Genomic DNA, 272,553 nt, shown 5'->3' with positions numbered 1-272,553 from the left:
TTCTTCTCCACCCTTTTTCGCATTTGAGGACATTTTTTAATTAATATCCAAGAATTTTGAGGTCAACTTACGGAGACCTCAATTAATCTTCTGGAATAACTACCTAATTCCACAATATCTAGTTAGAAGACCCATAAGATTTCAGCATCTTATGCAGGTAGTTTGACTCTTTTTTATTGTTTCTAACCAAGTGATCTGTCATGGGAGAAAAGATCACTGCACCATTCAATTGATCAATTAGACCGGACAAGCGAGGGATAGGAATCTATACTTTACCTTGATTTTGTTTGTGGCTCAGTCGTCTATGCCCATTTGGCAAGTTCCATGTTTCTTTGGAGTTAAGAGTGCAGGGACTGCACAAGGACTAACACTTAGTTTAATGCGCCCCTTATCCAAAAGTTGTTGATCTTGATCTTATAGAATCTTATGTTCTTTTATACATCCGGTAATGTGGCAAGTTTAGTAAAGTTGAACTTGGAAAGAAATCATTTGGTGTTTAATAGTTCTTAATGGTGGCAAAGAATTTGGTTGGTAATTCTGGAAAGAATTCAGAACCTCCTGAACCAAGGGTGAATTTCTTCTTTTATTGGTTCTGCACATTTAGTTTGGACCACTGCCCAAATTTCTGATATTTCATTCAGCTTGAAATCTTTGGCTTCCATAACAGTAAACAACAGTGGTTTTGAATCTAATGGGTTCTTCTTGTCCGAGCTTGTACTCATAGGTAGGAGGACAATTTTTTTTGCCCATCCACAGGAAATCATAAGTGTTTTCCCTTCCTTTAACAGTAAGCATATTTCTCAAAAATCTCTCTTTACTTCTTCCAATAATTCCTCCATGTTGAAGATTCAGCCAGACATTGTCGTGGGAGAGAGGCTTTGTGCCTCTTGGCCGGTTAAAGCAGTGCCTTCACCGAAGGTTGTGGGATTCTTTTTTTACCAGCCATCAGTTCCTTCATCGTAGCCTTTGATACCAATTAGTGTAAAACTAATTTTCTTGAGACAAATATTGGAGAGAAACTTGTTTTTTCTTTTCTGAAAAGTAATACCTCTTACAACCTAGTGTCCTCTATGTAAAGGCTACAAACCAGCCTTAGGTAAACTGGTAACTAAGTCTCTTACCTCAGTAAAAACATAAAAAACAGAAGTTTAAACAGAAAACAGAACAAAACAAAACAAAACAAAACAGAGATTACACTGAAGCCTACAAACTAAGGTCGTCAGAGAAGTAGTTAGAAGATTTACATCAAGACTCTCTGGAACTATCTTTTTTGCAATAAGGGAAGAGTTTTATGGCAGACTTGTCTTTTTCATTATTTTGTGGGGTATTTGGCTTAAGGTGAACAATAAGATGGGCTGAGAGATCTTTGAAGGAGATTTGAGAGTTGGTTAGGTTTAATTCTTTTTTATAGGTGCTTGTTAATCAAACTTTTTTTTTAATTACCAGCTTAGTCTCATTCTTTTGATTAGAGTTCGCTCTTGTAGCTAGTGTTGGGGGCGACTTTTTGTGGGCTTGTTTTTTGTATGTCCTTGTACATTCTTTTATTTTTCTAAGTGATAATTTGATTTCTAATAAAATAGAAGGTATCTTAAGTAGGTAGTTGTAGGGTGTTCTTTGATATTATTTGGAATCTCGTGCTTGATAGGTTTGGGAGGTTCGGAGAGTTTTCCGTTTTCTACTGAATTCTTTTTTATTTATTCATTTATTTATGATCATCAGCAACTGTAGCATTGCTAGAACCAAAACTTTCTTGAAGAAAAACTTGTATTATACCTCGGTAATTGCTGCCAAGTCTACTTCTGGGATAATTCTTCGGCTGAAGTCCATCCTTTAAAGGTCTCCTTCGCCTTGATATTTAGGACTTCAGAGCCAAAAATTCTGTAGTTATGGAGGTGTGGAACAATTGTAATTTTGCATGAGATCTTAATCTCAGGAGAAACCACTTTGATTGGGAGATGTATGAGTGGGCCAGACTTACCTTCTTGATGGGGTTAGATTAAGTCAGCTAAAAGGCAGTCTGCTATGGAAACTATAGAGTTCTGGCATATTTTCTGTTGATTCTGCTGCGTAAGCCCTTCATGGGGATAATAGACGCCTTGATGAATCCTTTGGCAGTCTGATTTGGGACGTATTTGTGCCCCAATAAAATAACATTTTTCCTCTGGTCGTTGATCCTATAAAGTATAAACACACTGGATAAAGTGTAAACACCTGTTTATTGGATGCAATTAGCTGTCGAAGCTTAGAACTTCATTTGCAATCAGTTTTGTTTGTTCTAGTGTGGTACAAATCAGTTGGAAGGTTGTACTTTCGAGGCTCTCTCAAGCTGTTGGTTTAAGGACACAGCCAAATCCAATTCTTTCGATCTTTTTGTGACCTTGTACTGTACACGGCCTGGAGTGTCCGTCATAAGTCTGTCTTTTTCTTTTTGTAACAACTCTTCCTTATCCATTAACACCCCTCCCCCCCCCCCCCCCCCCCCCCCCCAACGCAAAATAAAGGCAACTGGTTCATCTTTTTGTAATTAATATTTTTTCCATTGTATTTTGGTAGATTTTGTTTGTACTTTTATCTATCTTAATAAAAGTTGGTTTCTTACAAAAAAAAAAAAAAAAAAAAAAAAAAAACAAGAGATCAAGATCAGATAAATTTATAAAGTAGGAGAGAGATGAAAAGGTTGAAATAAATATTCATGTGAAGGCGCATGCAAGAGAGTTTGTTATTTCAAAAATTTTGAGTTAGGCTGCTGTTAGATGAATGGTTATTTCAAAAAGAGAATTTCTGGTCCTCAGCTTTTGTCATGTAGCAGTTGTTGTTTATAGCCCATGTAGAGTTTTCAATGATTTAAATAATTAAATCAAATTTGCTTCTTTAAGCGTAACAAGAACCACGGTAAGTTTAAATCTGAATGCAACTCCATGCATTGTGCTTTTGCTTCGTCATAACTATAATTTATTCTTTTCTTTCACTCAGGACTTACAGAGTCAACGAAGATCAAGTTTTAGCTCAAATGCAAGTGATAACAGTCAGCTACATACTCGTAGAACTGAATTTGCATATTCTTTTGTCGGAATGCATTGTATATTTGATCAATGCAAGGTCGCTGGTAAACTTTCATTGAAGAACAAATCTGAACCGATCATGTGATTATTTCAAATTTCTTATCAACGCAGAATGAAGTTGTTTACTTAAGGAGTCTAATTGTCAATTCTGCAGTTACGGTTTTGAAGTTTGGGCACATGAGCTCTGATCTATTAGCATATGGTGCAGCGGATGGGTCCTTGACTGTATGCAATGTCTCTGAACCATCTTCAACCGTCAAGCATTTGCTGGGCCATTCAAAAGACTTCACAGGTTGGATTGGCTGGTACTGCTTTGTTGTCTTTTACACTGTCTCTTCTCCCAATCACAACTTCAAGGATTGTTAAAAGCTAGTATGAGTATAGTTCTGTTGGGTTTCATCTCTTGTGGTTTGCTTCTCTGCTTGTATCATTATTATTTGTAGGCCCTTCTTGTTTACTCTCATTCATCTGATGAAGGCTCATTTCTTATAAAATTAATGTTTAGATGTAAGCGTCAGGGGATGGTTATGTTTTATTGTTATTCATGCCTTTGTTTACGTGTGTGAATTTTCATGCCTCAATGATTTTGATGAATCTCATTCCTTATGGTTTTTCCCTGAACTTGCATGTTGTAGTAATAAATACTCTCTCTCTCTCTCTCTCTCTCTCTCTCTCATGTGTGTGCAGCAGACATGCACATAATGTTGAGTCGATGTAGAAATGAACTTCATTGATTTGAGAGGTTTGAGAGGTGGGTAAGTTAAAGGAGGTTGAAGGTTGAAATTTGCAAAAGCCAACCATAAAAAGAAATATGCCAAGTGTCACAACCTTACTAGGAAGAGAGTAGGTTGTGACCTTCACGTTGCGATAAGAGAAGTGGAGACCCTCAAGCGGCGCCCATCCGGCCACGCGAGGGCCTAGACGAGTGCCATGATACAACTTAGGAGAACGATGCATCATCTAGCACACCACATAGAGTAGACATTGAAGAGAAGATGTGACATAAGCAAGATAAGGGGAACAAGTAGACAAGAGTGTCAAAGATAGGCTTGTTAAAGGGTCAAGTAGGGCCTCAGACCTTAACCTCAAAAGTCGGGATTCCGAAGAGAATTTGTGCATGCAATTTTGGAGTCTAAGTCTATCCATATGAAATATGAAAGCTTGCCAAATTTGGTGTCAATTGGACACCGGATGGATGCTTCACAACACTGTATGTCCGTTCGCCAAATCATGTCCACACTCGCTAGTTTGAAAATGCCTCAAAATGTACATTAGGGGGAGGCATGGTGTCAGCTCTCTACCACCCTTGGACCTGTGGCCTAAGTGAGCTACCATGTGGCACATGCATGTGTCATAGTGAGGGCGAGTGTTCCGGGACGAGTGTCTCAGACGACTTTCTTTGAAATGGATTTTTCAAGGGCAGTACCGGGTGGCATGGGTGTGTTGGTATTGCACCCTAGCCCATGTGTCAGATGTGGGATTATGCACCAGAGTCCGTAAATGACATGGCATGGGCATGGGCATGGGCATGGGAGGGCCAATGCTAAATCATCAAGGATGATAACTAGTTTAAGTAGGGGAGAATATCAAAACCTTACTATGAAGAGAGTAGGTTGTGACCCTCACGTTGCGACAAGAGAAGCGGCGACCCTCAAGTGGTGCCAATCCGGCCACGTGAGGGTCTAGATGAGTGCCATGATGCGATCGAGGAGGACGGTACATCATTTAACACACCACACTGAGTGGACATTGAAGAGAAGATGATTCATAAGCAAGATAAGGGCAACGAGTTGACAAGAGTATCAAAAATAAGCTTGTTAAAGGGCCGGATAGGGCCTCGAGCCTTAACCTTGAAAGTCGGGGTTCTTAAGGAAATTTGGGCATGCAGTTCTGGAGTCAAGTCCGCCCATATGAAATATGAAAGCTCGCTAATTTTTGTGTCAATCGGACATTGGACAAACGCTCCACGATACCGTATGTCTGTTCGCGAAAATCATGTCTACACCCACCAGTTTGTAAATGCCTCAAATTGTACCTTAGGAGGAGGCATGGTGTCTGCTCTTCACCACCCTTGGGCCTTGTGGCCTAAGCGAGCTATCATGTGGCACATGCGTGTGCCACAATGAGAGCGAGCATTCCGAGACGAGTGTCTCGGGTGACTTCCTTTGAAATGGGGTTTTCAAGGATAATATCGGGTGGCACGGTTGTGCCAGTATTGCGCCCCAACCCATGTGTCGAAGGATGGATTATGCACCTGCTATCATGTACGGAATCCGTAAATGACATGACATGGGCATGGGAGGGCCACTGTCTTGATAGAATCCGAATGAATGGAGATTCGAGATGTCTCGATGTTATGAACGACACGTGGGCTTGTTCTTGATGGCATGAATGAGAGAGCTGCAATGACCAACGACACCCCATGACTTAGGATGACGTGAAGGTATATGGACTTAGGATGACATGAAGGTATATGGGCCATGTTAATTGGGAACCAAGATGAGATGATGGGATGCGGCGTTGCAGTGAGAGACCTTGGCCCTGAGTAGAGGTAAGGTCGAGCCAAATGACTTGGCATAGTGTAAAGGCAAATCGGTTGTATCGCAGACGATTGAACATGTGCACGCAGGCAGCGTGTGTGGCTGAACAAACTTGGGTTCTACACAAGTGATGTACGGTTGATGAAAGCAAACCTCACCTAATCTCCGACGATGCCACAAAGTCGGGCGAAAAATGAATATGGGGCATGGGTTCCCCTCAAAGCTTGTCATGAGCGTATTAAGATCAGGATGCCGCACGGATGAAAAAGTACAACTGTGGCACCCAGCACCTCCAATTGCATTAATCTTCAACTGGACTGACTAATTGTGGGTACTTATATGCGTAGGTCCCTAAAGATTTGCTGATCAGTGTTTTTGGTGTCTCGATGGATGTTTCTGGGTATATTTGTCTTTATTACACACATGGTATGCAAAGAGTTGACAGTGGAGATTGTGGGGAAAAAAAAAAGATTGAGCACTTGTCACAATCGCACTCTTAAAATAGCAGGATAGCGATTGTGCGACACTTGTTCTAACCAAGCGAATAAGTCAGCTGTGAGAAATTCGGACGTCACGAACAATGCCGGTGTATGTTTGGGCCTCGAGTCACGTTGCGAGAAAAGGTTTAGAAAACGTGCACGAAGAAATACATTTGAAAACGGTTTGAAGAATTGAAGTAAATAACGTTATATGACTATAAGAAAATTAAGAAACACTGTCGTATATTGACTCTAAGTTATATGCTATTTAAGCCGTGGTATTTCTTAATTTGCTTGATGATGAAACTATTTATGATCGAGAATTTTAAGACGTTGAAAACTCTCAGATTAGGATTAAAATATTTACCTATTTGGCATTGGAAAAATAAATTCAGATAGATGAAGTTCGAAAACCAGCAGAGTCTAGCAGTGGAATTAAAGAGTAAATGAAAACTCTTTCAAATATACCCCCTGGGACACTTGAAAAGGATACATTAATCTACACCAAAAAGAAAGCATTATGTGCGGCCGTTTCTTCTTTTGGATTGGAATTCTTTCATGTGGTTAGTTGTTGGATTTCTTTTACAAGCTTTTTTTTTTCTTCTTTTTTGTGTATGCCCTTGTACTCTCTTACACTCTTTCATTTACAATTAATCAAAGCTTAGTTTCTTACCCAAGAAAGAAAACCTAAACACCTAGTTATCAAAAATAGCTTCAAGAATTTTTTTCATTACAAGCATCAGATTTGATATTAAATTTGTCTCTTTAGTATTTATTGTCCACTTCCGAAAGTAAAATTCTAACATACTGGTGTTTTTTCAGACTTCGATTTTTCATCGAATAACCAGTACATTGCATCATCGTCCATGGATAAAACCGTTAGAGTATGGGAGATATCAAGGGGAATTTGCATTAGAGTAATCTATGGAGTATCTTCACAACTGTGTATACGTTTTCATCCGGTAAGTATGAAACAATATCAATAATGTTGCAAACCGTAGCAGTGGTTTTCTTGACCCGCTATCTATTATCATACCTATAAAATAAGGTTGGCTTTGATTATTTGTTTGTTTCTGTATTTCTTATGATATTTAAATCATTAACACCATATTGAATCTTGTTTTTGTAATTTCCCTTCTCCTTTCAAATCTAGCAATGTTTTTTCTTCATCTAATGAATCTTTTAATCAATCTGGGTTAGATCAATGTCAGAGTGTTCATTTTTGGGTGCTTATAAATTTTTTATCCCCCTCCCTGCAAAAAAGGAGTTAGATTAAACAGTCTCCTGCTTAGGCTCGAAGATTGTGCTTTCTCATGATTTTAGTGACAGGTATAACAACATAATATAGCAAAAGGATCATCAGAGGTTGGAAACAATTTAGGAACCAATTGACTAATGGAATCCAATAACTTTGTAATTCCTGTGGTGGATTTGCAAAGAGGCAAAAAGGCTAGAGTTGGAATTAAATGAAGCGCTGATCAAATTAAGAAAACTTGCATGCGAATCCCTCCCCCCCCCCCCCCCCCCCCCCCCTCATTAAAGCTGTAGATCAAATAGTTTCATCATCTATCTCCGAAGTACCACTAGGAAGGCTCATGGGGTTCAGTGTGCCACTCTAATCTATGAGACCATGGTACCAGTGGTTAATAGTTTTTAGTTCTTTTCAGAGGTTCCTCCAGAGCTAGATTCTGATGAGATTTTACAATATGTCAGGAGGTATTGAAGGGCATGATTCTAATCTTCTGAGCCTCCAGGAAGTGGGTGCTATACTAGCCTATACTTAAATTCGAATCTTGCCTCCCAAGCCATAGTCATGGGTTTAATGGATTGTTATCAATTAAAATCCTAAACCCTTTGGATCGCAATCACTTGTTTTTGTCTATTGAGGTCTCCTTTCTGGTTCGGTGGATGCTATACTAGCCTATACTTTTTGTTTATCTGGCTCTTACAGTCTTTCTCTAGCTGTTGCCCCTCGGTTCCGAGGACTAAGATAATTTCTGCGGTGGCTTAAGACATAATTTTATGAAGGAGATTGAAGACTCATGAGCTCGATAAATCCATTAGTCTTGATGATTCTCAGAAGAAATCTGGCTGCAATGAAATAATTGGAAACAAAAAAGATACAAAGGCATAAATTGAGGGATGAGAACTCCTTCCTAGGTCAGAGGAACAAAGGCTTCATTAATGGCCTCATATCAGAAAGTATCTTGCTTCAGTGAGGCTTGAAAATAAGGAGAAATCCTGAACTTTTAATTAATGACGTTATGGAAGATAGGACACATTGGAAGCTTGGAGCTTTTGGCCTTTACATTTGATTTGGAAAGGGTTTACAATCATCATTAATTGACATTTTCTTAATCCTACTTTTCTTGTGCTATCAAATTTTAGCCAAAACTATCGTGGCTTCCCATCAGGCAGTAGAATACTCTGTACTGTTAGTATTTTGGCCTTTACATTTTGGTCCTGACAGTAGAATACACTTGGTTGAGACAATGGTTATTGATATTATATTGATTCTTATGTGGAGCAAAGCTCCACTCCTTGTTATAAAATATATATATATATATATATATATATATATATATATATATATATATATTTTGACATTCTTAGTTTTGGGTTTTCAAAGAATATATCACATCATAAATATGAGGCAATAATTTAAACGTACGATCTCATAGAAGATGTAGAGATGCCTTAACGACTAAGTTATGCTCATATGTTTTTTTTTTTTTTTTTTTTTTTTTTTTAATTTTCATTTTTACTTAACAAGTAACGAACTTTTCACTGATACATAAAGAGATTGAAAAATGAATGCTCATGTGGGCTGTTAGTGTTTTTACTTTTACCCATCTCTATTTCGAGGTTCCTTCAAAACATTCTTCAGTTCTCATTATGTGGAGGAGAAAATTGTCTCTTAAGTGGGTAAATTATTATCAACTTAGAAAGAGGTATTGGAATTAGAAATATAGTAAAGAAAAACATGGCCTTTGTAGTGAAATATTCATGGAGTTTCAATAAGGAGAAGAAGCTTTTCATATAAGGCCATTAAAATTAAAGTTGCTAGGTTGACTGGATTGAAATATTCGGCAGTCTTTACAGTATAGGGCCTCTTGGTTCCTTATTTCTAGTTATGAGATACTTGGGTCAAGAAATTCACGTTTAAGATTGGACATGGAAAAGGAGTACATTTTGAGAAGACCTTAGGTTGATATTAATTGCCACTTTCAAACTGCTTTTTACTAGGTTAGATCTCTGGCCTTAATAGCTGTAACTGAACTGTTCTCAAGGTTTGGGACCAAGTTAATGCCTGCCAGAATCTTAACTTTCAAGAGACCAATAACGGTGTAGAAATGGTAGGAGTCGTCAACAAACTTGTGGGTGTCTCTGTGAGGGTATGTCAGATTCACATAAGCGAGAAGTTAGTACCAACTTTTCTTGTAAATCCTTCTGGTCTTCTTTGCTAGAGGGTTGGAATCTATCATTTTCCAGCTCTTGGTACTTTTTGAAATCTAAAACACCCAAGGAGATTTGGCTCATCTCAACCACAGTAAATTCCATGTTTAAAGATTTCTCATAAAAAAAATATTTGTGAAGGATTTCAAAAGAGCCTGAGCATTCCCCTTTCTCCCTACCCGCATGCCATCTGCTACAAGGATGGGAAGGATGTTGTAAGTTAGAAGCATCGAATTTTGGATAGTCGGTATGCCTCCAGTCTGGTGGCCTGGCCCCTTTACAGTATCTCCAAATTATCATGTGCAGGCTTTGCTGGTGAAGAGCTTACCTGAAAAATCAGAGTTATTTTTATGAATATTGGACAAGAAGTGCAAGTTATCTGGGAGCCCAAGAGTTTTGCAAGACTAAGCAATTGCAACAAGAAATATGCTGGCCATAGTGCTCGAGAACTAACATAAGTTCCTTCCATTGGAAGATTTATCTCAGTGATCAAAAGTCCTGGAAAAAGAAAACCTATGAGCTGCAATGCTCAATTCAGAATCTCCTCCCATCAAATTGGCAGCAGAAGTAAGGGAAGTAGTTGACCTCCCAAAGTTATCTTGTTGGATTTACATAGATTACCTAGTATCTAGGAATTTATTATTTAGATTTAGTTAGTCTTTCTTCCTTAAGGGACATGTAATTCTCTGTAAATTAATAGGAAAGAACAACAGTCTAATTTGGACTTGCAATAAGTACGATTGACGGGAATGAAAAGTTTTTAGAGAAAGGCTTACCCAACCAAGAAGAAAAGGAAAAAAATCCACACAAAGTTTAAGATAATAGCAGTAGAAGGAAGAATGTGACGAAATACTACAGATTTGGCTAGAAAGTGATGCAAGAAAGTAATTGGAGTCATATTCAGAGAAGTGGATCTGATTCAGAAGGGAAAAAAGGCTTACACAAGGGGACCTTAGCCTATATACTTAATCTTTGAGTTATTGGAATGTAATTACAATTATGCCCAAATTTCAACTTAAAGTTGTTACCGAAGAATAATTAAAAGAGTAAATAACAAATACGAAGGAATTTACCAGAAATACCCCAGCATGCCTACATCATGTCCTCGTGTACAACTTGCTATGTCCCAACTTTTATACATTCACCCTTTTGGGGTATTCTTGCTGATGCAATCCAGGCAGGGAATGACATTCAGGAGGAATTCAAGATTCCTTTTTTTGTTTTCTTTTTTTTTTTTTCGCTGGAGGCAATAGATAGTCTCTTGAGATTTTTTAATCCAGTTTTCATTTAGCTCCTAAATTGAATTCTTCGGCTATGGGATTTTGTTGACATTCTTCTTTGTTAATATAAATTGAGAGATCTTTTCGTGATATTCGTAACTTGAGCTAGTGGGATGGTTTTTATCTTTATTGTGGTCTTTCTTTTCTAGATTATGTCTAACCCAACTATATGTGCATCTATACATAGATATAAATATATGCATGTATATCCATGTATGTGAAATAAAATTGATCATTTCCCCCTTTTTTCTTGTCATTGTTTTGGTAGGTAAATAACAACTTCCTCTCAGTTGGCAATGCAAATAAGGAAATCACGGTAAGCATGATGTAAATTTGTTTACAACCACTTGAGGAAGTAAAATTGATGATATTTTCAAGTCATGGTTGTCCTGTATCAATTAATTGAAAGCTGTATTTCTCAGCCATTGTTCGAATGTAACTAAATTGAACAGAAAGATGTTTTTCACTCTCTCTCTCTCGCACATTCACCTAGATTAGACATAATCAACGTGATTCTAGTTGTTGGAAGGGAAAACGGTGACGCATGAATGTGAAGCCTTTAATCTACTTAAATTTCTTTTGACACCTAATTCTTTGTTCTTGGAGTTGTCTGCTTTAAAATTTTGGATTCCACTTCACTAGAATTGCGCATTCCTGATAATTGCTTATTTTCCAAGATGTGTCCCGCTGATTTTCATGAATATTTTAGGTGTTTAATTTCAGCACTGGGAGGATTGTGACAAAATTAGTTCTTGATAGTGAGGTTACATCCATGGACCATGATCACACTGGTCAGATCCTTTTCTGTGGAGACGGAAATGTATGTCATTGGTGCAATTATATTATGAACTTTCTTCTCTGAAAACCAAATGTTCATTTCCTAAGATTGACTATTGAGATTCCATGTGTAGGGATATGTTTACTCTGTGAGCATGAACTCTCATACAGGAGCTTTATCCCGTGCTCACCGCCAATGGTGTAGTAGCCGGCGCAAATCTCCTGTATGTACTGTACAATATCGAAGCTTCTCTCTGCTGGCCAGGGGCCCTGTATTGCTAACTTGCACTCAAGATGGGAACTTGTCTTTCTTCAGGTTTTGTCAACATGAAATGGCTTTCATTTTATTCTTTTATTTCTTGTTGACTACTTATAAGGTTTTATGTTGACTCTCTAGTATTGCTTTGGAAGTTCAAGGATATTTGACCCTTCGTTGCTCACTCAAATTATCTCCAAGGATACATAGCATCCGTGCTTCATTCTGCCCCCTACTCTCCCTGGAAAAAGGAGAGTACATTGGTAAGGACTGCTTAATTTTCTTCAGAAATCATATAATCAAGTGGTGAAATAGAGATAATTGTATCACACAGGCAGATACGGTATTCAAAGTATTACAAATCCATCACTTGAGATGTAATCATGAATAGTTAAAGATCGTAGCCTCGTACAAAATTCATACTATTTTAATGTTCTCTGTTCGTTCCACATTGTAGTTGATCACACAAGCAGATAACTGTATCACACAGGCAGATACCGTTTTCAAAGTATTATAAACCCATCACTTGAGATGTAATCATGAATACTTAAAGATCGTAGACTCGTACGAAATTCATACTATTTTTAATGTTCTCTGTTCATTCCACATTGAATTGATCACACAGGCAGATAATTGTATCATACATGCAGATACCGTGTTCAAAGTATTACAAATTTATCACTTGAGATGTAATCATGAATACTTAAAAGATCGTAGAATCGTACGAAATTCATACTATTTTAATATTCTCTATTCGTTCCGAATTGTAATTGATTTCTGTGATATTTGGATTTTGTTATGATTGTAGTTGCAGGAAGTGAGGATTCAAATGTCTACTTCTATGATTTGACACGACCCAAACATACTTGTGTCAACAAGCTCCAGGTTCACATGTTCTTCATGCTCTCTCCGAGGTAAAACTATCTACTTGACCGTTTGTTGTCGATTAACCAGCACACATGTGACTCTGCAGGGCCACCAGTTTCCAGTCATCGGGGTTTCGTGGAACCATGGGGAGAATCTGTTGGCGTCGTCAGATCTTTATGGGACGGTAATTGTATGGAAGAGATCAAAGATAAGTTAGAAAGACGTGTGAATAGATTTTTGAAATTGCTCTGTTGATTAATGAACATCTTTCTTCTCCATTTTGCTCCCATGTTTTTGTCGTTCTTTTATCAACTACAGTTAATCATCAGTATCTCAGAGAGTGTTTTTTTTTTCTTTCTTCTTTTTATCCTTTTTAGCTCATTAGTTTTAGAAAGGGGAGTGATCATATTCTGAATACACCTCTGTAATTACAGTGTAACAAAATATCATATTGTTGAAGTTTTGAAGTGAGTAAATAAATGCTATTTGATTTACAATGTTCAACTCTTTGGCCTTGATCAAGACTGAGAATGAGATATATCATTAGATTGAGAAGACAATGAACACTAGCTACCACATAGAAACGAAGTAAAATAAATATCGATATCGATCTTTTTCTTGTTTGATATGTACTTAGAGCCATGCATCTATCTAATTTATGGGTTCTATGTAGCTACCGGTTGGCAGACGACTTCAGCCGATAGCATTTTGACATGAATCTTCTCCAATAAAAAAGTTGGTTGGTATGATAGCTAAGTGTCACAATCGTACTCTTGAAATCTTTACCAGCAATTGTAGCACTAAATTTCCCTTATAAAAATGTATAAATGGTTCCTTTTGACCTCTTTTTGGGCCCCTCAAGGAAATAATATGGGCCGAAGCCCAAACTTGAAGCCCACCCTAACAGGCCTCATTTGAATTGTGACCTGGTTTCCTCACTCTAATTAACAATATAATGTAACCTTTTCAAATTCCAATGAAATATTCTTTTTTTTTTTTTTTTTTAATTAAAATTTTCAAAAGCACTTCTAATTTACAAAATGCAATGATTAAATAATATGTTAGAATATGAACGTTTTGATTAAAAGATAAGATAAAAGTAAATAAAAATAAAAGTACACTGTAAAATTTTGCACGTAAAGTTATACAACATTGTAGTCAAATCTAAAATAAACAAAAAAAAAAATGAAAATCATACAAAATAGATGTGGATCAAGTTATTAAAATTATAAATTAAACTGACAACTCGGGTCAACACTCCTCTGTGATAGCGTAGCTCTGGAACACCTCTCCACCTCGATCGGTACTTGAAAAAGAAAAAAGAAGGTAAGTATAAAAATACTTAGTGCGCAATCTATTTGTAGGCTCTTCTCGAACCTTAACCCACTAAGTTACCATGAACTTTTCCTTAGGTTTTATTTATTCAGTCTCTCGTCCCCTCTCTAGAGTATCTAAGAAGAGAGGACCCACAAGCACTCTAGTGGGACCCAGTGCTAACATCAACATGCCACGTGTCCGGATAGAAACCCTTCTCCCTCTCTCCTCTCCGAATAAGCTCCTCCTTCAATGCAAAACTCTATTTTTTGCTAAATTATAAAAATAGTTGAAATTTAATTATTATTGAAACTTCAACAATATTTTCAAATTTTCTAAAAATATTAAAAACCATAATTACTATTATTAACTTTAAGATGAAAACTTTAATATTTCTTTAAAAAAATATATAAATAAGCTAATTTAGTCAATATGTAAACGATGAAAATATTTATTTAACTTTTTAAAAAATATTAATGAAAACATATTTTTAAAACAAGGCGGGAGTATTTTTTTTATTTATTTTATTTAAAAATATTATTAAAACTTTTGAAAATTTATATAATTTATTTCTTTATTCTTTTGTTATTTTTAAAATTTTAATTTTCACTTTTTTATCCATTAGGAGTGGGTCTTTGATGCCTCCATGATATCTAATCATTTGGCGCGTGGGTCCCACTTTCCACCATATAATCAAATTATTCTTAGGTATAAATTCAAAAAAATAATATATATATATATAAGTAATTGCAGATAATATTTAATCACCACCGTCCACGTGTCGGCTGACGTAATCATAATAATTAAACTTCATTAGTTAATGTGTCGTATAGAAGATTATTGGTCGGACTGGTAGTTATTAATGACGTATATTTCTTTTACTTAATTTATTATTGTTTTCCATATTTTTTTATTGATTAAATTTAAGGTTAAAATGACGTGTTAATACTTAAAATTTTTAATTTTTTATTTTATGTAAATAAGTCCAAACATTTATAAAATATTAAATAAATTTTTAAACATTCAACTTTTAAGTCTATTAAATAATGTTTAATTATAATAAGATTCGAAATTCAAATTTAGCCTATGATATCTCCAACATTCTCGTGCATCCCCTCCCACATGTTCATATTACTTGCTCGGTTCCCAGAGTGAAGACTATCCCTACAGGGTAACAAAGTGCATTTTCTTTTTTGATTGTTCACCCATAGAAACTTTATAGTAAAGCGTGTCTTGTCGGAACAATTTTATATTGTGTGATTTTTTGAAAATTTTCTAAAATACATGTGAATGAGGACCGACTCGTCAAAATTCTCTTATGAAATATTATGAACTTTATTCTAAAAAAAATTATGACATTACTAAATAAAAATTAAAATTTTAAAAGAAAAATAAATAAATAAATAAAATGGGGCCTTCTAATGATTTCTTAACATGGATTAATATGTAGCCGGTCAACGGATTGACACGTGGCAGAAAAAGATTTGCCGTTGGAGTTAGGTTAAACAGACACGCGGCATAGATTGTTTTAAAAAGCTTGTTAAGGCAATCGGGAACAGTTCGTGCCGGTCGGATTTAATTACTTCTTTATTAATATATATATATATATAAATGTATTTAAAAATGTACTTTTTCTTTGTCTTTGTACTAAATTGAATAATTCGTTCTTCCACATTTTTATTTTATTTTCTTTAAATAATTGAAGAATTTTTTCAAAACAAATTTTAAAAAATGCTAAAAAAAAATTTAAAATCGTATAATATCAATTTTAACGGTATGAAAATGGTATGAAAATGTGATTAAGAATGAAAAATAAAATATTAAAATAATTATAAATAAGAAAATTTCAATAATATTCTTAGATTTTTTAAAAATATCTATAAAAAACTTATGGTTAATTTATGACGAGAACAATTAATACTTTATTTTGAAAATATACCTAAATTTTTAATAATGTTTTAAAAATATCTTTAAATTTTAAATTTTTTTATTAATACCATTAAATTTTTTAAAAAGTTCGAAAATATCTATTTAATTTTTTTAAAATTTAAAGATATTATTAAAACTTTTATTAATATTTTTGAGACTATGCAAAATTTAAAAGTATTTTTTTAAATTTGGTTTTAAATTCAGTTATGATAAAATTATAAAATAATTTGAAAGGTGAGAAATAAAATTTATAATTTTAATGGGTCATAAATAATATAAACAAAAAAAATTTAAAATTTAAAACTAAATTTATAGTTGAACAAAAAATAAATTAAATTAAATTAAATTAAAGTGAGATCATCAGAGTACACCAATCAATCCGATCAGAACGATTCGCTATTACCTGTCAGATAAATTAGATTAAAAAACCGAATCTTATTCTTTTTTTATTTATTTATTTCTATTTTCATTTTATATAATTTAGAGCTTCTTTTCATGCACGCGCTATTGCCGCGACTGAACCTCACCCTCCAATCACAGCCCTCTGTTTCAAATCTAACCATTGGGTGCGAATCTCTACGTTACTGTGACTGTTTAAAGGTTCTGGTGTCAGGAAACGGCAGCTGCACGGGCAGCGGCTGTTACGTGCCCCTGCCCAGAGTCAGCTCTCTTTATGTTCCGTGTTTACCCTTCCTTTTTTCACTTTATTACCACTGTCTTTCCGTGTTCTTTGGTTGTTTAAGCAGGACGTTTCTGACATTTTGTCTTTTATTTAACGGTTTTTCCCGTTTTTTCCCTTTTACCGGTATTAATATTTAGTTATACATCTCATAATAATAATAATAATATATGACTCAAATATTATTTTTATTTTTGTAGTTTTGTATTTGTTTATATTTTTTTTTTTTTTTTTTGTAAATCTTAAAAATAGTAATTATTAAAATATTTATTTTCTATCATATTTGAGATTTTTTTAGTGCGGAGTATCATAATTCGAGTGTCCATGGAGCAGGACAGGGATGGGGAAGTCTTTCCCGTCCCTGTCTTTACTCATGCCCCCATTTAAATCTTCATCGTAACAACATCTTCTGTTGATTTACGTAGAGATCAGGTTCTTCGTTGAGAATTTTTTTTCATCTTTTTACATATACTTCTTAAAAGATTACTCGTACTATGTTTGGTATGTATTATCGTAGAGTCATGAATTTATTAGCTTTTTTGGGTTTGTAAAACACGAGTTTATGAAACTTATAGGTTACGTTATTCAATAATTTTCATTAACTTACCAACAAAACACTAGCACGTCACATGCCCAATTCAAATGGCTAATTGTGAGATCTCATATCAATTATAGGGAGGAACGAGTGTTAGGGAGGACACTGAGCCCTGAACGGGGGTGAATTGTGAGATCCCACATCGATTGGAGATCAGGGGAATGAAACGTTTTAAAAACCTTGAAGGGAAAGTCCAAAGATGACAATATATTCTAGCGGTGGACTTGGGCTGTTACACTAATTATCCTGCCTGAACCTACGTTGAGCCCTTTCGAGATTCTTAGTTAAGCCAGTTGTGTTAGGCAAAATGAGTTAATCCACCGGAAGTTTGTTTGAACATGTCTATTGAAAATTTAGGTTGTAGAGGGTGATTTCATTAGCCAACCACTCTTTTCTTTGCTTGCCTTGTCTAATTTAATCAAACTTTACCTTTTGCTTTCCGTAATTATTGACACTAATCAATAATTAACAATTCTATTATTTGTTAATTAAAGTTTAATGAAATGATGATGGCTGAATCTTATCCATTTCAAACAAATCATTATTATTTCTCTCGACTCATCATTTTCGCCTAAATAAAACATGTCTTTTTTCTTATCCAGTCCCTAGCAGACACGTTTTAAAATTGCGAGGTTGATGTTGATACGTAACGGACTAAAGCAGACTATATCTGCTAGCGATGGGCTTGGGCTGTTATAAATTGTATCAGAGCCAGGTTTTGGGAGTTGTGCTGACGCTGGGCCTACCAAAAGAGTGAATTGTGAGATCCAACATCAATTGGAAGGTGCTAGCGGTGGGTTTGTGAGGTCCAACAGGAGATGCGTGGGAATGAATATCAGGGCATACAAATGCTGAAATTTTGATCCGAATCTTAGACATGAAGTGTTACATGTAGGTATTTTTTATGCATATACAAACTTAAATATAATAAATTTCAACGTTCAAATAGTCATTTACGAGACCATCTCGATGTTGTTCTTAGATCACCCATGATAAGGCAACCCTAATCCTCAGCCCAACGATCCAAGCTTTTGTGGAAGCAAGAACCCTTGAATCAAAGTAATTAACATCTCCTTATACGAAATTTGGATCAACCAAGAGATAAGGCTAGAATTAAATTAGATCGAAGATCTAGAAGCAAGATTTGGAAACCTTGTTCTAAATTGAGTCACACTCCACAATCTAACTTAACTTGATCAAGGCTTGATTGAATAACTCGGGTGCAATTCTACCACAAGAATTGATTGAAACTTAGAAATGGCAAATATGATGCTCGGATTTCTAAGGAAAACGTATCAATTTGAGATTTGAATTACATTCATCCACGAATCTCAATTTTACATAACATATTGTGGGTATTTATAGTCTCCCGACAAAAGACGTTTGTGGACGAGATTTATTCCCGATCCTCTTTAATCTCCATAAAAGAATAAGTCAAATTGACCATTTGGAACACCGTGATTCTTATCAACCCATCTCTTCCTTCTCCTTCACTTGACAGAGTGAGGTTCGATCATATCAGATCTGACATCACCATAGCTCAATTGGTTCTTTCGATCCTTGATCGTGGAGCGACATACCGAGAAGGAAAAGAAGAAAAAGTCCATTTCAAAAATAAATAATAATAATAATAATAATAATAATATCGCTCGTAACATAAAATTTTTAATTTTTATATAGTTTATTATATTAAAAAAAATGGAGGATAAGGTGAAAGATAATTATATTCGTAGAGAGAATGGGGATTTCATTTTCAATGCTATAATCCAAAAGGTGACAAACAAAATATTTTGGGAAGTATTTATACCACATTTAGTGGGAATATCAATAAAAATAGTGATATTGAACTTTATCTTACTTCGAATATACTCTTCTACTTTTTATTTTTACGTTCTCGGGAAAGTTCTTCTTGAACTATTATGGGTATGTTCGTGTTGTCATCTGATTAGGGTTAAAGAAGTTACAGTTTCGAATTATTAATCTTCCATTATAGCTAATATGTCAAATGAACTCGACATCTCAATTCTTCTTCTAAGTTGTGAGATCCCATATTGGTTGGAGAGGAGAACGAAATATTTGTTATAATGGTGTAGAAACCTCTCCCTAGCATATGCTTTTAAAAATTGTGAGGCTGACGGCGATATATAACGGCTAAAGCGGACAATATCTGCTAGCGGTGGACTTGAACTGTTACAAATGGTATCAAGCCAGACACCAGATGGTGTGTCAGGACGCTGGCCCCAAGGAGGGTTGATTGTGAGATTCCACGTTGATTGGGAGAGGAATGAAACATTCCTTATAAGCGTGCAGAAACCTTTTCCTTATAGATGCATTTTAAAAATCGTGAGGCTGATGATGCATTTTAAAAATCGTGCAGAAACCTTTTCCTTATAGATGCATTTTAAAAATCGTGAGGCTGATGATGATACATAGGAGGTTACAATGAACAATATTTAGAGCAAATTAGTACCGATAATATTAATTACAAAAATAGAGTTAATCAATTGGTGTATACATATATATACTTACACAAAACTAATATATAATATATTTAATTACTTAATAAATAAATAAATAAATATATATATCTATATATAGTAGACGTACCTACCTAATTTTAAATAAATTATAATTAATTATAATTCTTATATTTCTTAAATATGACATGTGACATGTTTTGGTTAGTTTGTACTTTTGCACGTTTTTGTTATTTTTGTAATGCCATAATTTTATTTTAATACTTTTTTCAATTCCATCAATTTCTAATTAAAAAAATCAATAAATATAATTTTTCTTCTTTCATTTTTTATTTTTTTTAATAAAGCTAAAAAGAAAATTTGTTTTTAAAGTAAAATACTAGTTTATAAAATATTTATTTATTTTTAAATACTTAATTAAAATTTGCAAATCAATTTCAATACATATTTTGAAAATAAATATTATTTTTAAATGTGATCCGAGAGTTAACTAATAAAAAAAAAAAGTAATTATGAAAGAAAAAATATTTATAATTATATAGTAGATTCAATTGATTTTATCTAGTCGAATCTAGCTTTAAGATAACTCACAAATCAATCAAATTCATAAAATTTTCATTTATTTTAACCCAACTCAATCTAAGTAAGTTCATAACCCGACTCAAACCGTATAAATTAGACTGGGTCGATTAAATTTTTAGGTGATCTATTTTTTTTTAACACAATTATCCAATAATACTTAACGGGTTTTTTTTTTTAAACAATTGTAAGCATGAAATTAAATCATAAATAAGATTAAATTATAAATTTATTTCAAATTTTTTTATATAAATTTTAAAATTTTGTAATTTAATTTTTTTTAAGTTTACAAAGAAAGTTTTTATCATATATAAATTTATATTTATATTTAATATACCAACTAATTTAAAATTTTATTTTAAAATCTATTGATTTTAAATATTTTAAAAAATAAACCACCAACCCAATTTTTTTTTATAGAAAAAAAAAATAATAAAGGTGAGGTAAGAAATTTAAATACAATAAAATTGAGGACCACAAATGCAAACAAAAAATTGTTGTAACAAAATGACAAATACAGTGATACGAGCACTAAGCCATTAACCAACAACTATGACTTGCAGCAGATTAAAAATTTTCCCTCTCCCAAATTAAATTAAATAAAAAATAAAATAAAATAAAATTATGGGTATGGAGAAGGAGGGTGCGTTGCAGCACAAACCAGACCTTCCATGCCCATGGGATGAGAGAGAAGGAGGGGCAGGGTTAGAGAGAGAGAGAGGGTTTTTTTGGGGTTTAAGAAGAAGAAGAAGAAGCAGCAGCAATAAGTCTACCAACTGGTAGTTTGGGATTGAGCCTCTTAACCAAACACGCCCTTACCGATCAAGAACAATATCAAGAACAAGATCAAGAACACCAAGAACAAGAACAAGAACAAGAACAGCTAGGCATTTGATTTCTTTCAGGTGGGTTTCTAGAAAAGCAGCCGTAGCCACAAAAGGGGAGGGCTCTTTTCTTTTTGGGAGTGCAAGAAAAAGAAGAGAAGGAGAAATAAAGAGGAAATTAAAGGCATCGTTTAGAGAGACCGAAAGAAACCAAAGAAAAAAGGAATTGGGTTTTACTCTCATGTGGGAATTTGATGCAAATTTTAGATAAGAATCGTATGGTTTTAAATTATTTCTTTAAGATCCTTTGATTTCTTTGTGTTTTATTGTGTATAGTTCCTTCTTGTTCTGTTTATCTTTCTGGGGTTTGCAGAAATTCCCATGAACACTTGATTTAGTGTTGTGTTGGTATTTGGGATTCTTGGGTTCCGCCGATCGGGTGCTGTTTTCCACCTTTTTGGTTCCCTCCGACACCCACAGCCGTCGCGGATTTCAGGGTAATTTTAGCTTAAACTATACTTATTGCTTAATCACTTTTGTTTGTTTATTCAAATATGAACTTAAAATATTCAATTCTTGTTGATTTCTTGTGCTGATCAGCTCTGCATGCAGGTTATGAGTAGCTTTTTGTTGTATGTTTGTTCTATTTCTTCTTGTTTTCGTGGGGTTTGGAGCTTTTTTGATTGATATTGTTGTGAATTTGGCTGTATATTAAGTAACTGGAGGATCTGTGGTCTTGGTGTTTGTTTTAACACTTCATTAGTCATTGAAAACCCTGTGGATTTGACATCTTGGGTTGAGTTTTTGTTTGTTTGTTGACATTCAATTCAACTTTGATTAATTGGGGTCTGAAAGTTTTGTTTGGTGACAACGTAGAAGCTGAAGAATTCTGAATTGAGAGGAAAAATCTATGGCTACTTACTACTCGAGTACGAATAACGAAAGGGATACTACTCCAATCCTCTATTTGAGGGGAGCTTTGCTCGGTTCGTATGAAGAAACAGCAGTTCTTCCACGGAATATGATGATGAATGCAAATTCTGGGACGTTCATGGATTCATTGCCTTCACAGGCGCAAAATGGTTGTAGTTCGATAACGCCTGTTGGAGCGGTTGGAACTGCCCAACAGCAGCAGGAGTTCTTATCGAATCTTGGTGGTTCGCGAATTTCTGACCATGATTTCAATACATGGAGAGAGGATCGGAGTGAAATGCTTGGTACGAATTCGATGTGTGTTTCGACCAATGTTGTTCGTGGTGGGCAGAATTTGCAGGGTCAGGGGTTGTCCCTTACTCTGAGTACACAAATCCCATCTGGAATCCAAATGGCTTCAATCCCCTACAGAGACTCGGATGTCGGTTTAGCTTCATTCCTGAGGCCTAATCCGACAAGCTCGGGTGAGGATGGCTGCAGAAATGGCGCTTCTCGAGATGAACAATTGAGAAATGGAGAAAACTTGGCCAAGGGTGAATTATCTCCTTACAGCATGTCTAGTATTGCAAGAACTATGCCTAATTCGAAGTACCTTAAGGCAGCACAACAACTGCTTGATGAAGTTGTTAATGTCAGGAAAGCTTTGAAGCGACCGAATAATGAGAGAGATCCGAGTTCTCACGAGCGTGTAACTGGAACTGCCGAGAATGGTGATGCAGGAACTAAAAATGACACTTCGATGCAAACTGCAAGTGGAGTGTCTTCAAAACCTCAAGAAACTGGGAGCAATTCAACATGTGAGCTCTCACATGCTGAAAAGCAAGATTTGCAGAACAAGTTGACAAAGCTTTTATACATGTTGGATGAGGTAATATAAGGTTTTATATTGATATCTATTTTGTTGTGAACTGGACTATTTTAAATGATGCAAGCCTCGACATATCATGGTTGGATCAACAACATTGATAAAAGTCTGTATTCGATATTACGTCGCTGTGGAATTAGATAACGTCAACACTTGAAATTGGTTTGCCTTTACTTCCTGAAAGGTGGATATGAACTTTTGATGGTGTAACAACCCAAGTCCACCGCTAGCTGATATTGTCCTCTGGGATTTCCCTTTCATGCTTCCCCTTACGTTTTCTAAAACGCGTTTGCTAGGGAGAGGTTTCCACGCCCTTATAAAGAATATTTTGTTCTCCTCCCCAACCGATGTACAATCTCACAATTCACACCCTTCGGGGCCCAGCGTCCTCATTGACACTCATTTCCTTCTCCGATCGATGTGAGACCCCCAATTCACCCTCCTTCGGGGTCCAGCGTCCTTGCTGGTACACTGCCTCGTGTCCACCCCCTTCAGGGCTCAGCCTCCTCGCTAGCACATCGTCTGGTGTCTAGCTTTGATACCATTTGTAACAGCCCAAGCCTATCACTAGTAGATATTGTCCTCTTTGAGTTTTTCCTGGGCTTCCACTCAAGGTTTTTAAAACGCGTCTGCAAGGGAGAGGTTTCCACACCCTTATAAAGAATGCTTCATTCTCCTTCCCAACTGATATGGGATCTCACAATCCACCCCCTTCGGGGCCTAACGTCCTCGTTGGCACTTGTTTCCTTCTCCAATCGATGCCATCGATGCAGCAACTAAATTGAGTTTTGATACTTTGTCCCGTGGAAGTAGTTGCTCAAGGTCAAATGGTTATCTTGTCTTGTAGGTTGATAGAAGGTACAATCAGTATTATCATCAGATGCAGATAGTAGTATCATCATTTGATGTGATTGCTGGATGTGGGGCATCTAAGCCATATACTGCACTTGCACTCCAGACTATATCCCGTCATTTTCGGTGCCTGCGGGATGCCATAGCTGGTCAAGTCAGAGCTACTCGTAAAAGCCTAGGAGAGCACGAGAATTCTGGAAACGACAAAGGAGTTGGAATCACTCGTCTTCGATACGTGGACCAGCAGTTAAGGCAACAGAGAGCTCTTCAGCAGCTTGGCATGATACAGCAGCATGCATGGAGGCCTCAAAGAGGATTGCCTGAGAACTCTGTTTCGATTCTCCGTGCTTGGCTGTTCGAGCATTTCCTTCATCCGTAAATCTTTGACACTAGTATTTCGATTTACGTTCTCTTTGCAGTAACAAAACTTAACCAAGTACTAAATTTCCAGGTATCCAAAGGATTCTGATAAGATCATGCTTGCAAGGCAGACGGGTTTGACTAGAAGTCAGGTAAAACTCAGAAGCTTAACTTTTTTCCCTTTTGTATTGTTTGAATTGGCTAGGTGCTGAATTGACTGTTGAATGTGGTAATATAAATAGAAAAACAACCATGGCTCTGGAAAGATTGTTGATCATGGATAATATTTCTTGAATCAATCTGTATGATATTTCCAAAAAGGCCAAACTTGATCATGTCTGAAAAGATCTGTCAGCTGGAAGTAGCTATATGTTTTGTAGGCTGCCAATTTAGTTCCAACATAGACTTTACATGTGAGATTCCACATCAGTCTCGGTGGGGGAGGAGAACGAAGCATCCTCTATAAGGGTGTGGAAACCTCTCCCTAGCAAACAAGTTTTAAAACCTTGAGGGGAAGCCCGAAAGGGAAAACCCCATAGAGGACAATATTTGCTAGCGGTGGGCTTGAGCCGTTACAAATAGTATCAGAGCCAGACATCAGGTGACGTGCCGGTGAGGAGGTTGAGCCCCAAAGGGGGGTGGACATGAGACGGTGTGCTAGCAAGGATGCTGGGCCCCGAAGGGGGTGGATTGGGGGGTCCCACATCGATTGGAGAAGGGAACGAGTGGCAGCGAGGACGCTAGGTCTCGAAGAGGGGTGGATCGTGAGATCCCACATTGGTTGGGGAGGAGAACGAAGCATCCTTTACAAGGTGTGGAAACCTCTTCCTAGCAGGTGCATTTTAAAAACGTTTAGGGAAAACCCAAAAGGGAAAGCTCAAAGAGAACAATATTTGTTAGCGGTGAGCTTGGGCGGTTAGATTACATTTCTCCACCACCATGTCTATATTTACTTTAGGTTTTGCAAAAACAATGTTTTTTTTCAACATTTACCAATTACCTTGCTTTTGGTCATCATTTCACATCTTTCTTTTATATTACTGTATTTTTTGTACCGACCCGTGTTCTTATATTATATTTGTCACCGTCTACGGGATCGCGCAGGTCTCTAATTGGTTTATCAATGCGCGTGTACGTCTTTGGAAACCTATGGTAGAGGAGATGTACAAGGAAGAAATAGGCAGTGTGGACATGGACTCTATATCATCATCTGAAAATGCTAGCAAGGCAACAAAAGGAGATAACAAGACCTTCGAGGATGATAAAGAGGAGGATCTGCAACAAAGTGCAAGTTCAACAGCGACCGAAAGATGTAGCGCTGGAGATATTGTCGACTTAAAATCAGACCAAGTCTCTAATCTCGCAAACTCGGGTTCCAACAGACTAGCTAGTTTCCAAAATGGTGCTCACGTCGAAGCCGAAAACGAGCTGATAAAGCCGAATGAGGAGCTAAGGTCTAATGTAAATAACTCTAATTTCTTTCCTGATGCAATTGTCCAGTCTCAGGGAGAGAGTGACAGGTTTATGGCTGCTGCCTATCACATGTCTGAATTGGGAAGGTTTGGGACGGTTGGCGGGGTATCACTTACGCTGGGTTTGCAGCATTGTGAGGGTGGTGGTGGCATACCTATGCCTGCTGGGACACACCATGGTTTTGCAGCCATGAGAGGAGACGATATGTACAACGCTGCTGCTGCAGCGTCTTCTCTCGGGGAAACGGTGCATTTCGAATGCGTAAATGCTGCTGGGAATCCGCAACTGAGGTTCGGCCCTTCCCATCTTTATCACGATTTTGTTGTGTAAAAGTTAAACTGTACAAGATTTGCTTATCTGCATCATATACTAAATGATATGAACACCATTGGGAGGAGCAAAGGAACATGGATCCTTCTTGTCTGGTTTCTTGTCCTCCATATATATATATATATATATATATATATATATATATATATATATATATATATGTAATATATCATGTAGTTGATTGGAAGGTTAGCTATATTGTTCTTGTCTGGTTGGTTTATCTGCATATGATTCAATTAGTTCCAAACTTTGGGTTCCTCAGGAAATTTTAGCCCTTTGATAAATGTGAAGTTATTTCTCATGAATAAACTTGGCTTCTATTTTACGACCTCGACCTCAGCGGATAAGATATTTTCAAGAACAAGCAAATCATAATGATTGTTGGTTCTATTTTCATTCATTGGATTTAGCTCTTTGATTAATTTGGTACTTATTCTTACATATCGTTTGAGACATAATAAATAGTGTGAAAAGAAGGAAGACTTAATTCCAAGTTGTTCAAGAATAATGACATTGAGTTTCTCACCGTATTGCCTTACAATTAGTCGGCTCTATTTCTTAATGGATATTTGTCAAATTTAGGATTGAAAATGGGTCCTTTTTCATAATTTCTTTTTAATGTTTGCATTTACCCTAAACTTTAAAACTTTAAAGGCAAAGGCGAACTTCTTAATTGTTGATTCAAAAAAATGCTAAATTGCCAGCTAGCTCTTCTCCTTTTTCGATTCACTCATTATACAAGCAAGCAGTCATTCAACTCTACACCGCTTTTGCATCAATTTCTTCCCTATTTTGAGTCCTATTGTCAAACGATAGAGGACATACAATTCTTTGTTCATCCCTAAATGATAGGAGAGGGTGCCAAATGGAAGTCCATCGTACCATTCTTAAATTAATCCAAACTTCTTAGAGTAATTTTTAATTATTAAGCTTAAAAAACATTTTTTAGAAGCTATACTAAAACACGTGAAATTACTAATTTTTTTAGAGCTTATAAAGATTTTGGTTTTGTCTAAAAAAAAAAAAAAAGCAACTAAGTTATTCCAACGCACTATTCTATTCCAATCAAACTCAACCCAACTCAATTCTGTCCGTTCCATCTATTGCATCCATAACTCCATTAATAACTAAGGAAATAATCAACATAAGTAGACAATATCAGTTAATATTGTACAAACTCCATTAATAACTAAGGAAATAATCAACATAAGTAGACAATATCAGTTAATATTGTACCGATCTATTATTCCGTAATGAGTTTAGAATTTACCTCATCTCCTTCAAATTGTAAGTTGTAAAATCCCACATCAATTGGGGAGGAGAACGAGCATTCTTTATAAAGGTATGGAAACCTCTCTCTAGCAAATCCGTTTTAAAAACCTTGAGGGAAAGCCCCAAAAAGGATAATATCTGCCAAAGGTGAGCATAGGCCGTTACATAAGTCCGCTCCATAATCCCATAACCTGTAGCTCCATTATCCAAAATTATTAAGATGGGTAGCATAAAAGAGAAACTGCACTCAAAATGAACTGTACCAATACTTTGTTACCAAAAAGCTTTGATCTATGGCGTCTTTAGGAGTTAGTTGAGTGTCACAAACTCCATTTACTTACTGTGAACAATATTCAGGCAAGGCAGCAGTCATGCTATACAAGTCAGAAACAAAGCTATCTGCCTATGATCTTCACAAAAAAAAAAGAAGGAAAAAACAAATCCATGAACAGGTTATAGGAACAAAATGCTCTCATGAACAGTTTCGATGAGACAAAGATAAATAATAATTCCCTTTGCCTCATCTGTACTATTATATTGCAGGCTCTACCTGAAAATGGTAAAGAAGACGATGTCAGGAAACATGAAAGTAGAGCTCAACTGGGGAGAATAAAGAGCGAACTGACCTTCTGTACAGAACTTTGACATCTTGTCTAAGAAGCGGGGTTTCTAGAAAGTTATCGCCACACTCTTTCACGTCGACCGTCTCCACTTCAAAGTCGTGATAGCCACAATACTCGTTCCATTCAAACCACATTTTTGCAATCAGTTCCTTCTTGAAGCAAGTACTGTGATCTCCCTCTTCAGGTGAATCAGCAGCCACCAATCTATATGCGAAGACTTTCTTTGTTTGACCGGGACGGAATGCACGACCAATTGCCTGGCGGGTCACTGATGGATTGAGATGAACATCCAAGATGATGATACGTGATGCCCCTACCAAAGATATGCCCTCCCCACAAGCCTTGATGGAGCCAAAGAAGACTCTGGCATCAGGTGAGTTGTTGAAACGATCCATCGACCATTCCCGATGCTCGGAAGTTGTTTCACCGGATATCATGAAAGTTTCTTTTCCTGGACTCCAACCCTTCTTCTGCACAACCAATCTCTCCATGAATTTCAAAGGAAGGAGGTATTGGCTAAATACCAGCAGCTTCTCTCCAGTAGTAGCGCACAAATTCAGCATATTAAGAAAGAATTTCGCCTTCACTCCATCTTTAACGTCCAGCTGGTCGATGACCTCGTCTATTTTATCATCCGTCACAGTAGCATTAACAGAGAAAACATTCAACTTTGGATGCAAATAAACAGCACTACCAGCAGAGCTTATTTTGAACTTCCTGTTAAACTTTTTGACTTTTTCACCTTCATGCTTCTGTTTAGGGGTGAGATTTAGCACCACAGTGAAGTCAACCAGTCCAGGGAGCTCATCGAGAAAATCTCCTTTATAATAATGCAGAATCTTGCTGGTCATCTCTCGTAAATCATGGATGACACTCACTTTCCTCCTGAAATCTGTATCCTTCTGAAGCGTGTGTTCCACCAAGTCATAAAAAGCAGCATCCACACCTGCTTTGAACTGCTTCCTCGCACCAGGTATATCCACTCTTGACATGATACGTTTGATGATAGGTCGAGAAGTTTCTGATCTCATGAACTTCGGTCGAACGAGATTCACTATATTGAATACCTCTTTAACATGATTTTGATATAAGGTTCCTGAAAGAACCACTTTTCGTGGAGTTCTGACTTTGGCAAGAGTTTGCAAAATATCAGTGTTCTCATTTCTTGGTGTATGCCCCTCATCTAGGATGAGAATGGAGGGAACCTTGAGCAATATATTTTGACATGCAGTTGATGCAGCATTGGTTTCGACATCGCAGACGATCGTGGAAAATTGTTTGTATCCTAAGAACAGGATACTCTTGTGCTCGACCCACTGATTCAGAACGGTTAGCTGTTGAGCCCTATTATCTGCTTTAACGGAATAGAAATCATAGAGTGGAATATCTTCCACTTGCCAAATCTGAAACTCCTTTTTCCATATAGCTAAGATTCCTTTGGGAAGCACAACCAATGGTCTAGCCTGTGGATACTTAGCTAAGAAACTTTGCATGAAACTGATTATCATAAATGTTTTTCCAGAACCAGGAGCATGGGCTAAAATGCAGCCTCCTGGATTGTCCGTTACCAAGTTGCTTATAAGGAAATTGAAACCCTCAATTTGATGAGGTTTCATTTGCTTCATATGTCTAGGGTGTGCAGAAATTTCAGTGACCGTCAAATCATCTTCTGAGATTTTAACTCCAACAATATCGCCTGAATCTTTGTTACGAGATTCAGACATGTATGTTCTTGTGCTCCTCTTACCCTGGAAGAAAAAAACACAAATCAGTGTGAGTTCACAGAAGATGACAGAGCTGATAACAATCGAAGATCACAATCGAATTTTCAAAATTATATTACTTTACATATGTGAGATCCCACATCGGTTGGAGAGGGGAACAAAGCATTATTTATAAGGGTGTGGAAACCTCTCCCTAGTAGACGTGTTTAAAAAACTTGAGGGGAAGCCCAGAAGGGAAAACCCAAAGAGGACAATATCTGCTAGTGGTGGATTTGAACTGTTACAAATGGTATCAGAGCCAGTCACCAGACAGTGTACCAACGAGGACGCTGGGCCCTCAAGGGGGGTGGATTGTGAGATCCCACATCGGTTGAAGAGAGGAACAAAGCATTCCTAATAAGAGTGTGGAAACCTCTCCCTAGTAGACACATTTTAAAAACTTGAAGGGAAACCCAGAAGGGAAACCCCAAAGACAACAATATCTGCCAGCGGTGGGTTTGAGCTATTACAACATAACTAGTTCAAGTTGGGTCAATAAAAATATCGAACAGTAAGATTTAAGAAGGATGCTCTTAACCGACTTAAGACAAATCTAAGATTTAATATTTCAGCTAGAGAGAGAGAGAGAGAGAGAACAGGGGCCAGCTTTTGATCATAAACTCAGCAAAAGCGTCGTTCAAACATATATCGATCACTTCCACATTTGAGAATCGTGGGTGACTACAAAAACTACTACCCATAGGCTTATGGGCTACAATTTTAAATTATTCTGCTCTTCTTTGGCACTTAAAAGTAAATAGAACAAAGGCAGGAAAACTCGGATGTTTAACTTCCGTTCTATGTAAGCAAAACAATATGACATAAGCTATAAGATATATAAAATGGCAATAGAGACACAAACCTTGTTGTACTGAAACTCAAAAATGGTCTCAATTCCTCTGTCAATAACCCCACATATGCGACAGACATAACCAAGATCATCCTTAAAGAGAAAAGAATGATCACAGTCCACAGCATCTGTACTTGGTTGATTAGATGATGAATCTACGGCAACATCCAAGTCCTAGGAAAAGTTAAGGTTGCAAGAACTAAAACTTTAATAGGAAGAAGTTAAGTTGATAATAAAGGAAATCAAGGGGTAAAATTCTACATTAACCCATACATATAATTAGGATTTTTCTTCGAACACGTAACAAACGCTTCCCTACTACTTGACTACAACAATATTCAATATACAAAGATTCTTTATCAATTATGATCAACGTCATTTAAGGAATTACTGGAAATAATTGCGGAACTTAGAAGACGAAGTAGATTTGTATATAGCTACATATAATCTCTCATTCATGCTTCCTTTGATTTCTTACAAACCAAATTTCTAAAATAATTGTTTTCAAAGCATTCATACCGATTAACTTAACTTTGCTTTTGAACTTGAGTCATTATTTAACAAGACCCAGATTAGCACATTAAGCCTGGTCCCTAATAAACTAAGGGTATATAATTAGGATATAATGCAGTGCAGACTATACACAAGAGCTGAAGGAAACAGCAGTCAATGAAATCATATACATAATAACAATACCTTGGAACATTCTAATGCCATATTCATGTCGTTCCAAATATCTCCAAGGCCATCATCTTCACTGTTAGCCTGTTCGCTGACCTCATCCTCGTCCTCTTCTACACCAACGTAAACACCTTTGTCCTTCTTACTAATAGTTTCACTTTCACTAATAGGAGTTGCTTCCTCCCCATTTAAAGCTCGGTGATCCTAACAATCAGTTGGTAAATTAGACAGCTATGGTTAAGTACAAAAAAAAAAAAAAAAAAAAAATGGCCAAGGAAGAGAGAGTATAAAACTGACTCTTAACAAGAGAAAGCCATCCTTACCGGGTACTCGACCCAAACCCTTATTGGGTATGAACAGCATTTCTTGACTATTTGTTTGTATCAAAATTTCACAAAATTAAATATTATTGTTCTATTTTTAAAAAGGGTAAGCTACTATATAAGATGTAGTCTATTAACTTTTAACTGTATGGATGTATCGCAATATTCAGTTTCATATAAAAGTTTGAACTTAATAAATGCAGCTACAGTAACATAGATGTCTAACGAGCTCACCACTACCGATATGGCCTTGAACAAACTTTGTCCAGGTGGTCTAGGCAGCACAACCTCTTGAAAAGGATGTATAACCCTCTGATCTTTGCTGTCTTCCTCATCAGAATCAATTATTACAATAGGCAATCGTGATTTCTCGACATTGTTGGAACAAACATCATCAATGGCAGAATCATCCTCCAAATCAATGAGATTATGAACCAACGGGGAAGCTTGATGGTTCGTTGCCTCTGTACACTCATTACGTCTCCCCAGATCAAATAACGTACTTGACAGCGTAGGATACTTCGCAATGTAAGGACTTAGAATTTGCATCTTATGGGAAACAAGGGCTTCTATCTCTTTAGTGACACTTCCAAACTGACCACAATTCAAACCATCGATCAAATTATTAATGGCAAACGGATCAGAGTAATCAACTATTTTTGCTGAGTTCTTCATTTTGTTTTGTCTCGGCGTGTCACACTTTTGGGCAGAAAAGGTGGCCGTGCTGGGAAGATTTCTTCCATCGGTAGATAGTTTTAATCTCTTACGTTTCCCATAATACAGTCCTGGGTACAATGAATAGCACATTATCAGTATCAGAATGAAAACAAACATCCATCAATTACGTATTCAGGCTTAGCAAAGAAAAGCTAAATCCAAGTGTTTCTCATAAAGATTAAATAAATAACTAAATTCAAGAATATTGCACCAGGAGAAAGGAAAAGGAAGATATTAGATGAAAGAAACGACACGGGAAGAAAACAAGACCAGCATCAAATAAGGATAAACATGAGACGGGGAGAGTATCGAACAACATAGAAGAAAACTGGGTTGTTTCCCCTTTTATCTTTTGTAGATAAGTGAAAAAAATCCTAAACAATATATCACGTACACATTACAAAGCATATTAAATCAAATAAACAAAATAGTTTACTATTTTTCCATATAGAAAATGGTTTAAACAACAAATGCCCGACATAATCGTCCATATGACTGTAAAACCATGAATGATACAAGTTTCAAAACAAGGGTATTTCATTCTCTTGAAACCAACAAAGTAGGCCCAATTTTTTGTTTGTTCGAAGAACCTTACCGTACGTGCTGATACAGCTAAATGATGAACAGTTTATCTAGCTCAATTTTTCACACATTACACACACACAAACAAAACCCTTCTCTAGTTTTCTGGGTTCATCAATAAAACAGAGTCAAATTCACACTGTAACAGCATAATCAGTGCAATAGAAAACGAGGATAGCAAGAGCATGTAACATTCCATAGCCATAATCAAGTGAACGGACATAACCAGAGCATTACCATACACAACCCACAAGGGGAAAAATCAAAAAAAGAAAATACATTTAGGGAAGAGAAAGAGTACCATTTGGAGTGGCGTAGCTACTGGGGGAGAAGTCAATGGTCGCGTCCATAGTATGCCTAAGTTCAGAAAACACTGAGCATTTCCACAAACATAAGGTGAAGATTACACTCCATAACAGGAAAAGAAAATGACAAAAATGTAAAGGAAGATATGAGACATCGCCGAGTTCGCGCATAAAACCACAACTTACCTCGAGGAACAGGGAGGCTGTGAAATTTGATCAATCCAAGGGGAGGAAGAACCTGAGAACCCGCAGAAAACCCCAATTTCAATAATTGAGGGTTCAATTGAAAGGGAAATTGACTCACATTTTCATTCAAACCCGCTGAAGTTCTTTCTCGCTGATCTTGAAAATGGAGAGCGAGAGAGAGAGAGAGAGGGCGAATGAAAGTAGGAGCGAGACGAAGGAAATGGAAGGGTGTGCTCTGCTGCTCAGGCTGAGGGGTCGTTGCGCAAAACGGCGGCGTTTGAAGGGCTCGCGTGTGTGCGTTGACGAGGGTGCCTTTGATTTCGTGGACCAATCAGAACTCAATAAAATAGCCACGGTCTTTACGTCAGCTTTCCGACTCAGACGACCGGTCGGCGGCGGATTTCCCGGTTTTTTAATTTTTAATTTTATGTCTAATAAATTTTTAATAAATCTAAATTTATAAAAAAATAATTTCGAGTAATTTGAATAGTGGTTATAACTCAATCCAAACACGTCTATTCAGAGGTCTCCATACCTCTATAGGTTACCCCTCCCCTCGAGACCAAAAGGACCTAGTGTCTTTGCTGATACACCGCTCAGTGTCTGGTTCTTATATCATTTATAACCGTGTCTTGTTCGATTTGACCTGTTACGTATCACCGTCAGCCTCACAATTTTAAAATGTGTCTACTAGAAAAAAGTTATTACATCCCTATAAAAAAAAATGTTTCGTTTCACTCTTGAGCCGAACCGAACGTGATCTCACAAAATATTTTATGAATATGATCACCAATTTAATGTAAAATTATTATTTGAGACAAAGAAGCCGACAAGGGAAATCTGGTGAGTTCAACCCAGCTTCGAATCAAAAATCGAAACACCAACAAAGAATTATTAAAAAAAAAAAAAAATTAAAAAAAAAGAACGGAGGAAAAGAATAGCGAAAGCAGCTTCAGACTTCGAGTGTTCAATGCTGACTTCTTTTTATATATATTTTCCATTCGTTATTTGGCGCTTCCTTCAGCCGCCCTTCCCTGCGCGAACCCCATTTGGGCTTACCACTTGGGCGATTCTTTATAATTTCAGCTATTTACGCATTCGATTCTTCCCAATCCCACAACCCCCACCCAAATCCCCAAACCCCCTGCAATTTTCATGGTCTTTCTCACTTGTTTGCGTCTTCTCTAAGTCAATCCTCCATTGGGCTCTCAATTCCCGCCTCCAATGGCCTCCCACCACCAGTTTTCTGCCGTTAAGGTCTTACCCTTCATCCATCTCTCTTTTAATTCACCTCTCGCCACTCAATTCCACTGTTTTTTCGCCATATCTCAAGTGGGTTGTTGCGTTTGTAGGGCGCCAAAGTGCTCATGGTTGGAGCGGGGGGAATCGGCTGCGAGCTTCTCAAAACTCTGGCTCTCTCCGGGTTTCAGGACATTCATATTGTAATTTTTTTTTGGAAGTTCTTTGTTGAGAATCACTGTTTTTTTGCGTTTTGTTTTGTTTCTGCTTAGAAATTTCAACTTCGGTGATGATTTGTATTGCCACTTTGGTGGGTTAGGGTTTAAATGGTTTAATATGATTGGGTATCTCTTTTGGCTGAATGAAGTTTCTGGGTAGAGTAGACTTTGTTCTTAGTCTTCTTCATCCTTGTCTTTTGTTTTGCTCGTAGCATGCCCAACCAGTACTGTTTTGTAGTTATCTGTGTAAGGTTTTCCATGGAACTATCTTTTGCAGGATAAGAATTGTTGGCATTTTAGTAATTTCGTTTGGACCCTCTTCCCAAAAGATAAAAGGGCATGAAAAGAAGAAATTCCTATACTTCTACAAGCATTATAATTAAAATTCGTTTGGTGTTATGCCTCTTTATAGCAAAGGTCTTTGATCCAACAGTTGAGAGCTACTTCTTTTGGAAAGAACTAAGATCTTAGAGATATTTCTCCTTTTCTCGTAGACTAATCTTCATTGGTGAAGATTCTTGAGATATTGTTCACATGTAATGCATAAAATTTCCCCGTAGAGATGATAAATGTTTCTCTTCTTCTTTCGTTCTCTTAATTCTTTTTGACCTGCAAGCTATTCTTCTTCGGCCTTCTTAGACCACGCGAATGAATCCCATTTGGGTTCCACCGGCTCCAATGCTTTCATTGAATTCCATGATTCTGTCACAAAGCTCGGCAACTTGAACCATCGATCGGTTCCGTGCCTTTCTTTCTGCTGCTCATGTCAGCCTAAGTTCTTCAGGGAAGATACTTGGGAGTAGCTGACCATGATTTCATAGATGGAGTATGATAGAGCTCTGACGGAGAAAAACAAGTGAAAGAGGCATCTTTCATTCATATCGATTTAGGTTTTTCCGTTTATGAGGAATAGGTGGCGGCGGCGGCACATAGCATGTACTTATATGTTTGATATTTGTATCCAAATAGTAACGGGTTTACTATTCTTAATAAATGTTCATCATTTTATTTTTTTGTTAATCTTGTACCAGTCAAAATTTAGTTTGGAATCTCTACTGATTGCATTTTTCTTTAAATTTAAAGGACTGATATATATTATGTGTTTTTAACTTGCATTGAAATTGTTGAAGGTCACTTTAAGATGTTCGGAAGAACAATATTGATGTGAACGACGGTGTTCATCGGCTGTGGATTTGCCTTAGGCGTGACTTTTTTCCCACTAGACTCGTGTGTGTTGCTTAATACTAAGTTGCAGATTGACTTATCAAAAGAAATTCTAACTTGCAGATTGACATGGACACCATAGAAGTGAGCAACTTAAACCGACAGTTTTTATTCCGAAAATCCCATGTAGGGCTATCAAAGGCTAAGGTAAGGGATTTTCATTTTTCATCTCATGGTGGCAATGCAGTTCTGTTCTTGACTTCTTACAGAAGCTTAATTTTTTTTATGCTAGGTTGCTCGGGATGCTGTCCTAAGATTCAGACCTCACATTAGCATTACCTCATATCACGCAAATGTCAAGAACCAAGAATTTAATGTAGATTTCTTTAAGCAATTTAATGTTGTTTTGAATGGACTCGATAACTTAGATGCAAGGCGACATGTGAATCGTTTGTGCTTGGCAGCTGATGTTCCCCTAGTCGAAAGTGGAACCACTGGATTCCTTGGACAGGTGATCTATATTTTCAAATATACATGACAGCGCTTTATGTTTTGAATGTTTATGCATATGAAACCTATGACATCAATTTTTTTATACTTTTTAGTCTCTCCTTGGAAACATTGGCACAACAATGTTTTGTGAGGTAAAACGAGTGAAACCGGTTTCTAATGAAGTACTTATTTTTTCAAATGATATTTTGTGATGCATCTGCCATGCTATTCCTTGAACTATGTATGATATCGAGTCTAAATGGTCATCAATATTCATTCTATTTAATGTTCAAAGAAACTAATGGGATTTGGTAAAGTTGTGGAAATTATGTTGGTGAATTATTTTCCATGGATCTTCAAAGAGAGATTTGTGGCAATTCTTCCTTTTATATTCCAAAGTGAGCACTAGGTGATTAAAAATTGGAACTGTGAAATCCCACGTCAGTTGGAGAGGGGAATGGAACATTCCTTATAAGGATGTAGAAACTTCTCCTTAACAGACGTGTTTTAAAACCTTGAGGCGAAGCCCAGAAGGAAAAGCCCAAGGAGGACAATATCTGCTAGCGGTGGGCTTGGGTTGTTACAAATGGTATTAGAGCCAGACATCGGGCGGTGTGCCAGCGAGAATGCTGGGCCCCCAAGGGGGAGTGGATTGTGAGATCCCATGTCGGTTGGAGAGGGGAACAAAACATTCCTTATAAGGATGTGGAAACCTCTCCCTAACAGACACATTTTAAAACCTTGAGGGGAAGCCTGAAAGGGAAAGCCCAAAAAGGACAATATATGCTAGCGGTGGGCTTGGGCTTGGGCTGTTACAAATGGTATTAGAGCTAGACACCGGACGATGTGCCAGCGAGGACGTTCTCCAAGGGGGGTGGATTGTTAGATTCCACGTCGGTTGGAGAGAGGAACGAAACACTCCTTATAAGGATGTGGAAATCTCTTCCTAACAGACACGTTTTAAAACCTTGAGGGGAAGCCCGGAAGAAAAAGTACAAAGAGAACAATATCTGCTAGCGGTTGGCTTGAGTTGTTACATGAACTCGGTCGTCTACAAGTCTGTGACTTTGATTTATGGAAACTATGAAGGTTTGAGCAGAATCTTTGAAGACGATAATTGTGAGATTAGTTGACTTGATAAATGGCCAAACTGCTAATGGTTACATATGTGTATGTAGAGAGTCCTGAGTACAAATTCATGAGGCCTTTTTGCACTCATTCCCAGTCTATGACTTGAATACTACGCTAACCTTAATTTCTCCTTCATCACTATTAGCTAATTGTTAATTTGTGCTTGGTCAGGGTGTTTTTCCTCTGTTTGAACTATTTAATTTCAACTTTGGCCCAGGTCACAGTCCATGTCAAGGGAAGAACAGAATGCTACGAGTGCCAGCCGAAACCGGCCCCAAAAACATATCCTGTCTGTACTATTACTAGTACACCGTCAAAGGTACGAAACCAGGCTTAAGATTTCTATTGTTGTTTTCTTCAGTAATTTTCTCTGAGTCCTTAACACGGTCGCATCTTTTTATAAGTCAGCCACCTCCGCAACTAATTAACGATAATACGAATATACAACTAAGAAATCCTAATCATAGCAGTAGCGACTGCTTATATAACCACGAACCGACTCATTTACTACTATCAATAATGGGCAGTTGTATATTTAAAGAACGTATGATCATAAGTTCATAACTCGGCTCATTTTTGTGACCCATCTCATAGAGACATGATTTGTTAGGGTATATATATTTTCCCCAGGTTGTGTAGCTGGTCCTGCTTTTGTTATTTTGTGGTTTAATATGGTTGTGAACTTTGCAGTTCGTTCACTGCATCGTTTGGGCAAAAGATCTACTTTTCGCAAAGTTATTTGGAGATAAGAATCAAGAAAACGATCTAAACGTACGTTCAAGTGATTCTGCAAGTTCATCAAACCATGCTGAAGATATATTTGAACTTTACAAAGACGAAACCATTGAGCAGTATGGAAGAAGAGTGTTTGATCATGTTTTTGGGTACAATATCGAAGTAGCCTTATCTAACGACGATACATGGAAAAATCGCAATAAACCAAGGCCTATTTATAGTAGGGATATCCTGCCTGATGAACCAACTAAACAGAACGGAAACTCAGACAAAAACTGTGCCACTGACGATCAAAGTTCGATTTCTGCCATGACATCTCTAGGCATGAAAAATCCCCAGGAGATATGGAGTCTTATGGAAAATTCCAGAATCTTCATCGAGGCTATTAAACTTTTTTTCACTAAAAGGGAAAAGGTTTGGTTTTAACTTCTCATTTTATGATTAAAACCTTAAGGCTTCTTGATGTTCTTGTAGCAGCAAGTCTTGGGCTTGTGGGCTTTCTAAATGGGTGTGCTATACAGGATGTTGGGAACTTGAGTTTTGATAAAGATGATCAGTTAGCTGTGGAGTTTGTCACTGCTGCTGCAAATATTAGAGCTGAATCTTTTGGTATTCCAATGCATAGCCTTTTTGAATCTAAAGGTATTGCTGGTAACATTGTGCATGCTGTTGCAACAACCAATGCTATCATTGCTGGGTTGATTGTGATCGAGGCAATTAAGGTGCTGCAAAACGAGGCGCACAATTATCGGTATGTGGAGTTTCTTCATATTGCTATGGGATTCCATTTCATGTTCTGTTTTGATCTTAGTTATTGTGGTTTACAGATGTTCTATTGATGCTCTGGAATGTTGTTGTGGTTTATTATTTCTGTGCTTGTACATCATTAGACTGAGTATTGTTATTTTGTTTGTGGTACGTTATTTCTATGTTAGTATTGTTTTTGTGAGATCCCACATCGGTTGGTGAGGAAAACGAAGCATTCTTTATAAGGGTGTGGAAACCTCTTCCTAGCAGACGCGTTTTAAAACCTTGAGGGGAAGTTCGAAAGGGAAAGCGTAAAGAGGACAATATCTACTAGCGGTGGGCTTGGGCTGTTACAAGTGATGTCAGAGCTAGAAATCGGGCAGTGTGCCACCGAGGGCGCTAAGCCCCGAAGGGGGGTAGACCAGTGAGGACACTGGGCTCCGAAGGGGAGTTGATTGTGGGATCCCACATCGATTGGAGAGAGAAACGAGTGTTAGCAAGGATGTTGGCCCCGAAGGGGGATGAATTGTAATATCACACATCGATTGGAGAGGAGAACGAGTGTTAGCGAGGACGCTAGGCCTCGAAGGGGGGTGGATTGTGAGATCCCACATCGGCTAAGGAGGAGAACAAAACTTTCTTTATAAGGGTCTGAAAACCTCTCCCTAGCTAGCTGATACATTTTAAAACCTTGAGGGGAAGCCTGAAAGGGAAACCCCAAAGAGGACAATATCTGCTAGCGGTGGGCTTGGGCTGTTACAAATGGTATTAGAGTCAAACACCAGGCGCTGTGCTAGCGAGAGCGCTGAGCCCCAAAGGGAAGTGGACTAGTGAGGACGCTAGGCCTCAAAGGGGGAGGATTGCGAGATCCCACATCGATTGGAGAGAGGAACGAGTGTCAGAAAGGACGCTGGGCCTCGAAGGGGGATGAATTGTAAGATCCCACATCGATTGGAGAGGAGAACAAGTGTCAGCAAGGATGTTGGGCCTCGAAGCGGGGTGGTTTGTGACAAACCCATCTATGTTCTAATGGAAACGACATTTGAAAATGCTGGTGATATCTCGAGAAAAGCAAGAAAGATGCGCATGTATTAAACTTGTTGCCTGTCTTCTAGTTCTCTTGAATCTATTCTTAACTTGAATGCGCATGTAGGATGACGTATTGTCTCGAACATCCTTCGAGGAAGATGCTTCTTATGCCCGTGGAACCTTTTGAACCTAATAAATCCTGCTACGTTTGCTCCGAGGTACTTTCAATGATTCTCATCCTCGAGTGTTTTGTCGGGTTATCTTGGGGAATTCCATTGAGATTTATTCTTCACTTGCACATATTATGATCAAAACAGACACCGCTATCACTCGAGATAAATACGCACAAAGCAAAGCTGCGAGATTTTGTCGAGAAGATAGTCAAGGCGAAGCTTGGGATGAACTTTCCGCTTATTATGCATGGATCGGCCCTTCTTTACGAAGTTGGCGATGATCTCGATGAAGACATGGTGGCAAATTACGCTGCGAACCTTGAGAAGGTGTGATTTTCTTGTTAAATGCATTCATCATTGGTCTTTTTCCCCATGAAAATTTAGTCCTTGCTCACATGTATTTCAGGTACTGTCGGAGTTTCCTTCACCAATCGTTAGCGGGACAATATTATCGGTTGAGGATCTCCAACAAGAGCTTAGTTGCAGTATCAACATCAAACATAGGTATTTCAACTTACTCATTTTTGCACTTGGCATACGATGTTTTCATATGTGAGATCCCTCATCGGTTGGAGAGGAGACCGAAGCATTCCTTAAAAAGGTGTGGAAATCTCTTCCTAACAGACACGTTTTAAAACCGTGAGGTTGACGACGATACGTAACGAGCCAAAACAGACAATATCTGCTAGCGGTGGGCTTGGGTTGTTACAAATGGTATTAGAGCCAGACATCGAGCGGTGTGCCAATGAGGACGTGGACCTCTGATCCCACAGCGGTTGGAGAGGGGAACGAAGCATTCCTTATAAGGGTGTGGAAACCTCTCCCTTGCAGATGCGTTTTAAAACCGTTAGGCTGATGGCAATACGTAACGAGCCAGAGCGGACAATATCTGCTAGCGGTGGGCTTAGGTTGTTACATCATATTTTTCTTATATTTGAAAGTCAAATTGAACAGGTAGCTCCGTAGCTCCATAGAAAATGATTGATCTCTATTTCCTTAATAAACATAATATCTTGTTTACTCTCCTGTTGGTTTTTCGGGGAATTGGATTGGAGCTAATAGTTTCAAATACAATGTTCTCGTCCATTAAAAAAGTGTAGATTTCTATCTTTGTACTCGTAAGTTCGAGTTACTTTTACAAGAATCAGAAATAATCTGTGCAGAGATGAATTTGATGAGGAGAAGGAACCAGATGGTATGGTTCTATCTGGATGGCATCAAACTTCACTGGAAAAGGGTGATAGCAGCAAGACTTTGGGCAATGGAGAAAGCTCTTCAACACCCTCTGCTACGGAGGCAGATAAGAGCGAAGACTTGGACATCGTTGCATCCGGAAGGAAACGAAAACTAGGCAAGGCACCTTCTTCAGCTGTCGATATGGCTAATGAAGCTAATAGCTTGAAGAAACTTGAAGAGCTTGACGACGACGACGACGACCTTGTCATGCTTGATGATGGGGATTCAGCTATGAACAAGAAGAAAAGATTGCAATAATTGCTCCTTGGATTTAACGGAGTGCTAACCTAATTTTGTTATGTTAGGGGAGAAATGGTGATTCATAATTTTTCTTTAGATCTTAATGTGTAGTCTTTTTGGAGTTAGGTGCATCAATTGTTCTATCCTTGTCCCACATCGAGATCAGATGTAGCAAACTAGCAGAATATTATATTTCCAAGCCTCACATTCAGAAGATAGCGTGATTGTAACACTAAACAGAGAAGTCTCAGCGTTTTGGAAACTTATACTATTTGATGACAGTAATCAATTAAATATATTTAAACACTTTTTTAGTTGGCCTAACCACTGGTAAATGACTTGTAATATTAAAAGTAATCCTAGAAATAAAGAATTCAAAGCTGGTGATTAAACAGCTGAAAATGTAGAACCTCAAATACTACATGCAGAGCATAATGGGGAGAATTGCATCGCGTGGCTGTGGCATACCCTATAGACCAAACACATTTTAAAATCGTGAAGCTAACGATGATGTGTAATAAATCAAAGCGAACAATATCGACTAGCAGTAAAGGTATCAGAGCCAAATACCGAGTGATGTGCCAGTAAATACACTGAGCCCTCTAAAGAGGTGGATTGTGAGATTGACGACGATAGGTAATGGATAAAAGCACACAATATTAGCTAACGATGAGCTTCGCTGCTACAAAAATTGTAACCAACCCAAATCTCTTTCTCGTAGAAAAAGATGATGGAGCCTGCAAGATACACTTCCCTGGAAATTTAAAATAGTTGCAGCATAGAAAACTGCAAGGAAAAAGATGCCCCTGGGAAACCTTTTGAGATATCTGGACCATTGAGTTGAGGTTAAACAATTTAAAACACTTCCCTGGAAATTTCTCAAGGTACACATAATGAAGATTATACATTCATAGGCAGTATTCAAGAAATGATCTCATGATTAATATTCTTAACCTATTAAGGTAATGCAAAGAAACCATAAGCCATACGATCTACGATTGGCGGGCAATTTTAATCACTGATTGGCTATGTCAAAAGCACTAAACTCCGTCTAAGAGAGCTATTGCCCCTCCCTTAACATGAGACCCCTACGTTAACATGAACAGTGAGGGAAGAGGGAAGGATCTGTTTCTTCTAAAAAATGAACCTAGACTAGATATGCTTTGCATTTGCTTATTTATTCTGTGTTACTAAGTCCAAGAGGCCAAAAGTTGCAGTCACAAACCATTCTCTCTTGTGAGTGTCTAGAATTATCAGTCCCATCTTAATGATTCAAGGGCTTGTTGATGGATAACTTTATCCCCAGCTGCTAACACATTAAAACCTGAAATCAAGAAGAGTTTAGTTTTATGTAAAACGAGCACACTTTAAAAAGTATACATAAAAGTGTACATTACTTGTTGCAGGGGAATTAGGCAAGGCTTCCCAATAAAGCTCCTCTCCTTTCCAATCGGTTATCACACCACCAGCCCCTTTGATTATGGGTATTAGAGAGAGAAAATCATAGGGCTGAAAGAATTACAAGCTATGTTGATTAGATCTTCATATACTAGGCAATTCAATGCATCAAATGGCCATATAAATAGTGCATGAGCTCGAATTGGCCACGTGAATTAAAACGATGATTGTGTATGAGTAAACTATGCATATGGCAGCCTAACCAATTACCTTGAGCCCAGATTCAATCACAAGATCTACAAAGCCAGATGCTAAAAGCGCATATGCGTAGCAGTCACAACCATACAGGGGAACTTTTACCTGCACAACAAAGTCGATTGTGAACATAAGATCGAACTTGCTCAAGATCTCTTTTAGACCGATGGGATAGAGGAAAAACAATAAAATATATATCCATAAAGAATAAAGTGAAAACTGCTCAGAGTCAATTCTAGTAACTTTCTTCATCACAGTGAGTAAATTAAGTCGGAGATATGTGTGATAACAATCATGTGCATATTCTCGTTTCTTCTGAGCTACCAAGACCTACCCGTTTGAGGGTGATCGGTGAGTTGTCTTCTAACAACATAGTATGCATTCCGAAATTGATTTATCCAACTTCCACTGGCTTTTCTATTGGATGCTATTTTGGAGTGGGTAAATAAACCAAAAAAGGAACTTAGTGAGCGTTATTCGCCAGATCAAGGGAAAGGGAAGTCCTTGCCAAACGGAAGGTTTTGCCATCATTTGAAGCATCTTGAGACCTCGTCAAGAATGAATTTCTAACTTTCCACCTGGAGGATAAGGTAATGTTAGACTCGAGTGGAAATGTACAACCTCCATTTGTGCATACTTACACGTAGATGGTATCAGCACAACTCCTAGGGGTTTAGAATTTTCCTTTGCGGTTCGGGTTTCTTCACTTTCACGTAGAGCTACAGTTTGAAGTTTGGGTCACCAAGTTAGAGTGGCCATTTGTCGACACCACTCACCTCAGGAGGAGCACTGCTGTAAAGAGAGTAGGTTTGCGCCACCATTTGCCCAAAAAAGCTATGCGTGAGCTACACACACAACCGATCTATTTTGCCTCCACAGCCACGCGCCAGCATGTAAGAGAGCGTGGGGAGTCTGATTCACCTTCTGTTGCTTGGGTTTGTCTCGGGTTTTGTTTTTCTGCTTTTTTGTGTATGTCATTTCACCAAAACCTAATCAAGTGTGAAGATATTTGGAGAATAGCACTCCTTTCCTAGGTTCAATTTTGTTTTTCTAAGAGTTTTGGTTATAGTTCTTGCCTCAGTTCTGCTTTTGCTTGTCTTTTGAGGTTTACTGTCCGTTGGTGTATTCCTAATGGATGAGATCCAAGACATAAACTGCATTCCACTCCCTTGGAGATGGTAAAACTTTCTATCAATTCCAAAATCTGTGGTTCTTTCTAACCATGTGCACCAAATAAAACATCAAGTGAACTTCCGATGATTTTATCAGAAAATGAGAAAAGACATCTTTTATCTTGGCATAAAACACTATGAGAAATATTGAGAATATTTAAGTATTTTCGTTATCATGCATACCTTGTTCCTCACACGAGCAAATGCCTCGTTGGCTTCTCCGCTGAATAAATGAGGGCTTGTAGTATATCTACACAGACAAGAGGGTTCATAAGAAACAACCAAACGAACCCAAACAAAGAAGGGCGAAAAAGCTTTTAACACGTACACCCGAGAATAGAAGGTAAAAGTAAACCCATCAACTTTTGGAGCCTAGATTTTGGTTCCCAAGCTTTACCTACCTTTTCTTATTCCATGAACTCCTAGATTTAATTTCAATTTTGGTCCATTTAGTCTTACCCATTCAAGTCTTATTCTAAACTATTTAAAAAGAAGGAAAGGATTCTCTATCCTGCCTCCAATATCTGCACAGATCCCAAAACATTAAAGAAACATACAAATAATGCGAATACGATTGAGAATCCTATTGCTCACCATGCGTAATATAGCAATAACCTGAACTTTGAAACTAAGAGAAGAAAACACCATAAAAGGGAAAACATACAAATAGGCCTGTGATATGTCTGAACAAGATCTTGTAGATACATTTTGTCCATTCAATGCAGTTCTCCTCCCACTTATTCCTATCCATCTTTCTCTCAGAACAGGCTGATCAATGATGCCCAGAATCTGAAGATCAACACCATCTTATCATTAATGTAGCAGATAAAGGTAGAACATTGGGGATACATTTTTAGATATTTTCATCTCCATTTCTCCATTTATAACTTCACAACTGCATCACTATGTTTCCTTTCTATTTGATTCAAAATTATTTGGATTTGAAACCAATGTCGGGGCTTTTTTGAACAATAGAACAAACTACACACTTAAATAAGGAGGAAATATAATGATGCAATAAGAGAGGAAGAGTGTGGTTGGTTGTCCTTACTGGTTTGCCTCTATATAACAATGCAATCAGAGTGCCAAATAGGGGTTTTCCTGAAACATCCGATGATCAATAAACAACTAAATCAGATAAGGAAGAAGGAACACCCGGAAAGTACCAGTAATAAAACTCTTTGTGCCATCTATTGGATCTAAAACCCAAACAAAATCAGCTGAATTCTCTTTGCATCTCCATCCTTTTTCCTCACCATATCTGCAGTCACAACATATCTATATAAGGAAATGACACATCATAGATCGACATCATCGTTTTTTAGGTAGCAACTAGAGTTAAACATAAGAGTTTCACAAGGGATTGAAATTTTAGTTAGATATTAGCCTCGTGCAAGATTTGGCAATCGTTTTTGAGAGCCAACGAGAAAAGTTGGAAAAAACTAACATAGCATGAGAAGGAAAGTTCTCCATTAAAACTGAAACCATAGATTCCTCCGCTGCTTGATCAGCCACAGTCACAGGACCTGCATTGATTCAGAAAGTAGCCCCAAAACCAGACCCTTGTTATTAGGTACACAGCACTTCGGAAAAAGGCCTTATAACTAGTTGTGAACCATGAAAAGTGAAAAAGCATATAAGCAAATGCCTGATTTTGTTGTACATACGAATGTCTTGATATTGAATTTCCGGGCAAAAAATATGCCTAGCAACCTACACTTTACCAATTAGGGAGGCTTTTCATAATCTTCTTTGAAGATGGTATGGGAAGAAATGTTTTATCTTCTCCTCGTTTCTCTTTTTTCTTCATAGAATTATACCTTCTAAAAGAAGAATCAATGACTAGAGATAGAAAAATTGAAGGAAAAAAAAATCAAGTACCATCCCTTTTTCTCTTATTTTCATTGACATCTATTTGCATGCAGAAACAGATAATATAAACACATTCAAAAACTCATCACTTCGTTTTTCTCCCGCAAGCAATTGAACCATCTTCGAAACTCCCAGCATTTTCACCTCCTAATCAACAACCTTCTCTCTTAATCTTATCATCTGTTAACAAATTTCACCTTGGCATTTCATCAAACACTTCATTACCCATCAACACTACCAGCCCATTACACCCAAAACAAAACAAAAAAAAAAAAAAAAAACAAAAAAAAAAAAAAAAAAAAAAAGCATAAAAAACCCTCCAACATAAACAAAAACATACTGAAATCCGCCTTATCAATGATCTCAAATTTCTTGCGAAAGTACTTCAGAATCACTTCCCCAGCAGCATCCGCGACCCTGTTCGCAACTTCGGCAAATCGATCGAGGTCGTGATCATCAAAACCCATGTCAATGGAAGTGTCCACAATGTTAGAGAACTGGGAATTGGACGACATTACTGAAGAACCGAACTGGGAACGGCGGCAAGGGAGAGAAACGGAGAGGGAAGGAGACGATTGTAGTGATAAAGTGGAGAAATGGGACAAAAGAAAGGTGGGTTTAAAGGGAATTGCAGGGGTCGAAAGAGAGGGGAAATTGGTGGCGGATTGAGAAATTGAATGCGAAAGAGAGAACATTGTAGCGAGCAGGAGAGGGGGGACTGCAATGGAAGTAAAAGGGAAGAATCAGTGGGGGAGAGAGCGAGGAATCCGTGAAACAGTGGGAGAGGATGAGCGGGCCGCTGGGAAAGAGCTTTTGGTATTATTTTTGTGGGTTTAATTAATAAAAATACACTTTAATTTCCAATTTCACTAAAAAAAAAACACTTATTTTTATTTTTATTTTTTAAAAAAAAAACATTAATGTCAAAATTCTCCTTAATACCTATAATTTAATATATATATATATATATATATATTAAAACTCATTTAAATAATATCTATACATTTTTAAAATGTAATAAAGAAGTTTTAAAAATACTCTAGTTCAGTAATTTCTACCGTGTATATCAGGTTAACCTTTGGAATTTGATGGCGGACTTAAAAAGCCACTTAAAGTACGACCAATTATTTCGAATAATGCTTGCATCCTCTGTATTACCGTGGCTACTGGCACAAACCGATCCTTATTCCCTAGATCCCGTCTTTGCTTCTTCTTCGAGAAAAAAAGTTCATGACCTGTAGGCCTTCGCTTTCGCTCATAGCGAAAATTTCCCCACTATTGTCTCCCGTAGGAGTTTGGGACTAATAGTCTCCCGTAAGAGTTTGGGTCGTGTATTAGTCCCAGTATGACTGATCATCCTCTCGGACCAACTACTGATCATCGTCTTGATTAGTTATTGCCCTCACCAACTAGTCAGACGAGAGTCCCTCCTTGGAGGGATTACTCCTTTTGCTCTTCAGCATACAAAGTATTACAACCGTTTCCAACTCGACCCCACTTTGGTCCGACTTGCATCAACATTAGTTCATATTTTAACGGTAATAAACTTTTTTTTCTTTTTTAAGTATTCAGGCATTCTCGTAAATATTTTGATTTCATAATTATAAGGATAGTTTTAAACCTTTAAAAAAGTTTTAAAATATTCCGAGAATTTAAAACAATTTAAAATTGTATTTTTTAATAACAAAATATTTAATAATTTCCATTAATAAATATATTCTGAAAATTTTAAAAATATAATTAAAATTTTTAAATAATAAAGTACTAAGTATTAATAATATTTTGATTAATTTAAAAATATTTAGTAATTTCAAAGCAACCAACCAACCAACTAACCTGAAATTAAAATAAAAAAAAAATATATACAAAAAAGAGTTCTACAAATTAAATTCAAACAGAAAACCACACACTTCCAAGATAGTTGGAGACATATCCAACCAAAACCACACCTAAATTCATAAAACACAACATATCATTCATATGAACACTAATTAACACACACACATTTGTGGACTAATGGTGGCCAGGAAGTTTCTCTTTGATCTTCTCCAGAACCCCCTTCTTCCCATGTTCATGGTGTTCCACGTCCACCGTCGATGTCACGGTGGTACTCTGGTGGTGCCCCGCCCCCGTTGTCATCGTCGTCCCTGCCTCCTTGTGTTTTCCTGTTAACTTCTCCTTTATCTTCTGCGTCAACCCCTTCTTCTTCTTCCTCCTCCCGCCTTGCCCGTCGTCCTCCGACTGCACAACATCATCATATCTTCAAGATCATTCCCTTATCGTCTTTGAAGTTCAAAGGATAAACATCTAATAGATTTGACACTTAATAACCCGACATGGACCAAAGATCATGTTACTTACTTCTCGTTTCATTTCAAAGAGAAAAGATATATGACAGTGAAAAGACTTCACATCATTGACAGTGACCTGACATTTACCTATATCCTTGTGACCAAATGATTGCGTTACTTACTTCTCGTAACGCGACTGTAACCCAACATTTACCTATATCCTTGTGACTATATGATCACGTTACTTGCTTCTCGTTAAAGATTTATGATGAGGAAAGATTTCACATCATAGACAGTAACCCGACATTTACCTATAGCCTTATAACCAAATCATCAAGTTACTTCTCGTTTCGTTTCAAAGAGTAAAGATTACATCGTAGACCGTAACACGAGATTTACCTATCATTGTGACCAAATGATCACGTTACTTACTTCTCGTTTCGTCTCAAAAAGTAATCAGAGTAAAGATTACATTATAGACAGTAATCCGAGATTGACCTATATCATTGCATGACCAAATGACCACGTTACTTACTACTTGTTACAAAGAGTGATCACAGACCGATACGAGTTCTTTCACGCATGTTTGACCTTACTTATTTCTCGCTTCTATGTGGAAAGCTATCCTCACTAACCAGTTTTTTTTCTAGATTTTTGGTCACCCATCACCAATATATGACTCGATCACCGACATGATTACTCCAAACAAAACATGTTTAACTTTAGAGTTCAATTCTTTTAAGTCTATTATATCCCTTATCATCGGGATAACTTCTATTCCAACGTGATCTCTGTTCATTAACATACCCTTTGTACCTCTTTTTTACTCGAGTGTAAAAGCTCCAAATTCATAATTTACTCACCGAGCTAGAGCTGGAGCTGCTAGAACGAGCCAGGGAGGCATCATGGCCTTCCCTAAGGGGCTGCGTCCGGCCAACAACGTCCCCGCCACTCGACACGGGCTTGGACACAGTGGTGGCAACTCCGGTAGGGTGCATAGGGTTGCCCAATTCCTCACTCATCTGAACCGGGCCCCCAACGGGGTTGAACCCAGTGGTGGAAACTCCGGTCGGGTGCATGGGGTTGCCGAATTCCTCACTCATCTGAACCGGGTTCCCAACCGGCTGGGACCCAGTGGTGGCAACTCCAGTGAGTTGCACGGGGTTGCCGAATTCATCAGTCAGCTGAACCGGGTTCCCGCGCTCGTCAGTCAGCTGGACCGGGTTGCCGAACTCGTCACGTACATTCGCCATTGTTGAAGGCTCTGAAAATTGGTGAAGCTTTGAAGTCGAATTAAAAGCACAGAGGTTGGGGGAATTTAAATACAGATGGGGTTTGCATGTAAAGGAGAGAATTCCACACGTGTACACAGAATAGATATGAGCTGCCCACGTGTGGGATGCCTTGGGACACGTGTGCATTGGTGAGGGTTTGCATGGGTTTTTGGATTGATGATGTCGGAGTTCTCATCACCCTATTCTGTTACAAACGACAGCCTTCTTATTATTTGTTCTTTAAAAAATCCTTCAAAATTTTATGTTTATTTTTGTATTTAATAAATACGAAATTAAAATGTATATTTACCGTAAAAACATTGTTGAACTTTTTTTTTAAAGGTTAAAGCGTGTTAATAAAACTTTAAAAATAAAGAGTATTTTTAAAGAGTACTTTTGAAATAAAATAATAATGGTTTTTATCCAAAACTAAAGTTTTTTTTTTTTTTTTTCCACAAGCAGCAGCTAGTTTAGGACTCAATTTATTAGCCTCACAGATAATTTCATTACCCTCACGAGCAAGATCAGGTCCTTTCATTACCCTCACGAGCAAGATCAGGTCCCTATTACGAGCTTGTACACACGCTTTTAGAGCTACTCGGTTAGCTACGGCACTTGGTGCATTACCCAAGGGTGCCCCAAAGTTCCTCCGCAAAATTGTAGTACAGAATCATCTCCAAAAATCTCGGTTAGAGCAGGCATTTGCCAAACGTGAATACCACCGGAAGCCACTGGCAGAACACCTAGTAAAAAGACCCAATCTTGAGTGAAATAAATACCGCGGCTTCGATCTTTTTCAACAAAATCATCACCTAGTAAATCAACAAAGCCTAAAGTGATGTCTCTTCTCCCTTCAAGTTTACCTACTACGGTACCAGCGTGAATATGGTCTCCACCAGACAGACGTTTTTTTTTTGGTCAGTTGAATATTGTTATCATCGGTCAATAATACATGTTTTACGTCAATAATAACTAAGAGAAAATAAATGAAGAAAATTAACTAAGAGAAAAATGCAATCATCAAGGGTAGATAAATAGATCAAATACAAATCATTATATTAAAAGTCGATGGTTCAATCAAACTAAAAAAAACAAAAACAAAAATGTTTGTCAATAAGATGACATAAATAGAGGGGAGTATGGTGCTCACAAGATCATAGGAAGATTGGGGTATTGGAATCTGTTTTACACAAAAGAGAGTGTGAAAGAATTTCAACTCAATAACATTTATATATATATATATCATATCTTTGATATGTATACAGACCTTTAAATTGGAGTTATGAAGTTGACTCACAATTCCTGTTTCATGAAACATTCAAACACTACAAACAATTCCTGGAAGGCACCCGGATCGAGGGAGCAGCACCATTTCGCTGCCTGCAATGGACCACGGAACAGAGCTGCTTATGGCCATGGTTCCACTGTTTCATGAATGCGACATGACGGGACTGTTAAAATCTTTCATACTTTGCTAGATTTTGCCCAGAAGAAACCTTTCCTTCTTGTGGAGTGATGATTATCAGACATCACTCTAGAAGATCCCTTCGAGCCGAAGGAGAAGTGCCGTTTCAAGAACGGCTTTCCTGAGGAGCTTCTCGTGCTAGAACTCGCAGACATTCTAGAGCCCTTTTCGAGACGGGCATGGTTTTTGAAAGGATTGTTTGCTTCAAAATGGCTATCTGCATTACAGTTTTTGGATCTCTTGTATAGACTCTTCCAGTCCATTTCAGCTTTAAGCGCCTTTTCGGACAGCTTCTGCGTGTGCTTCTCCCCGAAGGTACAAACGGGACAAGCGGGGTCGTACTTGTAAATCTCGGGTGTCATACTCTCCAAGCAATCGGCATGATAAACATGTCCACAGGTTAGTACAGCAGCAACAGAAAGCTCGTTGTTAGCAATGATCCTTTGGCTACTCCATGAGGATTTCTCGGTCAATAGTTTTGAGCAAACTCCGCAAGTTTGCAAATCAACTGAGGAGGTTGAAATTCGACTACTAGACCTGGCTATTTTCTCACCGTTAAAGCCGAAAGAGTCACTATCAAAAGACCATCTTTCTCGATGAGAAGTGGCCATGAGCTCAGAGAAAGCATGGACAGACCAACAATCTGAAGACCCTCCATGTGAGTCACGGACCGATTCGTTGCTCCAAGAGGGAAGCCTTGGTCTATCTTCAGAAGCTAAACAGCTACCTGGTGATTTTAATCCTCGGATTCGGTTGTCAGAACCTTGACGCAACAGCTGATGTCCTGGAGATCGATGGGTACATCTTGTTAGGGATGAATTGGTTGGAGGCAGATAGCTCTGTGATGACAAAGGAGAGGTTGACAAAGATGAAGTTGAAGGCAATGAAAGTGACAATTTTGCAGGAGACTTATATGAGGCTGTGGGAGAATCCATAGCCTCCTTCACCTGCTTGGAACAGAGAAAATTGCATCTCAACGGACCATAGGACTATCGGGTTTAGAAAAACTTAACTGGAAAAGACCTTATGTTACCTGTTCTAAACTCACATCTGTGGATACATTCCTTGAATTTGATTGACCTGCCATGAACAACAAGCTGATGTGAGACATGAACACAATAAAAAAAGGCTACCTGTCTTTAAACTGGTAATTAAACCATTTAATCAGGTGGAGGGGAGAAACAAAGTATTTGCAAGAATCTTCAATTGAACAAGTTTAATTTGTAGAAGGTACCATCTTGTATCCATAAGGTTTTATAGAAAGTACCATTAATAAACCATTTTTCTCAGTTATTTGTCAGCAAAATAAGAATCTCAGTAAGAGCAAAAACCAAGAATAATACCACTAATTTAATAAACATTGATAAAAACAAATTTAAGAAAAAAACTCCATAATTGGATACCATGAATTATTATCTGGAAATACAACCTCAACCGCCCCTCTCCCCAGAAAAAAAAATGAACAAAAAAATAATTTCATTTTCTTCAATCCTTTGTCTGTTCAATTTGCACAAACTTGCAAGTTGCACACATTAAGGATTAGACGTGGTTGGATTTAGTTGAGTAGGGTTAAAACCAAAGACCAAACTGCACAGATAAGATAGAAACCAATGATTTCCGACGGTTTACGAAGACTTATAGACTGAACTATAGCTCTTGCAATAGGTAGGCAGACTCCAAATTGAGCAGCTGTTACCGTTTATGCATGGGTAAACAATATTGATCAGAGAAGGGCAACAGACAAATTAGACTGCAACGCAAGAGAGAGAGATAACGGTGTGGGTGGGTGGTGCTGGTAGGAAGAATGAACAGTGGAGAGCGAAAGGATTCGAGAAAAAATGGAGGTAGAAATTAGAATAATGGGGTGGGTGAGGCAGGGAGGAGCAGTGCTGGTAGGAAGAACGAGCGATATTGAAAGTGAAAGGATGAGAGAAAAAATGCTGGTACTGATAGAGGTGATAAAGTATGGTAGAGAAGCACTTTTAGTAAGAATGAGGGGAGACTAAGTTGAGAGAGTAAATAAAAGGTGAGATTTGAAAAAGAAGAAAAATAGCAATGCATTATTAACAAGGGTCACCAACCAACCAATCAATATTTCTACAACTGATTTCATCACTCGTAAGAATGAACTAATGCTAATCATGTTGGTCCCTCTCGGTTTGATCAGTCCTTTTAATAATTAATTCACCCCCACCACATATTTTCAATAAAGAAAACATTGGTTTGGAACCCTATACAAGGGGTGCAGCTCGCCTCTATTTCTAAGAGTGCTTATGCACTCTACTCGTTACCAATAAACGACGAAGCCTTGAGCGGAAGGAGGGACTCGAACCCTCAACCTCAAACTAAAAAGCTAGTTCGGTTAACCATGGGGATAGTAATGAGAGTAATGGGGTAGGTGAGGCAGGGTGGAGCAGTGCTAGTAGGAAGAACTTGCGATATAGAAAGTGAAGTGTAAAAGATAAAATGAAGGTACTGATAAAGGTTATAAAGTTGGGTAGAGGAGCACTTATAATAAGAACGAGAGGGAGATGTAGTTGAGAGAGTGAGTGAAAGTGAGGTTTGAACAAAAAGAAAAATAGCAATGCGTTATTAACAAGGGTCACCAACCAATCAATCAGTTTTTCTACGACTGATTTCATCACTCTTCAGAATGAACTAACGCTAATCATGTCGGTCCCTCTCGGTTACATCGGTCATTTTAATAATTAATACACCCGTACTACATATTTTCAATAATAAAAAACAAAAACATAACCAAAAAGCTAGTTCGGATAACCATGCATTCCAAAAAAGCAGGAAATTTCCATTTGATGTTCGATGCAAAATAGAAAAAATGCCTACACACAAAAATCAGAAAGAGACGAACAAACTGAGCCACAGGACAAAACAAACTAGAGTAACCAGAAGTTGCAATAATTAGAGACCTAGATGTTTTGCTAGCTATGTGGCAGGTGCCATTAGAGGCTTAGTTGTTCTCCCATGTTCTTTTGCTTGCTCAGGTGAGACAGAGTCGAGTATAATCTTTCAAGTACTCCCTTCTATTATTTTAGAAGCGACATTGTGTCCATGGAATTTCTGTCATATCTTCATTGATGTTCATGCTTTATTGATTCTAAACAATAACTAAGATCTAGGTTCTTTAACCGATGAGATTGAAAATAAATTAACAAAGAGTTCAGTGCATGCATACTTGTTAAAAACAGGAGACTGAAAAATGCAAAATCAAATGGAGAATATAAAGGGGAATGAAAAAGTAAGATTTTTTCGGAGTTATATTCGAATTTAGAAACTTTTAAATCCTACCATCTGGGTGATTACCTGAACTAGGAGTCCTCAAATTATTAGTTGTGCCTTCTGGCGGTGGAGACTTTTGCCATGTACGTCTACGGAGATGTTCAAGTGGACTTCCATCCTCGGATGCATACGCTGACTCATATTTCAGTTCCACTCTATCATTGCGACTAACACCATCAGAAAACCAATTTATCGAAGTCTCTTCGCCAGCTACTCGTCCACGATTATCCCATCGAAAGCTCCAACTAGGAGAATACCTCATATTCCTACATAAGGTTTCACTTCCAGATCCACTAACTATAGTATTTTCCCTAGCAGCAACACAACACGCAGATCCCATGCTGGAGAAGGACCAAGATTATGGTTTTTATGACTTCGCCACAAGAGTTGCTGAAGATCTTCAAACGTAGAACTTTGAGAATAACCCCAGCACCATGCCTCTCAAGGAAACGCCAAACTGTATATTACCTATAATCATGATAAACAGAGATTATCATAAGATAGGACTATAAGGCCAGGAAACGATATAAACACTAGAATATACAGAAACCCATCCACAAATCATAGAAAACCACCTAATTTTTTCAATGTAATAATATCATTTGATCAAAACCTCTTAATCCAATATAACTTAACTACACGAACCTTTTCCAACTAAAAATAGAACAAAAACAAACGTGATTCTCAAAGTTCAGACAAAAGCATCTCCTAAACTGAAGAAATAACATTTAGAGTACACAAAAGTTACCCGATGGGAAATAAATTCTTGGATTTCGATTCCCATTTCCAAATCACTATATGATCACCACCACACAAGAAAGCACATCGACCATAAGATGGAAATCCTAAGCTTTTCCTAGTTCTTTAAGCAAACCGGGACTTCCAATCAAAAACACCCTCCATTACAAAAGCGTCGAGTTTCTACCTTCACCCAATGGGTATTGGTACTAATTAATCACACTCACTGAAAACACAGACAAACACAACCGCACAAGAAACTCTTCTTTTCACGGAATAAATGGACACAGATTCGGTTCAATCTGCAAAATTTGTGGAAGCTGTGAGTAAGTCTAAATTGAAAACCCTAAAATTAGAAATTCGAAAAAGAAAAACAGAGATTCAATCGCTTAAACAAGTCAGCGAGATCCGAACAATTAGCATACAATACGCAAACAAATTCAATCAAATGCCACCATAAAAAATAAAAACTAAAAATTAAAAAACTAAACATACAAAACCAAAAACTTAATACTGAAAACCTCCAAACTAATGAAAACAAACAAAAAAACAAAAGCCTCATTAGATTCTGAAACTCCATTAATTCAAACAAAAGCAATCAATAATATACCGAAATGATCTAAAGCGTACCTTCACAGAGCCCAATCTCAAACTCGAAAGAGAGAGAAAGAGGAGAGAGAGAGAGGGTTTTAGAGGGAGAAATGGAGGAAGAGGGCTGAAGCTGGTTTTCTTCACAACACAGAAAGACTGAAAGGGTAGTTCCAAACGGTTTAATTAACGGCGTTAGGGCATTTGGAGAATCTTCCACAATAGTAACATTTCGAAGTTAACGGCGGTTTAAGTATTCTTTTTATGTACGGTCGTTACTTCGGGGCTTTTCCGCCATGATGCCTACGTGTATTTTATTATTATTATATTTCAAATTACTTTAAAAAATAAAAATAAAATAAAATAAAAATTACTCAAAAGTATGCTTTAAGTAGCTCTGTACTTGAGCACTATTATTGCTATTTATATAAATAAATAATATATATATAAAGAATTGGTGGTCCAATTATAAATTCAATTTTAAAAAAAAATTAAAACCCACATTAATAATTATTTAAATAAAATGTTTAAATTTTCATAAATAAATTAATTCAAATTTTGTTTCTCTTAATTAATTTCATGTTTTAAAATTGTTAATATATTTTTTTTTCTTTTTAATTATATTTTTATTTAAGTAGTATTGATGAAATTATAATTTTTTTAGAGAGTAAAATAATACAGAAAAAAAAATAATTACTAAACATTATTATTATTATTATTATTATTATTTTGTAATAAAAAATGAAATAAAAATATTATCAAATGGGTCTTACAAAACTCAAAAGTTAAAGGTTAAAGTAATAAAGTACTTTAAACTTTAGATTTATTTCATTTATATATTTTAAAAAATTAAAAAAAATACTCTTAAATAGTTTTTATTTTTATTCCTTAAAATAAATTAAAATAAACGTGTAAAACTAAAAGACCATACCATCATTTACATAAATTAATATTAAATTAATATGATAATTGATGTGTTAAAATTAATTATTTAAATATGAAATAAAAATAGAGAGTGAAAATTAAGCAAAACCATGCTTTTCACATTACACGCAAGCATCCCACTACTTTTCTTTTATTTTCCCTTTTTATATTTTATTTTTTTAAATATGTATTATATATATTTTAAAATATATTTCATTTAAATTTTGTTTCTGATTAAGGATATCAATTATTATATGAATTAACAATTATTTTTTAATTTAGAAATATAATTAACAATTAAAAATTATAATATCATCAATACTACTTAAATAAAAATATAATTAAAAAGAAAAAAAAATATTAACAATTTTAAAACATGAAATATAATTAAGAGAAACAAAATTTGAATTAATTTATTTATGAAAATTTAAACATTTTATTTAAATAATTATTAATGTGGGTTTTAATCTTTTTTTTTTAAATTGAATTTATAATTTTAAGAGTATTTTTTAATTTTTGCTATTTAATTTTTTAAAATATATATTATTTAAATTTTGTTTCTGATTAAGGATATCAATTATTATATGAATTAACAATTATTTTTTAATCTAGAATTATTGTTTATTGTGTATTTAATAATTTAATTTATTTATATAATTGATTTAGCTAAATTGATGTGATAATATATTTATAACCCACAAACTAATTGTGGTTAGTATTATTAATTAATTTAAGAACATTAAAGATTAGTATAATTATGATTTTATAATCTCGTATAATTTATAATAGGATCGTCGAAAGACAACGTTAAGTATGTTTAAATGGGCCAGTTGCTTGTCTTTTCTATATATTCGTCCCGTTTCTTCCACTCATTTCTTTCGATGTGGAACTCATATAAATTTCCTACGTTCTATATATCTTCAACATATCTTTTTTTATTTATTAATTATCGATTATGCTAGTGCGGTAGTATTTGATATTTATATTCGGGTTCTAAAGTTCGAAAATTCAAATTAATTTGTTTGTATCATGAAAATTATATTACTGTATTTGGAGTCCAAAATATAAAAGCATATCGATATAAACAAACACACTACGACAATGACGTCTTCATTAAAAGAGTCCCACACAAGTCGATGAATTAGCGTTAAAAAATAGGAGGGTCATGGATGCTTGTCTAAGACATGCATACATGTACTTTCAATGAATCGAAAAGTTGCGTGATGAACAAAATTTTGAGATATCAATTCAATAAATATCGACTATGACTAAATAGTCGTCCATATTCATCTCTAGAATAAATTGTAGAGGGACCGACTCCATTTCTGTCTCGCTTGAGGTCAAAGTACAATCCTTTGAAGTTGCATAAACACATGGTATTTATGGACAGACCTTAAGTGAGCACCCATTCGAAGTGCAATGGAAGTCACTAACCTAGGCCATGGGCCTTCATGATCGCCCCAACACCCCGTCCAGATAAGTATTTCTAACATGTGGCTCATTGCTTTCATTTTGTACTCATTCGACCATCTTTTCTTCAAAACTTTATCGATATGGGACAAAGGCATACTTGATGACCTAATCAATGGGTTATATTCAAATTGGAGATACCGAACCTAATTTCTACCTTCTCGTGGAGTATATAAGATGTGAAGATTCATGGAGTATGTAAGATGTGAGGACTTAATCTCTTAATCTCGATACCATTTGTGGTGGTATCATGACCTGATTTCTAGTCGAGATACCATTTGATAACCGTTTTCGACGATTAAGAGAATTCTTGATCAAATCTATAGTCAAACAACATGAAAAAAAAATGGTAAAAAATTCATACTTGACTTGTATCAAAATACCAAACTAGAACAAAGACGATGAATGATTAGAAGACTTTGAAATGGGTAGAGGCCGCGCGTACGCAGGCCCCCACTACCACAAATTATGACGTAGGCTCTGCCACGTCGGACAGACCTTAGAGTAGCACCCCTCCAGGAGTGCAATGGAGGACACTAACCTAGGCCATGGACCTTCTTGATCGCCCAAAAACCCCGTCCAGGTAAGTATGTTTATCGAAGCCTGTTGCTTTCATTTTATACTCAATCGCCATGTATCTTCTTTTAGATTCTGTCGATGTGGGACTAATAGAAACTAAGCCTTATTCAGCATTTTCAAAGTGAATAAGTTTAAGTTTTTAAAAAAAATTAAAAAAATATTTAAAATATTGGTAATGTGTAAATATCTTTTGAGATTCTAATTCTGAATGTAATATGTTAGTGGATAATAAAGTTTCTTAAAATTAATTAAAAAATGAACAACTCGATAACTCAATCCATAGTTTTGAACTCTATTCATGTTGTTCGAGACACTAAATATTTAAATAACTTTAACCATATCTTTTGTGATACGTCTACTACTTTTTATACATTAATTGTCCCTTAGATAAACATATATCTAAAATAATAGTATTTAAAATAAAAAGTGAATATAATTAAAAAAAAAACAGTAGAGAGAATAATAGAGAAAATAAATAAATGAAAAGAAAAAGGTGAAAGTGGGGATAATTAATTTAGGGATGAAAAATAGAGTGGAGATTAAGCAAAACCACCATGTTTTTCCCCTTACACGCAAGCATCCCAATACTTTTTTCTTTTTTTTTTTTTCCCCCTTTTTTCTTTTCTTTTAAAGATTTTTATTTTAAAAATAAACATGTATTGTAATTTTTCTAAATATATTTTAATTAAATTTTGTTTTATATGTTCAATGCAAAATAAATAAACATCTAGAATCGATTTAAAATGCAAAAGTTTAAAAATTTTAATTACAAATTATTTGTTAATTTTTTTATATAGTTTGAAAAATATTGTTAGTACAATATATTGCTTTTGGAAAGAATAAAAAATGTACAATTAAATGGTAAATTTTATGTAGTATTAATAAGATAAGGAATAATATTAATACAACATATACAAATTATATAGTAAAATATTTAATAAATATAATAAATACTTTATGAAACTGACTGGTTTGGTTAGGGGCCGCGCGAACGCAGGCCCCCGCTGCCACAAATTATGACGTAGGCTCTGACACTTTGGACAGACCTTAGGCGAGCACCCCTCCGAAGTGCAATGGAGGTCACTAACCTAGGCCATGGGCCTTCATGATCGCCCAAAGACCCCGTCCAGGTAAGTATGTTTAAACGGGCCAGTTGCTTGCCTTTTATACCCATTCGTCCATTTCTTCTTGTCGCTTCTTTCGATGTGGGACTGATATTCCACTTTGGGCAGACCTATTTAGTTTATTCTTTTCTTGAAAATGCCTTTTTTCCCCTCTCTTACTTTCGGCAAATATATAAACTTCGTTCGGATTTTTAAAACAAAACAAAACTCTACCATTCCATTGGTAGAGGGATTCCGTGACTTAAATATCCAACTTCAATTATAAAATTATTAATTATCATTATAATAGAAGCCTATATCATCGCTAGCAGATATTGTCTTCTTTGAGCTTTTCATTTCAGGCTTCCCCTCAAGACTTTAAAACGTGTCTGTTAGGGAAAGGTTTTCACACCCTTGTAAATGGTGTTTTGTTCTCCTCCCCAACCAATGTGGGACATCATAAATGATATCGGAGCCAGACACCGGACGGTGTGCCAGCCTTCTCGCTGTCTCCAAAGAGGGTAGACACGAGGCGATGCGTCAGTAAGGAAGCTAGGCCCCGAAGGGGGTGGATTTGGTGGCAGTCCCGCATCAATTGGTGGGGGTGGATTGGGATGTCCCACATTGGTTGGGGAGGAGAACAAAACATCATTTGGTGTGGAAATCTTCCCTTAGCAGACGTGTTTTAAAGCCTTGAAGGAAGCTCGAAAGGAAAAGCCTAAAGATAAAGATACAATATCTGCTAGCGGTGGATCTGGGCCGTTCAAAAACAATAATTGTTTAGATGATAATATTTGTAAAGAATAAAAAAAAAACAAATTAATAAGCTTTTAAAATTATTATTTTGCTCTTCTTTTATACTCACTTTTAATTTTAAGTTTTAACCATTTGAGTTGTAAATTAAAATTTTTAACCATTTGAGTTGTAAATTAAATTTTTTAACTATTTAAGTTGTAAATTGAACGTTAAATGTTTTACCGACTACATAATAATAAAAAAATAAAAAAAATAAAAAAAAAATAAAAAAAAAAACCCCGTGAGGACCTCAATTGGTAGAAAATAGCCCACAACCCCTATAAGTTATAAGTTAGAGGGTAAAACTTATAATGGTAAAATCAAACAAAATGGGAATATATAATTACTTGCCCTTTAGAATAGGGTAGGGGCCGCGCGGACGCAGGCCCCCACTGCCACAAATTATGACGTAGGCTCTGCCACATTGGACAGACCTTAGGCGAGCACCCCTCCGAAGTGCAATGGAGGTCACTAACCTAGGCCATGGGTCTTCATGATCGCCCAAAAACCCCGTCCAGGTAAGTATGTTGTAACGTAGCCAGTGGCTCGGTTTTTATATCCGTCCGTCCGTTTCTCCTTTTCATTTCTTTCGATGTGGGACTGATAAACTTCCCACAATTCCATTGAGACCTTCGGAAAATATATTTATTTCGTTGGGATTTTTAAACCAAAATAAAAGATTAATTGTTCTAGCCTCTAAGATACGGTGACTTAAATATCCAACTTCAATTAAAAAATTTATATATTTATTAATTATCGATTATTCTCTATGGTAGTTTTTAGATTTATATTTTCTACGTTTGTATTTAAATATTATTTGATAATAATTTAGTTTTTTTTTTTTTTAATAATTGAGAACATATTTGTTTTATTTATCCATTGAAATTTTAACCAAATTTCGAAAATAAAAATATTTTTTACTCAATCTTTTTTAAAATTATTATTTTTATCTTCTCTGTTCATGAATTAATACAAAATTTCATCAAATGGTATCTAATAGGGTTATTACACGTATAAAAAAAATGGTTATTTAGACAATTAAGGAGCTATCTCGCCCCTATTCATTATCAAAATCATCGAAATTCGTGAGGTTCTAAAATTTAAGAATTCAAATTAGTTTGTTTGAATCATGAAAATCATATTACTATGTTTTTTTGACCCGTTACATTTCATCGTCAGTTTCATGGTTTTTAAAACGCGTCTACTAAGAAGAGATTTTCACACCCTTACTCTTTGGGGCTAGCGTTCTCGCACTCTCATAAGGAACCAACCAACCAGTGTGGATCCCACGTATATCCATTTGGCACTCTCATAAGGAACCAACCAACCAGTGTGGATCCCACGTATATCCATTTGGCACTCTCATAAGGAACCAACCAACCAGTGTGGATCCCACGTATATCCATTTGGCACTCTCATAAGAAACCAACCAACCAGTGATCCATTTGGCACTCTCATAAGGAACCAACCAACCAACCAGGGTGGATCCCACGTATATCCATTTGAAAAATCATATCAACTCAGCTCTAGCACTCTCATAAGGAACCAACCCACCACTCTTTGGGGCTAGCGTTCTCGCACTCCATAAGGAACCATTATGGAACCAATAATTTATGCATATATTTTTAAAATTGGATAAAAAATCCTCTTCCATTTACATTAAAAAATCACATTGTTAGCACTCAAATATAATTACATTTCAAAATTTATAATTATATGTTTAGAACAAATTAATACGAATAACCGAAATACTAGGTTACAAGTACGTTCTTTAAACTTAGTTAAAATGTACTAGTAAATTTAAACTAAGATTGGATAGGGGCCGCGCGAACGCAGGCCCCCACTGCCACAAATTATGACGTAGGTTCTGCCTCATTGGACAGACCTTAGGCGAGCACCCCTCCAAAGTGCAATGGAGGTCACTAACCTAGGCCATGGGCCTTCATGATCGCCCAAACACCCATTGCTTTCATTTTATACTCATTCGCCCATTTCTTCTTCAAAATTCTGTCGATGTGGGACAAACAAACTTTGAAACTAATCCTTTTTTTTTATATACAACACATTTTCCTTGGGAATTTTAAAGCAACTCTCTCAATACACACTTCATTGAAAAAGAAAACTATATAAATTCCAATTTTATTATTTTTTAACTTTCTAATTTTTTCATAAGGTGCGGATACTTTACAATTTAACGATCGATTTCTACCATCTTCAAATGTCGGGTGTGGGTACTTAATCACCAAGTTATATTCATATTGGAAATACCCGACCCGATTTCTACCTTCTTGTGGGGTAAGTAAGATATGAGACTTAATCGCCCGATACTGTTTGATGACTTGATTTCTAGTGTATAAATTGTGAGGACGTAATAGCGAGATACCATATAATGTCCTCCAAGGCAATCAACAACGAAAAAGACAAACTTGGGTCATAGCTACACCCCATGACCCAATTGGGTCCCAAAAAGAGAAGCAAACCCAACCAAGGTCGAGGCCGAGCTAGTCCATATGGTTTGAGGATTAGCCCGATTTAATCCTAAAATCCCGTATAAATACATCACTGTTGATTAGAACATAACTCAATTGATTAAGATATATATTTTCAATTAAAAGATACAAGATTTGAATGTTAACCTTACTGGGAGTGAAATCAATACCAAAGTAGTATTAAAAATAGACACTATAATCATAAGATAACCTATTCCAAAATGCACAAAATGTATACATCAAAACATTACTAAAAGCTTTATATTCATATATATATATATATCTAAGTCTGTGACCATATTATATACTATATATATTATACATATACTACGAAACACATGATATTTCTGATTATTTATTTATAAGCTAAGGTAGTGGTAAAGGAGTCCATATTGGTGATGGATTCTTTTGTTTTTTTTCCCTCTTAGTTGGGGATGAGCTTGAAAGGAGGCTTCACAAAAGATGGAGATGGATCATATCTTCCATAGTCTTTGGTGTTTACCCTCAAAAGCCTTTCGTGGACGTCCTCCATTTCATCTCGTGTCGTCCTCTTTCGACCCTGATGATCAAGTTCAAAATTTTATCGAAGTTACTTAGGGTTTGGGCTATTTCCTAAACATACGGCTTTTGAAATTTAAGCTTATAAACACGGCTTCTACCGATACGAGTATACACAAATTGGGTTGGAAATTGTTTTTTTAACCGACCCAAAATTTCGAGTTGGCTGGGTTGATGACTATAATAACCCGAATAAAGCTCACAATCGAACCAAACCCAACCCAACCCACTTGAGTTGGGTTGACTTGACCAAAATAATGTCAATCCGTGAACTTACTCGAATTTTGTCAGTTTTCCAAAAATCCAATCAAACCCAAATCGAAAAAGAATAAATCTAACCAAATCCAACCTTTAGTTCGGATTTGTTAGGTCCTCGAGTTATATGAACAACCCTACCTACTGATAAGTTTCGTTTTGTTATCCATGAAAGCCACGTCCATCTTTGAAATCTAAAAAGATGTAGGTTTTGTCTTTAAATTTTGATTAAAATTTAGATGGGTTTCTACAACCGATCTAAAACAACAAAAATATTGACAAAAAGAGGCCCGTTGAACGTTAGGGTTTCTATAACTGAGCGAGAGACGTACTACTTAGGCTTTAGACCTACCCGTTTCAAAACATCCATTTTTCAAGTCATACCGTTAATCTAACTTACACCTACACGGTATAATTTTGGTTATTCATAACAAAAATTTTAGACCAAATTATCACAAATAAGTTTCATATAACTTTCAAACATCGACACGAACACAACTATTTCATTACGAGTCACTCAAGTGGGTTACCCAAACAATTAAACTTTGGATTTAATGTAAATACAAACCTCATGCACAACACCATTAACAACCTCATGAACCAGCTTAGAAGGTCGACCTGCACAAGAAAAAAAAAAAAAAAGTGCTTATAAAGAACTTACTTTTACTTTTACTTTTACATTAAAAAATCAGTAATTTTTTTAAAAAAAGAACAGACCTTATTTCTCTCCTTAATTTACACGAATAACATATACTACGCATGCAAATAAGATACTCTTTAGTTGTCGGAAACAACATGTTTGAATAAATTTTTGTTTTTGTTTTTGTTTTGCTTTACTTTTTTCTCAATGAAAAAGTAACAATCCAAATCGAAGTAGCTTTTAAAAATGGTCGATACACTTCCAATTAACACCTCGAGTTGGTTTGGGTTTAGAAAGTGTATACCGTGACATATTTGAGAGTCGTTTCGATAAATAATTGAAGTCAGTCTTGTTATATTTAAAATGTAACCGTCCAAGTCCACCACTAGTCAATATTGTCCGATTTTACTCGTTACGTATCGTCGTTAGCTTCATAGTTTTAAAACACGTCTGCTAAGGAGAGATTTCCATACTCTTGTAAGAAATGCTTTGTTCCCCTCTCCAACTAACGTGGGATTTCACAATCCACCCATATTGGCATACCGCCTGATGTCTGGCTCAATATCATTTGTAACAGCTCTAGCTCATCGTTAGTAGATAAGAGTGTGGAAACCTCAACGTCGATACATAACGGGTTAAAACAGGCAATATCTACTAGCGGTGAGTTTTGACTGTTACACAAAATCACAAAATAAACGAAAACGTCGAAAACCCACATGCAGTGTAAATGGTGGATAAAAACAGGGTCAAGTTCACAATGAAACACGTACGACTTAGAAACCTTCAACACTTTCAAAATAAATGAAAACATCGAAAACCCACCTGCAATCACAGATGATGGATAAAAACGAGGTCGAGTTCACAACAAAACATGTACAATTACGAAATCTCTGACACTTTCAAATAAGCAAAAGCATCAAAAAACCCACCTGCAATGCAAATAGTGGAGAAAAACGAGCTCGAGAGGAGGAAGAGGAGGAAGAAGACGAAGCCGAGCTTATACTTGAAAAACATGATTCCCAAGTATGATAGAAACAACCTTAAAGATTGGTCTTTCTTCTTGTTCTTGTTTTTCCAAAGAGCATAGAACCAAATGATGCTTCCTCTTATGTATGACTTATAAGCTAAAATTTGGTTATTAATTATAAATTATAATTATAATTATTATTATTATTTGATAAATTACTTTAATGCTTTTTTAATTTAAAATTCAAATGAAAAAGGGAGAAAGAGACCACTTTTCTTTTGTTGGGGCACTAAGTCTAAACAAGCTTTAGTGGATTTTTAAGATATATAATTGGGATTAGCGTCCACGTGAAATTACCTCATTACCCTTCAATTAATGTGATTTTTTTTTTCAATGAAACTTAATTTAAAAAAATTTAAAATTAAGTAATTAAATAATTATTAAATAGGAGATTTAAAAAAAATTTAAGGATAAATTATAGTGAATTTAAACCAAATTAAAAGAAAAAAAAAACTATTTTTTTTATAAAAACTTGAATTTTGAAAAAAAAAAAAAAAAAACTCACGACCCATTTCATAAATATTTATTTATTTACCAAAGTAGGTAATAAAATAAAATAAACTATAAGTAGAAATAATAATTATAAATTTAATTTTCAAATTCACTTTTACCCAAATTTCAAATTTACTTTGTGGGTATTTAACCAAAACAGTTATTTAACAAAAAAAAGTAAAAAAAGAATTAAATGACTGTTTGGCAAAACCCCCTTGGGATTTGGAAATATTCTTTGACATATTGAAGGAAGAAACAAAGAAATAAAAAATAATGAGATATTGGATGTGTAATTAAAAGGGAATATAAGGACTGAAATGGAAAAGTTTTGGGTCTTTTTTGCAATTTCCCATAAGTGGATTACATAATTAAATAAGCAAGTGCCTTAAAAAGGAGGGGAGGAGTTAGGTTGTGTTATAAAGTAAGTCTACGTGGAAATAATAGGGCCATTATTATAAATCCTTAAAAAGATAAGGACTACACACCAAATACCACTAAGAATGACCCACATAATTGCATCAATGGAGAATAAAGAGACTCTTAGATTTTACCACTAAAATAATACCCCCTTCTTCCCATATTTACCTTTATGTATTGCTTTTAATCTTTCGGGTGAAGATTTTGATTGAAATCCCACGTCGGTTGAAGAGGGGAACGGAACTTTTTATAACAGTGCAAAAAATCTGATTGTGAGATCCCGCGTCGGTTGAAGAGGGGAACGAAACGTTTTTTATAACAGTGTAAAGAATTTGATTGTGAGATCCCATGTCGGTTGAAGAGGGGAACGAAATATTTTTTTATAACAATATAAAGAATCTGACTGTGAGATCTCACATCGGTTGAAAAGGGGAACGAAACATTTTTTTATAACAGTGCAAAGAATCTGATTGTGAGATCCCGCGTCGGTTGAAGAGGGGAACGAAACGTTTTTTTATAACAGTGCAAAGAATCTGATTGTGAGATCCCATGTTGGTTGAAGAGGGGAAGGAAACATTTTTTATAATAGTGCAAAGAATCTGATTGTGAGATCCCATGTCGGTTGAAGAGGGGAAGGAAACATTTTTTATAACAGTGCAAAGAATCTGATTGTGAGATCCCGCATCGGTTGAAGAGGGAAACGAAACATTTTTTATAACAGTGCAAAGAATCTCTGATTGTGAGATCCCACGTCCGTTGAAGAGGGAAACAAAACATTTTTTATAATAGTGCAAAGAATCTGATTGTGAGACCCCTACGTCGATTGAAGAGGGGAACGAACCATTTTTTATAACCGTGAAAAGAATCTAATTGTGAGATCTCATGTCGGTTGAAAAGGGGAATGAAACATTATTTTATAACAGTGTGGAAATCTCTCACTAGTAGACGCATTTTAAAAATCATGAGGCTGACGACGTACGTAACGGGCCAAAGTGGACAATATTTTTTACCGGTGAGTTTGAGATATTACACTGATAACCTAAAAACTTCGATCAACCCAACATAATCGGTATAGTTTGAGTTGAATTATGAATTTATTTTGATTGGATTTGGTTGAAATGAGTGAAAATTTTATGTATTGGGTTGATTCCCGAGTTCTTATAAAACTGGATTGAGTTTGAACTAACCGAATTTATTTTTAATTTTCAATCCATATTTTTATTTTATAAATATTTATTTATTTTCAAAATATTGGGTCAATGAATCTTAATTAAAATTTTGAAAATAAATAAATATATGTTTTACCGTGACGCTTAAGTAAATGAGGGGTATACGAATGAACCGAGATTACATCGAAACAAAAGCGATCCTAAGAATACGATAACTAAGAAATGCTTAAATATCTATACAAGTAATGTACACTTCCCATTTCAGTGACTCGATCGTAAGAACTCCAAAGCTTAGTGTTGGTCTGTGACTATGAAGAATATCAGGGCCACCAGATGTCGAATTCAACTTTCGAATCCTAGGCATGAGTCGTTATATTTACAAAAAGTTACCCGAACACTCCATTTCTTAAGATTTGCATGAAGTGATAATGGTCGGAAAACTAATTTAATAAATAAATAAATAAAGAATAAATATGTTACCGTTAATTAAATGGCAAATTACATCACCACATTAAAATTTAAAAAATAAGCTTATTTAGGAAGTAAAGATAAATAATAAAATTTATGGTAAGGGGTTTAATTTAGTGTATATTTCTTTCTTACCCCTCTTTGAATCCAATAATTGGGTCTCTTTGTGGGGTTGTTTTAGTAATTTAGGCAATATTCTCTTGAATATTATCTAAAATTAGTATTACTTTGTTACAGATGAAAAATATTTGAAGATTAATATTTATTGTTTTGGTACATAAATTTAGTCCTAAGTTTAGCAAATATTCTTTTTGTTACCGTCCAAATATTCAAATTCAATAATGTCACTATAAATACCTTACTTATCATTCTCTTACACTATATTTACTTTTTATGTCGTAGAGCGGGACAACAATTGTGCTGCATTTGTTCTAATCCAACGAACAAGTCAATCGTGTGAAATTTAGACTGTGCAGACAATAGCGGTGTAAGCTCGAATCTCGAGTCACGTTTGAGAGAAATATTTTAGAAAATGTGAGCGAAGAACTACGTTGAACACAATTTTAAAGAAAGTAATGTTAGAACTAAAAGCGAATAAGCAACAATAACGACTTTGATAGCATGTAACGTGCGTAAAAAGAATTGATAACTAGTCACATCTTGAATTTGGTGACTAGTCATATACCTCGTATTGACACAATAATAATGATAAAAATCTATGTAACTGAAAGCAAGTAAAAGGGGTTTGAACGAGCAAGTGATCATGGACAACACGTATTAGACAAGCATAACTGGGACATCCGACATACGCCTACAAACAACAAGCCCTAGATGAACATGACCGTGACAATGCTCATTACTAACAATCATCAACAACCGCTGCCAATTAACGTCGAACAACCACTAGAATCCATAGTTGCTACCCACCGCGGTTGACCACCACACTGAACACCGACGATGATGGACTAGGTTTTACTCAAATCAAACTTCGAGAAAATGTAACTAAACATATATATTTTTTTAAAAAAATTATATAGTTTTTATACAAAATGCTTTAAAAGGCATTTTTGAAAAATATTTTATTTACGGGTAATCAAAATAAATGGACGCTCGAGTAGAATGATCTCAGGATTCAAGCAACTCGATCGTGTTAGGATTGATTCAATAATATTCTAGGAATTATATTTTATCTCTTAAATGTGTGCATAAGATAAAGGGCATAAAGGGGTTAATATCTATTGGGCTCAACTATCGTAGGATCTCACAGTCACTTCCCTTGGGTTAGCCAATGTCAATGTCTATGATACCATTTGTAACAACCCTCACCTCTCCAACAATTGTAGGATCTCAGAAATCACTCCCCTTGGCGGCCAGCTAGTGTCCTAACTCACACGTGTCTATGATACCATTTGTAACAATCCAAACTCACCGCTGGCAGATATTGTCTGCATTGGCCCATTACATATCGTTATCGATCTCACGGTTTTAAAACGCGTCTGCTAGAAAAAAGTTTTCACACCTTATAAGGTTTCGTTTTCCTCTCCAACCGATGTGAAATCTCACGGAAGGTCAAAACATGAAGTTCATTGTTACTTATACATTATATCTATAAAATTTTGAGACTATAATTGTGAGAATGAAGAATGAAATTGTTAGATGAACACGACTCTCCACAATGGTATGATATTGTCCACTTTGAGCATAAACTCTCACAGATTTGCTTTGGGCTTCCCAGAAAGCCTCACTCCAATGGAGATAGTATTCTTTGATTATAAACTCATGATCACTCCCTAAATTAACCGATGTGGGACCTTCATCCAACAGAAATAACCCCCATCTCCCGGCTTTGTAGCTTGAATCTTAGTTTTAAGTTCGACGCCTATAATTTTGGATTATCAAAAGTTTCAATTTGATCCTTATGATTTCAAAGATTTCACTAACAACTTTCTCGAGTACCCTTAAGTTACATTTTTAATATTATTTTTATAACCAAGGTCGGAACTTTTCTCCCTACCCCTAGGACATTTGCACTTGCCCGAAGACTCAGACCCAAAAATCATCGAGTTTTTGGTATTAAGCTAAACCTCTAACCTCTAACCTCTAAGCCGGTATGACCAATGTAAACAAGGCCGCCACTAATCGATAACAATGTATTAAGGGTTTAGAATAGAACTCAAAGCTAAACTCGAAAGAAGCGACTAAAACTAAAGGGACCAAATCGAAATATTTAGAAGTTACTCAAGAAATCGAAATATTTCATCTCCTTCAATAAATAAATAAACAATGATTCAGAACCCCAACTCACTCTCCTATAACTTATTTACAAGAACAAGAGCAGATTGTAAGCTAGAAATTACAAAGCAGGAAAAAAAAATGCAGGAATTCTCAAGAACAGCATACAAAAAATGAAGAACATTCATTGAATTCAAATATATAGAATCAAAAAGAACATCATCAGATCAGAGAAGACTGACAGTTTCCATGGAAGTGTGAGCTCATGAAGTTGAAGAAGCAACAGCAATTGATTTACCATTTTCATGCCTCAGGCTGTTCTCTCTGCTGTAAGCTGACTTTGCACCCTGAAAAGTTAGCAATACATGGGTTAATCAACGTGCACGTAATAACGAAACCGAGTCGGTCTCAAATGGAAGACTTTCTTATGGCTCGCTCTTACTTGGAATACCGCTCCTAACTTCTTCAGAGCTCTGGCTCGTAGCTTCAGTACGTCTTTCGACACACTGGGGTCTCTAATAACCTGATACAGAAAAGAGAGGTCTGGTGAATCGACATGACTCCGAAGTTTATGTCAAGGCGTAAACAAGGACAGACTACTCGTTTTCTTATAAAACGAACTGGGAGTTCATTCACGTCGTGTTTATTTTCGTGGCTATCTTGCCCATCTCTTCCTTTTTTCGGGCAGGGGGGGTGTTGAGATGAGAACGGGAACTAGTTTCTACTTTCAATATAATGTGAGAATACTAAGGATGATGATTTTCCAATCTACATAAGAGGTCGTGTGACTGGTGAACGATGATTTCCTAGTTAAGACGAGAATAGAAACTAGTTTCTACTTTCTATATATGTTTTCCAATTTACGTACGAGCTCGGGTGACCGGTAAACAACGATTTCCTAGTTAAGATGAGAATGGGAACTAGTTTCTACTATGCTGAAGTTGATGATTTTCTAATCTACATAAGAGATCGAGCGGCTAGTAAACGACGATTTCCTAGTTAAATATGAGAATGGAAACTAGTTTCTACTTTCTATATATGTTTTCCAATCTACGTAAGAGCTAAGGTGACCGGTAAACGACAATTTCCTAGTTAAGATGAGAACGGGAACTAGTTTCTACTTTCTATATATGTGAGAATATTTTCCAATCTATGTAAGTGCTCGGGTGATCGGTAAACGATGATTTCCTAGTTCTTGTTTATGTAAAATCATAACCTCGGGTAAGTTTAAGTGCAAAATATAAAATCGACCTCATAATCCTAACTTTAACAGTGCTGGCCTGGGCAATGGTAGTTTAACTTAAGAGAAAGTATGATATTGTGACTTACTACAGAGCAGACACGTGACAGAGTAGATTCGATGTCGACCACATTAATCTGCCAAAGTGAGTTAAGAACAGCATCTTTCTTCTCCTCAATGGCTTTTGCCAGGTTCTCGTCTCGGTTATCTCCTTCGTTCAGCCGCTTCAACTCTTCCTGTAATTGAATCAAAGAAACAGCACCTAAACAAAAGTGCAATGGTTAGGATCAAAATCGAATGTTCGAAAGCTTTATAAACAAGAGAGAAGATTACCTGAAGCTGCCATCACTTGTGATTTTATCTGGTGTCCTTTATCTCGCACCCACTCGGCTAAAAACGGCACTTTCATATAACGTCTGTCCCTCCCAAGTTCCTTCGCAGCTTTCCTTGTGTATATGTATCCAATGGTGTGCAGCATCGTCTCACCAAAAGCTGATTGCAAATAGCTTGTGGGTAATTTGTAGCTAAAAACGCTAGCAGACATTGTCTTCTTTGGGCTTTCCCTTCTAAGCTACCCCTCAAAGTTATAAAACGCGTATACTAGAGAGATGTTTCCACACCTTTATAAGAAATGTTCTGTTCCCCTCTCCAACCGATGTGGGATCTCACAATCCACCCCTCTTGGGGCCCAGCGTCCTCGCTAACACACCGTCTTGGTGTCTGGCTCTGATACCATTTGTAACAACCTAAGCCCACAGCTAGCAAATATTGTTCTCTTTGGGTTTTCCATTCTGGGCTTCCCCTCAAGGTTTTAAAATGCGTCTACTAGGGAGATGTTTCCACACCTTTATAAGAAATGTTTCGTTCCCCTCTCCAACCAATGTGGGATCTCACAATCCACCCCTCTTAGGGCCCAGCGTCCTCGCTAACACACCGTCTTGGTGTTTGGCTCTGATACCATTTGTAACAGCCTAAGCCCACAGCTAGCAAATATTGTTCTCTTTGGGTTTTCCCTTCTGGACTTCCCTCAAGGTTTTAAAACGCGTCTACTAGGGAGATGTCTCCACACCTTTATAAGAAATGTTTCGTTCCCCTCTCCAACCGATGTGGGATCTCACAATCCACCCCTCTTGGGGCCCAGCGTCCTCGCTAACACACCGTCTTGGTGTTTGGCTCTGATACCATTTATAACACCCTAAGCCCACAGTTAGCAGATATTGTTCTCTTTGGGCTTCCCCTCAAGGTTTTAAAACGCGTCTACTAGAGAAAGGTTTCCACACTCTTATAAGAAATGTTTCGTTCCACTCTCCAACCGATGTGGGATCTCACAAAAAGGCATATAATGAATTTGTTCCACAAGCATTATAGAACTTGCCTAAACTAGAACGTTTTTGTAGAGAAACATATATAATGGTTATACATACCAGCATTGGAGAGTCGTCGTGCTTCTGAACTTGCCCATGTCACAAACTCATCAACCCGACCATCAACATATGGTTGGAGGCGATCTTTCAAAATGTTTGCAAGCTTTTCTTCCCTTTCCTTTTGAAATATCTACATTTTTTACGAGTATGGGTAAATGCCATGGCAAAAGTCTGCTTTTACATCTGCATCATTGAAGAAAAAGAAGCATACCTTTAGCTTTTCCTGAATTTTTTGCCTGCGTATCTCGGGGTCTTGTGCATCTTCCTCAATCTCCAAAGTTGATAGAACAGCCAAAGCAAGCTGACCAACATACTCTTCAAAGAACTCACTTCCGAACAGCATACCGAACACAGCTGCAGGGTCTACCATGGTGTCCCTAAAAAAACACGGGGAAAAAGATCAGAGCCGCTTGCATCACTTGCGACGAATAAAACTTAAAAGACTAGAATTGTTTCTTCAGTAAGTAATTAACAATACACGGTTGCATATTTAAGTCATCTGCAAAGGATTCTACCCATCACTCAGTGGATATTACGTCACAAGACAACCCGTGAGACTTATCCATCACAAGGGCTTAGCCAACGACACATGCCTTTGGGGGCCAAAAGGCCCCAGCTGGTCAACAAAAAGCAACGTTGCTATGAACGCTTGGCTGCCACAAGCTAGTTATCCTGTGGTAACTTTTCTAACACATCTAGCTTCAAATTCCGAAGGTCTAAAGGATCGATAGTTCATCGCTTAAGCTTTTAGGTTTATCAGTAGTTTAATATGGTATTAGAGCCGAATGCCTTGTACTCAAATCTTTGAAATTTTATTTTCTCATCTCGATTTATGTCAATAGTCACCAATTTCCGTTCTAGTTTTCAAACCTATAGTTAAGGGAGCGTGTTAACCTATTAGTTTAAACTTTCTATCTCAGTTAAAGAAACATACTGTTGTACTCCTGCCTTCCCATACTTGTCGTACGCTTCACGCTTCTCGGGATCGCTCAATACCTGATAAGCCTCTCCCAGTACCTTCACAAGGACAAATACAAGCACTTGCATAACGAAACGCATATCCGGCTTGCTGTTTGGCAATAAAACTAACAGACTAAACAGGGTTAGGAAGTTCAGTTCACCTGAAAATTTTCCGCCGCTTTCGGATCTCCTTGATTTTTATCTGGATGAACTAGCCTTGCCTGAAAAATAGACATCAAGGTTATGAAATGTTCCACTCCCAACACTAACAAAGTTCGCACCCTAAGGTACCCATGCCAAGACTCGGGATGTCGTCGAGGCTCCCAAAGACTAGCCGGGTGGACCAAGAATGATGCAAAGAATGAACCATTACAGAAAAATAAACCATCAACAAAGCTTCTTATCCAGATCATAATATGAAATGCAGCTAAGAATCTAAGACTAAGAGGCAACTTAACAGAACAATGAAATTCATTGATCATCATAGCCATGGATAAATCACCTTAACGTAGTATGCCTTCTTAATTTCTGCAGAGGAGGCATCGAATTTGACACCCAATACATCATAATAACCAGTCTCCTTCACCATATCTTTTGAATCTCAATGCCTTTCAACGAAATAGACCAAATTAGTCACATGGGTGAAGAACAAACAATCTATATAAGATCTGAAATGGGAAAGAAAGATCAAACCTAACCAAATAGAAATAAATGAAGAACAATCATTAATAATTATGATCATAATCAACAAGAACAAGGGCATCCAAGAACATCAGAACGAAATCAAACGAAAAAGGGAAATAGAGGCCACTTACGAGGTATTGATGGAATCCGATCCGGCGACCTGAAATTGAGAAACAAATGATAGAGATGAGGAAAAAGAGAAAAGGGTTTGAAGGAGGAGATGTAAAATAGCGGGAAAACACGGCGGCGATTCGGATTACAGCGACGGAGGAAGAATCGGAGAAGATGCCCTGCCAACGAAGCTATGGATGGGGACGGTGGGAAAGTGGGAAATCGGCTGAAACGCGTCGGAATCTCTTAAACGGACAATAATTTGGAGTAAAACTTGCTTAATTGAGATGATTTGATGGGTTTTTTACGTGGTTCCAAGGAATTCGTTGGCTTTCCGACACGATTTTTGTCTCGGTGAGTATGTTCCGACGTGTCGTTCATCCTCGAGTTTCTTCCTTCCTCCAAGTGTCGTCTCGTGAAAATTTCTCATCCGTTCAATTCATTCATACCAAATTTAATAATTTGTTTATATATTATAAATAATTTATTAATTACTTTGAAATATGTTAAGATTTATAATAAAAAATATATATATATATTAAAAAAATTAAAAGATATATTTATTTACTATACAATTATATATATACATAAATTAATAAATTAATAACTTGAATAATTTATTTATATATTAACTTTTAGTAGGCTATTAATTTATTAAGTTGAACCGAATAACCCAAATTTATAATTAAATTTAAAAAATATATTTGTTTACGAGACAATTATATATATACATATATTTATCACATTTTTTTTTAATTTCATAATTTTTTTTATAAATTATTCTTTAACCACTAATAAAAATATTTTTTTAATTATTTGAGAGGTATTTTAAATAAATATTAAAATTGAGGTATAAATTTTAATTAAATGTTTAATACGTAAATAAATATTTTATAAACGAATATTTTAGTCTTTTATAAAAAAAATTATAATTAAATGTTTAAAATGTTTTAATATGATTCAAATCATCTGTTATAATATATTATAATAATTAGTTATGGAATATATCTTATATATTCGTAATTCGTTAATATTTTTTTCGATTTATCAATAGTATATTTTATTTTATTCTTTGGATAGTTTATATTTTCTTTCGTATTAATTGGTAGCTTGTATTATATTTAACGTGTGAACATTATATTTAAGGTTTTGATTTACCTATGTTTGTTGTACTTTCAATCTCAATTCTATTTCTCATTCTTGACACCATTACACGAACACTCCTATTTCTAGTAATTCACTTGCCCCTTTGTTGCGTACCCACACATGAAGATAGATTCATGGGTTGATTGTGAAGTTGGATCTGGCATTGGATTGTTTTGTGCAAAACTCGTGGATTCACATGTGCTTCGTGTTTGGCGACTTGTGTCTTGCATGCGAAGTGTTTGTTGAAATGCTTGTGAGAGATTTTTATGTTCAATTGGAGTTTGTGACTTATGGGTTGGCTGAATATGACTGGTTTCTGGTTAGGAAGCTCATTAGGAGTGGTTTCTGTCGTGCATATCATCTGCTAGTTGCATTTATTTACTTTGTTATTGGTTAGTAGATGACTAGAATTTACTCTGTTGTTAGCCTCTCTCTGGTTTGATCATTTGACAGAAGGCTTTCTGTAGCCTCTGATGTACTCTCAAAAGAGCATTACCTTTTCTCTTAAACTTTTAGAGCTGGTTGAGGCTAAGAGGAAGACTTCGTTCCCTCCTTCGATCGATATGGGACCTCACAATCTACCCATTTGAGGGCTTAGCGTCCTCGTTGGCACACCTCACGGAACCTTGCTTTGATACCATTTGTAATAACCCAAGTCCACTTATAGTAGATATTGTCCGCTTTGGTCTATTGCATATCGCTGTTAGCCTCATAGTTTTAAAACACGTCTATTAGGGAGAGGTTTCCACACTCTTATAAGGAATGTATCATTCCCTTCTCCAACTGATGTGGGATCTCACAATCCACCCTCCTTGAAGGCCTAGTGTACCACATGGAACCTAGCTCTGATACCATTTGTAATAGTTCAACCCCACTGATAGTAGATATTGTTCGCTTTTGTCCGTTACAAGTCGCCGTTGGCCTCATGATTTTAAAACGCATATGCTAGGAAGAGGTTTCCACACCCTTATAAGGGATGCTTCATTCCCTTCTCCAACCAATGTGGGATCTCACAATCTATTCCCTTGAGGGCCTAGCGTCCTCACTGGCATACCGCACGGAACTTGGCTCTGATACCATTTGTAACCGCCCAAGCCCACTGGTTATTGTCCACTTTTGCCTGTTATATATCGTCGTCAGTCTCATAATTTTAAAACGAGTCTATTAAGGAGAAGTTTCCACACTCTTCTAAGGAACTGTTTATTCCCCTCTCCACCCGATATAAGATCTGACAGACCTTCTTGACGAGGTAGAGCACTTGAAAGGAACTGAGGAGTTTTTTTTAGAACTATTCCAGTTGAAACTGACAAATCTGCTATGTAGAAATTTGATATGGCGATACCAATCAAAGTGAGCATTGTTTGCTCTAATGTCTTAAGCTTCTTGGTTAGTGATTGTAGGAGCTATGTTGGGAAGTGGCATCATAATTAAGGCAAACCTTATGGATTGATGGGGGCAAGAATGTAACGGCTGCTAATAGATATTGTTTTCTTTGGACTTTTTCTTTCGGGCTTTCCCTCAAAATTTTAAAACGCGTCTACTAGGGAAAGGTTTTCACACTCTTATAAATTAAGCTTTGTTCTTCTCTCCAACCGATGCGGGATCTTACAATCCACCTCCCTTCGGGGTCCAGTCTCCTTGCTGGCACTCGTCCCTTCTTCAATCAGTGTGGGACTCCCCAACCCACCCCTCATCAGGGCTCAACCTTCTCGCTAACACATCACTCGGTGTCTGGCTCTGATACCATTTGCAAAAATCCAAGCTCATCGTTAGCAGATGTTATCCTCTTTAAGCTTTGCCTTCCAGACTTCCCCTCAAGATTTTAAAACGCGTCTACTAGGGAGAGGTTTCCACACCCTTATAAAGAATGATTCATTTTCTCTCCAACCAATGTGGGATCACACAATCCACCCCCCTCGAGGCCCAGCATCGTTGCTGGCACACCATCTCGTGTCCACCCCATTCGGGACTCAACCTCCTCTCTGGCACATCGCCCGATGTCTAGCTCTGATACCACTTGAACAGTCCAAGCCCACTGCAAACAAATATAGTTCTCTTCGAGTTTTTCCTTCCGGGTTTTCCTTCAAGTTTTTTAGAACGTATCTAATAGAGAGAGGTTTTCACACCCTTACAAAGAATATTCCGTTCTCTTCTCCAACCGATGAGAGATCTCAAAGAGAATTACAAGAATACTATTGCACCCAGTGACTGATAACTTTATGCAACTATTTACTCCCATGTCATTTCCTTTCTAGCTTATACTTCATGGTACTTTGCGGACACTCTATTGATTCCATGCTAGATTGTGATTCAAAATATACTATTGAATCTAGTGGTTGATTACTTTATGCAACTAGTTCATCTTGTTCATACGCACATGCTCGAACCTCCAAAACACCACTGAATCTAGTGGCTGATTGCTTTCGCTCGTAGCACGCGCTTCAGTTGACCATAATCTGTGGATCTATTCCTTATGATCTTGTATCTATACATCTAGAATCCAACTTTTCTTTATTCTAAGAGGAATTTACTTCCAAGATCTCTAGTTGCCATTGAAAGGCATAACTTGTAGTACAAGTATTGAATCTTTCCTATTCTTGCAGGCTACTTTGATGCAGACATAAGGGCACTGCTACCCTCAGATGCTCACATGACAAGCCATGGATTATGGACAAAGGTTTCTTTACAGCCCAAAGTTTTGGTTTTGGAGATTCCCCCTCAAAACCATTGCACTACAGAGCATATGTTCTTTTTAAATCTTCACAAAAGACTTGTTTATCACTATCTCTACCAAGAGTGACCCACTTATTTGTGTCTTGTAGGTTCATGTACTAAAAGCATCATTTTTAAAGGTAACCCCATGACTAGTTTTTGTTTCCGAAAAGGTTTCGAACACTGTCGTGAGTTGCGAAAATTGAGGTCGTATGACTTACTCTATGTATAGTTCAGGCCCACTATTAGTAGATATTGTCCGTTTTAGCTCGTTATGTGTCGTCGTCAGTCTTACGGTTTTAAAACGCGTCTACTAGGAAGAGGTTTCCACGTCCTTATAAGGAGACACGTCTACTAGAGAGAGGTTTCCGCACCATTGTAAGGAAACGGGTTTACTAAGGAGAGGTTTCCACACCTTTATAAGGAATGTTTCGTTTTTTCTCTCCAACTGATGTGAGTTCTCACAATCCACCCCCTTCAGGACCTAGCATCCTCGTTGGTAGACCGCCTGGTGTCTGGCTCTGATACCATTTGTAACAACTCAAATCCACTACTGGCAGATATTGTCTACTTTTGCCCGTTATGTATCGTCGTCAGCCTCTAAGCACGTCTGTTAGGGAGAGGTTTCCACACCCTTATAAGATATGTTTCGTTCCCCTTTCCAACCAATGTGGAATCTCACAATCCACCCTCTTTGAAGACCCAGCATCCTCACTGGCACACCACCTGGTGTTTGGCTCTTATACCATTTGTAATAGCAAGTCCATCCTCTTTGGGTACCCAACGTTCTCGTTGGCACACGGCCTAGTGTCTGGCTCTGATACCATTTGTAACAGCTCAAATCCACCGCTAGTAGATAGCGTTTGCTTTGGCCCGTTACGTATCCTCATCAGTCTCTAAACGCGTCTGTTAGGGAGAGATTTCCACACCCTTATAAGAAATGTTTCGTTCTCCCCTCCAACCAAAGTGGGATCTCACACTCTACCTGTCTCGATTTGATTAGCAGAATGATATGGTTCATAGATTCACAAATGCTCGAAGGGTTCGAAATCATTTTGAAAACGTGAAGATTAGAGTAGTAAAATAAGCGTAAAGATTAAACTAATCAACTTTCTTTTTCTTCCATTAACTTTATGAAATCTTACTTTAAGAGATATTATAAAGCCTGAGAAAAGAAAACCCCTTCAACTTCTAAGCAACACCATCAGTAATGCCCATATGACTTCATTTGTCCCATTAAAATATCTCAAACGACAAGATTGTTGGTCCCAATACACATGATGAAGCCATTAAGAAGAGAGCATGGCCAACCACATGCCTCTCACCATTGTTGAACCATATTCTGATACCCAAAACTGATGCAGTTGGTAGCAGACCAAGCTTTTGTTCCTCCAAAATGAGTATCACATCAAAAGGGAAAGCTAAAAAATGGGTAAACAAAGAAGGTTTGGTTTTGGATTTGGCATGCTCTTTGCTTACTCTTTTATGTTATGGGCAAACTGTTTGAAATTTGTTGCTTTATTTTTTTGAAAGTGGACCTGAGATTAGAAACCACCATGCCTAACTTGCTGTACCTCTCACCAATGGATATCAATCAACTTCCCCTTTTTAACTTCATTAGAACGAGAGGTGTTGTGAGATCCCACGTCGGTTGCAGAGAGAAACAAAGCATTTCTTATAAGGATGTAGAAACCTCTCCCTAGTAGACGCGTTTTAAAATCGTAAGGCTGACGGTTATACATAAGTGGTCAACCCAAAATTTTGGGTTTGTGATGCTACAGGTGTACGCGTGTTGTATTGGAAAAATCTTTTGGACCAACTCGAAATTTTGGGTTGGTTGGATTAGTGACTTAAGCAACTCGAATAAAGTTCATGTGGACTCGATGATTGCCAGGTTTTGAGGTTCTTGATGAGGTTTGCAAGCTAAGAGAGTCTTTCTTTATATGATTTGAAACATTCTCCTCGACGGTGATATCGAAACGTCGTTAAATTCTTAGATAATCGGCATTAACTCAGCTCAACCCAAGTCAACCCTCTATTTTCAAGTTCGGTTGAGTTGTTGGGATGTTTTTTTTTTTTTTCAATTATTTAAAACATCGTTCTTATCCATGATATATGTTACATTAATAACTAATATCTCGTAAAGTTTAAATATCGAATATTTACAAGTCACAATGCATACTAACATAATTATACACGTTAAATATTTTAATTTTTTTGAAAATTAGGGTTGGGTTGGATGTAACCCTATTTTCGGGTTGGTCAGGTTGATCTGACAAAAACAAAATATCAATATGGATACCGAACCGAATTTTTCATTTTTCAAAAACTCAGCCCAACCCATACGGAATTTTTTTTTAACCTAATCCATCGTTTATGATTTGGGTTGCTTGTCTAATTTCTTTCGAATCTAATATTTTTGAGAAATTTCTCCAATTTTCTAATTCATAAAAGATTTTTTTTTTTTTTTTTTTTGGTATTTTTAAATGGCGACATGAAATATACTATTAAATAAGAAAATTTGATATTATATGTGAATGGATATTATCCAAGTGGCTAAATTATATTGAATGTTTTATGTAATTATCCAAAACTTTAATTTTAAAAATTATTTAAAATTATTTAATATTTTCCAAGACATTATAATTATTTCTAAAAAAATATCATTATTTTTAATTTTGTTAAAATACTAAATTTAATAAATATATTTTAATATTAATTTCTACTTTAGTTTGAAGTTAATTTTGATAAAAAAAAAATGGTTAGTTAATAATATTTATTGAATAAATATATTATGAATTTTTTTACGATATAATTAAAATGTTGATTCACTTCTTATGTCGATGTTGATCCCGAAAATATGTAAATGTTCATTATAGTCCCTGTACTTTCAACGCTTTTCATTTGGTCTTTCTATATTATTTTTAGGGACTAAAAAGTTAATTTTTTTTAAAGTATAGGGACCAAAATGATAGTTTTGAAAGTATAAGGACTAAAAGAAAATATTTAAACTTTTTTTTAAAAATCACTCTCCTTTTTTTCTAGTCTTTATTTTTTAAATACTATTTTGGCTATTATACTTTTTCACAATCAGTGGGGCGAATGCGCCCTGATAAAGTCATCGAGGACGATAACTAAATTAAGTGGGAGAGAATGTCACAATCTGCAATACGATTGTGCCTCGAGTAAGTCATCGAGGACGATGACTAAGTTAAGTGAGGGAGAATGTCACAACCATGCTATGAAGAGAGTAGGTTGTGACCCTCACGTCATGACAAGAAAAACGACGTCCCTCAAAAGACGCCCATTCGACCACATGCGGGTCAATATAGAAGAGTGTTATGATGCATGAAACGATGCATCATCCAACACACCACTACGCGAAGTGGGCATTGAAGACAAGTTGAGACATAAGCAAGACAGAGACATTGAATAGACATGAAGAGCAAAGATAGACTCGTTGAAGGTTCAATTTCAAACTATTCACCCGACTTTTAACAACTAAAATAGCCCTTTTTTAAAATATGAAGAATAAAATTATAATTTTAAAAGTATAAGGATTAAAAGATAAATATTTTATTTTATTTTATTTTTAAGGAGAAAAAATAGTAATTAAAAAAAAACAAGGACTAAAATGATAATTTTTAAAAATTTATGGACTAAAAAGCAATATTTAAATCATATAAAAAAAAAATATATCGCATCAAATCTTTTCTTTTCTTTTGGTCTTTACTTTTAAAAATGGGTTTTAAAGTAATAATTATGTGTTCCTCCCTTTTTCTTTTTTTTATTTCCATTAAATGACTATTTTTTTTTTAAATGTTAAATAATTTAATTAATAAATTATTATAATATTAATTTTAGTATTAATTGATGCAAAAATGTTTTTCACATTAAATATTAATTTTCATTTTTAAATAAATTATTTGAAATTAAATATAATACTATTATTTCTTATATAACATACCTTTGATATATATATATATATATATATATATATATATATATATATATATATACCATATTACTACTTGAGTCGTTACGGATACACACAAAATAACCATATTTTCATTGTCATATTGGAACTCGGTATAACTACAGTTAACCAAATAAAATGTAACGTCTCGTGTTCAAGATTTGGAATCTAAATTCAGCACTTGATGGTCTCAACATTCCCTTGCATCCCTTGCGACATGGTCACGTTACTTGCTATGCGCTTTCGTGGACAATGTTGGCGTAAGCTCGAGGCTCAGGTCACGTTTGAGATAAATGTTTTAAAAACTGTGAGCGAGAAAGTACGTTGAAAACAATATTAAAGAAATAATTGTTATAAGCTAAAACGACTTTGATAGCATATAACCCAAGTATGAAGAACTGACAACTAGTCACATCTCTCTATAATACATTTTGGGGCATTTTAGCTCTGGAGAGTGTAGACATGATTTTGGCGAGCGGTCGCAGTCATACGCCCCTGTGTTGACACAACAATAATAATAAAGACATAACCAACATGAAATCAAGTAGGAGAGGTTTGTACGGACATGCACTCATGGACAACATGACCGGGACATCCAACATGCGACTATAGGTAATACGTCTTGGACAAGTATGACCGTGACACTTAGCTTAGAGAAATCTTCCTTTTCAAATATCTTTAGCTTAGACCTCCTAAATAAAATTTAAGTGTACGAGGATAAAATATGCTGAAAGAACTCGGGTTAATCTGTTGGAATATTATAAGCGACAAGTAGGTAACGTGGTCATGTTGTAGGAGAATATCGAGGCTATCACTTGGCAAATTCGGGTTTCAAATTTTGATATGAATCTTGGACATAAGACGATATAATATCTCGATAATTTATTATTATTATTATTATTATTTAATTTTGTAATTTATCCTTGATTTTTTTATTACTTGATTGCCAGCTTTTGCTCAAGATATCATAAATTGGAGAAAGAATAGATCTAGAAATTCTATTATTAATGAAAATAAAAATAAAAATAAAAATAAAAATAAAAGTCAACATCGCACTCGTCTACTTTATAGACTTTTTTTTTTTTTTTTTTTTAAGAAAAAAAAAACATTTTTTTTTTCAAAGCTCAAACTACTAAAATATTGCTACTTTTATGTATTCATTTATTTATTTATTACTTCTTTTTTCTAGAAACTTCATACCAATTTGAAATAATCAGACGTTTGTGTGACGTTCGATTAAAAGAGTGATATGTTTATAACCCGAGATCAATTATGAAGATATAAAATTACCGCTTATACCAACAAAATGCACCTGAACTGTGTGTATAATAACCCAAACCCGCTACTAGCTGACATTGTCTTGGCTTTCCCTTTCGAGTTTCCTCTCAACATTTTTGCTAGGAAGAGGTTTCCACAGTCTTATAATAGGGAGAGATTTGCACACCCTTATAAAGAATGCTCGTTCCCCTCTCCAATCGATGCGAGATCTCACAATCCACCCTCCTTCGAGGCCCAGCGTCCTTGTTGGCGCACCCCCATTCGGAGCTTAGTCTCTTTGCTGGCACATCGCTTAGTGTCTAACTCTGATATCATTTGTAACGGCTCAAACCCATCAGTAGCAAATATTGTTCTCTTTGGGCTTCTTCTCAAGATTTTTTTAAACGCGTCTACTAGTGAGAAGTTTCCATACCCTTATAAAAAAATGTTTGTTCCCCTCTCCAACCGATACTCGATCTCACACTGCGTGCTTGGCTTCCTCTTTATTGTGGGGAATCACCGCCCTTCCTCTAGCTTTTTAAGTCATCTCCCTCACTTTTGGAGGAACTGGGTCAGTAATTTCTATTACCTCGTAATCATTGTTAAGGTCAAACAATCAAACTGATTCGGTCTCACATCTTGAAATTATTGTCGTTAAGGTCAAACTATCGTTTGACTATAGCGTATGCAGTAGAAACGTCTTGAATTTTTTTGTTCGTAGAGTTATATATTATTGAGAGACGAAGAAGAAATGTTTACGGAATCTCGAAAAGGAATATTAGAAGAGTATTTATCGAAAATTGACAAGAATGGACCCAAAACAATGTGTTTGAATGTGAATTGAATTTGATTCAAAAACTTTATCTTTAATTGTTTAGAACAAAACCAACAAACAAATCTTCTATTAAATGATTCCCTTTTGTTTGCATCCTTCTTTACACACATATGGATTCAAATGTGACACATCTTTTTTTTTTTCTTATATATTTTTTATTTCATTAATGGTATTTTATTTTTAGAAAAATGAACGTTTCTGTACCGACCCAGATCCACTAGTCGCAGGTATTGTCCTCGTTGGGCTTTCCCTTTCGAGCTTCCGCTCAAGGCTTTAAAACGTGCTAAGGGACGGTTTCCACACCCTTATAAAACGTGTTTTGTTCTCCTCCTAGCCAACGTGGGACATCAGTTTCTATTTTTAAAATTGCAATATTTTAAAAAGTTTCAAATATATCCGTATAAATTTTGGATTTAAAAAAATAGAAATTTTTTAACAAATTTCATTAATACCCTTCAATTTTTTTAAAAGAATGTTCGTAAATATATTTGTACTATATTCCCAAAATACCCATGAAATTTTAATCGCATTAATATCGTTTACCTTTATAAAAAAAAATAGCGTCAATATATGGACGAAAACCGTCTATCGACACCTCATAGATTATTTCTAAATTTTTAATGTTACTTTTAAAAATTCATGAGTATTTTTAAAACGTACTACTAAGGATTATTATTTTTTAAGTTTTTAAAAATTTGAATTTTTTTAAAAGCTTAAGGGTATTTTTGGAACGTTTTTTTAGATCGATACTCTGTATTACATTTTTAGTCCTATATTTTTCAAAGCTCGATTGATTCATTATTTGATTCAAGTTTATCGAATAATTTCTTATAACTGATACTAAAAAGAGATAACTACGAGATTATCATAATTAATTTATCAAATTAAAATGTCACGTCCTTATCATTTAAGATATCTAAATTGATTCAGAATATCGTTCTTTTTAACTTTATTTCGATCCATTAAATTTATTTACTAGATTAATTTTCAAAAGGTGGGAAGACTTTCATTGAAATTAATCTTGAAATATAGAAATTAAAGAATATAATTGACTAAGAATAAAGTAACCCTAGCTTTTATTTTATTTTATTGTACCATTAATTACACATTCTTCATAAGTATTTTATTTTAAAATTTTATTAATTTATTTTTTTACGTACTCATCGAAATAATATAATTTATTATCAATTTGAACATAGCTCAATAAATTAGATAATATTATTAATATAAATAATCATTTAATTCAGGATCCTGTCTGAAGGAAGGATTTAATAGACAACTCAAACATACAGTTCAAATGAGTTGATAACAATCTTCTCGTTTAATAGGCTACCTAAATGTTTAAGTGGTTTCTGGGTCGATGAGTTTAATTTGTTGGATAATGAAAGTCCCGGCTAATTTAGGGAATGGTCATGGGTTTATAATTAATGAATACTCTCTTCGTTGGTATGAGACCTTTCGGGAAGCCCAAAGCAAAGCCATGAGAGCTTATGCCGACAATATCATACCATTGTGAATAGTCGTCTAACATGGTATCAGAGTCATGCCCTAAACTTAGTTGTGCCAATAGATGGGTAAATCCTCAAATGTCGAATAAAGAACTCCAAAAGAAAAGGAATCATACTTTGTTCGAGGGGAGGTTGTTGGATGATGAAAGTCCCACATCGGCTAATTTAGGGAATGATCGAGGGGAGGTGTGAGAGTTTATGTTCAAAGTGGACAATATCATACCATTGTGGAGAGTCGTGTTCGTCTAACATAATTATTCTTGGTTCAGAAGATTCTTGATATACAGTTTAAATGAGTCGATATCGGTCTCCTCATTAGTACGATACTGTTGAACCAGCCGCCAATAGATAAAAGTCGTTGCTACCTTAACGTTTAAGTTATGCTCGGGTCGACGAGATTAATATAACATATTCCATTACTTTAATCCATAAATTCTACAAAAGATAACACCTTAAATAACCCACATTTTTTCCCATTCTTATTCAAAAAAAAAAAAAAAAAAAAAATTACAATTTTGACCCTAAGAACACTGCCCTTCTCTTTCTCTCTCCTTGTTTGGATGCCGAGAAAATTCATACCAGTAGAGAGAGAAAGAGAAGTCCCCAAATTTCAGTACTCCATAAGAGGCTGGCTCATAAAGAAAGCCATTTGGAGGGGATTAAAATCCCCTCCACCGCCGCCGCCGCCGCCGCCGTGGACACCGTAGGAATCATCACAAGCATCTTCAAAAACCCCATCAGACGGATTCAAGAAAGAAATGATTTCAGTCAAGGACTGGAGGCGATGACCAAGCTCAGCCGCCTGAGCTCTGAGAATGGAATTCTCAGCCTCCACGGCGGCGTAGTGCTGCGTTGTAACACCAAGATTAGCCACGATTTGTTGATTATCCTTCCTGAGCTGTGCCACCATCGCCATTAACTCATCCAAATGCTTTTGCTTCCTCATCCTCGATCTCCTCGCCGATTCCCGATTCGAAATCATTCTCTTCCTCTTCCTCTGTTCCATTAACGCCGCCAGTTCCCCTTCTTCCATGGATGAAGAAGTCGAAGATGTCCCACTAGAGGAAGCCATTAAAACGACAAACCCAACAAAAAAAAAAACAGAGCAATAACAGGACTAAGAACAGCGATTAATTTTGTTTTTTTTTTTTTAATGATTTGGATTATGGGGTGTTTTTTTTTAAGGGGCCATATCATGAAACGTAGTAAAGAAAGTAAAGGAAAACAACAGAGAAGGATTGAACGAGGTGATGGCGGCGGAATGTGGAGATTATGATCATACAACCAGAACAGAGGATGGGTTCACTGAGAATTAGATGCATGAATTTCAAACATCAAGAACAGAGTATTGAACATCAAGAATGGAGGGTCTGTGTGGGCGAAGATTATGAACACCCAGAAGAGAAAATCTCAGATTTCTGAGGAAGAAGAAGAAGAAGAACCAGAAAAGCTTGGAAACAGAGAGGTTTCAGCAATGGCGATTAGGGAAGAAGGGAAGGGGGAAGAGGGTTTGAAGGGATTGGGGGGTAATTTATAGCAAAAATAATCTTTGTTTTTATTATTTTTATTATATTTATTATAATTATAATTATTATTAAATTGAGAAAAAGAGATTAAAAAAAAAAAATATATAGGAATCTGGTCAGTGAAAAGATGGATGGAAAAAGGTGACGGGACATGTGGGCCGTGTGGTTTGGGGAAGAGTTAAAAAGAGCTCCGTTTCTGTATACATACAGCTGTGAAGCAATCAAACTAAATTAATTAAATAATTCAGGGGTAAAATCGTCATTTCCTTTTTCCTTTTTTTTACCCGTTCTGCTAGTACGGTAGGTTCGAGTTGGGTTAGATTGAGTCGGCAAAACCTTTTCAATTAAACTAAAGTTTTCGGGTTATTTGGACTGTCGAGATGTTTTTCTATCACTATTATGAAGTGTTACATCAGTAACTAAATGTAATAGCTAAAACACAATGTTGGCCGATATTATCGACTTTTGTCCGTTATGTATCGTCGTCTGTCTCGTGATTTTAAATTGCGAGAGGTACGGGAGAAGTTTCACCCCCTTTGTTGGGGTTGGCGTCCTCGCGATTCTAAAATTCGAAAGGTAGGAGAGAAGTTTCCACCTCTTATTAGGGCCAGCGTCCTTATTGACACACTGCTTAGTGTTTAGCTCTGACATCGTTTGTAACGGCCGAAGCTCACTACTAATAGATATTATCCGTTTTGACCCATTATATATCGTCGTCAGCCTCACAGTTTTAAAACGTGTCTCGTAGGGAGAGGTTTACATACAAGAATGTTTCGTTGCTCTCTCCAACCATATCAAAGTTCTTCACTACTCGACTTCTTAAAATATGTTCTAAAAAAAAAAAAGGCGAAAAAGAGTACAACGTTCCAAAAATTGTCCCAAACAAAACCCCACTTCATTCAAAGTTTTTCTAAATATATAATCATAACCACTCTCATTAAATCAACGTGCAATTACGTTACTACCCCTAAATGCTAAGAGCATTATTGGACCAACCTATTTCAATCACTTTAACCATCCCATCATGCTCGATGTCCCGTAATACTCAAACAGCCAATTTTATGTAGCTCAACTGGTTAAGATATGTCAACATGTTATACCCAATTGATATATAACATGGAACACTTCTATTTTAGAGGTCAAATGTTCGAATATCTCAACTCTTACATGTTCTCAATGAAGATATCAAATACTGACATTTTGATTGAAGATAAATGTCTTTTTATCGCTTATTTTATTTTAGTCCTTCAACTTTTAACGGACCATATTTAATCATAATTTTAATAAAATTTTAATATAATAATTTATTGTTTTTTTTTATTAAAAAAAATGAGTTTTAATAAATAAAAAAAGTAATATTTATAGAAAATATACAAATAATAAATTGAGATGAAATATTAAAAAAAAATCAAACTAAATTGTTATTTAAACTCATTTATTTTATCATATTGTCTTTTTCTTTTTTTTTTTTTCTTTTTTTTAGTTTGTCGAATTCTTTGTCTCTAAGTCTTTTTGTCTTCCTCTATTTTATTTTGATCTTTCCATTGTCAGTTTCGGTTCATAAATTTTTTAATTATTTTCTTTTTTTTTTCTTTCCCCCATTTATTATATTTATATATATTATTTTAATCGAGAACCTAAAAATAGAGTTTTATTACAGAGAGTAAGAATATTTGACGTTTGTAACCAATGTTACTAATGCGTTATAACTTGTGAATCTTTAATATTTAAGGTTTATTAATTTTTTGAGTGAGATCCCGTATTGGCGGGAATATTCTTTTTAAGAGGAACGAAACATTGTTTATAAGGGTGTGAGATCCTCCCTCTAGGAGACGCGTTTGAAAATTGTGAGGTTGATGATGATACGTAACGGGCTAAAGCAGACAATATTAGTTAGCGACGCTGTTACAAATGGTATCAGAGTCAGATAATAGGGAGGTGTGCAAGGAGGACGCTAGCCCCCAAAATGGGTGAAGTGTGAAATCTCACATTAATTGGAGAGAAGAACGAAGCATTCCTTATATGCCTGTGGGGATACCTCTCCCTTTTTTTAATTTAATCATGAGGCTGACAACAATACGTAATGGGCCAAAACAGACAATATCTGCTAGCAATGGTGTTGGGCGGTTAAAAATGCAATTACTCCGACCCAGGTTAGTTTTTAGGGAAGCATGTTCCTACGACAATCAAGACTCGACTAGTATATCTGCTAGCGATGGTCTTGGGCGGTTAAAAATGTAATTACTCCGACCCAGGTTAGATTTTTAGGGAAGCCTGCTCCCACGACAATCAAGACTCGACTAGTATATCTGCTAGCGATGGTCTTGGGCAGTTAAAAATGCAATTACTCCGACCCAGGTTAGTTTTTTAGGGAAGCCTGCTCCCACGACAATCAAGACTCGACTAGTATATCTGCTAGCGATGGTCTTGGGCGGTTAAAAATGTAATTACTCCGACCCAGGTTAGATTTTTAGGGAAGCCTGCTCCCACGACAATCAAGACTCGACTAGTATATCTGCTAGCGATGGTCTTGGGCGGTTAAAAATGTAATTACTCCGACCCAGGTTAGATTTTTAGGGAAGTCTGCTCCCACGACAATCAAGACTCGACTAGTATATCTGCTAGCGATGGTCTTGGGCAGTTAAAAATGCAATTACTCCGACCCAGGTTAGTTTTTTAGGGAAGCCTGCTCCCACGACAATCAAGACTCGACTAGTATATCTGCTAGCGATGGTCTTGGGCGGTTAAAAATGTAATTACTCCGACCCAGGTTAGATTTTTAGGGAAGCCTGCTCCCACGACAATCAAGACTCGACTAGTATATCTGCTAGCGATGGTCTTGGGCGGTTAAAAATGTAATTACTCCGACCCAGGTTAGATTTTTAGGGAAGTCTGCTCCCACGACAATCAAGACTCGACTAGTATATCTGCTAGCGATGGTCTTGGGCGGTTAAAAATGTAATTACTCCGACCCAGGTTAGATTTTTAGGGAAGCCTGCTCCCACGACAATCAAGACTCGACTAGTATATCTGCTAGCGATGGTCTTGGGCGGTTAAAAATGTAATTACTCCGACCCAGGTTAGATTTTTAGGGAAGTCTGCTCCCACGACAATCAAGACTCGACTAGTATATCTGCTAGCGATGGTCTTGGGCAGTTAAAAATGCAATTACTCCGACCCAGGTTAGTTTTTTAGGGAAGCCTGCTCCCACGACAATCAAGACTCGACTAGTATATCTGCTAGCGATGGTCTTGGGCAGTTAAAAATGCAATTACTCCGACCCAGGTTAGTTTTTTAGGGAAGCCTGTTCCCACGGCAATCAAGACTTGACTAGTATATCTGTTAGCGATGGTCTTAGGCGGTTAAAAATACAATTACTCCAACCCAGGTTAGTTTTTAGGGAAGCCTGTTCCCACGGCAATCAAGACTTGACTAGTACATCTGCTAGCGATGGTCTTAGGCGGTTAAAAATGCAATTACTCCGACCGAGGTTAGTTTTTAGGGAAGCCTGTTCCCACGACATTCAAGACTCGACTAGTCTTAGAGATTTCTTATCAACTCAATTATTGCCCGAAATTACCCATCTTAAAGTGATCCACCCAAAATTATGTAACCAAAACGACTCTAACAATACTGTTTACTGTAAAAATGATGGTAAATAAGTAAACGTCTTAATCGTTGAACTATATATATATATATAATTAATTAATTATAAAAAATGTATAACCTTTTGAAATCTAATAAAGTTTTACCGTAAATTTTAAAAAAAAATTAAAAAATCGTATTTAAAACAAATAATTAAAATAATAATAATAAAATAAGTGGGGGAGGGGACAACCTAATTTTCACCGCCAAAGGTACCACTCAGCATTATGAATCTGTCTCAAATTTTGTTCTTTAAATATTAATTAAAATTAAAATAATAATATTTGCAGACGATATTCTGACAATTGTCAGTATTTTATTTATTTATTTATTTTTGAGAAAAATAAAATAAAATAAAATTTGCAGATCTTGTTCTTGTGTTGTTAGGTACTGCCTGCCCCCTTCATTATATTCCCAGCTCACCCCTCTGCACATATATATAATATATTATTTTTAATTATTACCAATGTCAATTCCCCAAATTGCCCTTTGTTTTTCCTTAATTGTTTGTGGGGTTTCTATGGTTTTTATGTCATTTTGTGTTTGGAGTGTATGAACCATGTGGTTTTGGGTGTAGCTTCCTAGGCAATTTAATTTTGTACTTTCTTTTGTTTCCATACTCAACCAATAATGCAACGTCGACTCGTAAATGAGCTCGAGTTAGAGTATACCAACCCATTTATTAGAGAGACTCGAGTCATGTATCGGTTTTAACTGATGTGGGAAGTTTGAAAAGACACAAAACGTACCTGTATTGATTAAAAACAAGTTTAATTCATCGATATAATTATGTACGTGGAGTTGGGTGTCGGGAATCTAATTCTTAGATCTGATAACGTTCGTGTGTTCGAATGGACATGGTTATTTTAGTTAGCCACTTTGCTATTTTTCTATTTTCCAAGGGAATTTTGACATTTATATTATTAAGCCTTTTTTTAAATGGGCCGCCTGGGATCTACATGGGCCATAAATGGACCTTTGTGTTTGGAAAAATGGGCCGATTGGAATCTATATGGGCCGAATTATACTCCCAACATCTTCAAGGCCCATAAATGGATCTGATTCAATGTTTTCCAAGCCCAATTATAAACACAATAATATTAAAGACTATATTAATAAAATAAAATAAAAACATTTAAACTTTATAATTCGTCTAAAAAAATAACCATATGTTTATATGAAATTTACAATAATACCCTTCTACTTTCAAAAGAATTTAAAATATACTCGAGTTTAACATTAAAAATTTGGAGATAATCTATGAGACGTCAAAATGCTTGACAGTAATATTTTTTTAAAATTTTCTGTATAAAGATAAAGGGTGTTAATACTATTTTTAAAAATTTGTGAATATTTTTTAAACCGTCTGACATTTTTTAAATTTAAAGGGTATTAAAAAAATTAAAGGTTTATAGACATTTTTTTTATTTATAAAATACAAAATTTAATGATATTTTTATTAATTTAGATTAATATTTAATATTAAATATATATAAATTGACTAAATAAATGGTTAGTTATTGTCCCAATGTAATTTAGAGCCTAACATAAACCTAACCAATTAAATTTAAGACCACACAAATATAATTTATTTACTGAATTGACGGAGTCAAATTGTTTTGGGATATATATTTTATATTTAAATATTTTATTTTTTATAATAATTATTTTTAAAAAAAATTGTCAAATAAACATAATTCAATTATATAAGTATGTCTTGATAGGTAAAATGTTTTAATATATATTTTAAATTTAAATAATAATATATATTGTATGGTTGAAATTTTTTATATTAAAAATAAATAAAAGAAAAATTGGAGTTGTTTTCTCCACTAAACCTTCCTTAAACTTTAAATAAAATTACTAATTTGACCCTTTAATCATAAATATAGCTTAAAAAGTTTAATCCAACTTAATTAACTTAATGCATCATTAAATTGATTGAATATATGTATGCTATGGAGAGGTTTCTACGCCCTTTATTAAATAATGTTTTGTTCTCCTTTCTGATCGATGTGAGATCTTACAATTGATGTCATCATGAAGTGAGGTTGTTGTATCGTTGAGAATCAAAATAACGAGATGAGATACGACGTTGCATTTTAATGATCTTGACCTAGATAAAGGCAAAGTCGAGTCGAAGGACTTGGTTTGATGTAAAAGCAAGTCGGCTAGAGTCTATGCAAGTAAACATGCACACATGGGTGGGGTTTATGGTCGAACAAAACTTGGTTTTAGCATATGAGTATTGAATGAGAGATTCACCTACAGTTTAACGAAGTTGCAAAGTATGGTTAATAGTCATGACTGGGCTTGAGTTCATGTGAGATCCTACATTGATTGGAAATTGAACAAAATATTTCTTAAACTGTGTGGAAACCCTATCAGATGCGTTTTAAAACTTTGAAGTAAAACCCGAAAATGAAAGCCCAAAGAGAACAGTATTTGCTAGCGGTATGCTTGAGTTGTTACATTGTAGCATAGCCAGTCATCGAGCGGTGTACCAACGAAGGCATTGGACATTCCTTATAAGGCCGATGTGTCTTACAACCTTGAGAAGAAGTCCGAAAAGTCCATCGTTCAAAAGGTCCACCGCGAGGGGCACAATTGAAATGACACATTTGCCCCCAATCTTTTGTTGGCATCAAATTTTGAATTTTTTATTAAAAAGAAAAAAGAAAATAAATAGTGGAATTTCCACGCTTTATACGGCTGGCGTGCAAACGCTCCTTTCTAGTTTCCTATTATACCAACCAATTAATCCTTTTTTTTTCATACATAATAATAAATTACTTTTTCCAACGCTATGATTTATTTATTACAAAAAGAAAATCCACTATTTTTATTTGAACGACATGTAGGTTCATTTTCAATACCGTGAACTCCCCCTAACTTGGGATGACATTAAGTCATATGAGGTCATATTAATTTGGAACCAAGATGAGATGATGAGATGATGAGATGTGACGTTGCATTAAGAGACATTGGCCCCGAGTAGAGACAAAGTCGAGCCAAATGACTTGATATAGTGTAGAGACAAGTCGGTTGTGTCGCAAATGATTGAAAATGCACTCGTAGGCAATGTGTGTGGACGAACAAGCTTGGATTTTGCACAAGTGATGTTCGGTTGGCGAAGATATACCTCCCTATGGTCCGACGAAGCCACAAAGCTGGAAGAAAATTATATATGGGACTTGGGTTCTCTTTAACGTTTGTCGTAAGCGTGTCAAGATCACAACGTTATACGGTAATATTATAGTTTTTAACTCTAGAGACAACCTTGTTGGAGTATCGTTTCTCTCTCTCTACATGACATGGCAAATATTTGTCCGTTCAAACCACGTGGACCACATTGTCAGGTGACATGTCGGTAAATTTGACCCCTCGTTGACCCTTTTTTTTAATTTTTTTTTTCTCATTTTCTGTTTGTAAATAGTCATTTTATGCATTTACAAATTACAATTTTTATTGTATTGATAAGGTAAATATTAATTTTTTAATAAGTTGGAAAAATATAATAAAAAATATATAATATTTGTATCCCAATGGAAAATATTTCAGATTATTATTATTATTTTTTTTTTTTTTTAAATAGTTATATTTATTATATGATTTAGGTGGAGTAGGTGTAACTAATTATATCATATGATAAAAAAGGGACAAAGATGAATGTGAAATAAATGTAATTTTGAGGACATAAATAACTTAGCTTTAAATGATTCCTTTTGGTAACGTCGTTTCTAATCAATATTATATATCATCCATTTCTTACCTAACAACTATGCTTTTATCCAATTCCATATATAGAATCTAATCAAATCGGGTTTCGAGTCACAGCTCAACCGACACGTATTATATGCCATCGACCAAGATGTTACAGCTAGAATCTCCTGCCGTATATTGAACTAAAAAAACGTTTAATGATCTTTGAATTTTCGTACATTTTGTAGAGGTGTACAAATATGAGATCCCACGTCGGTTGGAGAGGAGAACAAAACATTTTTTCTTATAAGGATGTCTGTTCCTAACAAAACATGTTTTAAAACCGTGAGGTTTATGATAATACGTAACGGGCCAAAATTGACAATATCGGCTAGTGGTGGCCAATTGGGTTGGAGATTTTTTTTTTTTTTTTTTTTTTTACCAACTTAATATTTCGAGTTATTTGAGATGGTGAACTCTCTGTTCTCGGGTTGAGTTGTCATGATTTTCTTTACGTAATTATTTTAAAATTTTATGCTTATATACGTTACATTAATAATTAAAATATCAAACATTTACAAGTGACAATGTATAACTAACATAAGTTATTTTTCTTTTACATAATTAATTTCAAAATTATGCTTATATACGTTACTTTAATAACTAAAATATCAAATATTCACAAGTCACATCGTATAACTAACATCGGTTATAAACGTCAAATATTTATAATCTTCGTAATAATCTTAAAAGTAGGGTAAGGTAGGGCTCGAGTGTAACTCTATTTCAGGTTGGTTAGGTTGACCCAACAAAAATAATTCAATTCCCAAACCGACCCAAAATTTCAAATTTAAAAGAATTCAACCCAATCCAATTTAGTCTGGATTGATCGGGTTATTGGGTCATAATGAACATACTTATACATACATACATACTCATACAGAACATAACTCAAATGATTAGATATCGAAGCGTGCAAAACAATTTCTTGCAATCGAGTATAGCTCAAATGTTCGTCTTCGTCTCATACAAACATATTTTATTTAATTTATCGGAAGATAAAATAATAGATTAAATTAAATTTTGTAGTGTAATAAAATTGAAAATTAAAATTAAAAGATCTTCCAAAAGAATATTAAAAAGAACGATGAAAATAAAACGTGGAGAGAATAATTAAAAAATGGAATAAGAAAATATTATTATTAAATTAAATTATGACTTTTTTTAAAAAATAAAATAAAATAAAAAAGAAAAAAGAAAAAGTAAGAGACGGGGGCCGCTTTAGCCTCGGGCTGCGCGGCGGTGCGACCAAATCATTGCGGAATGAATTCAAAGATTCCCCATTTTCAACGCTGCCACGTGTCCTTTGTGGGCCCTCCCCTACCTGGTCCCACATCCCCCTACCTAGGAAGCTAACATAATTTTGTTTGGCCATCACGGCGAGGAGAGAATCTAAATTCTTAATATATTAAATTAATAAAAAAAATGCTTTAATTTTGTATTTTGTATTTAAAAAAGTCATAAAATTTATTTATTTTAAATAATATCTTTAAATTTTTTTTTTAAAATTTTAAAAATATAATATCCACCAATAAAAATTCTTTTATTAATATTCTTTCCTATTTAAAAAATATTTATACAACTTTAAAAATATTGTTAATTTTCTTAATATCCATAAAAATAAAATAAAAAAAGTTATTACCTCACAACTTTTTAATATATTTTTAAAATTTTTTTTACGTGCTATTCATGATAAAAATATTTTTAAAATTTAAAAAATATTTAATATGAATTTAAAGGTATAATAAATTTTTTGAAATACTTTTAAAATTTAAAGAGTAATTTTTTAAACTGTTTTAAATGTTAAAGGGTATTTTTGGAATTAGACAAATTAATTAAAAAATTGAGTTATTTTAATTATTTATTATTATATAATTTTTTTTTTTTTTTGAAGTTCTTGTAATTAATTTTATAATTTAATTTTAACAAGTAAATAGGTGAATATTCTCTGTTATTGTCGCCGTTTTTTTTTTCTAATCGGCGCTTTTTTCAAACGTATAAAATGCAATTAATTAATTAATTAATTTAATTTTTTGGTGGGTTTTATTTGTGTTATTATTTATTTTTATTGATTGCTGATTCATTACTGCAGCTGGAGCTTTCGTTACCGTCTTCATCATCTTCTTCTTCGTCTTCCTCTTCTGCCGACGCCTTCTTGGCCCTTTGAAGCTTTCTTCTTCCTTCTCTTCTTCTAATTTCTCCACAGGGTTCATCCGAACATCAACCCTAGCTCTCGCATTTTGTTTACCTTTGATTTTTCTCTTTCAACGGAGCGGCTGTTCGGATCTTCTTTTAGGGTTTTGTTTCTGGACCTGATTGTAAAGGGGTTTTGATTCTTTCACTGTCTGTGTGATTTTGTTTTTTGGGTTTGAGGTAGATCCATCGGAGGGAGATTCTGTTTGCATTCTTGATTTTGTGTTCCATAGCTGAGAATGTCTGGACCATTGGATCGATTCGCCAGACCATGTGAGTTTCGTTCTAATTGCTTTGGTTCTTTTCCTTCTTTTGAACTTGTTGGTTCTGTTTTCTTTGCAATTTGGGGGGGGGGGGGGGGGGGGGGGAGGGTTGTTCACATATTTTGAAGATATGGTGGGTTTGGTGTTCGTGTTTGCTCTTCAATTGGGGCTTCAAGGCCGAGTTAATTGAGGAAGATAACTATTTTTGGAGGCATTCATGCATAAAACACACATACACGGTTGGGAGTGTTTTGTTTTGTGTAATTTCACTTCGGGGTTCTGTTCTTGAAGTGAGACAGCACTAGGGATTATCATATTGCCTCTATTTTGAGATCTTTATTGTTTCATCAAAATCATGAACTTTGGTCGCGGATCAATGGAATTCTATTGGAATGATAGGCTTTTCATGATCAGGTTTGATTCATGTGAAATTTGACTTTTTAAGGCTCAAACTACTTCTTGATCTAGCTGTCTTCATAGAGATTTAGCAATTCCTGACGGATTACATAACAGTCTTTTCAGTTTAGAGGTTTATTTTGATGGTAATTATGTCATCTTGTTTGTGGTTAACTTCAGTGTGTGTCTAGTTTCATGGTGTGGTTGTACTACGCATTTCTTGAGTTCTGGAAAGGATCTGGTCATCCCCTGCTTGTACCATGCATTTTTTTTTTTATCATCTTGTTGTACACGCTCTTATTTATGCATTGTTGTAAATGGTAGGTTTTGAAGGGTTCTCTGGTAGTGATGAAAGAAAAGAAAGGAAATCTGATTTTGAAAACTCCGAGGATGAAAGGAGGACTAGAATTGGGTCTATAAAGAAGAAAGCTCTAAATGCATCTTCCAAATTTAAACATTCCCTCAAGAAGAAGAGCAGCAGGAGAAAAAGTGATGGTCGGGTCAGTTCTGTTTCTATTGAGGATGTTAGGGATGTTGATGAGCTGCGGGCTGTTGATGCGTTTCGTCAAGCACTAATAATGGAGGAATTACTGCCTGAAAAACACGATGATTATCACATGATGTTGAGGTACTTAACCTTTCTCTAGTCCTTGTGCATATCATCGTGCTTCATAATTTTACTGGTATTTTTTCCTTCCTTCGTTTTCTTTCTAATGTATGGTTAAATGAAAATAATTTATTACTGCCGAAACGCTTAGAGTTTGGTTTTATTCATGTTGGATTATGTATAATGGTTCGATAACTGAAAGCAAATGTCCTTCTGAAAGAAAGATTGATATAGTTCAATTTGAGCATTTAGCCTAATTGCCCTGTTTCGCTTAGTCTTGTAAGAGCCTCGTACTTAGTATCCATGGAGCCTTTGTGTGTTAATAAAGCATTGTTCCCAACTCCATGATATCCTGTCTTCACGACGTTCAATTTCTCTATCGAGCTGCATAACTTTAGCATATTGTTTCTAGATGATATGATTCTAATATTCCAATTGCCTTTTCAGGTTTTTAAAAGCTCGAAAATTTGATATCGAAAAAGCTAAACATATGTGGGCTGATATGCTTAATTGGAGGAAGGAGTTTGGTGTTGACACAATAGGTGAAGTAAGTACATGTTAAACTTTTTCTTAAAGAATATATATGAAAAATCTGTATCCTTATTATGCTGACAATTTCCCCCAGGATTTTGAATTCAAAGAGAAAAATGAAGTTCTGAGGTACTATCCTCATGGTTATCATGGGGTGGATAAAGAAGGAAGACCTGTTTATATCGAAAGGTTGGGGAAAGTGGATCCAAACAAACTTATGCAAGTGACGACCATGGACCGATATATAAAGTACCACGTACAAGAGTTTGAGAAAAGTTTTTCTATCAAGTTTCCAGCTTGTTCTATTGCTGCAAAGAGGCACATAGATTCAAGCACCACAATCTTAGATGTCCAAGGCGTGGTATGTTGGTTCTAGATATTATTGTGTTTTTATTACTCGATGGGTTCGTGATCAAGCCATTCTAATTAATTTTAGCTTGCACATTTTTGTTGTTTCTTTATTTAGGGCCTTAAGAATTTCACGAAGTCTGCTAGGGAACTCATCATGCGGCTGCAGAAAGTTGATGGTGACAATTACCCGGAAGTAAGCAACTTCACATTTTTTTAATGACAACATAAAAAACTTATATAATATTCTCAATCTCAATACATCACTCGAAGTTGATGCTATTGTGAGGTATGATGAATGGAGCTTTAAATTTTGTAGCGTGCCTTTCTTTCTGGTCGATGTGTATCCAATACTCCAGCGTTGCTGCATTTCACTTGGAAACCACATAGATTAGTGCAGGAACATAAAAAATAGATGAGAGACACTAAATTTTGAACTTCATTTTCAATAAGACACTTCAAATTATTAGACTAGTGATTGTCTGGTTTTGGATATTATTCATAATCTTTACATAAAACGTTGCGTCATGATACTATCACTAGACATGTCAGGATTTTGAAGGGTGTAATGTACAAATGGTCGTGTTGTCGACATTAGACTACATACTGAACATCATATATTTATACCTCTTTACTCAATTCTAAGAAGTTATTTACTTGTTTTTGCTTTTTCTTGGGTTTATAATTCCATCTCCTTTCTTCTTTCACACTTTCTTAGTCTGATATTTATCATGTAGTCATTTACTTTCTTTAATAGTATCATTTACTTTTGTACAGACTCTCAGTCAAATGTACATTATCAATGCTGGTCCTGGATTCCGGATGCTATGGAACACCGTGAAGTCTTTCCTTGACCCCCGAACAACATCTAAAATTCATGTATGTAGTAAATTTTATTTTTCTCCTATTCTGTAGTCGTTATTCCAGAATTCATTTATGCTGTTCAGGTTATGACTTCTTTTGTTCTTCTGTATTTAAATTTGTGTTAGGTTCTCGGGAACAAGTATCAAAACAAATTACTTGAAGTAATTGATTCCAGGTCATTGGGGTTGATTTATGTTCCAGATACCATATATCATGTCATTAAAACACTCCGTTCATTTACTAAGTGCATGTTTTGTACAGTGAGTTGCCGGAATTTCTGGGTGGAAATTGTACCTGTGCAGATTCGGGGGGGTGTCTTCATTCAGACAAGGGGCCCTGGAGAAACCCAGAAATTTTGAAGGTTGATTCTGCCATTCGAACCTTTGATCTCTTATCATTAGTTCTAATTTAGGGGACGGTATTTGAATCATGAATGTGCAATTTTTTGCAGATGATTCTTAATGGTGAAGCACGACAAGCCAGACAGGTTGTAAAAGTTCTAAATAGCGAGGGGAAGGTTGTTGCATATGCTAAACCACATTACCCAATGGTAACTTCTATATTTAAAGAACTATTATGATTAGGGGATATTTGTCTCGTAATTTCTATAACAAATCATTAAAACGTTCTTTTTTCTTTACTGAACTATAAAAGGTGAAAGGTAGCGATACATCCACTGCTGAGTCGGGATCTGAAGCTGAAGAGATCGCTTCTCCTAACGCAATGAAGAACTATTCTCATCTTCGGTTGACTCCTGTTCGAGAAGAAGTAAGTTTTCACTTGTTAATAAATCTATGTGGTTGCTAGGGAATAAATGTTGGTTTTAGTTGTGTGATTATGAGCAGCCTGCTGTCCCTTCTCTTTTTACATATCAACTTGTGTTCGAGTTAGCATCTACGTTTTAGCCTTGCATGGTTGGAAAACTTCTTGAGTGCTGCTATCCACTGCATCATAGTTTATATTATTAAGAAATTTTATAGCTGTAGATTTTCTTAACGTTACTATTGGTTGTTGCAGGCAAGAGTTGGTGGTAAAGGAGGCTTTGTTGCTACCTTCTCTGGGTATGATGAATATGTTCCCATGGTTGACAAAGCTGTTGATGCTGGATGGAAGAAGCAAGGTTCACTCCAGCGTCCTAGCGCCTTTAAAGGTTAGCAAGTCCAATCTGATCAATCGTACTTTCTGTGAACCATCTCGGTCAATAACTTTGGAGATCGTAACATATTGATCGAATCATGCCCGCAATGCTGATAGTTGAATATATACTTTTCTGGTTAGGACCATGGTAGAAAAGGGTTGATCGCAAATATAAAGAACCCTGTTTAACGATAAAATGCACGTCAAGTTTGGGATGTGTTTCAGGCGTTCTTTCGTAATTTTAGGACTTCAGATGATAGTTGCCCAATGAATTTAAGATTTCTTTATCTATTGTAGGGGTTCTTCCACTGCCTGATACTCGAAAATCACCCGAAGCACTTCATACTCGAATGTTGGTAGTACTCATGGGGTTCTTCATAGCCATTTGGGCTTTCCTCCGTTCACTGGCATGCCGGATGAGTGGGAAGAAATTGTCTATGGGGAGTCAAAACACCCCAGAATTATTGTCCTCTGATCAAACAGCCACGGAGGAGAATCGCTCCCCTTCACCGATTGCTAAAGTTACGGAAGCAGAACTCCTCTCGAATCTAGTAAAGAGGCTGGGCGAGCTGGAGGAGAAGGTCGATACACTTCAATCGAAACCATCGGAAATGCCATACGAGAAAGAGGAACTATTAAATGCTGCTGTCTGCCGTGTCGATGCTTTGGAAGCAGAGCTGATTGCTACCAAGAAGGTATACTGCTAGACTCTTTATCTTCTCAGTTTTTGGAAGCTTGAACTTTCTGCTATTTAGTCATTCCTCCTCTTCACATATGAGTCACTCGTCTTCGTTGGGTCGGCTGGAACTTTTCGTGTGTGTGTTTATTGTGTATGTACATCTAGTTTAAGTCGCCATTTTACCGAGCAGGCTTTGCACGAAGCGTTGATGAGGCAAGAAGAACTGCTCGCTTACATCGATAGCCAAGAGGAAGCAAAGTTGCGGGTAAGCTAATATATTTACTTCTCCCTCCCATGTTAACAATGAAACCCAGTTTCCTGATTGATGCATGTCCAACATTCATTAGAAGAAGAAATTTTGCTGGTAATATGAACATCTCATCTCGATCTCGTGGGAGAGAAGAGGATTCCGCTGAGTGCAGTTGGCTGTCGTGTATCGACCACGTCGGAGTTTAAAGATCCGTTGCTCGCCGCCGTTGATCTAACTGACTTTATATTTCAATCAATGATGTGATTATCTCCGAAGAGGAGGAAAACGCATACACAGTCTGTGTGAAGAAATTACTACAATGTGAAGCTTTCTTGTTTGATAAGAATATGTATTTATGCTCCAAGATTTTTGTTCTGTGTCTTCACCTTCATCGGAATGAAATGAATCACCACAGTTCAAGATACTCGCGTTCCTTTAATTTACCAATATGAGTATAGTTCAACTGATATAAAGTGGTAATATAAAAAAATTAAAATACTCTATTTAAAAATGATGAGAATTTTTTTTTACCTTCTAAAGTAGAAAAATGATTGTTTATTAAGTTAAAGTGTTAATATATTAAGTTAAGCGGATGTTATCCATATGAATATAGATCAACTGATGGAATAATTGAACGATCGGGATTAAGTAAAAGTTGAGTATTATGATACATATGCTCGTGATTCAAGCAAAATAAAAAAAATATATATTTTTTTTTAGATAAAAAATAATCTCCTTTTTTTATTCGTTTTCTCTCTTATTATTTCCTCATATCATCCAATTAAAGATGAGAAAAATGCAAAAAATGCAGCAACAAAAAAAAAAAAAAAAGTAAACTTCTACGTATATCAAAAATTCGAACTGGAAATTTAATTGATATCATATATGATTATGTTTTTTGACGAGTACAATATCATGGAACGAGACATTCAATCTTATAAAAGATAATAAGTGCCTGATCCCCTGAGCTAAATGCTCGGATTGACATCATATACAATTTCTCAAATCCAAAATAAAATTTTAATATACAAAAAGTGACGTAATAATACCAAATAAAACATTGTCTCAAAATACATTCCAAAATACAAACAATTGGATAGAGAGAGATAGAGACAGAGATGGAGAGAGAAAAAGGAGGGAGAAACTCTTTCTCTCTCTACCCTATCTTTCTTGTTCTTCTTATTATTTTTTAATTTTTTTTTTAGCTCCTATATATTTGGAACTCCAACAACATTAATCACATTCCCCAGCGGAATGGGTTCTGCAAAAAAACACACAAAAAAAAAAAAAAAAAACACAAAATCATTAAGAAAATCACAAAATTTTTAGACAAAAAAAAAAAAAAAACATCATTAGTTAGCTTCATTACCACCATCATCTTCTTCTTCTTCTTCTTTTCTATGTAGCTGCTGAGCTCGGCCGCTCGAGAAAGAGATTCCTCAAGCGCCTACAACAAAATTTCAACAATCATCGTAACGTATCAGTTTACGTTTATTGCTTATTGTATTAAGAATATGAATTAAGTAATGAACGTTCACCTTCTTAGTTTCTTGCAATTCTTGTTCCAAAGTTTCGACTTTGCCCAAAGCAATGTTGAGCATTTCCTCTTTATCAGCCGGCATGGCGGCCGGTTTCATGTTGAGGACATTGACTTTCTCTTCGAGCTCCGCCATGCGCTTCATCATTGTCATGTAGTCGCTAAGAGGCACGGCGGCGGGAGGCGGCAACGCTGGATGTCTCGGCATCGAACCGTCGTAGTAGACCGTGCTGCTGTAGATGGCTGCCTCTGTGAGCTTCTTTGGCATGGTTCTAGTTAGCCGGACCATTGTCACTATACCCATTACCACAGCCATTATTCCTCCAACTAGTTGGTTGCTGAAGCCATCTGGGACTTTGTAGTTTTCATGCACTGCAAATGGGTCTGATCAACATTGTTCTATCAGCATCTCTATGTTCATGTTTGTGAAGAACATTGTATGATTTAAAGAACATACCTTTGGATAAATTGTATTTTTCATTTGAAATTGCCCAATTTTGATCCATGTTTTTATCGACCACAGAGACGAACTTGTTATATTGATACTCGCAATCCATCTTTTTCGACATTTGAACCTGAAATTTACAACAAAAACACCGAAAATAATATCATAATCTGTTGAGGATTGTTGAGAGAGAGTTCCATGTTGGCTAATTTAGGGAATGATCGTGGGTTTATAAGTAAGAAATAGATCTTCATTGGTACGAGGCATTTTGGGGAAACCCAAAGTAAAGTCACGAGAGCTTATGCTCAAAGTGGACAATATCATACCATTGTGGAGGTCAGTGATTTCTAACATGGTACCAGAGTCATACTCTTGACTTTGATATTGTCCTCCACATGGTACCAGAGTCATACTCTTATGTTAGCTATGTCAATGGAGAACAAAGGGTGTACTTTGTTCGAGGGCTCCAGAGAAAGAAGTCGAGTCTCGATTAAGGGGAAGCTGTTTGAGGACTACATAGATCTTAGGGGAGGCTCTATAGTGTATTTTGTTCGAGGATTGTCCACTCAAAGTGGACAATATCATATCATTGTGGAGGTCCGAGTTCAGTGATTACTAGCATAATCATCATTTGTTCGAGGGCTCCAAAGAAAGAAGTCGAGCTTCGATTAAGGGGAGGTTGTTCGAGAACTACATAGACTTCAGGGCCGAATTAAGTGATTTCTAGCATAATCATCCTTTTTGTCAAGTGGGTTTCTTTCAAATTCTTGATGGAACTTACTACATCTGCTGCTGAAACAGGGGACGGTTTTGCTTGCTTTGGGGACGTGCAAGACTCTGCCGCCGCCGCCGCCTCAGGAGCTGATTCTAAGTTGGATGAACCACTTATCTGCAAGAAAATGAAAAATTAAAGGATTCAAAGAAGAAAAAAGATGGGTTTTGTTAAAGTTTTGATTTTGATCATCATATTATTGCCTTGGTTCCTGTGTTGTCATCTTCAGAAATGGTCTTCTCTTCAACGTTGGATAATGACCTCCTCCTGCATTTTCCTTCACCATTTTGAACCATCTGTGATAATTTCATCGTTTTAGTTCTTGATTCTGTAAAAAAAACACGACCATGGAAGATGGGATGTTTTGAAGTAACCTTAATGATTTCTGGGTCGTTCCATGGTCCCTTGTCGGATCTCATACAGCCACCCTTGTCGGCGCAGGTGCAAGAACCTCCCAAGAACTCTGGAAGTTCACTGATTTTCACAAACAAAAACACATTCAGAGACAAGACATGGGTTTTCTTTGATTTCAAGAACGAAAAAGAAAGAACTCCACCTAGCATCGATGATCTCGAGCAATTTGCTCTGATACTTATTGCCAAGAACATTGATTTTAGCTGTCGTTTTTGGGTCAAGAAACGATTTCACAGTGTTCCATAGAAGCCTGAATCCAGATCCAGCGTTGATGATGAACATTCTGTTCAATGTCTTTAACCAGCACAAAACAAATCCCACACTGTCTCAGTTAGCAAATTAGGCCTTAATGTTCCCAAAGTTTTGAACTTTTTCAAAAGGGTACCTCTGGATAGTTGTCACCATCAACCTTCTGCAGCCTTTGGATGAGTTCCCGTGCAGATTTGTTGAAGCTCTTGAGTCCCTGCAGGAAAATTCCACCGTTATCGTTCAAGACGGTCGAGAAAACAAGAAACAGACACGTTACGAATATTGAGGATTGTTGGGAGGGAGTCCCGCATTGGCTAATTAAGGGTTGATCATGAGTTTATAAGTACGGAATAGGAAGCTCAAAGCAAAGCCACGAGAGCTTAGGCTCAAAGTGGACAATATCATATCATTGTGGAGATTCGTGATTCCTAACATGGTATCAGAGTCATGCTCTTAAGTTAGCTCGATTAATAGAATCCTCAAGTGTCAAACAAATGGTGTACTTTGTTCGAGGACTTTATAGGCCTCAAGGGAGGCTCTATGGTGTACTTTTCGAGGGGAGGATTGTTACCCTTTGTTCGAGGACTCCATAGGCTTCCGGGGAGGCTCTATGGTGTACTTTTCGAGGAGAGGATTGTTACCCTTTGTTCGAGGACTCCATAGGCCTCCGGGGAGGCTCTATGGGGTACTTTTCGAGGGGAGGATTGTTACCCTTTGTTCGAGGACTCCATAGGCCTCCGGGGAGGCTCTATGGTGTACTTTTCGAGGAGAGGATTGTTACCCTTTGTTCGAGGACTCCATAGGCTTAAGGGGAGGCTCTACGGTGTACTTTTCGAGGAGAGGATTGTTGGAAAGGAGTCCACGTTGATATGAAGCCCAAAGTAAAACAATGAGAGCTTATGCTCAAAATGGACAATATCATATCCGTCCTAGATTCCTAACAATGAAATCGGAGTTTTCAACGTACCACGCCTTGGACATCCAAGATGGTCGTGCTCTGATCAATATGCTTCTTAGCAGCAATAGAACAAGCCGGGAACTTCATAACAAAGGTCCTCTCGAACTCACGGACATGGTAATTCACGTATCGATCCATCGTCGTCACTTCCAAGAGCTTGGTCGAGTCGACCATCCCGAGCCTTTCGATGTACACGGGTCGTCCATCTTTGTCGACTCCATGATGTCCTTGTGGATAATACTTCAACACGTCGTCTATCTCCTTGAATTCAAAGTCCTCCATTATTGTGTCGGATCCGAACTCTTTGCGCCATTGGAGCATGTCCGACCACATTTGCTTTGACTTGTCGATGTCGAACTTTCTAGCTCGCAAGAACCTAAGCATCATGTGATGGTCGTCATGTTTTGAAGGGAGGAGCTCTTCTAGTATGAGAGCTTGGCGGAAGGCGTCTACTGCTTGTAATTCCTCTGCGTCGATGTCGTCTTCTATGGAAATTGACATCACTCTGCTGCTGTTTCTTCTGCTTTTCTTCTTCATTGAATGTCTGAACTTGTTTGAGGCGTTGATTGCCTTTTGCTTAAGAGATGCTAGCCTTGTCTTTCTCTCTTCCTCCGACATCTCGACTTCGTTGCCTCCTACGACAAGAAAAGCAACGACATGTTAGAACAATGGCTCCTCGAGGTTAAAACACATCCACTAGGGAGAGTTTCTACACTAGGAATGTTTTGTTCCACTCTTTAACCGATGTGGGATCTCACAATCCACCCCTTTGGAGACCCAACTTTCCCTTTCGGGTTTCCCCTCAAAGTTTCGAGGTGGGATCTCACAATCCACTTCCTTGAAGGCCCAACTTTCCCTTTTAGGTTTCCCCTCAAGGTTTTAAAACGCATCCTCAACGATTACAATCCACCCCCTTGAAGGCCCAGTTTTCCCTTTCGGGTTTCCTCTCAAGATTTTAAAATGCATCCTCAACGATTACAATCCACCCCCTTGAAGGCCCAGCTTTCCCTTTCGGATTTTCCCTGATAAAACGCATCCACTGAGGAGAGGTTTCCACGTCCACTAGAGAGAGGTTGGTTTCCACGTCAAGAATGTTTAGTTCCCCTCTCCAACCGATGTGAGACCTCACAATCCACCCCCATTGGAGACCCAACGTCCTTGCTAGCTCTATTGGGTTTTCCCTTTCAGATTTGCCCTCAAGGTTTTAAAACAGTGACACTTGTTAGGCCTTCCCTTCAAGGTTTTAAAACGCATTTACTAAAGAGAGGTTTCCACACTCTTAAGAAGGAATGTTTCGTTCCCCTCTACAACTGTGAGATCTCACAATCCACTCCTTTAGGGGCTATTTGTAATAGCTCAAGCCCACCGATAGCAGATATTGTCTTTTCCCTTTCGAGCTTCCCTTCAAGGTTGGTTTTAAAACGCATGCACTAGAGATAGGTTTCCACACCCTTATAAGGGATGTTTTGTTTCCCTCTCCAACCAACCTAAGATCTCACATCTTCCTTCATTACTCGGTCATTTAGGAGATAGAAACACACATACCTTTACCCGGTCGGTCGAGAGGATCGGAAGACATGTTGTCACACATAGCTTGCTATCCTAAGGGAGGTAGCTGTGAGTGGAGACAAGGATCAAAAGGGTGAGAGAATCCAGCAGGCGTAAATGTGTATACAACTCCAAAAAACAGAGCCCTCTCTCTTTGTGCCTACAACTTCCATGTTAAACACATTAAACCCACATTAGAAATCCCAGAATGACAGCAAACAAGACACACACAGTGCACAAAAACAAGAAAGACCTTCAAAACTCCAAGAAAACAGGACAAGAAAACAAACAAAATGGTGCAGAAGATCTTGTCCCCTTCTTCTTTTCTCGCTCTGTCTCCTAAGAAGAAGAAGAAGAAGAAGAAAGGTTAGAGGAAATACCTTTTGACAAGATGGCATTTGGGTGAGAGAGGTCGATATGAAGAACAAATGTTTACTCAAAATAGGCCTCCAAATGGGACACCTAACACACATTGACAAAGTCTCCCAAGAAAAAACATAGAAAAGTTTCCATTTTTACATCTTCCAATGCCGAAACCCAAGCCACTCCACCCATTATTGTTTTTTTAGCTGTCACCTAGAATAGGTTCCTAAGTTGTCACAATGTATTGTCCCTACTTTATCTTCCATTTTGATACATGAATCATTGATTCATGTATAAACAGTGATATTGTGAATCAGTATTGTCATGTCTGTATAAAGATCTGTCTAGCATTGTTTTGAGGTGTGAAGTCACTATCATTTTGTATTTGCCTAAACGTAATTGGAAGGAACTTTGTAAGAGAGATTTTGTAGCGTAAGAAGGTGAGATATAGACCTAGAGCTCAATTCATCTTTCATTTTGATACATGAATCAAACGATTCATGTATAAACAGTGATGTTGCGAATTAGTATTGTTATGTATGTATAAAGATTTGTCTAGCATTGTTTTGAGGTGTGGAGTCATTGTCATTTTGTATTTACCTAAACGCAATTGGAAGGAACTTTGTAAGAGAGATTTTATAGCGTGAGAACGTGAGATATATACTTGCCTACCATCAGTGGATGTAGGGGAATTTCTTATCTCCGAACCACGTAAAGTTTTGTGTCTCTTTGTGGGCACGTGTGAGTGCGATTGATCTTGCTTCGATTTCCGCTACAACAATTGGGTATCAAAGCATTTTTCTTACGGACGGTTTTTCTAAAAAAGCTATTTTAGAAAGGTTGACCTAAATAAAGTCAATTGGTTTGAATGTGATGATGGAGCTCCACATATTGAGCTATGAGCTGTGAATCCATAAAGAAAAGAGAGAAAAAGATGGAAATTTTGTATTAAACAATTGAAAATAAGAAGTACCCTTTATTCTTAAGAGTATTATTGTTTAGAAAAATGGTTTCTTTTATAAGATTGTGGAAGGCAACAACACTTAATATTCATGATTAGTTTATGACAACCATCCCATGATTGTTGAATGTCATGTTCTTTTGGACATTTTTGTCATTTTCTCCTCTAAATTAATAAAAATATTTATAAAGTTTATATTTATCTAAATTTGATTTTTAAAAGTTTCAATAATCTAATTAAAATTTTTAAAAAGATAAAAAAAAAAAAAAAAAAACTTTACTTAGTGTTTAAAAAATATATTTGAATTTTAAAAAGTTAAAAAATAATCTTACCGTTAATAATATTATGTTTAAAAAATACTCATGAAATTTGAAAAACAACCTTAACATCGTTTATCTTTATAAAAAAAAGTTTTAAATTTCTTTTACTGTCAACATATGGATAAAAATCGTCTATCGATATTTTATAGATTATTTATACTTTATAACGTTAGTTTTTAAAATTTAGGAGTATTTTTTAAACCACTGATAAAATATATTTTATAATTAAAAAATAAATTAAAGTATTTTTTAAATTTAAAAAAAAAAAAAAAAAAAAACCTTAGAGAATATTAATGAAATTTCTGAAAATTAATAATATTTTTAAATTTTCAAGTTTAACAATATTTTATCAATTTGAATATATATATATATATATATATATATAATTTAAATGTATTTTTTATAATTTTTTTTTTTTAAATTAAGGGTATTAAAGTTTATTCTTAAGATAAAAGATGAATAATATTTTATTAATTGAGTCAAATACTTTTATCACTCAATTAAATAAATAAATAAAAACTCAAAAATTTTGCATTGCTCTTTGACAATATACAAAAATAAATTAAAAAAAATACTTAACATTAATTTTAAAATTAGTTTGCTTCCGAGTTAAAAAACTAGGTCGACGTCGACGTCTCTAGTAAACCAAAGACAATGCTCCTTCCGTCTCCTTTATACAAAAAGAAATTTGAAGACTCGCCATTAAAATAAAATCAACCTTTATCCACAAATCTTCAATGGAAAGTATTGATCAAATTCAATAAAATTATGTTTCGCGATTTCGTACTTTTTCTCGAATATTTCAAGGATTAAATTATTTTAAGAAAAAGGTTTTTGATCAATAAAATCGGGATACCTTAAATATGAAGGGATTAATAGAACGAATCACACTTGTACCGCTAAATTATATCCGCTACAATGTAATTACTGTATATAAATTAAAAATTTGTCGAAAATGAAAATAAATCGTAATAATAAGTAATAAAAAGATCGGATAAAAAAAAATTATAAAAATTACAATTTTTTTTTTAATTCTATTTAAATAGAGTACTTAATTAATGAATAGTAATACTCCGATTCTATATATTAAATCCTATTACTGTTCCATTTTTTTTTAAATATTTTGTATTTTCAAATAAAATAAATAATTTTAGAGTGAATAAAGTATAAATATAATGATAAGTACAGTAGATAAAATAAAATAAAAAAAGTATCATATTTTTATTTTTTTATAAAATATATATTTTTAGGACAGAATTATTAATATACATTTAATTTGTATAGGTTGTAGTGGTGTACATTCAATTCGACAGAACCAATCCAACCTAAACCGTAAAGATTGGGTTCACTTTTTTTTTTTACACTGAATCGGTTGAAAATAAATAAAGATAATGGGTCAGATGGCCGGTATAGCTTAGTTAGTAGAGTAGAGGGCTCAAAATCTCCTTATTATCGGTTCAAATCTGCTATGAAAATAAATAGAGATAATGTGTTAAAAATGGGCGGTATAGCTGAGTTAATGAAGCAGAGGACTTAAAATCTTTGTGTTACCAGTTCAAATCTGCTATGAAAATAAATAAAGATAATGTGTCAGAAATGGCCAGTATAAATTAGTTAGTAGAACAGAGGACTTAAAATCTTCATGTTACTAATTCAAATCTGGTATGAAAATAAATAAAGATAATGTGTCAGAAATGGTCGGTATAAATCAGTTAGTAGAGCAGAAGAATTAAAATCTTCGTGTTACCGGTTCAAATCTGCTATGAAAATAAATAAAAATAATGTGTCAGAAATGGCCGGTATATATCAATTAGTAGAGCAGATGACTTAAAATCTTAGTGTTATCGATTTAAATTTGCTATGAGAATAAATGATACAGCTCAGTTAGTAGAGCCGCCCGTACAACTCAAGAGTAGAGGACTCAAAATCTTGGTGGGTTATCTGCACTTTCTACTTTGTCTCAAAAGATTTTTTTTACTTTTGAGGGTCAAAATGGCCCGTACAGCTCAGTTAGTAGAGCCCGGTACAGGAGAGGACTTAAAATTATCTACACTTTCTACTTTGTCTCGAGAGAATTTTTTTTACTTTTTTGTCTCTTAAAGATTTTTTTTGGTTAATAAAATTTATTAAAATAAAAAATAAAAAATAAAAAATAAAAATATTAACCGTATATACGACAGAATAATTTATTATTATTTTCTTGAAAATCCTCATAAACCTAACCTTGGTGTTTACAGACACTCTCAACTGCGAATTTGAGAGAGTTTTAGCTATGGCGGCGGCGGCAAATCTCTACTCTCCTTCACCCTCACTACCCAGAACCCTGAAACACTCCCTTAACTCAATCCCCACTGCCCGTGTTCCGATTCGACTTCACAAATCTTTCAAAAATCTCTCCCTAAAAGCTGTTCTTTCACAAAACCCTTCTAAAACTCAGCCTGAAACAGCCCAATTTCAGCATTGTTTCTCCAAATCCTCTGATGGGTTTCTTTACTGCGAGGGGATTAAGGTTCAGGAAGTCATGGAATCGGTTGATAAACGCCCTTTTTACCTCTACAGCAAGCCCCAGATAACTAGAAATGTTGAGGCTTACAAAGAGGCTTTGGAAGGGCTGAATTCGATCATTGGTTATGCGATTAAGGCCAATAATAATTTGAAAGTTTTGGAGCATTTGAGGAAGTTGGGTTGTGGGGCTGTGCTTGTTAGTGGAAATGAGCTTCGGTTGGCTCTTCATGCCGGTTTTGATCCCACCAGGTGAAACTTCCCTAGTCCTTTATTACTGCATTTGAGATTATAAGAGGTATTTGTTATGAGGAAGTAACTGGATGTGGGTTTCATGATGAATTTCCCGTTGAGAATTGTTGGAATGGAGTCTCACATTGGCTAATCTAGGGAATGATCGTGAGTTTATAAGTAAGAAATACATCTCCATTGGTATGAGGCATTTTGGGGAAACCCAAAAGCAAAACCACGAGAGTTTCTACTCAAAGTGGACAACATCATACCATTGTGGAGAGTTGTGATTCTTAACATGATATTAGAGTCATGCCCTAAACTTAGCCATGTCAATAGAGTCCTCAAATGTCGAACAAAAAATTGTGAGCCTCGAAGGTGTAGTCAAAAGTGACTAAAGTGTCGAGCAAAATGTGTACTTTGTTCGGAGCCTCAATTAAGGGGAGGCTGTTTGAGAGCTCTATAGGCCTCAGGGGAGGCTCTATAGTGTACTTTGTTCGAGGAGGGATTGTTTAAGATTGATGGGAGGGAGTCCCACATTCCCTAATTTAGGAAACAATCGTTGGTTTATTAGTAAGGAATACATCTCCGTTAGTATGAGGCCTTTTGGGGAAACCCAAAAGCAAAGCCATGAGAGCTTATGCTTAAAGTGAACAATATCATACCATTGTGGAGAGTTGTGATTCCTAACATTTCCAAGCCGGATTTTCTTCGGTCCTTGCATATTCAATTGTTTGTGAACTTTTTTCACTTAAAAAATCAGTTTCCGCCCCATTGTTTTCCATTTTCTCGAACTGATTTTACCTTTAACGATCGGTTTACAGATGTATTTTTAATGGGAACGGTAAGCTTTTGGAGGATTTGGTTCTAGCTGCGGAACAAGGTGTTTTTGTGAATGTGGATAGTGAGTTTGACTTGGAAAATATTGTGGCTGCTGCAAGAATTTCTGGAAAGAAAGTTAATGTTTTACTTCGTATTAATCCGGATGTGGACCCTCAGGTAAGGGCTTATAACTATTTATTATGAATGTGTGTTGCTGCTTTTATTCTTCAACCGTTCATATCGTGTGAAAAGTTCGGTATGAAATGAGTCATCTTTTAATACAAAAGTTTTATGGAAGGAGTAAGTTAGTTAAATAAATGTTAGCAATCATCTTTCAATAACAAAAAAACTCGATAGGGTGGGATTGCTGTTATAGAGTGTAACTCGTACTTCATATCTGATAGGATAGCCCAAACCCACCGTTAGCAGATATTATCCGTTTTGGTCCATTACGTATAGTTGTCAGCCTCACGGTTTTAAAACGCGTCTACTAGGGAGAGGTTTCCACACCCTTATAAGGAACGTTCGTTTCCCTCTCCAACCTACGTGAGATCTCACATCCTGTGACGTCCACAAAACTCGCCTTTTGTACTTATACTCCATCAATACAAGTGCTACCTCAATCCCCCAACTCAATAAATCTTCCCCTGCTATCCCCAAACAATCGAATGGGAAAATTGGTCGTGCTACTTAGTCACTTGGCTCCTTGCTCGTCTTGTGAGAGTCGTACAACAGGGAGGCCTAGTGTTGTCAAGTTGAACCTTCTAACTCAACATTACTATTTGGTTCATCAAAAGCTTATTTGATAGATTCCTTGTGATTCACTCTAGGTTCAAGTGCAAGAAAGTTGGTTAAAACACCATAGTTTTTGCATAAGAAAAGGTCTAATATGAGTATTTCAGTTTATAATGCAGGAAAGGAGCAAGAATACCTATTGCTGAAGTTCACTTTAAACCATAAAACTTGTATCTTATCATTGATTACAGTCAATATTTCCTCAAACAATTATCATGTTACCATGAAGGTTTGCCGTGTCGTTCTAACCGTTCCCTAACTGAGATAAAAAAGGAATGCTTCCTTATCCTCCCTTCCCCTTAGTAGTATCCGATGTTTTCTTAATCGATTCTTTTATCTTTGTTGTTAACAAATTGACTACTCACTGTATGCATTACTCAATGATAGCATTCCTCCGTTTGCCCAAGCCCACCGCTAGTAGATATTGTACTTTTTGGCCTTTTCGTTCGGGCTTCCCCTCAAGGTTTTTAAAACGTGTTTGCTAGGGAGAGGTTTCCACACCCTTATAAAGAATGCTTCGTTCTCCTCTCCAACCGACGTGGGATCTCACAAAATCCATCTACAGTTTACTTTGTACTCTGTAGTTAGCACCCAAACGTCAATATTTTGAAAATAATGCGTTCTAACCTTGAAAAGAAAAACTATTTCACATCTAGTTGCAACCGAAAAGCATATATAAAGCTACCTATTTTTTCCATTTATGTTTATAATTTGTGGTAAGTTAATTGTTATCATTCCATAATTTGATGGCTGTGTACAATGTTTACATAGGTACATCCTTACGTTGCCACTGGTAACAAAAACTCGAAATTCGGTATTAGAAATGAAAAGTTGCAATGGTTTCTTGATGCTGTCAAGGCACATCCCGACGAGCTTAAGCTTGTCGGGGCCCATTGCCATCTTGGTTCAACCATCACCAAGGTAAGCTTTCAACTATTACATCTTCCTCAATCTTTCATTATGAAATAGTTGTATTGAACTTGTATAAGCTGTGGCTATAACTTTTTAACATCTATACTGATAATTGTGTAAGTTCATGAACTGTTCGTGGTTGCTCTTAATTTATCTTGTCATTTTCTTGGATTACTGATATCATTTGTTTTTATGGTAGGTGGACATATTCAGAGATGCTGCAGAACTAATGGTCAACTACATTGACCAGATCAGAGATCAAGGTTTTGAAGTCAACTACCTAAACATTGGAGGTGGACTTGGGATAGATTATTATCATGCTGGTGCCGTTCTTCCTACTCCGAGAGATCTAATTAATACGGTCCGTCTTTAAAAAACTTTAAATGTAGTTTTTCTATTACCGTGTTTAACCCGATCTAATTATTGTCGTGGGTTGAACGCTGATAGAGATTTAGTAATATATTGGTCATGTGAAAACTATTTAGTGTTGGAATAACTTTTTGACCCATCTGGCACCTTGGTATCCTTAGTGGTTTAGGACTCGGGTTTTAGTTGCTTGATGCATGAAATGAAGCTATAGTTCATATTGTTGAGGATTGTTGGGAGATGAGTCTCATCGGCTAATTAAGTGGTTGATCATGGGTCTGTAAGTAAGGAATATATCTCCATTGGTATGAGGCCTTTGGGGAAACCAAAAGTAAAGCCACGAGAGCTTATGCATGCTCAAAATGGGCAATATCATACCATTACGGAGGGTTGTGATTAACTTAGCCATGTCAATAGAATTCTCAAATGTCGAACAAAGAAGTTGTGAGCTTCGAAAGTGTTGTAAAAAGTGACTCAAGTGTCGAACAAAGGGTGGACTTGTTCGAGGGCTCTAGAGAAGGAGTCGAGCCTCGATTAAGAGGAGGTTGTTTGAGGGCTCCATAGGCCTCAGGGAGGCTCTATGGTGTACTTTGTTCGAAGGGAGGATGGTTGAAGATCGTTGGGAGAGGAGTCCCACATCGGCTAATTAAGGGGTTGATCATGGGTGTATAAGTACGGAGTACATCTCTATTGGTATGGGGCCTTTTAGGGAAATCAAAAGCAAAGCCACGAGAGCTTATGCTCAAAGTAGACAATATCATACCATTGTAGAGGGTTGTGATTTCTAACACATATTACCATGTCTATCCTTATGCTTTGCGTGGCATGGTTTCGATATTGATGTTTCATGTACACTTTTCTACGAGCTATTCTTTTATTCTTGCCTGTCGAGAATTATACTATGATTTGTAAACATTCTCAAATGTGGCTGCTAATGCAGGTTCGGGAGCTGGTCCTTTCACGAGATCTTAATCTAATCATTGAACCCGGGAGATCACTTATCGCCAATACTTGCTGTTTGGTTAATCGAGTTACGGGGGTAAAAACTAACGGGACGAAAAACTTCATTGTAATCGATGGAAGCATGGCTGAACTTATCCGTCCTAGTCTTTATGATGCATATCAAGTAAGTATTCCACTAGAATGATTGTATCTTGTTGTTAGACATACTAATCATGCTTGGAGATGAACAAACTCTTTTCTACGACCGCGTCTTAGTTTTCCGACATGCTCTTCGTTCTATGATTAGTATGACACTCTTTCTAAGAGTACTTATTTGGGCCTCTTGGCTGTCAAATACACCATTTAGTACTTATACGTGGCGATAATTAGATCGACTCGGTGTTTGATGCAGCACATAGAGTTGGTTGCCCCAGCATCGCCTGGTGCCGAGATCTCAACTTTCGATGTGGTTGGTCCTGTCTGTGAGTCTGCAGATTTCTTAGGGAAGCAAAGGGAACTCCCAACTCCAACCAAGGTAGTATCTTATCCTGCTAGGGACCGGTCACGAGTCGTGGCCATGGTGATACTTCTGTAATATCCGAAGAAAATATAAGAACGTGGTCTATAACGACGGGTAAATTTTCTTTGCAGGGGGCTGGCTTGGTTGTCCATGATGCTGGTGCGTACTGCATGAGTATGGCATCGACTTACAATCTCAAGATGCGCCCTCCCGAGTACTGGGTATGTCGCTTCTGCCTCGTTAACATGCCACTTTAGGAAATCTAAGCTAAGCTAAGTTCATTTTGATTGCTCTGATCTTAAATGAAGTTATAAGAACTTGATTCTTTGAATTTAGGTTGAAGAAGATGGATCAGTGTCCAAAATCAGGCATGGCGAGTCGTTCGACGACCACCTCCGGTTCTTCGAAAATCTTTGATCAGAGATCCGAGTCCTTTCACATTGTCGGATATATCGCGTTTATGACATGTATGTTTGCTTTTTCCAATTGATCAAACATGCTGTTAGCCAATGTTGACTTTTAGAAAGACAGTTCTTGAACTCGTGTAACCTTAAAAAGCAAATAAAAACATGTTCTTGTTTCTCATCCTATGTTGTATGTGCATAGAAGAATGGTAGGATCGCTGTCTCATTGAGCTAAAAGATAGCAGACAGCAAATATGGAGTGGAGGCTGGATCCTTGAGTTGATTGTCATTTTAGTCCTCGAGATTTGATAACGGTTTCGTTTGATTCCAACATATAATATAACGATAGGGACGATCCAATTCACGTGCAAAACGGGTATACCTTCGATGTGTTAGCGTAAAAAAGGTGACTTGTCTTAGAGTTAGAAAATATGTAAAAGCCTAAGAACAAAGTTTACATACAAACCCGTACGAGTCTTGCACTTAACTTTGAAATCTTTATGAATTAACCACCGGAAAAAATGTGCATATTGTTGATATTGACCGTAACTATTCATTTTTTTAAGTATTTTATCATTATATACTCGTGATCATTTTCATTCAGATGAGGTATCAGTTGATTCATATTACTCTTTATTTACTCGGGTTTCACATCAATTGAACCTTACTCGGGTTTCTCATCGAACTCATAAATGATAGGCTAAATTAATAAAAATATCCTTACACTTTGTACTCTGTCTCAAAACAAAATTAATAACATAATTTTTGAAACAAATTATTAGAAACAAATTATTAACTGTTCCATTCAAAATTAACGGTAAAGATATTTTTAGACTTATTATTGAGATTTTTAAAAATTTAAAAATATTTTTTTAGTTGGTTCGAGAATATTTTTATTAATTTAATCACGAGAAACGAGAAGATTTTTCTAAAATAGTAAAAAAAAAAAAAAAAAGTGATATTTCATTAGAGAAAGAAAGAAGTGATTCAATCTCTAAAAGTCTAACCGAGAAAAATTTTCAAATTCCTTTAAGAACTTTTGTTGAAAACAGGTGAAGAGAGAATAGAAAGAAAGTAGAGCCACACTTCGATCTCGAATATATCCATTTCGGATCATAGACGGCGGCAGCCCGCAGGAAACGCGTCTTTGGATTATCCTCCGTTTACTTCTTCACCACTTTTCCACATAAACCCTCTTCCATTGGAGCCCAAAAAGTTCAAAAAACCCAAAAACATCGAAACGGGATAAAGAAAATAACCGGTTTTTCATCCTAAAAAATCCCCACCTGCTGGATTTCCCTTTCCTCCTCCCTTTTCACCATTACTCTACCCGTTTCAGAAATACCCATTTCGTAAAACCCCCCAAAATCCAAACAACACAGCGCCCTAAACCTAACCCTCTTCCAATCGAAGGTCAGCCTAAGTTTATCTTAGGCTTTTTCGAGTTGAATATTCTTAGCCCGCGTTTAATCTCGGTGGGTTGCGCCTAATTCTCCCTTTTCCCCCTGATTTTGCTATGTCATTTTGGGATTGGATTGTTAGGGACTGAGTTTTGGGTTCTGTTATTGATTTTGCTTTCTGGGTTGGAGCTTAAATGCTCTTTCTGTAATTGGGTGATCGTCCAATGTTCTTATTATTCTTCATGCTTTTCGTTGATTGAATTTGCATTTGACCTGTGAGTAGTTTATTGCATGTGCCCTTTTGTTCTTTTTCTTTTTCATGCGTTGTTGGTTTGATTCTGTCTCTTGTTCGTCTCTTTATGACATTATCCCTTATCTCTATTGCCAAGCGAATGTGAGCGGTAAGGATTGTGTTTTTTAAATGATCTTGCCTGCAATTTGTTAGGTTGGGAAGAATCTGGAGGTAAAGTGAAGGAAAAAGATAAACAATTGTTTACATCTTTATCCTTGTTCTTTTGTTCTTTGATTTTGATGTTTTTAATTGATTCTGTTCATGTAAAACTATGGATTTGGAAGTCGGTTTCGTTTTTAAGTGGATTTCATTTGTTTGGAAGAATAATTAAGTGAATATGGAATTATGTACTGTTCCTTTGAACCAAAAGATAGATCAATTAGAAAAGTAAGCCATAGACGGAATGAAAGTTTAGCTTAATCCTCCTTTGAATGGTGTGATATCCCACATTGGTCGAGGAGGAGAACGAAACACCCTTTATAAGGGTGTGGTAACCTTTTCCTAGCAGATGCGTTTTAAAGCCTTGAGGGGAAACCCAAAAGGGAAAGCCCAAAGAGGACAATATCTGCTAGCGGTGGGCCTGAGCCATTACAAATAGTATCAGAGCCAGACACGGGGCGATGTGCTAGGGAGGAGGTTGTTCCCTGAAGGGATAGACACGAGGCGGTGTGCCAATAAGGACGTTGGGCCCTGGGGTGGATTTAGGGGGGTCCCACATCAATTTGAAAAAGGAACGAGTGCCAGCGAGGACGCTGGGCCCTGAAGGGGGTGGATTGTGATATCCCACATTGGTTGGGGAGAAGAACAAAACACCCTTTATAAGGGTGTGGAAACCTTTCCCTAGCAGATGTGTTTTAAAGCCTTGAGGGGAAGCTTGAAAGGGAAAACCCAAAGAGGACAATATCTGCTAGTGGTGGGCCTGGGCCGTTACAAATGGTATCAGAGCTAGACACCGGGCGATGTGCCAAGGAGGAGGCTGTTCCTTGAAGGGAGTAGACACGAGGTGGTGTGCCAATAAGGACGCTGGGCCTCGAAGGGGGTGGATTTAGTGGGGGTCCCACATCGATTTGAGTAGGGAACGAGTGTCAGCGAGGACGCTAGGCCCTGAAGGGGGGTGGATTGTGATATCCCACGTTGGTTGGGGAGGAGAACGAAACACCCTTTATAAGGGTGTGGAAACCTTTCCCTAGCAATCGTGTTTTAAAGCCTTGAGGGGGAGCTCGAAAGGGAAAACCCAAAGAGGACAATATCTGCTAGTGGTGGGCCTGGGCCGTTACAAACGGTGAACTATTTCTTTTTTTTTTATTGTGAAGCAACAATTTCATTGGTTTTACAAATCTTGTTCTGTGCCCCTTGGCATCTGTCTATGGAGAGTTATAATCTTCATCTATATTAAGCAGAAGTTTTTCAAGTTCATGAGAGTTTAAGATTGTTTTGTGAAATGGAAGTGTTTGTTCATTCAATAAAAGAGTTTTGAATGCTTTAATCCTTTGGATCATGTTCTATATGATTTATTTCTGAAGTTTTCTGGTTGTCTTAAATTTCAGGTTCTACCGCACTTCCGTGGAAGCTGGTCGTGCGGGGAAAAATCATTGAAGTCACCGTTATTTAGGTTCGGTCAAGTTTTTAGTTCTAATATGGCTGCTGATCCTCTGACAAGCTCGAATGGAAATGCCAATGTCAATGCACCACCTAATCCGCGAAGGACTTATCAAGTCGTTGTAGCTGCTACTGAAAATATGGGTATTGGTAAGGATGGGAAACTTCCATGGAGGTTGCCTTCTGATCTCAAATTTTTTAAGAACATAACCACGACAACATCAGATCATGGGAAAAGGAATGCAGTTCTAATGGGTCGTAAAACATGGGAGAGTATTCCGGCTGAGTATCGACCTCTACCTGGTCGTCTCAATGTTGTTCTGACTCGTTCTGGAAGTTTCGACATTGCCACTGTCGAAAATGTTATAATATGTGGTAGTATGACGTCTGCTTTGGAATTATTAGCAGCTTCGCCTTACTGTTTGTCAATAGAGAAAGTGTTTGTTATAGGTGGTGGTGAGATATTAAGGTGTGCACTTGTTTTCGAGACCTCCGTTAGTGTACTATTTTGTTTGTTTCGGTGCACTGATTCTATTTTTAATGCAGGGAAGCTCTGAACGCCCCCGAGTGTGATGCGGTCCACGTTACTGAAATCGAGACAAACGTTGAATGCGACACCTTCATACCAGCTATTGACAAGTCTATGTTTCAGCCATGGTACTCATCCTTTCCCGTGGTGGAAAATAACTTACGATATTCGTTCACTAGTTATGTTCGTGTGAGGAGCTCAACCGAACCAACCATTGATCAGAACAATGGTCTGGTCTCTCATAACAAACCCGATTCTTTTAACTTCGAAGCTAAGAACTTCTCTTGCCTACCCAAGGAGATTTTCGAGAGGCACGAGGAGTACTTGTACCTAAAACTTGTTCAAGAAATCATCTCAGACGGTACTTCCAAGGATGATAGAACGGGAACGGGTACTTTGTCAAAATTTGGTTGCCAGGTAACGTTATCTTTCTTATTATTTGACATATTTATCTTTTATACAAGTTGCTCTATTTCGAATGCTACGTGTTCATCTCTTGTTCGTGGTATCTGTACAGATGCGGTACAACTTGCGCAAAACTTTTCCGCTGCTTACAACTAAGGCATGTGCTCGTTTCGTATTTTGGTTTCCTTTGTAGCTGTAGCATGAAAGAAAAACTCCCTTTTTTACTCGTCTTGTTTCCGTTTTTCAATTTCTTAAATCGGGTGCATCGTATATCGTAATGGTTTAGTCGTTGACATATATTCGTACCACGTGATCCTTCAGAAAGTATTTTGGCGAGGGGTTGTTGAAGAACTTCTTTGGTTCATCAGTGGTTCAACGAATGCAAAGGTAAGGCGCTATGCTATCACTAGCACTTAAAGCTTTACTTCACTAGTCTGTGGTTGTGATTGTACAACCCCGCACCCCGCACGTTGAGTTAGAATTTCTTGGTTTAGGAATTAGGAACTAAGCGATTAAGTGTTTTGCTTTCTTGGTTTAGTGGTTGCGGTGTTTCGGTTCATAGCTTGGGGCCTTGTATGATTTGTGTTTCGGTTCATAGTCTCCCTAGTTTTCCTTTGTGAAATCCCACGTCGGTTGGGGAGGAGAACGGAACATTCTTTATAAGGGTGTGGAAACCTCTCGCTAGTAGATGCGTTTTAAAAACCTTGAGAGGAAGCCTAGAAGGGAAAGTCCAAAGAGGACGATATCTGCTAGCGGTGGGCTTGGGCTGTTCTCAACCATTGTTTGTAGGGCTAGACCTACTCCATTGTGGTTTATCTTGCATTGGCATCTTGTTTTGGCCTACAAGTGAGGCCTTATTTTCGACATTATCAACAGGTTCTTCAGGAGAAAGGCATTCATATATGGGATGGCAACGCGTCGAGAGATTACCTCGATAGGCAATTACTTATACCTTCGAAATTTGATTCTTTTTAATATGAAACTAGAGAAGTTTGAGTTTTTTTTGTATATAATTTGAGCTATAATTCTGTTTTTTTTTTTTGGGTAATCTTAGTATTGGTTTAAGAGAAAGGGAGGAAGGCGACTTGGGACCCGTATACGGGTTTCAGTGGCGACACTTTGGTGCTAGGTTCGTCGATAACTTCGATGATCTCTTAAGTTTGTTTTTATTTTATTGCGGATTCGAGCTTTAATGCTTTCGACGCTTCTTCTACAGGTATACTGACATGCATGCTGACTACACTGGTCAAGGATTTGATCAGTTGCTAGATGTTATTAACAAGATTAAAAATAATCCCGATGATCGGAGGATCGTTCTTTCTGCGTGGAATCCATCTGATCTCAAACTGATGGCACTCCCGCCTTGCCACATGTTCGCTCAGGTTGGACTCGAGTGCATGATGTTCCGTGTCTTTAACTTGTTTCCTTAGCGTTGTTTATTGATCGCCTTTTGCAGTTTTATGTAGCGAACGGGGAGTTATCGTGTCAAATGTATCAGCGCTCTGCTGATATGGGCCTTGGTGTTCCATTTAATATTGCGTCGTATGCTCTTCTGACGTGCATGATTGCTCATGTTTGTGGTATGCTACTCTATATGATCAGTAGTTTGTTTTCTACTATCGTGAGATCCCACATCGATTGGAGAGGGTAACGGATCATTCTTTATAAGGGTGTGGAAACCTCTCCGTAATAAACGCGTTTTAAAACCGTGAGGCTGACGACGATACGTAATAGCTCAAAATGGACAATATCTGTTAGCTATAGGCTTGGACGGTTACAAATGGTATCAGAGTCAGACACCGGGCAGTGTGTCAGCGAGGTCACTGGGCTCCCAAGGGGGTGGATTGTGAGATCCCACATCAGTTGGAGAGGGGAACGAAGCATTGTTTATAAGGGTGTGGAAACCTCTCCCTAACAGACGCGTTTTAAAACCGTGAGGCTGATGACGATATGTAACTGGACAAACCGGACAATGATTTAATTATCTTTATACACATCTATATGGCTCTTTAAACATTCCTCCCCTACATTTGTACTTTTAGTTGCATTAAAAAGTTTATTCTTCCTACGTGCAGATCTTGCTTACGGAGACTTCATACATGTGATCGGAGACGCTCATGTTTACCGTACTCACGTGCGGCCATTGCAGGAACAGCTTCAGAAACTCCCGAAACCGTTCCCTGTAAGTCGGAAAACTATAATTACATGCTTCTTCCATGCTAGCTTTCGCTAACTTGCTGTTTTTAATATTACACCGGCCTTACCGTATTGTAGGTTTTGAATATAAACCCCGAGAAGAAGGATATCGATTCGTTCGTGGCAGCTGATTTCGAGCTAACAGGTTATGACCCTCATGAGAAGATAGCAATGAAAATGGCAGTATAGAACATGATCTAGCTGCCCCAGCAGACAAAGGAGACTAAGTTCCTTCTACCACATATTCTCCAAATTTTGAGGTAAGTACACAATAATCACCATGAAAAATGTCGGTTTTTAGTTGTTTTGAAATTGATCGTACCAGGTCGAAGAGCTGGTGTATGAAAGCGTTCGTGTTATTCCATGGTACTGAAGCGTTTTGAGCGATATTTCAGGTACGAGCACCAGAAGCTTTGGTTGATATGATCTGCAAATAAAAAGTGTTAATTGGACATACTTTATACTCTTGTCATATGTAGTGAGAATCCTTTAGTCCCTATGGTTGGTTCTAAAGTGATTTAGTTCGGTTTTGTATTTGCTATAGATTTGTTCTCGTTGAAAAAATGAAACGGTTTCACACACGAATACACGGTCAGTACTATTATAATACCATGCTACGTACAAATATAATACAATCTCGATCGATCTTTCTTGGAGTTTATCTGGTTTTGAAACGATGGTGAATTTGATGGATTTTGTTGTGTATACGTTGTTGTTGTTACCTTAAAAGATAGTCGAACCCGCCTTTTGTTTCACGGTCTCTGCTTGATTGAACATATTGCATATTCCATGTTAGAGAACAATGAAGTTAGGAGACCTTTTCCCTAAACGACCAATCTCGATGTTAGACCAAATATTTTAGAGTTTACGTCAAAGTCGAGGGATTTGTGTCTATATCTTTTGAATAATCGTTTGGAAACGGAACGTAGTATCGAAGGTCATATAGGTGGCGATGCTGCCGTGGAGATTAGGAAAGGTGTAACGGGATAAGCCTACCGCTAGTAGATATTGTCCTCTTTGGGTTTTTCTTTCGGGCTTCCCCTCAAGGTTTTTAAAACATGTTTGCTAGGGAGAGGTTTTCAAACCTTTATAAAGAATGTTTTGTTCACCTCTTCAACCGATGTGGGATCTCACAAACCACCTTCCTTTGAGACCCAACGTTCTTGCTGGCACACTGTTCAGTGTTTGGCTCTCATACCATTTGTAACGGCTCAAACCCACTGCTTGCAAATATTGTCCTCTTTGGGCTTCCCCTCAAGGTTTTTAAAACGTAGTTGTTAGAAAGAGGTTTTCACACCCTTATAAAAAAATGTTTCATTCCCCTCTTTAATCGATGTGGGATCTCCCAAACCACCCTCTTTCGAGGCCCAATGTCCTTGTTGGCACACCATTCGGTGTCTGGCTCTCGTACCATTTGTAACGGCTCAAGCCCACCGCTAGCAGATATTGTTTTCTTTGAGTTTTCCCTTTTGGGTTTTCTCAAGTTTTTTAAAACGCATTTACTAGGAAGAAGTTTCCACATCCTTATAAAGAATGTTTCGTTCCCCTCTCCAACCGAGGTGGGATCACACAATCCACCCCCTTCAAGGACAATGTTCTCGTTGGCCCTCGCTCCTCTCTCCACAGATCTCACAAAAAGATCTTGAGTTTGTTTTACAATGGAAAGATTGAATTTTAATAGATCATAACAGCAAGGTCACTCTACCTACCCGAGACGAGGCGTGTCTTGAAAGTGGTAGGCGAATTGAGCTAAAAAAAGTGCAAAAGTTGTAGTGACATCTATAAACCCCTTCTTATTTGAGGTTCTTTGTTTGCTGATAGGAATTGAATTGGATGCTTTTTGTTCCATTGAATTGAATATTCTTCAACTTCTTCTCTTTGTCCAATTAACAGCTCTTTTGAATACATTCCCTTTCCATTATTACCATTATCTTTCACATTCAATGAAAATAGAAAGCCTCTCTTCTAAGCTCTTATCCAAATAAAATCTCATTCCTTCTAATTCTACTCGTGATACCGATTAGGTCATAATGTCGTTTTCTGTTGAGTTAGGGGAAAGTTGAAACGCTTTTATGATACTTGGTTGCATATTCAATTGATTTAGATGTGTACTATTGACTAAGAGGTCTAGAAGGAGTTTGAAATCTCTTGATTCTCTGTGTTGTTAAGCTCAAAAAGGTCTTTTTGGTGGACGGTGTTCATGGGTTGAGTAGGTCAGGTCAAGTTAGGACACCAAAAAGGTCTTTTTAGCTAACAATGTTCATGGGTTGGGTTGGGTCAGGTAAAATTTTCAACCTAAATGACCTAATTAAATATTAAGAAAATCGAATTTTTCGAGTCGTGATCTTAATTTGTGATATTTTTTCGAATTCGTCCCTATAGATTTTCTTAATAGAACTCGAAAGGCACAATAGCATGTGTGGTCTCATGAAAAGTGTACCAATTATATTCTCTTTGCATTACAAATTTTATTTGGAGGATTCTCAAATCTCATTAGAATTTGATTCAAATCCATTTAGTGGATTATGATACAATGTTATATATGTCACACATTCTTCAATTTATTAATATCAATTTAGTTTTCTAAGTATAAAGAGATGCTCTAACTCACATTATCGATAATAACGTGTAACAACTATTGTATTTTATAACAATTCTCTTGTCAAGTTATCCATTTGTATACATCGACCAAGAAATTAGAGGTTCAAGTACCCTATTTTACGTATTGTCGAAGAATTTGCATTATATGACGAAATTCATATCTATAACTTAGATCTATATATATATTGACGAATTATATGACGAAATTCATATCTATAACTTAGATCTATATATATATTGACGAATAATTTTAATAAAAATGATGAATATCAATCGAAAGTTATAAAAATATTGTAATTATTTAAGTTATAATGCATAATACCCTATACCTTTTTTTTTTTTTTGTTTTTTTTTTTTTTTTTTTTTTTTTTTTGTTTTACTAAACTTTCTTTATTAAAATTATGTTATATTATTGATTGTTTTGGAAAAATATTAGAATAATTCCATATAAACACTTTTGTTATTTGGATAATATATATGATTTAGGGCTTTATATAAACAACAAGAACACTTTGGATGATGAGCGGTAGATTTCATTCAAATATGTAAAATTAAAATTAAAATGGAGGAGTTCTCAGTTTCTTCTTCTTCTCTCTTTAGGAGTAAGATTCAACTCGTAGCGGTAATCACTTGCAGGATTTACGAGATGCGGAAGATTTGATTTACTTATGGCTAATACCTAAAATACACAGAATTCTTCCTCCCTTCTCAACCTCTGCTGCCGCGCTATGAACGCCTCCACTGTCTGTCGAAACTCTTCGTTGCTCATCCGATCTTCCGGACTCGACCTATTTCTTGTTTCTTCACTCAATCGGACGATTTTCTTACACTTTTCCGTCTCCGATCGGCGAAGTTCACGATGCGGATTTTCTCGCTGTACGACGCCTATTTTCTCCGATTCACTCCTCTGATAATGTTTGATTTCGCCGATTTTTTTTATTGCGATTGAGGTATCGCTGTTGCCGTTGCCGCGGCTGTCATCGATCTGTTTGACGCGATACTCGATCTCGGCGCGGCGAGTTTTCTGATTCTTCTCACTGTTTTGAACGAACTCTTCGTAAAGATCGGCAACCGAATTCTTCTTGCTCGGATCCTTAGCAGAGAACTGTCCAGATTTGGCAAACAGAGTGATTACAATAGCGTTTCCGATCAGAAACACAAAGCGAGGACTGATCAATGTCACCGACAAGCACCGGAAGTACTCGCCAGAGTTCTTGAAGGCGCTCGGCAGATTGCTAGAAAATCTCGTGATCACAACGAGAATCAAGCACAATTCGATGAATCGAAACAGATTAGCGATTTTCCTGACCTGTCGATACTTGAGAATCGCGTTCATCTTCGCTGCTCTTACATCGTAGAAATTGACAGATTCCATTTCCAGAAAGAAACAAAATCAATTCAGCAAAAACCACACCAAAATTTACAAAAACGATCTCGAAAAAATCAAATCAATGTCACAAGTAAACAAACTCCTCCTCCGTCAAATTCTTCGATTCAACCGTAACGATCATCTCCGGTGGAATCACTTCCAGGAAATAGGACGATGCTGCAAAGAAATTGGTGAATGGAAGCATGGAAACAGAGAGAAAAATCAACAACAAAAAAAAAAAAGAGTAATCTCAACTTTTTTCCTTTCCTTTTGCCAAATGAGAAAGTTAGCTTTAATGCTTTGAATGCTTTAGTAGGACTGGTATTTATAGTCGAAAATTTTAAAACATTTTATTTTTATTTTTCTCTTTAATTCATATATTCCATTTACTTTATTTGCAATTTGAAGGCTTTTGTCTAGAAGACTATTTAAAGTTAGGTAACAAAGTCCTTGGAAATTATTTTTTGAGAAATGAAAAACAACATGATATTAAAATAATAATTTTTTTTTTTTTACTTTATTTTTCTATTCCAAAAGTACTTATTTTTTAAAACAATAAAGGTAAAAATACAATATTATTCATCATTTAATATTTAATTCGTATTCCAAAAGTACTTATTTTTTAAAACAATAAAGGTAAAAATACAATATTATTCATCATTTAATATTTAATTCGTATTCTATCGTGTTTTCGACCAGAAGTTAATTAGTCCCTAAATTAGTCAATGTGCGACTTTCAATATCCGGCCAGAAGTTTATAGTATGATTATTCCCTAAAAGTTTACCGTATGATTATTTCCTAAATTAGTCAATTTCCTCTTAATCGAGGCTCGACTCCTTTTTCTTTTGGAGTCTTAGTCATTTTTTCCTATGCCTTCGAGGAAGCTCGACTCCTTTTCTTTTGGAGTCCTTTGTTCGACATTTCATACCAATGGAGAGAGTATTCTTTGATTATAAACCCATGATCATTCCCTAAATTAGTCGATGTGGGACGACGACATCCCGAGACTTTTAGGGTGCCGTCAAGACATATGGACCCTGTCGATGGGGATCGAGATGGCAAGATGAGATGCGACGTTGTATTGAGAGACCTTGGCCCGAGCAGATGCAAGGTCGAGGCGAAAGAGTTGGCCTAGCGTAGAGGCAAGTCGGATGTGTCGCAGACGATTGAACATGCACGCGCAGGCGGCATGTGTGGTCGAACAAGCTTGGATTCCACACAAGTAGGACAGGATTGAGTTGTAACCCTATTTAAAAGGGTCGTCTCAAAGAAGATTATCTAGAAGGGTCGTCTCAAATTATATATATATATATATATATATATATATATATATATATATATATATCATAAGATTCACACCTCTAATTTTTTAGAAAATAATTAATGACTTTATAATTAAAAAATAAAATTTAAAAAAAAAATCCACTTTTTATTTATAATTTTTATACGCTTATTTGAAATAAATAAAAAAACACACGTAGAATTTGAATATTTTGATGCCAATTTATAATTTTTTTAAAAATATTATTTAAAAGTAAGTTATTTAATTGCTGAGTAGACAGACAGATATTGGTGGGAAGATGCCAAGTGGACACCTGAATGGAGGTGCCACGTCGACTTTCTTACTCACTAAGAAAATACCACGTGGCACCTTTTTAATTTTTTTCAATCAATCCTTTGGAAATTTCTTTTTTTTCCATTTTTTTAATTACTTTTATGTCCCGTCAGTCCGACCACAATACGGCCACAACTCTGTCTCCATCATTCGTGGATGCCACGTGTCAGCTTATTACCACTCCATTATTTCCCCTCGTCCAAAAATTATAATATCTTGCTACCAAAATCATCGAAAATATGTGAAAATAAACTAATTTAATTATAACATTTTAATTAATAAAATATGTGTATACATATTGGTTGGATTAGGAAAATAAAATAAATAAATAAATAAAATAAAACTAGCACGAAATTTCAAGTTCGTTGGGTTGGGACTCAAAAAATTCGAATAGAGTTTACGACCCAACCCAACCTAACCCTCAATTTTCAGGTTGGGTTATCGGGTTATTTTTTAATCATTAAAAAAAATTATATTTATCCACTATGCATGTTACATTAATAACTAAATCTCACAAAATTCAAATATCAAACATTTACCAATTATATTACAAACATTTTCTATAATTTAAGGGTGTATACTGGTTGGTGAGTTGATCCGACTAAAAAAATGTCAACCCACGAACCCAATTTTTTGTTTTTCAAAAATTCAACCTAACCAAAACCGAAAAAAGATTGAATCCAACACAACCTTTATGATTGGGTTGGGTGATTCGAGTGAGTCGGATTATTAGGTCATAATTGTTTTTTTAATTATTATTATTATTATTATATATTCAAGATAAAGTTATTTTACAATTATATTATAAAATTGAATTAAAAAAATAAAGTTGTCCAATCAAAATTTCCATTATTAAGTGCAAAAAAAGTTTCCTATATATATAAAACAAAGTATTAGAAAATTAATTAATTATTGTCATCTCAACAATAAAAATAGTAGGCTTTTGATTCAATATAGAGTAACGCTTAATTTTAGAGTTTTTGTGATTAAGTCACCGAAAAAGAAGAGGTACATTGTTGGTACAACTTTATTAAATATTTTTTAACCATCATATCATCTTAATCACTTTTATTTGTATATTGTCATTTTTTACGGTAAAAGAGAGGTACATAAATGAACTGAGTTCACATCCGAATAAGAGCGATCGTGAGAATAGAATAACTAAAAAAGACTTCAAAGAATTGAAAGTTATTAGTCATACCAACAAGATGGACCTTCATTTTTCGGTGGCTCAATTATAAAAACTCTATGGTTAAACATGTTTTTACTTGGATCAATTCTATATTAGGTCAGTTTCTAAGAATTTTCAACTCTATGGTTAAACATGTTTTACTTGGATCAATTCTATATTAGGTCAGTTTGTAATATACCTCATTCACAGTAAAACGACTAAAATTACCTCATTCACTCCTTTCTGTAGGTCAAAATCAATAACTAGAAGCTGACAGATCCGCTTAAAAGGAGAATGCAACGAATTGAATGTTAGAAATCGTGGTAGGCCCATAACCCCTTATGCTCAAAGTGGACAATATCATACCATTGTGGAGAGTTGTGATTCGTAACATGGTATCAGAGTCATGCCCTAAACTTAGTGAGGATAATAGAATCTTCAAATATCAAACAAAGATGGTGAGCCTCGAAGGTGTAGTCAAAAAGTGACTTAAGTGTCAAACAAAAGGTGTACTTTGTTCGAGGGCTCCAAGGGGAGGTTGTTCGAGTGCTCCATAAGCCTCAAGGGAGGCTTATAGTGTAATTTGTTCGAGGGGAGGATTGGTGGGAGTGAGTCCCACATTGGCTAATAGAATGATCATGAGTTTATAAGTAAAAGGAATACATCTCTATTGGTACGAGGCCTTTTGGGGAAGCCCAAAGCAAAGCCACGAGGGTTTATGCTCAAAGTAGACAATATCATACCATTGTGGAGAGTCGTGATTCCTAACATTGAATGATAAATAATATCATATCATTAAAATAGAGAAGAATTTCATAAATACGAACATCATGAAAAAACAAAGATGAATAATATCATATCATATCATATCATATCATATCATATGATCGAGTATCATACCTTTTTATTCAAGTTGAAGCGGTGTGAGAAGTAAAGATCTTGCACCCAAAGTGGAAGCCAAGACATGATGGTTAACAAGCCACTCAAATGCCCCAAAACAATTCGCCTTGGCGGCCTCTTCCTCAGCACTTTCTTCACAACCTCTCTTGCAAAATCCCCTGCATCACTTGATCTCCCACTCTGTGATGCATTTGCCCTCTCTTCTATGGCGTCCTTAAACTTCTTGTAAAGCTTCCATTCTTGGCTTCTCACATTCTCGACCGTGGCGCTCCCAAAATTGGACCTTATGGCCCCGGGTACCACCATCACTACGTCGATACCAAATGGCTTAAGCTCGAGTCGCAGCACATGTGACATAGCATGAACAGCTGCCTTACTAGCACAATACGACCCTGCCCACGGTGTCGGCACGTTCCCTACAACGCTGCCGACATTGACAATGACTCCACTGCCACAAGAAGCCATATGGGGCACCACTTGCTGCACCATCCTCAGCTGCCCAAGCGTGTTTACTTCCCAAGCTTTCCTCACATCCTGCAATGGAAGCTCGGCGAGCGGGCCACTGCTACCGATCCCAGCATTGTTTACCAAGATATCAATACGTCCACAGTTTGAAATTACAGTCTCCACTGCTTTTGCTACACTTTCATCAGATGTCACGTCGAGTTCAAGCGTTTCGACTCTGTGGGGACTTTCGTCGAACACCTGGTGGGCACGTTGGGGAAGGTCGGTGGCGAAGACATGACAGCCCTGTTCGGAAAATGCTTTGCAATATTCGTAGCCAATGCCGCCTTTGGCACAGCCGGTGACTAGAACTACGATCCTATTGTCCATAATTTTGGGAGTTCGCGGCGGCGCTGACGGGGGTTGTTGTTGATAGCGATTTGTAAAGGTGGGTGCTGTGGATATGCTGTGCAGCTGCAGCATATGCTTTGATATAAACTAAGATCGGACGGCAACCGGAAGAAATCCAAGAACTAAATTCCAATGGAATTCCGACATTTATAGATAAGCTAAAGGTCTCCGAGCAATTACAATCACACGAACAATGATCCCCAACCAGAAGAAAAAAAAAAAAAAAAAAATATATATATATATATATATATATATATATATATATATATATATTATTATTATTATTATTATTATTATTATTATTAAATAATAATAATAAATCACACTCCAATTCTAAAAATAAAAAATTAAAAAAAAATTAAAATTATTAGACCACTCTATAATAGTATAATATTGTCCACTTTGAGTATGAGTTCATAGCAGCTTCCCAGAAGGTCTAATATCAATGGAGAGAGTATTATTTGATTATAAACTCATGATCATTCCTTAAATTAACCGGAACTTTAATCATGCAACACTACTAACCAAATCCTGGAGATAAAATAAAATAATTAATTACCCTTATATAAATATATTTTTAATGGAGAAAAGGAAATGGAGTAAAAACAAACATAAAATTTAAAAATTAAAAATTAAAAATTAAAAACTAAGATTACTATTAAACGGAGTCGAAATAATAAATTTAAGAAATTTTCTGGTCTCGTTCTTAAATGATGGTGTTACGTTGGATGTTTGTTCTCACTTATATAAATTAGATTCCGTTTAATAATAATTTAATTTTTTTTATAAAAAAAAAAATAGATTATAAACACTATTTTCGCTCATCAATTTATTTGTTTTGTTAAAAAATGTGAAAATTGTAGTCGAAATCCAAGAAAATAAGAATAAATTTTAGAAACAAAATAATTATAAATGGTTGGAGTTATTAGTTAATGAATTTAAATTTAATAAGACCCTCAAAATTGGTCCAAAACTATTAGAGGTAACATGGGATTCAATAACGGGATTAAATTAGATTACCCAATCCAAACTATAATTGAGTCGGGTTAGGTTTTTCTCGATTTGGGTTAGTTCAATTTTTGGAAAATCGAAAGTTTGGTTCGATTTGAGGGTTGACATATTTTGGTCGGGTCAACCTGACCAACCTAAAAATAGGGCTGCAACTCAAGTAATTTTATATTTTAAAAAAATATAATCTTCATTTCTAACCCAGTTAGCTAACGAGAAAAATCTTTCTCCCTCATGTCTTGTTCTTCATTTAAATAGAGATTCTCCACCTCGTTTGGGATAGTTTCGGGACTCCACGAGTTAAATATACATCACTACTAATGAACGGGTAGATTATCATGCAAACAACACTAGGAATTCAAGCAATGCTTGATTCGGACAGATGAGTCGAGAGCTAAGTGTAGAAAAATGTAGAAAAAACTTGTCATTCACAGTTGAAGCATTGATGACGGTTGCTGTAAAATCGCCACTCGAGCAAAATATATATATATATATATATATATATATATATATATATTTTTTTTTTTTTTTTAATTTAGAAGTATTTTTTAAGTATTTTATTTATTTAAGGGTTATTAAAGTTTACCAAACATTTTAAATTCTATTATTAATTATAATTAAAGGAAAAAAAAAATAAATGGTTGGAAAATAAAACGACAAAACTTTTTTGTATTCGTTATTCTCACATTCAATACCGTTATTATTAGTGATCATTAATTAATAATTTAATATCCATAATTAATTAATTAACTATTTATAATTAATTGTCACTAATATTTATAAAAATTAGAGAGGAATTAAAATATTTGTTTTAAAGAATTGTGATGGTAACATTTAAATCATTCATTATTATTATTTTTTAGTTAAACTTGGATTCGAACCTATGCTCGATATAAAATTTTATAGGATGAAATTTTTATTTATTATATTTTTAATATGTAGCATTTTTTTTTAGATAAAAAAATTGCAAAAGTGAGTTACCGAATTTTTTTTTTTTTAATAGTAATTTGTGTCATATCTATGAGTTATGTTTAAATTAACGCATTATTTATATTTAATTTTTTAGATATATCAATATATCGCTACTATATTATATTTTTAAAATAAAATGATCGATATCTTATAACTGTGCATAAAGTTAATAAAAAAAACTTCAAAATGGTAAGAATTTTTTTTAACTTTTTTAAAAAAATAATAATAATAATAAAAGAGGTTAATGTTATTTTTAAAATTTGATGGGTATTTTTAAACATAATACCGACGATAAATGTATTTTTGAAAAAAAAAAATACAAAATTTAGAGGTATTTAATAATTTAATATAAATATAAATTTTTATTTTTAAAAAAAAAAAAACTCAAAACTATTATAAATAAATTTCTTTAAGATTTTTGTATTTATATTTATATTTATATTTATATTTAACAATATACTATGTGCTAAAAGTCATTTGTTGAAGCCCAGCCCAATATCTTGGCCCATTCCCAAAGTGGGCCCAAATATGTTCTTTATGCATAAATTTTTTAAGAAAAAATAGCTTAAATATATATATATATATATATATATTTTTACTTTTTATTTAAGTCAGCTTTAAAATATTTAATTTTACTCCATCAACTTTCAATAAATTTTATCATTAATATTTTATAATATAAGACTAAAAAAAATATATATATATAAACATATATTTTTTTTGCTATAAAAAATTATATTTTGTATCTATTTAATTTGTTTAGCTTTTAAATTTTATTAATTTATTTTAAAATAATTTCAAAAATGACATGACAATTCTTTTATATTATATTTCAAAAATGACATTTGCAAAGATAGATTTAAAATAATTAAAAGTTATTATCTATGGTTTTATTTTTCGATAGACCCGGTGGGACGGCTATCGTCAATGTTCTAGTACAAATCATATCTCCCTGAATAGTAAAGGAGAAGGCCACCAGCACCCGACTTACCAGAATGTCCCGTGGCACCGTACCCTACTATTCTTTTAATGAATGAAATCCTTTACAGGCAGGAAGTCAATCCATGCGAAAGCGGTGAGCCCGAGGTTACGAGGCGAACGAGTTCAACCGCGAGACAGTAAGTAAAGGGAGAGGAGTGAAACCGCTCAATCATAAAAATTTTAAAATTAAAAATATTTTGAACGTCGGAAAACGTGAGCGGTATTATATTTTTAATTTTTTTTTTTTTTTTAAGAGAAGAGAATAAAAGCATCCACGTGAAATTTTTGTCGGTTGATGCCACAATTATTTGAGTTATTTTAAATAACACTGCCAACCACGTTGTCCAAAATCGCAAAAATCTTCTTTTTTTTTTTTTTAAATAATAATACATCAATGTTAACCGTCAATTTTTTGACACGTGTACGGTTGGCAGATAAACATATTCCTAGTCTGGGGCCCACTTACTTACCAATCAACAAATCACCAAAACGCTGCGTTTCTACACTTTTTTTATTTTTTTTTTTCTTTTTTTATGTAATAAAATTTAGGTGGAAAATATCAATTTGACTCCAAATTTATCTTATTAATTTCAATACAATTTTTCATAAACTCATTTATTCCAATAATTAATTTCTGCAGGATTAAATATTGAATTTAGTTATAATTCGGACAGAAATATAATTTGAAACCAAATATCAGACATTAGACATTAGACAGGACATTAGATAGGACATTGTCACATTTAAGGAACTTCAAATTTAAATATAATTTTGAAATATTTATAAAAAAAATTAGAAACGAGTACGGATGGACGATGAATTAGGTCACGAAATTTTTTTAGATTTGAAAAAGAAAATATTTATAAAATAAATTAAAAAAGAATAATGGTAACGTCAAATCAATTCTACCCTAATGTCTTTCTAAAATTGGAGCAGAATTTTGGTGACAGACTCATCTTGATTCTCCCAATTTATTCCAAATGTCTTTTTTTTTTTTTTTATTGTGAAAAATAATCCAATTATATTCTATAATTTTCAATCACATACCTCACATTTTAATATTTATACCAATTAGTAACAAGGGAAAGAGAAGGAACTTGTGAGATCCCACATCGATTGGAGAGAGGAATGAGTGTAAGTGATGATTCGGGCACCGAATGGGGTCTATTGTGAGATCCCACATCGGTTGATGAGGAGAACGAAACATTCTTTATAACGGTGTGGGAACCTCTCCCTAGCAGATGTGTTTTAAAATGGTAAGGCTGACGACGATATGTAATGGGCCAAAGCGGGCAATATATGTTAGTGGTGGACTTGGGTCGTTACAGAACTTGACCTTCTTCACCATATTTGAGTTGATTTGACTTGACGTTACACGTGAAATAAACTATTTGGAGCCCGACGTTGTACATTCGAGTCTTCACCACCGTTGAAAAAGAAAGAGAAGAAGATACCAATAGCAATGATTAATAAGGGTGACAAACGAGAGAAAATAAAATAAAATAATTATAATCAGGTAATATTTTATTATTTAAAATTAAAGTATTAAATTAGTTTTCAAATTTGCCCTATTATTATTGTTTGATTTCGTCCGTACGTGCTCAGCCTCACGGTTTTGAAACGCGACTACGAGGGAGAAGTTTCTACACTCTTATAAAGAATACGTTATTCCCCTCTCCAACCGATGTGATATCTCACAATAATTTTTAAACTCTAAATTTTTTAGGTCCGGTAGACCGACCTACAAGAAAATCAAAAGTGTTACAATTTTTTTTCCAAGTGATCGGGAGAAAGTTAAAATTAAAAATGTTCATTCAACTTAGTCATGACCCCACAGGGACCTGTCCCAAACATAGGTGGAAAATTCTCATTAAAAAAAAGAAATAGACAGAGAGCGTAAAGAGATTTATCCCTATCAACTGCATAGAGCCCGAATGAAGATTACATTACCCGTCTCTATCCCTCCTCCAACTCCACCCAAATCTCGTCCCCACCCGCCACACACACACTACTATTAGATAGCACTAACAAGTTGTATATATGACACTTAGATATCCACGTATTCACAAGATGACTATTATATTTGTAGCTAACTAGTTGATTGAATCAAAAAAGGACTCGAATATAAAATAGATTGAACATGTTAGCAAGCTTCGAGAGCAAACGACACGATCAAAACTGAATCAATTTAGATGATTTTAAAGCTTCTAATGCAAGATTTCTCTAACATAACGTTCGGTAAAAAAAAATCAAACAATTAGGCACGAACATGTCTACTGCCTGCCTTGTGTTTTTTTTATGTGGGAAAGAGGAAATAATGAAGAAGAAAGGTAGTATGATCCAATGAAGCTTTCCCCACTTTCTTGTTTAGTATATAAATCCTCGTGAAATGAAAACCCCTCGCACACTCACATGCCCATAACCATAACCATAACCCCTCTTCCCCCACTGCCTTCTTCATTATCATCATCACTCACGTTTTTCACTCTCTTCTCCTTCTACTTTCGCCTCCTTTCCCCTTTGTAAGTGCTCGATCTCTCCTTTGCTTTCGTGGGTTTCTTGTTTCCGTCCTTTACTTTTCTGGGTATCCATTACTTTAATGTTCTGGACAAGTTTCAGGTGGTTTCTTGCATTTCTACGGCTTCCCCTTTTGCTTTTTCCCTTTTGTTTGTGTGATCTGTACTCTAAATGGTTGCTTAGATTGGGGCTTTTGCTGATACTAGATTGTATTTTGTGCCATTTCTGATGCTTTGTCTATTGAAGGGACCGATGGATTCCTGCTCTGTTTCTTTCAAAGCTAATACCCATTTATCGAGTGATCTGAAGAATGGGTTTCATGGGGAGAAAGTTAGAGGAAGTTTCAATGAAAATGGTTGGGTTAATCGCCTAGCTAAGACCTTCAAATCTGACAAAAAACCTTTGAAGCTCTCCCCTAATGTTGCTTATGCTGTCGCCACGCCTAATCTCTCCAAGCAGGCTGCGGTGAGTTTACAGCATAAGTAGATAGCCATGTTTTGGTTGATTGAATTGGATTTGGTTTTGCAGAGCATTCAAGCGCCGCCGTTTTTCAAAGCAAAGGTGAATCCTAAGAATGTTGCTTCCATCATATTGGGAGGGGGAGCTGGGACTCAGCTGTTTCCTCTTACTAGAAGATCAGCTACACCCGCTGTAAGGAGCTAGACTTGTTCATATATATATATATATATATAGGGCTTAGTTTTGATCCTTTTATGAACTCATATGGGTAGGTTCCAGTTGGAGGATGCTATAGGCTTATAGATATTCCAATGAGCAACTGCATCAACAGTGGGATCAACAAGATATTTGTGCTTACTCAATTCAACTCGGCTTCGTTGAATCGGCATATTTCACGAACCTACTTCGGAAATGGTGTCAGTTTTGGAGAAGGATTTGTGGAGGTATACTAGTTAATGATATGAAGATCGGAATCGAAAAGGAACTTAGAGATAGAGTTGATCTTTTTCTTTGTAGCACGAGTGATCGATATGATCGTTTGGACTTACTTTTGATGAACAGGTTCTTGCAGCCACTCAAACACCAGGGAAATCTGGTATGTATTGGTTCCAAGGAACTGCTGATGCTGTGAGACAATTTACTTGGGTGTTTGAGGTATAAGATAATTTTTTGTTTGGTTTTGGTCTGTTTGGAACTTGACTTTGTTGATATTATGAAGTTGAGTATCACATTGATTCTTGTAGGATGCCAAGAACAGGAATGTTGAGAACATTCTAATTTTGGCAGGGGATCACATGTACAGAATGGACTATATGGACTTTGTGCAGGTAATTAGTTTCGTTTTGAGCTCCCGTTCATACTGTATTTCGAAAATCTTATCGTATGTGCTATGATTTTGGATACAGAACCACATTGATCGAAACGCTGATATTTCAATCTCGTGCGCAGCTGTGGGCGACAGGTCTTATCAATACTCCCTTTACCTTATGATTCTTCTTTTAAAATTGTGTCTCTTGTAGGTAATAGGGAAAGAAACTCTTCTAGATTGTAGGTGTAGTACCTAACGGTTAGGAATCACGGACCTCCATAATGGTATGATGTCGTCCACTTTGAGCATAATCTCTCATGGGTTTGCTTTTGGTTTCCTCAAAAGGCCTTGTACCAATGGAGATGTATTCTTTGCTTATAAACCCATGATCATCGCCAATTCTCAACAATCCTTCCCTCGAACAAAGTACACCATAGAGCCTAAGGCCTATGGAGCCCTTGAACAACCTCCCTTTAATTGAGGCTCGACTCCTTCTTTGGAGCCCTCGAACAAAATACACCCTTTCCTTCGAGGCTCACAACAACTTTGTATGTTGTTCTTGTCGATCATAGGAAATTTATCTATTCGTTCTTTCGGAATTTTAGAACCAAAGTCTTATTTCTTTTCAATCGACTACTTTGCAGCCGTGCATCAGACTACGGATTGGTGAAAATGGATAGTAGAGGTCGGATTATACAGTTTGCTGAAAAGCCAAAGGGGGGTGCCAATTTGAATGCAATGGTAAGAACTAAAGTAAACATAGAATGGTTGCTTTTTCCATTAAGACAAGCCTTCATGGCTGAAAAATGTTCATGTGTACTAAACCTTCTCTTCAATCACTATTGTTTTTCAAACTGCATTCCTAATATTCAAGGGACATAACCATCCTAATCGAACGGTTTTCTGCAGCGAGTAGACACAACTTCATTAGGTTTGTCTCGGGAGGAGTCGTTGACGTCTCCTTACATTGCGTCGATGGGAGTTTATGTTTTCAAAACCGATATTTTGCTAAACCTTTTGAAGGGGAGATATCCTACATCTAATGACTTCGGTTCTGAAATCATTCCTGCAGCTGTGAAGGAGCATAATGTCCAAGTAAGATCACTTTCGATTAACTCTTAACGTTTCGACATTACTTAGATTTGTCAGAACCTACGAAAATCGACATAGAAGAAACTTGAAACACCCGTGTTTTGGAATCATGGATAATTTTGGGGTAATGATCCTTTATACAAAGCGGTCACATGGAATCGAGTCAGGCATAAAACCTATCTGAATCCCTCATATGTCACATTGATATCATGTGTGAGTGTAACTTCTGTTTCTTTCTTCCTTTTTGCTGTCTTATTCTAAAGGCATATATATTTAGAGACTATTGGGAGGACATTGGAACAATAAAGACCTTCTACGATGCAAACTTGGCCCTCACGGAGGAGGTGCGTTTCGTTTCTTGCGATCGGGATCTTAAGAATCTGAACTGTGGAATTAACTGAATGCCATAGTTCTCTGCTTCAAGCAATGTATTCAATTGCTTCACTTGAGTTGGTATTGATTATCAAATCCTCACTTTCTTGCAGTTTCCTAAGTTTGAATTCTATGACCCCAAGACACCTTTCTATACATCTCCTCGATTCCTACCGCCAACCAAGATCGACAAATGTCAGGTATGTCGATAAAACCAGTCTGATTCTAAGCTTATCTTTAGGACTCTGCTCTTAAGCAGCAGTTGGTGTTTTGCAGATTGTCGATGCAATAATCTCACATGGATGCTTTCTGAGAGAATGCAATGTCCAGCATTCGATAGTCGGTGAGCGGTCAAGATTAGACTACGGTGTCGAACTTAAGGTGAAATCAAAAAGCTTATAATTCAGACAAAGCCCAAATACCTGGATTTGTAACCAACACAGGTTGTTGTTGTCTTCATTTGTACAGGACACTATAATGATGGGCGCAGACAATTACCAAACCGAACCTGAAATTGCTGCTCTGCTAGCAGAGGGAAAAGTTCCTATAGGGATTGGACGAAACACGAAAATCAAGTAAGTAAACAAAAACATTTAGAAACTTGTTAAACAACATAGATCTACATTGATGGTGGCTGGTCTGTCTCAGGAACTGTATAATCGATAAGAACGCGAAAATCGGGAAAGATGTTATCATTATGAATAAAGAGGTAAGCATATCCAACCCAGCTCAACAATATGCATTCAATCCTGAAAACCCCAGAGCATTGTGTATGCCCTTAATCTGTATCTCTGTCAATTTCAGGGCGTTCAAGAAGCAGATCGGCCTGAACAGGGATTCTACATTCGGTCGGGAATCACCATTATACTGGAAAAGGCAACGATCGGTGATGGCACAGTTATATGAACAGATCAAATACCTCGGTTTGGAAGACATGTTAGAGAAGGAAAAATGGTGTGAAGTTTTCAGGAGACTGCCTGGGGTGTGGCAGGTGAAGAATGGCGTTTGCAGCATTGTGGCTGAGAGAACAAGGAGAAGAAGGAAAGCATCCACATAGGGGAGTTCTAAACTAGAGATTCTAAGTCTTAAAGTGAAATTCTCTTCAATAAGAGTGGCTACTCAGCCAGATTAGTAGGTTATGTTATGTATAAAAGAAATATATGTTTATGTATTATGCACTACGTTAGATTTTTTATTCTAGTCTTTGTATCTTTAATAAATCTTAAATTGATTTTTTTTTTTTTTTTTTTTTTTACAAGTTTGTGTTAATTTTATTTTAATTGAATTTGGTTAAATAATAGTAACAAATTTCATGCAAATAAATAAATAAATGCACAAAGTAAATTAAAAGATGGATTGTTTTACAAAAGCTAAAGATCTTAATTTAAATAAAAAAATTGAATAAAAATATTAAATGTTTATTTATTCCGTCTTATTCAGTGCTTCTTCGTTCCTCTCAATCTTAAGAAATCCCTTCACCCTACCAAGGTTATCATCTTAAGAAATCCCTTCACCCTAATAAAGTTTTCATCTTAAGAAATCCCTTTACCCTACTAATGTTTAACAATCTGGAATCAGAACGAGGTTGATGTAAGTTATCTGATCTCTTGGAATTTCTTACTATGCTTTGTGGTTGCAGTTTTGTCTCTATGATATTCCACATCAGAAACAATTTCTTGCAATTATTAGTGAGTGAATTTCTTTTGTGTCGTGAGTAGTTTGTAACTCTGCAAATTTGTGCTGGAAAAGCCGGTTTGATATTACTAAGGTATATAGGTAACACGATGGGTGATTTCTAAATCATTGGAGGAATAAAAAAACTCAACAACAACAACTACAACTCGCAAGCAACATGCATGATGTTCTATTTACAAAAACAAGACCTTTGAAAGGTTGTTGGCAATAGTGAAACTACGCTAACAAAGGAGTATCCTAACGGCGCCTTAGGCAAACGGGGAATCAAAAGTACAAACCAATGTTTGTAAGGATTAAAGTTCACAGATACAAATGCTAATGGTCTTTTAAGTGATGAACACAACTGCGGGGCTACATGGAATCGAATAAAGCACACTGACAGTCGGGGGGGGGGGGGGGGGGGGGGGGGGGTTAGGAGCACTCACCTTGTCGACCGCACGTCCTCCAATAACTGCACACTTCCAAATATGCACACCCCAGTGACTAACAAGAGAGATGACGCACTGAAACAGGTGATGAAAACCATGGCAGAGACAAATAAAAGTTTCAGTTTTCTTGTAAATAATTAGCAGCAAGCAACAGGGATACTCACTTTGCTAGGCATGATGACTCAGTTTGCTCCTCCCTGTATGGATTCAACCATTCAAGGAGGTGGTTTTTTATGATCTGTTCTGGAACAAACTGGGTCAGGGTTAGAAATGGGAGCATTATTTGTAACAAAACATTTTAGTATATTGTGCTGAGTTTAACCATATAAGGAACATAGATGTGCCTGATACGTAATCGAATAACAAACTGACAGCGTCGGACTACTGAATGGATCCTCCAGACACTTGAACCATATAATGGTCGTATGTTAGTTTTCTTCCTTGCCGAGAGATCATATGCAAAGAGTGGTAACCATATATTGAGAAAGGAAAATGCAGTATCTGCACTTTCAATGGCTCCACGCAGAATACAAATCACTTAAAACTATAGAATTGTATACAAGCTTGTAGCTCATTTCATTACTGAAAATAGGGGATGTCTCGCGTTCCATTTTAGCCCCAGGAGGAACAACGTAGCGAAGTGATTCCTCGAGCACAAAGCTTGTGGTCTCTCTGGCAGTTCCAACTTCTTGGGGCTGAGTTTCATAGAAATAATTCCATTTCAAAGTAACAGCAGTCTCAGAAACCTGAATGATTCGAGATTGTTAAATATCCTCAGTGTTCCAAACTAAAGAAGAGCCTTTTCTGCTGAACTCGCGTGGCCGAACCCCAGTCATCGTCTTGCCCATCAATGCCATGGCAGCAATACTGGGAAATGGCTGAAGTAACGTTGATTTTGAGCCCTGCGATTTGTGAATCGCTGCAGTTTCAAGATTTGTTTCAGAAGGCGCCGGTTTATTAAGACACAATCTCCGAATCCAGGGGTTGGAGAGTATCATTTCTCGATTCTTTAATCCTAAGTTGCTGCATACGTCGCTATTCTTTATTGTAGTTGCTGTTTGACCGATTGCCAATTGTTCTTGTCCTTCGAGTGGACCACTAGAGCGGTCAGAGCTGGTTGAGCGGCATTTCATTTTACTATAGAGCTGATTGGCTTTATCACAGGAAGATTCTTCCTTTTTCGTGCTCTTTGTATCATGAACCGACTCTGAGGCAGATGGCCTAAGACGTTTAACCCACTCATTGTCTATCTCCCGTTTAGAAGAGTCATTTGGAGGGGCTGTAGAGTTTGAAAACCTTGGCTGCACGGCATTTGGAAGGAGGTGTTCTGCATCCATAGTTTGTGTTTTAGAGGTACTCGACTCCCCGTTGTCCATCAAGCTCGCAGAAGTAGAATAATTGGGTGGCCTTTCATTTATGTCGAGGAATATTTTCTTCGGAAGCCGATCTCCGATTTGATTTCTAACCGAACTAGCTGCACTTACAGAGAGCAATGGTGATTTTGAACTCCTCAACTCCTGCAAATCACAGAGCCCTTATAGTTCAGTAAAAAAAAGTAGTGACAGTTGAAGTTCGATGTCCAAGGTATTTTAGCAATATACAAGGCCAGATGCGCTAACCATTCAACTTGCATTAGTATTTTCATGAATATTCAAGCAAATAATAGTTTCTATGGGACTAACCCAATTGGACGTTTGGGAAGCATCTAACAGACTGAATTGTTAATCATGGGAAGAAATGGAAGCAACAAAAGGGAGGAAATAAAAAGATAGCATAAAAGAACAAGGTCGAATTAGCTAAAAGGAAAACATACAACAGGCAGCAGTATCGCATTAGGCAACAGCTTATAATAATGTGTATCGAACAGTGTAAATTTGTTTTGACATGCTAGGGACTGTAAGAGATGAGATCTCAGATAGGATCCTTACCTTAACTGCTTGTGATGCATCCGAGCCTGCAAGAGAAGGGCAGATCCATAGATTAGAAGGAAGCAGAAATAAACAAACAAATGACAAGAAAGTTGTAATTAGAAATAAGTACACATATGGGATGCCGTAGATCAATAGTGTTCTTGTGAATCGGTGTTCTTGCCTTTTCTTTTTTTCTTTTTTCTTTTTTCTTTTTTTGTTATTTTTGACTTTCGGCAAAAGTGGAAGAATCAGAGGATAGGAATTGGAGAACATACCCCTCAAATGGTTTTCTTGGTATGCATCCATATCCATAATATCAGTTTCAGTTCCAGATGATTCATTGCTCAAAGAAGTCGCACACCTCATATTTCCAAAATTTTCATTTTCTCCATAGAGGGAGCTAGAAGGTTGTGTCAATTCATTATCATTCTGATCGTGTCTGCCAAAATTGGTGGATGCACTAAGAAGTGCACATGTAGCTTTTTCTTTGAGATTGGTGGATGCCACTGCCCCTCTAAACTCCTGACCTTCAAACAAGTCAACATCAGTCTTTTTAGTGATCATTAAACGGTGAGTTGTTTGACAAAACTTTGGAGGACCCTTGAGCGCCTGTCCAACAGAGTCTACAGTGGTACATATTCTCATAGTTTCCACGTCATGAACAGAAAATGGGAGTCTCTGCATTGAGTAACCTCCACGGTATAAATATTCTGGTAAGATAGTGTCTGCATGGTTGCTCTGGCTTAGATCGGGTAAGGTATTAGAACTACTTTTCCTAGTATCACATTGTATAGGGTATGGTTTTGGTTGGTCGAGATTGCTTGAAGAGGGATCGTGCAGTAAGAACGTTCTCATGTGCTGCCTTGACAGTGCATTTGTAGCTTGGGTTGAATCCAAAAGTTGGTTGATTTTTGTCTCTTGTACAAAGAGAGTAGAATAAGTGTGGAAATTAGTATTTCCAACCTGTTTTTTGGATGACAAATAGGAACTTGGTTCATCATTCATGTTTCGTTCACATGTGGTGAATGGAAATCTATTACTCATTCCATATGGAATGAAGTTGGAAGCTGATCCCATAGCCTCATCTCCAACAAGTGGTGAAACGGTTAAGTCATTGTTGTTAAGAAGCTTATTGGAATTCTCATGTTGCTGTTGATACACTCTAATGTCATTGGAAGTCATTTTTTCCTTCTTGGGTTTAGCTCTTTCAGGAACTGATGGCAATTGGCTCTTCCCATCCAGAGACGAAGTTTTGTGCCCAGAGACAGAACCAGTATGAAATTTCAAAGCTCCACCTTGACTAGCCGTGGCCTGTTCAATATTCATACCCAGTTTACCCCCACTATGCTGAGAAACATTGAGCATAGGCAAGGGCTCAGAATCTAACCTTTCTTTCCTTCTCTTCTTAGATCTCCCAGTCAAACTCTCATTGTTGGGATAATCTGCAGTTACTCCAGCTACTTCTCCAGACCCAATGGCATGTTTTCCATTGATAGTAGCTTGCATTGGACCGTCGAGCAAAGGGCGCTTCTTAGTTTGAGAATTTTCTTCCCCAGACTCACTGCTGGTCGATAAATTATTGCAGGCTCCATTCGCTGATTTGCAGCCTGAATGTGCCCAGTGAGACAACCAAACTGAATGGTAGGGTCGCATTGACGTTCCACTCTCTTCTTGGTATGACTTTGTGATATGATCAGACATGGTAACAATACAATCCTTCACTGATAACACCTGAACGAAGCAAAGCTCATAAGAAAAAAAATTTTTAAAAAAATTGAATAACGGCTAACGCACCCTCCAGCCAACAAAAGAAATCTAGAAAACCAGATAAGAACACCCCCCCCCCCCCCCCCCTCCCCCCCAAAGTAATTATTATCAAATTCCGCCGCGCTATTCGCAGAAAAGAACAATCCAAACAACTAATAACCCTAGAAAACGAAGATGTGGGGCAAAAACAACAACATACTTGAAAATCCAGGCAAAACAATTCATAAACAGAAGTTCATTAAATTCAGCAAGTAACAAAAACAGTATGCATCTCATTCGACAATACTGTAAAAAACTATAAACAACATACTCCAGGAAACCTACAGCACTTCCAAACACAGAAAAGAAAACACCAACAGCAACAGCAACGAATGAAAAACCGAGCAACAAACCTACATACATGCTACTATTCAGATTTACATTTATCTTTGCAGTTGAGTAGAAGTTACACATAAAACTCGGAAAGCTGAAGCAAATATATAAGGAAAATGGATGCAGACAGAGAAATTCTCCAGAAAGCCACAGCGCAGCGGACGGAGGCTGAAATTTGTGGCACGGATCGAGAGAACAGTGAGTGCGTAGCGATCAGAGAGAAGGTGAAGGCTTGAAGATAATGGAAGATGAAGAATTGAAACGAGCAACCATGGGAGAAGAAGAGAGCAGAGGATTGAAGGCAATGGAAAATCGAAGATAGTGAAAGAGAAGACGAGAATCTGAAGCCCAGTTTTTTCTTTTCTCTTCTTTTTTTTTTTTTCTTTTTTCTTTTATTTTAAATACGTTTGGTGGTTGGCTAGAGCCACATGGTTGAGCCGCGCTGCATATTGTGGGCCCCACTTATCTTGCACTTTTCCAATTGTTCGCTCTCTTTTCCTTAATTTTTTTTCTTTTTTTATTGTGTCTTTCCACGTGTCATTTTCCCTTCTATTTTTTTTAATTATTTGTTTGGAAATTACAAAATTCTTTTGATCTTTATCTTTGCATTATTTTAGTTGATTGGACCTGATACGATTTATAATAGTCCAAGTTCATCGCTAGTATATATTATCCATTTTATCCCGTTATGTATCGTCGTCAGCCTCATAATTTTAAAATACGTATGTGGTTTCTACATTCTTATGAGCAATTATTCGTTTCCTTCTCCAATTGATGTGGGATCTCACAATCCATCTCCCTTTAAAATCCATTGTCCTGACACACCGTTCGGTATCTAACTCTGATACCATATGTTTATGTGTGTGGATGGGTGGGTGCCTGCGTGCATGTGTGTGGGGGGCGGCATGCGCGTATTGGCTAATTAAGAGAAACATTGTCTTAGTTTTGAAGTATGGTAGTGACGGGTGGAGATTTCTCTCCTCTCCCTCTCCCATTTAAACTAGAAACGATATCTTATATCAACCAAAACTTTTATAAAATGTAATATGGTTTCATCGAGTCAATAAAAATAACTTTTTAAATTATAATAAAAAAAAAAAAAGAAGACAAAAGGATATCCAAATAGAATAATTCAAAATAATAAAATTATAAATTTACCAAGAATGTGGGCTCCAACTTCGAGGGTCACGGCACGTGCCCCAGTGTCATAATTGTTCTCTTACAGGACATTTATAAGTGATTGTGCGACACTCACTCTCACAACTGAGTGAGTCAGTGTCACTTTCAGCCTGACTACGTATACCCAAGCCTCTAGTCTCGCTCTAAAAAGAAGATTTTAGAAAACAGGGGTAAGAGAAAAGCGAGGTTTGAGAGAAAAGACTAAAATAATGTTACAGGTTATAAAAGAAACGATAACACAACGACTTATAGATAGCATATAACTCCAGAAAGGAAGAAGTGATAACTAGTCGCACCCCCTATAGTACGAATCATTTTTCAAGTATAATAGAGAAATTTACCTCACGAAAGCGGTAAAAAAAATAGTAAGATTATACAACATAAAAGTTTTAGCACGTAATGGGCATGCAACTACGAGCAACACTTATTAACCCTATGTAATTTCTGATTTAAAAGTATATAGGAAGGGTGAAAAAAAATATCTAGAAAGGGTGGAAAAAATATCTTTGCCACGTGTGATGCCATGCAAAATTTATGGTTCCCATTTACCAGTCCATCAGTTTGGAGCCAGAAGCGGTGGCCGCTTTCAAAATGCCATTAAATTTAAGCTTTCCCTTTCAAAAATGCATTATTTCTAAATTAACATATTTTGTTCAACCTCGACTAATCTAGAGAATGATCATGAGTTTATGATCATGAGTTTATAATCAAGAAATACTATCTTGAGAAGTCTAAAGCAAAGCCACTGAAGCTTATGCTCAAAGTGAATAATATCTTATGGAGAGTCGTGTTCATCTAACATGGTATTAGAGTCATGTCAATAGATTGGAAAATTCTCAAATGTCGAACAAATGACTCCAAAATAAAAGGGGTCGAGCCTCTTCGAAGGCAATAGTAAAAAATGACTAAGACTGTAGAAGAAAAAGGAGTCAAGCCTCGATTAGGAGGAGGTGTACTTTGTTCGAGGGGAGGTGTTGGATGATGAAAGTCTCACATCGGCTACGGAATGATTATAGGTTTATACAAAGTTGACAATATCATACCATTCTAGAGAGTAGTTCAGGTAACAAATGTTACATTTTTTTAATTTTTTTTATTTATTAAATTCCAACATTGGAGGGTGGGCCAGGGGGTGGAGACAAGAGGTGGGGCCAACAACGAGCCATGGTTGCAGGAGTGTCGGTCCACAGCGGGGCTCAGAACATGATTATTTAAGCATTGATGCGACGTCTGTACTATAAGCCTTAACTGACCGGGCTCGGCTTCAAGCGCTGAGCCACACCAGCCGTCTAAGCCATGTCAATGTGAGGTCCAAAACAGAGATGAAAGAAACCGTACCTAATTTGTCCTATTCCAAAATAAAACTCCACCTCCAATAATTACTCGAAAATTACCACCAATTAATTACTCCATGTTACGCAGTAAAAATCAATGAGTTAAGGGTAAATAATAGTTTAATTTTACTATTATTTTTATGTTTAATAAGTAAAAAAAAAATAATTCAACCACCCTAGCATGCTTCAAATTATAAGGATTAAAATTATTTTTTTAGTTTACGAATATAATTGCAATCGATCCCCTTACTCAAATTAATTATTAATAATTAGTGACGGTAAACGTGAGATTCACATCGATGGGTGTGGAAATCGTGAGGTTGATGACGATATGTAACTGATCAAAGGGGATAATATCTACTAGTAGTAGACTTGGACTGTTACAAATGATATCAAAGTTAGACACCAAGCTGTGTGTCAGTGAGGACGTTGATCCCTGAATGGATTATGAGATCCCACATTGATTTGAGAGGAGAACAAGTGGCAGCGATGACCGAAGCTCTAAGGAGGGTGGATTGTGAAATTCTACATCGGTTGGAGAGGGGAACGAACGGGCTGAAGCGTTACAGTAAAAATATTATAAGGTGTTTATTGTTATTTCTTGTCATCGAACCTGAGATGACATCACTTCCTCTAGAATCTAAAATTGTCGTTAAAAAAAAAAAAAAAAACCCTTTTAAGTACTATGATATATGTGCTCGTTATAAAATAAAACAACGAAAAAACAAGTATAATTTAGCGGCAATGATATGTACGTTTCTACACCGTTAAAAATATATTATCTATTTTAACCCTTTACATATAGCTATCACAATTTTAAAATGCGTTTCTTATAAGAGATTTTAACACTCTCATAAATAATGCTGCGTCCTCTGTACTATATGTAGAAGGGAGATGGGGGTGCCACGTGTCAAGATGTGATTAGACCACGCAGCATGCTCACAGACCAAAGGGAGCAGATTTGGCTGAGATTCATCCACGTCATCAATTAGGCATTTTTAAGTCTCTTTCAAAGTCTTCTCATTGGTTTAATAAGAATATTCTATTATCAAGCATTTCATGAAAATCCATAGAATTTAGCTAATTAAAATAAAATTTAAAAATTTGTAAATTTGAATAAGAGATGTGTCACGGAACGAGGTGGATCGGGAATCGACTTTTCATCCCATCCCCACCTCTTAACCTCGGCGCCTCCTATTAAATTTCTCGACTTTGCTAATTTTTCTTTTAAATTTTGTAAGATGAAATTTAGCTCGAGAAATTATTTTTCGTTTGATTTTTCTAATTTAAATTTTTTAAATTTCAATGAAAACTATTTTATTAATTACCAAATTATCTATCTATATATATAACTAAATTAATAAAAAAAATATTGCTCTTTATTTTAAAAAATATAATTTAAAGTTTAAAAAATGTAAAAAATTTATATTTAAAACTTTTAAAAATAATAAAAAAAAGTTAGGAGATATTTATTATGAGGCGTAGTTAAAACGTAATAATTTTTTTGAATTTTTTTAAATTTAAAGGATATTAATGAAAGTTTTTAAAGTGCAAATGTACTTTTTTTTTTTTTTAATTTTAATTTTATAAAAGTATTTAAATTAACTAGTAAATACATAATTTTAAAAATAATTAAAAATATATTATTATTATTATGTTTAGTGATATTTTAATTATAAATATAGGCCCAAGATAGATATCTATTTGAAAAGCCCAATTACGTTTAAATGGGCCTCAGCCCGCTGTAGCAGGAAAAGGGATAGGGATAGGATATGGCATATTCTTCCAAGGTGATATTCTTACCTGCACCGGAAGGATTGTAAGATGACAGACCAATTATCTTCCGTTCCTCAAACGAGATGGGTGACCCAATCTTTCACTAGTGTTCATCTTCAATTCCGTCAATGTTAACGAATTTAATTTTACCTTTTCTCTCGTTCTCTTAAATGGAAGTGGAAGAAACAAAGAATATTACCAAAAATTTAGAAAATTAATATTGAAAAAATCAGAGTTCCACAAGACTCGCAGATCTGCTCGTTTTTCGCCTCCCTGGCTTCCGAATCTCCATTTTTCGTACTCATTGAGCTTCAAAGCTTACTCCAAGGTTCCAGACTTGTTCAATTTTGTTCTATAATTGCTTGTTTCCCTTTTCATAATGTTGATTTTCTGATGTGGGGTTTCATTAGATTTGTAATATTGCCTTTGTATGAGGATGAACTTCATTTTCTTAGCTTTTCTAGACGTTTTTCCGTTTCTTCTCTTGTTTGAATTGCTTTCCATTTAAGGTATTCCATTTTCTTTGGAAATTTCTTCTGATTTTCGATTTGTGGGATGTGTTCGTTTCCGGATCTAATTAGTGTGGAACCCTAATGTTAGTTTGGTGAATCGAGGAGAATGGTATTTGTTGCTCTATGTTTTGATTATTGGGTCTAAAACTTGGCAAGTGTTCGTTACATGCAGTTTTGTGGAAACCCTTTGAAGGTTTTTGCTTCCAGGATACGAACATTCAATGTATTGGGGTTCTTTTTTCTTTTTTATCATCGTGTTCTGGAGATGAACAACATGAACAACATGAACAACATGAACAATATGGGTATTTTTTTGTGAATCTTATGGCAAATGTGGAAGAAGTTGAATAAGTTGTATGGCTCATATGCAGATAGTGAAGCGTTTAATATTCAATGGACGGGATAGGAGGTGAAACTGCCTCAGCGGCAGCACCCTTGAGCCAGTGGCAACATGATGTTTCAAGGCTTTATCAATATTATCTTGATAAGACTACCCCACATGCCGTCTACCGATGGATTGGAACCCTTTTTGTATTGGCAATTTATGCATTGAGGGTCTTCTATGTGCAAGGGTTCTACATTGTTTCATATGGTTTGGGTATCTATATACTCAATTTGTTGATTGGATTTTTGTCGCCTTTGGTTGATCCAGAGATGGAAGTTTCAGATGGACCATTGCTGCCTACTAAAGGTTCAGATGAATTCAAGCCGTTCATTCGCCGACTTCCAGAATTTAAGTTCTGGTAACTATGAATTTCATGAGATTTTCGCATTGTTTGCTTGATTGTATTTGGCTGGTGAACTTTGAAGTTTGCTCTTCTGTTACTTCGTAGTTTCAAATCTGATTGTATCATGTCTAGTCTGGTACTGAAAGCTTGTTTAAACTTGGTTGACTTTGGGGGGGCGGTACGTAGGCAGTGGTGAAGGAAACTGACAGTGGGGTGTGCAGAATTTGGTTATGTTGTGAATATTTAACAGCCCAGATATTGTCCTCTTTGGGCTTTCCCTTTCGGGTTTTCCTCAAGGTTTTTAAAACGCGTCTACTAGGGAGAGGTTTCCACGCCCTTATAAAGAGTGCTTCGTTCCCCTCTCCAACCAATGTGAGACCTCAAAATCCACCCCATTCGAGTCCTTGCGTCCTCGCTGACATTCGTTATCTCACAATCCACCCCCCTTCGGGGCCCAACGTCCTTGTTGGCACATTGTCTGGTGTCCACCCCCTTTGGGGCTCATCATCCTCGCTGGCACACCGCCCGACGTCTGGCTCTGATACCATTTGTAATAGTCCAAGCCCACCGCTAGTAGATATTATCCTCTCTGGGCTATCCCTTTTAGGCTTCCTTTCAAGGTTTTTATAAAAGCGTCTACTAGGGAGAGGTTTCCACACCCTTATGAAGAATGGTTCGTTCTTCTCTCCGACCAATATAGGATCTCATAGAAAAAAATCTGTGCGCATCAAGTAATCTTGTGTGTTTATCTCTTGTCCATCGTGACCACTACTCTTTGGTGCTTGATGATGGCTTTGCTCGTTATGCATATGACAATGTTGAGATCGTGAATCCACATGGTCAGGCTTTTTTTCTTGCACATGTCGCCATTTACTTGCATAGTTATTGATATCTCAAGAGTTAGGAGGTTATTTGTAGTGGAATAGGAAGAAGTATTTTCCTGTGGTTCAATAATTGAAACAAGACCAGGAGATTACTTTATTGTTTGGAAGAAGACTATATATGATGGGTTCTCATTGAAATTTCGATGGTGTTAGAAGAACCTGGTCTCATTTAGCATCGTGTAGGTTAATACTTTCTTTTTACCTCTATCCTTTTCCCTTTTTAGTTTCGATTCCTTTCTTTACTTTCTACGTTGCTGGAGAAAGTTCCTTGACATTATAGATGTCACGGAGTATGACACCGATTCTAAAATATTAACCTCTTTGTTTGGTAACGATCTCGAATATTGCCTGGAGTCTTAGTGAAGTAGACACGTTCACAAGATAAAAACCACTCCATTTTTCTTCGCCATGAGAGAAAGGCCTTACTAAGCTTCTTCCAGTATTGCCCGCTAGCAGAAAGACTTCCCTTGATCTCTCGAACTTTCTCCCTTTTTTATGTCGATTTGTTTGGAAGAGCTCGTCGCCAGAAGGGTGTGAAACGTGGGCAACCGTTTTTTCCAATTTCTTCTTTGTGGACTTTTTATACCGACTTTAGAAATATTCATTTTTGCCTCATAGTCAATTAATCGATACCGTCACAGCACAGTTTTACTTAGGTGTTTATGTAGTTCTTTTCTGTTATTCGAATTTGAATCTTCGATTAACTGGTACTTGCATTCTTCGGTGTCGAACTTCTTGTCTGCCCCCATTACACCTTTCCCTCTTGGAAGCTGTCATGATTTTGTTTATTCCTCATATAAATGAAAATTTGTGTTTGCAGGTACTCATTTACAAAGGCCTTTTGCATTGCCTTTGTAATGACCTTCTTTTCCATATTTGATGTTCCTGTCTTCTGGCCCATTTTACTTTGTTACTGGATTGTTCTTTTTGTCCTGACAATGAGGCGTCAGATTGCACATATGATCAAGTACAAATACATACCATTAAGTCTTGGAAAGCAGGTGACTTATCAAATACTTCTAATACATTACGCTTCTCGCTTACCTTTCTTTGGACATCTAATGTCGTGACATTTACTAGGCTTTCATATTCTCCATGGTTTAGCCGCTCGGGCGCTTTTTACAAGTTCTTTCTTTTGAGGAAACAAATATAATGTTTCCACGCTCGTTCTCCCCTTTTTATACGATCAACGAAATTGTTTCTGATCGAAAAAGATGTTTTGCAGAAGTATGGTGGCAAAAAAGCTTCTGCAAGTAGCGGTATCTCGAACGACGATTGATTCATGGCTTATTATTTACAGCAATTAGTACAAGTACTGAATGGAGGGGAGGAAGTAGAGATTTGGATATTCACAGTAGAAGAAATTTTTTTGGATTGAAGTTACTTGTAGTTGAGATTGCTTATGGATTTATTGATTGGGACATGGTTATATGCCAAACCCTTTATGATAACTGAAGAACTGCCTGTTGTAGAAATTGTCACTTTAATACACGTCGTAATCTGGTTCGTAATCTGGTTCGTAATCTGGTTCGATTGCAGGGCATATTTGAAACCTTTTACACTTGTATGTGGCTCTGCTGTGGACTGTTTAAGCTGGTAGTTGCAGTGTTTTTGTAGAATTCCCCAATGAGATGTGGGTTGGAACTGTGTGTGTGTGTTCTTAGATTGCTCTTGTTTTTGGTGCAAAAGTAATGCCTACACATTCAAGTTTTGAAGTTTCTTTCTGCTTTAATTGTTTTTATTCTACTTTTTCAAGAACAAGGTAGAAGTGACACATTCTAAGTTCATCGCTAGCAAATATTGTTCGTTTTAGCCTGGTCTAATTCCATTGCTAGTAGATATTATTCGCTTTGGTCTGTTACGTGTCGTTGTCAGTTTCATGGTTTTAAAACGCATCAGTTGGAGAGAAGTTTTCATACCCTTCTAAAAAAATGTTTCGTTCCCCTTGTTTATGGTTTTAAAACGTGTTTGCTAGGGATAAGTTTTCAGACTCTTCTAAATAATGTTCGAAAATTTGGTAACAGAGCAGAGCCATGACAGCTTGGGGTTTGTAAATTTTAGAGATACAGCTCCACTTTCACGTTTAGTGCAGCTTCTTCTTCTCCTCTTTCATTTCCAGTTCTTCTACTTTCTGCATCATCGATGGAGACTTCTCTCAATCTAGTAGGAGAGGAACCGTTTGGTAAGTCAGAATCCAGGCTAGAAGCGACACATGTGCCCATCGCTTGATTGCTGACCAGCACTAGGGGCGCCCCATAAACATTTTTGAAAGTTTTAAGAATAGTTGTGAAACAAAAATATTAATGATTTCAATCAAAATTTATGGTAAAAATATTTTTTGAATTTTTAAAAATTTTAAGAGTGTTATATTTTTTTAAAAAAATTAGAGGTATTTTTGATAACTTGGTATTATCAATTAAATGATATTAAAAGCCCTTATATTCCATTTAATTTAGTAAAACAGCAAAACCCTGAACCGTCTCAAAGAAATAAAAACCAAACCCTTGAATGAACCCTGAACCGCCTCAAAAACAATAAAAACCAACAATTAAACCCTGAACCACCCAAAACAGCAAAACCAAACCCTTAAACCTTGAACCGCCTCAATACAGAAAAAACCAAACCCTTAAACCCTGAACCGTCTCGCTCGTCTCTTTCCTTAAAATGCTCAAAATCTCTCTCACTGTTCTTTCTAAACCTAAAGCCCACAGTGCCATCGCCATCGCCATCGCCTGCAAATCCCTCAAGCTCCCAATTCCGCCATGGGCAAAGTCAAGGGGAAGCATCGTTTGGACAAGTACTATCGCCTTGCTAAAGAGCATGGCTATCGTTCTCGTGCCTCATGGAAACTCGCCCAGCTCGACTCCAAATACAACTTCCTCCGCTCCTCCCATGCCGTTCTCGATCTCTGCGCCGCCCCCGGTGGTTGGATGCAAGTCGCCGTCGAGCGGGTTCCCGTCGGTAGCCTCGTTGTCGGTGTCGATTTGGTTCCCATTGCGCCCGTTCGCGGTGCCATTGCTATCGAACAGGATATCACGAAGCCGGAATGCAAGGCGAGGCTCAAGAAGATTATGAACGAGAAAGGGTGCGCTGCTTTTGATTTGATCTTGCATGATGGGTCGCCCAATGTTGGTGGGGCTTGGGCGCAGGAGGCCATGAGCCAGAATTCGTTGGTTATAGATTCTGTCAAATTAGCTACTCAGTTATTGGCTCCAAAGGGTGCATTTGTTACCAAGGTGAGTTTTGATTCTAGGTATTCAATGGTTTTGTAATCCTCTGAGGCCCGTTCTTGTTCGTTGGTGACAGTTTAGGTTGTTGATTATTAATTATATTTTCAATGGTTAGTTGATAAAAAAAGAAGTCCCAGGTCTATCGTGGTTAGTTGATTATTAATTATTAACTGGTTGAGCTATTACTACTGGACCATTTGATAGGGGACTTCACTGATTAATGCTAAATTTCTACGTTGTCAATATCTTTGGAGGAAATAGGATCATTCTTAATCTTATCTTGGTTATGTGCGGATCAGGAACTCACGAGCACTTTTTTTCTTCCCATAACAAATATGACTGGCTTCAGATTGCTTATTTGCTCTTTAATTTTCAGGTTTTCAGGTCACAAGATTACAGTTCTGTCCTCTATTTTCTCAAGCAGGTAATTTCACTCTAATCTGATGTCATGGCCATTTGTTTCTGTCTATCTGATATTTATAAACATTTAAATGGTGTTGCAGTTATTTGAAAAGGTCGAGGTTGACAAACCAGCAGCAAGTCGATCTGCATCTGCAGAAATATATGTTTTGGGTCTTAGATATAAGGCTCCTGCAAAGATTGATCCACGACTTCTTGATGTGAAGCACCTGTTTCAAGGATCTGTAGAACCCCAACGGAAGGTTAGTGTTACTACATCCAAATGTTCCTAATGCGTGTGGTGTTTTATTTACTTACTCAGTTCGTATTCACCTCATCATCATCATCAATATGTTATTTCAAATTATTTTTTTTGGGTAGATTGTGGATGTACTTAGAGGAACAAAACCAAAGAGACATCGTGATGGGTAAGTCTTCATTTTAAGGACATATTTATATGTTTTGTTATTTGTTTATGCTCACATTTGACTTACAATTTAGACATTACCAAACACCAGGGTGCTCAATTTCCTGCAATTGAACTATTAAAATTTAGAAAAAAACTGTACGAGTACTAAAGGGGTTAAATTTCTAATTGCCATAGGTACAAGACATGGTAGCATGAGAGAGGGAAGGGATACTGCTTTTATTCATCTTTATGCTACGAAATGATTGTTCATTTGTGCATAGAGAGGGGAAACAAAAAGGGTTGCTGAATTATTTTAAAATATTTTAGTGATAAGCATGGGTCATTGGGGGGGGGGGGGGGGGGGGGGGGGATCAGTGGCGATCATCTGTTATTTTCCAGTGAAATATTTCTCATTTATTTTATGTTGTGATAATAGATATGAAGATGGAGATATGACTCTTCGGAAAGTGTCTTCTGCGTCTAATTACATCTGGTCAGATTCTCCTCTTGAGATCTTAGGAACTGTGACTTGTATAACTTTTGATGATCCTGCTTGTTTGCTGATTAAGAATCATGATTTAACAACTGAAGAGGTATTGTATATTTAACATTTGTTTTTTTTAAGGTTCCCGTCATCATCTGGGTACTTTATTTCCTAAATGCCTATTCTCTAACAGGTTAAGGCACTTTGTGATGATTTGCGTGTCCTGGGCAAGCAAGATTTTAAGCATCTGCTGAAGTAAGATTCACACCCTCTAGATACTAGCCTTCTATTTTTTTAATTGATTTTATTTTTTTGCATTTTTTAAATACCTGTTCGCTCATGCATTTGCTAATCTGTACTTCAGTCCTTGAACTTGTGCAAGATGTAATGCGGTCTTTAGATGTTGGAGAGGATTAAATCATGACTTCTTTGGGGCACCCAAATTTGAACTTTTCTGTTACGGGTCTATGTTCTTGCTTGATTGAGAAAGCATACACAAAAGACAAACTCTTAAAATTTGAATTATTATGGGGTTGGTTTTTCTTCCTTCATTTTCAATGAATTTGTGAAGTAGTTTCAAGGAATATGGATATAGATATTTATTAACTAGTTTAGGGACCATCTTTGTGTTTTACAAAATTGGCCGGCCCCATGGTACCCGTAAATACTTTCATTCCTAAAGAACAAAGTTATTTATTTATTTATTATTATTATTATTTTTTATTTTTTTATTTTTTATGATCTAAATAAAAAAATTATTAACTTCTTTTGGTAGGCCCATTCTCGTAGTCTTCGTAATCTGGATTGGAGGTGTTGCATTCCTATCATAGATGTAGAGCTGCATGGGGTCATAAATAATTAGGCTTATGGGTAAGTCTTATTCACGTTTTGTTCCACCTGATAGTGGATAGGCGTTATAGGGCGTTGGATTGCCCTCTGCCTGTGGAATACTTGTATAAACGGAACAATGAACTTTAAAGGTTGATTTACTGTAATGGTGGTTATCTGCGTGCACACTTTTCATGCAACTCTGCTACAATTCTCTGATAACTTCATGTTTTTAATCGTTTATAATTTTTCATTTAGGTGGCGATTGCACATAAGGAAGGCCTTATCTCCCAATCAAAAGGCTACGCCCATTTCTGTTAAAGATGCTGAAAATGAGATAAAGCAGAACGAAGATGATAAATTACTAAATGAGATGGAGGAGCTGACATATGCTATTGAACGGAAGAAGAAAAGGGAAAAGAAGCTTCTTGCAAAAAGGAGAGCTGATTTTCACTCTTTCCCGTAGTTCAGGGTTAAGAAGGGAAGGAAAAAAGTCCTCTGGTTCGTCTAAGGTTTGTGATCTTGCATAGTTCTCTTTCTCTATTTCTTGTCCATTGGGATTAATGCTTACAGAGTATTATGTATGGTGTTCTTTTACACATTTATTGACCATGGTATTTCAATTAATTGCAATTTGACGTTTGTTTACTGTGAGAAAATTTGATTGCTGATTGGTATTTTTGCACTTGGGAACTATACTATTTACAATATTATTTTGATAAAGAATTAGGGCACTATCTCCATACAGTACGAGTGTCTAATTCTTTGTTAGACTTCTAGAACTTTCTTTTTTTAACTTACTGCTACGCGCTATGTTTCGACTTAAGAAGGGTAGTGCATGTTCTTGTAAGTTGTAATCTCCAGTTGACTGGTCCGCCAATTGTGTAGCTTTCATCTTTTATGCAATAGTTTAATAGAAAGTAAAGTATAGGTTGATCAAATTATTATTGACATATGAAATCTTTTTCTCCACCCAATAAAAACTCAATATGACCATGCTTTCGTCCTAGCATTTTATGACTAGCCATGTAATAGCTGATTGAGTATCTATTCTTCTGTGTCATAAAGGACAAAGCTAGGAAAGCGATGGGGATGCAACTAGACGTCATGGAAGAGGGTTATATTGATCACGAGTTATTCTCTCTTTCTAACATCAAGGTATACTTTCACAAACATTTCCTTGCCAATCTGTATTCTTTTTTTTTCTTCCTGGCATTGGGAATGTTTGTATCTTCTTCTGAAATTCGTTTGCCATTGTATGTGAACCAGGGTAAGAATGACTTAAGAGTTATTGATTCAACTGACTATGATGTCGACAATGGTGAGTTGGGAGAACATGAAAATGATGTAACCAATGAGGAAGATCATGAGTCTTCAGCTAGCGATATTGATTCTGATGAAGAGCGCTTAAGGTGTTTTCTCCCTCCCTTTGCTTAATTCTGTTAATTTTCAGATTGAAGTAATGACTGTCTGCTTTTTGTTGTTTTGAGATGAATTCTGATGCTATTCTTTCCAGGTATGATGAACATATGGAGGAATTGTTGGATCAGGCTTATGAAAGCTTTGTTGCCAGAAAGGAAGGTAGTGCAAAGCAGAGGAAACGTGCAAAAAAAGCCTACTCTGATGATGCCGAGTTACTTGAGGTATGAAGCTATAATGGTATTTGATATGAAAATCCTACTATGTTACTTTTGTTCTGAGAACCCCTAATCATCAATTACTCAAGACCCTCAAATCTATTCGATTTTAATTCTAAGGGAAGGGCTAGGTAAGTATACCTTGTCCTCTGATGCTGTTCATGGTTTTGGGTCACTCGTTTGTTTTTTCTTTTGGTCTATTTTTGTTTGCACGTGTTATTTCCGTCCAGGACGGTTAATAGTTAGCTTCATTCAATCATCATTTACGTGTTAGTTGAATGATCATATGAAGCACATATAGCCATCAGTTCCGGATAAAATATTATCCTCACCTTGGAGTCTGGTTGTCTGCAGGAGGATGAGAATGGAGGCGATCGTTTTCAATCTGATTATGACTCCGACGAAAATCTGGTAGACGAGGATAGAAATCCACTGATGGTATCTCTTGATTACGGTGGAGAGCCAACTCAAGAGGAGATCGCAAACAAATGGTTCGGTCAGGATATTTTTGCTGAAGCAGCGGAAGATGGAGATTTGAAGGAGTTGGGTAGCGAAGATGATATGCAGGTTGATGGGCCAAAAGAAAAAACTGCTGTCACCAAAGTAGCCAAGTCAAATATTTCTAAGAATGCAAGAGAGAAGTCGAAAATCTCAACCAATGCAAAAGACTCTATTAAAGCAGATGATGGATTTGAGGTAGTCCCTGCCCCGGCTACAGATTCAAGCGACGATTCATCCTCTGAAGAATCCGAGGATGAAGAGCCTGACACAAAGGCTGAGATATTGGCATGTGCGAAAAAGATGCTGAGGAAAAAGCAAAGAGAGCAACTTCTCGATGATTCATATAACAAATACATGTTCGATGACACAGGCTTGCCGAAGTGGTTTTTGGACGAGGAGAAAAGACATCGTCAACCAATAAAGCCTATAACCAAAGAGGAGGTTGCAGCAATGAGAGCACAGTTCAAAGAAATCGACGCCCGCCCTGCTAAAAAGGTAGCTGAAGCTAAAGCACGAAAGAAGCGAGTTGCAATGAAGAAACTCGAAAAGGTTTGCAAGAAGGCAAACATCATCTCAGACCAGGCCGATATATCTGATCGATCAAAGAGCAAGATGATCGATCAACTTTACAAAAAAGCAGTGCCCCAGAGACCGAAAAAGGAATTTGTGGTTGCAAAGAAAGGAGTTCAAGTTCGGGTTGGGAAGGGTAAAACCTTAGTAGATCGACGAATGAAGAAGGATGCAAGGAAGCACGGAATGAGCAAGCAGGGTAAAGGTTCTAAGAAGGGAAAGAACTCAAAAGGCTCCAAGAGGCAAGGCTAAGGCTTCCGGGAAGAAGGGAAGAAAGGGAAACAAATGAAGATGGGAGAAAATGTGTGCAAATGGCGAATCTACTCTCTCTCTCGTGTAAGATTTTGCAGTTGATTCAGTTCATTGTCCATCAAAAGCTATTGTTTGGAAGCTCTGCCAAAGTTGAGTATCAAATGTGACAGTGGTGAATGGCTTAAGGCTTCCTTAAAATTACCAGCTTGTTCGATAGCAGATCTCGACCAACGATCTCGACCAACGGTGGACGTCACAACATCAACCTGCTGTATTGCTTCAACCAGATTCTGAATGTCAAAGATCAGTGAGTTGAAGATTGAGTTCACCTTGCATAGGGTGAAAGGTAGACCTCATTGGTCGAGCCACTTCAAATATTTGTGTCCTCTTCTCTTCTCTTCTCTACTGTTCCATGCTTGATTTTATCTTTGATTTGATATTGTTGAGTCTGATTAATTGAATCACAGGCTTACCTTTAAAATATACCGAAAAACCTCATTTAAATATATAGAAAATTAACCCTTGGCTGATACTTGATCTAAAATAGAGTTTTTTTTTTTTTTTTTTTCCTTTTTTTTTTTTTTTTAATTTTAGTTTAAGGGTATTTTCTAGCTTTGTTCGGTTAGTTTGAGAATATTATTGAAATTTTTTTAAAGCTTAGAATGTAAAATTCACAGGTATTTTTATTATTAATCTATACCAATATGTAACTCGTGATTTCAAATAGATTTTGGACTTTAATAGTCTCAAATGATGAATTAGTAAAAATAAAAAATAAAAATTTCTAGTGTTTCAACCGGAGGTGTATTTTATATATTTTTTTTTTAAATTCATAAATTTATTTGATACAAAATTAAAAGTTTAATGTATTCTTATAACAAAATTGAACTTTTTATGTGTTAATTTAAAAACATACTCGAACATGTCAAATATCTAATAGACACAAAACTAAATACACAAAATTATGATACTCTGATGATTGTTTCATATACCTATTAGGCATAAATAATAAAAATAATAAAAATTTATGGACTAAAATTGTAAAATTTCATACATCAAATAATATAATTAAAAATTTACTATTAAAAGCGAATATAAATATATAGTTCAAATGAGATAAAATATATATTCTCAACCCAAATGAAAAACGTTTGATTCCAATTGAACTCATCACAACAATAACAATCTAGTAAAACCTAATCTAATAAAACCGTTGAAGTGAGACAATTAACTTCAACAGTTTTATTTCGCTAACCGTACAGATTGGTCAACATTTCAACACTCACTGTCAGAGGAAATGCACTCATTCAAAAATAGGCAATTGTGGGTTGGTGAGGCCATCAGTAAGAACCTCTGCCTTCAAATGAGAACATTTACTTATTATACATAACTATAGAACACAGCTTCGTACACCCATTATACCAAAAAGATCAAGGGAAAAAGGGTATGGGGGTTGTTTGATTTTATTTAGACAAACTGGTCGAGGTATTCTTCCACAGTTGTATATCGAACATCCGGGTACAGCGCTGAAGCTTCCACTCCAAAAGATGGCTCAATATCAAAGTTAGTTTGAGATCCCCTCACCTGTGCAGTGTGACAGAGTGCCAATTCTATATTAAGTGGATATGAGGCCTCTGCAAGAGATGATTAGCAAAAACAAATGTGTTAATCAGTCTGTGTTTTAGAAGCATGACAGAACAAATGTGTTAATCAGTCTGTGTTTTAGAAGCATGACAGATTATGAATTGAAAAGTTGTTGTTTGGTAAAACCCACCTTGGATGTTCTTCAACACCTCCTCCTCTGGGACATAGACCCTTCTAAGAGTCTTGCCAATTTTTCTCTCCCACAGCGAGACCAGATCGTTGGCCGAGTAGATGTTGGCTGCGGGTCTAATGTACATGATCTTGTTGAGGGTTCTTGGATCATCTATGGCTCGGATGGTGTACGTCCCAACGTCTTCTTCCTTGTTGTAAATCACTTCACCAAACAAAACAGACACAGAATGAATAGGGTGAACGACCAAACAAAATCTTTTTCACCCATCAAACTGGTTATGAATGATGCTTCATGTTCCAGTCAATTATTTGTAACATGTTTGTGTGTGTGTACAAGTTTTGTTTATTAGAAGAGCTTCTTCCTTGATGTAAATCACTACTTCACAAAACAGATACAGAATGAACAGTGTGGGAGGCTATTGAAACCAAACTCATATTGTAGCCAATAATATACAACATGTGTCTATGTTATGCATAAGTTTTTGATGAATGAAAAACCAATGAAACGCATCAATATCTATTGAATATCCAGGGGGGTTACTACTTTGGAAGCCATTTCAACTCCAGAAAATGAGATAATAGTAGTGTACAACAATCAATCCAACGAAACAAAAGGTTCAATAAGAACTTGAGAGGATGCAGTTAACATATTTGTACCTTTGGGAGTTCCATCCCCTAAGATTACGACTTTGTCTCTAGGTGGGACGGATGCATCTGGCTGAGACAAATTGCTAAGGAAGTAACCATCGAAGAAATTGCATACCACAAATGTGTGTGGGATTCCCTCAGCCTCAACAACCCTACGAAATTCAGCCTTTGCGGTGTACATCGATTTTGCTGGCTCCACCGCGTCGATGTGATCGGCATCGTTGCCGAATTCCGTAGGAAAGAATCTCTGTACCACACAAACTCCAATGCTCAAAATTTCCAAAACACACAAACTCTATAGCAGAATGCATATTGCAACAAAGCAATCACAATCAATGGCATAGTTGTAGGCAAAATGTAGATAAAGATTGGCAGGGAAATGAGGTTACCTTGACATTGCCAGCTTGTTTGATAGCAGATAGGATCTTATGTTGATGGGGAACCATATGACCACCGAGGGTGGATATCACCACATCAACCTGCTTTATCGCCTTAACCAAACTCTCATTGTCGAAGAGATCGCCCTGCCCCAATCATATCAGCGTTTTAGCGAAATTAAACAATACAATTTCCACTCCGAAAATTCATTTTGAGTCCACAGAATTTACAATAAGAACAACTCAAAAGAACCACCAGTGTATTCTGCACTACAAGTAATCACTTCGATTTAATCAAATCAAACTCAGTTTACTCATTCGCAAACAAAATAGTAAAGCAAGAAAATCAGGCACATTATTCAGCAAAGGATTCCACAAAAATTCTGAGCAACGAAACAACAAAATTCCGAGAAATAGAGGACAGTAAACTTACGAAGAGGAAATTAACACCAAGGCTTTTGAAATGATTGATGATTTGAGACTTGGCAGAGCTTCCGAGCGAAGACTTGCGGATCAATGCATAGGTAGGATGACCGGCTTTGGCGCTAGCTTGTACAATGAATTTTCCGATGTAACCAGTTCCACCAATGATTAGAACCTTGAGATTCTGAGCCATCGAAGTAAGGTTTCCGGCGAAGAAATACCTGATCGGAGAACTACCGGCGAGCTGCAAAAAGAAAGAAGAAGAAACAGGGAGAGTTCCTTTTTCGTTGTTCAGAAATATTGCTTTGACGAATTGGGACTTCGGAGTTCGAAACTCCCGTATTTATATATATATAATGTTAAAATGTCAAAATTACCCCTACATGCTTTTTTTAAGACCCTATTTATTTATTTTTTACTTTTAAATTTATAATTTACTAATTTAATCAATTTATTAAATTTTAAAGTAAAAGATTCCATCTGCCCGAACCAAGTTTTAATTTTTAATTTAAACTTAATTGAGTATTTGAAATTTATTACTAATTAATTAAAATCTATTAGATAATTATTTTATTTTTTCTTTTAAAAATTGTTTGATTTTTTACATTTTATCTGCAATAATTTTAATTTTATTTAATAAGGAAATATTTGAATTGTTTAAAAATAAGAACCATCCAGGTTTAGATAATTCAAATTATTATTATTATTATTATTATTATTATTATTTTTTAAAAAAGCAAACACTATGAACGAATAAATATATTATTTAAAACTGTTTTTAATTAGCTTAATATTCGATTAAAATAAAATAAAGAAAAGGACAGAAGACACATGTGGGTTGGTGGGGGAAGAATGGCCGCCGCCGCCGCCGACTTTATTGAAAGTTCTTCTAGAAGGTCAACAATGGCCGACTTACAAAATTGCTAGAAATACTACAATAAATATATATATATATATATATATAACTAAATTAATATAAATAGCTTTTATTTCAAAAACAGTTTATAAAGTTGAATAATATTTTTTAAATTAAAAAAAAATTAAAAAATATCATCATAGTTTTATATAAAAACTGTTAATATTTGTTTAAAATATTATTGAAACTTTCAAAAGTTAGATATATTTGTACTTCGAGCATAAGCTTTGTGACTTTGCTTTGGACTTCTCCAAAAAGCCTCATATTAATGGAGTTAGTATTCCTCACCCATACTAATGGAGTTAGTATTCCTCACTTATAAATTCATGATCATTCCCAAAATTAGTCAATGTGGGATTTTTATCATCCAACACCTCCGCTCGAACAAAGTGCGCCTCCCCTTAATCAAGGCTCAATTCCTTTGGAATTTTAGAAGTGCGCCTCCCCTTAATCAAGGCTCAATTCCTTTGGAATTTTAGTTGCCTCCCCTTAATCAAGGCTCAATTCCTTTGGAATTTTAGTTATTTTTTACTGCCTTTAGAAATGTATCTACTAGTGTCCCTTCAACATTCTTAGTTTCCATTAAATGACTTAAAAAAGATGAAGGAAGATAAAAATATTTTTTAAGTTGAGATGGACTTTTTTCTTTTATTATTATTATTTTGGAAATTGAACCTACAAATTCACTCGGCTAGGCACGGATTCATAAATTGAGATGAACTTGATGTGATATAATAAGAAAGTAATTAGACAAATTAAATGAACACGTCACGTCAATATTTTCGTGATGATGTTAATAGATAGTAACAATAACGTGAATTATAGTCCTAAAATCAAATATCTTTAATATCTTTCATTATTATTATTCTTTTAATGAAAGTTGGTTTCTACTTTCATTAAAGAAGGAAAAACCAAATGCTAACCAAATAAGAGTATTAGTTTATAGATACAAGTTCCACTATGCATTATTCAAATAATAAGAACTTGGAAGATCATTCCAATAGGGTGTCCAGAAACTCACTAATCGTAGTATGCTTGAGTTGTGGATATAATTTTGAACCATCAACACCATTTGATGATGCCTCGATATCAAAGTACGTTTGATCTCCCTTTATGAATGCAGAATATATGAAAATGAGCTCCATGTTGTCAGGGTAAGGAGTCTCTGCGATCACAATTAAGAATCAAAACAACAATTAGTGGAACATCATCGAGCAGCTATATGTTTGAATATCCAAATGATTGACGTCGATTGGGGAGAAGAACGAAACATTCTTTATACGGGTGTGGAAACCTCTCTCTAGCAAACATGTTTTAAAAACCTTGAAGGGAAGCCTGAATGGGAAAGCCCAAAAAAGATAATATCTGCCAGTGTTGGGCTTGAACCGTTACACAGAAAATAGTTCCAGGGTGCTAAAAGAACGAATATCGGGTTTATCTATCGGCCTCTAAAGCTTTTAACTCGTCTTAAAGAATTTGTAAGCTAAACTTGGCCCATCCAATTGGTCTATATGGCATAGAGTTGAATGCTCGAGCAAGCTTTCACTTAGATAAAATGAAAACACAGGGAATACAAAAAAAAAAAAAAAAAAAAAAAAAAAAAAAAACATCCCAAGAAGGTCGAAATTTTAGCATTTCGCCCCCACTAGCGATGAGATCCCACATCGATTGGAGAGAGGAACGAGCGCCAACGAGGATGCTGGGCCCCGAAGGTAGGTGGATTGTGAGATCCCACGTCGATTGAAGATGGAAACAAGTACCAGTGACGGTAGGGTGGTGGAGTGGGGGTCCCACATCGATTGAAGAAGGAAATGAGTACCAACGAAGATGCTGGGCCCGAAGGGGGGTGAATTGTGAGATCCCAATCGGTTGGAAAGGAGAACAAAACATTCTTTATAAGGGTGTGAAAACCTCTCCCTTGTAGAGGTGTTTTAAAAACCTTGAGGGAGAGTCCAAAGAGGACAATATCTCCTGGCGGTGGGTTTGAGCTGTTACAAGCGAGGAAGTTGAGCCCTGAAGGGGGTGGATGGTGAGATCCCACATTGGTTGGGGAGGAGAACGAAACATTCTTTATAAGGGTGTGGAAACCTCTCCTTAGTAGACACGTTTTAAAACCTTGAGGAAAAGCTCGAAAAGAAAGCCCAAAGAAGACAATATCTGCTAGCGGTGGACTTGGGGTAGTTACACTAGCAATGTAAACCATCTAATCCTTCAGCTGCAAATTGGGTCATGAGTAATGAATCACTGCATTTAACTACGGTCAGCTGAGACTAAGAAACTTATATTTATTCCAAGTCATCGTTACATTCAGTTCACATACATCATGCATGATTATAGCCAAGAACAGAAGTTTATGGTCGTAAACAAAATTTCACAATTCAATGTTCATTTGAAATGAAATTCAGTACCTTCAATTTTCTTCAGCAGCTCCTCTTCTGATACATAATTCCTCTCAAGCTTCTTCCCAATTTTACACTCCCAAATCTCAACCAGTTCATTCAAGGAATAAACATTTCCTTCGGGCCTTAGATAAACTACCTTGTTCAATGTGCGTGGATCATCCAACGCACTAATTGTGAAGTCAGCAACATCACTGACCTTCACAAATACACCTGCAGTATGATCATAAATCATCAACTAATTGTTATTTTCTCGACATCAAGGATTAAATTTATTAGCATCCAAAAGAAATCAATGTGTAATCTTCAGTTTTTCTGTAGACAAACCTTTGGTATTCCCATCACCAAATATTGTCACCTTATCTCTTGGAGGAACTTTCATGCCTGGTTGAACAAGGGAAGGAAGTAAATAACTCATGAAAAAATTGCAAGAAATTATGGTATATGGAATGCCTTCAGCTTCAACCAGCCGACGAATTTCAGCTTTGCGGGCATAGAAGTCGTAGTCCATGTTTGATATTTGAACCTTATCAGGATCAAGTCCAAATTCTGATGGAATAAACCTCTGCAGCGTAAACAAACAAACAAACAACCATAAATATCTGTGAAAGCAACTAAGCTATCCGATAAATATCACTCAAATTGCAGATTATATACCTTAGGACTATGATCATACTAAAAGCACATACAATCCATTACATTGATCTACAACCTCAACAAACAGATTGACACAATTTTTTTCCTAGAGTGTGAAGTTCAATGCCGTGAGCCAGATGAGATTTCAATTTCCTTTCCGATTTTGTTTATTTGGCAGAGCAACTCTGAAATAGTATCTAGCAGAAATGTGCCAGAATTACATGGACCAAATCGAATCAATCAATACTTACTTACCTTAATGGATCCATTTTGTTTGATGATTTGAATCAGAAGTTTCTGGTCCAACGCCTGTTTAGACGAAACAGCACAAATGACCACATCAACTTGATTAACAGCTTCCATCAGGCTAGCTTCGTCATCCAGAGAACCCTAACATTTAAAAACACTCAAAATCAGTGTCGTCTCCAGCAAGAAAAAGCTGCAGAACAATAACTATATACATAGTTCAAGAATAAGAGGAAGAGACAAACCTTGAGGAATTGAACTCCGGCATCGGAGAGAGCTCGGAGCTTGTCTAGTTTAGTAGATGAAGAGGAGGTAGAATCTCTTATTAGAGCAAACGTAGGGTGAGAAAAATTGCAGCTGGCTTGAGCCAAATGGAACCCTAGGAAACCTGTTGCTCCTATGATCAGAACCTTGCTCTTCTCCTCCATTTTCGAGTTGAATCGGAGAAATGTGGAAACCTCCACCGCCGACGAAGAGCAAATTCACAGAGAATTTGGAATTGATGCTGAACTTTCTCCTCGCCGGCGAGAGGCTTTTTGACCGAATATTGTAAAAAGTGAATGAGAAAGGCGCCCAAAAATCGGATAAGCTCAAAAACGAACCATTTGAATTTATTATTAATTTAATTTAATTTTTATTTAATTATTTATTCTCTCACAATTCTAATAAATAATATTTTAAATCTTTAAAATGCATTTTTAAAGATATGTTTTGAAATTAAATTACAAAATTTAATTTAATATTTAAAAATAAATAAATAAATAAATATTTTTACCGATTAACCTTTTACTTTTACTAAAAATGGTAATAAATCTTTCATATTTCAATTTTTAATCTAATAAATCCAACGGTAAGAATGAAGCATTATATTAAATAAATAAATAAAATCAAGTTATTTTTTGCATTAAAATTTTAAAAAAAAATTGTAAAAATTAATTAATTAATTAATTAGGTAGGTTAATTAATGAATAATTTTAGTAAATAAGGCAATTCGTTCCTATAGTAAAGATTTATTTGAAATCGATATTAAAATAAAATATTATTAAATTATTTTAATCAAATAATTAATTATATTAATTATGGCAAACCAAGTCGATTAATTAATTAAATAATTAATATAAATTTATAAATAAAGATAAAAAAATAAGGAGAAACCGGTATTGAATACTCGTGTCTTTGGGTATAATTGTTGCTTAGGAATACCTCGTTTAAATCACCACTTGTGTAGACCGAAAAATTTCTTACAACATGAACTAAGATATAATCAAAATGAGCATAGTTTAATAGCAATTGACATTTACGACCTACAGACTGATATAGAATCAACCCAAGGGAAAGTTTTGAAACAGATTAACTTGATGATTAAGAAAATTCGTGATTCGAATCACTCCACAAGAGGTTTGATCAATACTATTTGAATGATTCTAGCATGCAAGTGTCATTTAAGTTATAAGCACAAAAATTTGCAGAGTAAAAACTTAGCTCTCAACAAAGCTAAAATATAACATTAGTATTTTACATTAAAAAATGTGATGTTTACCGTGGCAAAAATGAAGAAGGTTTTATATAGCTTTTGACAACCTTAACCTATGTGACACATAACCTTCCTATTAAAATGACGAGTTAATTATGGAATATGATAACCTACCTAGGTTATAATATAACTTTAGCTTCTATATTAAAAATTAGGTTAAATAGGTTAAATAAATATTTAAATTATAATTAAATAGTGCAATAAATGAAAGAGGCTTATTAAGCATTTTGGACTAGTTTCATAAATTCAACTCTGAGTTCATTGAATACAAATTAAAGTGCATTTAATACATCGTTATCTTGAAGCTCTACACAATATATAAGGAAGATCTACAACATCTTCTAGAATTTCCTTTGACGAGCTCACCATAAATTGAATACAAGTGTACAAGACTTGTAACTTCTTGTCTCTCGTCCTTGTAATTGGACCTTGAGGTATGAAAATTTCTGGGTCGTGGTTCATATCACAAACTCTCAAGAAATCAAAATAGACAATCACGAACACGTACTACAAGAACTCTATGAATTTTACGGTCAAAACTAGGTATACGATAGAAAGATTTTCCATTAACAGACACCGACCCAGGTAACTGTAATACCGATCCTATTTACAACACGATTAGTTTATATATACTTAATAATTGACTTGTTTAATTAAGATTCCTAATTCCTAATTATTAGAAGAATAAATTTTGAGTCAAAAGATGTTGGTAATGGTAGGTATGAAACCGAATACCTGCCCCGCCAAAATTCCACGTCAGCCCAACCACTTGGCTTAATACTATGGTGCCACGTGTCATTCATTTACTTTTAAAGAAATAATATTTTATATATCTATATTCCAAAATAACATTTTTAACATTTTTTAAAATTTATTTTCCATATATTTATTTTATATTCTCAACAAATAATTTTTTTGAAAAATAAGCATTTTAAGAACAATGAACAATAATTGACAACTCGATTTTGCTCGTGTTCTTAATAATTATTGGACATAAATTTGTAATTTCATCCAAGAATTTCATAGAAATGGGCGGCTTTCTAGAAGCGATCAAAGTCGAAATTTCTTCGGATTAGGCGGCTGTAAAAAGCAATTCAATCGAGAAGATCCATTTCGCCACCAACTCTTCTGATTCCGGCCACCATTTTAAAGCCCTACCCACCACCGATTTCCCATCTCTCCGATCGATTCTCAAACCCCATCTCAAGTTCTTGATCGTTTTGTTTTCTCTCCGATGGATACATTAGAGGAGGAGGAAGAATACAACTGGAGAGAAGTCCGGCTTCCGTCGCTGATCCCGGTAGTGCCGGAGCCAGAGCTAGAGAGAGAGACGGTGGTGAGACGTCGTGGTCGAGACATTCTCGTTGCCGTCGATCATGGTCCCAACAGCAAACACGCTTTCGATTGGGCTTTAATCCATTTCTGCCGCCTTGCCGACACCATCCATCTCGTCCACGCCGTTTCCAGTAACAAATCCTTCAAATCAAATACAAAAATAAAAACCCTAATCCAGAAATCCCCATTTCACTGATTCCTTTGTTTTGTTTAATTAGATGTGAAGAATGAATTGGTTTATGAGTATAGTCAGGGGCTGATGGAGAAGCTTGCGGTGGAGGCCTTTGAGGTTGCCATGGTGAGTACTCATTGAGTGCTGCTCTGCTGATTTTGGCTGCCATTGAGTACTCATTGGGTGTGTTCTTTTGTTGCTCAGGTGAGGACTGTGGCAAGGATTGTGCAGGGAGATGCTGGGAAGATTATTTGTAAGGAAGCAGAGAAGTTGAAGCCTGCTGCTGTTGTTATGGGCACTAGAGGAAGAAGCTTGATTCAAAGGTATAATAATAGATGAACTTTGCTGATTCCTTGGGAGATCAATCCTTTAGCTTACTTGATGATTCATGTGTTTTGGTTATAGCATTTAATGTTTTGGATGAATGCACTGCAAAAAGACAAAGATCTTGACCAACTTTTGAACCAATTCGAATTAGAAACTCTAGGGTATTTTACTTCGGGATTAAGAAGTCGAGTCTAGATTCGATATGCGGTTTTGTTTATCACTAGCTATGTAAATTTGGATTCATGATACCCGGAGTGTATTGTGGTGTAGTAATTGACCTGATATCTGGGGCCAAGTTGTAACAATGAAAGTCCATCACTCGCAGATATTGTCCTCTTTGGACTTTTCTTCTGACCTTCCCCTAAATGTTTTAAAACGCGTTTGCTAGAGAGATGTTTTCACACCCGTATAAAGAATGTTTCATTCCCTTCTTCAACCGATGTGGGATCTCACAATCCACTCTCCTTTGGGGCCCAGCGTCTGGTACTCGTTCCCCTTTTGTAATAGGCCAAGTCCATCGCTAGCAGTTCCCTTCTAGGCTTTCCCTCTGCTAGGGAGAGGTTTCCGTACCCTTATAAAGAATGTTTTGTTCCCCTCTCCAACTGATATGGGTTCTCACAATCCACCCCCCTTCGGGGCCCAGCGTCCTTGCTGGTACTCGTTCCCCTTCTATAATAGCCCAAGCCCATTGCTAGCAGATATTGTCCTCTTTGAGCTTTCCCTTCTAGGCTTCTCCTCGAGGTTTTAAAACGCATATGTTAAGGAGAGGTTTCCATACCCTTATAAAAATTGTTTCGTTCCCCTATCAAACCGACGTGGGATCTCACAATCCACTCCTCGTTTGGGGTCCAACGTCCTCGCTGGTACTCGTTCCCCTTTTGTAACAACTCAAGCCTTCCGTTAGCAGATATTGTCCTCTTTGGGCTTTCTCTTCTGGGCTTCCCCTCAAGGTTTTAAAACACGTTTGCTAGGGAGAGGTTTCTACACCTTTATAAAAAATGCTCCGATCTCATACAAGTTGTTTCGGCGTTTGCTTGTAACGATATTGAGACAAGCTTTGAATTTCAAATTAACACATCAAGATCGAGCAATGAGATGTTGGAGATAAGCTTCATCATCTAGAGAGAAACAACCTCATTACAATCGAAAGTTGGTTGCTACATTCAAGAAAGACGACGAGAATCGCTTCTATATAACATACACAAATCCATGTTCTTATAATCAAACACAGTTGATATAGAACATCAGGCTTGACATCTAGGAGTCAAAAAACACAGTTCATTTAGAGATATTAAGACAATGTAGATCTGTTTTCTAATGATAGGAATTGGCTTTGTTTGTTCCTTTTCATTTCCAGCGTTCTGCAGGGAAGTGTGAGTGAGCATGTCTTCCACAACTGCAAATCAGCACCAGTTATTATAGTTCCTGGAAAAGGTAACCATAAAGGGGAATTTTGAATCCTTTTGCTTACAGATTAAAGCTTCAAACATCATTTCATTCTGTTTTTGATTCTGTTTTTGAGTTTGGAATTCTGTTTTTGATTTGTGACAGAAGCTGGAGAAGCATCTGTGATTTGAATGCCAACTTCATCATTTCATTCTAAATCTCTGTGTTCTTTTTTAGTTTTAGTATTAAAGTTTTAGGGTTGTAAGAATATGATTAATGTATCTGTCTATCGTGTTCGTGTTCGTGTTCGTGTTCGTGTTCGTGTTCGTGTTCGTGTTCTTGTTCTTGTTCTTCCAACTTTTGAAAATTTTAGTGTTTTTAGTCGACTTTGAATGAATCTTAAAATATAGTATAATGATCGGGACTGGGAGGGCTCGTTTGTGGCTTCATCTTTGTTTGTTTGACATGTCATGTTAGGAAGATCAACATTTTAAGTTTTTGAATCGAAAGTGCCTCGTTGAGTGAATGTGGTTGTGTCGAGAGATAGGTTGTCTCTTTGGGACTGGGAGGGACCGTTGGTGTCTTCATCTTTGTTTGTTTGACATGTCATGTTAGGAAGATCAACATTTTAAGTTTTTGAATCGAAAGTGCCTCGATGAGTGAATGTGGTTGTGTCGGGAGATAGGTTGTCTCTTTGGGACTGGGAGGGATCGTTCGTGCCTTCATCTTTGTTTGTTTGATATGTCATGTTAGGAAGATCAACGTTTCAAGTTTTTGACTTGAAGGTGCCTCGATGAGTAAATGTGGTTGTGTCGAGAGATAGGTTTGTCTCTTTGGGACTGGGAGGGATCGTTCGTGCCTTCATCTTTGTTTGTTTGATATGTCATGTTAGGAAGATCAACGTTTCAAGTTTTTGACTTGAAGGTGCCTCGATGAGTAAATGTGGTTGTGTCGAGAGATAGGTTTGTCTCTTTGGGACTGGGAGGGATCGTTCGTGCCTTCATCTTTGTTTGTTGGATATGTCATGTTAGGAAGATCAACGTTTCAAGTTTTTGACTTGAAGGTGCCTCGATGAGTAAATGTGGTTGTGTCGAGAGATAGGTTTGTCTCTTTGGGACTAGGAGGGCTCGTTCATGACTTCATCTTTGTTTGTTTGACATGTCAGGTTAGGAAGATCAACGTTTCAAGTTTTTGACTTGAAGGTGCCTCGATGAGTAAATGTGGTTGTGTCGAGAGATAGGTTTGTCTCTTTGGGACTGGGAGGGCTCGTTCATGACTTCATCTTTGTTTGTTTGACATGTCATGTTAGGAAGATCAACATTTCAAGTTTTTGGATCGCTTCAATGAGTGAATGTTGTTGTGTCGAGAGATATTGTAACATCCCAAGTCTACCGCTAACAGACATTGTCCGCTTTGGCTTGTTATGTATCGCCGTTAGCCTCATAGTTTTAAAATGCGTCTATTGGAGAGAGGTTTTTACACCCTTGTGAGGAATAATTTGTTCTCCTCTCTAGCCGATGTGGGATCTCACAATCCACCCCCTTGGGGGCTAGCATCTTCGTTGGCACATCGCTCAGTGTCTAGTTCTGATACCATTTGTAACCGTCCAAGCCCACCGCAAACAAATATTGTCCGTTTTGGCTCGTTACGTATCGCTGTCAACCTCACGGTTTTAAAACGCCGTCAACTCCTCTCTAACCAATGTGAGATCTCACGATATGTTGACTCTTTAAATTTTACGTAGGTCTTGAGTCCGTGAATTAGTTCCTAATTTTTTTTTTAATTTATTCTCTTTTAGTTCTAAATTTGATTAAAGTTTTTAATCACCGACTTTTCTACCCGATATATAACTTTAAATCATTGTTTTTTTTTCTCGATTTAAGCAAATAGCTAGAGATCGTTCATTCCCGGACAACCAACCAAAACCCGATAATAATTTTTATTAATATAAATAAAACATATGACACTAAATTAGCATTTAAACAATATTTCTACCGTAACTCGACACTGAAATACTAATTTAACGTTAAAATGAAACATGTTTTTGGTCTAGAAATGTTTCATTTTCATCTTCAATGTATGATCATTGCTGCGATAAAAAGCTCGATGGCGACAACAATGGCGGTCCTTCTTCTTCAAAGCTCATACCATGAAGACTCTGTAAATCACCTCCCCAAGTTGAAGAGTGTTCAAAATGCTATAGAAAAGAAGAAAAAAACCATTAAAGCAAAAAACAAAAGAAGAATTCGAAGCTGAGAGAAGAAATTGAGAAAGGAAATTACAGTAATAGAAGATGAGTTGAAAAATGAACTTTCTGGGACTGTTAAAGAGCTTGAGCTCGAGCCGATTTCGAGTTCATTAAAGTTGGACGAGTAATTAGCCGTTTCGGGTGAGATTTCTATCCCCGGAAACACCTGTAAATTTTGACGAAAAATTTGTTAGAACATTGAATGAAAACTATTGTTTTTTTAAGTAATTATTTAGATTTTTAGTCTCTAAATTTGAACATCCCGATATTTTGTCTCTAGATTTTAAAATTGAACGATCTTATTCTTGAGGTCAGAAAATCATCTAGTTTGGTCTCTTGACGTGACATCTTTTTTATAATAAAAAGTGGTGATGTGTGGGATCTCATATCGACTGGAGAGACGAACTAAATATTCCTTAGAAGGGTGTGGAAACGTCTCCCTAATAGATACATTTTAGAACCTTTAGGACAATTTCTACTAGCAATGTGTTTGGGCTGGCTTCCATCTCCTGCTATCGTCCCCCAAATAGTGACACAGAACATGCACTGATTGCCTAAATCTAGATGATGTTTCTAGAAGAAATAGGAACACGATCATCACGTTGCTCAAACTTCAAAGGTCAAAACTGTAATTTACCCTATATTTTATTAATTACGTCGCAAAATACTTAACGTTAAATTAATAAAAATACCTTTAAACTTCTTACCTCAAATCTCAAAAAAAATTCAAAATTACCCTTATCGGGGACCGTAAATATATTTTTTAACATTTTAGAAAAAAATTAATGACTTTTTTGAAATTTCTAAAGAATTTAAGGGTACAAATGAATGAAACTTCGAAAGTTCAAAAGTATTTTTAAAACGAACAATCTTCACCTGCTCGACGAAGAGGTCGTGGACATTGACGAGATCAAATTCGTGATTCAGAGCGGCCAAGTTCATGGATAAGAACTAAAAAAAAAAAAAAAAAAAAAAAAATCAACACTTTTAGTGAAAAAAAAAAAAATAAATTTTTTTGTTGATTTATTTATGACCTCGACTTGTTGCTGTAGAGATTGAACATAGTTTATAATTTCATCAAGCATTCCAACTTTTCCAGTGATTTTGTTGCACCCAGGTACTAAATTCTGCAAATACTTCATTCTCTTACTTATCTTCTCTCTCCTCACCTGCAAATTCCCCGTCATTTCAGATACTTTATTTCAAAAATACCTTTAAATATTTTTTAAATCTTAAAAAAAAAATACTTTTTCTGTTACCGGAACAAAATTATTAGTATCACGTTTCAAAAATATCCCTTCAATTTAAATTAAAAAATATATATATATTATACATTCAAAAAAAAAAATTAAATATTTTTACCTTCGAAGAACATTAATATATATATATATATATATATATATATATATATATATATATATATTATAAATACGGTTTGACAAATAGTCTTTAACTTTTAAAAATATTTTGATTATATCTTCGAGTTTTTAAAATTTTCATTAATACTTTAATTTCTTTAAAATTTTAAAAATGCTAATTAATATATGAATGGATACATTAATACCATATTTAAAAAAAATACCCAGTAATATTTAAAAAATATTTTTTATTTTAGTCTCTGATAGAAAACAATAGGTTTAAAATTGTTCAACAATATTCTTAAATTTTCATTAAATTAAAAAAAAAATATATATATATATATCGTTAGTACGTGAACGAAACCGTTATTATCACATTTCAAAAAGATCTATAAACTTTAAAAAACAACGCTAAAATTCTTAAATATTTTTTAAAAAAAATTATAAATTTTTTTTTATGAGCGATATAATATATAGTTTTTGTCCATATATTATAATTTTAGTAAATTGGTATTATCATAATAATATTTTTGAATTTCTTTTTAAAAATATTATTAAAATTTTTAAAAATTTAAATATAATATTTAAAAACACGACCGGATTCTTACTCTTTCGGCAAGACTATGGGTGTCGGTGGCTTGGCCTCGACGTGCTCTGACATGAACATAATCCAATTTTTGAACTTCTTTACAATCTTTTGAGCTCTGTTTCGATGTCTCTGTTTTCCTCTTCTGATTTCTCGATCCACTCCGATTGCTTCGCAGCTCCGGCCAATCACCGGCCGCTATCAGATCCTCAAAATGCTCGACCCGGCTCGCCGGAGTCGAGACAGAGCACAAGCTCCTGCAATCGCCGTCGGTTCGCCGCAATTTTACTCGACCCGTTTGTGTTTCCGACACTGTCGTCTCCGCCGCGAACATGTCTCCGGTCGGCGGCGCAAATGAGTTAATGGGTTTTGTTTGTTGTTGAAGAAAGTGAGTGGAAGAGATGCGATTTATAAATATGTGCGTCACCGAATTCTGACAGCAACGGCGGACGTTATGACGGAGAAAAACAGAGCCGATGTCATGGGCGGTGGGGCCGGTGACGTGACGGTCACGTGGTTATTTTAGTAAATTGCTTTATTAACGACCGGGGGAGTTCCGTCGGAAGACGTTTGTGAATAGAATGGGTCAAGTCTGATACGAATTTACTTTTGTTTTTTATTATTATTTCTTTCATTAAAATATGTAAATAAATAATTGTAAAAATTATTTAAATTAATATCGACATCAAATTCTCGATTTACGAGTAATATATCGATGGATACTATGAGATCCCACGTCAGTTAGGGGAGGGGAATGAAACATTTTTTTATAAATGTGTGAAAACTTCTCCCTAGTATATGCGTTTTAAACCGTGAACCTGATGGTGAAACGTAACTGGCCAAAAAGGATAATATCGGCTAGCAGTGGACTTGAGTTGTTACAAATGGTATCACAGCCTGACATTGAGCGGTGTGCTAACTAGGACGTTGGGCCCCTTAAAGGGGATGGATTGTAAAATTCTTTAAAACCGTGAGATTGACGGTGAAACGTAACGGGCCAAAACGGATAATATTGACTGAACTTAGCTTGTTACAAATGGTATCAGAGCCTACTACTGAGCCCTGTGCGAACTAGGACATTGGGCTCTCAAAGGAAATGGATTGTAAAATTTTTTGAAACCGTGAGATTGACGGCAAAACGTAACGGGCCAAAACGGATAATATTGGCCAGCAGTGGACTTGGGTTGTTACAAATGGTATCAGAGCCCGACACTGAGCGGTGTGCGAACTAGGACATTGGGCCCTCAAAGGGGATGGATTGTAAAATTCTTTAAAACCATGAGATTGACGACGATATGTAACGGGCTAAAACGGACAATATCTGTTAACGATGAGCTTGGGCTATTACAGATATATTGAAACATTGATGAATATTAAAATTAAAGTAACGATTACTTGTTATTGTTCATGTGTTACTTTTTCGAATGAATGTACTTTCTAACTCAAATTACATACTACACGGGTTAAATTATAGATTTAGCGTAGCAGGGAATATAATCTTTATCGAAGGCATCCTTGGGGTGATCTCGTAGTTCCTACGGGGTGGAGACGATGGGGTCATCCCCGACCCGAGAGAAATTTCTACCCGCTCCTTCCCTCATTCCCTATTTAAATGGGAACTCTTTGACTCGTTTAGGACAGGTCCTCGTGAGATCCCAACTCTATAAGTTAAATGAACATTTTTATTATTACACATGATTTTACACGTGCTACAATTTTCCGACTAAAAAACATGAGTTAAAAGAAACATCAAGTAATAAACCCCAGTTGAAATGAAATTACCTACGGTAAAAAATAAATAAATAAATAAATAAACCAATGGAAAAGGACTCATGGAGTGAGGTAACATGTTGTGTTGGCTTGCTTTAAATGGTTTGATAACTACTTATGCAAGGACTACAAAAAGAATTTATATATATATATTCCCTTCTTTTTGTTTAGATTATTAGAAAAAAAAAAAAAAAAAACCCGACTTTATCGGAGATTATTAGAACATATGACCACTTAATCTCGGGTACATATGCCTTAATCAGTTGAATTATTGTAACAACTCAAGTCCACCACTAGCAGATATTGTTCATTTTAGCTCGTTACATGTCATCATCAGTCTTACAGTTTTAAAGAGAGGTTTCCACACTCTCTTAAGAAATATTTCGTTTTACTCTCTAACCGATTTAAGATCTCAGAATTATGCTCTCGAGTTAGCTAGTTAAATTAAATACCAACGATTTTTTTACGGGTTTCATTAGATTAATTACATAAACGTTTTATCTTTTAGTCAACAGTTGTCGAAATAAAAGATCGAGGACTAACATTTAGAATGATAATTACTATTATCTTGTTCAATTGAGCTATGTTCAAATTGGTTTCAACCACGTAAACTTAGTTGATAAATTCAACGGCATCTGAGCCGTGTACCGAAAAAAAGAAACCAATTATTGTTGTTGATGTACATAAATTCCCAACCATGTGTAAATTTCAGGTAAAGTTTGCACCTTTATATGAAAAATATTTATAATTTATTTTTAAAAAAAGGTGTTTCATTGCTATGTGTCATAATCAACATGTATTTCAAGAGTGTATTATTGAATTTTAACATGTTTTTATTGCCTTATTTATTTATTTTACCCTTTTACACTGTTTTTTTACCATGTTCTTTTGTCTCTATGCTCTTCAAAATCATGTTTTAATCGTTCGACGCTGAATATAATATATACTATGAATTATAATGGTACGATTCAACTCATTGAAGTGAGTGGGCAACATGACAGGTTGAAGCACGAGGTTGGGTCGCCTCCCATGTTAGGGATGTATATGGGTTGAGTTCGAGAAATCTTTTAGACTAACTCAAAATGTTGAAGACCGTGTTAAAAGAATTTGATTAGATCAAAATAGTTAGAGTATTTTTAGGTATTCAATAATATCATCGTCAAACTTCAATTGTTTATGTTTCTAGCTTAGTTATGTCAAAATCTAAGAATCGGTATCAGAGCTGCAATTTTTGAGTGATCAAATAGAGAGAGTATGAGTGAAGACAAAACTTTAGTGAAGATCCCTCACTTCGATGGTCGCTATGATCATTGGAGTGAGCTGATGAAAAATTTGCTTAGAGCAAACGGTCTATGGAGTGTGGTGGAAATTGGTTTCTTAGAACGAACAATGCCGATTGACGCACAAAAGGGTCACCTTGATGATGCTAGACTCAAAGATCACCAAGTAAAGCATTACCTCTTCCCGGCAATTGATCGTACTGTCTTTGAACAAATCTTGGATCGTTACACAGCCAAGATTGTTTGGGACTCAATGAAGCGAAAATTTGGTGGAAACCAAACTTCTTACTGAGAAGAGGATGAAATGCTATTAATGGCTCATATGGAAAGACACGAAGCAAAAAGGAGTGATGCTTGGTTCTTAGATTCTGGTTGCTCAAACCATATGTGTGCAAGTGAGGTCTCTTTTCAAGTTTATTGTCAAACTTGGAAATAATACAAGTACGAAAGTTATGGGAGAAGGTGCCATGAAATTAACTTTTCATGGGGCTCGTTGCACTGTTAGTAATGTGTATTGGGTACCTGAACTCAAAAATAATCTCTTGAGCGTTGGACAACTACAAGAAAAAGGAGTAGCAGTGCTGTTTAAAGATGATGTATGTAGCATTTATAATCCACAAAAAGAAAAAATAACAGAGTCAATTATGAGAGCAAATCGGCAGTTTATTTTGCGTACTGAACCATCTACCACAACAAATGAAGAAAGATGCCTCCAAGTTTCAAATACGGACCAATCAACACTTTGGCACCGTCGTTATGGTCATATAAACATGGTGATAGGCCTGTCGCAAATTGTAGCTCCAAACACCACCTGTGAGGCATGTATGAAAGACAAGTAACATCGGACTCCATTTCTAAAAATGGGTAAATGGAGAGCAACGGAAAAATTGGACTGGGGGAAAATATTGAAATTGATAAGAACACAGTCGAAGGAGGAGAAATTACAGAGGAAACGATTGAACTAGTTGCTGAAAACGAAGAAGGGGAAATCGGAAGAAATGACTGAACTAGTTGCTGAAACAATTGAATCAGTTGTTGAAAATAATTTTCTAGTAACGGTTGCACCAGATTTGACAATAAGGGAGGGGAGAAATCGACATCCACGTGTATGGCTAGTAGATTATAATTTGGGTGAAGACTTATCTGAAGAGGATGAAGAAAATATGGGATTTGGTGGTTCTACCGGTTGGAGCAAAGAAAATAGGAGTGAAATGGATTTATAAAACCGAGTTAAATGAGTCCGGAGAAGTTGATAAATACAAAGCAAGATTGGTTGTAAGAGACTACACACAAGAGCATGAAACTGATTATACGGAAGTGTAAGCACCTGTGACCATAATGAATACTGTGAGAATGATCATTGCTTTTGCCGCCCAAAAACGTTGGAAACTCTATCAGTTAGATGACAAATCAGCTTTTTTATATGGCGAGTTAAAAGAAGATATTTTTGTTGAACAACCAAAAGGCTACAAGAAAAAAAAGGAAATGAGGAGACGGTGTACAAACTCCAAAAGGCTCTTTACGGATTAAAACAAGCACCTAAAACCTAGTTTAGTTGAATAGAATCCGACCTCATCAAGGAAAGATTCAAAAGCAGTTTCAGTAAGCAGACAAATGCTTACAATTCGGATGATATTTTTATATGTCAAAGAAAGTATGCTGCTCAAGGTTTATCGATTTGGCACACGTTCCCGAACAGAAAATTGACAAAGATGAAAATGATGCAAAAGTAGATGTAACGTTGTATAAACAAATAGTGAGAAGTCTGATGTATCTCACCGCTACTCATCTTGATCTCATGTTTGTTGTAAGTTTGATAAATATAGGTACTCGATCTTTATTTAATATCTACCATATATATCTCTACCCGATATTTACGAAATATCTACTATATATATATATATCTGTCTCCACATCCCAACAAACCCAACACAACACGGTACGAGTTGTTTTATTTTTTAATTATTTAAAAAACATCTATTTATCACGGTACATGTTACATTAATAACTAAAATCTGATAAATTATAAATATCAAATATTTATAACTCACAAGGCATCACTGATATTGATAATAAATGTCAATAGTCTTCGTAATAATCTTAAAAGTATGGTTGGGTTGAATTATAACTCTATTTTCGGGTTAGTCAAGTTATCGAGTCATATAAACGCTCTTATCCAACTTAAAGTTAGGAGACTGGTGCTTGCCCTCGGTGGCTTTCTATGAATACAAAAGCCATTGGAGGAACTTGTCAGTACAAGCAGGGCGAGGCACGCTCGTGTAAGGTTTAGAAGTTTGGACACGCTCGTGATATCATTTTGAAAAAAATAAGAAAATAAATATTATATTACAAATTAATTTTTTTTAATTCAATTAAACACAAAAATTAATTTTTGTTTAATAAAATATTTAATTTATTTAGGGACACGTTAATCACAATTTAAAATATTTTATTTTAATTATAATTATAATATAACAAGTATTATCTCTGCCATTTTCGTGGCCAGACAGAGCCACGACCAGGTCTCCCTTTTTGTTCTTAAACCCTATCGTCTTCGTTGCTGCAATCGCCCTCCGGCATCCTCTCTCTGTCACAGCCGCTCGGAATTCTTCTGCAACTGCTCGTTGGTCGCCAAACACACACATCGACGGTGAGTTTGATTGCTCGATTTTAATTTCTCTGGTATCGGGAGTTTGATTTGGTTTTGATTTCTCTGCTGATTGTGATTGTGATTTTGGTTTTGGTTTCTTTGCTCGATTTTGATTGTCTTGGCTTTCAAGGAGCCATAGATTTTGTTTGCGTGTTCTGCCCCCCACTGGCACTTGCTTCCCTTTCTCCTTCTCCACAAATTTTGCATAATTTCATTTCCCCTTTCTCGTGTGCTGGTTCAGATGCTCTCAGCTCCACTTTTCTTTGATGATTTTCTTCTCTGATCGTGTTTTTCTCCAATTTCTTTGATGATGTATTTTCCTCGAACAGTTGGGTTCACAATGAGCTGCAATTTGATTGGTGGACACTTTCAATAGTAGAGAGATTAGAATCTACTGATAGGTGTGTAGAAAGAAACTAATTGAAGATGTGTTACTGAGAGAAGACTATGTATAGATAGAGATTATGAGGGAAATGTTTGTGATTAGAGAACAGCCCAGAGAAGGCGTTCAAATGGTGAGAGAGGTAACTGAAAATGTGCATACGCATACGAAATAGTGAGGGAGTGTGGGTAGCCAGTAGCGATAGGTAAGGAGACTTGAGTAAGGATCTTATGTTAAGAGGATGAAATTGAAAAATAAACCAAAGATGCCTTATCTTTTGATAGAAATAGTAGGGATTGATTGGTGGGATCATTATATCTGTGATGTCCCACATTGGTTGGGGAGGAGAACAAAACACCATTTATAAGGGTGTGGAAACCTTCTCCTAGCAGATGCGTTTTAAAGCCTTGAGGGGAAGCCCGAAAGGGAAAGCCCAAAGAGGACAATATCTGCTAGTGGTGGATCTGGGTCGTTACAGTATCCACACTTAATTTAGTCGGGATTATTTTTGTGTTGCACTGTATTATTTTGCTTCATATTTATGATGTAGATGGAACAACCCACGATCAATATGGAATGAATGCATATTTTACTTGGTGAGAATAAACAAATTGGAGCCTTTCTTCTGTTTCTTTACTTCATCGATGGCTTGGAGTTTGAACCCTATCTGCATGTCTTCCGCATAAGCTGAAAGTAAAAAGGACAAATGAAGGAATCCCAGCCAAAAAAGTAATAATTTGATGTCTTAGATCATACTATAGATTGACTTCACTATTTCCCCAGGTGCTTGCCCGGTGCTAAATCCATCATAGTTGTTATAAACCATCATATAATCACTAAGATAGCGAAATCACGCATCTGTTTTCCCTCATCTTCACCAAACAAAGAGGGGGAAAAACCACCACGAACCTATACAACTGCAACTCCTAACAAAAAAAGAAAAAAAAAAAACACCATGTTTTGACGACCCAAATGATAAAACCTCAAAAAATGCTACCATGTTTCAGAAAACGAATAGTACCCACTCGAAGAACAACTTTATCCCAAGAACTAAACTGCACTGGAAACCAAAATCACACTGAAAACAATACCTCAAAGGCACAAGAAGGGTTAGAAGCTTCAACAACAGAGCTCCCCATCTCTGCCACTACTGGCGGATTACGCTCCTCTGCTCGTCCCACTAGCTCTTCCTTTCTAGCCATTGCGTCGAAAGAAACCCAAAACAAAGAAGACAAGAAGAAAAAATTATGATATGGTGAGAAGATGATTTTGTCACGGACATTCAGAAGAACAGTTAGAAGCAACAGAGAGGAGTGAAGAAGACGGCAGCTCAAGTTTCGCACTGTAATGGAGATTTGAAAAATGGAAAAATGGGATAAAATTTTGAAGTGAAAGAAGATTCTAAGAATAGGCGACTAAGCTCCCATAGAAGAACTTCATCCTGCCAAATCACCGAATAAAGGCCAATACCCAGAATCATTTGTATTCCTCATTATAACTGATGATAAATGGTTGGAGAGACTCATTAAGATTTCTCTAGAAGTCTCAAATTCCAAGCATGTTGAGAAGAATTCTCGACCTAGTTGAGAATTGATACAAAGGAGGGAAGGCAGTAGCAAGAACTTCCCCATTAAGCCAAGTGTCAAAAGATCGTATGAAGGTCTTGACCTATTCGATATTGGATATGATCATGAATAAGAGAGAGAGTCAAACTAATGAAACACGAAGGGAACTTGAAAGAACCCATGACAATAGGAGTAAGCCAAAAACAATCTGCATCCAAAGAGGAATACTAGCCACTATAAGTTGGCCCCACACGAAGTTCATTTAGCAACACCAAATCCATTTAGCGAGGAGAGCCTCATTCCGTTTAAGATTACCAATACCAAGTTCACCCAAAAGTTGAAGGAGCTGAGTTTTTAACCAATTAACGTCATGCATCCACCTTCCTTGCGTACCTTCCCAAAACAATCTCCAAGAAGTTTGTCCATCATGTTAGCAACCTTTGACGAGAGATGAAACATGGAAAGGTAATAGATAGGCATATTAGAAAGAGTGGCTTGTATAAAAGTATGCCGTCCACCTTTGGAAACAGAAAAGTGATAAGGGAACCAAAACCTTTATCCTTGAGAATAGCATCAAGAAAACTCCAATCGACCTTTTCAAATGCCTTCTCCAAATCAAGCTTAATAACCTCTTCTGTCCATAGCCAACACATCCTCAATCTTTTCAGAGTTGATACCAAGTAGTTCGTTGTTCTATGGATAAAGAACCACCCTCCAACCTATCCATCTCTTTTAGCCGAGCAACAAAGGAAGGAAGCTGCTCCATCTCAACCTTATCATGAAACCTTGCCCTGGCCAAACACTTTTTTAGCAGTTCGATACTTCCTAATTCGTTGGTGTAAATGTAAACACTCTTTTAGCAACCTTCTTTAATTTCCAAATCGAGATCTTTCTTGTAATACACTTTTTGGTTGTTGGAATATATTGACACACTTTATTTCATTCATCAATGAAATTTGATTCTCTTCTTACAAAAAAAAAAAAAAAAATACTTCCTAACTGAAAACCCTTTTCCATCTGAGTTTAGAAGCTTACGTGAGTTTAGCCTATTTTCTTTTGTATGTAGTAAGTAGATTGCCAGGATAAAATGGAGCTCCAAGAACTTAAGGGCATTCTAAGTTCTGAGTTTGAAATGGAAGGCTTGGAGAAAGCTAAAATAATCTTTTTAGGGGCATGAAAATCTCAAGAAATAGACAATAGGGTGAATTTTCTTAATCAACCTACAAGCATCTTTTACCTTGAAAAAATTCAACGTGGACTCTGGCAGTGCAAAAGCAGTGAAAGTTCCCCTTGTAACACACCCTCACTGGATGAAATTAGCTGAATTTGCAATTATGTGTCAGGAATCACGAACCTCCACAATAATACGATATTGTCCACTTTGAGCATAAACTCTCCTGGCTTTACTTTGGGCTTCCCCAAAATGCCTCATACCAACGGAGATGTATTCCTTACTTATAAAACCCATAATGATTCCCTAAATTAGCCAACGTGGAACTGAACCCACTTCCCTTTTAGCTTTACTATTATATACCCATTTTCCCTCACAGCAACAACTTTGGTGCCAGGTTAATACCAATGGAACAACAGAAAGATAAACCATCAGCTGCAGCAAACCCACCCATTCCTTCCTGTAGAAATGATACGATATTGTCCACTTTGAGCATAAACTCTCCTGGCTTTACTTTGGGCTTCCCCAAAATGCCTCATACCAACGGAGATGTATTCCTTACTTATAAAACCCATAATGATTCCCTAAATTAGCCAACGTGGAACTGAACCCACTTCCCTTTTAGCTTTACTATTATATACCCATTTTCCCTCACAGCAACAACTTTGGTGCCAGGTTAATACCAATGGAACAACAGAAAGATAAACCATCAGCTGCAGCAAACCCACCCATTCCTTCCTGTAGAAAGAAGAAAAATGAAGACGGTACATTCTTGGAGGATTTGAAGGATCACATCGACGAGTTCATTCATGCATCGATGGACGAACACAAATCGTGCTTCAAGAAAACTATCAACAAGGTTAATCTCATTTTCTTCTCTGCGCATCTAAAAGAGAAATAATCATGTTTCTGAGATATGTGGTGGATATGTTTCGTTACAAACTCAAAAATCTTTTGATTCGTTACAGATGTTCCGTATGTCAAAAGTTGTGGCAGATAGGAATTCAGAGACAAGTGGAGTTGAAAGTTCTCTGCCTCTTCGAACAACAGTATCAGAGTAAATTCTCTTTCTTCCTTTCTTCAAGGATACTTTGTCTGCATCTTCAACCAACTCCATGAAATCTTGGATTCCTGTTTATAGTCTATTTTACATGATTCCATATGAAACGTTACCGTTTTGTCTCCCTTGATGAGCTATTAATTGGTGTTATATTTTGAGCCACCAACCAATACTGTTCTTGGAATTTTTCTTGCTTGTTTGGTTACCTCTTGATGCTTAGAGTTTGTCTAAAAGGACTTGATTTCTGTTTCCAGACTTTGAACTAGTCCTAATATCTAGTTATTTAGGCCACAATTAATTTTTTAGAACCAAGTGCTAGCAGATATTGTTCTCTTTGGACTTTCCCTTTCGGTCTACTAAGGAGAGGTTTCCACACCCTTGTAAATGATGCTTCGTTCTCCCTCACAGTCGATGTGAGATCTCACATAAGAGGTATCCTATCTAGTAAACCATGTTTTCGACACAACCTTGTTAGCTTGAAAAGAACATAAAGTAAACTCATTCTCCTACATCGATTAGCAGTCGATGTATTCTCCTACACCCTCGTAAAGGATGCTTCGTTCTCCTTCACAGTCGATGTGAGATCTCACATAACAGGTATCCTATCTGGTAAACCATGTTTTCGACACGACCTTGTTAGCTTGAAAAGAACGTAAAGTAAACTCATTCTCCTACATCGATTAGCATTTTTGGTTGGAAAAATACACTTAAAAAAACATAGAATTGCAGGTTTACACTGTTGGATTCCTGCAATTTGATAGATTAGTCATCTTTGGGGCAAAAACAGCAACCACCATCCACCTTTATTCTTCCTCTCATCCCTCCCAGTTGCTTGCATTTTCATCCTATTTATTGAAGCTTCAGGTTTCTCATCCTGCAATTACTAAATAAGTTAACCCCTTTATTGCAATTTCCAAAAACATATTTTAAATTTCATAATTATTTTTCAAAAACCTTAAAAAAAAAATTTTTTTTCAATTTTGGAAAATTGGTCAATTATTTTTCAAAAATTTAAAACCCCAGAATTGAAATAAAATATTATTGAAATTTACTTAATTTATTTATAATATTTTAAAACAATTCCCTAGTTCTCGAGTAATGGGCTCGTTTTGATATTTGTAGTTTAAAATAAAAAAAAAAAACATTAAACAATAAATTAGTATAAGATTAGATAATCCAATTAAGAGATTATTATATTAACAACGCAATTATTGGTATTAATTAGTGGTGGAGAAGGCACGTGAGTGGCACGCTATGGGTTTCTCGTAAATTGTTTTGAGTTTTAAATTTAAAATTCATAAAATCTGAACCATTGCATTTACCAATTGAGTGATGATTGGATTGCATGCTTTTCTTTTTCTATGGAAACCCTCAAAATGCAAATTTTAATTTCAAATTTCCCTATTTTTCCTTATAAAAATGTGATTAAAATGTCTAATAAATGAACTTTAGACTTTTTTTTTAATTAATTACATTATATTTTACCTAAAGAAAAAAATGAAAAATATCAAAATAATTGAAATAGACGCGAAAAATCTCAAAAGCAAACCAAAATATAAGTTGATAGCGACTTAGAAATTGGAATTTTCTAGTAAAGAAAAAGATGTACGGATATTTATCAAAAAAAAAAAAAAAAAAAAAAAAAAAAACTTAAAACATAGAACATAGTTGAGTAGTTAAGAGTGTTTTGAAGTGATACCTTTGTTCTTGATCATTGATGTTGGCATTGGATGTTCTGGAGGCAGAAGCAGTAGAGGAATAATTAGGGAATGGTACGTGGCCAGATTCAATGTGTTTGACATCTTCGACGAGAAGGTCGAAATGGGTCTTGACCTCGTCGGGGGTCTTGCCCCCGCCGACGGCCTTGGCGACATTGAGCCAACGATCGGGGGTGTCCTTGTCAAAGACAGCCAAGGCCCTCTCAAAGGCTTTGTTTTGCTTGGGAGTCCAAGAGGAAGAGTGATGAGGGGAGGACATGGAAGCCATTATGGATAGTAAGGTGTGGAAGAGAGAAAGGGGGAGAGATATAAGGGAATGGGAGAGAGAGAGAGAAGTGGGGGCGGAGAGATAGTTGGGAGAGGAAATGTTGTATAAAAGGGGAAGAGAGGACTCAGAATTTTGAATGATTTGTCTACTTAGCAACCACAAATTGGTAATGGGAGAGAAGACAAAGATGCACAGCAGCAAATGCCAAATACTATGCACTCTCTCTCTCTCTCTCTCTACTTTCTCTCTCAACACAACCCGAAGATTTGTTCGGGTTTTCGTTATATCGAACTTTTAACTTGAAACGGGTTCAGAATAGTAAGTTTAGTGTAATACAGACTCGTATTTTTGTGAGATTTCATTGAAAACAGCTGAGAGAAACTACGTTGAATTAGACCCTGAACCAATAAATCAAGATGAACCAGACCGAACCTACCGTGAATCAAAACAAACCAAGTTGGACCGCATCTTTAATCTCTTGTTTTATCTTCGGTCGCTTTTGCAAAACCTTAACAATGACAAAATTTGATGACGACCACTACATGTGAAGTCTAATGATGGAGAATACGTGTAACAGTGTGGATCCAAGCCTACCACTAGCAAACATTGTCCTTTTTTGGCTTTCCCTTTCGTGCTCCCCTCAAAGTTTTTACCTTTATCAAAACTATTTCGTTCTCCTCCAAAATTGATGTGGGATCTCACAAGATGACTGTGTTTATAATGCACACTATTGTATACATTTCTATCAATTTCGCATGTTCATGATTCGATACCAACATCAGACATGAATCAGCGTTTTCATAATATTGTGAAAGAGTTAGTAGCCGAGAGAGGTTGGCTTGTAAAAATCTTTTAAACCAACTCGAAATGGTGACCGGAACAATCCAAATAGAATTCACAATCCAACCGACCCGTAACTTAGTGTATTGATTACAAACGTGAAATATTATTAATTTTATAATAATATTAGAGGAAATATTTCTCCTGAAGAAGAAAAATCCAAATATTGACAAAGACATGGCAATAAAGAACAAAATCTTTTAACCACAAAATCCCACAAAAAGGCCCCAAAATGCCCATAGTTTTGAATAAGCAATCCGTGTTAAGGCAAAAATGAAGATGATTGAAGAAACCCACAACGCACAGGCGGCCGAGGCCCCGAGAAAGTTGCCCCAACGCCACACCAAGAACACACAGATAGCAGAGGCTCAGCTCAAGGGTTTCTTTCAAATGGGGTGTAAAAGGAAGTGTAGGAGATAAGCACGCCATCTGAAAACGAAAGCAAGAACGACAGAATCGAAAAGGAAAACAAAACCCATCTCATTTTTGAGGTCAATTTCTTCATCCCTTAAAGATTTCTTCCAGATTTTACCCCTTTTCTGTTTCATTCTCCTCCTTAGTAGCTCTTTATGGGCCCAAATTCAGACCAGAATCAATGGATTGTACAAGTTTTTCACGTGTGTGCTTCTGCTACAAAAGCCCTTTTCTTTTCTTTTCAAATTTTCATCTCTGCTGAAATTTCCCTCTTCCCCATATTGCTTTACATAGTTATCTGCCATATGAAATCCCTTTGTGTTCTTCTTGCTCTGCAGGTACCCTTTGATGTGTCCTTTATCCTGAACAACCTTCCAAGCAAAGCTAGCTGGCCATACGAGTCCGTACAATGATTGTCTCTTGAGTTCCTTTCTTTTCTTTTCTTTCCTGTGGAGAAATGCTTGGTTCCCATTTCCTCTTTGTTGGGAGTTTCTTAGCCATTGATATCTTAGCAAGTAATCCTCATGTGTTTTCTTCCTGCTTGTCTTGGTTGGATTGATATGCTGTTTCCATCATTGTTTTAGAGATTTGAACCTTAATTCTCTTAGTGACTTTGTTTGGCTTTATTATAACTTACAAAGGAATTGAAACACATAGCTCAAGAGTGTGAAGTCCAAGCATGTTAGAGCTAGCCCCATTTCAACTTGATACCCTTTAAACAATTGACTAATGGTTTGTATATAGAAGGTAAGAGTATCGATTGCTTGTTGAACCTCATGAATTACGGGTTTTCTAAATGCTTTTTTTCTTGATATTCCTTGCTAGTAATGGAACATGTTAAGATCAAGTCATTCATGCCATAGTTTTGTTGCGTGTATGTGAGATCCCACATCGGTTGGGGAGGAGAACGAAGCATTCTTTATAAGAGTGTGGAAACCTCTCCCTATAGACGCGTTTTAAAACCCTTGAGGGAAAGCCCAAAAAGGACAATATCTGTTAGTGGTGGGCTTGAGCCGTTACAAATGGTATCAGATTCAGACACGGGGCGATGTGCCAACAAGGAAGTTGAGCCTCGTAGGGGGGTTGACAAGAGGTAGTGTACCAGCAAGGATGCTGGGTCTCAAAGGGAGGTAGATTGGGGGGTCCCACATCGATTGAAGAAGGAAACGAGTGCCAGCAAGGACGCTAGGTCCCAAAGGGAGGTGGATTGTGAGATCCCACATCAGTTAGGGAGGAGAACGAAGCATTTTTTATAAGAGTATAGAAACCTCTCCCTAGCATACATGTTTTAAAAACCTTGAGGAAAAGCCCAAAGAGGACAATATCTACTAGCAGTAGGCTTAGACCGTTACAGTGTATTTGCAATAACCTCTAGTTTCGCACACCCGTAAACAAAATGAAAGAACCAATAATAAACCGACGAGTGTTTAGTATGAACAATCATTTGATTATGCTGGAAACTGCCTCAGTTCTTGAATGTATAAACAGCCAGGATGAACTATTTCTTGATATCAAGCATATCCCTGATGACCTGTTTGTTTTGTTTTGTAGCAACAGTTTGAGAATGGTGTTATTACAATCACAAAGGTTGGTTCATATGCTTTACCTACTTGTTCTTAGCTTATAATGGTCCTCAGCTATATGTTCCCTTGCTATATTTGGTTACTTTTATGTGAATAAAAAGTGACATATTTTACTGATCTCCAGCTAGAACATATGGGTGAGCTTTGGTTGGCCCATCTTATATGTCTTACTCTTCAACTTTCAAACTATTGATAATCATATTCCAACTCATATCATTATATCCTTTTCAACTTAAATGTGAGATAGAATCTTTGTTGTCCTAGATGCAAAGAATTGAGATGGCCCAGCTGAGTGTTTTTTTTTTTTTTTGTCTGCTCTTACTTTTCTTTTGTCACAAAAGCTACTTGATTAGGGGACCTCATTTTTGTTACTTTTCGAGATGATATAGCATCGATAAAGTTATTGCCTCGGGATCTTTTACTGCAGCTAGCTAGCCTTGTCTTTTCCGTATCGCTTGTGATGCTGTCTGAATACTTAGAATTCATTAAGAACGGTCGAGTTCTATTGTGTGAGTACTGATTGGTGATGATCTACACTGTGGTATAATGTTTTACATTTTTGACACAATAAGAGTGATTGTTTAGGGAAATAGAAATAGAGTTTGCTAGCTTCTTCGTTTTAAGGTCGAAGTAGGGAGTTGTGTCACATGCGCTAAGAAAGCGTCTTGTAACACTATTATGGAGATAAAAACGTGCAGGTTTTGGGAATGAAAACGTAATCTAATAAAGCATTTGATGACTTTGGATGTGTGAGATCCCACGTCAGTTGAGGAGGAGAATGAAACATTTTTTATAAGGGTGTGGAAATCTCTCCCTAATTTTGAAGGGAAGCCTAAACAGGAAAGCCCAAAGAGGACAATATCTGTTAGTGGTGGGCTTGTGCTAGCGAGGAGGCTGAGCCTTGAAGAGGGGTGGACACAAGGTAGTGTGCCAACAAGGACGCTGGGTTCCGAAGGGGGGTGGATTGTGAGATTCCATATTAGTTGGGGAGAAGAGTGAAGCATTCTTTATAAGGGTGTGGAAACCTCTCCCTCGCAAACTCGTTTAAAAACCTTGAGGGGAAGCCCAAAAGGAAAAGCCCAAAGAGGACAATATCTGCTAGCGGTGAGTTTGGGTTGTTACATAAACCATCCATCGTGAATTAATTTCTCAACCTAGGCTCATGATGTGTTCTCGAACTAGTAAGTTCATTATATTGGGAGGTAAAAAGGGAAGATGTGTAACAGCCCAAGCCCACCGCTAACAGTCTGGGCTTTCCCTCAAGGTTTTTAAAATGCATCTGCTGGGGAGGTTTTCATATCCTTATAAAGAATGTTTCGTCCCCAACCTGTGGGATCTCACTATCCACCTCCTTCTGGGTCCAGTGTCTTTGCTAGCACTCGTTCCCCTCTTCAATCGATGTGGAATCTCACAATCCACCCTCCTTCGGGGTCTAGCATCCTCGCTAGCACTCGTTTCCCTCTCCAATCGATGTGGGGGATCTCACGTGATGGCTGGCAAGTGCAAGTGGAAAAACAGATTAAGTGATATTCTTGGAACAATCAATACACTTAATAGGTCGGTTAGAAGTAATAGTTTTCTCCGAAAGGAATCTTGGTTTCGATAATCGATTGGTATTGCTTAAAAGCGTAGTTTTTATGTCTAATAGATTCACGATTTCTGTCGTAATCTTAAACCTCCATTAGATGGAACACCTTTGTCTTCAACACCATTTTGACATGGTGAAAGCAGCTAGCAAATGGAAGTTAATGTTGTCCCATTGTCAAGTTGGACAAGTCTTAGTCAATGCCATACTGGCTCCAAGCTACTAGTGGGCATAAATGATCAAACTTGGGACTGATCATGGCTTGATTGTTACCTCCTCCATCACAAGGAGTGGAATCTGTTTGAGAATCCTTATCAAGTATCGCCCTACTCCGACCCTTCTTCACATGAAAGTAATATCGATAACGATTCCTCGGGACTGTTCTACTACATAGAAAGATTCAATCCTCTTTGACTGTCCCCATGAGTGAATGTGAACATGCATTTTTTTTCGTTTAGTTCCAAAAGGCTGGTAAGAAAGGATGCGTATTCAATCGTTAAGATGCTATACATGGCTTTCGTGTTCATTGCAGCCTTGCAGGTTGGAAGAAACGGACACGAGAATCTTCAACTTTATGGAGAAGAGAAGAATCACACCGCCCCAATCGAGAAGAATCGCGCTCGTGGGCGTGGCCCAGGGATTCTACTCTTCTTTCACTGGTATGATCATTGACTTGGTGTAATGTGAAAACATTTCAGTCATTTCCTGAATTATATTAGTGATAAGTTCTATTTATGCTCTTCATCTGCTTGGATTAACAATCACTAAAGCTGACACAGGACAAAATTGATTGCTTATTGTTCGTCCAGGTTTGTCCCTACGAATGATCGTCGACCGAGTAACGAACGAAGTCGACCATTTTTTGTTGCAGTCTTTTACCCATTTGGTACTATGCATAGTTATGATGGGGTAGAAATCTTTGAATCTTATCTTTTGATTACTTCATATAATCTATTGATTTAGTCTATCAAATTTAGAGCAATAATTTGATTTAGTCCATAAACTGAGGTGTGTTGGGGAAATCATAATAGGAAAGTGTAACAAAAACAATATTGACAAAAAAAACCCATTTCCAAACTAAGCCAAGAATTACACGAAAAGCAATAGGCGTAATTAATACACAATTAATGCACACCATACCACCACTTTCTCCGTACAAATAAAACAAAACAGGCCGACATAGGCCCATGTGAAAAGTTCCCAAAGCCCAACAATTATTACGCAGCCCAAGATAAACACAACGTGGGCCCAATACAAAAGACCGAATATTGAAAATTATCTTAACTTAAATGAATGAAAATATCTCAACTCCGCCAAGATATTTTCAGTCCAGCTGTCAAATCGGATCAGATCAAACTAGAGACAACTATTTCTTCGATCTTTCCAACTGAACACGAGAAAATCAATAATGGCTGAGATTTTTTTTTTGGAGATAAATCTTGGGCATAGAGGAGATTAGGGAAGGAAGACGAACGGGGAGAACGAAGAGATATCTAAATTTTTTTATGTCAATTTTTTCTTCATCGTAACATAGTGATAATGAGGAACAAGAACGAAACCCATCGGTAATCGGTCAAAAAAGAGAGCACCCAAACGAAATACAGAAACAGTCGCAAATTGATAATGAAAGAGGCTGCTAAGATTTTTTTTCGACACACCAGTACTTCAAAAACAAAAAGCTAATTCGTAAATTTTAGCCTAATTTCTCCAGCCTCCTTCAGATCCACCACCGCCACCGCCTCCCCGGTTGTAACGGGAGCCACCATCACCACCACCGTATCCACGGTCTCTTCCTCCTCCACCGTATCCACCTCCACCACCACCGTATCCACCTCCGCCGCGGTTGTATCCACCGCCACCTCCTTCACGACGTCCGCCGTATCCACCTCCACCACCACCACCACGGTTGTAACCTCCACCGCCACCGCCGCCTCTTTGCTGAGCCTCATTAACGGTAATACTACGTCCATCGAGATTCTGTCCATTCATCGCTTCAATAGCACTTCTCATGGACTCTTCCTCGGCAAACGTCACAAATCCAAATCCCCTCGACCTTCCAGTTTCACGATCGTTCACGATCTGAACGAAAAAATCACAGAAAAACCGAGATCAGCCACAGAACAACATCGTTCAACGATTTCGCAATAACAAAAAAAAAAAAAAGAAAGAAACCGATCGTTCTTCGTCTCTGTAAAGAGGATGAAGGTGAACGTACCGATCAAAGGAGAGTAATAAAAGTAACATATCAAGAGAGTAGTAGTAGTAGTAAAGTAACACAAAACAGATGAGAGTCACAGAGTCACAGATCAGATTTCGGATCGACAAATCCAGATCTCGACGACAAACGGACCTTGGCTTCAACGATCTCGCCAAAGGAAGAGAAAGCCTTCTCTAAGGCATGATTATCAGTGGCCCAGGCTAGGCCACCCACAAAGCAACGGTACTCAACAGATGAGGAGGCCATTGAATCGGAACTGAAAACCCTAACCCTAAATCGGGGTAGAAGAAGAGAACGAAAAGTTTCGAGAGAAAGAGGGGGACCCAACACAAATCCACACCTCCAAAGAAGAGCACAATGAGATGGTGATGAACCAATGGGTTGGTTATATAGAAGGCCGAATTTAACTAGGGTTAGTTTTAGGGTTTGCTGCAAATCGAACTGACGCGGTTTTTGTGCAATCAGGGTTAACCTAAAAGCCGTGTGATTGGTCCCCTGTTTGGATGCGCCCCAAACCCCGTCCTTCCCCTTACTTATCTCATCTAATTATTTCACTCAATTATATATCATTATATTATATTTATTTTCCTCTTTTCTAAAAAATTATAATTAATAATTATCAAATTACTAAAATTAATTTTAAGTTATTTAGATATTTATTTTATATTATTTATATTGGGCTACGTTTTTTTTTAATTTCAAATATATATATATATTAAATGTGATTATTAAGCTTAATTAATTTTATATGTTGAAATAATTTGAATTTTTTTTTTTTATCAAATACTATCATTATTATTATATTTATTGCATTATTTAACATTAAAAAAAAAACGTTACATTCATTTATTTCAAAAATGTAATAACCTAATTACATAAAATTGTTGGGCCAAAGCCCAATCAGCTAATCTGGTCCAAACAGGAATTGGTGTTGAACCTTTCACACTTTTTTTTTTTTTTTTTTTTTTTTTTTTTTTTAACGGGAGTTTAATAAAAGAGTCGAGCGTTTAGCGTCTCGATCGAGAACTTGTGTTTTTATCAGTTTAGTTACGTGCAAATTGACATATACAAATTTAAGTCTTCACACTCGAGAAAACTAATAATAAATTTTTCAAGTTAGCTTACGAACAATTTTTACCAATCTAATGACAATGTACTGACTATATCAACTTACTTTTTTTTTGTGCGTAGAACGTCGATAAATATACTCTAGTTTAGTTAATAGAAAAATGTTAGGAACACGAACATTTTTCCATGTTAGTTTGGATCGGGAATGTGTTTAATAATAAAATGCATCTTGAATCTCGTTATATTGTCCGTCCATATTATTTTTTATGCCAAATGAAAATTGGAATGGCCAAATTAATTCCCATAATTTTCGAAGTTTTTTATTTATTTTTAATAATACTCCAAATAATAAGGGTGTTATATAGTTTCAGACCGACCAATCCAAATTATCCAAAACATCAAAAGTTAGGTTGGATTAGATTTTTTTGAGTTGGGTTGAGTTGAATTTTTGGAAAACGGGAAGTTTAAGTCAGTTCGTAGGTTAACAATTTTTTGGTTTAGTCAATCCGACTAACAAAAAAAAAAAGCATTACGACTAGGTCACAATTCACCCCCCTCCAGGGCCCGGCGTCCTCGCTGGTACTCTTTCCTTTCCACCCCCTTTAGGGCCTAGTGTCCTCGTTGGTACTCTTTCATTTCTCCAATCGATATGGGACCCCCAACAAATCCACCCCCTTTGGGGCCAGCGTCCTTACTGACACACCGTCTCATGTCTACCCCCTTTGGGGAACAGCATCTTCGCCAGCACATAGTTCGGTGTTAGGCTCTACTACCATTTGTAACGGTCCAGATCCACTGCTAGTAGATATTGTCTTCTTTAGATTTTCCCTTTCGGGCTTACACTCAAGGCTTTAAAACGCGTTTGCTAGAGGAAGATTTTCACACCCTTATAAATGGTGTTTTGTTCTCCTACCTAACAAATGTCGAACATCACACTAACAATCTAACCCTCGATTATAAACTCTATAAGTTGGTTGAGTCACCAACTTAACCCGCTCGAAATTTCAGGTTGGTTCAAAAAAATTCTCCACCCTCAACCCGTCTATACCCTAACCAAATAAATTTTAATGCCTTTTTTTTAATAAATATGTTACGTAATCTTATTTACATACATCACGTTATATCTTACACGTCGGCAAAAACATCATAGTAGTTAAAAAGGACCACGAAGAAGATAAAATAATCAAAACATTTTTAAAAATACAAAAAAAAAAAAAAAAAAAAAAACTATAAAAGACATAAGCACTCGACCAATTTCATGTCCTAAATTATTTATTTCAATTAATGTAAATGTCAAGAAGAAAATGACAATATTATATAGAGGATAATATTAATATTTGTAAATAAATAAAGTTATAATATTTTTAATTACAAAAATGACGTAATTTAAAAGCACTTTTTAAAAAGGTATATTTTTTCAATAAATAACTGACATGCGTGCATTATAAGAATTTTTTTATGGACTTTCAAAAAGTATTATTTTTCAAATATTTAAAACCCATATAAATATTTATTAGTTATTATATAGTTGGGTATTTATTTTATATTAAAAAAATTAGGGGGGAAATTACAGAAAAGGAAATTAGGAGAAAAAAAACAAAAAATCATTAATAAAATCAAATGGGTGGTTGGCTAGCTGAAAAAAAAAAAAAAAAAAAAAAAAAAAAAAAGACTAATTCAACGCGTGAAGCCCCTTTTGGTCATTTCAAATATTATTCCAAAGGTTTCTCATTCAAAGACTTTTTTTTTTTTTTTTTTTTTTTTTTTTGTGGAGATATTTCTACTAATTCTTTTTTTCTGTTTATATAATTTTAATAAATCTCAAAGTTGATTTATTAAAAATAATAATAATATTCTATATAAATTTTAGAAATATATTTATTTTCTCGGTGAAAATTATTATTATTATTTAATAAAAACTAAATTCAAATTAATAATATAATAAGATGGTTAATTATTTAATTCAAAATTCATGTAATTTAGTAATTTTAAAAATTATGGATTAAAAGAACATAAATTTTAAATTTATATCTAATAAATTAATCAATTTTTAAATTTTAAATATATTGTTAGGTACAAAATTAATAATTTAGAATTTAGAGACATATTATATATTTTTATGGATTTATAACTCAAATAAACACGATGCATTTTTTAAAATATAATACAAAAGTAAATAAAGAATTCTTAAGTTTAATTATAAAAATTGCCTTTAGAATATTAGTTTTTATTTTTTAAAATATCTATATTCCTTCAAACTAAATAAATAATTAAAAAAATAAAATCTTACAAGCCAATAAATATAATTAGAAAAAAAAAACATCTTAAAAACCGACCGTCACAGCTATCACTTTATTTATTTATTTTTTCTGTTATTTTAAGTTGACTTTTCAATAAATTAATATTTTAAATTATTATAAAAAAAAACGGAATTTAAAACCATCGAAAATAATTTTTAAAAAGGGAGTATTTATTTCCAATATAATTAATGTTCAAGTTTTTATTTTAAATATTTTTTTAAAAAATTGAACCTTTACCAATAAGTTAAAATATTATAATTATAATAAGTTAAAACATTATAATTTATAATGAAATTGAGTTTGAATATTAATAGGGAGGAAATGAATCACAAAGAAGGTCGAGAATAGAGATTATAGAACTCGAAGATTACCACTCTTGGTGGCTCATGTGGGTCGAGCCTACTTAAAAGGGTCTAGGCCATAGGGTCACAGCTTGCTTGTCAAGCTACCTAGGTTCAATTGAGCTTAACCGTTAATTCACGAGTTAAGCCAAAGAAACCAATTCAAGAATGACTTGATCCTAATAGGTACGTCTCGAGATCGTGACCGTTGTACTTCTATATTCACAACTTTTAAAATATGCATTATAATTAAAATAATAAAAAGAGAGAGAAAAAGAAAAATAATGTAAAAGGCAAAGAGAACAGTTGAACCACTCCTACGAAATGATTTTTTTTTCTTTTTCAAATGACTTCAGCTCGGGAATTTGTCATGTAACATTAAAAGGTTAGAAGTTTAAATCTTTCGACATTAAATTAAATATTAAATTAATTTTAAATCAATAATAATATATTTTAAAATAATTTTGAATAAACGTGACCATATCTTTAATGTTTGAGTTTTTTTTTTTTTTTAATTTTTGTCCTTATTGTTTAAAAAATATTTAAATTTAGTGTTTTATGTTTTTTTTTTTCAATTATTGGCTGTTGTTGATAAAATAAGTCATTAAATATTTCTCTTAAAATAAATTAATTAATTAATTAATTTTTTTTTTTTTTTTTAAAGTGGCCTTAGAATTAGAGACTAAAGCCAATGATTAATTCACTAAAAGGAAACATGACACGACAAAGCCCCATCATCATCTTTTAACCATATTGTGTCAACCCATGTGGTTTTTAAGTTCTTAGCTTTTTTTTTTGGTCCTTTTCTTAAAAAGAGTTCGAGAAATTTCTCCCGATATAGGTTTGAGACATGATGATTCAAACATTTTCAGGGTACGGACCGAGATTTAGAATTCAATTTCAATACAAGATGACGCAGATATTTTTCTACATCCCCTGTGACCCGACCATGTCATTTACTTGTGTTGAATTGCCTATAAGAATGAAGATATCCTCGTACACATGCTTCTAAGAAAAAATTTTAAGAAGTACTCCGACGTAGAATTGTTCTTAGCTAGACACGCTTAGTTTTAGCGTTTTTATAATTAAATCATTGAAAAGGAAGATTGCGAGGTCCCACATCGGTTGAGGAGGAGAATGAAGCATTGCTTCTAACAATGTAGAAACCTCTCCCTAACATACACGTTTTAAATACCTTGAGCGGAAACTCGTAAGGAAGAGCCCAAAAATACAATATCTGCTAAGAGTGTGGACTTGGGCTCTTACAAAGATGCACCATGTTATACATGGTTGCATGTCCGTTCCAAACCCTTTTTACTTGTTGTCATGTATAATTAGGTCTTTACTATTCCTGTCGTGTACCAAAATCATGTCTACCCGTCAAGGCTAAAATGCCCTATAAAGGGATGTGACTAGTTGTCAATTCTTCGTAAGTTATATGTTATCAAATATGTGGTTATTACTGATTTGTTTACCGTTTTTAAAACACTTTCTCTCAAACATGATCAAGGATCGATCATACATCCGAATTATCCGTGTCTTACGATCTTCATACGACTTACTTGTTCGTCGGGTTAGAACAAATGTCGTACAACAACAATCATTGTCCCTATACCAAAAAAGTGTGATTGTGACATGTGGTACTTTAGCGTCGAACGAAACTGATCTAATTTAAATTATTTTCTTTCCATGGCAATACTTATTTCCTTTTTCTCAATTATTTTATAATAAAGTTATTTTTATATTTGGAAAATGGATATAACTCATTGCCTTATATGTTTAATTACCATTTTTAGGGCCAAGGTGTATCCACACAATTATTATATGTAGTTCCATACAATAATTTTTAAAATAATTAAAAATAAAACATTTTAATAATTCATATACAATAATTATAACAAAAATCATTTGCATCAAATCATGTTCGACACGACCCTACTAGACCATCTCATATACATACAAGAAGTAACCTCACATGTGTGGGTTCATGTTGTTCAGGGCACGACCCTATTAGAACCTGACACAAACAAGAAAGGACCCTATATTTGTTCTCGTATCAGGTAGGGTATGACCCTAATAGAATCATATCATATACATGGAAGCTCAAATCATTAGGGCATGATCTGAGTATAATCACACCATAATTAGGGCACGACCCTAGTAGATCTAGTACATACAGAGAGTGACCCTATATGTGTGCATACATTGTGTAAAATACGACCCTTGTAGAATCACATCATATACATGCAAAGGAGTAGCCTCACATGTGAACTGAGACGTGACCCTATAGTTACCAACTCTGATATGTACACAGACAAATTAGTTCAATCAAATTGACCCTCTTCACCCTTCAGCTCAAGTGCACTGACGGGTCACATGTGAACTGAGACGTGACCCTATAGCTACCAACTCTGATATGTACACTGACAAATTAGTTCAATCAAACATATCCTCTTCACCCTTCAGCTCGAGTGCACTGACGGTCACATGTGAATTGCAAGGTGACCCTATAGCTACCAACTCTAATATGTACACGACCAAATTAGTTCACCCTTCAAACTGATCCCCTTCACTCTTCAGCTCGAGTGCACTGACGGTTCGTGTTTCGTTCTTCGACAAAGCTAGCCCTTCGACAATGAAGATTTGTGGTGACACATGTTCAATCACGTGACCTAATTTCCTAAAGATCTATAAATTAACCAGAGGAGAAAAACAGAAAGAAACCCAACGATCGAAAATGAAAGAAAAACGCTTAGGCCCACGAGCAACTAACCCGCTACTTAACCACTACATAGTTGCAAAATGAAGCAAAATTTTACTCCAACAGGTAGTCTTTTGCTATAAAAAATAATTGTAATTTTGTAGAGTAAATAATGAATATTAATGGATGTGATAAAGATATAGTAAAGATGGAAAAATTTAACTAAAAAAAGAAACGTCCCTAAACATAGTAACTGTAAAATTAATTCAACTTTTAACTTCTCACCATAAATATAGTTAAATGAAGTAGGTTAATAATTTAGTCCTATAACTTAACTCGAGATCCCACGGGAACAAAACATTATTTACATAAGATGTGGAAATCTCTCCATAGTAGACGCGTTTTAAAATCGTGAGGTTGACGATGATACATAACGAGCCAAAACAGACAATATCTGCTAACGATGGACTTGGACGGTTACAAATGGTATCAGAGCCAAACAACAAGAAGTGTGCTAACAAGAACATTGAGCTCCAAGAACGATGGACTTGAGCTGTTATATTAGTACAATTATTAATTTAAAATTTTAATTCATACCATTTGAAAGTTTAGGAGTATAAATTGATATTTGTCGGAAAAATGTTCCATTAATACTCTTAAACTCAATTTTTTTTTTTTCAAATACGTTACCACAAGCACATGGACAAACATCCTAACAAGATTGTACATTAGTAGTTGAGTACGAGTCAACTCGTTTGGATTTAATACAAAAAAAAAAAAAAAAAAGACACGTTAAAAATTCGTGTCATAACTTTGAGAAAGACGAGCGAGAAGAAAAATAAAATAAAGAAAATAAATTTATTATAAATTTTGTCGTATTTCCATTTTTGAAGTTTACCACTTGTCACAATCGCACTTTTAATGGCAGCACACTTGCGATTGTGCGACACTCACTTCTAGCAACAAGTGAGCTAAGCCAATTCGTTCTTGTGTGACCAAACGACGTATGCTCGAGCCTCTGGCCCCAATTTAAGAAAAAAGTTTTAGAAAACGGATGGTAGAGGGATCTGACTAAGTATATTAATAAAAAATTTAAAATTTAGAAGTATTTTTTAAAAAGTAAATTAGGTAAAAACAATAAATAAACAAAACTTAGTTGTATTTTTCTATAAATAAATAAATAAATAATAATAATAAAAAAACATTTTTTTGAATTATGTTGTTAAATATCGAAACCTAAAACAGCTCTCCGATTACAGTGGCGTCGTCACTTCACCCTGTCGCTTCCCAGAAACAGTGAGAGAGATGTATCATGAACAAACTTGGGGAACTGTGAGAGAAAGATTCAAGAAATTCCATACACAAAATTCTTTATAGTTTCAACAAAAAGAAGAACAAAGTGGGTTTCTCTCACAGTCACCGTCTCTTCCGCCGTGCCGCCGCCGGACCTGCCATGCTCCGCCTCCCCCATTCCTTTCTCTCTCTACCCTTTTACTTTTCCCTCTCTTTATTGCTTCACAAGAATTGTAATTAAGAGAGAGAGAGAGAGAGAGAGACAGCGCAGTTTCTCTTGACCGAAGATCTTTATTAAAAAAAGGAAAAAAAGGAGTGCTGTTTGTCAATTTTTGAAGCTTCCCTTCTTCCCCTCTCTCTTTTTCTTCGGTTTTTTTTTAATCCCTTTTGCTATCTCTTTCTCTCTTTTCAATTTGTCAAACACCCATTTTCAGGAACTAAAAGATGGGTTATCTGTGATCGAGGGAAGAGCTGAAGCAGAGAGGTAAGGGGGTTCCTGTTCTTGTTCTTGTTCTTGTTCTTGTTCTTGTTCTTGAGAGCTGAATGGGTATTTGTAACTTTGAGGAATTTGATGAGGATTTGGCGAAAAGGGTTTTCCTATAAGGGGAAGATTAAGGGAATTTGGATCTACAGCTTGGTGTTCTTGAGCTGTGGTGAGTGGATATGCGAAACGTAATACGTTTCATGTTCTTGTTCTTGTTGTTCTTGTTGTGTTTTGAGCCAACATTTCAACAGGTGAGTTTGAGAACTGAGCGTGTAGCTCTTCTCAACCTCAGATCGTCTCTGGGTTTGAGGAGCAAGGATTGGCCTATCAAAGCTGACCCTTGCTCTGTTTGGAATGGTATCAATTGTCAAAATGGTCGAGTTATTGGTATCAATATCTCTGGGTTTCGAAGAACTCGTAGTGGTAATCTAAACCCACAATTTGTTGTTGATTCTTTGGCTAATTTGACCCTTTTACAGTCTTTTAATGCTTCTAAGTTCTTGCTTCCGGGTGTAATTCCTGATTGGTTTGGCTCAAGGCTCAAGTCTTTGCAAGTTCTTGATCTTCGTTCTTGTTCTATCATTGGTTCTATTCCATTGAGTTTTGGAAATTTGACAAATCTAGTTAGTTTATATCTCTCCAAGAACAAGCTTAATGGGACGATTCCTTCAAGTATTGGTCAACTTGTTCATCTTTCTGTGCTTGATCTTTCGCGTAATGAGCTCACTGGATCTGTTCCTTCGTCGATTTCATCTCTTGGGAACCTTTCTTTTCTCGATCTTTCTTCGAATCGTTTAGATGGGTCGATTCCTTCCCTCATTGGGTCCATTAGGAAGCTTCAGAATCTTAACCTTTCAAGAAATGATATCACTTCTTCATTGCCTGCTTCACTTGGGGACCTCGATAGATTAGTAGACCTCGATCTCAGTTTTAACGAATTGTCCGGGCTGCTACCTCGAGATTTGAGGGGCATGAGCAGCCTGCAGAGAATGATAATTGGGAACAATCTACTTGGTGGATCATTGCCAGATGGTTTGTTTACTTCTCTTAGACAATTGCAGGCATTGATTCTCAAGGATAATAACTTTACCGGTGCAGTTCCCGACGTATTGTTCTTGTCGCCTGGATTGCATCTTCTCGATATCTCTGGAAATAGTTTCACTGGTATGCTGCCTAACTCGAGCTCTGGTTTGAATTCAACTGATGGAACATTGAATATATCTCGAAACATGTTTTACGGTAGCCTTATGCCAGTTATAGGACGATTCAGGGCTGTTGATTTATCGGGAAATTATTTTGAAGGCGGAGTTCCGAACTTTGTGCCAATGGATGCTACTCTTGAGAGTAATTGTCTTCAAAATGTATCTAGCCAGAGGACACTGGCAGACTGCTCGTCATTTTATACCGAAAAAGGCCTTAGTTTTGATAACTTTGGCGAACCGAACTCCAAACAACCTTCGTTAATCGAAAAAACTGGCAAGAACAATAAAAGGGTAATCGTATTGGCGAGCGTATTAGGAGGGGTTGGGTTTATTGTCCTTCTGGTGTTGCTGGTAATGCTGGTTTTATATATTGGTGGCAAGAGAGCGTCGGGGAATCAAAGGGCGGTCAGTGTAGGACCGATACCCCCTGGTAGTAACGAACCGCCTTCAGGCTTATCGATTAACTTTGCAAGCTTAGGTGATAGGTTTACGGATAAACAGCTTCTTCAGGCTACTGATGGCTTTAGCGACGAGAACTTGATCAAACTCGGCCACTCTGGTGAGCTATTTCGTGGCGTCTTGGACAATGGGGCTGATGTCGTTATAAAAAAGATCGACCTGCGGAAGGTTAAGAAGGAAACCGAGCTAGTGGAATTGGATTTGTTTGGTAAGGTGTCACATACAAGATTGGTTCCTCTTTTAGGACACTGCCTAGATAATGAACATGAGAAGTTCTTGGTTTACAAATATATGCCAAATGGAGACTTGGCGAGTTCTTTGGTCAGGAAAACTAATGTTGATGATGAAAATATACAGTCTTTGGATTGGATAACAAGGCTTAAAATTGCTTTGGGAGCTGCTGAGGGTCTTGCTTATATGCATCATGATTGTTCTCCGCCACTCGTTCACAGGTACACGAAACTTTAGTTGTTGTCTTTGCGCTTTTCCTTTCGGGCTTCTCCTCAAGGTTTTTAAAACGTGTTTGCTAGAGAGAGATTTCCACACCCTTCTAAAGAATGTTTCGTTAACGTGGGATCTCACAATCCATCCCCTTTTGGGGCCCACGGCTCGGTGTTTGGCTCTGATACCATTTGTAATAACCTAAGCCTACCGCTAGCAAATATTGTCCTCTTTGGATTTTCCCTTTTGAGCTTCCCTTCAAGGTTTTTAAAACGTGTCTGCTAGGGAGAGGTTTCCACACCCTTATAAACAATGTTTCGTTCCCTTCTCCAACCCCGACGTGGGATCTCACAATCCACCCCCTTTTGGGGCCCAACGTTCTTGCTGGCACACTGCTCGGTGTTTGGCTCTTATACCATTTGTAACAACCTAAACCCACCGCTAGCAAATATTGTTATCTTTGGACTTCCCCTCAAGGTTTTTAAAACGTGTGCTAGGGAGAGTTTTCCACACCCTTATAAAGAATGTTTCGTCCCCTTCTCCAACTCCAATGTGGGATCTCACAATCCACCCCCTCTTTGGAGCCAGCGTCGTTGCTGGCACTCGTTCCCCTCTCCAATCGAATGTGGGATCTCACAATTCACCCCCTTCAGGGCCCAGTGTCCTCGCTTTTACACTGTCCGGTGTCTGGCTGTGATACCATTCGTTGGGCTGTTAGCAGATATTGCCTTTTTTGGGCTTTCCTTTTTGAGCTCTCCCTCAAGGTTTTAAAACACGTTTGTTAAGGAGAGGTTTCTACATTCTTATAAGGAATGTTTTGTTCCCCTCTCCAACCAATGTGGGATCTCACAGTTGATGTGTATTATATCAATTGCTCGAGTTCACTTAATTGTCTTGTTGCGACTTCCACGGATGAGATCATATCACGTCTCTCCTATTCTTTGGATAAATTCTTACAGTGAGTCGAGTCACTTACCAAATATTTCGGTAAATAAAAGTTCAGCTCTGATATGTGTATATAAGTATTTGAACTTAGCATTATTGACTTTATTAACACTTTCTTTTGGTCATTGAAGAGATGTTCAAGCTAGCAGCATACTTCTTGATGATAAATTTGAAGTCCGACTCGGGAGCTTGGGTGAAGTTCGTGCCCAAGATGGGGACAGCCACCAAAAACGAATGTCCAGGTTGCTTCGGTTGCCACAGTAAGTGTTCGTGCACCTTACCTGATAAATATTTCTTCGACTTTTCTCATCGGGATTACTCGATTAAGGTTATCTTCAAGCTTAGGTTACCTGATAAATATTTGAGGTTGTAATAATCATTTTCACTTCAAAACGTGCAGGTCATCCGAGCCAGGTTCTTCTGGTATGTTCACATTTACGTTTTGTTTCCTTTCGAGATTACAAATTTTCTTTTGTCATGGGTTGTCTGCATATTTTGTTGAGGATCGTTGAGAGAGGAGTCTCACATCGTTAATTAAGGGGTTGATCATGAGTTTATAAGTAAGGAATACATCTCCATTAGTATGAGGCCTTTCGGGGAAACCAAAAGCAAAGCCATGAGAGCTTATGCTCAAAGTGGACAATATCATACCATTGTAAAGAATCGTGGTTCCTAACATGGTATCAGAATCATGCCCTTAACTTAGCCATGTCAATAGAATCCTCAAATGTCAAACAAAGAAGTTGTGAGCCTCGAAGGTGTAATCAAAAGTGTCGAACAAAGAGTATGCTTTGTTCGAGGGCTCCTAAGGAGTCGAGCCTCGATTAAGGGGAGCCTGTTCGAGGGCTCCACAGGCCTCAGGGGAGGCTCTATGGCGTACTTTGTTCTGTCTCACATCAACTAATTAAGGGGTTGATCATAGGTTTATAAGTAAGAAATACATCTCCATTGGTATGAGGCCTTTCGGGGAAACCAAAAGCAAAGCCATGAAAGCTGACAATATCATACCATTGTCGAGAGTCGTGGTTCCTAACATGTTTGTCTATATCATTTGAAGCGAGTTTATTAGAATGTGAACAACGCCTCATATTTGCAGGGACTCAGACATCAGTATGTTCCTATGATGTTTACTGCTTTGGGAAGGTGTTATTAGAGCTAGTGACAGGCAAGGTGGGCATCAGTGCTACTCCTGATACCCAATTGAAGGACTTTTATGATCAAACATTCCCATACATCACCATCCACGACAAAGAATTGGTGAGCAAAATCATCGATCCGAATCTGATTGTCGATGAAGATTTCCTCGAGGAAGTGTGGGCTATGGCTGTTGTCGCGAAGTCATGTCTGAATCCAAGGCCATCGAGACGACCCCAGATGAGATACATCCTGAAAGCTTTGGAGAATCCTTTAAAGGTCGTGAGAGAAGAAAGTTCGGGTTCAGCAAGGCTACGAGCGACTTCTTCACGAAGCTGGAATGCAGCTTTGTTCGGGAGCTGGCGACAGAGCCTATCAGATCTAACGGTTGTACCAACTGCTGCCACAACAACGTCAAGAGCCATGGGAGGTAGCTTCAAACAGTCAGGAACTTCAGGTTCACAGGGAAGTGGCCAGAACAACAGCGGTGAAGCTTCACGGAGAAGGTATTCAAAGGAGATATTCCCCGAGCCAGCAGACGAGCAAGGCGAGAGAGGCGAGTATCATTACTAGTAAAGAAAATTCATTGATCTTGATTGATTCTTTGTCAATAACAAACACAGCAGCAGGCCATTCCAATTGAGAGAGCCTGATAACTGCTCGACCGGGCGGGTTGTTGCTTTCGGGTTTCGTAGTTGGAGAGGAGAGGAGAGGGCGGCTGACGCCCCGAGCTTTCTGCCATGGAAAATTGTCATTCTTTGAGAAATGTATGGGTTTTTTTTGTTGTTGTTGGTGATTTTATGTTTTGTGGAAGGCATGGGGCCTTCGAGCTTTCTGTAGGCGTTTCTTGTTCTTGTTTGTTCTCATTATTATTATTTTATACCTTTTTCTGTTCCCTTTTTTGATTTAGCCTATACACGCTCTTAAAAAAAAATAGGTCCCACCGAGATTTGAACTCAGGTTTCTAGATTCAGAGTCCAATGTCCTAACCACTAGACCATAAGACCATAGATCTTTATAAAATTCATATAAGTTTAAAAAATTTATAACTTTAAAAATATTTAATATATTAGGTTTCAACGCATTAAAAAAGAAAAAAAAAGGTCATACTCAGATTTGAACTCGAGTTATTGGATTCAAAATCCAACCACTAGACTACACGATCACAGATATTTATAAAATTTATATCCTATAATTTTTCAAATTTAAAACATTTATAAACTATTAAATTTATAACCTTAAAAATGTTTAGTATACTTGGTTTCAACGCACTAAAATTAATTAATTTATTAGCATAAAATTGAGTTTTATATTGTAAACTTTCAATTTTATATGTATTATGTAGGTGAATTTTAAATAAAAAAAATATAGAAAATGTAAAAAATCTATTAAACTCAAAATTGAAAAAAAATTATATATATTTATTTGAAAAATGAGTATTTTTAAGTAAAGAATAATGTGAGAAAAAAAAAAAAAAAAAAAAAAAAAGGGTCCTACCGAGATTTGAACTTGGGTTATTGGATTCAAAGTCCAATGTCCTAACCACTAGACCATAGGACCACCAGTGTTTGTAAAATTTGTGTAATAAATTTCTAAACTTTAAAAAATAAATATTTTCAAATTTGTTTCTTATAATTTCAAAACTTTAAAAATGTTTAATGTGTCCTCACTTTTTGTTTTATATTTTATAGAGTTTCAATATATTAAAATAAATTAATTTATTAGATGACGTGTATAATTATTAATCTTTTTTAATAAAATAATTAATTAAACAGAAAAAAATAATATATTGTTTTGTTATTTTTGACAGAAAAAAAAAAATCTTACTTTTATTCCCTTCGTTCTCAAGTCACTCCAAAAAAGGGAAAATAATGTATGTCCAACCGAATCTCTTATCGTACAGATTTAGTCTATTTTATCATACAATTTAATCTCCGTTAAAAGGTAAAACTATAACAACTCAAGCCCACCAATAGTAGATATTGTCTGTTTTGGCCCGTTACGTATCGCCGTCAGCCTCACGGTTTTAAAATGCGTCTACTAAAGAGAAGTTTCCACACCCTTATAAAGAATGTTTAGTTCCAATCTCCAACCAACGTGGGATCTCACAATTCACCTCCCTGGAGGGCCTAACGTCTTCGCTAGCACACCATTTAGTGTCTAGCTCTAATACCATTTGTAACGCTCCAAGCTCATTGCTAGTAGATATTATCCGCTTTAACCTGTTATGTATCGCCTATACCTCACGGTTTTAAAACGCGCATGTTAAAGAGAAGTTTCCACACTTTTATAAGAAATGCTACCAACCACCCGAAACCTTCCAATTTCCTAAATTTTAGAGATGGAACGGTAAGATTCAAAATTGAGACACAATTAAGTATCTAATAATTTTTTTAAAAATATAAATTTTGGAAATAAATGACTAAAGTCATCCGAGAGTAAAAGAAACATGTAACTAGACGAACATTTCAAAACAAATGATAATCAATCTAGATATCAATCAAACACTTCACGGTACTCAACGGTTCAAGTAGGTTTGATCTTCCATACCCATCTCAAAATAACGATTCCCTCCTCAGTTCTCATCTTAGGGAGTAAACACGATCCCACAACAACTCAAATCCATCGGAACAACTACAATCGATGTTCTACTCTCTTACGACTGTTTTTCAACGACAACAACTGAGCTAACAAGAACGCAGGATAGTACATACTTATTTTTTCGATAATGCTATCTTATTCTATGAACGCTACCCGATTTCTAATGCTCGAGTTATGATGAACAGAGTTGGTACTAGAAAATTTTCCCTCATTAGCTTGTTAATTATGATGATTAAGATGAAAAACAAGAAAAAAAAACATGATGAAGACTTGATTTAGCGATGTTTACGGCTGTTCTTACTTGCCCACACGAACCATTACAGCCAAAAACAGCTCTAAATCCGCCACGCGTTCATCACACCGCCGGTAGTCGCATCCGCTTCTTATGGGTACCGCCAAAACATAATCCCTTTTCATCACAGCGTCTTCTTTCCGCCACCCCAAAATTATTATGTTACCCAAAAGAAATTTGATCCCCACAGCCCAAACCCATTAGCCACCACCACCATTTTTACTCATTCCAATCCCTAAAACCCACCATTGTTTGTCTCTCAGATCTGAACTATGGATGAGAAGCTGATACAGCGATTGGAGTCCGCTGTGGCTCGGCTTGAAGCGTTCTCCACTGGGTTCCGGCGCGGCGGTGCACCGGAGAGTGATGAGGTTACAGTGTCCGATCCTTCGATTCTTGCTTTTGACGATTTCATGGGACAGTACGTTGCGAGAGTTTCAAACGCCGCGGAGAAGATTGGGGGACAGGTTCTTGAGGCCACTAAGATTTTGAGTGAGGCATTTTCTGTTCAGAGGGAGCTTCTTGTTAAGGTTAAGCAAACTCAGGTTAGTGATAATCTCTGTTTTTCTCCTCAAATAATGTGATATTGAAGCTTGTGTTGATTTAATTTTCTTGTTCAAGTTGATTGTTTGGTTTCATAATCACTGTTTTATTCATATGGGATTGGATGTAAGCTGTGGGAATGATAATGAAAATCTTAGATGATTGGTAGAACTACTACTGAATTGTGTTGAGATGCTTTGTGGAAGGGTGTTTTTGGTGTAGTGAATTAGCAATATCAGCTATCTAGCAGTCCACTCATGTTTAAGCCTTCTTGTTCGATTTGGAAATGAAAATGAAAGAAAAACTCACACGTAACGAAGCGGTTTCGCTCCTTTCCCTCGTTAACCCCCTAGATCAATGAAGAAGGGAGAAGTGTATTCTTCCGAATCTTTGAAAGCAAAGCGCTATGTCGAGACGGGGTGGCCTAATAGTTTCTAGAATGCTGTTGTCATGATGTTGATCTGGCTTATGTGACTACGGTATCCATGTAGCTCCGAATATGCGCATTGGAGCATCAAACGAAGCGCTATGTTGGGATGGGGTGACCCAACAGTCTCTAGAATGCTGTTGTCATGATGTTGATCTGCCTTATGCGACTACGACATCCACATAGCTCCGAATACGTGCATTGGAGCATCATCATGATGGTCCTTCAAAACGTAGTTCTACTAGATTCCGGGATGTAATTTTCATTACGTTTTAAACTGGACTTCTACTTTTATCGGAATAAGTGACAAGGATGAACCAATATGCTGTCACTGCACACATGCCTTCTAATCTCTTTACAAATCTCAATTCTGGATTAGTAGATTGTTTATCAGTTTAAGTTTTCATTCTTGATACTCCTGAACGGCTTGAATGTTAAAGAAGACAGAACATTTTCGTCGAATGTTCTTAATGAATGTTATTTTTCTCGTTCGTTTTAGCAACAAAAACGAGAAAGAACAGGACTGTTATATACGTAAACGAGTGCCTAGTACTAACTTTCAGTAGAAATTTTCGGGTGAAGTTTGTTGGTCTGAAGTTCAATTGTTTATTTTGTTTCACAGAAACCCGACCTAGCGGGCTTGGCTGAATTTTTGAAGCCATTGAACGAAGTTATTAACAAAGCAAATGCACTTTCAGAGGGAAGGAGATCTAATTTCTTCAACCATTTGAAAACTGCAGCTGATAGTCTATCTGCTTTAGCTTGGATTGCATTTACTGGAAAAGATTGCGGTATGAAGTGTAGTTGAGTATATCCTCGTTGGCACGTGTAGTTTGAATCCTTTCGATTTAAGCCGTTCTTGATTTTTGTAGGTATGAGCATGCCTATTGCCCATGTCGAAGAAAGTTGGCAAATGGCTGAATTTTACAACAACAAAGTAAGCTTATGTTCCCTCTAAAACCCGCTTTTGCTAAGAAGAACATGTACTTTAGTTTGACTAGCGTGTCCGTGTTGGACACTTGGACACTCGACAGTTGTAGGACACGTCTTATCTTAATGAATGTATTTGACACTAGTTGTACGAAGTCAATGCAGGTCCAACATTTTGTTACACACGTATCGAATACTTGACTTTTTATCTTAAAATTAATGGTCTATTGTTGACCTGTTTACTTCTTCATTCAGGTTCTTGTAGAGTACAGAAACAAAGATCCGAATCACGTCGAGTGGGCCAAAGCTATGAAGGAGCTCTATTTTCCGGGTTTACGGGACTATGTCAAAAGTTTTTATCCATTGGGTCCGGTATGGAGCGTTACTGGGAAAAAGGCTGCTTCTGCTGCCCCTAAAGCTTCTCCTCCTACTAAAACGTCAGCACCGAGCGCACCTGCCCCACCCCCGCCCCCTCCAGCTTCACTCTTCAGCTCTGAGCCTTCTCAGGCTTCATCTTCCAAGCCAAAAGAAGGAATGGCTGCTGTTTTCCAAGAAATTAATTCTGGGAAGCCTGTGACCCTAGGTATTGATTGTTTTCAAAACTCTCCCCCTTCACTACTATTTGAACATCTCTAAGCACTTTTTGTGCCACTAGGTCTGAAGAAAGTCACCGATGACATGAAGACCAAGAACCGTGCAGATAGAGTTGGCGTTGTGGGTTCTAGTGAGAAAGGTGGTCGTACTGCCTCTCCGTCGTTTTCCAAAACAGGCCCTCCGAAGTTGGAACTTCAAATGGGTCGAAAGTAAGTTTTACTCATTGTAGTTACAAATAAGATAGTGTTTGTGAGATCCCACATCGGTTGGAGAGGAGAACAAAGCATTCCTTATAAGGGTTTGAAAACCTCTCCCTAGCATACGCGTTTTTAAACTGTGAAGCTAACGACAATACGTAACGGGCCAAAGCGGACAATATCTGCTAGTGGTGGGCTTGGACTGTTACAAATGATATCAGAGCCGAACACCGAGCGGTGTGCCAGCGAGGACGCTGGGCCTCCAAGGAGGGTGGATTGTGAGATTCCACATCGGTTGGAGAGAAGAACGAAACATTTCTTATAAGGGTTTGAAAACCTCTCTCTAGTAGACGCGTTTTAAAACCATGAGGCTAACGATGATACATAATGGGCCAAAGCGGACAAGATCTGCTAGCGGTTCATGAGGCTAACGATGATACATAATGGGCCAAAGCGGACAAGATCTGCTAGCGGTTGGCTTGAGCTGTTACAGTGTTTACACTAAGTGCCCTACTTAATCTCTCTATTCATACATTCAAACAGGTGGGTCGTCGAGAACCAAATCGGAAGGAAAAACTTGGTGATTGATGATTGCGATGCTAAACAATCAGTATATATCTTTGGATGCAAAGATTCAGTTTTGCAGATTCAAGGTAACGTTTTATCTCACAATCAGTTTACTCGTTCGTCTCTTCTGATGAATGTGGAAGTCAATATTTTCACCTTGCTGCAGGGAAAGTCAACAACATAACAGTCGACAAGTGTACAAAAATGGGAGTCGTATTCACGGTTAGTACACGCTATTGGGTGAAAAAATGATCATATATATATAGCTGATTTGGATTGTTTTTTTTACTTTCAAACTAACAGGATGTTGTGGCTGCATTTGAGATTGTTAACTCCAATGGGGTTGAAGTACAATGCCAGGTACTTTGTTCTTCTCACATTGAATGGTTCTACATCTTTGAAGCTAGTGGCTACATTTTTCTTGCATCTATGCACATAGCTTTCATAAGATCCCACGTCGGTTGGAGAGGTGAACAAAGCATTCTTTACAAGGGTGTGGAAACCTCTCCCTAGTAGACGTGTTTTAAACCGATGAGGTTGACGATAATATGTAACGGGTCAAAGCGGACAATATCCGCTAGCGGTGGGCTTGGGACGTTACAAATGGTATCAGAGCCAGACACCGGACGGTGTGTTGACGAGGACACTGGGCTCTCAAGGGGGGTGGATTGTGAGATCCCACATCGGTTGGAGAAGGGAACGAAGCATTCTTTACAAGGGTGTGGAAACCTCCCCATAGTAGATGCGTTTTAAATCCGTGAGGCTGACGGCAATACGTAACAGGCCAAAGCGAACAATATCTACTAGCGGTTGGCTTGTGCCATTACAAATGGTATCATAACCCGACACCGGGCGGTGTGTCAACGAGAACGTTGGCCCCCCAAGTGAGGTGGATTGTGAGATACCACATCGGTGGGAGAGGAGAACAAAGCATTTTTTGTAAGGGTGTGGAAACCGCTCCCTAGTAGACGCGTTTTAAACCCGTGAGGCTGACAGTGATACGTAAAAGGGCCAAAGCGGAGAATATCTGCTAGCAGTGGGCTTGATTTGTTACAATTTGAGCAATCCCAAGAAGCCCGAGAAGAGAGGCCATTAACAATGGCTGATAAACCTTTAGTTTTAAAGTCATGAAGTTGATAAGTTAGTTCTTTCATTTGATGGTTATTCCAGGGTTCTGCCCCAACCATTTCTGTGGACAATACTGGAGGCTGTGTATTATACTTAAGCAAAGATTCTTTAGGGACATCCATTACGACTGCCAAGTCGAGTGAGATCAATGTTTTGGTACCTGGTGGAGCGTCCGATGGTGATTGGGTATGGTTCCGTGTTCCTTCCTCCGCTCATGATCTTGATTTTCTCGTATCAGTTGATCGAATTCTTACGCAGTTCTATTCACTTTTTTTCGAGGAATATATTCGCTTTAAAAAGAAAGAAAACTGTTCACTTTTGCTTTTTGATAAAGCTCTTAGATTCTAGGCCTTGGAAGCATTTTCCTTTCGTTTTTTAGAACTTTGCTATTAACAATGTCCTTGAAGCCTCACTGTCTTCTGCTATACATGTTCTTGATTAGGCCAACAAAATGGCATAGAAACGAATTTGATTCCATAGAATGATCATACTTTATGCGACAAACTCGAACTTTGCAAAACATTTCTAGATCGAACATGCTGATCTCTCATAAAAAGAACGTTTTGATTCTGCTACAACATTATCTGGAAACCGTTGGGATTAGATTTCAACATGGATGTTTTTGTTCTTGTTCTTGTTCTATCTCTGTAGGTCGAGCATGCTTTGCCGCAGCAGTTTGTTCATACGTTTAAGGACGGTCGCTTCGAAACCACTCCGGTCTCTCACTCGGGAGGGTGATCTTGAGTTTGAACAGATTCTCACTTTTCTTCGTATCCGGTTTAGAGTGGGTTTTGTTTCCATTTTTTTTCCCATTTGATTCAATAGTCACAGGAAATTACATGTGGTGCTTGTTAGTGTTTGTTTCATTGGGTTCTTGTCTTTCTAGCTTGGGTTCAGGTGTTCATGGCGGCTGTAGTGTGTTGTGCAATGATGTTCTGTTTTTCCTCGTTTGGTCTGTATTTGAATATCTCCGTTCAAGAGAAGTAGTACATGTCAATTATCGTTGAGTTATGAAATGATTTAGTTTACGAAATTAGTGTTTATAAATTTAATTTTTTAAATAAATAAATTGATAAAAATAATATTTATTATTAAAAAAAATACATGTTTATTTATATATATATATATATATATATATATATATATATATATATATATATATAAATAATATTATACGAAAATGTTAAAATTTGAAAGAAGAAATTAGAACGTATATAATAAAATCTTAAACTTTTAATTTTTATCTCACAATATATAATAATTTTTAATTTTTTAATTTTTTATAATAATAAATTCAAATATTTTTAAAATTTACATTTATATGCCACACAAAATTAGAAGTTTTTAAATTTAAAATCTTGAATTAAATTTAATAAGTTCTTAGATTATTCAAGGTTTAAAATTTTAAATATATTTTATTATTTTTACGGGTAGAATTTATTAATTAAAAAATTAAAGTTAATATAATCTATCATAATTTATCGTCCATTTTTTTTTATTTGTGTTTATTTGGTCTTTAAATTTTAAAAATATCTAATAAATGTATTAACTAAAATTAATATAAAAATTCTTAAACTTTAAAATTTATATATAATAAGTTCATTAATTTTTTTTTTTTTTGAATATAAAAGGTCATTAGCCTATCCAAAATAAATAAATAAATAAATTTATGACGCAAAAAATCAAAATTAAGTCTATTAACTTTATATTTAATAGATTATTTTAAGTTTTAAGGAAAAAAAAATTAAAAAAAATTAAAAATTTTAAAAACTTTAAAATCAGTTACTGATGAGAAGAGTTACACAACAAACACCTCATAACGCACATTAATTACAAAATAAAAAAACAATTATTTTATTTTATTTTTATTTTTGAATTAATATTTTAAATATTTGGCCAATAAATAAAAAAAAGTTAATATTTTAATTTTTACAGGTACATGTAATAACTATAGTGGTGGGCCTCCCTGTTGAAAAGGGCGTAGTCTTTTTTTCCAAAGCTTCCAATTTTGCCCCTCTCTTCTGGGCCCCACCTTCCCCCCATCTCTGAACTTGCGGACTTTCACACCTCACATTCACATAACAAACACAGAGAGAGACGGAGAGAGAGACAGAGAGACAGAGAGACAGGCGGAGAGAAATACAGAGACCTCTCTCTATCTCTCTCTCTCTGCAATTCTGCGTTCATTTCATGTCCGGCTGATATTTTTCGTTCTGTTGTTAATCATGGCCGCCTCCTCCTTTTCACTCACTTTCGTCTCCTTCTCTCTCTTCGCCGCCTTTTACCTCGCCGGTCTCTTTCTCTACTCCCTTTTTCCTTTTCTCTTTTCACTCATTTTCTTTTCTCAATTCTTTTGTTTCTTTGTTTCTCTTTTGCAGACTCTCAATCCTTCATCGGCGTCAACTATGGCCAAGTCGCCAACAACCTTCCGCCGCCGGTTTCCACTGCCGCACTACTTCGCTCAACTACAATCGGTAAAGTCCGACTCTACGGCGCCGATCCACAAATAATCAAAGCCCTAGCCAACACCGGAATAGGAATCGTGATTGGCGTAGCCAATGGCGACATTCCTGCCCTGGCCTCGAATCCGAACTCCGCTGCTCAATGGATCAACACGAATGTCGTTCCCTACTATCCAGCCAGCAATATCGTGCTGATTACCGTCGGCAACGAGGTGATTTCATCCATGGATCAAGGCTTGGTTTCGCAGCTTCTCCCAGCGATGCAGAACGTGCAGAACGCTCTGAATTCGGCGAACCTTGGCGGTAAGGTGAAGGTGTCGACAGTGCACTCGATGGCGGTGTTAAGCCAGTCGGATCCGCCGTCGTCGGGGAGGTTCAATCCGGTGTTGGAACAGATGATGAAGGCGGTGGTGGAATTCGAGAAGGAGAACGCGTCGCCATTTGCGATAAACCCTTACCCGTTCTTCGCGTACCAGAGCGATCCGAGAGCCGAAACGCTGGCGTTTTGCCTGTTTCAACCCAACTCGGGCCGGGTCGACTCGGGAACCGGAATAAAGTACATGAACATGTTCGATGCTCAGGTCAGTCAACCGCTCCAATCAATTTCTCCTAATTTCGTTTCAATTTCTTAATCTTAATTAATTAATTAATTAATTCCAATTCTTTCACCTTAAACACCGACGACGTTTACTTTAAGTCAACAGTCAATAGCCTCAGATTTTGACACGTGTCAATAATATTTAAATTTATTATTATTTTTTTTTACCTTTTTTTTTTAAACATTATAAATATAAAGGTTAGGAGTAAATATGTAACTTAATTTTTTTTTTTAAGTATATATAATTTGAAGATTAATTTAACGTCACTTTTTTTTGGGGGTTGCTGATGGTTATATTTTATTCTTTTGTGGTTAAAAAATCTCTTTCCATATGCATCGAAATTAGCAAATTTATCATTTTCAGAATCAATTTTTCAGAAAGTAATCTGAATGACGTTATTTATCAATTTGGGTTATTTTTATCCTGGCTGCTAGATTTGGAATTTGAATACTTTTTAAAGATCTTGTTGCTATTTACAGTTCTTGTGGTGTATTTTGATTTGGTTCTTGCTTGTGGGTACTTCGCGTAAATTGCTTGAAACTAAACAATGGGTGTAGATAATGATGTGTTTGAAGTTTTGATTGTTTCTGCCTGCAAGGTGTTTGTGATAATGCGTGAAAGAAATTGATGTGTGAAATCACTCGCTTGTTTAATCGCCCTTTCCTGATTTTACACCCAATTGAAGACTAAAAGCCTAATATGCTGTTGCATTTTCAATCCAAAAGGCCAATTTAGAAGAAAAAAGTGATCAGTTGGGAGATCTTTTGATTGTTTGTGTCTGCAAGGTGTTTGTGAGATTGCGTGAAAGAAATTGATGTATGAAATCAGTAACCACTCGCTTGCTTAAACGCCCCTTCCTGATTTTACACCCAATTGAAGACTAAAAGCCTGATATTCTGTTCAACCCAAAAGGCCAAAAGAATTTAGAAAAAAGTGATGAGGTGGGAGATGTCATTCAACTTTCGAATCTTAGCAAATAAGCTTGCTTTTCCTGTGTGATGTGACCTATATTATGCTCGGTTACAGCTGGCCTGTGTCATTTAATGTCGGTAAGTCCTTCCAAGATATCAATTATTATTAAGAGGAATGCCTACATATTATTTATTGGCCTGGAATTTTTTCTTCCTTTTCTTTTTGGGTTTATTGAGCTGTGATATTGGTAAGAGCTAGTGTCCTCGTGACAAGGATTAGGGACGTTTGAAGACACATTTCAAAATTTTGTATTCAAGCCCTAGCCCCTCCATGAATGGATGGAGCGGATTAGAGATAACCCTACAATTGGTTAAAATGGTTAAAAAGTCTTTTGACATAATATTGCAATAAAAAGGAAAAGAAAAGGTTTTGTCTCCCTCTCCTCTTCTCCTGTCCCTACTTACTCCTGACTCTCCTCGCCCTTTTTCTTCTTTTTCGATATGCGGCTCTGTGAGAAAGAAAATTATCTCCTGTCCCTACTTACTCCTGACTCTCCTCGCCCTTTTTCTTCTTTTTCGATATGCGGCTCTGTGAGAAAGAAAATTAAGTGGGCTGCAGTGGTGTAAGAATTTGGTTTTTCTACTTTCACTTTTTTGTGAGAAAAGATATTGGGGAGACCCTTGACTTGTGCGGGCTCTCACGCCCCTTCTTTATTTAGTTTGTTTATTTCGGTGGTGTCTCGAGTCAGGTTGGGGACTATTTTGTATTCAAGATTTAAATTTTTTACAACTTCAGAACTCTTGGTTTTGGTGTGGGTGCTCATAGAAAAAAATTATGATTATCAAGGGAGCACAGCATATGGTGGTGCTGGAATCCCCCCAACAACCAAACAAGCACATTTTGAATTTTGTGGCATTTCTTTTTGTGGTCTTCAACTACCATGTTTGTTTAAAACTTGTATTTATGATATCTTGCAACAGATTCTAATAATTTGAACTACTACATCCATTATTGGGAGCTATTATTATTTGGTCCATGACTCATATTGATTTCAACAGCTTGATGCAGTAAGGTCTGCCTTGAATGCACTGGGTGATTTCAAGGATGTCGAGATCTTGGTAGCCGAGACGGGGTGGGCGTATCGCGGTGATAGCAATGAAGTTGGAACAACTATGGAAAATGCAAGAGCTTACAATGGCAATTTGATTGCACATCTTAGATCAATGGTGGGTACTCCATTGATGCCTGGAAAATCAGTGGATACATATATCTTTGCTCTCTATGATGAAAACTTGAAGCCTGGCCCCACCTCCGAACGATCATTTGGGCTGTTCCGTCCTGATCTAACCATGGCATATGATGTTGGGCTCTCAAAGAACAGCCAGGTCAGTCAATGGTTGAATCATTGATTGCTTTTGATAAAATAAGCTTCTTGCAGATAACAAATTGCATCAACTTTACTTTGATAAACTTTATCCAATCATTTTACATCCATGAAGTTGACTCTTGAACGTTACAGACTCCTACAACTCCAACCACCCCGTCCCCAAAACCGACTGCGCTTGCTTGGTGCATGCCCAAGGCAGGTGCTTCTGATGCTCAACTTCAGTTGAATCTCGACTATGCTTGTGGGCACGGTATCGATTGCGGGGCAATCCAACCGGGGGGTGCCTGTTTTGAGCCAAACACTGTAAAATCACATGCTGCTTATGCTATGAATCTCTACTACCAATCTCTTGGCAAGAATCCATGGGACTGTGATTTCTCGCAGACAGCAACACTAACATCCACAAATCCTAGTAAGCTTTCTATTCTAATATCTCTTCCATTCAATTTCAGCCAAGCAATAAGGGAAGGACAGAAAGTTATCATATTTTTGGTGTTATTGCTTTAGTTGAAGTTCTTACATTTGTGGATTTTCAGGTTATAATGGCTGCTCGTATCCAGGCGGAAGCAGCTGAGAAGGGAGATCATAGTGCAGTGATATGAGATAAAGAATTAGTTTTCCATATTCTAAGGTGTCTTTAAGACATTTGAAAACAAACGAATGAAGCAATAATCTAATTAATTGGCCAACAATTGGTCATTCTTAGTTGCCCTGTCCAACATTCTACAAAGCCAAAATGGCTACCTTCCTAAATTCTATTAATTAAGAATAACAATTTTTTTAGGGGAAAAATCAATCCATGCCTTAATTTGCTTGGTATATTAATTTGAACTTCAACTTTTACCCTTTTTTTTTTTTTTTTTTTTTTTGCTAATTTCAACCATTAAGTTTGTTATAATGTGTAATAGAGCAAGTTCTAAGTTCACCGTTCGTAGATTTTGTCTACTTTAGTCCGTTACGTATCACCGTCAACCTTATGGTTTTAAAACGCGTCTACTAGTGAGAGGTTTCCACGCTCTTAGAAAGAATGCTTTATTTTCCTTTCATAAAAATTGGGGGCAATATAATCCTTACATAAGGGTCATCCTACCAACTTTTAGGCATAAAGATACGCTTTAGACGTGTGGATGATTATCATAAGAAATTCCCAACATATCATAAGATTCCCTTTCTGGAAAATCCGCACTTTTCCAAACCCTGAAAACAGACGGAATTCTAGGATTTATCCTTGCCGCAAATACTTTTATGCATACCTCTTCCGGTTGATCTATACCATACTCAATTCTCGTATGATGATATACACTAGCTAACAATTCACGCCCTTAGAAAGAACGTTTTGTTTTCCTTTCCAACCGATGTTGGATCTCACAATTCACCCCCTTGGAGGTGGCCTTATACCATTTCTAACAGCCCAAACCCACCGTTAGCAAATATTGTCCACTTTGGTCTATTACGTATTGTTATCTGCTTTAGCCTAGTAAGTGTCCACTTGGGTCTATTCCGTATTGTTGTCTGCTTTAGCCTATTAAGTGTCCACTTTGGTCTATTACGTATTGTTGTCTGCTTTAACCTATTAACATCTCTTCAACCAATGTAGAATCTCCGTAAAATTCTTTCAAACACACGAATATCAACAAAATAGAGCAAATCTTCTGACTCACAATTTTTAAACGGAATATAAATATTACCATGTGAGAATAAGATCCAAATGTTAAAAATTTTGGTCGACATATAAGTTATACTCAAATGATTTCAATAAAAATCTTTGGCTCATACGTGAAAGAGTTGAAACTCATTTCCCTCCCCCAACAACCTTTATTGTCATACATTCCACCTATCTTCTTCCTCATTAAGTTATCCAATCAGCCATTACTATAAATTTTTAATCTAATCTAAAGAATATATTTGACACTTATTACGACATAAAATGAGCACGGAGGTGTGTAGTACTGAAAAAATTTCCCAACTACAAGCAGAGTACATGATTTTCTCAATTAAAACAATATCCACCTTACTCCAAGTGGACTAAAAGATTGTTTTACCCATATGATCAAACCCCTGCATTTTGGCCCGATCTCGGATTTTTATTTTCCTGAAAGATGTAACAGTTATAATCTGTGAAGAAAACACAGAACTCCAAACTTGAAAGGATAATATAGCAACACTGTAGATTAGATGAGTAATGACAAGGCAATTAATCTGCAAATTTAACTTCTAATCTAAAAGTTCTTGATATAAGAACCAACTTACCTGTTAATGGCGTCAAATAATCAAAATCCGCCCAATAAACGAACATCGGATTTCGTATGAACAGTTTTCTGCCAAAGCCTACTTGAAATAGAAGCCATTTGCTTCGTATATTGATCCACATTCAAATAATAACCAAGTTCGGAATGAAATTTATTGATAATTTGAAGTGCACTTTTCTCAACAGTAAGGAATGTTTGGTGTCAAGATAAATTTGTGTTGTCTTACATATATCTGTGAAGCAAATTGATTGCTCCCCCCAACGAATGAAATCTGCCCCCTTTCAGGTAATATGTGTCCTAAAAAGAGGGTAAAAAAATACGCTGACAAAGTAGAGGTTGGGTCACATAATTAATACAGCAGGAGTTAAGCCTTCCCAAGGACTACGATATGATGATGATATGTAGCTAAGATAAAATATAGTGGAGTTAAACAACAAGCTAAATGAAGAGTAAACCTGGAAGGCTAAAGCCCAACAATGAAGTGGTTTCATGGTGTTGATCTTTCTTAAGCTGACGACCTCTTATCCACAGCAAGACTTGAGAAAATATGTCCGACGAGGGACCGACTTAGCCGCTGGAGATAATCTCGTGAATGCGATCACTGACTGTTTCATCGTCGGATCTAACAACCAGCTTCATTGCAACCTCCCTTGAAGCATCGAGACCAAATGACAGACGGGCGAGAACTCTAACGTTGCCAATGAATACACCAGATAGTAAACATGTGTGTGACCGCTGATTGCTAGGGACAACTTCTGTTCCCTGGAAAACAAAAAAGAATTGAAGAGACAGAAAAACAGAAGTTACATCTGATTTTAGGAGGAATAATATACCATAACCATTTCTTTTGTTATTATGTTTTTCAAAATTAAGTTTACAAATAGTTTTTCTTGCTTTATTACCTAATTTAAAGCAAGATTTCGAAAACCAAACCATATTTTGTAAACCAAAAAAGTAGTTTTTTAAAATTTTTTGAAACAGAAAACCAAACAAAATACAAAATAGATGAGAAGTAGGGCTTTAATTATCAAAATTCTGGAGCAAAGGAATGGGTTGACTTCTTTGGGCTGCAGGGGAAAAAGATTTGAAACCAGAGGTAGCCCCTGCACTCAAATAAGTTCAACATTCATTTTAACATCGACTCATAAAAAGCACTCAAGTTTCTAATGTCGTTACAATGTAACTAAAACAGTATTACTAATTGTCACCAAATCAGGAAAACATGGTAAAAAGGAAAATCTTGAGCCGCTAATCATAGTTCATTTTCGAGATGACTTGTTTTCCTTAAGCGTTGACATATAATTGTTCTGTTCTATTATCCAGAAGATTTTCATTAAGGTGGAAATATTCATGCACGTACGAAATAAATCCATATGCGCATACCTCACAAGGCTGCATGCCGAGAAGGTCTACGACAGCTCGCACAGCTTCAGCCAAGCTCCCTCTTGGGCCTAATCCATATTCATCTACTCGTTCACCATCTTCACCCATGCTTTCCCATGCATTCTTGAAGTTAGAAACTGCTACTTTCAACATGTAGTCTGCGGCAACCACCTCGACGTCCTCAAGCTGGTATTCATCTTCAACGCCATCGTCCTCTGCCTCGCCAGTAGATGGATCAATCTTTTTCCGAGAAGGATAAAAAAGGGGGGAACATGAAAGATGTATTAGTCTAGAAAGACCAAATGGCAAATAAGATTTAAAAAATATATGGATTAGAATAAAATAGTCTTGAAATCATTTGAATGCTTAATTGCTTTCTTTTTTCTCTTCATCAGAAACAAAAATTCATCGATCAGCAATACATACACAGGTTTCCACGGATCAAAATTTCCCCTCAATTAGAAGCTCTAATGCAGCAATGACAAAATATTTGGAGGAGAAGTTTTGAAGGAAATCAAACCAAACTAACAAATCCCGAAGACGTTCACTATTCCTAGCCTCACTATAGAACGCTCTTTTTTATTTCTCACAACCAAATAAGCCAAAGTGAGTCTTTACAATGATGCTCCACATAATAAAAACTTATTTGAACGATTTATAATTTTTTATTTTTTTATTATTATTTTGTTATATTTGTGAGTGACCGAGTATCGAGGCCAACTTGTGTGCACTTAGACTAATCTTACGAAATTATTGAGCTTGCTACATTTGATTGCCAATAAAACTTACAGAATATTAAATTCTAGGTAGATGACCATTGTGATTTGAACTCAATCTCTCAAAGCGTTTTATTGTTTAGACAGATTAAATTCTCTCCATACAAATGCATTGTGGAATACAAAAAAAGCTTAGACGGAAGAGTCAACATATGGACATATAATTACAGGTATACCAACAGAGCATGTAAATTTGGTATCTCATAAACAAAAATGTTCATCTAGCATCTGTACAATCATTCTTATTGTGAAATGCCATAATAGAACTCACAAATTGCGTCGACAACAAATAACTAACATAGACTTAGCACAACAAAATGATTGAGCATAAATGAGAGACTATATTTTGTCCTAATTAATTGATTTTTTTAGCAAGAAACAACTTCTCATTATATAATGAAAATGAATAAATATTCAAGGAATACAAACTCCCTTAAAAAGAAAAAATACAAACAACAAATACAGAATAGAGATTAGCAAAGAAAATAAATAAATATTTTAAGAACCAACTTCAATTGAAAGAACTAGCTTGCAAATGAATGATGAAACTATGAATACGGCCTCCACCAAACTGAAAAACTGATGGCTACTTTAAATCTTTAAAAATAACCAAGAACCGACAACCAACCAACCAAAAAACATTTTAAAACTGATCATAAAGCAATCTCAAAAATCTCTCCAGCTTTGCAAGAACTATTAACCCATTGAAAGGAACTTATGAAAAACCATCACCAGCAAAGAAAAATAAATCTCCTCATGCAAGTCAATTAAAATATCAAAGAGAAGACAAAACAAAAATTAGCAAAGCTAAACCATGATGCGGTTTCCTTCTTGAGCCAAAGCAGGAATTTCACGAAACTCAAAGAGGAGTCCTCTTGGCCATAATACCGAAATGACAAGTCAAAAGCTTCAGGAAGAGAAAAAAAAAAAGAAAAAAAAAATTAAGAACAATTTCCATATTGAAATTCAGAGGCTGAGTGACTGATTTCACACTACTCGAGCTTACCTTAGAGTCATGCTTAGAGACATGACCATGAGGTGGAGGGTCTTTTGTAGAGTAAATAACTCCTCTTGTTAAACCTAGAACTAGATCCAAAGGAGTGAAGACAAAATAGTTGTTGAAGGGTAAGATAAGAGAAGAGGAAGGTGGTAAGGCGACATTTTGATTCGAGGGTGATAAAAGTCCTGTTCGTCTTTCTTCAATTGAATGAGAATTCAAAGGATTTTCCTCCAAACATGGAAGAAAGGGCCGCTTTTTTACATGAATAATTCAAAGGATAGGCATAACCATTCTTGCCCTTTTTAACATTTGGGGGCTTGGAAATCTCAAAATCCATAATGGAGATTTCTAAAAGAGGCTCGGGATTCTCCAATTTATGGGGGATATACTTCAAAACAAGAATTTTTGATATCTTTCACTTTCAAACTCTGAACACACCTTTTCAACTCTCTTTTCCCTGTCCTAATTATTTAAATACTTCATCAAAGAAGGATGCTGCACACAAAATACAGGAAAATTCCATACCTCTTTGACAATGAACTTCAACATATTTGAGAACTTCCCAACAGCGGCGACTCCATCTGGTTTCTCAAATGCCACAAAGGTTTGCCCAGGTGTATTGTAAGGAAGAGATCTAAGTGGCTTGGATACTACTTCCGAGAATTCCTCTGCTTCTGAGGCATCCACAATAACATTGACCTGCAGAGGCAGACAATTATAAAAGCAATTCTCTAGCTGGTTCAACAAAAAGTTGCACTTGATTTTTTGGCATTACATTTTCTAGTAGCTGCTCAGGAATTGTATTTGTGCAGTTATATTGAAAGACAACGTGTCTATCAAAAATATGCTTGACAACATTGACAGCATACTCTGTTTCTGCTTCTGTAAGCTCCATGGAAGCTGATGACTGTAAGGACAACATAGAAGTACTCAGAATAAAAACACAGCACACTAGCATATAAGAATTTGTATAGATCGGTTAATAAAGAGGGCAAATGGAAGAACCTTGAAAAGCTTCCCAAAGTCGGAGAATTCTTCAATGGAACGAAGCATCTTTTCATAAGCATCGACAGAAGAAGTAAGGGTAGTGGGAGGAACACCAAGCCCTTTCGATTTTTTACCACTACCCTTCTTCTCAGCAAGTGGCTGGGATTTAATCTCCTTAGATACAGAATCAAGATCAAAAGGTTCTTCGGAAGGTTCCTGTGCCCATATGCAATGAGATGAGATAGTGACTGTGGTAACTAAATTTAAGAACACCAAGTTAAAGCACCTTACATAATTTTTCAAACTGGTCTCTAGATTGCTCAGTGGCAAGTCTAGAGAGCCAAAAAGAATTTCTTGCACGTCTTCCTCATTTTCAACAACTGAGCCTTCTGCACCAAGTGTCTTAAGATAAAGGGTTGCCCTATCACGAACCTGCAGCAGACAATTGGTCCATAGTTGCACATTTGTTCAGGAAAGAGATGAAAAAGGAAAAAACTAAAAACCACGTCCATATTCTCAGAGAAACAGAAATAAGCAAAAAGATTACATTTCTGGAATCCAAACAAATAAGAAACAGCAAACCAATAGAAAAACCGTAACAAGGATCATAAATACACAGCATCAGAACTCATTGCAAAATTAGTAACAATAAGATATGATGATACATGACGTAATAATGATCAAAGAATAGTGTATCATGTAGGTATGTGCATTGTACCAACTGCAAGTTCTCCACCTATTTTCTTTTTCAGTAATTGATACTCGAATTGTCTACAAATTTCCGTGATAACTGGCTAGTATGCATAAACATAACTACATATTATCAAATCAGATATAGGGACAGGCGGAAGTTAGCTATAACCCATCCTCAACTCTACTAAAAGAAAATCTAACCTGTCTTAAATTAGACAACTGAAAGCTTGTAGACCTTTTTTATGACCATCCCTGATTGATTGCTCACAAAAGGAAGACCTAACGAACTTCCTTTTTTTTCAGATTGCAACTTTTTGGTGCTACTCATGAATAGGTCTAGGGAGCATTATAGTTAGGCTTAGAGAGATTAACCAGAATTCATTCAGTTCCATACTTTAACACATTCTAAACCAGAAACTAGATCTTCGTTTTCATACAATCAGATAGTAGGGCTATTACTGTATGAACCAAATTGATTGAAAACATACTGCGACTTATGTGTATTTAAGAATATAGTGAAAACTTGTTTGTTTCTATCCTTCAACAAGCTTTGAGGCAAAGTGTATTTGAAATGAACCACCAAGGACATCAAATTATAGTTCATATTCAATTCAATAATTTTGATACAATTTTTATTGTTTCTGAATTTTATCAATGACATATTAAGGAAGGGTATTTTATGTCATTTTGCTATGATGTGGCATGCATTTAGGTTTTTGGGAGGTTACCTAAAGCCTGACTTAGGTTGTACAGAGCAGATTCTAATGAATTAAGTTTTAGCCTTCGTGCTTCTTCAAGTTTAGCCAATAGTTGCATGCCAAGAACATTCAAGAAGGATTGATCATCCTATATGGCGGGAGTGTTTGAATCTTGAGTCAAAGAACTTGTTCTTTGTCTCAAAAGGCCTAATCCTTAGGGTTGAAATTGAACTGATTTGGGGGTTTTAGTGTTTGTGAATGGAATTGACATAACCAAAATTCCCTCCCTTGGGTTTTCATATCAGTATTATAGGTAGTGATCAACGACCAATTGATTGACCGAAACACTATTTAGAGCAATCCTTTGAGGTAGGGTACATTTCAATTACTTATTGATTAGAACAACCCTTTGAGCTAGGGATACTAACACCTAGCAAGAAGGTGTTAATAGACCAACTAGAGTTAACCTCCATTCATGGACAAGAATTGTTAAAAGGGTTCAACTTGATTAAACTAATGCTGAAATTTTTTTGGCTGATTTTTAAGTTTGTGTATTTTTTCTGAAACATTTATTGACTTTCAATAAATAAAATCATCAGCATTGACATCTTCTTCCTCAGCCCCAACCAAAACAATTGCATTCATCATATCACAGCTTAAATGCAAGCAAAAAGTCAGTATTAAAGCATCCAACATTGAGACATGAATACGCTATTCAAAATAAATCATCAAGAACAACAAATCTAAGACCTTTGAAATTGTAGACTCACCTCATCATCACTATCAAAAAGGCATCGTCGAAGGAGAACATATATTCGGGGCTGAAACAGTTGGAAATTTTCAATCAGTTTAGCAAAGTAAAAAGTTACCGTGCACTTTCACTTTTATGGGAATGAGGAATCACAGAAGTAATGATACCTTCAATGAATCAACCATGACAGCGAACTTCGCCAAAGTGCTCACAGCACAGGCTCGAACAGTTGCATTCTCAAGATGTACTCGATTATATATATAACGTATATACTTGCTAGGATCTGAGGCTTTTGGACCTTCAATTCCCAAAAAGTGAAGTATCTAATACAAGAAGAGCAAACTTACATACAACGTTAGATAGAAGGAAAGGAAGATCTAATTTCTCAACCAATTATCAAAGTAACGATGAAGACTGACCTGTGTAGAAAGATAAGTGAATTCACAGTCTTCTATGAACTCACACAAATGAAGCAAGCCATTTTCTTTAGCTTCAGGGATATCTCTGATAAGGATCACAATTGAATCAACTATCACCTTTTTGTATTCAAATCCACCTTCTTCTCTGAGAATGTTGCATAGGAAGTTCATCCTAAAATAACAAAAACAAACAATATTGATTACTGCAAAATATTTACATTACATACAGTAGGTATGCACCCAATAAACTATAATATTCTTTCTTTTAAGAGAAACTTGGGTGTACTACTAAAGTGAAAAGAAAACAATCAATGGGCAAAAACTGTAATCTTCAAACACAAAATCATGAACATTATTTACTCACAAAGATCTGTACTTCAATGGAAACTTCAAACACAGTGACCTGATGGCATCCACAACTACAATTTTAAATTCATCAGCAATATCTGACATAAAATTTGTTATTTGCTTCATCAGGCGATCCACACTTGACTCATTTCCAGTCTTTAGAAGTGTAGTTATTGCAAGAGTTGCGATGCTTCTGTTCTGGTCTGAAATCAAACTCTCCATATCAATGTTACAATTGGTGACAGCCATTGGATGTGTCATTGCCACCTGTAAAAGTACAAGTGTCTTTAGTATTGATTTCAAGAAGGTAGTAACAATAATGGAGTATAATTACAGAACAACCAACATTACTTCGCATGATTAAATAAATTAAATAAGGGGCACACAAAAACAAAAGAAATAGTTCTCTTCCATATTTTCAACTGCCAAGTGAGAAGAGTATTTTTCCTAACCATCTATTAAGAGAAAAATATCTAATTTAATAGGGAAAAGAGCATGACTCAAATGTAAAGGACCTTGTTCAGAGTACGGATGGCAGCAAATCTCAATACTGGCTTGGGAGAGTTCAAAAAGAGCTGAAGTACAGTAATTGCTGGAGTAACTTCTCTGCTTGTCACGCCATTTAGTTCTGCAATAGCTCTGGCAGCCTCAAGGATGACCATCTCTGATTTGTGCCGCAGACAACTTTCAAGAAAATCATATAAAGGTCGTTCCCCAGTTTGACTATTAGCAGACTCACTAGCAACCTGCAAAAGACTTTCATAATATGCATCAGCAGAAAAAAGATATTCAGTGCTATGTATGACCCTCTCCTGAAACACACCTGACTGGCATAACGAACCAAAAGGCATTGTGCCAGAGGAGAGCGAGCAGTGCCCCGTGTCAAGCTACTAACCAACTTGTTAACAGCTAGACGATCATTCTGGCGGATCTGCAGTTTAGAAATACAACCTTTTATCATATGTTTTAAATTCTAAACTTACCTAACCCAGAGATCAACAGTATCCGCTATAACCAGAAAAGTATTAATTCATGCTACAGTATCCAATCTTAACAAATTTCATGCTCGCCTTACAGCCACCAAGAAAGTTTCTCAACAGATCTCAGCCTGTTCTTGTGTGGCATTGCCAGAGACATACATACCGAACAATTACAAATAACATAAAAATGAAAAATGGAGATATCCAGAAGTACGGTAGGATTTACTACTGATGTTTGGAAAAATAACAAAATTTTTAGGCAACAATTTGTACACAAACAAAATAAAAGAAGAGTATTGAGAGCACTACAAAGAACTGTTAGCTTTCTATGTCGAACAAAATAGTGTAGGAATAATGGAATAGTTGCAAATTTGAAAATAAGTTAAATTAAAACACTGGGCTGCTCAAGGATAATCATAGTATTGATCCCCAAAAAAGGAGAGAAGAGCTGCCATCAGGACTGAACTCGTGGATATTTCATCCAAAGAGAAAAACCCATGGAGACAAGAATGCAAGCTGAAATGAGCTAACGAGGATGATGAAAAAAGCTAGTTTTCCATAGATTGATGTCATGTAAGCGAAGAACGAACACCATTGTGGAGATTATTACATGTTCAGGAGCTAGTTTGGTCACTGATCATGACATTGAAGCTGAGTTCTGAATCTTTACTAGGGTTTGTACATTGACACGGCAGGGTCCACTACCAACCCTTGACAATTGGGATCCCATTAGGCCCCACAAAGGACAGATTTGAAGGGATCCTTCTCGAATGGAGAAATTTCGCAGACAGTTGCAGATCTTAGTACTAATAAATCTCCTGAGCTCGATAGTTATACCACTAATTTCTTTAAAAAAAAAAAAAAAAAAAGAAGAAGAAGAAGAATTGGAACATTCTTCAAGGCTGTTCCAAGACGTTTTGAGAGTGCTAGCATCAACATGATCCTAAATGAGACCAATAATTGCCTTTTTTATTAGAGAAGTGATGCAAAAAGCGTGGTGGAGGCCTATAAGCCTCACATTATGACTTTACAAGATCATTGCCCGGGTGCTCAAAAAGGCTTAAAAAAAATTCATTCACTATCACAGATTTCCAATCCACTTTTGTTGAATGGAGACAAATTCTTGATGTTTATCGCAAATGAACTCATTGAGAAATACAAGAGGACTGAAAGGAGGGGGGTCATCATTAAGCTTGATATTGAGAAGGCTTTTGAAATGGTGGATTGGGACTTCCTTGATGACATTCTTAGGGCCAAAGGTTTTGGTCACAAATGGAGGTGATGGATTCGTGGCTGCATCTCATCGGCAAACTTCTCGATCATCATTAATGGGAAACCACGGAGATTAGCCTCTTGTGGCCTTCAACAAAGAGCCCCCTCTATCTCCATTCTTATTCATCCTGGTTAAGAATGTATCGAGCGATAGGATTACCTATGAGGCATCAACCGGAAACATCAAAGGCTTTGACATTGGACACGTAAACTATATTCATAAACCACAATCTCTTTGTCGACAACACTATACAATTTTCTTACCCCGCCAAAGCTTTTCTTAAAAACTTAGTCAACACCATTCACTCTTTTGAGCACACATCTGGCTTGACTATAACCATAAAAACATCTGATTTTCTAGGGTCAACATTGATATTGAGAAATCGACTATACTTGCCATTGATTTTGGGTGCAAATTGGGTGTTTGGCGGCCACTTACGTAGGTCTGCCCCTAAATGGAAACTCTGGAACTGAACCCTTTTGGGCCAGTCATTGAGAAGGTGGTTAGGAGGAAATATAATTGGAAGGGATCTTATGTCTCCAAAGGTGGGTGGCTTGCCCTTCTCAAAGCCACCCTTTACAATCTATTGCCTCTCCCTCTTTCACCGATCATCCAAGGCTGCTAGCAATATTGAAAAACACTTTCGTAGCTTTCTGTGGAATGAAAAACAGGACTATGGCTTGGGTTATGTCATTTGTCGGCAAAAGGTAAGCCTCCCTAAATCTTAAGGTGGCTTTGGTCTTGTGGACATTAAGTTGAAGAGCAAGGCCTCTTCCAAATGTATTTAACGATTCTACACTGAAAAACCCACATTATGGAGAAGTGTCATCGCAACCAAGTACAGTTACACACATTTAGGTAATAAACAGGGGTCCCATTCACTCATTTACTCCAAAGCTCCTTGGATATATATTATGAGGCAGCAGGATTTAATATTTCAGAATACTGAATCAGTGATCGGCAGCAGTCTCTCCACACTATTTTGGTCCAACACTTGGGTAGGTAACTCCCCACCCAAGCTGGTTTTTCCTTGTCTTTATTTTCTTTCCTTGAAAATATATGGTTCTGAGGCAGAATGTTGGAACATAGATGAAGGCTCTTGGGCTTTGGCCTTTTGGGTTTGTAAAGGAACCTCACCAATGCTGAGACTGTTGAATGGGCTGGCCTATCTTCTCTCCTACCAAATCTGAATGGCTCTAATCATGAAGACCATTGGCTAGGAGGCTTGACAAAAAGAATGATTTCTCCACAATTTCTCTGTCACTCTTTATCTACAACAGAAACGCAGCCCCATGAAGCGCGCTATCAGTCCATTTGGAAGGGATCATATCCTAAGAAGATCAAATTTTTCATGCGGGAGATTAGTCATGACTCCATTAGAACGGTTGATATTATCCAAAGAAAGTCCCCGTGGCTCTGTTTGAATCCCATTGGCATGTCCTTATCTATCGAAATGGTGAATTTGTCTTATATCTCTTTGTTAATGGTCCATTTTCTGAATCATTCTGAAAAAGATGCCTCCCTTACTCCAATTGGTCCATTGCTTTACCCCAGGACCCATTGACTTTGCTGGACTTCATCCTTATGGATCATTCATTCAACAAAGTAAGGAAATCATTTGGCTAAATTTCACCAGAGCGCTCTTTTGGCTGCTGTGGTTGGAGTGCAATCAACCCATCTTCGACAACAAGGCCATGAAATTTGATTCCTTCTTTAACTAATCTTACTTTTATTGCCCTCTCGTGGAGTAAACTTTCCCCTTCAGAAGTTATAGTCTCACATCACTCAGTACTCATTGGAAATACTTTTTGTAATTCCCAAAGCATACTGCCCTTTTGTAATTTTGTTTATTCAATGAAATGAATCGACACTGTTTCTCACAAAAACAAATAAAATAAAATAAAAAAGAAAGAGGGAAAAAAACTGGGTTGCTTAAAGGGCAAATAGGTAATGGTTGGCAAAATTTTAATTTTAGTAGGATAACTGCTAGAGCTATCAGGCTACTACTCTACTGTGCAGTATGAACACATCAAATATGAAAATAGTTATAAGTCAAAACCTTTACTCTAGAAAAGCCTTTACTCTAGAAGTCTATAGTGTTGGAAAAATGTGACAAATGAATCAAATGAAAAATTCCGTATTCCAGGCACATAATAAATTAAAATATTAACTTTGGCATACCTGATGAAGCAAACCCAAGGCATGAAATTGAACGAGTGGTGCCCTTGACTGGACAGCTTCCTGGACCTCATTACTCCATCGCTTCACAATCTCAGGATTTGTCTAAGGAGACAAAAATTGTTCAATAGAATTACTATGTAAAAGGTTCTACGTCTACCACTAAGCACGAGTAGATGGTACCTGGAGTAAATGAATCCCACTGACTAAGGCTGCACTAGCAACCACTGGGTTTTTATCTACAATTGCTTGTTTCAGATACCGTTCAATCTGGGTGAGAAGGGTACCGTCCGTAATTCTACACAGTACACGTATAGCATTAGCACGGTACATATCGTTCTTGCTGTTCATGTCCTTCATCAGGGAGCTTGTCACAATAATAACCTTTAATTTTGAAAGTTCAAGAATGGTCAGTTTGTATTTATGCATTTATAATATACTGAAAACTCATGAAAGTACAAACAAGTACTAACATCATCAGAAGATGGAGAGAGCTCCTTTATCATTAAATAAACCATTCTCCTCAATTCTATGTCTCTAGACTGGAAGAGCTTAGTCACACCAAAGAAAACTTCTGTAGCTTCAACCTATAATAATTCATAGAATAAGAATATTATGAGAAACTAAAAAACACACAGGAAAAAACATGTCTGTGTCTATACTAAATTCATTTGTAAGATGGAAAACATAATCTGGGAAGAAAAACAAATAAAACATTGATGAGCAATTGAAGTAGAGGCAACTTAACCTTTGTGAATGTTTCACCTTGGTTGAGAAGATACAAAAGCTTCGTTATGACCTGAATACCAGGCATAAAAGCGATCAGAACCAAAAACTAAATTAGGAAGAAATGGAAGATTGATGTCTAAAATATCAACCAATTCCATAGGTTCAAATCATATACCTGGGAGCATTTCCTTGTGTCTAGCTGAGGATCATTGAACACCCTTGCTTCCTGAAGAACGGTACCTTTCTCAATCCCCAAAAACGGAGAATATTCCTCTGAAAAGAAACAAACAATACCCAAAAGGCGTCAGAAAACAGTGGCGAAATGAGTCTAGATCGAGATCAAAACATCAGAACGCAGTAACTCCACCAAATTGCGACCAGGAGTAGCAAAACATTTAGCAGTTCCATTCACGTCAACCAAACAAACACATACATCTCAATTCAAGCGCGAAGAAGACAAATCCTCTATTCAAACATCTAAAGTAAGACTGAAATCAATACAATCAAGAGACTCAATCAACAAGTAACTAAAATGACAAAATCAGTGAAATCTGCCAAAGTTCAACAATAGAGACACAAATTACAGGTAAGATAAATGCTATATCCAAACATCTAAAGTAAGACTAAATCAACAAGTAACTAAAATGACAAAATCAGTGAAATCTGCCAAAATTCAACGGTAGAGACACAAATTGCAGGTAAAAAAAAATGCTATATCCAAATATCTAAAGTAAGACTAAATCAACAAGTAACTACAGTGAGATCTGCCAAAATTCAACAATTGAAAAACAAATTACAGGTAAGAAAATCAGTAAACTAATCCAAAATTTCAAAAAACAACCAGATCGAATGCAGCAAGAACAATGAGAGAAGAAAGTAATCGTAATCCAAAGAACGTGGAGTAAGAACCTTCGTCGTCGTAGTCATCATCCTTCTTGACGAGAGGCTGAGCCATGGCGGAAGAGTCAGAAGAACCGGTGAGAGATCGGAATGGAAGAGAGTTGCAGAGAAATTTCGTCCGTGGTGAGATTGAAATGGGGAAAAGCTGTGGAAGTGAGATCCAAGTCGAAGGTGAACGAAAGGAAGAAGAAGAAGCTGTAACGTAAGAGGGTGAAATCGGAAGAAGGAAAATTGGCGGGTGTGTAATATTTGCAAATCTCACCATTTTCTTTACAAAAAACTGTCCATGAATATCAAATTCCCCATTTTACCCCTCCTTTTTTTTATTAAATCTTTACGCATTAAAAATTAAAATTCAGTTTTTATTACATTTAACGTCATAAATTAATTTTGTAGCCATTAATTATTAACATTCTTTTTTTTTTTAGTATTATTTACTAATTTTCTAGCTTTCAATTTTGTAATATTTTTATACAAATTTTTAGTATAATTCAATTAGTTTACTATTATAATCTCGAGTATATGATGTCATAATTTCTAATTTTTCCGTCTTTTTAGGAATTTTTAAAGAAATATTGTTATATTGTCTCGTATCCGTATTCAATATCAATCAGTATCATTCTGGAACAACGCTCTTTTTCAAATCTCTCAACCAATCTATACGACTTCATAGGGTAGTTTTTGTTAAAACTCGAGCCAGAACAATGTTTTCTTTCAATTCTCTCAACCAATGGATACGACCTCGTTGGGTAGCTTTTGCTAAAACTCAAGTAGGAACATCGCTTTCTTTCAAAACTCTCAACCAATCGATATGACTACGGAGGATAGCTTTTGCTAAATCTCGAGCAAGAACAACGTTTTCTTTCAAACCTCTCAACCAATCGATACGACCTCGGAGGGCAGCTTTTGCTAAAACTCGAGCAAGAACAACGTCTTCTTTCAAACCTCTCAGCCAATCGATACGACCTCGAAGGGCAACTTTTGCTAAAACTCAAGTCAAACTAATGTTTTCTTTCAAACCTCTCAACCAATCAATACGACCCTGGAGGGCAGCTTTTGCAATAACTCGATCAGGAACAATGTGTTCTTTCAAACCTCTCAAGCAATCGATACAACCTCGAAAGGCAGCTTTTGCTAAAACTCGAGCAGGAACAATGTTTTTTTTCAAATCTCTCAACCAATCAATACAACCTCGAAGGAAAACTTTTGCTAAACTCGAGCAGTTTCTCGAGAACTTGCTTCTAATATGAAATTTTAAGTATTTAGCGATCTTTTCGTTATTTCCAAGAATACCCCCGAGTAAGGAATGTTATTAGCTTCTCCCTCCTCTTCTTAATCAACTTTTAAAATATATATATTTAGAAGATTAAAATTTAATTTAAAAAAAAAAAAAAAGGAATTTGGTAAGATTTTTAGAAGTTACTATTAGTCAATCAGTTGACTTTTTTAATTATATTAATTGACCACGAAACTACAAACTGTAATAAATACTAATAATTTAAAGTGATGAAATTACACTAAGGTAAGGGGAGAGAATCCATCGACCGGCCGGTCCAAGCTTTTTACTTAGGTGGTCCGTACGTTTGGGGATGACTGGCGGCCGGGCTTCAAGCTGATCTCGCCGCTTGTTGCCGACGGGTTTAGTCCATACTCGCTAGTGCCGCCGCAATCGCTGCTTATTTCCTCCCGGCTGTCCATCGCTTTCTTTTGGAGCCTCTTCACGTCCGCGGTATCGGAGCTTGTGTCGTTCTCCGAGGTCGTGCTTGAGCCGAAGTACGAGCTCTGCCCCGCCTTTACTCCGTCGCTCATATCCTCCAGTGACACGTCACCTTCCAAAGCTCTCACCACCTGCTTTCCATACCGTATATACAGGTGAAAGTTCTCTATTTATAATCATTTACAAAATATATAAAAGATCAATAAATGTATATAAAATATTTCATTGAAATGGGAAATATGATACTCGATAATATGATACTCAAGACAAATATCTAGATATTTGTATATAATAAATGGTCAAATATGGTAGATATGTTAAAAGTCTAAATATTCTTAATCATATCAGATATTTGACTGTAATAAATAATAAAATATAATGTATAGCTATGTATACTGTAATGGAAGTTTAAATATCCTCAATCATATCAGATATTTGACTGTAATAAATAATAAAATATAATGTATAGCTATGTATATTGTAATGGAAGTTTAAATATCCTCAATCATATCAGATATTTGATTGTAATAAAGGGTCAAATATAATCTATAGCGGTGTAAACTGTAATGGAAGTCTAAATATTCTCAATCATATTAGATATTTGACTGTAATAAATAATCAAAGGTAATGTATAACTATGTAAACGGTAATGGAAGTTTAAATATCTTCGAATAATATCATATATTTGACTGTAATAAAAGGGTCAAATATAATCTATAGCGGTGTAAACTATAATGGAAGTCTAAATACTTCCAATCATATTAGATATTTGACTATAATAAATGATAAAATATGATGTATAGCGGTGTAAACTGTAATGGAAGTCTAAATATCTTTAATCATATCAGATATTTGACTGTAATAAATGATCAAATATAATGCATAGTTATGTAAACTATAATGGAAGTCTAAATATTTTCAATCATATCAGATATTTTGACTATAATAAAGGATCAAATATAATATATATATATATATATGATAAACCATAATTCAGAACTAAATATTACAAACCTGACTCATTTTGGGACGGCGTCGAGCCGAATGACGGATACAAGCGGAGGCACAAGCGACCATGCAGCCCATTTCGGGGGCGGTGTACTTCTTCTCCAACCGTGGATCAGCCAGCACCTCATAGTTTGCTTCCTTCATTGCTTGCATGCACAGAGGTCTCGCCTACGTTCACAATCCAATTAATTATCTTTTTTTATAATTTAATTCTATAAACAAATTATTTAAATAAATTCCTAACCCAATCTACTAAGCTTTCCTCCATGAACTCCCCCATTGTGTCCATTGGTCGCCTTCCGGTGATCAGTTCCAAAAGCACTACTCCAAATGAAAATACGTCTGATTTCTCTGTTAGCTTCCCCGATGATGCATATTCCGGAGCTAAATATCTGCATATCATTAACTCATTTTAAAACCTACCCATTTTTCAAGGCAATGATTTAATTCTCGTACTGTAATAAATGAATTGGAAAAAGATCTAGCGTACCCAAATGTGCCCATGACACGAGTCGATATGTGAGTATCGTTGCCTTGATTGAGCTTCACCAACCCAAAATCAGCCACCTTTTACCAATTAACAAAAAAAAAAAAAAAAAAAAAACATTATTATTAATTAATAATGAAAGATATTAATTTCTTTAAAACTACGATAATTAACGTTTATGCTTATACCTTGGCTTCGAAACTCATGTCTATGAGAATATTTGCAGTCTTGATATCTCGATGAATGATGCGAGGATGACCTGCAATTAAAATATAGGGTTAAATTATAAATTTAGTTCTAGTGTTTATTTAATTTATAAGTGTTTAATAAATTTCTAAAGTTTAAAATAAATTAATATATTAAATATAAATTTAAAATTTATATTTAATAAAACCCCAAACATTCAAATTTTTAATTATTATGTATGAATAGAGGTATAGCGCTCCTCCGCTGACAAATGCCCTCCTTTTGTCTTCACTTTGTGGTCCCAAACCGAGACATATGGTTTTGGATTGATTCACAGGTCTAGCTGCACTAGACCGGTATTGATTCATCAGCAATATCCCTAATTCTTAGAATAAGCGTTGCTAGTATAGTCCATTCACAGTTAACTTACCACCAACGAAGATTTTCTCGTCCAGGTTCGAGCCCGACTAAGCCTACCACCCCTTCCCTTATCTTCACCTGATACAAGGCAGTCGAAGTCCCCGCCACCCTGCAAATCTCAATCTAGCGACGGGAAACCGCTAAAAAAAGATTGAACATGTGGGAGGATCCGAACGAATTCGTTCATACGGTCCAATAACTAAACCATTCCAAACTACCCAACCTAAACTATAAAGATTCAATTGGGTTAGATTTTTTTTTTTTTCAATTTCAGTTGAGTTGAATTTTTTAATCGAATTAATCTGACCAATTTGAAAATACTTTACTTTTAAAAAGATTAAAAATATTTTTAACATTTGAATTTTTGTGAAATTTTAATTATTAATATAACGTATAATTTTTTAAAGGGTAATTAAAAATAATAATAACAAAATAATTTGAATATTAAAAATATTAATGTATCAAAATGAATGCTTACAGTCTTCGTGGAGATAGGCGAGGCCCTTGGCTGAGCCCAATGCTATCTTCACCCTGGTTGGCCAGTCCAACGGTGACTGCCCCTTGCCTATAATTTTACACATTTAAAAAATATTCTTAAATTATGAAATTAGAAAATAATAATAATAATAATAATAATAATAATAATAAATTATGTAATAACGTACCGCGAAGGTGGAATTGGAGGTTGTTATTAGGGACAAATTCGTAAACCAACAACTTCCGTTCACCGGCGATGCAATGTCCGATTAACGACACCAAATGGCGGTGGTGAACGCGGCTAATGATCTCCACTTCCGCCGCGAATTCCCGACCTCCTTGACCACTTCCCGATTTCAGGCTCTTCACTGCAATTTCCTTGCCGTTAGGCAAAACTCCTTTGTGAACGTACCCGAATCCCCCTTGCCCTAACAGGTTCGCCGGAGAGAATCCCCCCGTCGCTGCCATCAGCTCGTCGAATGTGAACGTGCACTTATTGAACCCTAGCGCCACCGACGGGTGAGGCGGCGGCAACACCGGCCCGTGTGGCCCCGAGTTATTCGAACTCATATCACTGCTAACTATTCCCAACGGCGGAGGAGTCGGCGGCGGAGGCGGCGGCTGCGGCCATTCTCCTCCTTGCCCTCCGCCGCCGACTGGCGTTATGTTCACGACGTGTTCGTTTTGGTTGTTCCAGTTGTAATTCATTCTCATGTAATATGGATCCCCACCTGAATTTTACATCGCCGATCAATTTCGTTTCAGCTACCAAAGATTTATTAAATAGATTTTAAAAAATAAAAATAAATTAATTAATTACTTCTCGGAGAAGACGGTTCATCGAAGCCCATGGAATCACTATTTTGGTTCTGTTTCTTTCGCCTGCAAGCGAAGAACATTAAAACCACGGCGAGTAGCATAAATCCTACCGCCACCGCCAGTCCTGTAAAGATCGGCAACGCATCGGCTTTAGAGCCGCCGGATGAGGAGTTTGCGGATTGGGAGTGATGCGTAATCGATTTCGGAGGAGGCGAAGGAGAATGCCTAGAGGAACCGTGCGGCGGCGGAGGAGATGGAGGAGATGAAGATTTCGAATCTTGACGTCGTGGCGGTCGGGGTGAAGAAGAGGAATCAGGAGGCGTCGGCGGCGGCGATGCGTCCGCCGGAGGTGGAGGAGAATCGTTCGACGGAGGTGGAGAAGAATCAGACGGCGGAGGCGGAGAGGAACCAGACGGCGGAGGCGGAGAGGAACCAGACGGCGGAGGCGGAGAGGAACCAGACGGCGGAGGCGGAGAGGAACCCGACGGCGGAGACGGAGAGGAACCAGACGGCGGAGGCGGAGAGGAACCAGACGGCGGAGGCGGAGAGGAACCAGACGGCGGAGGCGGAGAAGAATCAGACGGCGGAGGCGGAGAAGAATCAGACGGCGGAGGCGGCGGCGACGATGAAGAATCCGAGGTAGGCGAGGGAGAATCCGATGAAGAAGACATTAGAAGAGTTTCCGGCAAAAGACTAGTCGTTGAATGGCGCCGGAGAAACTCTCGCCGGTCCTCCCAGACGACGCCGACCTGAGGAAATCGGGAAGTAAATTAGGGATTCTGGAAGGACGGAGACAGAGAAAATGGGTAATAATCCCATGGAAGAAACGGAGAAAACCGCAGTTCTTGTTTTCCGGCTTAACCGCAGTTCTTCTTTCCCGGCTTAATTTGGGGGTTCGTTGGCTCCAGATCGCCGCCTGCAAAAGGAGGTTAAGGAAAATTCTGTCTCCTTCCATGGAGTTGAAATTCCAGCCATTTCTTCCAAGATTTTTCAGGCACAGCGCCTTCCTCTGTTCCGCTACATTCATGTTGTGCCTGTAAATCATCAGCTCCAACAATGGAGGCCGGTATGCTCTGCATCATTCCCCCCTCATTCTATTATTGGATTTTATATTTTTCTTAAAATTATATTTATTTGAAATAATTCTAATTAACTTAATAACTGGGTCAGCCCATTGGGCCTCCTCACAAGCCCAATAATCCATATGTTCGACTTATGTCGTTACGAATTCAAAACTACCCTCGAGACCTAGAAGACCACTTTAGAACCTCGGGACGGAAGAAAACGATCCCTTAGCTGACATGAGCTAGTACAATTCCCTTTCTACTTTGGTGAGATACCGTTGAGCTAGGCAAGACACTGATTAGGGTCGTATTACATGGTGGATCCGTTTTATGGTAGGATGTTGATCACGCGGGTAGGTCAAGGTTGCCTGTATGGCGGGTCCGTCCTATGGAAGGATGTAGACCACGCAGATGACCTGTTCGAGCTGGTTTGTATTAGGGGTAGCGCCCACAATTTTTAGGTGACTTCATGGCCTGTAAGACGGGTTCACTTGCTAACTTTCCCATAGACGATGAGTAGGCTAGTGTTCACCATGATGTCTCCTGCATTGGTACAGAGTTTTATGAGGTTGCGCCTTATCCTCAGACGCCACTATGAAGGTTAAGTTCTTCTACCCCGAGTTGTATACTGAGAGTACTGAGACTCGATGATCTAGAGTATAACCGGTGGTTTTCTCCTAAGACTTGGATGTGATAAGAGCCTACAAGTAGGTTGCTTACTAAGTATATTTATACTCACCCCTTTCTACTATTTTTATTTTCAGGTCCGTGAAGTTATAAATCGTGGCGTTAGGGTGTTCAGGAGCTCAAAAATCACAAAGGAAATGTCGACCCGAGTCGTCTGTATAGTTTACTTACACATAGTTGTCATTTATCATACTACGTATCTTGATCCTTTTTTCCCCTGGTACGAACTTAGTTCATGTATAGTTTCATTCTTGTTACTTGTAATGTTTTAAACTTGCCGAAAAATTTTATAACTAAAATTTGTTACCTATTTCTTTCATTTTCATGCATTGCATAGTCTGTTGAGTCACTCCCGGACTTTCAATGCTTCAAAATTTCGAGACGTGACATTCACAACCCAACTCAATCCAACCCATGTGTACTCCTCAAGTAAGTCATATATTCGCCTATTAAAATACATAGTTCCAAGAAATAAGTATCGAATAACAGTCACTATGACACCAGCCTCTCGACAACCTTCAATCCACTACATAAACAACACTCGAGGAAGCCACCATTCGAGAGAAAAAAACGACAAATTATTTAAAATTTATACTTCACTAATTATCAAGAACCACGTGTCGATCATTGAATCGAGTACAAACAACCCCAATTCATCATACAAACACAAGAGACAAAAAGAAAGAAGAATCCCAAGACCTCAAACCCCAAAAACCCATCAAAAGAAACCACACACTAAATGTATTAATTTACACAAACATGAAAAGCCTAGTAAGTTATTCTTAACCACAACACTTCCCCCGGCAGACATGCACACATGGGGCTTAGAAGGGTATCATCATGGTGCTGAATTGGCACCGGTGGGGTTGAATTTGATATCAATATTACGCCTAGGAGTAGCAGCCCCATGGCCATGAGCATGAGCATGAGCATGGTATATAATAGCATTTGGATGAGGATCAAAGTTGTTCATAAACCGTTGCTTTTGATTCTCCACCATTGAATCATCAAACAACAGCTCTTTCAACATCTCTGGAATTTCTTCATTTTTCATCATCTTTTTCCAATACTTCCCTTGATCTTTCCTGCTTCCATCGCTTACATCTACGAACTAAATTATAAAAAACTCGTCAAATTTCGTAACGAAAATGAAAACCATCGATCGATAACTGTTTGTTCTTCGACTAACGAAATCAAAATCAATTTTTTTTTTAACTTCGATCGTAATATTCATAAATCTAAACCGATCAAATCGATCGAAAGCTTACCAGAACAAGAGAAAGGAGAAGAAAGAAAGCAAGAGACAGCTTCATGTTGGACAGCCACAGGTTTAACCATGGTTGAGTTTACCATTTTATAGACAAAATTTGTGGGTCAAAACATTTAAATAATTTAATTATTGGAAGTACACTTATCATGAATATTATTTATATATATATATATTTTTTTTTTTTTAAACTATTATTTTTAATCATTAATTTTCTAGGGTTTTGGAAGGGGACAAACGCAGTCTTATTTAAAAACCAGTGGTGGGCTATGTTTTTTTTTTTTTTTTTTTTTTTTTTTAATTATAAAAAATCCCTTTTCTCGGTCAACCAAAAGAAAAATATATATTTTTAGATCTGGAGAACACGAGCTAGCTTAGATGAAAACAGTTGACTTAAAAGTTTAAAAAACGGAATGCTCGAGGAGCTTTTGGCATTGGAGAAGTTAGTTGAGGGTGCGAGGTAGACCTTCGAGCCCTTTTGCTCCGCTCGGTGTTGAATTCTGAGACCTAAATTTTTGTCCTTATTGAGTTCGGTTTTTTTTTTTTTTTTTTTTAGCGGGTTTTGAGGTCCAAAACTATACGTTATAATAAGCTCTTAAACCCTAATTATGAACCAAAGTATTTATTTGATTCTAAATTAGTTTAAGTTATTTTAACTTCTTAAATAAGTTATAAACCTTATTATTAATATTCATATTCATGTAACGTTTAATTGATATATTTAGACGAATATATCCACAAATATTTATATATATATATATATATATATAATTAATTTATTGTAAAGTGAGTCAGTTTGAGTTTGTGCATTGAACTGTTACCCACTGAATTTGATGATGGGATAAATAAATAAATAAATAAATAAAATAATAAAATAATAATAAAAAAAAGCAAAAGGGGCCAAAAGAGCAATTAACTTTGGTTTTTGGGCTAAATAGAAATTAACTTTGGTTTTTAATTTGACTTTGCAAAAAAAAAAAAAAAAAAAAAAAAAAAAAAAAAATATATATATATATATATATAAATAATCATAAAATTAAATATTTATATATATAATTTTATCGTAAGTAAAAATGTATATTTTAAAATTAACAATAAATTTAGACTCAATTTAATTCTACTGGAACCCAATCCAAACGATATGGATTGAGTTGGGTTGATGGAATTTTTCGAGTCATTGAAGTTATTGAACACCACCCGTAAAAATGAGTGGATGATAAAAAAAAAATTAATAAAAAAAATAAATAAAGATACATTTATGTATATCCTGAGAAAAGTATGCATAAGTTTAAATTTTAATATCGCGACGAATAACGAGTCACAATACAAAAATATAACTAACCTGAAAAACGTTCATTCTTTCTTATTATCATTGACGTTTCGCGTTCTCCTCGAGAGACATCAAAAGAACCCTGAATTATAAAAGTTGTTGTCATTACAATTTCATCCTTGAACGTTTTAAGTTTGAAAAATATAAATTATGCTCAATTATAGCTTCAAAAATATCTGAAGTTGCGGAAGTTATAAAATATGTAGAAAATTGTTGCAATCCAACGCTAAACTATTCTGCCAAGTAACTTACATTATTTATCTATTTCGAAAACGCGTTCGTTATTGAAATTCATTACTATTTTATTATACTATATTAAAACGTCGCAATCTCAAACCTAACCCGAGGATTTATTAAAGCTATGAGTTTGAACATGTTTATGATATTAAACTTAATATGTTTGGTGCTTCAAAGGGCCAATTTTGATGCTATGTTTGAGAGGAAATGTGCACCACATTGTTCAAGAGAGTAAGCACTAAACAGCTAAAATGGCTTACTTTTGTATGATAGAATGAACTGTTTTATTTGACTAAACAATGTTTGGTCAACTTTATTGTTCTACTTGAAGAAATGATCATATGGGTCCTTTGATAGATTGCAAATTTGATATGTCCTTTGTGTTTTGTTAAGCTATTTGACTCGGAAATATAATTTTGATTATTATATTGTTCGAAAATGTGAAGTCAAATTTATGATTGGTGTTTTTTTTTAGTGCAATAATGTGAAGTGAAGATTTGAATCATACCCGTACTGAAAAGACATGTTTTTGTAACGACCCAGTCCACCGTTAACAAATATTGTTCTCTTTGGACTTTTCCTTTCGGGGTTCTCCTTAAGGTTTTTAAAACGCGTTTGATAGGGTGGAGTTTCTATAGACTTATAAAGAATGTTTCGTTTACCTCTCTAATCGATGTGGGATCTCACAATCCATCCCGATATCGAGTGGTGTGCTAGCGAGGATGCTGAGCCCCGAAGGGGGGTGGACATCGAGCAATGTATCAGTGAGGACACTGGTCTCGAAGAGGGGGAGGATTGTGAGATCCCACATTGGTTGGAGAGAGAAACGACGCATTCTTTACAAGGGTGTGGAAATCTCTCCCTAGCAGACACGTTTTAAAAACCTTGAGGGGAAGCTCGAAAGAAAAAGCCCGAAAAGGACAATATTTGCTAGCGGTGGGATAGGGTCGTTAGAGTATTTGTCAATGCTAAATAGGAAAACGTCAGAAAGAAGTAATGCTGACGACATTTCACTGTTAAAAAAGGAAAAACCTTGAGCTTTTACTGTAAGTGAACTTACTGTTGGAACGTCTACGGACTAAGTTGGATGAAATTGTATATTGCATGAATGACACCGACACTGTGACCCTTATTTATGTGTTATTAAATTGTTGTGACATATGATGTATGTACTTTCATGTATGCTTGAGTATGACTGATATGTTGATACAACCATGCATAAACCTAGTCAGACACCACGATGAATAATATAATCTAGCATGATTGAAACACCATGCCTATATATGTAAGATCCCACAACGGTTGGAGAGGAAAAAAAAACAATATTTATAAGAGTGTGGAAACCTCTCCTTAGCAGACATGTTTTAAAAACCTTGAGGGAAAGTCCGGAAGAAAAAGTCCAAAAATGACAATATCTGCTAGCGGTGAGCTTGACCCATTACAATATATGTACATCTCTTAAAGAATTCAAGCCACGTTACGAAAACGAACACACCTAATTGGTCCATGTGCATGTACATGTACATAGATCATGTGTAGCGAAGTACTATAAATCCAACCCTACCTGAAAAAGAAAGTAGAATCCAAAGAATTTTACGTCATGACATGTCTATAGTAACAGTTTTATTCAAGTTCTGTCGATGTTAGCTACAAACTCAACGGAAATAAGATACGCACAACGTGACCAAATCTTTTATGCACTCGAGACAAGTTGAGATGGCTAAGTCATAAGCTATACAACATGTTTCATGGACTTGGACTCAACCACTCATAACATATTTGAATTTGGCTCCAAAAAGTGCTATGGATTTGTGGGTTAGGGTTCCTTTATAGAGGTGATGAAGGCATAATTTTAAATGGTATGATGAGTTCTTGGGTGCCATTTTGATTTGATGGAAGTGACAAGGGAGCAATATGGGCTCCAAAGTCAACCATTTTGGTGCTATTTACAATGGTTGACTATTGTTTTTAAATATTAATTATTTTTTTAGTATTTATATAATAAATTGGGAAGGGTAAATTTGACATTTCACCCATTTTTATAATTTATATTTATATTTTATATTCATGATCACTTAGAAAGTACAACTATGCTTGATTAGTACATTCTAAACAACTTGACTCAAGCATGATTAAGAAAATAAAAAAAACAAAACAACCTTATTTTTTGAGAAAAAGAATCGTCTCTCAAAAGGGTAAAAGGGTAAAAGTGTTTTAAACTTTCAATTTTGTGTCTAGTAAGTTCTGGATCAATTTCCGAATGAAAATGATTCTAAAAATAAGATGATTGAGGGACACACCTCGAATTTCGGAGAACCAAAATATCCGATGTGACTTACAAACTGTGTGGTAAAAATGAATTACTGTTTTGCCCTCACTCGAGAGGTGAGTGAGGGAAAAATTACTATTTTGCCCCTGTTGACTTTGACCCATTTTTTTTCTAGGTTCTTCGAGGCGTCCCGAGTACTTGGTTTTGGTCAATCTTATGTTGGTTGACTTTTTGAAAATTTTGAAGTATGTGATTGAGAACAAAACATGCTGAAAAACCCTTTGTTAGTTTATGGGGATTGTCTTCACTCTTATAAGACCGGTATATAAAAAATCATTCAAATTTAATAAAAAAAAAAACTGTAATTATCTAATAATTGATTCTCACATTTCTCTTTGATTTACCAAGAATGGTCAAATTGATTCACTTTTATGAACGGTTTAAAATTTTAATTGATACAATTCCAACAATTATAAAGTTCGACTCTTTAAAATAATATAATTTAACATCTTATTCACTGTTCGGGCTGACTTTTCCTACCTTCTTTCAAGTATTGCTATGGTCTTTACCCTAATAATTACTATAAACGAGAACAAAATTGAATAAAATGACAATACAGATATCGTGTTCTTATGGACGAAGAACGAGATGTTTACCTAAATCTCCCATTAAAATGTTTAATTAGAAGTCAACCTTTTTTTTCTTTTTTTTCCACATAGAGATATAAGTTGTTCTTGAGTTGATGAATGTAATTAGGTATGCATTATACAAAGCTACACCACCCAACAATAAGGTATGTGAACCTTTAATCATTTTCTCTAACAATGAGTGCATTTTGAAGTGAAATCTTTTGTTTTAGCCCACTAATATTAATATGCTCTATCTACCTAGATTATATTAGGTATCTATGTTTTTTTTTTTTTTTTTTTAAATTATCGATATTGGTTTCCGAGATTTTTCGTGCATAATTTTTTAGGTTAATTTACGAGTTCCGCTTGTGTGAATTTTGATTGTGTAACAGTGAAAGCCCATCGCTCCAACGATGTTAGGAAGAGTTCCACTCTCCAATTGATGTGGGATCTCACAATCCACTTCCTTGGGGGCCAACGTCATTGCTAGCACACTGCCCGGTTCGTTCCCCTCTCCAACCGATGTAGGATCTCAGAATCCATCCCCTTAGGGTCCCAACATCATTGCTAGCACACTGCTCGTTTCGTTCCCCTCTCCAACCAATGTGGAATCTCACAATCCTACTCCTTTGGAGGCCCAACAGCAAGTGACATCGCTAGTATACCATCCAGTTTGTTTCCCTCTCGAACTGATGTGGGATCTCATAATCCACTCCCTTGGAGTCCTAACCTCATCGGCCCAATTCATTCCCCTCTTTAACCAATATGGGATCTCACAATCCACCTCCCTTGGGACCAGCGTCCATGCTGGCACACCACCTAGTACTTGACTCATACCATTTGTTACAGCCCAATCCCACTGCTAGCAAATATTATCATTTTTGGGTTTTACCTTTCGAGTTTCCCCTCAAGATTTTGAACGCCGTCTATTAGGGAGAGATTTTCATATTTTTATAAGAAATGATTCGTTCTCTCTCCAATCGATGTGGGATCTCACAAATTGTGTTCAAAGGAACTGTAAACTTTAAAAAGTATCTAATAAGTCTCTAAACTTTAAAAAAACGTTTGTTAATTTTTATTTTTAATGGATCTTCAACATGAAAAAATAGATATTGTCCTCTAACATAGATTTTAGCTAAATGATCGACCATCCGTGACCATCCGTCTTTATGTAGAGCGTTCGAGGATCACATCTCCATCATTTTAAACACGTTTTAGCTAAATGATCGAGCATCCAAGGATCATATCACCATCATTTTAAACTTGTTTTAGCTAAATAATCGACCATCCGTCCTTACATAGAGGGTCCGAAAATCATATCTCTAATACTTTAAATTTATTTAAGCTAAATGATCGACCATCCGTCTTTACACAGAACGTCCGAAGATCATATCTCCATCATTTTAAACTTATTTTAGCTAAATGATCGACTCGGGAAGCCGGACCCAGAGTAGAAGTTTAAGATTTATTTAGAATCACCATTTGGAGAAATTTTGAATGTTTCAATTTAGGGTTAGTAGAGCCGACCAAGGAGAATGGGTGTGTGCTGGCTCCTCGCAGTGGGGGCTGTCCTCCTGGCTCTGAATTGTTCTCTCTTAACCCATTTGAAGAAAGTAAGATCCAAAGTGGGTTCTTGTGAATCATTAATAAAATGGCTTTACTTTTCGATGCATCGGGATGAACCAACTGTTTTGTTTGACTAAACAATTTCTCTATGGGCTACAGATTTGGACGCACATGAAGGTCGGCTCTGCCTCTTGTCCTCTGCCGCAGCCGCTGCCGATTCTAAGGTCAACTCCATTTCCTCCACTTGAAGAAACATTTTCGTTTAATAAAGAATACCCCATTAATGAAATGCTTTCTTTCAGAGCCCCTGACGCCAATTTCAAGGCCTTAGTGCAACTTTCTGACAACCTCAAGCTGTGTTTGACTTCGATTCAAGAAATTTTTATATGGGTTGGTTGCAATTCGTCAAACTGGTGACTGCCTTTTTTTTTTCAATTTCTTTTTGTTTTTGTTGATAATGGATATCACTTTAGAAATAGTGGCCGGCAATCAAGTGACAAAAATATGTTTACGTGCTTATATGATGAATTTGGGATGCCATTATGATCGAAGTCAACCATGGAGAAATTCAACATCATAATGCAACCACAGATTTTGGGGGCACCCCCCAAATTCTTCCGTTTTACAGTCGTTGACTACTGTTTGTGGATCGATGTGACACCCGATTTAGTTGAGTAAAGCACGTAATTCATTAGCTGGAGATTGTTACTTTTTCTCACATTTTGTGCTTTTTTTTTTTTCCACATGCACACCAACTGTTCGATAAAATGCCCCAGTGGGTTGTTACAACTCAATGATTTACTTGGGTTACGTTAAACTGTGTATAACTTATGTCTATTATCACTTTACTTCTCCAGATTTCTACTTTCAAACGTTCAAAGGTAATGGGAAGGCCCACCCCTCTGTTTTCCTCTTTATTAAGAGGCCACTTTTGCTTTATCAAAAGTAAGGCTTCAACCGAAAGCAGAGTTCTTGGTCTGTAGGAGGAGGACAAGAGACGGCCTTCTCAAGATCAGAGTGGACTATCACACCGATAGAACAATAACACGAGGAAGAGGTAAAAGCCTTTCTATGTTCCAGCTTTGAATCATTTGGCCTTTAACTATTTAGTCCATATTCATGTTATATATAGACCAAATCTATAGCTAGGCTATAAGCACATTGTTAGAGTAAATAGCTTATCATCTGACTTTTGTCTTAATCATGAGACTTGACTATAATTCTTTAGCTGGTGGGGGCTCTTAGTTACTGTATCTCTTCCTAAAAGTGTATTTGGTGGGTTATTCTTTGTCCATTTAGCGTTGGGTATGTATAAAATTGTATTAGTATGATTGCCTTTTATGAGTGGGTGAGAAAATATACACGCAACTTTAGTCCTGTTTCTTATTACATATAGTTTGTGAAAATTAGGTGTTTTTTTAACGGTGGCTTCCTCATCTACATCTGGTTTTTGTTCCCTTTTGATAGAAACTATAGCGTTGAGATCCCACATCGTTGGAGAGGGGAACGAAGCATTATTTACAAGGGTGTGAAAACCTCTCCCTAGCAAACACGTTTTAGAAACCTTGAGGGGAAGCTCAAAAAGGAAACCCCCATGAGGAAAATATTTGGTGGGCTTGGGCTGTTACAAATGGTATTAGAGTTACACTGAGCGGTGTGCCAGTGAGAACGCTAGGTCTCAAAGGAGGGTGGATTGTAAGATCTCACATCGGTTGGAGAGGGAAACAAAACATTCTTTACAAGGGTGTGGAAACCTCTCCCTACCAAACGCGTTTTAAAAACTAGCAGTGGGCTTGTGATGTTACGATAAAATTGTACAAAACCCAAATTCAAAACCAAAGACTTATCATAAAAACAGCCTCCCTTCCGTCCCACATTAATAGTAAAGCTTAACTGCTTAAGGATGGGAAATTATGTACTTCAAAAAAAAAAAAAAAAACAAAAAAGAACAGAAAACCCTTCAAGCCAAACGTGTAGGATGAAAAGTCTTCGCCACCTCATCCACCAAACTTGATTCAAGGTTTAGGAAATTCGGGTATTCTCAATAAACCCCGAAGCACACCCCCATCTCTTGTTTCGAAGCCAAAACCAAGAAACAACGATTTAGACAAAGACTAAAATTTCAGCTGTGTTTTAATAGAATGAATCCCAATCATTTGGCTCAAAGCATTTAGTTTCAAGCACAAACCCAAATTCTTCACGTCCTTTATCATTTTCAAGTAATCATACTCAAGCTGACTCACTAGAATGTAACTAGTTGGTACATGGGTCGAGTAAGTTGGATCAACTTATCATCTCATCTCAACCATGGAGTATATCTCTAGTTTTAGTTTGGATAAATTTGCCTCTAATCAACTCTTATTTATTGGAGTCTACTCACTTGTCACCCGTTTTCTTTGCTATTATCAAGCCTATGATCTTTGGAGATCTTGGTTAGGTCTCTAGCCTTTAATGCTATTGACAAAGTTTCCTCTACGTGCAATCAAAAGTTATTCCATTGCTTTAACTTTTGCTAATGCCAATATGGAAAAAGCCATAGGTTTCCAATCAACATCTTGGTTGTTGAGTCGTTCAAGACTTTCCTTTATTCTTTTCTTAATCGAAAATGAGATACAAATCATATTTATGTATAGTTCTCTCATGGTTAATCACTAATTCATCTAACTTAATCGAAATTATTGATGCTAAATGGGAAGCTATCAAGAAGCACCAAGCATAAATCAATGGAGGCTTCATAGTCTAGGCCCTAGGAGGCAACACACACAACCAAATGCTGGTAAAAACAAGTAATTCTGAGAGAACAAATAATAATAAAAGTCACAGTCAAACGTTTCACTTGGCTACGGAACAAACTTTATACAAATTGAAGAAGCTAATTCATTGACTTATCCCTAAGAAGTTGAAAATGAGTTTTTGCCTATGGCATCATATGCTATATTTAATATAGAAAAACCACCTATCATTTAGGTCAAAAACTAATAGTATATTACATAACATGAAGCTACTATATTCTAACATTGCATTTTAATCGTGTGGTTCTTGTTACCAAAGTTCTACTGATATCCTCAACTCCCAAACTCTCCTTGCTTTCAGATCATCACCAGAGAAATATGGCTTTGCGCCTTGAAGCTACTTCTTGTTCTCTCATCCGTCTTGGTTTACTCATTATAATGGTAAGTTTTATGGATTTATAATCAAATTTTCGATCTTTACTACAATTTGGAACTGGGTTGTTTCTGTAGTTCCTAATCTCAATTCTATTTCTCTGAGTATGAAACTTTTTGTTTGATTTGCTTGTGGAAAGGGCAATCAAACTACTTGAAACAAAAGAAGTTGTAATTATCAATTCTATTGCAGGTTGCACAACAAAGTGCTGCTAGGAAATTAACAGATGGCTATGAAAAAGACATAGAACAGTTTGTGAATATGAAGATTAATGATCAGACAAACACCCATATTAAGGAAGTTGATGATGGCCATCAGAAGATGAGTAAGAATCATATGCATGTTCATGCACCATCTCACATGGAGCATTTAGATCCTTTATTATATGTTTTCTTCACCTTAGGTGATTTGAAAGCTGGAAAAAAAATGCCTATTTACTTCCCTTACTCAAGGCCATCCGAAACCCCAAAGTTACTGCCTAGAGAAGAAGCTGAATCCATTCCTTTCTCCACATCACAACTTGAATACCTGCTAACTCTATTCTCTTTTCCAAGAGACTCTCCTCAAGCCAAAGCTGTGGAGTATACCCTGAAGCAGTGCGAGCTCGAATCCATCAATGGAGAGACCAAATTCTGTGCCACTTCTTTAGAATCAATGCTGGATTTTGCTATAAAAATGTTGGGAAGTGAGACCCAATTGAAAGTTTTGACTAGCTCACGTCTCTCCAACTCCACTGTCCTCCTTCAAAACTATACCATTTTGGAGGAACCCAGAGAAACAGTGGCTGCAAAAATGGTGGCATGTCATAGCATGCCTTACCCTTATGCCATTTTTTACTGTCATTGCCAAGAGAGTAATAATAGGCTGTTTGAGATTCTACTAGTGGCTGAGAATGGTGATAGAGTGAAAGCTAGTGCCATTTGCCACATGGATACCTCTCAGTGGGATAAAGATCATGCCTCGTTTAAAGTTCTGAAAACTAAACCAGGAGCTTCTCATGTCTGCCATTTTGTCTCTACTGATAGTTTAGTTTGGCTAGCTGCCTAATCCTACTGTTGGAATTTCATCTGCTTATCTATATATTTACTTGTGTGGTTGATTAATGTTCTAGTTTTGGGTTTGTAAGTTTTATATGCTTTCTAGTGTGTTATTAGTCGAAGATTTCTCTATGAATTATTTTACTGTGTTATTAGTTGGAAGTTTCTCTGAGATTCCATATCGGTCGGGGAGGAGAACAAATCATTCTTTATAAGTGTGTAGAAACATCTCCTTAATAAACGAGTTTTAGAAGCTTTAGAAGAAGGCCCGAAAGAAAAAGTCCAAAGAGGACAATATCTACTAACCGTGGACTTTGATGGTTACAAATTGCCTTTCTTTCGATAAACCTTATTGTTTGTTGGGCACTAATAGTGCCATAATGTGTTTTTAAGCAAGTCTTGAAGTGTTTTTAAGCTAATCTTTGAGTAAACCTTCTTGTTTGCGAACTCGCATAAATCCTTTAGAGTTATGATTGGGTTGCGAGATACTTGAAAGGTTGGAGGATTGACATGTCACAAGCAACCATAGAACCAACGAGCATCTCATCGTACATCAGGAGTTAATGTTTTTACGTTTGTTTCGACAATCAGGCTAAACACCATTACCCTTAGGCTCAAATCAATTAAGAATTATAGTCTAATTTTATTTTAATAATATTGAAGTTTATGAAGAAAGCTTTGGTATTTTATATATTGTATATGTAACTGGTCGAAAGGATCAGGCTCCCTAATTACTGACAGCACTCAATTAGTCGCGCTGACACGAAATTCAGCTGCGGCTAGCACGCTAAGATCAACCACTTGTAGAACGTGGCGTCTTTCCTTCTCGATCGTCTGTCTTTAGCATTTTATAGGAGTGGATAACACCGGGAAAAAAATCAAGTATTAGCGTGAGAGAGCAAACTATTTTTTTCAATAATTTGTGGGCCCAATTGATGAATAATTATTATTTTTATTATTAAATTTTTATGAAGCAAATCTAGTGTGAATTATTATTATTATTATTTACGAAACAAAATCTAGTGAGTTGTAGCATATTGTTTTCTTATTAAATATAATTAGAAAATCAGACGTTTAGGAATAATTAATTAAGATAGCTAAAAACTATTAAACCACTCTCACTCGCTCGTCAGATATTTAACTTCGATTGAGTTTGATTAACCTAACCTAACCCATATGGTTCAAATTGACTTATGAATTTATTTTGGTTGTGTTCAAATTAATCAAAACTTTATGAGTTGGGTTTGGTTCGTGGGTTCACCTAAAACTCGGTTGGGTTTGATTTGTGGGTTAACCTATTACTTTGTTAAGTTGAACCAAACCGGTACAATTATATATATATATATATATATATATATATATATATATATATATATATATATTTTTTAATTTTTAATATTTTATTCTCAAATAACTCTTCAAAAATAATTTTTAATCTTTTAATTAAATATTTGAAAAAAAAATAAATGTTTCATTAAAAATAAAAATTTAAATAAACGATTAAAAAAAAATTTATGGTTGGTTTAAGTTTTATTTATTATTTAATAATTTTTTTAATTAAAAATATTTAGAGACAGAATAATTGGGTTGAATCTAAAAAATGTCTTAACGGGATTTAATCCAAATCACGAACACCTGAAAAAAAAAAAAAAAAAAACTTAAATCATATATAATGGCATTGAGAGAGTTGACCACCTCCATAATGGCAAGCACTCAATCATATATATATATAATGATTCTTAATCTTATCTTCAAGCCGATGAAATGAGATGTCTAAATAAATTAGAAAAAAAAAACAAAATCGATATCGAACGGGTAGGGTATTCATACTGGTTTTTTCGATCACACTATAATTTGTAACAGCATAAGCTCACTACTAGTAGATATTGTCTTGTTTGGACTTTTCGTCTCAAGCTTCCCCTCAAAGTTTCTAAAACGTGTTCGTTAGGAGGAAGTTTTCACACTCTTGTAAACAATGTTTCGTTCTCCTCTCCAACCAATATGGGATCTCACAATCCACCTCCCTTCGAGGCTCAGTGTTCTCACTGGCACAAAAGATTCTTTATAAGGGTCTCGAAACCTCCCCTATCAAACACGAGAAAAAAGAGCACGTTATCTAATCAAAATATATACATATTTGATGAAGTTCCTATCCAATTATAATATATGCTAACATGATATGTAAACAAAGTTGACATTTTGTAAGCCACTCAATAAACAAATTCAAAGAATCATCATCATCATCAAAGAAATAATAATAATAAAAAAACCCCACCCATTAATGCTCATCATACAACCATTCTCAAACCTAAATAAATTGGTATCATGTTCTTGAGAAAACCACATGAAATATCCTCACAATTCACAAACAAACCAAACCAAAAATGCAAGAGAAGGCCATTGTTCATAACTTGACTCTCATTTTCCTCTTCCTTCTTGTTCTTGAGGTAAGCTTCTAAACCCGTAAAAATCGAACAAAACCCTTTAATTAGGGATTGTTGTGAGTGAGTCCCACGTTACGTAATTTAGGGAATGATCATGGGTTTATAAGTAAGAATACATCTACATTGTTACGAGGCCTTCTGGGGGAAACCCACAACAAAACTACGAGAGCTTATGCTCATTAATGATTCCTAACAAAATTTACTTCTTTTTTTTACCTCGCAGACGAACACGAGCCATGCCAAGATGATCGAAACAAGCAAAGATCCATCACTCAACGTGTTCTTCAGTCCCAACGATCTAAAACTCGGAAAAAACATGCCAATCTTCTTCCCAATCAAGAACATATCTCAAATCCCAAAACCCCTCACTCAAGAAACAGCTGAAAAAATCCCTTTCTCATCCACAAATCTCTCTTACCTTCTTAATTTCTTCTCAATCTCTAAAGCTTCCCCACAAGCCAAGGCCATGGAGTACACTCTAACACAATGCGAGCTTGAGCCCATGGAAGGAGAGACCAAGTTTTGCGCCACCTCTTTAGACTCCTTATACCACTTGACCAGCAGCGTTTTTGGATTTGACGGCGGCGACCACGGCGGCGTGAAGGCTGAGGCCACTAAGTATCCTAAGAATTTCAAGACAGAATTGCAAAAGTACACGATTTTGGAGGAACCCATTAAAATTTGGGCTCCAAAAATATTGTCTTGTCATTTGATGCCATACCCTTATTTGGTGATGTATTGTCATAGCCAAGTGAGTGATACTATGTTGTATAAGGTGGTTGTTGTGGGGGAAAATGGTGATAGAGTTGAGGCGTTGGCTATTTGTCATGTTGATACCTCTGAATGGGATAGTGATCATGTGGTGTTTAGAGTGCTCAATGTTGTGCCTGGTGCCTCAGCTGTTTGTCATTTCTATCCTCAAGACAACATTGTTTTTGTTCCTAATGTTGAGTCTTAGGATGTTTGTTTTCAAGTGTTTTGTGTTTTGTGTTTTGTGTGTGTGTTCTTGTAAGATATGTTTGTTTTTCGGTTTCTGGGTATGTGTTGAAAATTTATGTCTTGTTGGTATAGATAGTAACTTTCGGTTTTTTGAATGATGAAACTAGAAGAGCGAATGGTTGGCTATAACGAGTATATTACGAGATGTTTTTCCATATCATTGGCGCTTAGTTTTGACTATGTTTACAATTTTTTTTTTTTTGAAACGGGTTAGGAAGGGGTACCACGAGACCCATGGGTGTTGTTTAGTAGCTTTCCTAGTAAAGGAAAGAAAGGGTCGATGGTGATGACATATCCTATGTCAGATCTCATATTGGTTGGAAAGGGGAACAAAACATTCTTTTATAAGTGTGTGGAAACATTTTCGTAACAGATGCGTTTTAAAAACCTTGAGGGGAAGCCCAAGGAGGATAATATTGGCTAGCCATGGGCTTGAGCTGGTACGAATGGTATTAGAGCCAGACGTTGGACCTCGAAGGAGGGTGGATTATGAGATCCCACATCGATTGAAAAGAGGAACGAGTGCCAGCGAGGACAGTTGGTGTCACAATTGCATTTTTCTTGGTATCGAACTTTTGTATGACTAGAAGTAAAAAGAGGCAACACAGTCTTAAATAACATATAACTTTTCGGGCAGGGAGTATTTGATAACTAGTCGCATCCCCTTATAGTACATTTTAAGGCGATTCAGGATTGACAGACGTATACGTGATTTTGCCGAATACTCATACAAAATCTAGGTGGGAGGAGTTGACGACTAGTCGCATTCTCCTATCGTACATTTTGGGGCATTTCATGATTCTCCCGAAATTTCATACACTTAGAAAATCCAAGAAGGAACTTATACATCATGAAAGTAGTAAAGGGAAGCAATAAAATGACACAAGGCAAGGGTTTAGGCATGTAACGAGCATGCGACCATGGGCAACACACCTTGGACAAACATGACCGTGACATCCGCCCCCACTTAATTGGTTGACGTCTCTGTCAACCGTCTCATTTCTTCGAACTCCGCACGACTTCAGGTCTTCTGCGCGTTCCCAACCGATTTTGCCTCTAGGAGTTCTTTCCACTTAACCAAGAATTCTTGTACTTCTTTGTTCGCTCGGCCAAAATTTCTTTTACTTCTTTGTTGCTCGTCATGTCACTTCATTGCGACGATGGTCGTCGTTATCTGGAAGATACGGTCATCGTCCAATTTCGACAATAAAAAAGAAAAGTAAAAAACTCAAAATACAAAGTTGTAAGAATTAAATTAATTACAAAATACAAAGTTAATACTAATTTATATAAATTGAAACAAAAAAAGGAAAAAACTTAATGCGTATAAATTAAATAAATATTTATATTTATAATAAGAATCATAATTTATATAATTAAAAAATGAATTTAGAGGCCTATAAATAATCCGCGGGTCTCAACGGTCCACTACAGCTGTTGTACTGCTTTCCAGAATTCAACACTCCCATTCTGCTTCTCTCTCAAATTGTTGACCATGAAGAAATCTCTCGGTCGCCGGAAAATTGAAATAAAGAAGCTTGAGAAGAAGAGTACCCAGCAAGTTACCTTCTCTAAACGCCGCGCCGGACTCTTCAACAAGGCGGCGGAGCTTTCCGTTCTGTGCGGTGCTGAGATCGCGATCCTCGTCGCCTCTTCCCGCAACAAGCTCTATACATTCGGTCATCCCAATGTTGAGTCGCTCTTGGATCGTTTTCTCACCGGAAATTCTGCTCCGCCTAAGCCGGCAGAGGCCTACCTCCCTTTGGACGAGTTGAACCGCGATTTTGACGATGTGGCCGCAGAGTACGACATCGAGAAGAGGCGCACGGCAGAGCGGTTGAGTAACGATCGATTTTGGTGGGATGAGCCGCTGGAATCTATGAAAATCGACGAACTGAAGCGATTCCGGTCGTCGTTGGTGGATCTGAGAGGAAAAGTGGCGGAGAGAGTGGAGAAATTTACGGCTATGAGAAAAGAAGGATCTCTGTTACCTGCTCTGCAGCCGTCGACACCTCCATCGATCGACCTCGTCGAAAACCTCGAACGGCCGCCGACGCCTCCTCCATCAATTGGCCGCTTCGGAAACCTCCAATGGCCGTCGACGCCTCCATCGATTGACCTGGTCGAAAATCTCCAACGGCCGCCGACATCTCCATCAATTGGCCTCTTCGAAAACCTCCAATGGCCGTCGACGCCTCCATCGATCGACCTCGTCGAAAATCTCCAACAGCCGCAGACGCCTCCATCAATTGGCCTCTTCGAAAAAATCCAATGGCCGTCGACGCCTCCATCGATTGACTTCGTCGAAAGCCTCCAATGGTCGCCGATGCCGTCGATTCATCTTGTTGAAAACGACCAATGTCTGCTATCGTCGTTTCAGATCTCTGGAAACCACTCTGTCGCACGCGGACTGAATATGCTAGACTAGGGTTTTAGTGATTTGCTGTTGTTTTTTAATTTTCATGTCGCATGAAAATCATATAATTAGATTAAACCGATAGTGATGGCTTTTAGTTCATCTGCATATTTTTTTTCAAAGTGTTCATAAAATTCATCTGAGATCAAAGAAATTTATGAGATTGATATTCATATTTGTTGTCAATTCAAATGTTCTTCCATAACAAGTTGTTAATATCTACTATTGTTACTTAAAAATTAAAAAAAAAATGAATCTAAAATTAAAAAGTGTTTTTTTTTTTAGTTTAAAAATGTTAATAAATTTTTTTAAAATTTGACAGTATTTTTTTAGAATGAAAAATTTATAAATTATAATTATTATTAATTTAGGGTTTGTTTTGAAATTAAATTTTGTTTCAACTTTCTCCCCTCCTCCTCCTCCTCCTCCTCCTCCTCGCTCGATAAGCCCTCGCATCGAGGTGGTGATCGGCAGATCGATTGCTCTCTCCAGAGCACACAACAGTTCACTGCAGAAGATTTGCGGTTTGCTCATCCGCTTTCTCTATGTTTATTGTTTCTCGATCATTCTGTTAAGGATCGAATCGAATCCAGAAAGGGAATTCGGATTTTACTGCAAATCAAATCTTCTTCCTGTAATTTTTTTTTTTTAATTTCAGTCTCTGTTTTTCATTTTCGTAGATTATTGTGTTCTTCGTTGATTCTGGTTTTGTTCTTCTCTTGTTTGGCTTAATTCTGGCCTGAACAGGTTTCTCCTGTTCTTGTTAACAGAAGATTTTCGTCTTAATTTGAAAGTTATCGTCCTCTACTGCCTGAACAAATTTCCGGCTCTCTTAAATTTTTAGTTTCTTTTTTTTTTTTTTTGAGTATCAAGACTTCTTAGCTCATGAGCAAATTATTGATTCTTGCTCTTTTGTGAATATCATCTTAATTTGAACCCTGCACCTCCAAATTCTGTGTATTACAAAGCTACTTTTCTACTCAAATTGTTCTTTTTTGTTTACCATTTAACAAAAACATTGAATTGGTTTTGAAGCCCACAACCCAATTTATTACTGACTGAATTCAAGCACTTGTTTATTATCGATATCAACTTGATTATTAGAGCTATCAACTTGTTTATTATAGATATCAGTATTCATAGTATGCACATTTTAGTTTTTAGGTGAAACTAAAATGTGTAAACACAGTCCTACGTTGGCTAAGGATGTTGGCTAGGCATGTATCTCCATTGGTAGGATGCTTTTTAGGTGAGCCCAAAAGTAAATCCGTGAGAGATTATGTTCAAATAGTATTTTACCATTATAGAAATATGCACGAATCCATGAGAAGAGATTATGTTCAAATAGTATTTTACCATCATAGAAATATGCACGAATCCATGAGAAGAGATTATGTTCAAATAGTATTTTACCATCATAGAAATATGCACGAGTCCATGAGAAGAGATTATGTTCAAATAGTATTTTATCATCATAGAAATATGCACGAATCCATGAGAAGAGATTATGTTCAAATAGTATCTTACCCTTGGAGAAATATGTGTGAATCCATGAGAGATTATGTTCAAATAGTAACTTACCATCATAGAAATATGCGTGAATTCATGAGAGATTGTGTTCAAATAGTATCTTACCATTAGAGAAATATGCGTGAATCCACGAGATATTATGTTCAACTAGGATCTTACCATCAGAGAAATATGCGTGAATCCACGAGAGATTATGTTCAACTAGTATCTTACCATTAGAATATGCCGAAGATTCATTGTTTTCAAATTTTTAATGTTTGTTAAGTAATTTATTGTAGGCTAAAGTGGAATATGGAAAGTTTAGGAACCTTGATATGAAAGTTCAAGATCTTGCTTGTTTTCTCTGGCTCTTGATACTCACTTTCTTGGTTGTCATGTATTTATGTATCAGATATGGATAGCCTAGTGGACTCTTTAAATAACGCATATCAGGAGTTTGTTTCTGGAGCAGCCAATGTCCTTGAAGCAAACGAGGCCTCAGGGGCTCAGAAGACAGCAGCAACCGATGCGGCTCTTGAAAATTTTAAACAGAAATGGGAGCTATTCAGGGTAGCTTGTGATCAAGCAGAGGAATTTGTGGAGTCTGTGAAGCAAAGGATAGGATCAGAGTGCCTTGTTGATGAGGCCACTGGTTCACTGGCTGGCAAGTCTGGGCAGGCGGCCGCCACCGCCGCCACTGCCGGCCTTCCTCCGATCAGTGCCGTTCGGTTGGAACAGATGAGCAAGGCTGTGAGATGGCTTGTGATTGAGCTGCAGCATGGGTCAGGAGCTGCTGCTGCTGCTGCTGCTGCAGCTTCTGCTTCAGCACACTCCCACCCTTCTGCTCCCTTTGATGCTAGATTTACTGAGGATGCAACACAATAGAGATACCCATATCTCATGAGGGCTATAACATAACAAGTTTCTTTGTGTTTTGCTTGAATTTACTCTTTGGGTGAGGCATTTTACTGTGCAAGATAAACGTCTTGAACTTCGACCGAATGTAAAAAATGAATCCCTTCTCGTGTACCTATGGTTAATCTAATAGCTCAAACCCATCGCTAGCAGATATTGTTCTCTTTGGACTTTTACTTTCGAGCTTCTTCTCAAGTTTTTTAAAATGCAGTCTGCTAGAGATAAGTTTTTACACTCGAATGATTCGTTCTCCTCTCCAACCGATGTGGATCTCACAGTCCACCCTCTCGGGGGCAAATGTCCTTGTTGGCACTCGTTAAAGTTAACAAAAAAAAAAACTATAAATTGAGATGAAAAGACCCAAATATTTGGGCATCTCTCTGTTAGAGCTTTTCTCGTGGAGTTTCAATGTCCATTCCGCTGCTTAAACGATCCCTTTGGCTGATTCCAAACTCCACCTTTAACCTCCCATTTTCCCCTTCCTTCTTCTCATCCTCACCGGCCGCCGTACCCTCGCCGTCGACGAAGCCTTCAATCTCGACCGTTGTTTCAGTTCTTACTCACCACCGCTCCAAGTCTCGCTGGCGATTCCTCAACTCCCTCTGTCCTGACGGCTTCGATCCCGGTGAGTTTTCCGATATCGTTCTACAGATCAAGAATAATTCTCATCTCGTCCTCCGCTTCTTCCTCTGGACTCGGAGTAAGTCACTCTGCAATCACGATCTTGTTTCGTACTCAACCGTCATCCATATCCTTGCTCGCGGCCGACTTAGAACTCATGCCAAGGATGTTATTCAGACCGCCATTAGGGCTACGGCGCTTGAAGATGGCGATGATTGTTCCAATTGTGAGCGGTTTTCGTCTTCGAGGCCTTTGAAGCTGTTTGAAACCCTCGTTAAGACGTATAAACAGTGTGGCTCTGCTCCTTTTGTGTTTGATTTGTTGATTAAAGCTCTTTTGGATTCTAAAAAGCTCGATCCAGCCATTCAAATTGTTAGAATGTTACGGTCTCGTGGGATTAGCCCACAAATTGGTACGTTGAATTCGTTGATTCTGTGGATGTCGAAATGCGAAGGGGCTAATGCAGGTTATGCACTTTTTAGAGAAGTTTTTGGTTTGAATTGTGAAATTGAGGAACAGAATGTCAAAGTAAAGGCTCGGGTTAGTCCTAATGTGCATACTTTTAATACATTAATGGTGTGTTTCTATCAAGATGGGTTGGTGGGGCGGGTGAAGGAGATATGGGATCAATTAGCTGATTCAACTTCAATTCCAAACAGCTACAGTTATAGTATTTTGATGGCAGTGTTATGCGAAGAGAAAAGGATGGGTGAAGCAGAGGAGTTGTGGGAAGAAATGAAAATGAAAAAGTTGGAGATTGATGCTGTAGCTTACAATACTATAATTGGTGGATTTTGTAAAGCAGGAAATGTTCGTAGGGCTGAAGAGTTCTTTAGGGAAATGGAGCTCTGTGGAACGGAGAGTACTTTCTCCACCTTTGAGCATCTAATCAATGGCTATTGTGAGACTGGAGATGTTGATTCTGCATTACTTGTGTATAAGGATATGCGCAGGAAATCATTTAGTCTCAACCCTTTGATGCTGGAAGCAATTACAAGAGGGTTGTGTGCGGAGACGAGGCTTTTAGAAGCTTTAGACGTTTTCGGTTTCGCCATAGAACACACTAACTTTTGCCCAACAATGGAGACTTATGAACTTCTGATAAATGGTTTGTGTCAGGAAGGGAAACTTGAAGCTGCATTTAAGCTTCAAGCGCAGATGGTAGGGAAAGGTTTTAAGCCAAATTCAAAGATTTACCAATCTTTTATTGATGCCTATTCAAAAGAAGGAAATGAAGAAATGGTCAAGAAGTTGGGAGAGGAAATACTTGAAATCCAGCTGAGTTGAGACTGCAACCACATGATCAGAACGAAGTTTCTATGAACTCTAGAGGTTAGTTGAACTTATTTCTGATCAATTCTTGAAAATGCATTTCGTATATTATTTCGATCATGTTTTCTGAATTATGAGCTTAGGTTAGTTTAGAAATTTGTTTATGTTCTTGGAATCAGTTCAAGGTAATCCACATTTTGTGGTGGTTTCATGAGATTTTTTTCATAAATCTAAAGCTTTATGGCACTCAAAATCATTGTTAGTATGTATTTGATTAATAAAGACCCCCATAAGGTGGGGGAAGGAGTATGCAGACTCTAGCTCGGAACTTCAAAGCAACAAAGCTAGGAATTAAGAGTAGCTTATTGGTTAATGCATTTCTACTCTTTTCAAGAAGTTGTACATTTGATTCTTCCCACAAGTAGCCTACTTGTGAGATTCTATATTGGTTGGAGAGAGGAACGAAGCATTCCTTATAAGGGTGTGGAAACTTCTCTATAAACAAACACATTTTAAAACTGTGAGGCTGACGGCGATACGTAACGAACCAAAACGAACAATATCTGCTAACAGTGAGCTTGAACTATTACAAATAGTATTAGAGCCAGTCACCAGGAGCAAGGATGCTGGATCCTCAAGGAGGGTGGATTGTGAGATCCCACATCGGTTGGGAGAGGGAAACGAAGCATTCCTTATGAAGGTGTCAAAACCTCTCCCTAGCATATGTGCTTTAAAACCGTGAGGGTGACGACGATACGTAACCGGCCAAAAGGGACAATATCCGTTAACGGTGGGCTTTGGCTGTTACACTACCTATGATGAAATATTCTTATCAAAATATATTCTTATCAAGGAAGGAAGAACTAGAAATAGAAGATGGATTATTGTTAATTGCTCAAAGTTGGTCATGGCTTTAGATTTCTCTTGGATAGATGCCTAGCGAATCAAAGTTTAAAGAACCTGGTTCCTAGACTTTTTGAATAGGCAACTTTGTCAAGGATGTTAACTTTGAGTATGACAATTTGAATCATGAACTTTTGATACTGTAAATGTTTTGTACGATTGAATATGATTTGGATCATGAACTTTGAAGTTTATAATCATCTTTTATTTTGTAATCTTGAAATAACTCTCAGTTCTTAGTAAAGTTGTTACTTCATAGAAAAATTCAATACTTAGTATCTTATTACTTTTGGTTGAAGAAATTTATAAGGTTTGAAGGCATGTTTCTAACCAATCAAATCGAGTCTAGCTCGAGGAAGCCTCATGAGGTATCTTGGTGATAGTATCGACATATTATGAACCAACCTCCTTGTTTTAGTACGATTGAATACGATTTTAGTTTTAGTACCATTTCTTTACTATGGTCTTCACCTCTCTTAACGAAACAATTGAACTCTTAGCTGAACTACAAACACAAAAACTACTTTTAGCCTTCAAAACTTAGCTTGGATATCGAAAACCAAATAGCTATAGATTGGAGAATAAGATTCTTGTCTTTACTTCATCCCTTCTTTAGGAGTTTCGAGTTTCTATTACTTCTTTCATGATCTTTTTATCACCTAGTTTACCATTCTAACTTATAATCCTACTCTACCATAGTTTAACATCACTCGAACATCTATTTTGTCCAAACGTTGTTCCTACTTTTCTCTCCAATTAACTTGAGAATCACCCATGTTACTTGAACACAATCTATTTAGTTTATGGATCATTGCACATTTGATAGACGAGTCTATGACATGTAAATAAGCTTATTTCGTATTTTATAAGATCAATATGTCTTGTAAATATGTTTTATGATGCAATACGACGAGGATTCGTCAAAACCCAACGAATAGAATTTGTGATATTGATGGTGAATTACGAGAGGAGACTAAGTGTACTTGATTCCGAACATCATTTCATTGCTTGGTTGTGCCAAAAATGCTCTTAAAAAGACTGAATGTGGATGGGTTCTGATCAATACTTAGATCACTTGTGTGGAATCTTGTTTCATTTGTTCCTTTCAAATGAAAATTGACGACAATGCTTGTGAATAATCCAACCTCACATTTTATCTTTATGTCAAATTTAAGATGAGATTCATATAATCTTGGAATAAATTCTTCCACTAAATGCCATTTTAATTGGATAATCTTTGCTATTTTATAATTATTTTATTTAAAGCAAAGTTTTTTTTTTTTTTTTTTTTTTAAATTTTGTATTGGAATAAGAATTTCCTTTCCACCTCACTAATAATTCATTCTCTCTAAATATATATATATATATATATATATAATAAAGGGAACAAATTAAAATGAAAAATCATGAAGAATGTGTCATTTTTTATTTCAATTTGCCATATCAAAATATTAAAATAGTTAAACATAAACTATATACTAGCAACTAAAAGATTAGATAGATTAGATCTTCGAGCATCCTACATATTATTTAATTAAAGAATGATAACTTTAACATTTCATCTTATCAATACAAAATTTCTCAAAATTTTAAGATAAGTTATGTTTCTAAGATATTGTCACAAGAACGAGAATAAAAATCTATTAGACATAGTTTTATGACGAAACTATTTATATTGTTAGTCTATTTTTAGTTTTTGTACTTTTACAACATAACGAGGATTGCCCTAGTTGAAGGGGGTAAACAATTTGACAAAGTGAAGATGAATATAAGGTGCTAAAAGATCGAATTTTAGAGAAAACAATTAAGAGAAACAACCATCGACTTGTTGAAAATTGATGTAAGCTCGACTTGTTAGTTCAAGATTCTCTCATAGAATCGCATGCCATACGGATGAGGATCATCTTTGGAGTCAAGAATGGATGAGCCAATATAGTTATCGTCTTAGGCTCAGGTGTAATATCATATATATCAACTACAAGATGTAATATCAAATTTACATTATCATCAAACGATATTGTAATAGCCCAAGCCCACCGCTAGTAGATATTGTCCTCTTTTGGCTTTCCTTTTCGAATTTCTCCTCAAGGTTTTTAAAACACGCCTGCTAGGGAGAGGTTTCTACACCCTTATAAAGAATTTTTCGTTCTCCTCATTCGATGTGGAATCTCATAATCCACCCTCCTTCGAGGCCCAACATGCTCACTAATACTCGTTTCTCTCTCCAATCGATGTAGGATATTATAAATATAGAATCTATTAGACTAGATTGATACAACAAATATCAATGAATCAAATGAAATTGCAAACCAAGAGACAGAATCAACTAACTTATTGTAACGAAAGTATTCGACCCAAATCCAAAACGGTCGTTGTTTAACATTAAGGTATAAACTATGGCTAATCAATACTCTCAAGGCTGCAATGCTCAATATGTATCAGAAAAGAATAGATACATCAAAATCTATAAATTTTAGTTGCAAATAATTAGTACATATTCCTTTGGTGGGTATCACCTAATATGCTTTGTGGGTATCAATAATGGTGCCTTCTTCACATTTGGGATTAGTTCCCCTCCAATGCTTATAATTTACCACCACCTCAAAGCATACAATTCCCCACTTTTTGCTTCATTTTCAAGCCAAACACAATCCCAATAACACTCTAAACCACTCTTTTTTAAGCCTAAAAGCCCATCTTCTTATCTTCTCTACCATCCTCAGAGCTTGAAGGAAGATCTAAATTTTTTGGTCTGACAGAAAAAAAGCATGTAAAGGAGTCAAAGAAAGTTACCTTGAAGCTTTTCATTGAGTATATATATGATCCTCGTTGCTCTACTTTAGCAGGAGCCAGAATTGAAGATGAAGTATAATGAGATCTCTCACTTCAGCCACCCACAACACAAGCTCAAGTTTGAGTACTCGGAGTCTCCATTCAAGTGTGATGGCTGCAAGGAGGTTGGTATAGGCTCTAGCTACAAATGCACGGTCTGTGACTTCGACCTCCACGTGCATTGTGCTATCCCTTCCCCCTCTATCTCGCACCCTTTCTACACCAGGTGCTCCTTCCAGTTCATGTCTCACCCGCCCGGCAACATTTCCCGATACTGCAATGCCTGTGAGAAGGATGTCACTGGCTTCATTTACCACTGCAAAACTTGTGGTTTTGATCTTCACCCGTGCTGTGCCAAGCTCCCGATGGCACTCAGTGACGGTGAAATCAAGCTCTACCTTTACAAGAAAGTGAGTTCATCGTGTCATAGGTGCGGACGGAAGGGAAGAAGCTGGTGTTACAGATCTTCTTGTAAGAAGTACAATCTACATGTAGCTTGTGTGAAAGAAATGCTTGAGGAGAGCTGGCATGAATTGTACTTTGGACGTGGGAAATCTACCAAATTGCAGACAAGAATTCCTAGTCTTAAGAATACTCTTCAGACTCATCATAACAAGGGCAAGGGCAAGATGAAGAGTTGTTGTGAGATGGCTGGTATGGCTGTCCAAACTGTTATATCCGCGGTGCTGGGAGATCCAACAGCTCTGATTGCAGGGGTCATCGGGGCCCTAATATCGGCAGCATGATGATCAGTGATATCAAGTCAGTTAGGATAGTATTAGGATCAGGCTTGTTTAGTATGGACTTGTTTGAATGATATCAGACCATCATGAATCTCATGATATCATTTAGGTGTAGCTAAAACTCCAAAAGCCTAACATGTTAACTATTTCTCAGGCCAAAAGAAAAAAAATAGTAATTTTTCTTTCAAGAACTGAATTTCCAATGAATTCACATAATATAATCTAAAAAGGAAGTGTACCAAAAAAAGAAGATGAAGAAGAGAGAGAAAAGAAAAGAAAAGAAACGCCACAAGCCTGCAGATTCTCCATCTTTAGTCCTGAACCTCTCATCTTTAGGCTAAGAATAAATAATAATATGGAAGAGGGGTTCATCCAATCTTCTAGTTCAACCTTGTCTTAGAGATTCGTCTAAAATATAAATTGTTCTAAGACATTCAAAATGATATTTGAATATGAACACACAAACGTAAATCGAGGGACACTTAACATATAAATATATTTTTAAACTAAGCAAAAACAACAACTGTTACAAGCTCATGGAGCATGAATATCTAAATATCGAAGAAGTCTGTCTTCATAATCTACAACATTTGATTATGCCTACTACTGAAATGCAATGACGGGTCAATTAGTCATTCACCCCCGTCATTATGAGATCCACATCGGTTGGAGAGGGGAATGAGAGGGGAACAAAACATTCCTTATAAAGGTGTGGAAACCTCTCCCTAGTAGACGCATTTTAAAACCGTGAGGCTAATAACGATACATAACAGGCCAAAGCGGACAATATCTGTTTGTGGTGGGCTTGGGCTATTACAAATGGTATCAAAGTCAAACGTTGAGCGGTGTTTGGCCACCAAAGGGATGGATTGTGAGACCCCATCGTTTGGAAAGGGGAAAGAAGCATTCCTTATCAGGGTGCGGAAACTTCTCCCTAACAGACACATTTTAAAACCGTGAAGTTGACGACGATACGTAATGGGCCAAAGTGGACAATATCTACTAGCGGTAGGCTTGGGATGTTACAGTCATGCTCGAAAATATTTCCAAAATTTGAAAGCATATAATACAAAAAATGTACCAACATACACACACATACATTTGTAAATATGCCTTCACTATTCATTTTATCAAGACCTTTCCTTTAAATTTTATCCTATTCAAATTTATATAAACTTAGAAACTTGCATTGATATGATGAGTCCTATACTGAAACAGCCCAATATCAAAATATCCTGGTTTGGAACAATTTTGATTCTGGGCCGTCCTCAAGTTCTTAAGGAAATGCTGGACACTTTTATGTTCAATATGGGGTCTTAATGGGTTGGTTTATGAGAAAAAAAAGACAATATTCCAGAACTGAGATGCATTCAACAAAGATAGAGATAGAATGAGAATGGAGAGAGAGAGTGACAAGGAAAAGGCAATATTCCAGAACAGAGGCATTCAACAAAGAAACGACAATAGTGTCAATAATAAAAAGGGTTTTGCTAAGTGTGAAAGGAACGTCTTAAAAGGGAACAATGAATATGAAAGAAAGAAAAAAGAGTTGGCGTACTTCATATCTCTAAAAAAGGGCCAAAAGTCTACCTGTTAATTGAATATGTTTGGGTCTTCTTTGGATTGCCTACACAGTATAGCTTTGAGATTTTTCCTGTAAGATGATGAATGAACACTTTTTTTTTGGTTCAGATCCTTGTAAAAGTTGCTTTAAAATCTGCCCTACCTGATCAATACTAACTTTGAAACTAAGAAATTTAGACCCCATTGATCCATTTTTACTAACTAGTTAGAATCTTTTGAATACTGTAGATAAATGATAGCAAATACTTCATCAGAAAGAATCTGGATAGTATAATTCAGTACTGCAAGGAACTGTTACGACACAGCACGAGGCCCATCTCATTCTCCGTTTCAGTCCGAGAAGTAATTTGGTTGGTACAATTTTCAGTCAGCATTTGCCCATCTTCTTAATCTTATAACCAAACATGACACACGACAGTCACCCTCTGTGGCACCATAATTCAAATCCATGACTATAAACATTGTCCTTTTTTATTTCTAGATGAGAGACAATTTCATTGAAGAATCAAAGAAACACCCTCGGGGCCAGGTAGAGATCACCCCTCCTGAGATCTAAAACAAGAAGGCTTCCCAATTCAATTAAACAAGATAACACAGTAACAGAACAAGCCCACCGCTAGCCGATATTGTTCTCTTTAGACTTTCCCTTTCAGACTTCCTTTCAAAGTTTTTAAACGCGTCTACTAGGGAAAGGTTTCCACACCCTTATAAGAAGGATTCGTTCTCCTCTCCAACTGATGTGGGATCTCACAATCCACCCTTTTCGGGGCCAGCGTACTCGCTGACACTCATTCCCCTCTCCAACCAATGTGGGACTCCCAATACACCTCCCTTCAGGATCCAGCGTTCTCGCTGGCACAACATCTGGTGTCCCCCCCCCCCCCCCCCCCCCCCCCGGGATTCAACTTCCTCGTTAGCACTTAGCCCAATGTCTGGCTCTGATACCATTTATAAC

The 272,553-nt window shown here is 36.5% G+C and overlaps 38 protein-coding genes, 2 long non-coding RNA genes, 6 other non-coding genes and 1 pseudogene across 87 annotated transcripts in view; 22 read left to right on the top strand and 25 right to left on the bottom strand.

Moving 5' to 3' along the window:
- Positions 1-13,214, top strand: part of LOC111776759 (Transducin/WD40 repeat-like superfamily protein) — a 15,643-nt gene extending 2,429 nt beyond the window's left edge. Inside the window, exons 4-12 of the mRNA XM_023656105.2 lie at positions 2,974-3,106; positions 3,217-3,354; positions 6,904-7,043; positions 11,086-11,133; positions 11,527-11,637; positions 11,729-11,910; positions 11,992-12,113; positions 12,659-12,735; positions 12,824-13,214. Coding sequence (XP_023511873.2) covers positions 2,974-3,106; positions 3,217-3,354; positions 6,904-7,043; positions 11,086-11,133; positions 11,527-11,637; positions 11,729-11,910; positions 11,992-12,113; positions 12,659-12,735; positions 12,824-12,934 — 1,062 coding nt within the window. The 3' untranslated portion in view covers positions 12,935-13,214. The remainder of the gene's footprint in view (positions 1-2,973; positions 3,107-3,216; positions 3,355-6,903; positions 7,044-11,085; positions 11,134-11,526; positions 11,638-11,728; positions 11,911-11,991; positions 12,114-12,658; positions 12,736-12,823) is intronic.
- A 7,664-nt stretch (positions 13,215-20,878) lies between these two features.
- Positions 20,879-26,061, top strand: LOC111777282 (BEL1-like homeodomain protein 7). Of its 2 annotated transcripts, XM_087118688.1 has the most exons (6): positions 20,880-21,195; positions 21,488-21,611; positions 21,991-22,915; positions 23,760-24,139; positions 24,216-24,276; positions 25,229-26,061. In XM_087118688.1, exons 3-6 carry the CDS (start codon positions 22,025-22,027, stop codon positions 25,925-25,927), a joined length of 2,031 nt encoding a protein of 676 aa, XP_086974814.1. In that variant the 5' UTR covers positions 20,880-21,195; positions 21,488-21,611; positions 21,991-22,024; the 3' UTR covers positions 25,928-26,061. The 2 variants fall into 2 exon arrangements, with proteins under 2 accessions (XP_086974815.1, XP_086974814.1); XM_087118689.1 differs by lacking the exon at positions 21,488-21,611 and having other exon boundaries at positions 20,879-21,195.
- A 1,380-nt stretch (positions 26,062-27,441) lies between these two features.
- LOC111777614 (protein CHROMATIN REMODELING 35) lies at positions 27,442-33,533 on the bottom strand. Of its 2 annotated transcripts, none has more exons than XM_023657286.2 (7): positions 33,230-33,533; positions 33,040-33,095; positions 31,674-32,224; positions 31,132-31,320; positions 30,448-30,609; positions 27,826-29,570; positions 27,442-27,749 (listed from the first exon to the last, which is right to left on the bottom strand). In XM_023657286.2, the coding sequence occupies exons 2-7, from the start codon at positions 33,086-33,088 to the stop codon at positions 27,746-27,748; spliced, it is 2,700 nt and encodes an 899-aa protein (XP_023513054.2). In that variant the 5' UTR covers positions 33,089-33,095; positions 33,230-33,533; the 3' UTR covers positions 27,442-27,745. The 2 variants fall into 2 exon arrangements, with proteins under 2 accessions (XP_023513054.2, XP_023513053.2); XM_023657285.2 differs by having other exon boundaries at positions 33,040-33,111; positions 33,230-33,532.
- A 693-nt stretch (positions 33,534-34,226) lies between these two features.
- On the top strand, positions 34,227-41,939 carry LOC111777091 (SUMO-activating enzyme subunit 2). Of its 4 annotated transcripts, XM_087118511.1 has the most exons (12): positions 34,232-34,486; positions 34,582-34,671; positions 35,817-35,888; positions 35,974-36,057; positions 36,143-36,361; positions 37,691-37,792; positions 38,164-38,622; positions 38,730-38,959; positions 40,109-40,202; positions 40,302-40,484; positions 40,564-40,661; positions 41,321-41,939. In XM_087118511.1, the coding sequence occupies exons 4-12, from the start codon at positions 35,980-35,982 to the stop codon at positions 41,649-41,651; spliced, it is 1,794 nt and encodes a 597-aa protein (XP_086974637.1). In that variant the 5' UTR covers positions 34,232-34,486; positions 34,582-34,671; positions 35,817-35,888; positions 35,974-35,979; the 3' UTR covers positions 41,652-41,939. The 4 variants fall into 4 exon arrangements, with proteins under 4 accessions (XP_086974638.1, XP_086974637.1, XP_023512296.2 ...); XM_023656528.2 differs by lacking the exon at positions 35,817-35,888; XM_023656529.2 differs by having other exon boundaries at positions 35,817-36,057.
- A 579-nt stretch (positions 41,940-42,518) lies between these two features.
- Positions 42,519-47,146, bottom strand: IMPL2 (inositol monophosphatase family protein). Its single transcript, XM_023656532.2, has 9 exons — positions 46,671-47,146; positions 45,906-45,984; positions 45,625-45,719; positions 45,510-45,559; positions 45,123-45,247; positions 44,642-44,708; positions 43,302-43,391; positions 43,031-43,142; positions 42,519-42,957 (listed from the first exon to the last, which is right to left on the bottom strand). The coding sequence occupies exons 1-9, from the start codon at positions 47,023-47,025 to the stop codon at positions 42,887-42,889; spliced, it is 1,044 nt and encodes a 347-aa protein (XP_023512300.2). The 5' UTR covers positions 47,026-47,146; the 3' UTR covers positions 42,519-42,886.
- Positions 47,147-48,193: 1,047 nt separating this feature from the next.
- LOC111777585 (uncharacterized) lies at positions 48,194-49,924 on the bottom strand. Its single transcript, XM_023657244.2, has 2 exons — positions 49,485-49,924; positions 48,194-48,571 (listed from the first exon to the last, which is right to left on the bottom strand). Exons 1-2 carry the CDS (start codon positions 49,872-49,874, stop codon positions 48,344-48,346), a joined length of 618 nt encoding a protein of 205 aa, XP_023513012.2. The 5' UTR covers positions 49,875-49,924; the 3' UTR covers positions 48,194-48,343.
- Positions 49,925-51,102: 1,178 nt separating this feature from the next.
- On the bottom strand, positions 51,103-56,168 carry LOC111777448 (RING/U-box superfamily protein). Of its 4 annotated transcripts, XM_023657061.2 has the most exons (5): positions 56,026-56,168; positions 55,406-55,697; positions 54,682-55,125; positions 52,394-52,440; positions 51,103-52,310 (listed from the first exon to the last, which is right to left on the bottom strand). In XM_023657061.2, the coding sequence occupies exons 3-5, from the start codon at positions 54,995-54,997 to the stop codon at positions 51,360-51,362; spliced, it is 1,314 nt and encodes a 437-aa protein (XP_023512829.2). In that variant the 5' UTR covers positions 54,998-55,125; positions 55,406-55,697; positions 56,026-56,168; the 3' UTR covers positions 51,103-51,359. The 4 variants fall into 4 exon arrangements, with proteins under 4 accessions (XP_023512829.2, XP_023512828.2, XP_023512830.2 ...); XM_023657060.2 differs by lacking the exon at positions 55,406-55,697 and having other exon boundaries at positions 56,026-56,164; XM_023657062.2 differs by lacking the exon at positions 55,406-55,697 and having other exon boundaries at positions 51,103-52,307; positions 56,026-56,164.
- A 2,637-nt stretch (positions 56,169-58,805) lies between these two features.
- On the bottom strand, positions 58,806-58,968 carry LOC111777948 (U1 spliceosomal RNA). The gene has a single exon (XR_002812469.1). It is a non-coding gene; the product is annotated as a U1 spliceosomal RNA (small nuclear RNA).
- Positions 58,969-59,933: 965 nt separating this feature from the next.
- LOC111777908 (U1 spliceosomal RNA) lies at positions 59,934-60,094 on the bottom strand. The gene has a single exon (XR_002812434.2). It is a non-coding gene; the product is annotated as a U1 spliceosomal RNA (small nuclear RNA).
- A 1,124-nt stretch (positions 60,095-61,218) lies between these two features.
- On the bottom strand, positions 61,219-61,380 carry LOC111777944 (U1 spliceosomal RNA). Its single transcript, XR_002812465.2, has one exon. It is a non-coding gene; the product is annotated as a U1 spliceosomal RNA (small nuclear RNA).
- Positions 61,381-62,669: 1,289 nt separating this feature from the next.
- LOC111777920 (U1 spliceosomal RNA) lies at positions 62,670-62,830 on the bottom strand. The gene has a single exon (XR_002812443.2). It is a non-coding gene; the product is annotated as a U1 spliceosomal RNA (small nuclear RNA).
- A 748-nt stretch (positions 62,831-63,578) lies between these two features.
- Positions 63,579-65,909, bottom strand: LOC111776749 (aspartate carbamoyltransferase). The gene is made up of 3 exons (XM_087118382.1): positions 65,726-65,909; positions 64,725-64,774; positions 63,579-63,902 (listed from the first exon to the last, which is right to left on the bottom strand). The coding sequence occupies exons 1-3, from the start codon at positions 65,808-65,810 to the stop codon at positions 63,768-63,770; spliced, it is 270 nt and encodes an 89-aa protein (XP_086974508.1). The 5' UTR covers positions 65,811-65,909; the 3' UTR covers positions 63,579-63,767.
- A 4,694-nt stretch (positions 65,910-70,603) lies between these two features.
- LOC111777690 (DNAJ heat shock N-terminal domain-containing protein) lies at positions 70,604-75,461 on the bottom strand. 2 transcript variants are annotated; one of them, XM_023657409.2, is made up of 11 exons: positions 75,170-75,461; positions 75,041-75,069; positions 74,728-74,833; positions 74,387-74,446; positions 74,200-74,282; positions 73,477-73,642; positions 73,266-73,395; positions 72,175-72,333; positions 71,931-72,103; positions 71,044-71,124; positions 70,604-70,948 (listed from the first exon to the last, which is right to left on the bottom strand). In XM_023657409.2, exons 3-11 carry the CDS (start codon positions 74,812-74,814, stop codon positions 70,865-70,867), a joined length of 1,023 nt encoding a protein of 340 aa, XP_023513177.2. In that variant the 5' UTR covers positions 74,815-74,833; positions 75,041-75,069; positions 75,170-75,461; the 3' UTR covers positions 70,604-70,864. The 2 variants fall into 2 exon arrangements, with proteins under 2 accessions (XP_023513177.2, XP_023513176.2); XM_023657408.2 differs by having other exon boundaries at positions 75,041-75,460.
- A 790-nt stretch (positions 75,462-76,251) lies between these two features.
- LOC111777906 (uncharacterized) lies at positions 76,252-78,970 on the top strand. The gene is made up of 2 exons (XR_002812432.2): positions 76,252-76,485; positions 78,770-78,970. It is a non-coding gene; the product is annotated as an uncharacterized LOC111777906 (long non-coding RNA).
- A 7,973-nt stretch (positions 78,971-86,943) lies between these two features.
- On the bottom strand, positions 86,944-87,959 carry LOC111777831 (bZIP transcription factor 44 pseudogene; annotated as a pseudogene).
- Positions 87,960-97,460: 9,501 nt separating this feature from the next.
- On the top strand, positions 97,461-103,079 carry LOC111776901 (phosphatidylinositol/phosphatidylcholine transfer protein SFH8). Its single transcript, XM_023656307.2, has 14 exons — positions 97,461-97,853; positions 98,564-98,867; positions 99,294-99,393; positions 99,472-99,738; positions 99,844-99,921; positions 100,503-100,604; positions 100,715-100,764; positions 100,851-100,950; positions 101,041-101,139; positions 101,244-101,357; positions 101,607-101,739; positions 102,024-102,421; positions 102,596-102,670; positions 102,753-103,079. The coding sequence occupies exons 1-14, from the start codon at positions 97,820-97,822 to the stop codon at positions 102,771-102,773; spliced, it is 1,875 nt and encodes a 624-aa protein (XP_023512075.1). The 5' UTR covers positions 97,461-97,819; the 3' UTR covers positions 102,774-103,079.
- A 489-nt stretch (positions 103,080-103,568) lies between these two features.
- On the bottom strand, positions 103,569-109,083 carry LOC111776902 (phosphatidylinositol/phosphatidylcholine transfer protein SFH3). Of its 8 annotated transcripts, none has more exons than XM_087118774.1 (12): positions 108,959-109,083; positions 108,576-108,744; positions 107,040-107,665; positions 106,209-106,286; positions 105,966-106,117; positions 105,784-105,883; positions 105,613-105,705; positions 105,419-105,526; positions 104,650-104,767; positions 104,194-104,576; positions 104,025-104,102; positions 103,569-103,916 (listed from the first exon to the last, which is right to left on the bottom strand). In XM_087118774.1, exons 2-12 carry the CDS (start codon positions 108,619-108,621, stop codon positions 103,893-103,895), a joined length of 1,806 nt encoding a protein of 601 aa, XP_086974900.1. In that variant the 5' UTR covers positions 108,622-108,744; positions 108,959-109,083; the 3' UTR covers positions 103,569-103,892. The 8 variants fall into 8 exon arrangements, with proteins under 8 accessions (XP_086974900.1, XP_086974902.1, XP_086974901.1 ...); XM_087118776.1 differs by having other exon boundaries at positions 108,576-108,738; positions 108,959-109,044; XM_087118775.1 differs by having other exon boundaries at positions 108,576-108,738; positions 108,832-108,970.
- A 3,353-nt stretch (positions 109,084-112,436) lies between these two features.
- LOC111776903 (diaminopimelate decarboxylase 2, chloroplastic) lies at positions 112,437-117,897 on the top strand. Its single transcript, XM_023656311.2, has 8 exons — positions 112,437-112,976; positions 113,780-113,954; positions 115,344-115,493; positions 115,684-115,845; positions 116,791-116,976; positions 117,205-117,327; positions 117,444-117,533; positions 117,649-117,897. The coding sequence occupies exons 1-8, from the start codon at positions 112,495-112,497 to the stop codon at positions 117,727-117,729; spliced, it is 1,449 nt and encodes a 482-aa protein (XP_023512079.2). The 5' UTR covers positions 112,437-112,494; the 3' UTR covers positions 117,730-117,897.
- Positions 117,898-118,795: 898 nt separating this feature from the next.
- Positions 118,796-124,798, top strand: LOC111777623 (bifunctional dihydrofolate reductase-thymidylate synthase). 2 transcript variants are annotated; one of them, XM_023657300.2, is made up of 12 exons: positions 118,796-119,191; positions 120,956-121,476; positions 121,554-121,953; positions 122,054-122,098; positions 122,263-122,328; positions 122,818-122,879; positions 122,996-123,070; positions 123,158-123,323; positions 123,398-123,521; positions 124,017-124,123; positions 124,216-124,397; positions 124,463-124,798. In XM_023657300.2, the coding sequence occupies exons 2-11, from the start codon at positions 121,046-121,048 to the stop codon at positions 124,324-124,326; spliced, it is 1,587 nt and encodes a 528-aa protein (XP_023513068.2). In that variant the 5' UTR covers positions 118,796-119,191; positions 120,956-121,045; the 3' UTR covers positions 124,327-124,397; positions 124,463-124,798. The 2 variants fall into 2 exon arrangements, with proteins under 2 accessions (XP_023513068.2, XP_023513067.2); XM_023657299.2 differs by having other exon boundaries at positions 118,797-119,191; positions 124,533-124,798.
- Positions 124,799-127,249: 2,451 nt separating this feature from the next.
- LOC111777456 (uncharacterized) lies at positions 127,250-128,355 on the bottom strand. The gene has a single exon (XM_087118402.1). The coding sequence runs from the start codon at positions 128,111-128,113 to the stop codon at positions 127,418-127,420; it is 696 nt and encodes a 231-aa protein (XP_086974528.1). The 5' UTR covers positions 128,114-128,355; the 3' UTR covers positions 127,250-127,417.
- Positions 128,356-131,631: 3,276 nt separating this feature from the next.
- On the bottom strand, positions 131,632-132,857 carry LOC111777612 (short-chain dehydrogenase PC-15-like). Its single transcript, XM_087118438.1, has one exon. The coding sequence runs from the start codon at positions 132,719-132,721 to the stop codon at positions 131,789-131,791; it is 933 nt and encodes a 310-aa protein (XP_086974564.1). The 5' UTR covers positions 132,722-132,857; the 3' UTR covers positions 131,632-131,788.
- Positions 132,858-137,855: 4,998 nt separating this feature from the next.
- LOC111777477 (glucose-1-phosphate adenylyltransferase large subunit 1) lies at positions 137,856-142,099 on the top strand. The gene is made up of 15 exons (XM_023657101.2): positions 137,856-138,132; positions 138,374-138,592; positions 138,656-138,778; positions 138,859-139,029; positions 139,148-139,240; positions 139,330-139,413; positions 139,492-139,547; positions 140,039-140,135; positions 140,304-140,489; positions 140,750-140,830; positions 140,972-141,058; positions 141,135-141,239; positions 141,327-141,433; positions 141,507-141,567; positions 141,663-142,099. The coding sequence occupies exons 2-15, from the start codon at positions 138,380-138,382 to the stop codon at positions 141,762-141,764; spliced, it is 1,566 nt and encodes a 521-aa protein (XP_023512869.2). The 5' UTR covers positions 137,856-138,132; positions 138,374-138,379; the 3' UTR covers positions 141,765-142,099.
- Positions 142,100-143,436: 1,337 nt separating this feature from the next.
- On the bottom strand, positions 143,437-147,397 carry LOC111777284 (uncharacterized). Of its 4 annotated transcripts, none has more exons than XM_023656815.2 (4): positions 147,159-147,397; positions 145,167-146,622; positions 144,910-144,935; positions 143,437-144,498 (listed from the first exon to the last, which is right to left on the bottom strand). In XM_023656815.2, exons 2-4 carry the CDS (start codon positions 146,590-146,592, stop codon positions 143,746-143,748), a joined length of 2,205 nt encoding a protein of 734 aa, XP_023512583.2. In that variant the 5' UTR covers positions 146,593-146,622; positions 147,159-147,397; the 3' UTR covers positions 143,437-143,745. The 4 variants fall into 4 exon arrangements, with proteins under 4 accessions (XP_023512583.2, XP_086974583.1, XP_086974584.1 ...); XM_087118457.1 differs by having other exon boundaries at positions 147,079-147,253; XM_087118458.1 differs by having other exon boundaries at positions 147,059-147,245.
- A 4,016-nt stretch (positions 147,398-151,413) lies between these two features.
- On the top strand, positions 151,414-154,954 carry LOC111777830 (protein RER1A). The gene is made up of 4 exons (XM_023657551.2): positions 151,414-151,647; positions 152,203-152,574; positions 154,264-154,444; positions 154,669-154,954. The coding sequence occupies exons 2-4, from the start codon at positions 152,225-152,227 to the stop codon at positions 154,720-154,722; spliced, it is 585 nt and encodes a 194-aa protein (XP_023513319.2). The 5' UTR covers positions 151,414-151,647; positions 152,203-152,224; the 3' UTR covers positions 154,723-154,954.
- Positions 154,955-156,137: 1,183 nt separating this feature from the next.
- On the top strand, positions 156,138-162,285 carry LOC111777013 (adoMet-dependent rRNA methyltransferase spb1). Its single transcript, XM_087118308.1, is given in 12 exon segments — positions 156,138-156,679; positions 157,050-157,097; positions 157,177-157,335; positions 157,454-157,500; positions 157,918-158,074; positions 158,159-158,220; positions 159,052-159,238; positions 159,859-159,951; positions 160,063-160,205; positions 160,310-160,436; positions 160,785-161,729; positions 161,731-162,285. Coding segments are annotated over 12 exon segments (2,502 nt in total). The 5' UTR covers positions 156,138-156,205; the 3' UTR covers positions 161,791-162,285.
- Positions 162,286-162,894: 609 nt separating this feature from the next.
- On the bottom strand, positions 162,895-165,298 carry LOC111777015 (phenylcoumaran benzylic ether reductase POP1). Its single transcript, XM_023656456.2, has 5 exons — positions 164,988-165,298; positions 164,567-164,701; positions 164,187-164,424; positions 163,528-163,731; positions 162,895-163,387 (listed from the first exon to the last, which is right to left on the bottom strand). The coding sequence occupies exons 1-5, from the start codon at positions 165,168-165,170 to the stop codon at positions 163,221-163,223; spliced, it is 927 nt and encodes a 308-aa protein (XP_023512224.2). The 5' UTR covers positions 165,171-165,298; the 3' UTR covers positions 162,895-163,220.
- A 1,414-nt stretch (positions 165,299-166,712) lies between these two features.
- LOC111777014 (NmrA-like negative transcriptional regulator family protein) lies at positions 166,713-169,756 on the bottom strand. The gene is made up of 5 exons (XM_023656455.2): positions 169,420-169,756; positions 169,184-169,318; positions 168,620-168,857; positions 168,302-168,505; positions 166,713-167,058 (listed from the first exon to the last, which is right to left on the bottom strand). Exons 1-5 carry the CDS (start codon positions 169,600-169,602, stop codon positions 166,886-166,888), a joined length of 933 nt encoding a protein of 310 aa, XP_023512223.2. The 5' UTR covers positions 169,603-169,756; the 3' UTR covers positions 166,713-166,885.
- A 1,916-nt stretch (positions 169,757-171,672) lies between these two features.
- RD2 (Adenine nucleotide alpha hydrolases-like superfamily protein) lies at positions 171,673-174,377 on the top strand. The gene is made up of 5 exons (XM_023656457.2): positions 171,673-172,174; positions 172,262-172,341; positions 172,420-172,538; positions 173,900-173,976; positions 174,094-174,377. The coding sequence occupies exons 1-5, from the start codon at positions 171,943-171,945 to the stop codon at positions 174,117-174,119; spliced, it is 534 nt and encodes a 177-aa protein (XP_023512225.1). The 5' UTR covers positions 171,673-171,942; the 3' UTR covers positions 174,120-174,377.
- A 1,468-nt stretch (positions 174,378-175,845) lies between these two features.
- On the bottom strand, positions 175,846-178,684 carry LOC111777720 (transcription factor HBI1). 2 transcript variants are annotated; one of them, XM_023657438.2, is made up of 5 exons: positions 178,143-178,683; positions 177,211-177,345; positions 177,053-177,127; positions 176,211-176,342; positions 175,846-176,125 (listed from the first exon to the last, which is right to left on the bottom strand). In XM_023657438.2, the coding sequence occupies exons 1-5, from the start codon at positions 178,452-178,454 to the stop codon at positions 176,012-176,014; spliced, it is 768 nt and encodes a 255-aa protein (XP_023513206.2). In that variant the 5' UTR covers positions 178,455-178,683; the 3' UTR covers positions 175,846-176,011. The 2 variants fall into 2 exon arrangements, with proteins under 2 accessions (XP_023513206.2, XP_023513207.2); XM_023657439.2 differs by lacking the exon at positions 176,211-176,342 and having other exon boundaries at positions 178,143-178,684.
- Positions 178,685-183,657: 4,973 nt separating this feature from the next.
- Positions 183,658-188,251, top strand: LOC111777852 (uncharacterized). Its single transcript, XM_023657576.2, has 3 exons — positions 183,658-183,820; positions 187,614-187,797; positions 187,907-188,251. The coding sequence occupies exons 2-3, from the start codon at positions 187,624-187,626 to the stop codon at positions 187,997-187,999; spliced, it is 267 nt and encodes an 88-aa protein (XP_023513344.1). The 5' UTR covers positions 183,658-183,820; positions 187,614-187,623; the 3' UTR covers positions 188,000-188,251.
- Positions 188,252-188,631: 380 nt separating this feature from the next.
- Positions 188,632-190,257, bottom strand: LOC111777851 (transcription factor RADIALIS). 2 transcript variants are annotated; one of them, XM_087118358.1, is made up of 2 exons: positions 189,698-190,257; positions 188,632-188,881 (listed from the first exon to the last, which is right to left on the bottom strand). In XM_087118358.1, the coding sequence occupies exons 1-2, from the start codon at positions 189,982-189,984 to the stop codon at positions 188,848-188,850; spliced, it is 321 nt and encodes a 106-aa protein (XP_086974484.1). In that variant the 5' UTR covers positions 189,985-190,257; the 3' UTR covers positions 188,632-188,847. The 2 variants fall into 2 exon arrangements, with proteins under 2 accessions (XP_086974484.1, XP_023513343.2); XM_023657575.2 differs by having other exon boundaries at positions 188,632-188,872; positions 189,698-190,253.
- A 768-nt stretch (positions 190,258-191,025) lies between these two features.
- Positions 191,026-195,400, top strand: LOC111777245 (uncharacterized). 12 transcript variants are annotated; one of them, XR_002812373.2, is made up of 5 exons: positions 191,028-191,315; positions 191,577-191,638; positions 192,796-192,825; positions 194,939-195,065; positions 195,216-195,400. It is a non-coding gene; the product is annotated as an uncharacterized LOC111777245 (long non-coding RNA). The 12 variants fall into 12 exon arrangements; XR_002812372.2 differs by having other exon boundaries at positions 192,790-192,825; XR_002812371.2 differs by having other exon boundaries at positions 191,037-191,315; positions 191,577-191,753.
- Positions 195,401-195,896: 496 nt separating this feature from the next.
- On the bottom strand, positions 195,897-196,990 carry LOC111777244 (small RNA binding protein 1-like). The gene is made up of 2 exons (XM_023656754.2): positions 196,757-196,990; positions 195,897-196,485 (listed from the first exon to the last, which is right to left on the bottom strand). Exons 1-2 carry the CDS (start codon positions 196,868-196,870, stop codon positions 196,105-196,107), a joined length of 495 nt encoding a protein of 164 aa, XP_023512522.2. The 5' UTR covers positions 196,871-196,990; the 3' UTR covers positions 195,897-196,104.
- Positions 196,991-204,279: 7,289 nt separating this feature from the next.
- Positions 204,280-209,894, top strand: LOC111777329 (putative LRR receptor-like serine/threonine-protein kinase At2g16250). The gene is made up of 4 exons (XM_023656871.2): positions 204,280-206,924; positions 207,990-208,118; positions 208,259-208,281; positions 208,955-209,894. Exons 1-4 carry the CDS (start codon positions 204,991-204,993, stop codon positions 209,563-209,565), a joined length of 2,697 nt encoding a protein of 898 aa, XP_023512639.2. The 5' UTR covers positions 204,280-204,990; the 3' UTR covers positions 209,566-209,894.
- Positions 209,895-209,927: 33 nt separating this feature from the next.
- TRNAQ-CUG (transfer RNA glutamine (anticodon CUG)) lies at positions 209,928-209,999 on the bottom strand. Its single transcript has one exon. It is a non-coding gene; the product is annotated as a tRNA-Gln (tRNA).
- A 481-nt stretch (positions 210,000-210,480) lies between these two features.
- Positions 210,481-210,552, bottom strand: TRNAQ-UUG (transfer RNA glutamine (anticodon UUG)). The gene has a single exon. It is a non-coding gene; the product is annotated as a tRNA-Gln (tRNA).
- Positions 210,553-211,913: 1,361 nt separating this feature from the next.
- On the top strand, positions 211,914-217,304 carry LOC111777330 (cyclase-associated protein 1). Its single transcript, XM_023656872.2, has 10 exons — positions 211,914-212,430; positions 213,478-213,646; positions 213,728-213,792; positions 214,041-214,368; positions 214,441-214,588; positions 215,120-215,229; positions 215,310-215,365; positions 215,447-215,503; positions 216,314-216,457; positions 216,923-217,304. The coding sequence occupies exons 1-10, from the start codon at positions 212,158-212,160 to the stop codon at positions 217,007-217,009; spliced, it is 1,437 nt and encodes a 478-aa protein (XP_023512640.2). The 5' UTR covers positions 211,914-212,157; the 3' UTR covers positions 217,010-217,304.
- A 1,036-nt stretch (positions 217,305-218,340) lies between these two features.
- LOC111777331 (O-Glycosyl hydrolases family 17 protein) lies at positions 218,341-222,336 on the top strand. The gene is made up of 5 exons (XM_023656874.2): positions 218,341-218,563; positions 218,650-219,314; positions 221,303-221,629; positions 221,764-222,043; positions 222,168-222,336. Exons 1-5 carry the CDS (start codon positions 218,497-218,499, stop codon positions 222,203-222,205), a joined length of 1,377 nt encoding a protein of 458 aa, XP_023512642.1. The 5' UTR covers positions 218,341-218,496; the 3' UTR covers positions 222,206-222,336.
- A 1,671-nt stretch (positions 222,337-224,007) lies between these two features.
- LOC111777328 (coatomer subunit gamma) lies at positions 224,008-237,240 on the bottom strand. The gene is made up of 18 exons (XM_023656869.2): positions 237,005-237,240; positions 236,271-236,368; positions 236,115-236,165; positions 235,840-235,953; positions 235,550-235,750; positions 235,370-235,471; positions 231,759-231,866; positions 231,451-231,681; positions 230,952-231,202; positions 230,588-230,759; positions 230,336-230,491; positions 230,188-230,238; positions 228,318-228,458; positions 228,045-228,242; positions 227,815-227,946; positions 227,565-227,738; positions 225,264-225,503; positions 224,008-224,642 (listed from the first exon to the last, which is right to left on the bottom strand). The coding sequence occupies exons 1-18, from the start codon at positions 237,048-237,050 to the stop codon at positions 224,448-224,450; spliced, it is 2,661 nt and encodes an 886-aa protein (XP_023512637.1). The 5' UTR covers positions 237,051-237,240; the 3' UTR covers positions 224,008-224,447.
- Positions 237,241-238,407: 1,167 nt separating this feature from the next.
- LOC111777638 (proline-rich receptor-like protein kinase PERK15) lies at positions 238,408-243,080 on the bottom strand. 3 transcript variants are annotated; one of them, XM_087118798.1, is made up of 9 exons: positions 242,947-243,080; positions 242,111-242,858; positions 241,479-242,021; positions 241,292-241,378; positions 240,396-240,466; positions 240,211-240,287; positions 239,965-240,112; positions 239,727-239,888; positions 238,408-238,843 (listed from the first exon to the last, which is right to left on the bottom strand). In XM_087118798.1, the coding sequence occupies exons 2-9, from the start codon at positions 242,778-242,780 to the stop codon at positions 238,562-238,564; spliced, it is 2,040 nt and encodes a 679-aa protein (XP_086974924.1). In that variant the 5' UTR covers positions 242,781-242,858; positions 242,947-243,080; the 3' UTR covers positions 238,408-238,561. The 3 variants fall into 3 exon arrangements, with proteins under 3 accessions (XP_086974924.1, XP_086974923.1, XP_086974925.1); XM_087118797.1 differs by lacking the exon at positions 242,947-243,080 and having other exon boundaries at positions 242,111-242,911; XM_087118799.1 differs by lacking the exon at positions 242,947-243,080 and having other exon boundaries at positions 238,701-238,878; positions 242,111-242,911.
- A 1,275-nt stretch (positions 243,081-244,355) lies between these two features.
- On the bottom strand, positions 244,356-245,200 carry LOC111777788 (organ-specific protein P4). Its single transcript, XM_023657503.2, has 2 exons — positions 245,129-245,200; positions 244,356-244,971 (listed from the first exon to the last, which is right to left on the bottom strand). Exons 1-2 carry the CDS (start codon positions 245,171-245,173, stop codon positions 244,699-244,701), a joined length of 318 nt encoding a protein of 105 aa, XP_023513271.1. The 5' UTR covers positions 245,174-245,200; the 3' UTR covers positions 244,356-244,698.
- Positions 245,201-251,057: 5,857 nt separating this feature from the next.
- Positions 251,058-255,522, top strand: LOC111776919 (BURP domain protein USPL1). Of its 6 annotated transcripts, XM_023656332.2 has the most exons (7): positions 251,058-251,205; positions 251,318-251,382; positions 251,461-251,571; positions 251,711-251,827; positions 252,016-252,215; positions 254,252-254,331; positions 254,516-255,522. In XM_023656332.2, the coding sequence occupies exons 6-7, from the start codon at positions 254,269-254,271 to the stop codon at positions 255,368-255,370; spliced, it is 918 nt and encodes a 305-aa protein (XP_023512100.1). In that variant the 5' UTR covers positions 251,058-251,205; positions 251,318-251,382; positions 251,461-251,571; positions 251,711-251,827; positions 252,016-252,215; positions 254,252-254,268; the 3' UTR covers positions 255,371-255,522. The 6 variants fall into 6 exon arrangements, with proteins under 6 accessions (XP_023512100.1, XP_023512101.1, XP_023512099.1 ...); XM_023656333.2 differs by lacking the exon at positions 251,711-251,827 and having other exon boundaries at positions 251,461-251,548; XM_023656331.2 differs by lacking the exon at positions 251,711-251,827.
- A 2,165-nt stretch (positions 255,523-257,687) lies between these two features.
- LOC111777826 (BURP domain-containing protein BNM2A-like) lies at positions 257,688-258,921 on the top strand. Its single transcript, XM_023657547.2, has 2 exons — positions 257,688-257,807; positions 258,028-258,921. The coding sequence occupies exons 1-2, from the start codon at positions 257,745-257,747 to the stop codon at positions 258,760-258,762; spliced, it is 798 nt and encodes a 265-aa protein (XP_023513315.1). The 5' UTR covers positions 257,688-257,744; the 3' UTR covers positions 258,763-258,921.
- Positions 258,922-260,127: 1,206 nt separating this feature from the next.
- LOC111777026 (agamous-like MADS-box protein AGL61) lies at positions 260,128-261,392 on the top strand. Its single transcript, XM_023656470.2, has one exon. It carries the CDS (start codon positions 260,299-260,301, stop codon positions 261,229-261,231), a length of 933 nt encoding a protein of 310 aa, XP_023512238.1. The 5' UTR covers positions 260,128-260,298; the 3' UTR covers positions 261,232-261,392.
- A 202-nt stretch (positions 261,393-261,594) lies between these two features.
- LOC111777458 (mediator of RNA polymerase II transcription subunit 32-like) lies at positions 261,595-263,795 on the top strand. 2 transcript variants are annotated; one of them, XM_023657077.2, is made up of 2 exons: positions 261,595-261,743; positions 263,141-263,795. In XM_023657077.2, the coding sequence occupies exon 2, from the start codon at positions 263,143-263,145 to the stop codon at positions 263,611-263,613; it is 471 nt and encodes a 156-aa protein (XP_023512845.1). In that variant the 5' UTR covers positions 261,595-261,743; positions 263,141-263,142; the 3' UTR covers positions 263,614-263,795. The 2 variants fall into 2 exon arrangements, with proteins under 2 accessions (XP_023512845.1, XP_086974797.1); XM_087118671.1 differs by having other exon boundaries at positions 261,606-261,853.
- A 180-nt stretch (positions 263,796-263,975) lies between these two features.
- LOC111777457 (Tetratricopeptide repeat (TPR)-like superfamily protein) lies at positions 263,976-266,636 on the top strand. The gene has a single exon (XM_023657074.2). It carries the CDS (start codon positions 264,052-264,054, stop codon positions 265,549-265,551), a length of 1,500 nt encoding a protein of 499 aa, XP_023512842.2. The 5' UTR covers positions 263,976-264,051; the 3' UTR covers positions 265,552-266,636.
- Positions 266,637-269,236: 2,600 nt separating this feature from the next.
- LOC111777697 (Cysteine/Histidine-rich C1 domain family protein) lies at positions 269,237-270,205 on the top strand. The gene has a single exon (XM_023657420.2). The coding sequence runs from the start codon at positions 269,301-269,303 to the stop codon at positions 270,015-270,017; it is 717 nt and encodes a 238-aa protein (XP_023513188.1). The 5' UTR covers positions 269,237-269,300; the 3' UTR covers positions 270,018-270,205.
- The last annotated feature ends 2,348 nt before the right edge of the window (positions 270,206-272,553 follow it).

This window comes from Cucurbita pepo, chromosome 16 (assembly GCF_057944985.1).
Source record: "Cucurbita pepo subsp. pepo isolate OVF chromosome 16, ASM5794498v1, whole genome shotgun sequence".
Taxonomy (NCBI): domain Eukaryota; kingdom Viridiplantae; phylum Streptophyta; class Magnoliopsida; order Cucurbitales; family Cucurbitaceae; genus Cucurbita; species Cucurbita pepo.
This window is presented reverse-complemented; position numbering and strand designations above follow the sequence as displayed.

Excerpts from the sequence above, each read along its gene's own strand:
- LOC111777284 (XM_087118457.1), bottom strand. The coding sequence starts at position 147,111 with ATGTGTAACTTCTACTCAACTGCAAAGATAAAT. Across the intron at positions 146,623-147,078 it reads ACTCAACTGCAAAGATAAAT|GTGTTATCAGTGAAGGATTG; the intron begins GTAAATCTGAAT and ends TGCTTCGTTCAG. Across the intron at positions 144,936-145,166 it reads CCAAGAAAACCATTTGAGGG|GCTCGGATGCATCACAAGCA; the intron begins GTATGTTCTCCA and ends CTTCTCTTGCAG.
- LOC111777697 (XM_023657420.2), top strand. The coding sequence starts at position 269,301 with ATGAAGTATAATGAGATCTCTCACTTCAGCCACCCACAACACAAGCTC.
- LOC111777720 (XM_023657438.2), bottom strand. The coding sequence starts at position 178,454 with ATGTTCGCGGCGGAGACGACAGTGTCGGAAACACAAACGGGTCGAGTA. Across the intron at positions 176,343-177,052 it reads ACGACCTCTTCGTCGAGCAG|GTGTTTCCGGGGATAGAAAT; the intron begins GTGAAGATTGTT and ends CAAAATTTACAG. Across the intron at positions 176,126-176,210 it reads TCAACTCATCTTCTATTACT|CATTTTGAACACTCTTCAAC; the intron begins GTAATTTCCTTT and ends TCTTTTCTATAG.
- LOC111777690 (XM_023657409.2), bottom strand. The coding sequence starts at position 74,814 with ATGGTGAAGGAGACTGGTTATTATGATGTATTGGGTGTCAAATTCGAT. Across the intron at positions 72,334-73,265 it reads ACGACGACTCTCCAATGCTG|CTTTTGGTGAGACGATGCTG; the intron begins GTATGTATAACC and ends ATTTGCAATCAG. Across the intron at positions 71,125-71,930 it reads TGTCACGTGTCTGCTCTGTA|GTTATTAGAGACCCCAGTGT; the intron begins GTAAGTCACAAT and ends TTTCTGTATCAG.
- LOC111777458 (XM_023657077.2), top strand. The coding sequence starts at position 263,143 with ATGGATAGCCTAGTGGACTCTTTAAATAACGCATATCAGGAGTTTGTT.
- LOC111777331 (XM_023656874.2), top strand. The coding sequence starts at position 218,497 with ATGGCCGCCTCCTCCTTTTCACTCACTTTCGTCTCCTTCTCTCTCTTC. Across the intron at positions 218,564-218,649 it reads CGCCGCCTTTTACCTCGCCG|ACTCTCAATCCTTCATCGGC; the intron begins GTCTCTTTCTCT and ends TCTCTTTTGCAG. Across the intron at positions 219,315-221,302 it reads TGAACATGTTCGATGCTCAG|CTTGATGCAGTAAGGTCTGC; the intron begins GTCAGTCAACCG and ends TGATTTCAACAG.
- LOC111777282 (XM_087118689.1), top strand. The coding sequence starts at position 22,025 with ATGGCTACTTACTACTCGAGTACGAATAACGAAAGGGATACTACTCCA. Across the intron at positions 22,916-23,759 it reads TTTTATACATGTTGGATGAG|GTTGATAGAAGGTACAATCA; the intron begins GTAATATAAGGT and ends CTTGTCTTGTAG. Across the intron at positions 24,277-25,228 it reads CGGGTTTGACTAGAAGTCAG|GTCTCTAATTGGTTTATCAA; the intron begins GTAAAACTCAGA and ends GGGATCGCGCAG.
- LOC111777330 (XM_023656872.2), top strand. The coding sequence starts at position 212,158 with ATGGATGAGAAGCTGATACAGCGATTGGAGTCCGCTGTGGCTCGGCTT. Across the intron at positions 215,230-215,309 it reads TTCAGTTTTGCAGATTCAAG|GGAAAGTCAACAACATAACA; the intron begins GTAACGTTTTAT and ends ACCTTGCTGCAG. Across the intron at positions 216,458-216,922 it reads GAGCGTCCGATGGTGATTGG|GTCGAGCATGCTTTGCCGCA; the intron begins GTATGGTTCCGT and ends CTATCTCTGTAG.
- LOC111776919 (XM_023656333.2), top strand. The coding sequence starts at position 254,269 with ATGGCTTTGCGCCTTGAAGCTACTTCTTGTTCTCTCATCCGTCTTGGT. Across the intron at positions 254,332-254,515 it reads TTGGTTTACTCATTATAATG|GTTGCACAACAAAGTGCTGC; the intron begins GTAAGTTTTATG and ends ATTCTATTGCAG.
- LOC111776749 (XM_087118382.1), bottom strand. The coding sequence starts at position 65,810 with ATGTTTTTCAAGTATAAGCTCGGCTTCGTCTTCTTCCTCCTCTTCCTC. Across the intron at positions 64,775-65,725 it reads CTCCACTATTTGCATTGCAG|GTCGACCTTCTAAGCTGGTT; the intron begins GTGGGTTTTTTG and ends TTTCTTGTGCAG. Across the intron at positions 63,903-64,724 it reads TTAATGGTGTTGTGCATGAG|GGTCGAAAGAGGACGACACG; the intron begins GTTTGTATTTAC and ends CTTGATCATCAG.
- LOC111776901 (XM_023656307.2), top strand. The coding sequence starts at position 97,820 with ATGTCTGGACCATTGGATCGATTCGCCAGACCAT. Across the intron at positions 99,739-99,843 it reads TCTTAGATGTCCAAGGCGTG|GGCCTTAAGAATTTCACGAA; the intron begins GTATGTTGGTTC and ends TTCTTTATTTAG. Across the intron at positions 102,422-102,595 it reads AGCTGATTGCTACCAAGAAG|GCTTTGCACGAAGCGTTGAT; the intron begins GTATACTGCTAG and ends TTTACCGAGCAG.
- IMPL2 (XM_023656532.2), bottom strand. The coding sequence starts at position 47,025 with ATGTTCTCTCTTTCGCATTCAATTTCTCAATCCGCCACCAATTTCCCC. Across the intron at positions 45,248-45,509 it reads TGTTATATAGAGGCAAACCA|ATTCTGGGCATCATTGATCA; the intron begins GTAAGGACAACC and ends GTTGATCTTCAG. Across the intron at positions 43,392-44,641 it reads TTGCTCGTGTGAGGAACAAG|GTAAAAGTTCCCCTGTATGG; the intron begins GTATGCATGATA and ends TTTGTTGTGCAG.
- LOC111776902 (XM_087118774.1), bottom strand. The coding sequence starts at position 108,621 with ATGTGTGACAACATGTCTTCCGATCCTCTCGACCGACCGGGTAAAG. Across the intron at positions 106,287-107,039 it reads TCTTGGATGTCCAAGGCGTG|GGACTCAAGAGCTTCAACAA; the intron begins GTACGTTGAAAA and ends ATTTTCCTGCAG. Across the intron at positions 105,706-105,783 it reads ACGACCCAGAAATCATTAAG|ATGGTTCAAAATGGTGAAGG; the intron begins GTTACTTCAAAA and ends AAATTATCACAG.
- LOC111777788 (XM_023657503.2), bottom strand. The coding sequence starts at position 245,173 with ATGAAGCTGTCTCTTGCTTTCTTTCTTCTCCTTTCTCTTGTTCTG. Across the intron at positions 244,972-245,128 it reads TTCTCCTTTCTCTTGTTCTG|TTCGTAGATGTAAGCGATGG; the intron begins GTAAGCTTTCGA and ends TTTATAATTTAG.
- LOC111776903 (XM_023656311.2), top strand. The coding sequence starts at position 112,495 with ATGGCGGCGGCGGCAAATCTCTACTCTCCTTCACCCTCACTACCCAGA. Across the intron at positions 112,977-113,779 it reads GCCGGTTTTGATCCCACCAG|ATGTATTTTTAATGGGAACG; the intron begins GTGAAACTTCCC and ends ATCGGTTTACAG. Across the intron at positions 117,328-117,443 it reads AACTCCCAACTCCAACCAAG|GGGGCTGGCTTGGTTGTCCA; the intron begins GTAGTATCTTAT and ends TTTTCTTTGCAG.
- LOC111777585 (XM_023657244.2), bottom strand. The coding sequence starts at position 49,874 with ATGGCGAATGTACGTGACGAGTTCGGCAACCCGGTCCAGCTGACTGAC. Across the intron at positions 48,572-49,484 it reads GCAGCTCCAGCTCTAGCTCG|TCGGAGGACGACGGGCAAGG; the intron begins GTGAGTAAATTA and ends GATGTTGTGCAG.
- LOC111777638 (XM_087118798.1), bottom strand. The coding sequence starts at position 242,780 with ATGTCTTCTTCATCGGATTCTCCCTCGCCTACCTCGGATTCTTCATCG. Across the intron at positions 241,379-241,478 it reads CCTCCAATTCCACCTTCGCG|GCAAGGGGCAGTCACCGTTG; the intron begins GTACGTTATTAC and ends GTAAAATTATAG. Across the intron at positions 240,288-240,395 it reads ACATGAGTTTCGAAGCCAAG|GTGGCTGATTTTGGGTTGGT; the intron begins GTATAAGCATAA and ends AATTGGTAAAAG.
- LOC111777612 (XM_087118438.1), bottom strand. The coding sequence starts at position 132,721 with ATGCTGCAGCTGCACAGCATATCCACAGCACCCACCTTTACAAATCGC.
- LOC111777448 (XM_023657061.2), bottom strand. The coding sequence starts at position 54,997 with ATGGGATCTGCGTGTTGTGTTGCTGCTAGGGAAAATACTATAGTTAGT. Across the intron at positions 52,441-54,681 it reads TTTGAGGACTCCTAGTTCAG|GTCAATCAAATTCAAGGAAT; the intron begins GTAATCACCCAG and ends TGTTCATGGCAG. Across the intron at positions 52,311-52,393 it reads CAGATGTGAGTTTAGAACAG|CAGGTGAAGGAGGCTATGGA; the intron begins GTAACATAAGGT and ends CTCTGTTCCAAG.
- LOC111777830 (XM_023657551.2), top strand. The coding sequence starts at position 152,225 with ATGGACGGGATAGGAGGTGAAACTGCCTCAGCGGCAGCACCCTTGAGC. Across the intron at positions 152,575-154,263 it reads CTTCCAGAATTTAAGTTCTG|GTACTCATTTACAAAGGCCT; the intron begins GTAACTATGAAT and ends TTGTGTTTGCAG. Across the intron at positions 154,445-154,668 it reads CATTAAGTCTTGGAAAGCAG|AAGTATGGTGGCAAAAAAGC; the intron begins GTGACTTATCAA and ends GATGTTTTGCAG.
- LOC111777328 (XM_023656869.2), bottom strand. The coding sequence starts at position 237,050 with ATGGCTCAGCCTCTCGTCAAGAAGGATGATGACTACGACGACGAAG. Across the intron at positions 236,166-236,270 it reads ACACAAGGAAATGCTCCCAG|GTCATAACGAAGCTTTTGTA; the intron begins GTATATGATTTG and ends CCTGGTATTCAG. Across the intron at positions 235,954-236,114 it reads AAGGTGAAACATTCACAAAG|GTTGAAGCTACAGAAGTTTT; the intron begins GTTAAGTTGCCT and ends GAATTATTATAG.
- LOC111777014 (XM_023656455.2), bottom strand. The coding sequence starts at position 169,602 with ATGGAGGAGAAGAGCAAGGTTCTGATCATAGGAGCAACAGGTTTCCTA. Across the intron at positions 168,858-169,183 it reads AACAAAATGGATCCATTAAG|AGGTTTATTCCATCAGAATT; the intron begins GTAAGTAAGTAT and ends TTTACGCTGCAG. Across the intron at positions 168,506-168,619 it reads TGGTGATGGGAATACCAAAG|GTGTATTTGTGAAGGTCAGT; the intron begins GTTTGTCTACAG and ends ATCATACTGCAG.
- LOC111777851 (XM_087118358.1), bottom strand. The coding sequence starts at position 189,984 with ATGGCTTCCATGTCCTCCCCTCATCACTCTTCCTCTTGGACTCCCAAG. Across the intron at positions 188,882-189,697 it reads ATCAATGATCAAGAACAAAG|TAATTGCAGGATGAGAAACC; the intron begins GTATCACTTCAA and ends TAACTTATTTAG.
- RD2 (XM_023656457.2), top strand. The coding sequence starts at position 171,943 with ATGGATACATTAGAGGAGGAGGAAGAATACAACTGGAGAGAAGTCCGG. Across the intron at positions 172,175-172,261 it reads TCTCGTCCACGCCGTTTCCA|ATGTGAAGAATGAATTGGTT; the intron begins GTAACAAATCCT and ends TTGTTTAATTAG. Across the intron at positions 172,539-173,899 it reads GGAAGAAGCTTGATTCAAAG|CGTTCTGCAGGGAAGTGTGA; the intron begins GTATAATAATAG and ends TTTCATTTCCAG.
- LOC111777456 (XM_087118402.1), bottom strand. The coding sequence starts at position 128,113 with ATGGAATCTGTCAATTTCTACGATGTAAGAGCAGCGAAGATGAACGCG.
- LOC111777015 (XM_023656456.2), bottom strand. The coding sequence starts at position 165,170 with ATGGCTCAGAATCTCAAGGTTCTAATCATTGGTGGAACTGGTTACATC. Across the intron at positions 164,702-164,987 it reads TTGGTGTTAATTTCCTCTTC|GGCGATCTCTTCGACAATGA; the intron begins GTAAGTTTACTG and ends TGATTGGGGCAG. Across the intron at positions 164,425-164,566 it reads AACAAGCTGGCAATGTCAAG|AGATTCTTTCCTACGGAATT; the intron begins GTAACCTCATTT and ends TGTGTGGTACAG.
- LOC111777091 (XM_023656528.2), top strand. The coding sequence starts at position 34,454 with ATGGCCTCCCACCACCAGTTTTCTGCCGTTAAG. Across the intron at positions 36,362-37,690 it reads CCACTGGATTCCTTGGACAG|GTCACAGTCCATGTCAAGGG; the intron begins GTGATCTATATT and ends ACTTTGGCCCAG. Across the intron at positions 40,203-40,301 it reads CCTGCTACGTTTGCTCCGAG|ACACCGCTATCACTCGAGAT; the intron begins GTACTTTCAATG and ends TGATCAAAACAG.
- LOC111777826 (XM_023657547.2), top strand. The coding sequence starts at position 257,745 with ATGCAAGAGAAGGCCATTGTTCATAACTTGACTCTCATTTTCCTCTTC. Across the intron at positions 257,808-258,027 it reads TCTTCCTTCTTGTTCTTGAG|ACGAACACGAGCCATGCCAA; the intron begins GTAAGCTTCTAA and ends TTTACCTCGCAG.
- LOC111777026 (XM_023656470.2), top strand. The coding sequence starts at position 260,299 with ATGAAGAAATCTCTCGGTCGCCGGAAAATTGAAATAAAGAAGCTTGAG.
- LOC111777244 (XM_023656754.2), bottom strand. The coding sequence starts at position 196,870 with ATGGCCTCCTCATCTGTTGAGTACCGTTGCTTTGTGGGTGGCCTAGCC. Across the intron at positions 196,486-196,756 it reads GCGAGATCGTTGAAGCCAAG|ATCGTGAACGATCGTGAAAC; the intron begins GTCCGTTTGTCG and ends TTTTTCGTTCAG.
- LOC111777329 (XM_023656871.2), top strand. The coding sequence starts at position 204,991 with ATGCGAAACGTAATACGTTTCATGTTCTTGTTCTTGTTGTTCTTGTTG. Across the intron at positions 208,119-208,258 it reads AGGTTGCTTCGGTTGCCACA|GTCATCCGAGCCAGGTTCTT; the intron begins GTAAGTGTTCGT and ends CAAAACGTGCAG. Across the intron at positions 208,282-208,954 it reads ATCCGAGCCAGGTTCTTCTG|GGACTCAGACATCAGTATGT; the intron begins GTATGTTCACAT and ends TCATATTTGCAG.
- LOC111777623 (XM_023657300.2), top strand. The coding sequence starts at position 121,046 with ATGGCTGCTGATCCTCTGACAAGCTCGAATGGAAATGCCAATGTCAAT. Across the intron at positions 122,099-122,262 it reads TTCCGCTGCTTACAACTAAG|AAAGTATTTTGGCGAGGGGT; the intron begins GCATGTGCTCGT and ends GTGATCCTTCAG. Across the intron at positions 123,071-123,157 it reads TGGCGACACTTTGGTGCTAG|GTATACTGACATGCATGCTG; the intron begins GTTCGTCGATAA and ends CTTCTTCTACAG.
- LOC111777852 (XM_023657576.2), top strand. The coding sequence starts at position 187,624 with ATGGAACAACAGAAAGATAAACCATCAGCTGCAGCAAACCCACCCATT. Across the intron at positions 187,798-187,906 it reads TCAAGAAAACTATCAACAAG|ATGTTCCGTATGTCAAAAGT; the intron begins GTTAATCTCATT and ends GATTCGTTACAG.
- LOC111777477 (XM_023657101.2), top strand. The coding sequence starts at position 138,380 with ATGGATTCCTGCTCTGTTTCTTTCAAAGCTAATACCCATTTATCGAGT. Across the intron at positions 140,490-140,749 it reads TGAAGGAGCATAATGTCCAA|GCATATATATTTAGAGACTA; the intron begins GTAAGATCACTT and ends CTTATTCTAAAG. Across the intron at positions 141,240-141,326 it reads ACTACGGTGTCGAACTTAAG|GACACTATAATGATGGGCGC; the intron begins GTGAAATCAAAA and ends TCATTTGTACAG.
- LOC111777457 (XM_023657074.2), top strand. The coding sequence starts at position 264,052 with ATGTCCATTCCGCTGCTTAAACGATCCCTTTGGCTGATTCCAAACTCC.
- LOC111777614 (XM_023657286.2), bottom strand. The coding sequence starts at position 33,088 with ATGGACGCGACCATTGACTTCTCCCCCAGTAGCTACGCCACTCCAAAT. Across the intron at positions 32,225-33,039 it reads TAGCTACGCCACTCCAAATG|GACTGTATTATGGGAAACGT; the intron begins GTACTCTTTCTC and ends CATTGTACCCAG. Across the intron at positions 30,610-31,131 it reads TGGCATTAGAATGTTCCAAG|GACTTGGATGTTGCCGTAGA; the intron begins GTATTGTTATTA and ends AACTTTTCCTAG.